The sequence below is a fragment of the Misgurnus anguillicaudatus genome, chromosome 10 (genome assembly GCF_027580225.2).
Source record: "Misgurnus anguillicaudatus chromosome 10, ASM2758022v2, whole genome shotgun sequence".
NCBI classification, from domain to species: domain Eukaryota; kingdom Metazoa; phylum Chordata; class Actinopteri; order Cypriniformes; family Cobitidae; genus Misgurnus; species Misgurnus anguillicaudatus.
The window spans coordinates 40,864,384-41,152,741 of NC_073346.2; the positions used below are offsets into that span (position 1 = coordinate 40,864,384).

At 37.5% G+C, this 288,358-nt stretch overlaps 4 protein-coding genes and 1 long non-coding RNA gene across 7 annotated transcripts in view; 4 read left to right on the top strand and 1 right to left on the bottom strand.

The window, feature by feature from the left end:
• The first annotated feature begins 419 nt into the window (after positions 1-419).
• cdk14 (cyclin dependent kinase 14) lies at positions 420-141,420 on the top strand. Of its 3 annotated transcripts, XM_055211573.2 has the most exons (15): positions 420-788; positions 6,273-6,304; positions 54,926-55,171; positions 59,633-59,727; positions 60,613-60,692; positions 63,289-63,383; positions 69,116-69,178; positions 81,941-82,064; positions 94,018-94,138; positions 98,471-98,564; positions 109,388-109,451; positions 111,725-111,773; positions 115,475-115,614; positions 116,469-116,614; positions 140,680-141,420. In XM_055211573.2, exons 1-14 carry the CDS (start codon positions 695-697, stop codon positions 116,582-116,584), a joined length of 1,413 nt encoding a protein of 470 aa, XP_055067548.1. In that variant the 5' UTR covers positions 420-694; the 3' UTR covers positions 116,585-116,614; positions 140,680-141,420. The 3 variants fall into 3 exon arrangements, with proteins under 3 accessions (XP_055067548.1, XP_055067550.1, XP_055067549.1); XM_055211575.2 differs by lacking the exons at positions 420-788; positions 6,273-6,304 and adding an exon at positions 39,608-39,868; XM_055211574.2 differs by lacking the exons at positions 420-788; positions 6,273-6,304 and adding an exon at positions 39,609-39,907.
• Positions 141,421-148,655: 7,235 nt separating this feature from the next.
• Positions 148,656-151,651, top strand: fzd1 (frizzled class receptor 1). The gene has a single exon (XM_055211576.2). It carries the CDS (start codon positions 148,906-148,908, stop codon positions 150,517-150,519), a length of 1,614 nt encoding a protein of 537 aa, XP_055067551.1. The 5' UTR covers positions 148,656-148,905; the 3' UTR covers positions 150,520-151,651.
• Positions 151,652-201,790: 50,139 nt separating this feature from the next.
• Positions 201,791-202,976, top strand: LOC141367372 (uncharacterized). Its single transcript, XR_012371739.1, has 2 exons — positions 201,791-202,443; positions 202,934-202,976. It is a non-coding gene; the product is annotated as an uncharacterized lncRNA (long non-coding RNA).
• Positions 202,977-236,914: 33,938 nt separating this feature from the next.
• On the top strand, positions 236,915-281,119 carry znrf2b (zinc and ring finger 2b). The gene is made up of 5 exons (XM_055211588.2): positions 236,915-237,671; positions 262,670-262,765; positions 276,959-277,064; positions 277,165-277,240; positions 279,341-281,119. The coding sequence occupies exons 1-4, from the start codon at positions 237,275-237,277 to the stop codon at positions 277,220-277,222; spliced, it is 657 nt and encodes a 218-aa protein (XP_055067563.2). The 5' UTR covers positions 236,915-237,274; the 3' UTR covers positions 277,223-277,240; positions 279,341-281,119.
• nod1 (nucleotide-binding oligomerization domain containing 1) overlaps positions 281,035-288,358 on the bottom strand; it is a 13,324-nt gene continuing 6,000 nt past the window's right edge. Inside the window, exons 3-11 of the mRNA XM_055211587.2 lie at positions 287,963-288,358; positions 287,790-287,873; positions 287,628-287,711; positions 286,891-286,974; positions 285,020-285,103; positions 284,863-284,946; positions 284,630-284,713; positions 283,512-283,595; positions 281,035-282,891 (exon numbers count right to left, since the gene is read on the bottom strand). The exon at positions 287,963-288,358 is cut by the window's right edge and continues 1,414 nt beyond it. Coding sequence (XP_055067562.1) covers positions 282,819-282,891; positions 283,512-283,595; positions 284,630-284,713; positions 284,863-284,946; positions 285,020-285,103; positions 286,891-286,974; positions 287,628-287,711; positions 287,790-287,873; positions 287,963-288,358 — 1,057 coding nt within the window. The 3' untranslated portion in view covers positions 281,035-282,818. The remainder of the gene's footprint in view (positions 282,892-283,511; positions 283,596-284,629; positions 284,714-284,862; positions 284,947-285,019; positions 285,104-286,890; positions 286,975-287,627; positions 287,712-287,789; positions 287,874-287,962) is intronic.

The window sequence follows — 288,358 nt, forward strand, 5'->3', positions numbered from 1 at the left end:
TGCTGTATGTTTGTGAATGTGGGTAGACTACCATTATTCAACAAAGACAAGGTAAAAATGCTTTTTCATTCTCTGTCCCCTTTAATATATTGGGAACCTGAATTATTACAGCAATTAAAACCACTCAACATATAGCGGAATATGTGTAATAGGTTTGTCTTTATCCTTTATGAAATAAGCATTTAATTCTCTACGTAATTAATCTAAAGAGTTAACAGCACATTAATAAATATCCACGATTTGTTTTAAAAGCCCTCGTGTCCTCGGGATGCCCTGACTGACTCGCTTTCATAGCGCTTTATCGAGCGCGAGGCGGCGCTCTGCTGATGATATACATATAATGCAGCCAATTACAGATGTCAAGTTCATTAACCGACCAATGGCTGCCCTGCGGGGGCGGGGTTAACTCTCGTCTCTCTCTCCCTCAAACAGAGAATCCCAAAATGACATCCAGATTTCCAGAGAGAACAGCAGGAAAACCGCAGCGTTCACACAGACACACAGCCTTCAAGTTTTCCTGCTTACAATCACTGCGGATTACATTGTCTACAGATATGAAGTCTATAGTGAAGACGTTAGAGATGTATATTGAATAAAAGTCGCGCGCTGTTTCACACAACAGTTTCATTTTGAGGTTTAATTCCCGATTTAAACTCCTCTGGATCTTCAGCAGGATTTCTGACTCTCAGCCGTCATGTGCGATTTAATGCCAGCAGCTCAACCTCCCGAGAAAATCGGCAAAATGAAGAAATTAAGAAGAACTTTGTCCGAGAGCTTCAGTCGCATCGGTGAGTGACTCAAACATGATGTTATTGTTCACTGGTGCTGCTGGTTTTACTGGGCAGCCTGTTGGGTCAAGGCAAAAGTTTGACTTTTACTGTAAATAATCTTGAGCCAAGCATTTCAAACATTTAATAATGCAAGCAGCAATGTAGACATATGAAGTATTAGTGCAGATGATGATGCATCAGCTCGTAACATTGAAGAGAAAAGAGTTCAATTAAACTGAATTGAATCGGATGATTGTGTTGAGCTATAAACAAAGCGCTGTATGTGTATATGAGACAGAGATTGAGATCTGATATTGAGATAATGCTGCTGTGACTGCGGCATAATGCACGTGTAAGGATTCATCTGATGTGTCAGAAGTTCAGATGTGATCATAAACCTGTGTGTGTTTGTAACATTGTGACTGAGGCTTCATCATTGTTCATCTGATACCACACAGATAGATCATACACAAGACCCACTGCGATATCTCAGCTCATAGACAGCAGTGAGATTTTAATAAACCACCAGACTGAACCCATACTTCTGCTTAACCCTCATGTTTTGTTGAGTTTGACTTGGGGTAAGTGCTGGAGATTAATGGTTTATGAGTAAAGAATTACAAATTACAATGTGTCCACCAATCAGTGTGAACAATTTAACATTCAAATACAATACTCACATTTAATGTTTAATAACTGAGAGCCCATATTAAAGTCTTGTAACATTTCATAGGGGTTGTTAAAGGTGCCAAATAATGCATTGTAATAATCTGTTTCTGATATCTACACAGAAGGTTTGTGGCTTTATTAAGTGCAAAAATGATCCAAAGTCAGTTTTACATCTCCATTTACAACCCTAGGATTTGTTCTTTATAATGAAATGGTCTATTATTACCTTATTTGAAAGGGTCATGAATAATATTTTGAGCTCTGCTCTGATTGGCTATTTCTCAGAGCAGCTCCTTCAGTAGCTCTGTGTGTGAGCCTGTATCTACGGAGCCTGACAGGTCACCCCCCGGAGAAAAGCAAATCCGTGAACCGTGATCATGCTTTTGTAATTCATCCACTCAGTTTATAAAACGTAATCACAGATTATGAAAGGATTAGTCCATTTTCTTAAAAAAAATCCAGATAATTTACTCACCACCATGTCATCCAAAATGTTGATGTCTTTCTTTGTTCGGTCGAGAAGAAATTATGTTTTTGGAGGAAAGCATTCCAGGATTTTTCTAATTTTAATGGATTTATTGGACCTCAACAGTTCACAGTTTTGATGCAGTTTAAAATTGTAGTTTCAAAGGACTTTAAACGATCCCAAACGAGGCAAAAGGGTTTTATCTAGCGAAACGATTGTCATTTTTGGCAAGAAAAATAAAAAATATGCACTTTTAAACCACAACTTCTCGTCTATCTCCGGTTCTGTGACACGCCAGCGTGACCTCACTTAATATGTCATCACGTCAAGAGGTCACGGATGATGTATGCGAAACTACGCCCCAGTGTTTACAAGTGTGGAGAAAGAGGACTGTTCTGATGTTGTTGTATGTAGATTATGATACTAATTAATGTCTTTGTGTCAGTTTATTGTTTAAAATGGTCCGCAAATGTGCGTTTCATATATGTAACACGTGACCTTTCTACTTCTTTACGCGATTACGTGAGGTCGAGCTGGCGCGTCACAGGACCAGAGATAGACGAGAAGTTGAGGTTTAAAAGTGCATATTTTTAATTTTTCTTATAAAAAATGACAATCGTTTCGCTAGATAAGACCCTAATGCGTCGTTTGGGATCGTTTAGAGTCCTTTAAAACTCAGTTTACAAACTGTTAAGTTAAGTGTTAAGTGTTGGGGTCCATTAAAGTGCATTAAAATGAGAAAAATCCTGAAATGTTTTCCTCAATAAACATAATTTCTTTTTGACTGAACAAAGAAAGACATCAACATTTTGGATGACATGGTGGTGAGTAAATTATCTGTATTTTTTTAAAGAAAATTGACTAATCCTTTAAACTGTTCCCTCAGTTTTACAAATCGTGCACACGGATTAATAAACCGTACGCACGAGTTAACAATCCGTGCTCTCAAATTTATATACCGTGCACACGCTTTCGCAATCCGTCCCCATGGTTTTGCAAAATGGAATCACAGATATCCCCTCCCTCATGTCTTTTGCATGCACAAGGTTTACATAAGAAGGAGGAAACAATTGTGATTGAGGCTCATGATATGTCATTACCACGTACACAACTCTTATTATTCATCTATGCCTATAAATACAGCTTTACATTCTACGGCACCTTTAATAACTGAGACCCCATATAAAATCCATGTAACATTTCATAGGGGTTGTTTAGTGAATGTTATCAAGTAAAAATGATGTTTTCATAAGATCATAGAAAGTCAGTTTGGAGATTATTAGAGTCTTCTAAACACAACATGAGGTTTACATCTCAGATGTCTCTTTTGGGAAGACTCCAGGAATGCGTTACAGTACAAGCAACCACAACCACCGTCAAATATATTTGTTTAGACAATTGTAATAGTTGCATAATATGAAATCATTTAATTTCTTTATTTATGTAAGAATAAACACATCGTCCTGATATATGATAGAGCAGAGCAGGAGAACGTTGATCTGGTTGGAAACAAAGCCCTGCTGCAGTTTGATTTGAGATTCTCTGCTAGTCAGTGCCATAAAGACGTCTCTGTTGTGAAGCTGCAGTAGAAAACGCTGCCTAGGGGGACCTTTGCTTCCTAAAGACACTGTCTGGTCCGATCATCTGATTCATGATTGATGAACGCTAAAATCTTCGGTTAAATGACTGCTTTTTTGGGATCTGTTTATTGTGTCTTTGGGGCACAAGAATAAATAAAATACATGAATTCATATGGACCTACCGCCTACATATATAGGCTACCTAGTCTGTTGGTTAGTTTCTAAGGCAGTGTTGCATACCCTTTGCAAAGAAGACAGTCCCATAACGCCACAAGCTCAGTGAATAAAATCCATTCGAGATGGAGTAAGCGAGAATAATGTAGATTATATCGACCATAATGCTAACCAAGCAACCTGCTCATACTTTTGAAATCAAAAGAGACTTTCTAGCACCTGTAAGGTTTCCTTTTAGCTATATCTATTTCAGTCGACTGGTTTTCTCCATTATAAAGCTTTGTGAAGAGTCTGTGATGTTTTATCCAGCCCGTCCTGAACCGTCTGAAGCATTTGAGTTTGAATGTGGCAGGTGAATATTTTGAGCTACTGTTAGAAGTAAATATATATTGAAGTTCGATATTGAAGTTAATGCGTCTCCTCGGCACTCAGGTTGTGTAAATTCACTTTTTCTGTAAAGTAAAGGACTTTAAATCTAAAATAAATTCAGGTTAACAGGCCGCTGCTTAAAACTGTCATTGTCTCTAAACAATAGCAACATGAATAAATAATTTCATAGGGAACATGAAAAAAAGATGCTCTGTTTTACAGCAACAATCGTTTGCATGCTTGTGCTTTTTAATAAATGATCTGTCTATGAAAAGGGTTTATTAAGCAGTTAGCTGACAGAAATATGTGTATATTCAACCCTGTATCCCAATTATGTACCTATAGTCACATAATTTCTTGAGTGTTTTCCATGACACTGACACGTTTTTCTGCCTTTTTGCGTGAACATGTCACGTATTTCTGTTTGCGTGTCACTGTCACGTATTTGTCACTCAACTGTTTTGTCCTATTTTCAAACCATTGACGCTTTGGTTTAGTGTTAGATTTGGTGTTTAAGTATTTTTATTTTATTTTTTCATGATTTATTTTGTGTAATTTGTTAATTTTTTTTAACTATTGTCGCCTGGCATTAGGGTTAGAGTTTGTTTGGGTAAGGATCTCATTTTATGTAAATCTAACCAAAAACAGAAGCGACAATTGTAAGAAATAGGACAAAACAGTAACTTATATGTAAGGAATAATTGACGACGGGCCATTGAATTATAAGAAAATAATGCACACCAAGGTGGTAATGCGGCACGACGCGAAGGTGTGCATTATTTTCAAATAATTCAAAGGACCGGAGTCAATTATTCCTCTTATACCACGGTTACCACAAACATTGCTCTGGTGCCTATTTTTAAGACATTTGAAAAGTAAGGTGTGCGGTTTACTGGAAAATAATCAACACCCATAGAACATTTCTCAGCCAATCAGAATGCAGCATTCAACAGACTCGTGGTATAAATAATAAATACGTGACAGTGACACGTTCAAAGAAATACGTGACATGTTCACGCAAAAAGGCGGAAAGCGTGTCAGTGTCACGGAAAACATAGGTACATAATTTCGTGATAATGGGATGGTATATCATATGTGCAGATCTCCCCTGATGCCATCGCAAGACATTCTTTAATACTATAATAAGAGATATTTAAGGGTGATAATTTAAGCTGTATTTCACATTTGCAGCCATACTGAAGTTGCATCAAAGTTATAGTACAAGTGTGTGACAGTATAAGTTGGTATTTCTGCAAACACACATGTATAGATGGACTTTTCATGTGCATTTATTTCATGTATTTATATGAGTCTTTATCAAGCAAATGTTTAGCCGAGGTTTAAATGTTTTACGTGAGGGTGAATGTGAAGATAACCTGTCCAGGTCACATTAACCCCCAAATTAAAAGGAATGAGAAATGAGATAAAAATGTACATTAAAAATGAAGTCTGTACTTGCCTTTTGTAATAAGAGTCCATGATTCCTAATGAACTAATGCTGAGTTAAGGCATGAACTAATCATAAACTAATGAAGAGTCTTCATTAACTACAACATGACTCAACACATGAATTCATTATTAATTAATACGATTGACTAAAAGCATGTAATGTTGTACTTAATGATGACTCTTCATTAGTTTATGATTGAAGTACATGCCTGAACTCAGCATTAGTTCATTTTTAAGTAAAACACATTTGTGTCTCAGTTCATTATGATTCATGGACCCTTATTATAAAGTGAAACTGGTTTATCTCATCACTAATAAATCAGCCGATTTTCATTGTAAATTTAGTTCTTGTTTTTGTGATTTTCAGTATTCTCAAAGGTGCTCTCATTAAAATCTCATTTCTGAAATACATTATATATTTTACCAGTAAAATATGAATTGTTTCTTATTTAAAGGTAATACAGCTATTACTACTGATGTATGATTACTTTACTGTACTGTGTGATTGTTTCTGACACAATGAAAATGTGATTTTATTTTTGCACTGCAGTAATGAGATTTTGCAGGTGCTTCATTGTCATTATAATAATATCAGTGGCAAAAATGGCTATAAAACAGGCTTAATTTTTAAGGAAATAATTTTTAATGACAGGTTTAATGACCTTTGTATGGGGCTAAACATAATCTGGAGGAATTACTACAGATACTGAGTTCATTTGCATGTGAAGAATACATAATTTTATTTACTGTTGTGTAAACTCAATGTCTAATATCATTTCTCTTTTCTCCCTAAAGCCTTCAAGAAAGAGGACAGTGGCTTTGATGAGGTAAGAGAAGAGCTGAACTTTTATGAAGTTTTTTTGTCAGGGTTGTTGATTTCACCTCTCTGTGTCTTTACCCTGATTTATTGTACAGAGCTTTGACTTTCATTGGGCTGTGTTGCGTTGCTCTTTGAGTCTTTAGGGTTGAAATGTCAGTTTTGATTGTGTAAGAGATGTTTCATGGTTATGCTGCACTTTTGTGCCAAGACACCAAATCATCTCTTGTTCCATTAGCACTAGAAACAGGCCCTCGAGTGATACTGCAAGGAAGATGAAACATGATTTTACTCCTGAGGTCAACTTTAAATCAAACTTCTTGTTTTTGTGGACAGTTGGCTGTAAGTTTAGTTCATCTTTAGTGATAGACTGTACGAGTGACTGCGAATGTCCTCTGGATCACTGAAGACCCTGTTGGATTGTTTATATCACCTCAGGGATTTGAGCTGGGTTTACATCTCACCTGAGAATCAGTCCATGTTTCTGCTCATGGGATCATGTCAAAGCATTAGGCTGATGGCCATGTATCTTTAAAAAGCATTGCTGAGAAATTTGTGGCTTTGGTTTTTGCATAAACGAGTTTTCCAAAGAATACAGTACATTTCTGGGTGCCCACAAGTTCTTCAAGTTCCTGGAAAAATTGCCATGACCTAAGCAACACTTGTTTATTTAAAACAAAATGGAGAAGCAATCTGTGAGGTAGGGGTGAGTACATTTCTGTTTCAATTTCTGAGTTGGGTGTGTTAGAGGCTGTTTACACTTGGTATTAAGATGTGTTTTCATCGATCAGATCACAAGTGGACGAGAGAGACACATTACGTTTACACCTGGTATTTAAATCTGTCTCTTTTGTCCACTTTCGACCGCTTCTCTCTTGAATACTATGAGGGGGTGTTCCGTGAGACGGTGGGCGAGTCTCTCTGCGGTCATTCAAACCCGAGCGGGAGTAATTATGATTTTATATGGACGCTAACAAATATTATGTCGAGGTCCGCTGCTTGTTTAGCAAGTATACATGCTACACGGAGTTTTGTACATGAGTATGTAAGAGCTTTCTCTGAATTTTCAGCGCAATTGATGAAATAGGATCGCGCAACTTTCACACGCTTACAAAACGAAACTACGGAGATCAGACGCTTTAGTTTTATCAATGAAATGCTAAAAATAGAGCTGTTCACCGAATGTTCACGCCAGAAGTAAAAAAAGACGTAAAACTTGTGTTTAATACCTCCGATGAGATAAATGGGCGGAGAGAAGGCGGTCGCGTGTGACTGTTCGAACACATTCAACCACATATGCGTTCCGCAACTCCAAAGCGATCTGATCGAAAGTGGTTTCGACTACCTCTGGATGTGGTTGAAAGTGGTCGAAAGTGGACGAGCTCAAAAGTTGTGAACACTGTTTACACCTGGCATTAACGTCGTCCACTTGTGATCCGATCGACAAAAACGCATGTTAATGCCAAGTGTAAACAGCCCCTTAGTCACCAAATCCAACCTTATATTATTTTAAAGGGGCCATGGCACAACACTTTTTTTAAGATGTCAAATAAATCTTTGGTGTCCCCCAAACACATATGTGAAGTTTTAGCTCAAAATACCCTATACATAATTTATTATAACATGTTTAAATTGCCACTTTGTAGGTGTGAGCAAAAATGTGCTGTTTTGGGTGTGTCCCTTAAAATGCAAATGAGTGGATGAAGTGCAAACACTGATCACAATGATGGTGGCTTGATGCAATTGAAACTCAATTGTGCTGTCAATTATTTTCTCTCTCTCTCTTTCTTTCTGCACTAAATGGCAGTGCTGTGATTGGATAGTGCAGATTAAGGAGAGCCAAATTTCAATGAGCAATTTTTTCCACATGCTTGCAGAGAATGGTTTAACAAAACTAAGTTACTGGGTTGATCTTTCTCACATTTTCTAGGTTGATAGAAGCACTGGGAACCCAATTATAGCACTTAAAAATGGAAAAAGTCAGATTTTCATGCCATGGCCCCTTTAATCACTGTTGTGTTACCTAAAACATAATAGCATTTAGAAACATGTCAGTAACTCAGTAACTGATAGCTGGGATTAAAAACATTTTTACACAGCGGGGTTACCCAGCTAACAATTTTTGATTCCCAAAACGTTCCCCTAACGTTAGTTTTTGGTTCTCAAAATGTTCCCCTAACGTTAGTTTTTGGTTCCCATAACGTTATTTTCCAAGGTTTGTTTTTGGTTAGCCAGGAAAGTTTTCTTTACAGAAATAGAACGTTATTTTTAGGTTATTTTAACGTTTTCCTAATGTTATTAGAACGTTAGAATAACTTTAGGAGAACGTTAGAATAACGTTAGGAGACCGTTAGAATAACGTTAGGAAAACGTTAAAATAACCTAAAAATAACGTTCTATTTCTGTAAAGAAAACTTTCCTGGCTAACCAAAAACAAACCTTGGAAAATCCACAGCTGACATGGAGTGAAAAATGATCTCACCAGGGCGCGAGGGCGCGTTGCCGCGGCTCCGTGCACGCACTGACAGAGCGTGCAAGACTCCAGCCTCAGTGAAGAAGTGAAGGCTTACAAAAGTACGGCACGTCTATTAGTACATCCCATGCTGTGTTTTTATCTATCAAATCTATCTAAAATAAGTAAAACACATTTCCGTATAAGGAGGAATAAAATAATTTATTTAATACAAAATCTATAATAATTAAATTATGCTATTACTGGAAAAAATGTCTATTAAAATATTATACCATTATATAACACAGGTTATTTTATATAAAAATACCTCAACACATCACATATTATGTATTTAGATAACATTATATTTTATCAAATATATAATAGTGACTTCAACACAATAAAGAAGAGTTAAAACAGATATTTATTGAAAATATATAAACATGTAATTCAGTTTAGTTTAACAGACCTTACAGCAGCCGCCTCTCCATTATTAAGTAACAACAATCAGCATCTCTTTCTCAGTTTTTACAATAATCAAAAGCTTCTAACTTCATATTCTCTTCATGGAAATAATTAAAATATATTTTCGTTTTCACATATTTAAGCTACTAATGAAGAAACAAAAAAGAAATCGCTAGAATGATATACTCTGAAGTTAAAACGCAATGAGAAATAAATCAGTCACTTTAGGTTAAAAGATCTTACCACAGTTAGTCGGCTATCCGTTTTTACAACAATAAAAAGTTTCTAACATTATATTCTCCTCAAATTCTCCTCAAATCGATTGGAAATCACTCGTATATATATTTCTTCTCACATATTTAAGTTACTAAATCAAGAAAGAGACAAAAGAACCGCTAAAATAATGTAAGTCTCTGAGGTAAAAACTAAAAAAATTTATTTTTTAAATTAACGACTTTTCCTGAGCACAAGATAAAGCGGGTACTCGTGAAGAAGGCGGTAAGCTCGTGCAGACAAGCACGCGCATATTAGACGTGCACACTAAATGAATAATGGGTTTAATTATGCATTCACTTCATTTCCTAAAAAAAAAACATAACCAAAAAATAACCATTAGAGAACGTTATGTATAAGTTGTTTTTAGGTTATTTAATGGTTCCAGAAAATAACCAAAAAATAACGTTCTGTATAAGTTATTTTTAGGTTATTTAAAAATAACCACCCTGCAACGTTATGAGAACGTTATTTTATGGTTCCAAAAAATAACCAAAAAAGAACCAAAAAATAACGTTCTGTATAAGTTATTTTTAGGTTGTTTTAAAAATAACCACCCTGCAACTTTATGGGAACGTTATTTTATGGTTCCAAAAAAAGATCCAAAAAAGAACCAAAAAATAACGTTCTGTATAAGTTATTTTTAGGTTATTTTAAAAATAACCACCCTGCAACGTTATGAGAACGTTATTTTATGGTTCCAAAAAAATAACCAAAAAAGAACCAAAGAATAACGTTCTGTATAAGTTATTTTTAGGTTGTTTTAAAAAATAACCACCCTGCAACGTTATGGGAACGTTATTTTATGGTTCCAAAAAAAGATCCAAAAAAGAACCAAAAAATAACGTTCTGTATAAGTTATTTTTAGGTTATTTTAAAAATAACCACCCTGCAACGTTATGGGAACGTTATTTTATGGTTCCAAAAAAATAACCAAAAAAGAACCAAAAAATAACGTTCTGTATAAGTTATTTTTAGGTTATTTTAAAAATAACCACCCTGCAACGTTATGGGAACGTTATTTTATGGTTCCAAAAAAAATAACCAAAAAAGAACCAAAAAATAACGTTCTGTATAAGTTATTTATAGGTTATTTTAAAAATAACCACCCTGCAACGTTATGGGAACGTTATTTTATGGTTCCAAAAAAATAACCAAAAAATAACGTTCTGTATAAGTTATTTTTAGGTTATTTTAAAAATAACCACCCTACAACGTTATGGGAACGTTATTTTATGGTTCCAAAAAAAATAACCAAAAAATAACGTTCTGTATAAGTTATTTTTAGGTTATTTAAAAATAACCACCCTACAACGTTATGGGAACGTTATTTTATGGTTGCAAAAAATAAAACCTAAAAATAACGTTCCCAGAACGTTATTTTTTGGTTCCCAAAAAATAACTAAAATATAACCAAAAACTAACATTAGGGGAACGTTCTGTGTTTGCTGGGTAGTTGTCACACAGTGTTACAATTAAGCCTCAAGTATACAATGATAATGAAATGAAAACAATGTCAATACTATTCATCAAAATAATAACGGTTAATAAAATATCAGGGGAAATAGCTCAGTATTATGATTTTTTTTGTCTTAATTGTGCAGCCCTTTCAAAAAAATATTTATTTGCATTGCTGCATAACACAAGGATGATTAGATGAAGGATGATGGATGGATGGAGGAATGTGTGGATATATATCTATTATGGGCTGATATATAAATAATATACACCTTTAGTATATAGACAGAATTTGATTAAACTAAAACAAAATTTTCTATCAGGTGTTACAACAAACCCTCTGTTTGTTACAATGAACCCCACCTATGGGGTAACATTTGCACTCCTGTCACATTCGGTGTAATTATATGATAACGATAGATCACATATACAAACTTTAAGTGTTAATTTGTAGCAGAGATGTGTGTGTTAATTGTGTAAAAAATATATTAATCTAACTTAAATGTTTTTTGAATGATGGACCCAAAGCCAAAAAGCGTTATTTTGTGGCCCGCTCTTCCATATCCCAGCTTTGAATAGTTTTTTTGATTTCATGTATTTGTGACTTCAGTTTCTCCGAACTACACTGGAAGTATTAATGAGACCAAACTGGATAGATGTGCAGAATTAAAAGTCAAGTTTGTGATGCCACTTCAGTTTGCAGACATTTAAATATGATGTGTGCTGATGCGTTGTTTATATTTTCTCATGTTGTATGTATAACGCCATAAACTGGTATTTTTCAGCATCCCAGTGTTTTCTGTAAGTATGTGTGAGATCTTTATTGAACCCTGCAGCTCTGCTGCATTGATGCACTTGGCTTCTCGCTGTCACGGCCCGCAGTCACATCTGGTTAGAGCTGCATGAGCGTCTCTGCTCTCTTGAGACACGCAGTAAGCGCAGGCATGCGGGTGGCTTCAGTTCTCTTGAAAGACTCGTGTCTGCTGACACACGTGTTATATTTGCATCAGGTGACAATACATGTCAAACGTACAGGTTTCTAGAGGTCTTACACGCTCTTTTTCATATCGTTTCAAATAAGACAATCTGATGGCTGAATGTCTCATTGTGTTGTGTGTCTGTAGATGAAGATTCACTGTGTTCAACTTCAGAAAGTTGCTTTGGATATAAGCATCTGCCAGATGCATCAATCATAAATCTAATTCATTCAAATTAATTCAATTTCATTTTTCATAAATGCCACCATCATATATAGCTTGTAAAAGAGAAATGATTTCTGATTGAATAAACAGATGATTTATATCTGTCAGATGATTAAACTGCTAAAGAAATCCCATCAATTTGCATTGTAGATTGCACCTGAACGAATGCATAGAGCAGAATATAGAACGGAGTTGCGTATAAATAGCACAAAGTGTGAAAATTGTGCATATGATACGGCAATCCTCCCCATTCACTTTTTGTTGTTTTATTTATTGGTTTATCAATTGTTTTGCTATTTTTTTACCATTGTCGCCTGGGTTTAGGGTTAGAACAACGTTTTGTTACATAAAAATTACATCATAACCATAACCCTAATTCTAACCTCAACTCCAAGCGACCATGGCTTAAAAATAGACAAAAACATCTTGAAACCTGTATATTAAATAACCTCCTTAAGCAAATCTCAAATCTAACCCTAAACCCATGCGAAAACCTAAACCCAAGCTAACCCTAAACCTGTTTTTTATGGTTTAAAAAACAGAAAAAAATTGAGAAACCAATAAATAAACCAACAAAAAAAGATGCGCCGTTTAAGTGAACGGGGAGGACTGGCTTATCATATGCACGCCAAATTGGGATTTGGCATATGTTTTCAGAGCCGATCCACCCTATACGCAGGTTACGCAAGCTGCGTAGGGCCCCTCACCACTAGGGGGCCCCCTTGTTCTTAACTTCATGCAGCGCTGCACAGACCAGCTGACGAGTGACATCATTGTGCCGCGGAAGCTATTCGATATTATAACAAGCAGTCTGATCTCATGATACTTTAATTACAGTTATTAGTCCATCTATGCAACTCTGCATGCGGTTGATGCGCCTATCAACATGCACCTTCATTCGGATATTAAAGCTATCCGCCCGGAGCAGGAAGGACAAGCGCCATGAAAGTGAAGTAAAAAGATTAAGAACACAAAATTCATATTTAGTCTTGACTAACCATGCAATGGATTTATAACAAACACTGCAGTCCAAATCCCTAGATTCAGTTTTAGTCCAGTATGTTTTGTTAGAAATGCTTGTACACATTAATAATCAAAATCTTTCATACGTGTTAAAAAAAAATCACATTTATTCATGCAAGATGTTGTGCGACTCCTTAGCATTTTAAAACAATGCACATTAGGTGTAATATTAGCATATTTAGAGAATGATTTATGTATTTTGGTGTGTTTATGTCTGACCTTTGGAAAATTTGTTGAGTTGTTTGTTATAGTTTATCTGACAGCTATTTTGGTTTTATTTTACATTTGTTTCCCTAAAAATCTACATCTCTTTAAAAAAATAATAGATTTGGCAGTAGACCTTGTTTTCTAAGTAATAATGTAACAGATTAAGGGCTTTTCAGAAAACATGTGTCAATGTTATAATTAGGAAGTAAGCTGTACAGTAATGTACATGTGGCAAAAATGTACCGCTTTAAGATAATACGTGTTTCAGTTAACAGTTTGTTTATAGCTACATTTAAGCAGAGACAGTGAATGATTTTTATGAACGCGATGACAGGGCCTCCTCACAAAGTTGCTTAGGGCCCACAGAAGGCCAAGATCGGCTCTGTATGTATTGCACGATTTTCACACTTCATGCTATTTATATGCATCTACATGAGACTGGGTAGGAACATCACAGAGATTTAAAGGTTAAGCTCTTTTGACTGGCTAAGGTAAGGAAACAATTGTAAAGCAAAATCCTGACAACCACCCTAACTTTAGCTGTGTTTCCTTTACCCTTAATTTGCACAAAGCGTGCAAGCTCATGCGAGTGTAAAAACTTTTTTTGCGATATATGGGAGTTTTTGCGAAATCAAAGGTGTTTCCATTGGCTGTATTTTCAATTCAATACGCAAAATCTCCCATATATCGCAAAAAAGTTTTTACACTCGCGTGATCTCGCATGCTTTGTGCAAATTTGTAATGGAAACGCAGCTTCTGTTAGCAACACTGCCTGTATTTTCTTGAGTAAATTTAAAATGATTTCCAAAATTGTCCGGTGGTTATATTCTGCTGTTTGACGTCTTGTTTTTGGGATCATATCTTGGCCATATTCCCAAATGGTAATATTTTTAGTTTGTTTCTCTATGAAAATGAAATGATAAGATGTGTGGTGCTCTTCATGGGAACGGGTTCGGTCTATTGGCTATAAATGTCTGGTGTAGTTAGAGAAGCATGTGAAGAATTCAAAAGGAAAAGAGTCGTTTCCTGTCGGCTGTTCAACAGCGTTTACAGAACGAAGGGAAAATGTGACCTCCCTCAAATCTTCTGCCTCTGTGCAGTGAGTCTCTCATGTTACTCCTCATACGGCGTCTCCTCCGGCCCCTGGGGTCTGCTTACTTTGGCCCTTTGAGACACATCACATAAGAAAAATAAACTGAAGCCTGTATTTAATACCATTGAGATTTGTAGCATTGTGCACACTTTGCTTTTTAAGTCTCATTATTTTAATGCAAAACTATTTATTACTGTAATATAAAGAAAACATTGCTCTATTTTTGTCTATTGTACAAACTTGCAGATTAAAATGATATTGTTACTTCAGTTTATTGCAGTAATAAGAGATTGGGGTAGAATTTGGCTTACTTGTCATAAAATACTGTGGTAATATAAACAAATCATAATGCTTATAAACTAGGCATCAGTGTGATTTAATTAACATTATTGTAAATATAATTTTTTTCCGACTTAAATAGTGCTTGGTTTGAAATGATCTGTTGATAAAGAGGATTAGGATGAATATAAAATGTGTAGAGATGTTTTCAAGCATTTGCTTCTGTTATCCGAGCTTCTGTAAGCTGTACCGGTCGGCGCGATTATTATTGATATATATTATTAATATTTCATGCATATGTCTTGTGTTATTGTTGTTGTCTTAAAAATATATTTAGTCCTTAGCTCTGTGTTGTTTTATGTAGGTCATACCGCTATATAAGTTGTGTTTGATGCACTTCTACGGAGAGAAATTGACTCTTCAGATGAATATGTGCATTTCAAGTATTGTGTTGCTCCATTATATGGATTTTGCAATATCGTTGATACCGTTACATATTCATGAATTGTATCTTTGCATTTATATTGTTTGTTCAATTTGGTCATTTACAAAGCACTGTCATCAATCTCTTATGTCACCGCGTGGAGAGTTCACGCTCTGAGTCCCATACAGATTAGTGCACGTTAAACAATCAATGTGTCGTGTAATGAGAGGTAAAACCCGGTCACGGTTGTGTTTAGTTTTATTTTGCATGGGCACCCGGTGCCAACCCCTGCAAAATGCCACCCTGAGCAGCTGCCCATGTTAGAAAATAATTTATATGATTGGAAATATGTGTATCTTTTTAGTTATTTTGCAGAGCGTGAATATGATGTTAAAGCCGACTGAAAGGAATATCCAGAAGCACATTGTTCACTTGTTTAAAGATGATGTCAAGATATGTGTTTATGTGTTGATTTATTTAGAAATACAGTATTTGTTATATATTCATAAATATGAAAAGCTGTTTTAAAGACACAAGGTTTCAATCCGACAGTGACAATATGCATAATATTCATAACAAGATGAGGCTGCCCATCCACCGTGTGTCTTTTCGAGTTGAAAAAAATCATTTCTATGACCAAACCCTCACTTTTTCGAGTTTAATAAGATTAAAAATACATATTTTGCCAGTAATTTAACTAATTAATTTAACAATATACTGTAATACCAATATACTGGCCGGAGAGTGGAAAATACCTTGATATGAATTTAAGCTCATATCCTAGTACATCTACATTAGTTTAATTCAGTAAATCAAACTGAAAAAAATAAAATAATACAAAAATAACAATATATTGTCAAAATAACAAAAAGTCATGTCTTTTATTTTCGGATTCAAGTATGTTTCATCAAATTTACAGCTTTTCTCAAATACATAATGGACTAAAGTATTTTTATAAATTAATAAATTCCATTTGTCCGTCTTCTGTCTGATCTCATCATTATTTATTCTCTGTTAAATTAAAGTCTGACATGTTTTCTACTTTCTTTTGTTTGATGTAATAAATGTCATCTTTCATCATTTTAAATCCTCCCCAGTTATTTGCAGAGCGGCTAGTTGTGTAAATCATTCACTTTTATGTTTGGCAAATATTTCCTACCCTATTTTTGGATAAAAATCTTCTCAAATCTCCAAAAATCTCATCTTTTCAACTTTGATAACTGTGATTGTAATATAAAATCTATGGTGGTCAGACCAGGAACATTTAGTGTAGTAAATAGGGTAATTTTTGCCTTTTGAGATTTTGATGTGTATTTTGTACTGCAAAAAAACAAATGTTGTAGTATTTTTGTCTTATTTAATTATCCGAAGATCTTCCAGAGGTTCCCAGTGAGAATACTAGAAGATAGACTGTAAAGTCACGGTTGTGACAGCGGTGTCAAGACTTCATCTTGCTAATTTCTTCCACTTATGCCGCTATCCAGAAATTTGAAATGTTACGCAGCATTTACGGGATAAAAAGTTGGGTCACGGACGGATCGATAGCTTGAGGCGTATTTCTTATTTCACATAATAAGTGACAGTTTTAATGGGCTGTCGTCTGTTTTCCTCTTCCTTCATTAGCTTATAATGAAGTGTGAAATGCTGTGTAAACCTGATGAGGTTGTCATATCACGCTCTCCCCCTCATCAGTTATCTGTTTGTGTGCGTCAGTGTGAGGTCTGAGCTTGTGTTGGCCTTTATCCATCCATACAGATGTCTGTTAATGGACGTTTGGGGGGTGATATTACCCAGAATTCTTCTGCAAATGCTCCATAGAGTCCGGCCTTTATCTGGATCAGATTTTCCTAGAAACTGTCAGAGGAATGGCATGTTTTCCATCCAAAGATTGCAATGAAAATTTGCCTCGTGTTTTCATCATACATTCGCTCTCAGAGGAAAAAAGACGCTGCAGAATCGATGTCCAGCGCACAAAACCAAACAGTCGTGTTTCTCAACTTCGCCTGTGTTTGTGTCTGTGAAGACAATTTGTCAATTTTTGGTTTAAATTCAGTGCTCACATCTTAACATCTGCTAAATAACTTTCTTCTAAAGGAAAAGGTTGATTCAGTCCAGGAAGTGCCACATTTGTCATCTCGACATTTAAATCAGTCTAAAACCTAGTTGTTTCGGAGAGGGAACCGCATGCATACTTGTATGAAACGTCAGATTAAGTGTGTTTCAGTATGAAAGAGGTGAGAAAGATATTAAGACCATGCAGGACTTAAATTGAATTTGATTGCTCTAACTAGGTAGACGGCTAACATCTCCATGGCTTTTCCCAACAGCTTTGGCAGGAGAACCGCTTGAGGTTTCGATAAACGGTGAGGTGGGACTCAATCTCACTTTGTAGCAGGAACCCTTGATCGTTATCTGATGATTTCACAATCGCCGTCTTTCCCCTGCCGTTCCTCTAAGCTGCTTTACTATCCTGACATGAGCTGGAAATATTACACACAGTTTGACTTGAGAAGATGGAAAGCACCAGAGAAAGATTATACAGAACCTTCAATCTTGGTTTTACAAGAAATAGTATTGCTTAGTCTAGAAACGTTATTGAGATTTCTTGTCTGTATACGGTATGAAGTCCATTGCAGTCGCAAACACACACGCATTAATGTTTATTCATTGTGTCTTTCACACATTCCCTTTCTCTTTCTTTCTTTAATTCACAGTTGGTGTTTGTGAGGTTGAATTTCTCCGGTGACTCATGATTATTCAGCTTCCTCTGACAGCTTTGTCTGTTTCTTATAATGTTTCGTGTTACCATGGCTTCTCAACAACTTCAGTAGGATAAAGACTGTAACCAATCCATTTAGTCCTCGGTAGAATTGCACACAAGCGTGACATTACACTGCATTCAAGAGTTGCTTAATGTTTAACATTTAAATCCCTGATTGAAATGATATATTTATGATTTACTGCCAATATAAAACAGGGCCGAATTTGAGCATTTCTATCTGATCTGTGATTTGTTTGTTTTGTTGGGAAACATTTTTGATGAATGTTTGTGGGAGTTATTAATATTGTTTACAGTACCATTTAGAGTTGTGCCGATAGACGATAGTATCGCGTATAGATGGCCGTCAGACATATCGCCAATAGCGGTCCTTCATGACGATAGTTGGCATGTGCATGACTCTGGCTTGTAATATGTGCGGCTCTTACTGGAGAGGTTGTTAGGCGCGCAGAGGGTTAAAACCAGCGAGTGTGTTGTTCCCACTCTCTGGCACATAGGAAATTTTATAGCACCTGGACTTTAATGACGCGCATGGACTAATGGCATCAGTTTTAAGAAGGTTGCAGTCATGACAGTGTCCACCAATCAAGTGACTTGTCATGAGTAAAAAATGAACAAATAAATAAATGAGTAAACCATTGCCCACCCCCCGATGCTATCGTGTATATCGGCGATCTCACAGGCTGACGATAGGACGATCTCAAAATGGGGCATATCGCCCAACACTAGTGCTTTCTGATTTTAAAGAATATTCCACTTTTATAAAACAAAAATCAACAATAAATGATCATTTACTCGCCCCCATGTCATCCAAGATGTTTATGTCTTTCTTTGTTCAGTCGAGAAGAAATGAAGGTTTTTGGTGAACACATTCCTGGAATTTATTGGAGCTCAACAGTTCACAGTTTCAATGCAGCTTCAAATTGCTCTAAACAATCCCAAACTACGCATAAGGGTTTTATCTAGTGAAACTATCATCATTTTCGGCAAAAGAGCACTTTCTTGTCTTGCACTAGCTGTGTATTACGTATTTCGTAATCATGTTGAAAGGTTCCTCGTTACATATGTGAAACGCACACTTGCGAACCATTTTAAACAATAAACTGACACAAAGACATTAATTAGTATTAGGGCTGCAGCTATCGATTCTTTTTGTAATCGATTAATCTAGCACTGAATCGATCGATTAATCGAGTAATCGGATAATTTTTTTGTGTGTTTTTAAACAACCAAAACAAATAATGCATAACGAAAATGACTTGGCTGTAAAATGTTCAAGCATTTGGCTTTTATTTCTAAAAAAAAAACAGAGGTATTTGCCTCCAAGAAATAAGCCTATTTATTTCAATTTTTTACCCATTTAGTGTTTATAAGTGCTAGTGCCAACAATTAAACACTTTAATTTATTAATATGCACAACAGGTTTCATGCTGTAATCTAGCCCTGACATCAAAGTAAATATCTGGTTTATGTACATTTCTACACCTGCAGCATTTACCATTAGGCTTTTAACATATAATATATCATTTCTGGGGTGAGCCTATTTGCTATGGTAACAACAGCTGTGTCTGAAACCGTTCCCTCGTTCACTCATTCACTATTCCCTATATGGGGAATGACAGTTGAGTCCACTATATGGGGAAGAAGCAAATGAAAATGAGTGAGCGATTTCAGACACTGACGTAAATATCATGCGTCAGAGAGCTGTCGCAGAGATTCATCAAAAACACCTGTGTGGCTTTAATGATTGTGCTGTGAAATGGTAAAGTTTACTTTCTTACTGTTTTTCACATTTGTCATGTTTATTGTATTAGTTGATAATAAAGAGAACAAAACAACTGCTTATAATATTTATTTACTGCTGTTTATTTATTATTTAATACAAATGTGTATTAGATTTTAAATAAAAGATAACGCAATTATTTTTCATTTGTTTATTTTCAAAAAGTAGAAAATAACTGACAACAAGAAAATGTTTGGTGTTTACTGTCAGTATCATTCAGCTGATTCAAGTTACGCGTTCGTCTCCCACTGCATCATGGGAAATATGAGTGAACGAGTGTACATCGAATGTACCCTCAAAATCAGAGTGCATTGTGGGTAAAAAGTAGTGAATGAATGTAGGGAATGAAGTTGTTCACTCAGGTTTCGGACACCACTACAAAATGGCCGACACCCGATATAGTGCACTATATAGTGGATAGGGAGCGGTTTCAGACACAGCTAACCTGTGTGTATGCGCGCACGTGCACTTGTGTTTGTGTGTGTGCACGCGTTCTGGGCGTGAGGAAGAGTGACACCCCAGTCAGACGTTCAGTTGCTTCATTGCATTTTGGTACTGCAGAAATACATACATTACTTTTCAATAGAACGCTGCATTTGGTTTGCATCACTTGCATTGCGGTGCATTTTAGGTTAAGAATCCGTTCGAAAAATCACAACATCACGTCCCGCTGTATACAGTGAATGCATGCTGAAATTATTGTTGCGTGGCTACATAAAAGTTTAAGCATATGTGATGCATTTCGCGATCGGTCTGACTCGCGTGAGAGAGAATAACTTCCTTATGCTAAACTCCAATAAGACAGAGATTATTATTATTGAACAAAATATGTCAGATTACAAGTTGCCCATATGATTGCACTGTGGTGCCGTTTTTTGGTACACACACCTGTAGTGCATGCGTGTGTGTCAAGGGGTTCTTTTTTAAACTATACTGTCCTGCAATTGAACGTGAATACGTTTACTCCTTAAAAACATCAAAGCTAAACATCATATCTAGTCAAACCGCATAACGACATCGCTACAAATACAGTATGGGATTAAAATCAGCGGAAGCTAAGTTACCTTGTTTCATCGACGCTTGGTGAAACAACAGTGGATGGTTTCAGTTCAGATGCTGAATGTAATGATCGCAAACTTTAGACAGTCTCTCTCTGGCGTTTGTGGACATATTCGCTCCGCCATCGCGCCAACTAAATTAAAAATGTATCACGCGCTATGATGTGCTTCCTGAACATTGAACAACGGTCCGTGTGAATCAGATCTCGGCGCGTGTAGTGCGCGTCATAGGAATTTAACGAGGCTTCGAGGCAGAATTTTTGCCTCGAGGAATTTTTTGAATCGAGTAAATCGAGTAAATCGAGTAACTCGATGAATCGTTTCAGCCCTAATTAGTATCATTCGATATATAACAACTAGGGCTGATAGATTTTTTGATTAATCGTTTTTTTAAACGTGGTCGATTAAAAATCGATTCGATTTTTTTTATGAAATAACCTGATCCTGTTTAATCAAGGAATGTGACTGTTTTGACTTTTTTTCAGCATACATTTTTCATCTTGCACCAACATTTTATTGTATTTAACATAATTGTATGCATTTGAAAATTAGAAATGGGTTCTGTTTTAATGTACCCAAGTGTATCTAAAATAAAAAAAATTAAATATACAGGTTTGTGGCTCTTAATTTCTTTTTATTAATTATCCACTTGTAAACTTCTGTTCACTGTTTTTTTAACAAATAAAGTATTTTTATTAAATCTATATTCATTAAATTGAATCGAGAATAGAGTATAAAAATCGGTCCGAGAATCGGAATCGAACCGAGAATCGAAATCGAGCCGATAGCTTATGAACCGAAATTGAATTGATAGGGAACATTTGAATCGATACCCAGCCCTAATAACAACGTCTGAACGCTTTCTCCACACTTGTAAACACCGGAAGGGTAGTTTCACATATATCATTACACATTTTGTAAGGTTGCGCTTACGCTTCACATGGCTATTACAAGACGAGAAGTTCTGGTTTAAAAGTGCATATTTTTTATTTTTCTTGCCAAAATACCTATCACTTCGCTAGATAAGACCCTAATGCCTTAGAGCCCTTTGAAACTGCAATTTAAACTGCATTGAAAATGTAAACCATTGGGGTCCAATAAAGTCGTTTAAATTGAGAAAAGTCCTGAAACGTAATTTCGTTTCGACTGAACTAAGAAAGACATAAACATATTGGATGACATGGGGGTAAGTAAAATATAATTTATTGTTGATTTTTGTTTTATGAAAGTGTAATATTACTTTAAGACTTCAATATCTTGACAAATCACATTTTCAAACTCTTTCTAAGAATGTCAGGCTTGTTTTCTCAGGAGAAATATCTATGAAGCAAGAGGCTTATTTGCTCTCACTTGGTGTGTGAGACAGATGTTTTTTAAGATGTTTACAAGATCTGATTTTTTCTTACTTCTTCTTTTTGGTCCTAGAAGGAAATGTACTGTACGTAACATGGATTCATTTTGTGTCATGAATATACACAGACATTAATGGGTTTTTATTTAATTGTACATTTCATTGGAGAAAAGTTTTGACAAACTATTAAATCAAAACCATTTGTAATGTTGTAGTCAGACACTTATAAGTTATATGTCATTATTTTCAGTAGTACTAGTTTGTTGAGTTTCTGTCAGCTTGTGTCCCCCAGCCGCAGGTCACTTCATATTGCAGTGTATCTAAAAATGACTTCAAGATGTTCTGTGCCAGAATTCATCTGACCTCACATGTCACTTCATTTCCCTTTTTTTTACCAGGACAGGAGTAAGATATTGACCGATACCCTTGACTGCTTTTTCTCTCTCTCTCAGGGGCCAAGTGTCCTTATTCTGACTGCCAAAGCCATCAGTCTTTATTCACAAAAAAAAGTAAAACGGCAGCATTCCTGTCTTATCCTTTTATGGGATTTTATGAGTTATTTGTGTCTTTCAATGTGGCTTCATGTTTGTGAAACCTTTTGAATATTTTCCATTTATTTCACTCCCACTTTAGATGGCACCACATTCCCAGTAGGGCTGAGGGAGAAAGCTAATAAAAGTATATTTCCATTTTTGTATAACTGCTCTAATGCCCATCTTCAGGAAACTATAGCCAAATAAAAAGTGCATTAAAATTGTTGCAATGGTCATAGTGATGCTTAATTTTATATTGCCGGGAAAGCAGCATTACTTGAATGTTTGTTGAATATTTGATGTATCATTTAGCGGAGAGATGTTTCTCTACTGTCAGCTGTCTCTGTGTGTGGAGCGCCATCCATCCACCGACCCACCCATCCATGCATCCATTCACACATGCATCCATACACCCATGCATCCATCCATCCATCCACCCACGCATCCATCCATCCAAATAAACCATCCACCCACCCATTCATCCATCCGCCCATCCACTCACCCACCTATTCATCCATCCGCCCATCCACTCACCCACCTATTCATCCATCCACCCAATCACCCACCTATTCATCCATCCACCCAATCACCCACCCATCCATCCACCCACCAAACAACCAACTTATTCATCCATCCATCCACCCATCCATCCATGCATCCATCCTTCCACCCACCCATCCATCCATGCATCTATTCACCCATCCATGCATCCATCCACCAATCCACCAACCAACTTATTTATCCATCCACCCACCCATTAATTCATCCATCCTTCCACCCATCATCCATCAACCCATCCATCCACCCACCCATCCATGCATCTATTCACCCATCCATACATCCATCCATGCATTGATTTAGGCATCCATCCACCTGCCCGCCCACCCACCCACCCACCAACCTCTTCCATCCATCCATCCATGCATCCATCCATCCACCCACCCACACATCCATCCATCTGCCCATCCACCCACCCATATATCTATCCACCCATCCATCCATCCACCCACCCACCCATTCATCCATCCACCCATTCATCCATCCACCCACCCACCCACCCACCCACCCATTCATCAATCCACCCATTCATCCATCCACCCATTCATTCATCCATCCACCCACCAACCAACTAATTCATACACACACCCACCCACCAACCAACTCATTCATCCATCCACCCACCCACCCATTCATCCATCCATCCATCCTTCCACCCACCCACCCATCCATGCATCTATTCACCCATCCATACATCCATCCATGCATTGATTTAGGCATCCATCCACCTAACCAACCTGTTCCATGCATCCATCCATCCACCCACAAATCCATCCATCCGCCCATCCACCCACCCATTCATCCATCCACCCATCCATCCATCCACCCACCCATTCATGCATCCATCCACCCATTCATTCACCCACCCACCCATCCATGCATCCATCTACCCATTCATTCATCCATCCACCCATTCATCCATCTACCCATTCATTCATCCATCCACCCACCAACCAACTAATTCATCCATCCATCCATCCATCCACCCATTCATCCATCCACCCACCAACCAACTCATTCATCCATCCACCCACCCATTCATCCATCCACCCATTCATCCATCCACCCACCAACCAACTCATTCACACGCCCATCCACCATCAACCCACTCATCCATGCACCCACCCATCCATGCATCCATCCACCACCCACCCATTCATTCATTCATCCATCCATGTCTATGTGCATTCATTGTCATGCATGTATAAGGACCACCATGCTGTTGTTGTTTCTTGAATAATCCCTGCTGGCTCCCCTGACCTGTGTAAGAATCTTGTGTGCCATCATGGGTTAAGATCTCTTTTCATTAAAAAATGTGAATTGTATAATCCACGCGTTAATTAACTTCTCGTAATAGCCCCTTAAGGATGTGTAATTGATCAAATATTGCTGAGGTATTAAAAATGTAAATGTAGAAGTACAGTCGCCTGCAGAGCTGCTGTCATTTGGCATGTGGTGATACGCATCAGGGATTGAACATCAGATACATCATTTTGACAGCTGTGATTCGTTCCTTGTGGTTCGGTGTCATTTCTAAAGACGTCTTTAAGGTGTTAGTTGATGTGTTTGGTTAATTCAAAAATATGTTTAATTAAGCTTTACTTTCACATAATGTATTTAGTATATATTTAAAACATATTTTTGTTCAGAGAAATGTATTCATGGATGTTTTTTTTGCTGTAAGGGTCAATACTGTTTAGGACAGCTGTGATACAAACCTTACATTTGGAGCTGCTTTTTGTTAAGCACTACATAAACAGAAGTGTTGATGCATGACGTATATTCTGTTTCCCAGTTGTTGTGGGATTCAAATCAACATGGAGTGTCACTGCTCTTTAAATGTATTTCTTTCAGCATCACCCACACAGCTATGTAGATGTTAGCATGATGATCTTGATCTCTCATAGTTGTTGACCTTCCGGACCTGCTGGAGGGTCAGGTACTCGATGACTCTGTCTGATCCAGTCTGAGATGATTGCAGTCGCCAGTCGGCTGCTGTTGTTATTGTTGATGAGATGTGAAGCAGCAGCTGGTGTCTATATTAATGTGCTGTAATTAGCTGAGACTGATGAATGCGGCAGGACCATCTCCCCTCAACCCCCCTCCAAATCACAGACATCAAATTCACCATTTGGGTCATTAGCGTGTGATATGTGAGGACGGATTTCTGGCCACGTTGCTCTCTGGAACAATCTGGAAATGTCAAGCTTGGAATAAACGTGTCGGACTGAAAGTGCGTTTATGCATAATGCACAACAAAACAGACTGTGAGGTCTCCAGCGTGACCTCTTCTAGTCAACTTCTCTCTCTGATCACGTGACCGTACGGCAGGCTGTCTGAGGTGGCCGCAGAGAAAGCTTTTATTGTGTTTATCTAAATGATAAATGGCTCTAGAGCAGGATCTGTGTTTCTCCGTTCTTCTAGTCTTTACTGGTTGTAGGTGCATTGATGTCACTCTGTTTGAATGAGAATTAAAGACTCGGTGTGGTCTCTTATCAGCCTTCCTGATAAAACTTTCAATCATGTAACATTTTGCAACCAGCAGTGGTAAGATCGTTTGTCTGTGAGGGCTTTTGAGTGATAAAGGGCTGATAAGTGTTGGTTTTTCTTGAAAGATTCAGTGGACAAACACTGTGCACAGTATGTGTTTGTTGACGGGGCAAAATCACGATTTATCTGATTTTTTTATGCACAATAAAGAAGGTCTTGATCTGTTAGTGGTTACAGGTCTAAATCTGCTGTGAAGATGAAATGCTCCAAGTTTTATCACAGTTTAGGTTGACCGCTTTACACAAAACAACAGCATGAATGAATAGTGGAGCTTTTAAACATTTGATAAATTGCCTGCGATTCTCACGCGTATCTCATCAGTAAAGCCGGTTTCATGATTACTAATAAATCGGCATCACCTGCTTTCAGATGTACTACACAGAGCCGTGTTTCACTGAGAAGCCTGGCAAAATCGCATGCATTATCAGAGGCGATTTGTCCATGTTTATGAACGCGATTTTGCAGAGTTTCTCTGCAGCATGCTCACTACAAAGACACACTACATCACACATGCACACTATAGCATGCTCACTACACACACACACACTACAGCACACATGCACACTACATTACACATGCACACTACAGAATGCTCACTACACACACACACACACACACACACACACGTGCGCACGCACGCACACTGCTGATAAGATACTGATAAGAGATGTATTCCATAAAGATGCTTTAAGTGTCTTCCAAATGTGTGAATATAAAATTAATCTAAAAATAATGACACACCTCACCAATTAAAGTTGTGAAAGTTAGATCAGATCCACCAGTGAGCTTGCTTGACTGTGTGTAGGTGCATGTGCGCTGTAGTGTGTATGTGTGCTGTAGCGTGCATGTGTGTGCTCTGGTGTGTGTGTGTGTGTGTGTGTGTGTGTGTCTGTGTAGTGTGCGTGTGTGGTGTAGTGTGTCTGTGTAGTGAGGATGCTGTAGTGTGCATGCTTGCTGTAGTGTGTGTCTGTGTGTCTGTGTAGTGAGCATGCTGTAGGGTGCATGCGTGCTGTAGTGTGTTTGTGTGTGCTCCGGTGTGTGTGTCTGTGTAGTGAGCATGCTGTAGTATGTGCATGTGTGTGCTCTGGTGTGTGTGTGTGTGTGTGTAGTGAGCATGCGTGCTGTAGTGTGTCTGTGTGTGCTCCAGTGTCTGTGTAGTGAGCATGCTGTAGTGTGCATGCTTGCTATAGTGTGTGTCTGTGTAGTGAGTATGCTGTAGTGTGCGTGCGTGCTGTAGTGTGTCTGTGTGTGCTTCGTGTGTGTGTGTCTGTGTAGTGAACATGCTGTAGTGTACATGCTTGCTGTTGTGTGTCTGTGTAGTGAGCATGCTGTAGTGTGCATGCTTGCTATAGTGTGTGTCTGTGTAGTGAGCATGCTGTAGTGTACATGCTTGCTATAGTGTGTGTCTGTGTAGTGAGCATGCTGTAGTGTGCGTGCGTGCTGTAGTGTGTCTGTGTGTGCTTCGGTGTGTGTGTGTCTGTGTAGTGAACATGCTGTAGTGTACATGCTTGCTGTTGTGTGTGTCTGTGTAGTGAGCATGCTGTAGTGTGCATGCGTGCTGTAGTGTGTTTGTGTGTGCTCCGGTGTGTGTGTGTGTGTCTGTGTAGTGAGCATGCTGTAGTGTGCATGCATGCTGTAGTGTGTGTGTGTGTGTGTGCTCTGGTGTGTGTGTGTGTGTCTGTGTAGTGAGCGTGCTGTAGTGTGCGTGCGTGCTGTAGTGTTTCTGTATAGTGAGCATGTTTTAGTGTGCATGCATGCTGTAGTGTGTCTGTGTGTGCTCTGGTGTGTGTGTGTGTGTCTGTGTAGTGAGCATGCTGTAGTGTGTATGCTTGCTGTAGTGTGTCTGTGTGTGCTCCGGTGTGTGTGTGTCTTCGTGCGTGTGTGTGTGTAGTGAGTATGCTGTAGTGTGTATGCTTGCTGTAGTGTGTCTGTGTGTGCTCCGGTGTGTGTGTGTCTTCGTGCGTGTGTGTGTGTAGTGAGTATGCTGTAGTGTGCGTGCAAGCTGTAGTGTGTCTGTGTGTGCTCTGGTGTGTGTGTGTCTGTGTGTGCTCTGGTGTGTGTCTGCATGCGTGTGTGTGTAGTGAGCATGCTGTAGTGTGTTGGGTGTGGTGTGACACATGCGGGGTCTCTGAGGGTTGACCTCATTCATTCCTCTGTGAGTTAATTTTCTGCACAGTCACACCCTTGATCTCTTAGTCCAACTCACTTCTACACTTCATCTGACATGGTGGTAAAAGAATAAATCACACAAAAATGAAGATTGAAAACTATTGTGGTTATTTACTATATGTTCATCCAGACCAGTATGACCTGTGTGGGTCACACAACATGTCTAAAAACACAACCAAGCTCTGCAATTCACTTTTTGCCACATTTGCCAATGGCTGGTAAATGTATTGATCATAAATATTTCTTATATGCAACATGGCTGCTGATTACCTTTTCATAATGACATTTGTTTAGCTAATCAAAAGATGATCCTTTTTACAATAAGATTGAAATCATATTGTAGTTTAGGCTGCATTCTAGATTGTGCTGGGTTAAGTTAAACGTCAAAATGGAGAGAAACTCACTTCACTTGCCAAAGGCGTTTTTTCTTGCATTTAGTGTTTGCTGAGTGTTAATGTTGGACTCAGTGTTCATGTGTCGTGCTCAGAGTTTTTCTCAAGGTGTCTTTAATCTGCTCAAGTAATTAAATCTGATTGGTCCTACTTGACCTTGAGGCTCATTTATTTACATTGATTTACTCTGTGTGTCTCCTGATGGCTTGTGAAGCCCTGGCACTCACAGATCTGATCTGAAGATTTGTGGTTTGATCCATCAGATCCTTCCAGCTCTCTACACCAACATCGATTCCCTGTATTTTTGAAGATCTGGGGTCAGTTTTCACCTGTGTAGAGCATTGTGTTAGCATTGCAAAAAGTCATGGGTTCGAACTAGACTGTAAAAAAATGGACGTAGTGTTCGTGACGTCACCCGTTGGTTGTCAAAGAGGCAAAACATGGGTGAACCTAAGATGGCTGGTTGCTAAACCACGCCCACTTAGCTTTGATGGGAGTGACAGCTGTGGCAATTCACCTGTCACTCAAGCGGCCACACCCTTAATTATGCAAAACGTTTAGGCTTAATATAATTTAAATGGATGAGTTACAAAAAAATTCACCCCACCATTTTTTCATTACAGTTTTGAAACTGTAAAGTTAAACTGTGAATAGTGTGATCATTTTAATGTACTTTTTTATAAGAGTTACTTTTTTATGTTATCTATAGACTTATAAAATTCAAAACTTAGAATAACTAAAAGTCTAACTTGGTCTGGACTGATTTAACCTGTGATTTCACCTCTTTAATTAAACTCTGTGTGTTTTCACACGGTACACTTCTGTCAAGTGTTGTCTCAGGGGGGAATTCACAACAAATGCTAATTGGCTAGAATTCTTGAATATATTTATTCAAATCCGGTTTTACTCATTTGCATGTTGAACCTTTGTGCATAAATATTCATTTTTCTTTAAAAGCCCATGTTATTGACAAACTTTTGTTCTGTTGATTTCCTTTGAGAGATCCATTTCATCAATCACAACTGGTTTTATTAATACATAGATGCACAATGTTTCTGATGATCTCTTTATATCTTCACAGTGAGGACTAAATCCTGTTATAGCATCAATCTTATTTGTGACTTAACGAGAGAAGAATAGAAAAGAGCGTGCATGATTTATGTTATAGCACTTTTTGAGATTGAATAGTTAGTTGTGGACATTTCGTTTGATAAATGAGATCTGTATAATTTAAAAACAGATATTATGTAAAATAGCTCATTTTTAATTAACCTAATGATTTAATGAATAATATATTCAATACTGTATTAGGTCCGTATTAATATTTAATCAGTGGTTCTCTCCGTTAGTCATCTTTTGGTGGATTTTGTGTGTTACAAAACCAGATTGACAGAGATTGTTTAGAATTTGGTAGAAACAAGATTGTTTAGATGAGAGCAGAATAAAAATTTAACACCGTCTGAAATCAGCCGGCACTTCTTTATAAACGGTTTCAGCAGTAACAACATAAACAAGCGGCTGTCGTGTAACTTCCGGTAAACTCCGCTAAGAATAAATAACAACAAAGTTCTTTAAATGTAGTTTATTTATATAACAAGCAAAAAAACAACAACACATAGATTACATAGGAAACCAAAACCTTTGTTATTTTCGACGAGGCATTTGTTCAAGAGATCAGTTAAGCTACTAGTCAGACCATTAAAAAAACGAAACCGGAAGTAAAGTTCGGATCCAGACGTGTATCACGTCAGCGCACGTGCGTCCGATGAAGCCGTCTATAAGACAGGTTTGAATCCTTGTCACAGTTTGTGTCTGGATCATCAGACCTTCATTTGCTGCTTCAGGTTTGATAAGAGCTGAACTCTGTGAAGTAATGTCTGCTGCTTTAATTAATTCAAATCTCTTTTTTATTTTACATCATTTTTATGTGGATGTATTTTAATGACAGTGTCGCGTGGCTTAAAGAGAAACTGGGACTGGAATTAAATTGATTTATTATCAGGACATCCATTCAGTCTCAACCAAACAGCCATTAGAGCCTAATAAGTAAAAGTTAAATACTGTATTCATGAAAAAAAAATGCATGTCTGTTTTAATACTTATGAGTCAAGATTCAAGGACAGTTTAAAAAACTAAACTGTAAATTTGGTTGGATTTACTTAAAAAATTTGAGGTAAGTTGTTGCCCTAACAAAATTAAGTAAATTTAAGTAAATTTCTAGTAGGGGAGCGCGGAGCAAAAACTAATGCGGCGTTAGTTGTAACACGGACTGTTTACATTGTTGCACAAGACTGAGTATTTTGTTTTTCCAATTTTTTTTTTCACGCTGCCAAAAGACGATCTCCCCCAAATTATTGGAAATGTATAATGTTTTTCCAGAGAGTTATTGATGAGCGAGTGTTTTGATGGAATGAAGGTACATTTTTTCATCACATGTTTTTTCGGTTTCTAAGTAAGATACCAAATCCAATACTATGTCAGTGTCTTCTATGTCAGTGTCTTGTTGACTAATACATAGCATCGTTTTGAAATATGTCTGCAGCTCTTAGCAACTTTTTTGGTGGACTTGAAAAATATTTTGACCCAGCGGGGTTAATTGTAACTCTGTGTTACAACGAACCCCTCCGCACTTAAGATATAAAAACCACTAACGTTAGCGTAATTCTTGATGTTGTTTTAAATAAGCTATACCAGTAGTTCTCAAACTGGGGGCCGCGAGATTGTGCCAGGGGGGCCCCAGTTTTATGACATTTTTAAAATACATTAATTTATCATGAATTCTGTGTAATTAAACCTAAACGAATAAGGCTATTAACCAGTAGCACTACTTTGTATAATTTAATATATTTTGTGTAATTAAAATGTTAAGTTTTAGAACAAATTTGTCGTAAATTTTCTTTGGGGGCCCGCAAATGAATGCACCGTTCACAAAGGGGGCCGCACGCTGAAAAAGTTTGAGAACCACTGGGCTACACACTAATGATTGCTGGCTCCCAACAAAATAAATGTGCCGGTCTTATCAAAAATTGTGTGTCAAATTTATTTAAAATTAATTGAATAAGGTCATGTAAAAGATGAAAATGAATGGCTAAAATCTGACTTTGATGCTCATTATCTCAGAATTTGATTTGAAACTGTAGTATGATTATTACAGACTGGGTCACATATATAAAGAATGTTTTGTCATAATTGTGCAGCTTTTTCTCAAATATTTAGACATTTGTATCCATTTATAATTGAACTTGTTAGCAAAAGGGCTGGATGAATGAATACAGTGTGGATACCTGTCTATTATTGTCACGACATGGAAGGAGAAACAGGACGCAAACGCAAAGTTCAAAAATAAATAACATTTAATAATAAAACACGAGGGATCAGATGGTGAACGCAGGAACATCCAAGACAGGGAACAGACGGGGTAGCAATGACAATGATCCAGCAGTGAGCAAACAGAAGACAGAGGTATATATATACACAGAGACTAAATGACAAACAGGTGTGATGAGGCAGGTAATTAATCAATGAATGTCCAGGTGATAACAATGGGAACAGAGACAAGACATGACACGGATTAACCGTGACATTACCCTCCCCTCTACGAGTGGCTACCAGACACTCACATAAAACACAACAAAAACAAAGTCTGGTAGCGAGAGTCCAAGGAAGGGGTGGAGGGCTTGGGGACCCTGGCGAAGCCGGCAGCCGCCGGGATGAAACCAACAGGACGGTGGGCCGGACAGCGCCAGGAGATCCGGAGCGATCGCTCCGAGAACCGAGGCAGACGAATTACCCACCTTATGGGAATCGTCGACGATGAGGTGCCCCCCGGAAATCATCTCCCGTCCCCTCGCGGAAATGGAGACCCTCACTCGGTAGCCACCCCGGGGAAATGATCGGGCGTGGTCCGTTCCGGATCCCCCTACGAGCGGGACGGTGGTCCTCCGAGGGACTGTCGACGACGACTCAACCGTTGGGGGACCGCCTGGGCCGATCCTCCTCCCGCAGGCCCGCAGGAGCGAGCGATCGCTCACGGTGGTCCCCAAGAGACATCGGGGCCGATGTCACTACTCCCCCTCGACGAAACTCCTGGGGGAGCCGCCCTCCGTGAACTTGCTGTGTCCAATGCTGGCTGGATCATTCTGTCACGACACGGAAGGAGAGACAGGACGCAAACGCAAAGTTCAAAAATAAATAACATTTAATAATAAAACACAAGGGATAAGATGGTGAACACAGGAACATCCAAGACAGGGAACAGACGGGGTAGCAATGACAATGATCCAGCAGTGAGCAAACAGAAGACAGAGGTATATATACACAGAGACTAAATGACAAACAGGTGTGATGAGGCAGGTAATTAATCAATGAATGTCCAGGTGATAACAATCGGAACAGAGACAAGACATGACACGGATTAACCGTGACAATTATAGACGGATATATAAACAATATCCACTTCAAGAATATAGACAAAATAGTATTTAAAAATTGCCTGCAAACATAATTTTAGCAAGTGTTACAACTAACCCTCTGCCTGTAACAATAACCCCACCTATGGGGTAAGTTGTAACTTTTTCACTTCTTTCACGTTTGGTGTAATTGTCCAAGAATGGTAAGTAATAGAAACAAACTTCAAATGTTCTTTTGTAGCACAGATGTGCGTGTGTGTGTTGCTTGTGTAAAAATATAATTAATCAAACTCAAATATTTTTTGAATGATTGAGCCAAAACCAAAAAGCGTTTGCCCCGCTCTCCCCTAACTGTCTCCCCTAACTTAATTCAGCAAGTTCAGTAAACCTAATTTTACGTTGATTTAACTTAGAGATTTAACTGTGCTGAACATGCAAGTAAACACTAATCACCTGAACAGTGACTTCCCAAAATTATCATTTACAACAAAACAACATTAATACTATAAGAGATAAACCTCTATGACATGTTATTAACAAATATTAAAGTAGTTTAAGGTCTTATCAGTTCCTGTTCTGTGAAAAAACACAAATGATCAAAATATTCAGGCACAAGGGATTGTGGGTATTCCTTACAACATGTACTGATCATTTTAAGTTCACTTGAATGTTTCAGTCTAATGGATTTTATACGCTTTGCTTAAAAGTTAAATGGACTAAGATTTTTTAAGCATATATTAGGGCTGGGCGATTTGACCTAAAATCAAAACCTCGGTTAATCTAACATTTGACATCGGTTACGATTAATAAATGATTATTTTTTTGCCTCATAGTTCACTGACAAGGTTGGAAAGTTTAGAGCACACCTTAAATCAGCCTGCAATGCAATTATTCACATTTTTCCCAAAATAACTGCATTACTGAAAAATATTAAATAGACTTAACTCTATGCAGATGTTGCATGTCATTATGTACAATTGATGAAACTTTCAGAATGGGAAGTTATGAACCAAAGAATTATACAACCCCCATGACTAATTATAGACATCAGATACATACATAATAAGTTGTATCCAGATAGCTTATTGTAATGAGATGAGTAGGGCAAAATACATACTTGGACTGTATCTTTTACACGTTTCTTGTATTCAATCCATTTTTTCTTAACTGGGCACTGATGTCTAAGACATTTATTCTCATCTGTAATGCTTTTGGTGTTAATGTAGACTAGAAGTCCTCCCGTTCTCTCTCTCCGTCATCTCTGAAGTGTCTAATTAAACTCACGCGGGCGCGTCTTTTCGCGGTTTTGAGTGAGTGAGATGTGATGACATTACCCGGGCTGCTTAGAGACCCATCGGTAGATTAAACTGAGCGCGTGTGCGGTAAAAACCCGACCGCGCATTCCGTATTTTTGTCACAGGTGCCTGCACATTCGCGAGTACTTCTTAAGAAAAGTACTGTGCTTCTTTTGGGCACTAGATGATCCTGCTGCTCAGTTAAACAGTGTTTGAGTTCTCCTACATGTTTCGCTGTGCCACTGACAGGACGGGGCGGAGTTACGCAACATCACATGAAGCAGTTTGTTTTTATAGGGAAAGTATTAACAGGATTAAAAACAGAAATAACCGACATGATAAAATAATGTCGGTTAGAGGTTCTGAATTTCGGTTTCGGTTATTTTTCGATTAATCGCCCAGCCCTAGCATATATGCAAAACACATAATATTAAGATAATATTTGGGTTACCAGTGTATATTGTAAAGATATGTTATCAAAAATACTCAATATAGTTATTATAAAATATAGTATTTACAAAATAATATAATACAATAAATAACTGCAATGTGTGTGTGTGTGTGCGCGCGTGCGTGTGTCAGAGTGCCAGATGGTGGTTTGCTTCCTTTCTCTTGTCTCAAAAGTGTCTCTGTTCGGTCTCGGCTCCTCATGGGATAAAAATAAGACACAAATAAAGCAGTGCTTCTTACATTAACACAGAGATGGGTTTGATACAGCCTCGGCTTTGATAATGAAGCTCCTTTCTGAAAATACTTCAGTGTCTCTGTATTTTATTTTTACTGCTCAAATCTATTTTATTGTATTATCTATATGTGCACAGAACGCTCCAGTGAAGTTTTATATATCTGCAAACTTTTTATGTTTATATCTGCCAGTAAAATACAGCATCTTTACTGGACCCTTCTTAGGTGTATTGTGCTCATCATCAGATATAAACTCAGCTAGAGGTTTCGGACAAATCTGTGGCCCACGTTTGGATAAAAACTTCATCAGTGTCACAGCAGAGATCCATTACAAATCCATTTTGTAATTACAAAGACATTTGTCTTTAGATGTCAGCAGTGTTGGCAGACATCTAGTGATGCTGTATGTGTCATTATAATGTGAGCTTGAGCAAACACTTATAGTACTAGACCAGCACAAACCAGACTCTGGACCAGCATGAGGACAGGTTTTTGCCCAACATCACATTCATGGATTCTGCTTATAAACTGATGGCAATATCTATAAACCTTTAAGGTATTTAGCTAACCTGGCTTTATTTGTGGCATTCATTTATTCTAGTTTAGTAAGCAAACGTCAGTCAGATGAAGAATAAAAGTTGAATGTATGCAATCGGTTATACACATCTTTTCTAGCTTCTTTAAAGATGTTGAGTTAAACATCTCTATATTTAATGAAGCACATGCAAAAGACCTGGAAGTCATGTGACCTGTTTTGCAGAATGCAGAAGTTTGTTGCGCAAAACCACCATTGTCCCTTTTTATTAAAGCAACAGTTTCATTTAATGTTGTGGGATTTCTTCAGATGAATTATTTTAATAACAGGTCATAGTATATAATTCATATGTGCTCACTGTGATCTTGAATTTTTCTAAGGTCTGTGTGGAGATCTTTATGTGTTTCACACATGGTGAGGGTTGAGTAAATATTGACAGAATTGTTTTTTGTAATCATTGGAAAAGAAACATTGATTGTTTTCCATCTGAAATCTCTCATATAGATTAAGGGGAGCTGAAGCAAAATTTTCTTATTTTCTTTCAAGGGTGCAAATAAAGGGATCTTCTACATGCCGGCTGATAATAACAGTCTCCTATTGCTATGGCAACACATGCGTGTGTTTTCAAGGTTACTCGTAAGTAAAGAGAGATAGCGCTCAATTCAATCTTTTTTAAGAGCAGATAGCGCTCTTCACGGGTTCTGTTGTGCCCTTGGGTGAACACTGGGAGTCTTTCTCCATCTGTCCTGTGATGCTGATAAGGCAAATAGTGTTTCAGTGGAAGCCCCAAGTTTTTATTGAATTATAGGTGAAACACTGACCTTACACAAACAGGCGAGATGTATTGATCTCTATAAGGTCTAAACATAAGCGCAGTGGAGTTTATGCAGGTAAACAAGTTTTAGGAAACGTGTGTAAAAAAAGTGAAGTTTGAAAATGTACATCAGTGTATTTCATGGTGATTCGTACGCATTTTACAAGGTGGCTAATTTGTATTAAATGGGACATATCATGAAAATCTGGCTTTTTCCATGTTTAAGTGCTATGATTGGGTCCCCAGTGCTTCTATCAACCTAGAAAATGTGATAAAAATCAATCCAGTAACTTGGTTTTGGTAAACCATTCTCTGCAAACATGTGAAAATAGCTCTTTTTTGAAATTTTGCTCCCCTTGTGATGTCAGAAGGGGATCTTATTATAATAATACCACCTCTTAATCTGCACTATCCAACCATGACACTGCCATTTAGTTCAGAGATCAGCTCATTTGCATTTAAAGGACACGACCAAAAACGACTTTTAACATGTTATAATAAATTATCTGTGGGGTATTTTGAGCTAAAACTTCACATATGTACTCTGGGGAAACCAAAGATTTATTTGACATCTTAAAAATTCTTGTAAAATGTCTTTACAGCAGGGAAAATAAGTATTTGACACATCAGTATTTTTATCATTAAGGGGATTTCTAAGTGGGCTATTGACACAAAATTTCCACCAGATGTAGCCATTAAGCCAAATAGGGAATTAATACAAAGAAATCAGAACATTTAAGTATACAAGTTGAGTCATAATAAATCAAATGAAATGACACAGGGAATAAGTATTGAACACACTTTATTTAATACTTTGTAGAAAAGCCTTTGTTGGTGATTACAGCTTCTAGACGCGTCTTGTATGGAGAGACAGGTCGTCTGCATTGCTCAGGAGTGATTCTGGCCCATTCTTCTACACAAATGGTCTTTAAATCTTGAATGTTGTCATTTTCAGCTTTCTGGTAGATGGAAGCAGATTTTTATCCAGAATGTCCCGGTACATTACATTTCTCCATTGATCCTGCCTTCAATAATATGAAGTCTGCCAGTACCCCTTGCTGAAAAGCAGCCCATGATGCTTCCACCCCCAAACTTAACTGTTGGTATGGTGTTCTTGGGCTGGTGGGCAGTGCCATTTCTTCTCCAAACATGGTGTGTAGAATGACTGCCAAAAAGTTCAATTTCGTTTTCATCTGACCATACTATAGTCTCCAAATAATCCACAGGCTTCTCCAAATGCTCTTTCCCAAACTTTAACTGAGCCTCAACATGCTTTTTGTTCAGTAATGGAGTCTTGCGTGGATGGATGCCATGGTCCTTCAGTGCATTGCTTATAGTTTTCTTTGAAACAACAGTGCCTGCTGATGCAAGGTCTTCCTGAAGTTCTGCTCGAGTGGTTCTTGGCTCTCCTAATTATTCTTTGGACTCCTCGGACAGGGATCTTATGTGGAGCCCCTGATTGTGGCCGGTTTATGGTGAAGTGATGCTCTTTCCATTTCCGGATAATGGCCCCCACAGTGCTCACAGGAACATTCAGCATTCTGAAAATGTGCCTATAACCATTCCCCCATTCAACAATAAGATTACGAAGATCTTAAGAAAGTTCTTTGCTTTTACCCATCATGAAGTATTTCCTGTATGCCTCCTGGGTAATGAGAAGCCTTTATAGGCCATCAATTAGCAGCTGATATCAATTAGTACTGATAGGGGGCAGGGTTTCTTTCTCAATACTGACAGATTTCAGATGATCTCCTGGCTTTCTATGCCATTTTGCACCTTGTTCTCTTCATGTGTTTAATACTTATGCCCTGTGTCATTTCACTGTATTTATTATGACTCAACTTGTATACTTAAATGTTCTGATTTCTTTGTATGAATTCAATATTTGGCTTCATGGCTAGATATGGTGGAAATATTTTTTGTCAATAACCCACTTAGAAATCCCCTTACTGATAAAAATGCTGATGTGTCAAATACTTATTTTCCCCAAATATATATTACCACATTTGTACACTTTTGTATGCTTTTGCCCTGTGACGTTGGGGTTAGGATTTCCTTATTTTTTTATATAATAATCATACGTTTTGTATGATTCACTTTGTACAAATGCATACAATTAGCCAACTCGTAAATACATACAAATTACCATGAGATCAGGCTGGTATTTAGTGTATTTGTGAATGATTTATTCTAGAAAAACTGTATTTTTGCATTAAAAAAATAATAATAATAATGGCTATAGGATTAAGATTCACACGGTGATGTTAAATTTTAATGATCCTACAAACAGTACTAACTTGTTTTTCATTTGTTTAAAATTTATTTTAAGAATTAATTCGCCATGAAAATAAAATTAAAAACTTTCATTTGTTTTGGAATATTGTGGGGTTTTTTTTCAAATCACTTATCTGTAAGCTTAATTTTTTTTTTACAATAAATGTGCCATCATAATCTTAAATCAAAAACGCAAATCTCCTCCCCTCTTCAAAAAGATCTCTCTTCACTTCCGGTCATATGGTAGCCTTTGGCAGGTGGGTGGAGTCCGGGAGAAGATTGCTGCGATTAGCAATTAGAAACACAACCCAACTATAAACGATCCAATCAGATCTCAATGGACAAATTCAAATCCCGCTCTGCATTATTTCATTTCAGAAGCCGGTTTCACATGGATATACATCTCCACAGAGAAAAGACGCGGTTAAGTATACATTAACACATGCGCGTGAGACAGACGTGGACACAAAATAAAGTATATCAAGCCTTTTAGCTATCACTGGGGTGGTGCCCATTCCAAAAGTACACCTTTCAGGTCAACCAGACAAAAATATGAACATGATGAAAGGAAATGTGGTTTTGCATGATTAACAATATACATCTATTATCACTCAGGGTCTACTAACTTTTGTTGCCAGCTATTTTGACAATAATTTGTTAAGTTATTTTCAAAGGACAGTAAATCTGTACTACTAAACAAGCCTCACATTAACTACTCTAAAATATATCCAAATTGAATTTTTTATAGTACTGTCCCTTGAGAAGATAAACAAAATAATTGCTGAAATGTGAGGGGTGTACTTACTTTTGTAAGAAACTGTACATATCTGTACCTAAATGTTTCATAGCAGGACCGCTTTAAATGGTATTGCCCCAGTGACATATTAGGACCATTTTTTGACCATTTTTTTCTGACAGCGAATGCACATGTATATAATGTATCTGATGGTGAACATGTGTAGTGTGCAGTACTCTGAGATCATCCCTCTGTTAATGTTACTCTCTCAGGATACGATTAATGAGTGCTTGGCAGGCCGGCGTTTCATATTTCACTGAAGCTGTGCAGGGCTGGATTGAATCAATAGCTGAGAGAGAGAGAGAGAGAGAGAAAGAGCACTCTCCAACACGCATGGGCTGCACGGCTGCTGCTGCAAGCGTTACCGTCTCCTGCTTCCTTAAACTCCTCCGGATTAGACCATCTCTACTTGCAGGGGACGCCACTAACATACCGTCTCTTTTCTCACAGAAACGGGCATCTCTGGGGTGCACGCTGCATAACACGTCTCAAATCTAATGCCACAGATAATATAAAAGACGCATGTTGTGCATAAACTGCGTCATAGGGAGGCTGAAGGCAACACTCTGAAAGATTCTCCCCCAGCTTTGTACATCGCTTTTGTTTTAGTACGCTCGCCAGGCTTCCAGACTTCCAAGGCAGCGAGAGATGTTTTAAATGCGTTGGGCTGTCAGCGATTGGCCTGCATGCGTATCATCTGCTCGAGAGAGGCGCACAGGTGAGCTCTTCCTGGCCTGCAGACAGTGACTGCAATAAGGTAAGAGGACAGCGCGGCGAGCGTTGACTCTCATTCCCCCATCTGCTTCCCCCCGTCTCTGCCTCCATCCCACTCCTCCCGGCAGTGCATTGCATGCTCCGTGGATAAGCAGAAATGCTCCCCAGATGCTGCAGTGGGTTTATAGGGGACAAGCAGGTTTACGTCGCAGGAAATGCACACACGGAAACATGCGGGCGGCACGATGCAGCTTGTACGTTGTCTGTGACTCGCCGTCATGTCCGGAACCGTCCGGCCCACCTGAGAATGGTGGTGGTACTTGAGGCGGCCCATGTAGGAGGGGGTGGGCACTGATACAAACAAAAAGACATGCTTTGTGCATCTGTGACATGCGACGTGTTGTGTGTATTTAACATTTTTCTGAACAGCCATTTGTCGTGTTGTGTTTTGAGCTGTGATGTGATGAGTTTCTGTCCCGGGGGCTTGATAGAGGAAAAAGCAGGCCGCTCTCCCATCTGTGTTAATGCCTCACAGCATCTCGAGGTGACGGACAATCCCCTAAACTCATCCAGAGCTCTGTGACGTTATCAGGAACGGTGGTAAAGATTAGTGCGCGTGTGGATAAGATGTGCACTGATATGTGTCACTAACAGACTGTATTGAGGGAGATTACACCGGTGATGATGTGGCCATCATCAAATAATGCAAATAGAGACAAATCTGTATACTGCTAATATTCACAACATAACATTTTCAGACTGTTGGACAGTAATCGTGTGTGTTTTGTGTCAGGTGATGTCTTTGGACTAATCAAGCTGTGGCTTTGGTGATCATGTAGAGTACATGCCAGCAAAAAATACCGAATTTATTATACATATTGCGTCTAAAAATGATCCTAATCTGTCACTGGGGCAATACCCTTTAAAAAGGTCTTAATATATAACTTTTAGATACATATATGTATACATTTGGTACCAGTATGTACCTCTGAGCTACTGAAATGCACTCTTTGGGTACAAAGGTTTACTTTTTTGTTTTTGCCCCACAGACTGATAGGAACCATTTTTTAACAAGTATACTGTACATCATTTTTGGCTCTTATTGTCTCTAAAACCTAATGCATTTGTAAGTTAAAGCGTAAACATTCAACTCAAGGTTTAAAGACCTTAAAGATGTGTGGTCTGTGAATCCACATACAAGCATGCATTTTAGAAGTTTAGTGCTTAGATAATAGCTATAACAAATCAAATGATACATGCATATGTTGTATTTGATGCTGGTTCCTCTCTAGGCTTTGTAATCCCCCTACACACTTATTCACTATTCCCTACATTAATTTGCTAATATAGTCCACTTAAATTAGTGCCTGAAAAGGAGTGAGTAAATTCGGACACTAACAGCAGAAGCACTGCGGGCGCCATGTTGTGTCAAGACGCGGAAGTTAATTTGGCACTTGCCTGACAGTGAAGGGGACTACATCTAGCCATTGAGTGTACACTTGGTTGTCCACTCATTATTGTGGTGCATTATGGGATTTAATAAGTGCAGTCGATAATGTCAGCTATAATTTTGGACAAAAATGGCTTTTCCCTTCAAATAGTGCACGATTTAAGGGCATAGGTAGTAGGGGTGTAAAATACATCGATATGGATGTATGCATCAATTTAATTTCTAACGATATGATGCATCGATGCCACACATACAATATCAATATGAGGTACCTTTATTTGGACACTCTCCGCGTCCTCTTTTCTTTACGTAAAGTCCATAGTATACGCATTTCCGCCAAAACGCACGTTTTCGTCTGCTAGTGTCAGTGTTTATTTTTTACTACATCTACCTCAGTGATTGTCACTATTGCACAGTTTGGCACAAAATACTGAAAGACTATTGCCATCATAAGTTTGATATTGTGTGACATTTTTTCTCATAATTTTTTTTAGTTGGTTGTTATAAATGTTTCAATTGGGACAGAGATTGTGCTATTTTCGAAGAGTTTAATTTTTTTATTTTGGTTACATTTGTAAGTTATAACAAATGTTACTGTTTAACTGGGCACATAATATAAAATATCGATAAATTAATCGCATCCAGTCGTAATTGCATTGAAAAAGTGTTTGATGTATCGGCAAAAATTGCATCACTGGCTGAGAAAATCGATATGGTATCATACCGTAATTAGGGCTGCGGAAAAAAAATACAGATACAGCTAACTATCGTGATACATTTTTTATAGTTTATCGATATTTCAATATCTACTATCGATATTTAAAAACCCATCAAATCCCTCTGTGTGCCTCAAACAACCTCCTCCGCCGCTGCTGTAGTTGTTGCTGTCCAGTTGTCTGTCATTTACGGCCATTCGGCCAATGTCTCAGAAGTTAGGGGAATGAGAAAATGGCAGAAAATTAAAAAAACATTTTCAGCTCTATTTTTATTTACATTTTTGATAAAAAAAGAAAAAGTATTGCAATGTATCGCTACATGCAACGTATTGTATTGTATTGTATTGTATCATGATACATTGTATCATTGCAGTATGTATCGTGATACGTATCGTTTGGCGAGATCCTTGCCCATACCCAGCCCTAATCGTAATGAACTATCCGATTTACAACCCTATTAGGGAAGCAGCCCAGCAGCTAAACTTAGACCAGAAACTTACCAGCATAAACCAACCTGTATCAGCATGGAATTTATGTGGGTGTTTTTAGCAGGTTTGTGATTTTGATTTGTTGCGTGTGCAGAATATTGTGATGAGGTCACCGCTGTAGCGAGGTCACACTGTGAGGTCATTTAAACACTCACACAGACCCTGTTACATTACAGACGCTCATTATCACCCGGCCGCTCACATTAGATATGTGCATACTGTAATTCATTTCACACAGGAGTAAACATCTCCTTATTGTCATGAATACAAAGTTTTAATCAGGACATTTGTTGGATATTTTATGTAAATCTGCTCATTAGTCAACTGCTGTTGACCGTTGCTTTGCTTTTCTCAGCAAATGTCTTAACACAATTACCAATCTAAAGTTCAGACACAATTAGTGAAGCCTTGAGTCTTATAAACACCTTCAAAAAGATTTACAAATGAACTTGACCATAACAATGCACCTGCGCAGACCTGCATGCAACTAAATGTATGCAGATTTTTTTTTAATGTCAACTCGAGCAAAAGAGAAACATTAAGGTAGAAATAAATAGTTCTTTTAAGACCTTTAAGTGAATAATTAATTGGGATTATTTGAATATGGTTATGTTTATAATGTTGCCTCACTGATCAGCTGCTGCTTTTTGTTTAGGAGTTAAAAGTTAACATTAAAGAGAAATCTTGGCAACTCAAATCATCATTCACTGTACAGCATTACTACAATACAGATATAGATGTACTGTACTGTATGTGCACATATAGATAGATCTTATATCTCAAAAATGAAATGAATGTTAATGTAAATGTCTCTGATGAAAGCAGATAGAGTAATGTGTACTGTATGAGATAAAGAGAATGATATCTTATCTCTGTGATAGTTGTAAAGTTTGATATTGTAGAACATGAAGATGTCTTGCTGGACTTTGTACTCTGATCCTAACATCCATTAAACTGGGCGAGACCAACAGAGGAATCCTGCCAATTTTGTCATTAATACAGTCGAGCCGCGCTGTTCTTTTCTGTCCAATCTCTGTAATATTGATGTGTTGCACTCTCTTTAATCACAGGAAGTGACATCACTCACTTGTCAAGGACAATAAAGGTAACACTTTGAGTGAGAAGTTAATTTGTGCAGTGCATTATGGGATTGTCAGATAGATGCAGTGCTGCTTTAGACTTTGAACAGAAGGAGTATTAGGTGCGGATCACACACAACGCGTTTCTGGCAGTGGCAAGCGCCTTTGTGAATAGTTTTCTATGAGCTGTTTATGCGCGCCGAACGCGTTTTTGCTGCCTGCCGCACGTTTTTGCAGGAATGCTCTGAGTGCCTGAAATTGAGGAAAAAGTCAACTCTGATCGGAAAAGTGCTCAACGTCATTCACTTTTTTCCATTGTCCAATCGAATGTGGGAATTCCATTGTGGTGCGATGAAACCGTCTACAAACTTCTGTCACCACAGTTGCCTCTCGTCTCATTCGATGGGACAATGAAAAAACGCAAATAACGTCTGGCACTTTTCTGCTCAGAGTTGACTTTGGACAAAAACACGCTACTAAACCGCGCGCATAATGCTCACTGCCCATAGAAAACATTTTAAAAAAAGGCGCCTCCCATTGCCATAAACATGTTTTGTGTGATCCGCCCCTTACTCTTTAAAACACTTGTGATACCGGTGTATAGTTATGGTGTGATATTCTTCATAGTCATATCGCAGATGCACGATAGTATCAGTGGGGTGGGGCAATAGTTTCCTTATTTATTTTTTTACTCGTTTGTCTATGACAGTAATTCTCAAAGTGTGGTCCGCGGACCACTGGTGGTCCGCCAAACCCCCCCAGTGGTCCGCCAAAAGATGACCTAAAATAGGCAAGTGTTTATGCCAGGGGTTCTCAAAGTCCGAACTGCGGTCCGGATCCGGACCCGCGTCCACTTCATATTACAAGTGCATTAATTTCTATGTGATTGCTAAATGTGTGCATTTGCTACTTTAAGAGTATTCCTGGTCTGAAAATAAAACGAGTTATTTAAAAATTTCCTGTGTGACGCTGTAGCCATCACACCCAGATATTATGCACAGCTACTTCATGCACTACGGCTTTTGATCAGTAAGTCCATATCAATCTGAAATCACTGTTGGTTTGAGTCGTTTAAAACATGCATTTGAAAAAGCAACACTCGTCAAACATAATCACTATACATATTCTTTATTATCATGAAAATACCTGAAAACGTTTGAAAAACAGCAATATAAATATATCCTTAAGACATTTCCTGGAGCTGCGTGTTTCTGGTTCTTCGTTTGCAGCGCATATTGAGTTTCTGCACGAGAGCGCCCCCTGGCTTATGGATGTAGCGTCATTTCACCATAATTCATTGAGACATTGAGAAGCATAGTAAGCATTATTTCTTGTGTTTATGTTTAAAAAAATATTTTTAGTTTAAATGCAAAATACACTTATGTTTTTCCCTAACTATTTGTGTTGATTTGTTATATAAACAAATGATTTACATAAAGTTTTTCCGGACCAATGTAAATGATGAGAATTCAGATTTGGAACTTTGAATGTAAACTTTGAGAACCCCTGGTTTATACAATTATCACTTATTTAAGTAGATTTTTAATGCACTTGCGAAACTGTGATATCAGTTCTTGCCTTTCTGTTTTAATAACATAAAAATGGATCGGTTGGCTAAACCAAAGAGGAGTCAAAATAAAAGATCAAGCATCAACTGAAAGCTAAAATCCACAGATCCACAAATCTATTAGTTTTGTAATGTACTAGTTTTTGTTCATGTGTAAAATCCCTGTAATTTCAGTGATTTTGGACATTAAGGGGAACATTTTTTTCCAGTATTTTATTGTTACCATAGTTACAATCATAGACTTCATATACCCACCACCTCAGTTTTTGTATGTTTAATTGCAGTTTATTTTCACATGTGCAGTTTGTTGTTCATATTAAGCTGCAACTCATTTCACATTTACTTTTTCAAATGAAATAAAATTCATATAGTAATTTCTGAACATGCTAGCATTGCATTTGTTTTTAAAAAATTAGTTTTTGACTTGAAACAGTTGCATATTAAACGTAAATTTAGCTTATCCTTCCTATTTTGTTGTTTTTTGGGGGCGTGTTAGAGTGAGATTCTGTTAGGTGGTCCTCAGAAAGAAATTGGAAGATAAAGTGGTCCTTGGGCTGAAAAAGTTTGAGAAACACTGCTCTATGACATGCCACTTAATTGGTCAACAATAATAAAAGCTTTACTTTAAGGCCAGCTGACAACACTATCACGGCCGCAAATGTCTTAAACATTATGCCATATCCAACACATCATATTGATGCCTGGGCGCGCTGTTACTGGTTAACTTTCTTACTGGCTTTAAACCTCTGCGTACATTATAACCTCTCTGGAGTGAATTACAATCTCAGGTGCGAGGAAATGTTTGAGGACATTACAACCTCTCTTGTGCGAAGAAAAGGCCAATCTGTATTTGTGTAACTCCTGGCTTTATTCAGATTCATGTTGTCTGTTTCCCAGTATAATAATTTCCCATTAAAATAGTGCCAGCTGTTTTTCTGAAAATAGCATTTGAGAAACATTTGAAGGTGAAGCATGTAGGGCAGAAACTAATGATTATTTTCATAATTGCTCGATAATTTTTCCAATTAATTGACTAATTGGATAAAACATAAATCAATTAGTTTCTTCCCTTATTATAGCTACATAAGGCACTAAATTAGGGTATTCACATGTAGAAGTGTACTTTTAAAATAGCAAAAGCCAAACACTAATACTGAGTTTTACTAATATAATCTTTGTGATTTTGATATGTTAAGCCTTAAAAAAAAAAAAAAAACTTAAAAGTTATCATAATTCCTGTCCTTGATATAGTATTCTTTCAAGCAATTTCTCAAGATGGAGATCATAAATCAATATTTTCCTCTTATTAACCCAGTCCTGGTTGTCTCTGAAATGTTTCTCTTATATTCTTGAGGAAAATGAATTTTATCATGAAACCCAATCTCTTTATAATAAACATGTTGGCAAAATACAGTGAGATTATTGTCGACTGGCTCTTTCCCAAAAGATCTCAAAAATGCTGTGGTGACACCTTATTTAAAGAAATCTTGATTGGGCTGTATTTTCAAATTTTCGTCCCATTTCAAATTTGCCTTTATATTTTCAAGATATATGAAAAAAAATTAAACTCAACTGCAAATTTATCCCAAAAACATTCTCGTCTGGTGTAAAGCATTGCACAGTACTGAATCTGCTCTGTTGAGAGTTTTAAATGAAATCTTTATGGAAATTGACTCTGGAAGATCTGTGGCCTTAGTTTTATTGGATCTAAGCTTTGGCTTTGATTTTAGTCAATCATGAGATACTCCTTACGCGATTAGAGAAAGCTGTGGGCATTTGTGGCACTGTTCTACATTGGTTGCGCTCTTATCTTACAAATAGATGGTTTAATGTTCGCATATTGTAGGTCAGTACTCCTCTTCTGCCATATACCGCTTAACTTTGGAGTTCCTCAAGGATCAGTCCTTGGACCAGTTTTGTTTACTTTATATATGCTTCCACTTGCCTCTATTTTCAATAAGTATGGAGTGTATTTTCATTCATATGCTGATGACACACAGCTTTATTTCCTATTAAAACATAATAATAATAATAAACTTTATTTTCTATAGCGCCTTTAAAAGTAGCATCTCAAAGCGCTGCACAATAGAAGATAATGACCGAAACCGCCTAGAAACCGTTTTCGGCTTGCCTGAAGGAACTAAGGCTCTTTGCTCTCTAATAACTTTTTAAACTTAAATGAAAATAAAACCAAAATAATCATATTCGGACCTACAGAAAACTGCATTGTAAATGTTGACTGTGGCTTTCTCACTCCTCATTCCTCCTTTTGACCACAACCTTTAATTCGACAAACAAATGAATGCCGTGGTAAAATCCAATCCAAAATCCGACAGCTTTCCATAGTAAGATAATTTTTAACCCAAAGTGATTTCCAAACATTGATTCATGCCGTCGTTACATCACGTCTAGACTATTGCAACCCTCTTTATTATGGTGTCTCCCAATCATCTCCCTCTCGATTATAATTGGTTCAAAATTCAACAGCTAGACTTCTCGCTAAGACGTGCAAACATGAGTCGATTACTCTCATTTTATCAGCCTTACAGTGGCTTCTCGTCAAATTTAGAGTTGATTTTGAAATGTTACTTTATGTTTACAAAGCACTAAATAATCTGGAACCCGGAGTATTTGACTAGTTTACTCTCCCGTCAAGATACTTGTTGTACCGCAATCTCAACTTAAAAAACGAGGTGATTGGGCCTTTGCAGTTGTGGGACCAAAATTATGGAATAGCCTATTTTTATATATCAGGCTAGCCCCTTCTATTGCCACATTCAAGTCATCCTTGCAAACATATTTCTCTTTTCTTTAACACTACCTGATTTTTATTTTTAAGAGTTGTTGTCTTCCTAAAATGTAGTTTTTTATGTTTGTTTTATGTTCTTATGATCTGCTTTTACAGAGATTAAATTGTGTTTATTATTTGATGTACATAATTTTGGTCAGCCTCGGCTGTTTTTAGCAGAAACAAATACGTATATCAAATATTGAATATAATAGAGCTGAGAAAATATTGACTTCATCATCTGTATCCGCTATATGCTCTGTGTAAATGAAGTGAAACATTGATCAAATGTCTATATGTCTTATGTGTGCATGACAGTACTATATTTGTTATTAGTTTAATGTATTCCCGTTATCGGACTTTTAAATTTGAAGGATTGTTTCTCAGCTGTAGGTGTTTTGCTGGAATCAGTTTCATCCATTTTGTAGTAATGTTCATGACAGCCATTCCTCAGCCATGCCGATGGCAATTCACAACTACATCCACTGAAATGACAAACGGCACATGCGACCTTAACACTACATCACATCAAACTACAACGTGTTTAATTCAGCACCACGGCCATTTGTGTCAAGAATATAAAGAGATTTTCACATTACCATTCTGTATGCTCTGCCTAAATGATGACAGCTTGACATGTTGTTCATTCGTAATTTACTGTGAACCCAAAGAGTATTTGTTATCTTTAATCAGAATTATAAATGTGTGAATGTTTATGCATTAGATATCAAAATATTCATATTTTTTATATCATAGCAAATGTCATGTACAAACAAATGTGACATGAAGTGTTATCCATTAATGTTTGACAACTTTGACTTTTAACTTTATTCTTGCAGTGCGCTTTTGTTAACTTTCTTAAAATCAAATTTGGTTTGGTATTATTTGACATCTAATGCAACAAAGTTCAGGCATGTTTTAAATGTGTTTCAAAGATTTCTGGGTGCATGTATATTCTTTAATATGGTATGTTTTACTATGAAGTATAGATCTCAGTATCAGATGAGACTATCATACACCTGCTGTGGTTTATAGATGCTCTTATCTCAGCTGTAAAAGATTTCATCAGATGTGTTTTGCACATGTAGGAGGAACGTCTGTCTGGCACATGAGAGTCTGTCCACGTGCAGATGGGTGAATCAGTTCCTCATGCTTTCGTGATTGTGTCACATTGATGTTTTTATATAAAGCAGTGATGCAGGTCATTGTCAGGTGCTGCATGAGGGATGCATGGCTAGTAAATAGACCAAATCTGATCTTCTGTAAGTTTAGATGAAGATCCATTAAAGGTTGATTGATGAGTCGGTTTATGCAGAGACCCAAAACAGAAATTAGTTTTGTGACGTTGTTGTTTTTTGCAACAAATCACCACAGCGCAGACATGAGGTTTGTGTTTAATAAAAGGTTTTCTTGTGGTTTCCATTAAGTGCTTTGAAAGCCCACATGCATCCACTGTAGTGTAGTGTAGTGTAGTGTGATCATTATGTTAAAGACACTGCATTAAATCATTCACTGTGTATCACAGCAGCAGTGTAAACTGTATGATAAATCTTATGTCTGTCTGGGGACTCGGATTATAGGTTCCCTTGTTTCGAGTAAACAGACCTCATTAATATATGAAGTGTTATTATTTTGTGTAAATAAATCACAGAGCATTGTTTTCACGAATTGAGTCTGATGAATATTTTCATGGTTCTACTCAGTTTCTGGGTTTATTGGTTAGAACTATATGAAAGGCTGTAACGGTAAGCATTTCTAAAAACTTCTGTAGTCTCTGGATGTGCAAACGCTTGTAATGATTGTTGCATAGCATTTTTAAAAGTTTAATGATATTTGCAATTTTAAAGAACATGCAAATAGTGGTTGCTAATGTGTCCCTAAGTCTATAATGATATGCATTTTTACATGTTTTATTATACACCAAATAAAAACATCATACGTTCTCAACAAGCCAAAACAGTCTGAGACCTTGTTTATGTATACTTATACCACGGGTCTGTTGAATGCTGCATTCTGATTGGCTGAGAAGTGTTCTATGGGTGTTGATTATTTTTCTGTAAACCGCACACCTAACTTTTCAAATGTCTTAAAAATAGGCACCAGAGCAATGTTTGTGGTAACCGTGGTATAAGCGGAATAATTGACTCCGGTCCTTTGAATTATTTGAAAATAATAAAATAATAACTCTGCTTCGCGTCGTGCCGCATTACCACCTTGGTGTGCATTATTTTCTTATAATTCAATGGCCCGTCGTCAATTATTCCTTACGTAATCGGTAATTAGGGATGGACCGATACCAAGCTTATGTACTTGTATTGTACTCGTAAAAATACCCCGATAGACGGATTTCTCACATGACGTACTTTGACAAATTTGATTGTCTTGTTTATCGTGATTTTTCTAGCACTTTGACAACTTTGTGACAGGCAGGTAAAAATTACATTACGTCTTTGGTTTTGCCCTTTATTGGACCCTGTGAAATTTGGGCTTTGACAATTTGTGATGATAAGCACATAAGAATTATTAATATTTTTCCCAATATGAGTTGAAGTTGTTAAAAATAAAGATGCTGATATGTTCATTAGTCTAATTGTGTTGTTCTTAGAGTATTGCAACATGAAAAAAAAAACAGTACAACATGCATCTGTATCGGCAAGTACCAGGGGAAAAATATCGGTAGTCGTACTCGATCCTTAAAAAGTGGTATCAGTGCATTCTTTCGGTAACCGATAATTGGTACCAGTCGATAAAAGCAATTTTTCACATTTTTCAACAGCCATCAAGGCCGATATATCCTGTCAATCAAAGGAGAACAGAAAAATGCAATGAATTTAAGCTCTGTGTATAGAAAATGTAACATCACTAGTTTAATGTTCAATATTAATGGTCATTATTTATATAGGTCAAAAGCGCTATATAAATAAAATTGAATTGAATTCATTATATGAATAATTTTCAGAATTTAGTTATTGCAAGTTAATACAACAACCACCAAACTATCGGCAGATATCAGTCAAAATAATCGGCTATCAGTGGAAAATTTAATATCGGTGCATCTCTAGTTTTAACACAAGCATATATTAGCAACAGAGCAAGTCTGTTTTAATCCCATAATGCTCACGTCAGTCTAATCTCAGCAAGCAGTTTTGCGTTTTAAAAACGTCTAATAGTCCAAACACAGCCCAGACGTCTGGACTAAAACAAGGAGAAATTTGGGCTGCTAAATGAAACCAAGCAGCCTGTAATAACTGTTGACTTTACATGATGGAAAGTCATTAACCAAATTCAAGTTTATTTTGGCTAGACGTATAACCGGACTATATCAGGTCTATAGATGGTGAAATGATGGCTATTGCTTGCTGGGAAAAACACACCACAGAAATGTTGTTTTTATATCATAAACCCTTTTATCAATGCTTTTATGTAGATCTTTCTGCAGGTTACACCAGGACATCTGTGGTTTAACATGACAAATCTCATGATGGAAATGATCTTGACACGCGTTCTTAAGCTCATAAACAACTGACAGTGATTGAGACTCAATTAGAGCTCATTGTGTCTCGAGCAGACCTAGAACAATAAACCCACTCTTAGCAGCTGCTCGCCACATCCACGCAGAACATTTACATCTTATTCATGATTGACAGCAGTGGGGGCGGAGCCTGTCTGAGGCTTAGAAAAGAAGAATGATGAGAGATGGAGTAGTAGAGAGATGAGAAACCTTATGAGATTTGAGATGGGGTTTGCTGACTTACAGGCATCAGTGGCTTTGTTCAGGTTCTGTCTTGTCAGGGAAAGGAAAAGAATCTGAAGTTTAAAGGATTACTCCATTTTTATAAAAAAAACAATTCTGATCATTTTCTCACCCCCAAGTCTTCCAAGATGTTTATGTCTTTCTTTGTTTGGTCGAAAAATAAATTAAGTTTTTTGAGGAAAACATTCAGGATTTTTCTCCATATAGTGGACCTCAACAGTTTACGGTTTCAATGCAGCTTTAAAGGACACTAAATGATCCTAACCAAGACATAAGGGACCATCGTAACAAGAAAAATATAAGTACTTTTTAACCACAGCTTCCCGTCTTGAACAAGCCATGTGATGCGCATGCTGTATGCAAAACTACTGTTCCAGTGTTTACAAGTGTGCAGAAAGACGATCGTTCAGACTGTCTTTATGTCAGTTTATTGTTTAAAATGGTCCGCAAGTGTGCGTTTCACATATGTAGCACGTGATCTTTCCACGTGATAACATAATACGTAAGGTCGCACTGGTGCGTCATACAGATAGTGCAAGACAGGATTTTGTGGTTTTAAAGTACTTTTTTGGGGGGCGAAAATGCAGATGGCTAATTCATTTGGAGTCCTTTGAAGCTGCATTAAAACTTTTGAGGTCCACTAAAGTCCACTATATAGAGAAAAATCCTGAAATGTTTTCTTCAAAAATTTCATTTCTTCTCGACTGAACAAAAAAAGACATGAACATCTTGGATGCCATCAGGGTGAGTAAATTATTGGGAATTTTATTTTTATGAAAGTAGAATAATGCTTTAAGTTTTTTTCTGTGTAATTCTCAATCACAGTTAAACCATCTGGCATCATTTAGAAATTTTGTATACTCAGTTGTTTCTAGCATCCAAAACATTTTAAAGAATTTGGTTAAACAGACTTAACAGTACAGATTTTTCTTGATTTTATTCTTGATTTATTTTAGAATATTCAACTGCAAAAATTTGAAGTAAGTGTTAACCAACATGGGTTTTTATGCCATTACAAATATTAAAAAAGCAGTGTGGCCCATATAAGATCGATATAAGACAGATGTAAATACAGTAAATGAGAAACAAGCAGAAAATTGGTGAAACATATTATGCATAATATTTATATAAATATACCCTTTTAAGTACAAAAAAATATTTACAAGACAATGTACTGCGAATCGAATTTTCATAGTGTCTTTTCATTAGGAATAACAAATTAAAGAAAGAGAAAAATTTACTGGCCGATTCAAAAGATTTATTGATGCTGATGCTGAAAAAAATCGGCCACTGCAATTTATCAGCTCCCACTAATTTGAAAGGAAAATTATGTAAAGATTGAACAGTAGTTTCTGGATTCAATTTGTTTATGTGACTTTAAAAAGCAGCTATTTCATTGCTAAAAACGTCCTTATTGTGTCTATTTGGTACAATACAATGTGTTCATTTTTCATTTTATTGTTTATTTTTACATGAACAATGCACAATTAAAAGTATATGCACCAGAGTTAGCCAACAGCTAGTTTACATCTGCTAGTTTGTGTGGTTTATGGTTAAAAAAACACATTATTTTCCACATACCGTACATTTTTGTAGCTCTAGATATAGTGCTTTCCTCAAATGCATTGATTTTGTACAAAACACGCGGAATTGAAAAGCTCTTTGTCCCTGATTGGCCAGCTAATCTGTATGTTGTGATTGGCCTAAATACCTCTGATGTCAGCCGGAAATGTGACACTCCTTACCATGTTTGAAAGATTTGGTTGCTAAGAGGAGTTAACTTGCAGGCTGTGAGTCTGAAGCGGGAAGTAAACGGTTTCCTACAATCCGTGTGTTTGTTGTAGTCCAAGAAAAGAGATTTACGTCGGAGACGATAACTTGCGTCATCGTTTACTTTGGGATTTGTAACTTTTGCATATTGTTAACATAAACTAATACACACTTACACAAATGTAAAATTGTGAATCGGATAATAATTGAAGAGTTTCGTTGCAAAACGAGATACCAACATTTTTTTAATTGTTCAGAAATCTCGTTTTTTGGTTGTGCATTCCAATTAATTCCAATTCAACTGCAGTTGGTTTGTTTTGATTTAAACCTTCATAACTTAAAAAATACAGCTAAGTAGCACCATAAAACAAAATAATAACATGATAACATAATAATAAACATGTTTTGACAAAAATGTAAAAAAAATGGATTTATCTCGTTTTGCAACGAAACTCTTCAATTGCTCTTTAAATCTTTTAGCAATTATTTATTTTTACCAAAATTTCAGTGCGGTTCTAGCAACCAGATAGTGAAGCCCTAGCAACCATGTAGTTCCACATACATTGTAGCAACCAGCCCAACTCTCAAACATTGAGTACATATGGTATATGTTGAATTATAAAGAGAAAAGTTTGAAGGTTGGCATTTCCAAGTTTACACACTGACTGTTCAGGGAAACCTCATCTCCAGTTACCTGTCCGTCTCTAAGCAGCAGGGTTACTCTACCTGACACTGTATATTATGATAATTAGAAAGGCGGTTCAGGAGTCCTGCTGTAAATGTTTAATGTTAAGGGACCGTGGTGTACACGACACGCTTGCCTGGGTCTTTTGTGCCTGTTGACAGTCAGCACAGCAATGGAGTGGCCGGTAGGCACGTGCTGTTTCCATTAATGTTTATGTGTGTGTGAGCGAGAGAGAGAGAGAGAGAGAGAGAGAGAGTGAGAGAGAGAGAGCGATGTACAGTGGGCTGTAATGTAGAAGATGATGGATCTGTGCTTAAACTGAAAGATTTAGATGAAAGTTTCATATCGGCAGCACATGAAATGAATGAAAATGTGCACGTTGATTTTGGAGATTAGTGCTTAAGTTTGAATGCAAGTATTTTTAGTTATTCTTAATGGGATTTTTTCGTCTTGTTTAGCAGTAAAATCGACTTGTTTTAAGGAAATATATCTTTATATTTTATTTAAGTTTTTCTAAACTAGCTAGTTTTTTATTTGATTGTGTGTTTGCACTTTTTCTTTTTAGAATTATGCTTAAAACATTTGGCAATGGGTTAAAAACTGAATCTATTCAAATATATTGATTGGCATCCTCTAAAAGAAATACCTTACATGCAGTTTTGATGATATGAGGATGATTATGTGTTTTTACTGAAAAATAAGAGAAAGTTGCTGATAGAGAAAAGTGTTTTTAATGTAACACTCTCTCTTTTACTTCTCGTCAGATATGTGTCACAAAGATGTCCACTCGCAGCTGCCAGGGATCCGATTCAGTCATCAAACCCCTGGACACTATCCCTGAAGATAGGAAGGTACGAGTACAGAGGACACAGAGCGGCTTCGATCCCTTCGAGAAACCGGCCAGTCAGGTCAAGAGAGTTCACTCGGAGAATAATGCCTGCATCAACTCCAAAAGTTCATCCGCTGGGAAAGAGTCTCCGAAACTCCGGCGTCACTCCAGCCCCAGTTCTGTGAGTCTCTCGTGTTTGATCTTATCTCTCATCATTAGAGGATGTTTGGAATGAGCAACTTCATGCCTAATTTAACATCAAAATGGAAAATGATTTTCCTTGATACGGCTTATTTATCCACCTCAGATGAGGTTTGAAATCTACTGTAGCCTATTTAACTTAACCAGATGTCACTTTAAGATCTTATACTTTTATTGCAAATTACATTATTGATAGTTTACTAATAACTTGGTTCAATTGGTTTACTTGATTTACACTTAATTCCAGTTTATTGATTTAATATTTTTTACTTCAGTAAACATTGAGACAAGCTGTTTTCTCTTCATTTAAGTTATTTTTGATGGTAATCGCTATTGTTTCTTTTGTAAATACTGTGATGTTGAAGGTTATTCAGTCTATTTATGCATTGAATATCTTTCATTTAATTTTTTGAAAATGTGCACGTTCTTTGCTAATACTTGTTATTCATTTGTCATTCTTATGTCTATCTGTACATTTGCGTGAATAAGTGTTCATTAAAACCAATCGGTCATTCAGTCACTAGTTGATTTGTAAAATGTGTAGCGGTGCACATCTCTAACAAGACACGTGTTTACCGGAGAGAGAGAGAAGATTAAGGTGATGTTCAGAAGCACATTTACTTGCTGATTCACACGGATGAAAAATGAATGAGCGTAAGGCCAGAATGACAGATATGAGCGAGGCGCGTATGACCTCTTTTCTTTAATACCCTTCTTGTTATCCCACCACAGAATTTGTGACTCAAACCCGTTCTCCACAGGGTCCTTGCACTCCTAACACTTAAATCACTCTATCAGGATAATAAAATCCCCTGCTAGGGTAACATTAGCAAGCTCGAAAATAGTCCAGCACCTCGGATATGTTTACTCAAAGCGTGTCGTGATGGAAGCGCACGCCGGTCGCTAGGAGACGACCGGTGTCTGGTGTTGATAAAAGGCTGCAGGGTTTGTGGTTACAGCCGGTTATCCGGGAAGCGTCCGGTAATCTTTCATGCCAATTGCAATAAGTGACTTGCAGTAGCTGATCGGTTTTAGGTTACAAACATGATTACTGAAGAAATGCATTTTCAGGAAAACTGCTGGTGTGTTTTTTTCAAGTGCGTTTGTTTTTCGGTCAGTAATGAAGATTTCTGAGATGGATTTTTGTTGCAAGGAGTAGTGGTTGACAGAGATGAGTTTCTAAAAACCTGGTTAATTGCTAATAAAATACTGATACAGTATACATACGCTGTATTTGTTTAACAGATTTATAGCAAATGAACACTTAACACTGTATTAAAAATGAGTTTGAGCTCATGTTATGTCTGATCATCATTTATTGTAACTGCATAATCACACATGTTCATGTTAAAGTCTTTATGTTGAAGTGTTTAGAGACAAAAGCAAATCATCTTCTGAGTTTATCTGTGAAGGTTTGTTATATTTTAAACATCTCGCTGGCATGATCCTGTGATGTTTGGTACCCATGCGTGTGGCGATCAGATGCGATTGGACTGTTATTCATTCACAGCTGAAATTTAACATCAGCACTATAAACATCCACCGGGAGAGAGAGAGTTTGATTTCAGAGGACTTTTGGACATTGAATGAGCGTTTAGAAATAAGCTGATGGTGTTTATTACAGACAGTCATGAATGAGTGAATCTCTTCTACTGTAAACACATCCAGCTCATATCTCACCACACAGAACACTAAAGAGGATTATGGGAGATGTGTTTTACGCTCATGAAAATAATGTCGCAATACAAAAAACTTAATAGTTCTGTATGCAAAACATTGAATTTTGGGTGAAAATTGACTGTCCATTTTCTACACATCTATTATGGGAAGCCAATTATGGAAGTATTTGTGTATGTGTTTTGGAAGTGAATAGTGAATCTGACTCTACTGACACCAGTGTTGGGCAGTAACTAGTTACCGTACTTTCCTGGACTATAAGCCGCACCCGAGTATAAGCTGCATCATTCAAAAATGTGTCATTAAGACGAAATATCATATATAAGTCACGGTGGACTATATGTCACGTTTATTTAGAAAATTATTTCACAAAATCCAAGACGAAGAACAGACATTTAATCTGGAAAGGCAAGTTATTCAACTAAACAATAGCAGACTGAACAGCAGGCTGAATAGATGCCTGTACGTTAAAGTAATATTATCAATTATTTAAATGATAAACCATGACATACAGAACTTACCTGGAAGGTTAAATAGGCTAAATTAACCAAACAAGTCAACTAGTGTGAAGTTTGCATACTCATCATTCCACATTATTGAATCCATTAAATTACATAAATACAGAAGCAGCATATAGGAGACTCTCACGGCTGTAGACGGTAATGTTGTCTCTTGCCTGACTTACAAGGCGCACCTGACTATAAGACGCAGCACCAGCCAAGTTATGAAAAAAACCGTGGCTTATAGACCAAAAAATACTGTACTAGTTACTGTAATAATATTACTTTTCCTGGCAACTAGTAGTGTAACTAATTACTAAAACAATGTGTAATAATATTACAGTTATCATCCAAAAAATGGCTAGGTACTTTTTGCCAAGTCACTAACGCAGGAAGTTAGCTGTTCTTTGTTCTGCCAACATGTTTGGTTGGTTCCACCTGCTTGAGCCCTGTTACAGATTTCAGTTACTGCTTTATTAAATGACACAAGTTGTTTAAAAAATAGTTTGTATTCTATATTTATTTGTAACTTACTGTCAGGATCCTGCCGGAACCTTGTCCTGTTTTAGTATTTAGTCCACTATAGCAGGATTCTGACAGTACAATGTTTTGTGTGGGCAATACGTGGTCTGTATTGCCAATACTAGACCACGTATTTCATATGTCTCCGTCACTTTTTACCTGCTCCATTACTGTTATCATTATCACCTGTTCCCCTCGTTATTTTGTCCCTATTTAAAGTCTTTGTGCACAGTGTTTTGTCTGTGATCGTACTGTGTTATCATGCTCTGTTCATGTCTGTGTCTATATTGAGTAAGCCAAGTTTATTGTCTGTTCATTGTATGTTATTAGTGTTTAGTCTGTCAGTCAAAGTCTAGTTTAATGTCATAGTCTAGTCCAGTTTAGTGTTTATCCAGTCCTGTGTATTTTGTCTTGTTTTACCCCCTCGTGGGTTTTTGTTTTCTTGTTTTTTGTTCAATTTCTTGTTTTTTGTTGCCACTCCTGACACTTTCATCAATTTATATAGGGCAACAATTATGGAATTACCAACTTTTGAAAAATGTAACTAATTACTGTTGCCTTGCAGTAATAAGTAAAGTAAGAAGTAACTAGTAATGAGTAAAATAACTAACCCAACACTAGCTGCGTTTCCATTACCCTTTACATTGCGCAAATTGACGTTGTGAATTAAAAATACGGCCGATCGAAACACATTAATTCCCATTGGCCGTGTTTCCATTTGCTGTATTTTCAATTCGCAGTGTCAATTTGTGCAATTTTAGGGGTAATGGAAACACAGCTAAAGATACCTACACATAAATGTGATTCATTAAACAATTCATTGAAGGAATGATTTAAATGAATAATGATTCAAATCATTTAAAAGTCCAGAGTCTTTCTGATAGGCTAAGTATTTTGTCTGTGAATTAGATACATGTTGTCTATTTGGGAGATGCCATTTCTCTGTGTCACAGTGACAATGTAGTCTCAAGTTTTAGCTTCAGTCTCTCCGGTGGTTCACCTGTTGTTGACAGTAAGATGATCTGTGCTGCTGTATGATGACAGGATTCTGGATATTTCCAACCCAGATTATCTGACCTCACATCTGCTCTGATACTGAACTAACATCTGCATGTGAAATGTGTTTTTATTCAATGACCTGGCAGAGATTGAAGAGATTCAATTGAATTATTATCTAATGTCTTTTTGGGTATCGTATGAGGTCCTTCCATGGTCTGGCACCATCTTCAACTGGTGTTGGGTCATCTGACTTGCTGGATCCAGACTGGAGATGGTGCAATCACTGGGCGCCTCAGGATGGGCATCCCAATGTGAAAGCAGAAGAGATATTGTTTATTTAACACAGTCAGGACAGTGCTGTCACAGATGGTTTCCGAAAACCTGCTGTAAGAACAGTTCATGCATTTTCCTTTGGTGTTTAACATTTTGTTTCAAGTGTTATTGGTTACATATCCAATCATATACACATTTCGGTTTGTACATACGCCAGCGTAAATGCCTTGGTGTGCACGCCCCCTTAGTTTTTGTATGTTATGGTTGTTGTGTAGTGCATTCTTCCTTGTTGTAATTAACCAGATTCAGGACTCTGTTATTTATAAGTTGAACATCATCACTAGTCAAAGGTGCCTGAATCAGTATACTTTCCAGTTGTATTTTCAAACATTCTGCAAATATTCTGAAATATAGACGTAATGTATTGTGAGTGAGTACAAAAATAAGACCTTTATATATCTCTCTTACAGCCAACAAGCCCAAAGTTCGGAAAGGCGGATTCGTATGAAAAGCTGGAGAAGCTCGGAGAGGGATCATATGCTACTGTTTACAAAGGAAAGAGCAAGTGAGTTTATGAGGATCTGTAGATGTCTTTTCATACTGTAGTAACACAGAGTTTATTTCTCTAGGTTATTTGGCATGTTTGTTGGAAGTAAATATTACGGCATATAGATACTATGTGAATTTCACATCACTAATGATAAATGACAATAAGAGCGCATCTGTTTCAGAGAATGAATGCAGGTCAGTAATAAAATCTCCTCAGATTGGAAGCATGTGACTTTATTCATGATTACCCATAAACACACATTCTTTTGATAAATTTAAACGTTGAAAAAATTTAACACAGCGTGAAATGAATTGTGCATTTTTTTAGTAAAGATGTGTATGCGCTCCTCTGCACACAAGACGTTTGATTGGTGGATTTAATTTATTTAACGTTCAGGCCCTGTGTTGAGTTTCACTCCATTGCCTTTCAATTGCATTGCATTGACTTAAAGTCAACATGAGCTCATAATTGACCCTATTGAGTTTCTTAAAGGAACAGTTCAGGCAAAATTGAAAATTTAGTCATCATGACACATCATGATAGTCACATCATGTCGTTCCTCATGTCAGAGCTGATTTTTTTTACAGTAATTAAAATTTGTATTTTAGTCCGTTCCTCACTCGCCTGTCACTTGATCTTTAAGTCATTTTTGGAGAAACTTTTTCCCTACCAATCATCTGTGACATAGAGATCAGTTCATAATTGATCAAATTAAAGCCTTATATTCCTTTAAAAACCCTGTTTCCTTGTGATGTACGTATGTCAGATAACAGAAGTCCAATGTGTTCAGTATGTCATGTTCAATCAGACATTCACTTAAGTTATTGATTCTTTATGGTTTAGTTTTGAAATACAAAGCAATGAAAGCCCATAACATGTTTACATTGCTGCTGTTTGAAGGGTGAACGGGAAGTTGGTGGCATTGAAGGTGATTCGTCTACAAGAGGAGGAAGGAACTCCTTTCACTGCCATCAGAGAGGGTAAGCAAAGCAGACAACATATACAAACATCTCCTCTGAGGACCACCACACTCACACGCATCTAAAACGAAGACCACTACACTCACAAACATCTCAATGAAGACCACCGCACTCACAAACATCTCAATGAAGACCACCACACTCACAAACATCTCAATGTAGACCCCCGTACTCACAAACATCTCAATGGAGACCACCACACTCACGAATGTCTTGAGAAAAAGTAATAAGAAAAGATGATGTTAGCATTGCAAAAACTGGTTTAATGTGACCTTGCAGAAAATGCAAAAACGTTCAAAACTGTTGAAATAAATCTCAACCCCTGGAACATGAAAGTGTGTGTAGTTAAAGATGCAGGCAGACGCTCTCTGACTCTATAAATGTACAGCAAGCTGTGATTTTTTCTTCGTGTGAAGCAGATCGTGAGCGTGAGAATTTCATGCCTGTCACCTTGTGCTGTGCATTTTAATAGCTGCGAGAGAACGACTGAATCTGTTTGATGCGTTTGGTGATGGGAAAGACCGCACACTCGTTCACAGCATGCAGATCAGAAAAGCACTTTAAAAATTGAACTAATTCAGCATTACTGGAGATGTTGAAAGCAGCAGAACGTGGCTCGAATTACCAGAGGATATTAGAGGATAAACATCAACACGTTTATACTTCCACTTGAACTTTTTATGCATGTTGGTGTTTTAAGTACATTTTTTAATTTCAGTCTTATTCTTATGTCTGTCATTTTATAAAACAAGATTAGATGCAGGTGTTCCTGAAGCTTAGTTCCGGAGCATTATGTTAGCAGCGCAAAAGGTTGTGGGTTCGATTCCAGGGAACACACATACAGATGTATAGCTTGTAATGGACTAAAAGTCACTCTGGATAAAAGCGTCTGCCAAATGCATAAATGTACAGTAGATAGGTACATTTCCTGAAGAAAATGTGAAGTGGTGCTTGCCGTGGCAAGATTTTGGGGGCAATATCATCCAAGAATGATTATACACCAAACCACAAGTAAAATGATCCAACCCCCGTGTTTCTACGATGTTCTGATGTGGAGATATAAGGCTTTGTTTATTCTGTTGCTAGGGTACTGTATTTGGTTGCTAGGAAAAAAATTGGCATCCACTGGTGGTTACACTCTTTCCACCACTGGCTTTTGAGTGGCCAATGATGTCATCCCCCGCATCCCCCCATCCCCCGTGATTCTACGATGTTCTGATGCCGAGATATAACTGTTTGAACTTTATGTTGCTAGGGTGCTTAAAAGTGGTTGCTAAGGGCGTGGCTTAATAGCTCTGGGAGTATCCTAATAAATTGATTGGATGTCTGAGTAAAATGAGCCCACCCCCTTGTCTCTACGACATTGTAAAGCGAAGATATCCCATCTGGAACTTTTTTATTCCCTTATATGGGCATGTTTCCTGCCCCATTATAAGTCAATGGGAAATTTCGGGTGCCTCTTACACCCCAGGGGTACAGCTTACACCCCAATGTGATGTATGTTCTTACAGAGTCTACCACCCTCTTCAAATGTTGTAACCCACATATTTCTACAAAATCCTTCATAGCACACCATTCCTCAATAAACCGGTCGATTTGAGCCCTCATTCGCGGGTCTACAACAAACGGTGCGGGACGAGTTACGCGCCGAAATATAAGAAAAATAATAATATCCCGGAGCAATAATAATAGTGATGCCTTGCATAAATGCAAGCACCACTAATTAAATGTTTTATAGTGGGACAAACTAAGTGAAACCACAAACAAAACAGAAATTATTACCATTATATTACATTTATGCATTTGGCAGACGCTTATACCTACTACCTAATACCTACTTATGTTTGTTTTGTAGGTTTTATTTCTGGAAGGTTATGACTTTTGTTTGGACAGAAAAAATACAATTATAGATATTGTTTGAGATGGAAAAACTAAGGTGTTCAAATTATTTTTAAACATTTTTATTGTGACATTGCAACAAAAGTTAAATTGTTTTCCCATAGAGCTTCATCAGTTCAGCATTTAAGAGCATCAGTCACTTTTCACTTTAAATGTAATCACATTTTCCACAGTCTTGCAGATTTGTTTATTATTCATCATGAAACACATGCTTAAAATGTCACCTGCTCTGTCTTCATAATAAATTAAAGGACTGTAAGTGTTTTTCTGGTAAAAGAAGATGAGATTTGTTGTGAGCTGTTAAAGCTTCTGATCAGAGAAATATAAGACACACAAGTAGATAGATTGTTTGTGCATGATGCACAGTCCGTGTATGCAAGGGTTTGGTAATTCATTTCTTACCTTTAATTGTTATGTTCACGCAGAAGTCATTAGCTGTAGATATGAATCTCATCCCTGGTGCTTCTTTCCATTTCTCATACACATCTCTCAATCTGTAGCATGTAAATTATCCACAGATGTTTTCTGATTTAGATGTATTATCACTAGTGAAATCTGTAAATGTTGTCCTAAAATGGGCAATTCTCACATCATTTACTGATCTTCATGTTGTTTCAGACCTGTGTGATTTAGTTTTTTCACACAATCAGAGCTGAGGATGGATCATATGCTGATACTTATTTCTCTTTCTCTTTAGCATCTCTTCTGAAGGGTTTAAAACACGCAAACATCGTTCTGCTTCATGACATCATTCACACTAAAGAGACACTGACGCTGGTCTTTGAGTATGTGGTGAGTATCAGAAATCAGATCTTAAGGGGGGTAAAGATTTTTTATAGATTTATTAACACATTTTGTTGTACTGTTTCTCTATTCCAATACTTCATTTTTATTTCACATAAGTAGTTTGTTGTTTGTTAATTAGCACACCGAGCTTCATCATGGTTTAAACTTGCTTTAGTCAGCATTGCTTTAGCCTGAAGCGTATCCTGTACTTTGAAGCTTTAAGCAGGAACCTGCTGTCTGAAGCGTTGAACATTATGTCTGTGGCGATGTGCCGCGGGTCACTCGCACCCGACGTTACAGCTCTGTCACTGTGACTGCCTGCAGGTTTTATATGAAAACAGTTTTTCTAATGTATAAAGTTAAAAGTCCTGCTCTGAGATCTCCTGTAGGCCTTAAAACAACAAGAGCTTCTCACTGTTTCCATACAGATGAGAGAGAGACAGCCACAGGGTTCTGTCTTTGGTTAAAGGATTTGTACATTCAAAGAGTTCACTCCTGTCATTACAAACCCACAAAACTTACTTCTTTCTGTAAAACACCATTCACACAGCACTTTGGTCCCAGGAAATTTCCATAAAATTGTCAGAGAGGCCTCTGTATGAACACAAATGTGTGACCTAACATTCCCGTAACATTTACGGAAAGCATTCTGTGTGAACAAGAGGCAGAAACAATGCCATAAGGGGCGATCCATAGATGTGCGAATCATCGCAACAAGAAGGTATGGTTCAGCTCTTTAAAATAAGGGATTTAAATGCAGATCAACATTCATGATGATAAAAAAAACCCTGCGTGTGCTGTGACTGTATTTAATGATACAGAGCATGAATCATTTGATATTTGAGATGAAATAAAACTTATAGCGGAGATTTCACATGACTCTGATCTCTATGTGACACGACAGTCAGCACTCAGCACATCATCATTTCAAATCCGTTTACAATACGAATGCTCTTTTTATGTTTAATATAAAGTTTACATTGCATTGTAAAAATAATGAAATTATCTTGATACGTGCTAAATTCATAATGAGAATGTATTAACACTGCTATAATATATAACACTATATAAAAAATAATATATGTCATTTTATTATATACAAAATATAATTTTGTCTGTACATGCACATTATCTGGTTCATGTTGGTGCAGTTTAATTCAGAGGACTCATTGGTTTGGTGTACTCATGTTCATTGTAAGCCTTTAAAAAGGTAATTGTACAGCTTAAATTCTCTAATATATTTTAAAATCAATTAAAATCCTTCCGCAGAATTCCACAGATTTTTCCATAAAATTTCAGCAGAAAAAGCAAAAAAGTCAGCAGATTCTGTCTGGCCCTACTTATGATCTTATCATAAACGAAAATTTACACGTGTGGTTTCTCAAGAGAGAAATCACGTAAAATTAGCAAACTTTAGATGCTATGGAAAAAATCAACACATCTTTACGGGATCTTTACTGTGTGTTTGAATGCACGCATAGATTCCAGAAAATCATTGGCAGTCTGAATGAACCAAAACTCAAACTATCCCAGACAAATCCCGGACGCATTTTCCGTGTATTTTCCGTAATCTCTGTGTGAAAAGGGCTTAAGAGAACTCAACCAAAGCAGGTGTTGAATTTTTAATGAAGGAGATGGTTAACAAACGTGGTCAATTCCTCTTTTATATTTCATTAAAAGAATAACATGCATGTGGGGTGAACTATTCCTTTAACATGACTTCTATTGGGCGGTAGAGAGAGAGAAAGAGAGAGAGAGAGAGAGAGAGAGACCTGGTGGTTGAATAGTGTTGGGTTTAAGAAGGTGAGGATCACTTTAATAAATCATTACAGTTACAGGCTGTCACAGTGCTTTCTTCAAGGTCCCATGTCGCGTCTTAATGATGCTCTGGAAATGTCAGTGTTGTTAATGAGACCTGTGAGTCCGTCTGTGTTCTTCTGTGAGGTTCACCATGGTCAGGAGAAGCTAAAGGTCAAGTTCAACTTGACTTTAGTGTTAATGCTGTTAGCCGCTCACCCGGCTCGAACTACTTCAGGCTACTTTCATGCTTTACAAAGGTTTTATCCATTTGTCAGCTATAGTCAGGCTTGGAGATCATAAGGCCAGCCAATTAATATGACTGGAAGACCATCATAACCTGCTTAAACCAGTTGTGACCAGTAGTCGAATTCCAACAGGACTCTCCTTTAAGCTAAATATGATTTTATTCAAAGTTAATTGACACAGTTCTTCAGTTTCAGCTTTTTTGGAATATTTTATATACAGTATAGGATTATATAAAATAGAGATGCAGTGATGTATCTGCCTAGAATCAGTAGAAGCAGATAAATTATTTTCTGCCCTTTTGGTGCGTTGGCCAATGTTTCAAACACATGTGACGATCTGGGCAGATAATATCCTGGCAATATAAAGGGGCAGAAAAAAACATCGGTGCTAAAACAGAGCAAAATTATTGTTATCCTGCTAGATGTCATTGAATATCAGTATCAGTACAGAAATGCATATAAAGCATTTTTACACTTTAAGGTTACATTTTTTTAAGGAAGGACTGGAAATTTCCCCAAGAACAGCTGTTAAAAAAGGTTTTTTTCATCTCTCAAGGTTTTACATCCATGTTACCTCCATGTATTTTACTTTAACCTCCATCTGAAACACTAAATAAACTTATATAGAGACTTTTGAAAGATGAAAGTGTTGATAGTTTGAAGAGTTGTAAATGTTTGACCTGTGCGCTGTACTGTCATAAACTTTTATGTAAGAGGCTTTCATCTGAACGCTGTAGGAAAAGATGTTGGTTTGCATTCGCATATTAACTTTATTTCGTAGTGCCGTTTTTCATTTCAGATCCCACTGTTGATATGTTGATACTCTGGTTAATGTTAATGGTAAATTGACGTCCTCTTGCTAAATTGGATGAGTGTGAAATAGGGCGTCAGTGTGATTTATTCATGAAAGGTGAACTAACACGCAGGGCGTCAAAGAAAACAATCAAAACATGAAGATTGGACAACATCTTAGCTATTGATATCCTCGGCCCTTCGAGAGATACTAGATGTAGCTTTGATATTAATCTGAGACCACCGCTGTGATCTCATCAGAGTTATTTCAGTCAGAAAATGCAGTCGGGTCTTCAGACGTTCAGTATGCGCTGCACGTCGCACATCTGCGCCTGGCGTTTAGACTCGCAGCGCTAACGAATGGAGGGTTTTGCACCAAGGAAATCAATTCAGTTTCCACGGCTAGCAGTTAATTATGATTGACACGAGAAGCGGTAGATGGACAGGCGTGGCTGAAGCGGATGACTGCATTATTCATGATGGATAACAGTGGGTGTTTGTAAATATCAGGTCTGTGGGCAGAATAAAGGGGGTCGTGGGTAAATCTTTCTCCCGCTGATGTTGTTGACATGCACTGCCACACGTCCAACAAAGCCACGTGCACCCCTGACAATCCCATTACTGAAGCTTTGGAAAGAGACAGAGGGCTTGAGACCGAGCCAGTACACAGAAAATCATTTCCATTTGATACGGTCAGGGTGTTAGTCAGTCTGTCCACTACACTTCTGCCTGTTTAGTCTCTTTGTATTCTTTTGACATTCACATAGAAAATGACAATCAAGGGGTCAGGCTTGCAGAGAATCACTTTCAGTTTAAATGAGTTGGAAATGGTTTGTTTTTAACATTAATTTTCTGTAGATGACCTTCACCTCATCCTGTTTGCCATGAAGCCGCATTTTATGGCTTACATGCTTCTCTGGCTCTGTTTATAGACTAGTAGGCTGACTTTGTAGGCTAAGGTGACCAGATGTCCCCGTTTTCCGTGGACAGTCCCGTTTTTTGGTGTTTGGTTCTCCGTAAACCTACAACAATAAAAAGATGAAAACATTCAAAAGAGTTTTGTCCCCGATTGTAAATTCATAGACAATAACAAATACATTTTTTAAGGATATTTTAACCATTGAACTAGAACATGTTCCTACTTGTTATTTGAAAAATCTGTCACCTTAATGTAGGCAACATTTTAAGGGTGAAAATTCCTTGTTGCACTAAATTTTTACGTTTAATCAACTTTAAAAAATCAATCAATTGCTATAAATGATAAAAATAAAGCTAATTCACTTAATATAAGCTAATAATTTAAGTTTATTTTTATAATTTATAGCAACTCCTCACTAGTCAAGACAGTTAAAATGAATCATAAATTCAAGTTGATTAAACTTAAACATTTAAGTGCAATAAGTGTATGTAAGTTTTTATGTAAGTCAATAACTTTTTTACAGTGTATGTAGGCACACTGTAAAAAGTTGGTTCAACTTAAAGGGGCAATGGCATGAAAATCTGACTTTTTCAAGTGCTATAAATCGCTTCCTAGTGCTTCTATCAACCTAGAAAATGTGAAAAAGAACAACCCAGTAACTTAGTTTTGATAAACCATTCTCTACAAGCACGTGAAAAAAAGGGTATTTGAAATTCGGCTCTCCTTATGATGTCATAAGGAGCTCTTATTATAATTATACCGCGATATCCAACCGCAGCACTGCCATTTAGTGCAGAGAGAAAGAGAAAATAATTCACAGCACAATTGAGATCCAATTGGATGAAACCACCATCATTGCGATCATTGTTTGCACTTCATCCGCTCATTTGCATTTTAAAGGACACACCCAAAACGGCACATTTTTGCACACACCTACAAATTGGCAATTTTAACATGCTATAATGAATTATTTATATGGTATTTTGAGCTTAAACTTTACATATGTGCTCTGGGGACACCAAAGATTTATTTGACGTCTTAAAAATTATTTTGACATGTCCCCTTTAAAAAGTTATTTTAATTGGTAACACCTAAAAAATGTAAGTTTACTCAACTTAAAGTGAAACTAATGTAAATTTTAAGTTGAAAAAAATAAATAAAAGGTAAAGCGGAAGACTTTCCCAAATTTTTTAAAAGAACTGCCCCTCCACACTCTACCTGCTCCCGAGAGGGAACACCTATTAAAGTGTGCACGAGAGAGCATGCACGAGCCTCTTCTCTTCGCTCTGTTTACAAGTTGCTGTTGGCATGGCTCATACATTGAGATGTTTATCATGTCTGTGTGGTTCGTGACTTGTGCCAGGGCTAGCATTGCTAATCATTGCTTACATCAGATTTTACTAGCAGTGATTTTAAATGGATTTGATGACAAACTTTACCTATCGAGTAGAAACTTCGCGTCTGAGGCATCAGTGGGAAGCCCAACCTGTGTGAAATAGTCTCCCAAAAACACTCTGGTCCTGTTTCTTTCTTCAGAGGCCTTTCTCTTCTTGTCATACAATTCATAGACACTTTTTCTCTTGCGACCCCCAGACATTTGGAAAAACACGCTGAGAACGCAAGCTTTAATGAATGGCTGAAACCGTAGACCATCACACATATACACCTGAAAGTGCCCATGTGCAGAAAGCAAACCTTGGGACAAGCACGTACGACGGCCTTACGTAAACATATCACCAGAATGATTGACAACTGGGATGACCAATAGTCTTAATGATCCACCCGGAAAAAGATAATCTTCCGCTATACCTTTAACATTTTTTAGATGTTACCAATTATAGTAATTTTTTTAATTGATCCAACTTTTCACTTTTTACAGTGCAATAGGTAGACAGCAAAGTGTCTCATTAGGTTTTGTAACAGAGCCTGTTTTCCATATCTGTCTCATTTATCCTCTTTTCTTTCTCTCTCTGTCTGTTCAGCACACAGATTTGTGTCAATACATGGACAAACATCCTGGAGGTCTCCATCCAGACAATGTTAGGGTAAGTCTTTACCTGTTTGTGTTGACGATCATGCTGTGTTCAACTTAAGTCAACTAAAGCTCTTAAGCCAGCAGCAGAGCAGAAGTCGTGCAGGTTAAGACCATAGACTGTAAAAACAAGGACGTAATGTCTGTGACATCACTTGTAGGTTTGTGAAAAGCATTTTTAAAGCCCGAAGTAGGCGGAGCCTGCCATCAACATTTTGGCTATGCGTCACTTCTGGATACCTGAAAATTGGCAAAGAGGTGGGATGTGGGTGGACTTAAGGTGACTGGTTGGTAAAACCACGCCCATCTAGCTCGACGGCAATTCACCTGTCACTCAAGTAGCCACGCCCTTAATTATGCATATAATTTAAATTGATGAGTTACAAAAAATGTACCCCCTTCACAGTTGCAATGAAGGGAAAAATTAACTTTATACACCAAAAACACTTTTTGTACCAGGCTGTAAATATATTATTTTCTGCTGTAAAGTTATTTTTAAGGTTTATGGGTCTTTAGCGGCCAGTCGATGAATTGCAGTTTAGACCCATTTTACTGGCTTTCTCTTTCATGCTGACAGATGACATGACCAAAACCATGTGCATGAGCAGAGATTCACATCAGACTGCTAAACTTAAACTAAAACAAACAGCAGTGGGTCGATCTTTATAGTATGACTTTTGATTATTGGTTGTCTCTCACAGCGAGGTCCTTCGACCTTTATGCATTTGACAGACACTTTTTTTTATACCTGTACTTTCTTCTGTTTGTGCACACTTTGGGAATTTAACCCACAAACATTTGCACAGCTAATGCAATGCTCTGCCAGTTGAGCTACACGAGCACTGAGCCGATACACAGGAGACACATCTGTAATGTGATGCTGTCTTCAGTGTTTAATAGAGCAGATAAAGCATACGTGTGCAGAGGAACTGAAGCATGAATTCTGATGAATTAAAGTATAGTGATGACCACACATTTGATCAAATTTGTAAGTTTATGTGAGCGTTCAGGTGATACTCAAGCACAAAGAAATCATTCAACCTCCTGTCTGTCAGATGACACTAATATACTTCAATAATGTGTTTTTTAATATCCAACACGTCCCTCTCGATATTTTCTCATCTTTGTCATTTCCATGTGTCAGTGCTGCCCAGAAGAGGCCATTGAGTGAGATTGACAGAAACACATTCAGATGTTACTGTGAAGTTCTGTCTGTGTCCCAGATTAATATACAGATTTATTTTAACGCTGCATCTCTGGGGCTTTCAAAACATTCATGTGTTTGTCTTATCAATATTTTCTGGCTCTTTAATTAAAAATCAAACCTGAGTGTCACTGTGAAATTGAGGAGTGAGTTGGTAAAAGTGAAATCATATAAGAGAGCTCAGTGAAGAAGAGATTGAGAGAATGAGGTTGCTTATGTAATGCAGCACATTTATATGACTTTGGATTTACATAATAAAGTATTTATCATCCCTCATTGAAATTCAAATGCATTGAGACTTCATATGATGGAAAGAAAGAGAGAGACATTTACCTGAAGCGCTTGCCGTCTCTTTCTGCTGATGTACAGTGAGATCTACCCATTTTCAGAAGGATGTAATTTTGTCATCTCACCTCACATTGGCGTGTTATTGAGTTTCTGACAGCATACGGCTCTCACAGACGTTCACAATGTCAGCTAATACTCGTGTCACAGTAACTCTATATCTCACACGCCATCAGAAGTCCTCCGTAGATTGAAGTACATAAGAACAGGTCAGTGCTTTGGGTGACTGATATATCGCTTTATTCCTGCATTTATACACATTAACATGCTTGGATGAAGTGGGTAATTTAGCCTAAAATCTAGATTGTGTCATTATTGACTGTTATTGTGGTTTTATGATATTTTTGACAAATATGCTCACTATACAGTAGATCAGGGGTGGGCAAACTTTTCATACTCAAAAGCCACATCAGGTTTTGAAATAAAAGCAAAGGGCTGCATACTAAAAAAAACTCTACTTCTGTGTATACATTCAAGTGTGAAGAAAACATCAAAGTATTACAGTCTTAAGTAATATATTTAGCATAGTAAGATTGTGAGCCATTTTACAGTTCATCATAAGGAAGAGTAACTATGATTTTATTAGTGTGGTAACCATGGCTGTGTCTCAATCAGCTCCCTTGTTCAGTATAGTGAAGGCACTAATACGGCCATTTTAAGGGCTGGCTCAATCGCAAAATTCTTCCACTGCACTAGAACGTTCGTTCCCTAAAAATTCCCACAATGCAACCAAAAACCAGTGAGCATCAATGGTCCCTATGTTCCCTTTTCGGAAATCACGTGACCTTTTCTAAAGCTCACCAACTGAGCAAACTCAATAAACTTCATGAAATGCGACGATGTGTTTTAGTTTTAAATACAAACACACATAGCTACACAGTAAGGGACCACAATCTACTTAATATTTAAAATGATAATATTTATTTAAAATTGTAAAATATTTTTTCATATTTAAAATGTAACTATATTTCTCCAATTTTATACACAGATATGTAAGAGAATAATGACGCGTTTTTTTTTTATATAATGTATTGTTTAAAAATTAATTCAGAGAGATCACAGTATAAGTGAACAGTTTTCCTATGTCAAGTGAGCTAGGGTCCTAACCTGTGCCCAAACCTGAGTGCACGATATACTGATTCATGACCTCTGGGGCTAGTGAACAAATTGAGACACAAACCATGTTTTTGAATATAAAAGCAAAACATATGCTTAATGTAGTTAAAGCATGCTTCATTTTCTTAAGGGCAAATCATTTCATGTGCTTTGCTAGATAATTATTACATATCACTAGCCTGACGTTGCCATACTCAATTTTAGTCAGAATTTGAGTCTGATACCGCTCCATTGAGCTATAATTATGAGGCGTGTCTCAACCGAAAAATGCCTCTGCACTCAATTGGATAGACCTACGACCAATCAGAGCAACCGAGTGTGTAACGTATGTTGAAATTACGTCTTTGCAGCCTGACCGAACTGCTAGTTATTTCGCTATGACACTAACATTGTGATTATACTGAGTTAGCGAATGTACATCAACACCTATTATGTTTACAACATTTTGTTTATATCACAACATGAAGTATTTACTAAGTGAGTAAGACTATCTCTTACCATTTGTACGTTAGGTGAACTTCATCCACGACGATACCCATTACCGGTACGTTTGCTTGAAAATATTGGAGCCTAGCATGTCCCTCCACTTATTCAGCAACCACGATTCCGGGCTTCCGAAAAGAAGCTGGCAACGGCCGCTAATTATATCCATCTCGTCGTGCACGCTGAGTTGCATCGCCGTGATAACGTTAGCCTTTTCAGTTGCGACCAACTTTTGCCGAATAGGACATCAACAAATGCCCTGCTCGCGGTTCTCTGTTCCTCTTTTAAAATCAATGCTCTGTCGATATATTTTAGAACAGACTCAATGTCAGAATCCACACATCTGAACTCTACAGCGGCAGCCATTCAACACACGCGCTCTTTGGTGACGTGGTTCATTACGTTACTGTTGATTATCTATCCATCATCGTATAAAGCCCGCCCTGACAATTTGATTGGTTCGACCAGCATTTGTCCTAAAATAGTAGCTCCTCAACGGAGAAACCCCAGACCCATCTTCCCGTTTACAAAATCTTGTGGGCGGGGCTAAGATGGGCTGGCACCCAGGCTAACATATCACCATGATGTTAAAAAAAGAGATAAGCAGTGTTTGTTAAAAATCACAAATAACACATATCAGCTTGATGTTGGTGAAGTATTTTGCTGCCCATTCTGTTTTAAACACGCAACATTCAGTGTTTACTTTTCTATTTTGTTGCCGCCTGAAATGCTCATTTTCAAGTTAGCGACATCTTTTGAACATTGATGGTACTGCATCAAATCAGTCATTCTGATTCATTCTGATTCAGTCATTCACTGTTAAACTGTTTTGTGGTGTTTGGCCACCTCTGCTGTAGATAATTGTTGGTTATACCATTGGTCTGTTGAATGCTTTATTCTGATTGGCTGAGAAATGTATCATGGGTGTTGATTATTTTTCTGTAAACCGCACCCCCGAAACCCTTTTAAATAAAAAATAAGCACCAGAGCATTGTTTGTGGTGACCGTGGTACAGTATATGAGGAAAAATTGACTCCGGTGCTTTGAATTATATTTGAAATTATACTACAGGTCCATAGCATAGATATGTGAGTGAAGATACTAATAAACAAGGTTAGAAATGACACAACAGTGAGTAAATAATGACAGAATAATCATTACAATTCTTTTAAATGAGGAACTTATATTATACAATTTTTAATCAATGTAAGATCAGATTGAATACAATTTAAAGTAGACATAAAGAAAACACAACATGCTAAAAACAATGTTTCATTCTGCAAGTAGAAACTAAACCTGGCACCAGTTATTACCGGGACGTTTTTTAAGACTTGTAAAAAATATAGTCCTGTTATGATTGTTCAGATTCTGTAGTAATAAACAAACATTGTGTCAGATGAATCTGTGTGCATCTGGAGGAGAATATTGAGTTATATAGCAGTCAATGCATCCATAAACACAATTTGTGTTCAATCCATCTGATTTTAACACAAGATGCTGTTTTATTATCCTGCACTCATCTTCAAACAATCCAGAATAGACACTAAATGGAGATTAGCTGCCAGAGTCACAAGCAAACGGGCCACACAGGTTTAATTTTCTCCATTACCTTCACCAGATTTATTTGTGCTGCCTGTTCTCTCCATTCACCAATCTGACTCATAAAAGCCATTAGATTCTCTGTTGGAGGTTTGAAGGGAATTATCCTTTCGATGGGAACGCTGGCGGCGTTAGCTGTTAATGTAATTACTGGTCAAGCGGTAGAGAGATGAGGTGGGGGAGACGGACGTCCCTGACCAGACTTTGTTTCTGGGCCGCCGTCCAACCGCAGACCTCCTGTGCATGTGCTGTGTTTACGCTAGAAATAACAAGATATTCTCCAAGTCCTTGTTATGCGAGACTGCATGCTTGAATCATTGATTCACTCCATGTGTGAGGTCGCTCTAATGAGTCTGCTTAAATGAATTAATTGATGACGACAGCCGGCTGTCACCTTCAGAGAGGAGTACATTAAGACTCTGCAATATTAAAATTAAAGGATTCGTCCAGTCAGTCACACGCAGTTTCACATTTTTATTAGAAACATTTTTTATTTGAAATTAAGAAAGTTGCTTGCATTGATGCATTTGGAGAAAACATTGATCTAAAGTAACTTACACTGCATTCATAGCATGCAACATATTAAACATTTATATTACAAAATGATTTACAATTATCATTGTAGTACTTTAATTTTATTTTTATGTTTAATGGGAATTCACAGAAAATCTCTGTGTTGAATGGATAAAGAAGAGGCACAAGGTGATTAAATGATGACAGACGAGGTTTTATTTCTTAAGTGTGTAAGTGCACTTTTACAGCTGATGAGAGGATTGTTTTAAAAATAAGTTGTATTAAAAAGCAAAACTTTTACATTTTAAGACCCAATAAAAAATAGTGCTTAAAGCATTTATAGGAAATAGTTGTGCTGTCACACTAATGGTCCATTATTCTCATTTATTGTGTATGATAGCGGTCGTTTGAGGTGATCTGAGGTCAGTTTGGTCTTCATCTGGTTCATATTTCAACACATCAGAAGTTATTTGATATGAGGAAGGATTTTTGCGGTCAGATTTCAATTCCCCGATTTGCTGAAAAGAGCCGTATATCTAGTCATGACTGCATCAGTTCATGATGAGCTTTGTATGATTTTTGTATATTTGGATGAAAAGGTGGTTTAAAGGAATAGTTCCCTTTTATAAAAAAATCCTTATAATTTACTCACCCCCGTGGCATCCAAAATGTTTATTTCTTTCTTTGTTCAGTCGAGAAGAAATTAAGTTTTTTGAGAAAAAAAATCCAGGATATAGTGACTTTAGTGGACCTCAATAGTTTATGGTTTCAATGCAGCTTTAAGGACAATCCCAACCGAGACATAAGGGTCTTATCTAGCAAAACAATCGTAGTTTTTTACCAAGATAAAAATAAATATTTTAAAGCACAACTTCTCGTCTTGCACTAGCCTTGTGATGTGCCAGCATGACCTTGCGTCACAAAGCTAGTGCAAGACAAGAAGTTGTGGTTTAAAAGTTCTTATTTTTATCTTTGTAAAAAACTACGATTGTTTTGCTAGATAAGACCTTTATGCCTTGGTTGGGATCATCCTTTAAGCTACATTAAAAGTGCTTATTATTATTTTTTTAAAGGCTGTCAAAAGAATAATCGCGATTAATCGCATACAAAATGAAAGTTTGTGTTTGCATAATATATTTGTATGTATAATTATATATACAATAAAAATGTATATATATAATTTCACAGTGCACACACATATATTATGCAAAAACAAACTTTTATTTTGTATGCGATTAATCGTGATTAAATCTTTTGACAGCTCTAATTTTTTTAAGAAAGTGGAGTAATCCTTTAATTTGGTGGCGTCTACAATAAGCTTCTTCACTAGAAACACAGCTTTCAACAGAGGAACACTAACCAACAAAACAGCAGTGAATTTTGGGCATTTTCAGCACACAAGTACTTGAAAGTTAAATATGGAGTAATGAAATAATTGGGCTCAGTGGATGGAGAGAATTTTATAATCCTGGTTATTATTTGTTGGTCTGTGCATTTGTCTATGAGATGTTTTCTTTTAGTTGTTGCATTATATCTTACAAAAATAATAAAATAATTCAACTTTTCAAATGATTCCCCTGCATTCTTTTCAAGTAAATATGTAGACTACACTGAAAGCTATAATGCTGTTTGTACTAAAAATGTCAAGCAATCATGATTTAAATTTAGCTTAATAAAACAAACTTAACTATCTAACTTACACAAACAATAAACCATAAAAAGTGCAATTTGCTTAAAAAAAAAAAAGTTCAAAGTGCTGTGAGGAATACCCATAAGCCCTTGCACCTGAAAACTCTGAATAATTTAATTTTGTTCATTGTATTTCTCTCCAGTATATTGAAGATACATGTGAACAGTGCAGTTTGTTGTGTGCGTCTATGGAGAATAAACTTCATTCATTGATTGACATCGAGTCAGTCCCGAATACCTTTCATTACACATTGTTATATAAAGTTAAATGACAATTTGAGTTTAGTCTTTATGAACACCAAGTGAACTTAATTGTTTAACTGCACTGTACAAACTCCAAGTTTGATGAACTTAAATATATAAGTGTTTGGGAGACTCATTACTTAATTGAATTAAGGAAACAAGTTTATTCAATCAAATGAGTTCAGTCAACGTATTAGGGTTTTACAGTTTAATTCCAAATGTCTATTAATATGGTTTTGATATACTGCTGCAACATTATAAAGATTGAATTCTAGAGATGTAAATGCGGTCCATGCAGCAGGGCGTTTTCCAATTTCCAGTTTCTTTTTTTCATGTGGTGAAGATCACACAAGATCTCTGAGTGTCATCACTATAAATCCATTAAACTGAAGAGCAGGTGTGATACTGATGGATCACAGATACGCCCCATTAAAAACCCAACTGTGTTCTATCTCTCAGCTCTTCTCGTGGAGGAGTCGCTCTGTTTCTTCAGCAGATGTTAGACACTTGCTTCATTTAGCAGCAATTCTGCCCAACACACAGTCTACTTTTCTACTTTGTCTTTCTTCATGGTGATGGGTTTTATCTCTTTTGGTTTTTGAAACTATTGACATCAGGTAAAACAGATCAGTGATGAACTCTTCATGCATCATTCATATGATATCAGAAGCACTGTAAATATGAGATGACCACTTGGTCTGGATAAGACATCAACATAATGAACTGATAACATTTTAACAAACATAAAAATGTAATTGTGAATTGATGTGAATATCTAAATATATAAATAGCACACAACAGTTGATCCACACTTTGGTCTTTAATATTGTTTTATTTATGATAAATAGAGATGTCTTTCACTTAACAAAATATAATTGCTTTTGTTAATTTGGCTCCCCTTGTGATGTCAGAAGGGGATCTTATTACTAACCCTTAATCTGCACTATCCAACCACGACACTGCCGTTTAGTGCAGAGAGAAAGAAAATAACTGACAGCACAATTGAGTTTCAAAAGTTTCAAGTGTTTGCATTTCATCAGCTCATTTGCATTTTAAAGGAAACACCCAAAAACGGCCCAATTTTGCGCACACCTACAAAGTGTCAATTTTAACATGTTATAATAAATGATCTGTGGGGTATTTTGAGCAAAAACCTCCCATATGCGCTCTGGGGACACCAACGATTTATTTGGCACCTTTAAAAAGTCTTGTTAAATGTCCCCTTTAAAGAAAATGTAAAGCATTGTTTGTCATTGCTAGTAAACTTTCTTTGTGGTTGCTGGGGGTCCTCTAGTTGGTTGCTAGGGTGTTGATGTACAGTTGCTAGGGTGTTCTGGGTGGTTGTTACTGTGGTGACTTATAGTCTCGTGTGTGTCTATGATATTCTGCTCTGTAGATTTGTCTCGGTCCCTCCTGCAGTGTAAATATATGAGATTTTCCCTCATAGATTGCATTGAGATTTTTTTATTGTCGTTCAGGTGAAAGTTATAGTGTAAGCTTCATAACTCTGAACAGTAAAAAGTGTTCGATTCTTGTCGAGTTGCTTGCTGAAGTTGAATAGATGTTAGATTTGTTTGATCAGATGATTATAAGCTTTAGTAATAGTGATCAGACAGCATGAATGACATCATAATCAGATAAGAGTTCATGTGGATGTTTTATTATTCTGTTATTTCCATATATATGATAGATTGCACTCATTTTCAGAGCGTTATTAGACATTAAATATCTATTTCAATTGAATGGCTTGTAGCATTAATACTCATTACATCACATGAGTGCTGCCGTTGGCCATGTATTCAATTTCATAATAAATCAGAGAAGTTAAATGAATCCTTATTTATATGAAGTAATGAAAGAAACCTTTGTTTTAGTGCATGTGTGTGCATGCATGTGTACATGCGTGTTTGTGTGTGCATTCATGCGTTTTTGCGCATACATGTGTGTATGCGTGTGTAGCCTCTGTGTGTGTGCATGCACATGTGTCTGTGTACTCATGTGTACGTGTTGGTGTATTTATGTGCATTAATATCCCTCAAACCTGCTTTGAATACATTAAACATCAAATAGGTTTTGACTGTAATTGTGCAGCTTTTTCATTTAGTTTCCTAGTTGTGTGCTCAATTCTTAATGTTTTTTTTCAAGCAAACTAAGATTAAAGTTGGCATGCATCTATATATATTTGTGTTAATACTGCAGCAGTGGTGTTTTGTTGTTTGTTGACTATAATTTTCAGCTTTAACTCACTTCTACTGCTGTTTCCTTGAGAATATATACATTTGGCTGTTAATCCCCTTGCAGATGTCTCTTAACTCCAGCACGCTCATATTGATTTTACTGTCTGATTTCTATAGATCAGATCCTGCTCTGACTCATCCCATCTCACATCTGAACCTACTCTTTTGTCCTGCTGGACTTTATCTCTTTCCTCAGAATTATTACATGTGTCCATGTCATCTCTCTATCTGATTACATTGAGTTTGGCTCTTAATTGGACAGTGTATGTCTGGAGGCTATCTGTATCTCTCCCTCCCTCTCTCTCTTTGTCTCTCTCTCTCTCTTTGTCTCTCTCTCTCTCTTTGTCTCTCTCTCTCTTTTGTTCCAGATAGGCAGTTTTAACTCAATTATTATATTAAGGATGGGCAGTCAGATTTCTGTTCTGTAGGCCAGTCTCTGTCTGTTTACTGCTTTGATCTGATCGACAGCCATGTTTAAAGGGGTCATATGACGTTGCTTAAAATCTAATTATTTTGTGTATTTGGTGTAATGTGTTAACGCAGTTTAAGTCTCAAAAAATTATTTAGCAAATATCGTACATTATTTTTGCCTCTCTATGAAACGTAATGATACTGAATAGTGCAGCGTGCTCTGATTGGCCAGATATCCAGTGCATTGTGATTGGCCGAATACCTTAAAGCAGGGCTATTCAAATCTTACCCTGGAGGGCCAGAGCACTACAGAGTTTAGCTCCAACCCTAATCAAACTTACCCACCTGTGATTGTCTAGTGAACATGAAGACCTTGATTAACTTAATCAGGTGTGTTTGATCAGGGTTGGAGCTAAACTCTGCAGTACTCAGCCCTCCAGGACCGGCGATAGACGAGAAGTTGTGGTTTGACTCTTTCCCCGCCAGCGTTTTTAAAAAAGGTTGGCAGCATTTTTCATGATTTTCACAAAAGTTTAATGCCTTCCAGAAAATGTTCTTTAAATATATAAACAAACAATATATCAGATGAAAGAACAGACCCTCTGCTTTCAAACAAAAAAAAAACTGTTTCATCCTACCTTCATTAGTTCTCTTGTAATCACCTCTCAAATATGTGTAGGTTTCTTCAAAAACACCCAATTTTGAGCAAAAAACTGAGATAATTCCATTTTTGCGAAGGACTTTTGATAGAGATCAGATGCAGAGCGATCTTTAAAACATACACGGAGTTCTTTCTCTTTCACGTGAGACGCTACTTCCGGGTTGTATAAGTTGCGGAAGTCCACCTGGTGGATAATAGTGGTATTGCGGAAAGACGAAAAATCTTGTCATTGGCGGGGAAGCGTTCTCTCTTAATTGACGAGATATCTCGTCAATGGCGGCGAAAGAGTTAAAAGTGCATTTTTATTGTCAAAAATGACAATCGTTTCGATAGATAAGAGCCTTATGCCTCGTTTGGGATCGTTTAGAGTCCTTTGAAACTCCGTTGAAAAAAAACTGTTAAGTGTCGAGTTAAGTGTTGCCGTCCATTAAAGTCCATTAAAATGAGAAAAGTCCTGGAATGTTTTCCTCAAAAAACATAATTTATTCTCGACTGAACAAAGAAAGACATCAACATTTTGGATGACATGGTGGTGACCAGCTCCCAAAGCACAGCATCTCCACGACATGCCAGCAGCAGCGACAACAAGCGATGATAAAAGTTACGCCTTCTTTCTTTGCATATAAATTTGGGCGGTGTTATGCAAATCTTCTCACACAGGGATGTAGATACGTGGGGGTGCGTTTTAGAAAGACCTGGATGTGCCTTCACTTTTAGAAAGAATATCTCTTTGAATTTATGGATCTTCTATATGCATGACCAGCTTTAAACTCTTTTAAAACATTGTTGCATGTTTTTAACTTAAATAATTTATAAAAATATTTGTTGATAATTTTTGTTCATGAACATAATACACAAAATTATTGTAATTATATATTGTGAATAATTGAATATATGAGCCATCTGTCAGTATAACATACTTATGGAATATTATGTTAATGTCACATTGGATGATTTCATTGATGCTTCCCTCGGCGGCTGTTAGCTAAGCGTGATACAAAAGAGACACAAGCAGCGTTTTTCTCAGCAGTCTCTTAATGAGGAGGGAGGGTTTTGAGAAATAGTTTTTGTTAGATGTGGGTAAACACTTAACCCCCTGCTCATTTCAGAGCTTTAATGCTATACTGAAAAATATCTCACATATGACCCCAATGTAGACGCTGATCTCTGATTGGACTCTTCTCCTAATTACCTAACACTGTGATGGTTTGGGTTGACAGAGAGGGCATTTTAATTTCTTCAGGGGAGAGAAACAGGCAACGCTTCATCTCTTCAGATTGATGTGAGACATTAAGTGGTTGAGCGGATGGCTTCAGTTTTGTGTTTTGTGTATTGATTCTTCACTCAAACTGTCTATCAGAATGATTTCTCTTCTTGATTGATTCGAGGAGAGCATTGGCCATCAAAACACCAAAGCCTTTCAGCAGAAGAATCCAGATGATAACTCTTAATAGATGCCAAATAACAGTAGATCATATACAGACGTTGGTTTATATACAGTATGGAAGGTGGGACAAATATCATCTCTAGATGGAGAATCACATTTACTGCCATCCAATTTTGATTTGATGAATTCTGGTTATCTAAGTTTGAAATTAAATATTGATTTGTATGTGTGTCATGGATGGAAATGGCATTTAGTGTCTGTAGATGATACACGATGCTTCGAGGTGTTTTGCACGTTCCCCGTACACTTGAACTCCATACCGTTGCCTCGGGTTTAAAGGACACCTATCATGCAAAATCCACTTTTACAAGGTGTTTGGACATAAATGTGTGTTGGAACACAACCAGCCTACAATGAAAAAAATCCACCCACTCCTTTTTTAATCCTCATACAATCCTTTTCTTATCAATGTGAGGTCACATTGATAAAGCCCCACCCACATTACCATAGTTTCCGCCCTCAGTGAGCTGTACGCTGTCCACAATATCTCAATAGTGAGATACTATTGTCTCAGACTGTATTAATCAGATTTCTTTTAACTAAAAGTGCTCACTGTCTGTCGGTAAATGATTGGGATTCGTAGCATATTTGCATTTAAAGGTACAGACTTTAAAACAGCACATATTTGCTCCCACTAAAAAAGTGGATTTTTGGAAATGCTATAATAAATGATCTGTGGTGTATTTTGAGCTGAAACTTCACAGACACATTCTAGGCAGACCTGAGACTTATATAACATCTTGTATAAAAAGGCCCTTGAATGTACATAATCACTGCCTAACTTAGGACTGTTGTGATTTGATGTAAACTGTTTTCGTTCTCCACAGCTCTTCCTTTTCCAATTACTGCGAGGTCTGTCGTATATCCATCAACGGTACATCCTTCACAGAGACCTGAAACCGCAAAATCTACTCATCAGTGAGATGGGGGAACTCAAACTGGCTGACTTCGGTAAGTGCTTTTGTATTTTTAAAGGTTTTTCTCAGTCCATTGTTACATATGGTTTTATGCAGGAATACATTTCTATATTTTGTAATGTTTAGTTAGACTGTGTACATCTTATGTATTGTTGATCAATATGTCTGATGATGCATTATGGGTAGACTCGGTCCAGTGAATGAAGCTCTTTAGATGATAAAAGGTATAAAGAAATGATTTTCTAAGAACCTCAGACTGGATGTTCTTTGAGGAAGCAAAAATGTTTTTATGACATTACTGTGAAGAATCTTTGAAGCATTTTTACTTTAACAGTATAGAGAGATGTTGCTTTGTGTATGATGACTGATTTGATTCACTCATATATACAAAAGTACATTTAGGAATGTTGTGCCACTCGGCAGCAGGGCTGGACTGGGACAAAAATTGGCCCTGGCATTTTGTCCCAGTCCAGCCCTGGGGAGGGGTGGAGCCTGTTAAGAGATGATTGGGCCAGCCCAGTGTCAGTATGGAAAATAAACCAATGGGCCACTGTCCCTGCTTTATGGGCAGGTCGTTGGCCAATAAATAAAGTCATATTATTTTGACCGGCCCCCAAGTGCGTCGGCCCACCGTACATTTGACCGGCATGCCAGATTACCAGTCCAGCCCTGCTCGGCGGCCATGTTTGCAACTCCTCCAGGCAGTTATTTCAGTCATGCGAGACTGAAGTCTTAAATGTGTAATGTAAAGTAATCAGCAATCATGAGATTTATTCATGCTTTTTTGATACAGGGTTACAAAACGTTTTCTTTCATGGACTAAATGGACCCCCTAAAGTAGCCTTGGCCCCCCTAGCCACCCCTATTTTTAAAATTAGCTCCGCCACTGGCTTCAGCTACTGTACATGCGCACAGGTTATCAAGCACCTCATTTGACTGTACAGTGACTCCTTCCCCCAGAGAAACATCAGTCTTTATCGATTGATGATTGGTTCTTTCAACGTGAAGGTGGGACTTCAGTCACAAGACCGGCCATTGCATTGTCCCTTATTCATAGTAATAGCAGCAGTGCACACAGGGGTGTCGTAAGTGAGAAGAAAGGGTGACTGAATACATAGGGCCCTGGCATGTGAGGGGCCCTCGACAATCATTTTAGATTTATTATTAATGTTATTTTATATCTGTGCGATCTGTGTGACAGTCCTGCTCAAGGGCTACTTCTAGTTCTCCGCTCCTTTGACACGAATCTAGATGTAGACGCCTCCCACCAGGAGCGCACCGATGCACCCACTGGACTTGATTTTACTGGTTGTCTAGAAACGATGCAAAGCACGTTTTTAATATATTTAATATATATATTTTAATATATAAAATATTTATATATTTTAATATAGTAAATACTATTAATTTTACATTATCATTTAAAAAAGTGACATGGGGCCCCCCGCAAAGTATCTTTACATAGGGCCCATGATCCTGTGCTACGCCCCTTGTTATAATATCTATGTCTAACAAACATTATTATACTGTGGCAGTGTTAACTGGTCTTGACCAAGATTCTCATAAATCTCAATAAATAAATATATATTTTTAAATAATTGAAAAAATATTTTAAACATACAGCATGATTTAATATAATGATTTCACTTGTTTACTAATATTTTTTGATCTAAGCAACCACATTTCAACCAATTAGGTTAAGTAAAGCTACTGTATCAAACAAACATTTAAAAGTAAATGTATTTCAGATCCGTTCAGTTTTAATATTCATCTATAGACCACAAACAAATCAAACTTTTTTTGTTATGCACTCTTATATTATAATTGTATTGTTGTGGTAATACTTATGTATGTCTAATTGTTTTGGCAGAAAGGGTTATTATGGGAAAATAATCGTGTGTGCGTGTATGCGTGTGTGCGTGCTTCAGTCATCTCTGTTGTAGTAAAAGTTAAACCTCAGACAGCTGCGACTGATTGAGCTTTCATATGAAGGAATGAAGACCAATCAGAGCTAAAGACAGAGAGATGTCAGATGCGGCAGATGAAAGGTGAAGAACAATCAGAACGAAAGAAAGAAAACAAAGAGCTAGAGAGGCGGTGAGCGAGACAAACAGACAGACAGATTGACCAGCAGATTGCTGTCGGGACGTTGTTTCTTCCACTCAATTAGGACCGAAGTGATTCAAGCGGGAGTCTCTTGACACACACACACACAGATTCCGCTCTGCCAAAATCAGTGTATTTTTGGTGGCGCCGTGTCCTCAAACAGCTGCTGAAGAGGCATTTGGACCGGCGGTCTGCAGCATATGGTCCTTTTCTCCGCCTGGACGGCTCAGCGCTACAGTAGTCCTGCAGTCCTGCCAGCGGCCCCAGTGGGGTCATTAGGAGCCGATCTGTCACCAGAGGCCCTCGACGGCCCCTCCTGTCCTCACAAGTGTGCTGCTGTCGCGTGATTAGTTGCTTTCTTGTGTAGTAAGACTTTATCATGTGTAGGTGAAGTGAACAGTTGCTGTACTTGATGAAGTGTATTTCTGTGTATACTGGATGCAGAATCTTTATCCTTTCAAACATGTCTGCTGTCACATGGTTTATATAGTCGATGATATAAATAGCTGTATTTTCAATTTTAATCTTTCTGATGTTTTGCAGTCAGCTGTGAGTGTTTGTCTGTACTGTAATGCACTCAATGAGATGCATTTAAACTGCACTATTCATCTATTGTAAGAACAGACAGCATTGACGTTTAACATGTAATGTCACATTTTATGTAACCTTTGCAACGTTTGTGTAGATTATTCTAAAGTTTTTCACATATTTCTGTTGAAGCATGGTGCTTAGCAAAGCCACGGTAATGAGTTTGTTTCTCAGCTAACGCATATCAAAAAATGATGTATATACAGTAGGGGTGTGACGAGACACTTAATCTACGAGACGAGACACGAGATTGGGTTCATGAGACGAGACGAGATTTTTCAATTTTTAAAAAAATCCTCAATGATAAAATAAATGAATGGGAAACTGAAGTCACATTATTTTTAAATGTTTTAACTAATCAAGGATTGTCCTTAACAATTATTTTGTTAATTGATAATGAAGTATTTAGATATTTTTGGTAATAAAAATAGACCCAATTTAGCAATAACCTTTAAAATTACATAACAATGACGATGCAATAATCATTTGTTCAAATAAAGTAAAAGTAAAGACAGTAATAAGTAGCCTTTGTAATAAAACCCAGCATTATGTATTATAACAAATGCCTGCAGGGGGCGCTAACGGACCCGCTTTTGTTACTTTCACTTTAGAATCTAAACTTTAGCCGCTTACTTTTAACCAAACAACGTTTAAATCCATTTAAATCTTTAATATTTGTCCAATTCGTTACAACAGAAATTATATAGCCATTTTTATTCTTGATCAAGAACATGCAGAGATAAAATCATGTAAACTCTGAGTGAGGGTTTAATCTGCTAAGTCACTTCTGACACTGATCAACACACAATCGCAACGCGTAGACGGACATTATTGGAAGCCCAAACAAAAAAGCACATGCAGTAAAAGACTGAATATAATGCATGCACACTGTAATGGAAAAGGTTTAGCCAGAAACTTAACTTTATGCTGACAGTGACCGTTTCTCAAACAGAAAGCTGCATCCTCTGGAGGTCGCATATGCAGGTTGCATACGTCAGCCAAATCAAGTTCACTGAGCTCCCGAAGTCATTCTACATCACTGAATCCATTGAATTACATAAATACAGGAGCAGCATAAAGCGTCTGTAGACAGTAATGGTTTCTCTTGGTTTATATGAAATAATTTTGACATATAAGTCGCACATGACTAGAAGTCGCAGGACCAGTCAAACTATAAAAAAAGTGTGACTTATAGTCCGGAAAATACGGTAAGTTGAATGCACAGTAAAGGGCCATTCACATTATAACTATAACTATAAAAGTTATTGTTTTAAAAAATGGTATATTAAAAAGTCTAGCGGGGTTCACACCACAACTATAATGATAAAGATACAATGAACAATATTGTTTGGGGTCACTTTCTGAGCAAGTTTTTTCCAACTGATGAACGATAAACTATTGACAGCCGCTAATATAGTTATAGTTATCGTTATAATTATCTATAAAAGTTATAGTTATCTATATATAGTTTTAAAAGTGTCTACCAAATGCATAAATGTAAATTCTAAATACATAGTTAGATCCCTACCATCACATTTCAATCCTCGCTACTCACCTGTCCTTTCTCCTTTTGTTTTGTTTTGTCACGATTTTACATTTTCTTTGATGTGTAAGTGTGTATTAGTACATGTTAACGATATGCAAAAGGTACAAACCCCAAAGTAAACAATGACGCAAGTTATCGTCTCCAACGTAAATCTCATTTCTTGGACTACAACAAACACACAGATTGTAGGGAACACTTTGCGTCCTGGGATTGATGATGTAGACAAGACTGACATTATCATAATTCCTCACGCTTCAGATTCTCAGCCTCTAAGGGGCTGTTTACACTTGGTATTAAGATGTGTTTTCATCGATCGGATCACAAGTGGACGAGAGAGACACATTATGTTTACACCGGGTATTTGATCCGTCTCTTTTGTCCACTTTCGACCGCTTCTGTGCTGAATACTATGAGGGGGTGGTCTGTTAGACGGTGGGCGAGTCTCTCTGCTGTCATTCAAACCCGAGCGGGAGTAATTATGAGTTTATATGGACGCAAACTAATATTATGTCGGAGTGCACTGCTTGTTTAGCTAGTAAACATGCTGCACAGTGTTTTGTACATGAGTATGTAAGAGCTTTCTTTGAATTTTCAGCGCAATTAATGAAATAGAATCGCGCAACTTTCACACGCTTTCAAAACGAAACTACGGAGATCAGCCGCTTATTTTATCAATGAAAGGCTAAAAATAGCGCTGTTCACCGAATGTTCACGCCAGAAGTCAAAAAAGACGTAAAACTTGTGTTTAATACCTCAGATTAGATAAATGGGCGGTCGCGTGTGGCTGTTCGAACGCATTCAACCACATGTGCGTTCCGCAACTCCAAAATGATCCGATCGAAAGTGGTTTCGACCACCTCTGGATGTGGTTGAAAGTGGTCGAAAGTGGACGAGCTCAAAACGTTTTGAACACCGTTTACACCTGGCATTAACGTCGTCCACTTGTGATCCGATCGACGAAAACACATGTTAATGCCAAGTGTAAACAGCCTCTAAGTTTCCAGCAACCAAAAACCGAGACATTGAAATGACGGCTAACTATAGACCCAGTTTATTCCGGCTATGAGTAACCCACTTCTACCCTAAATAACTTGGTTAAATTTGGTTACATGCCATTTTTGCCAAAATAACTTGAAGATGTATGATATTCAAACATGTAAGCAAAGTCAGCAAGTGTTCAGGTATTTGCTTTCAATTGTTTTAAACGTATACGTATCGTCTATTCTTGGGTATGGTAGACATCTAGACTTTAGCCCAAATATAACCTTGTTTTAGCCAAAATTGCTTGCTGGGTTAACTCCTGTTAGCATTGCGAGTGAATCTTTCAAACATGCACTGTAAAAAATTAGCTGTTATTATGCAGCTGGTTGCCAGTAACTTACTGTAGACGATAAAGACGGAAAATTTGTAATGTCCATTTAACTTTGAACAAACTGTTGCCAGTAAATAACATAAATGTAAAATCTACAGTAAGTTACTGGCAGCTAGTTGCCAGTAATACCCAGTAATACTGTAATTTCTACAGAATTTTTTTACAGTGTGGTAAGTAGCGTCACATTTCCGGCTGTCCAGGCCAATCACAACGTACAGATTAGCTGGCCAATCAGGGACACAGCGCTTTGCAGATCGATAAGTTTTGTACAAAATTTTGGGAGGAAGACAGGGATATCTGGAGCTACAAAAATGTGTGGTATGTGGAAAATAATGTGTTTTTTAACCATAAACCACACAAACACAATGTAATATACAAAATCTACAGAATAACCTTGTTTTAGCAATGAAATAGGTGCTCTTTAAATATTGTTTTTCAGCAAAAGCAGAATTCTATAAATTTGCTCTCTTGTGTTTGTAGAAATGTTGTAGGCCTTATTTTACCTTGATCTATTCTCACAGGCCGTAGACATGTTTACTGGCGCAGTGCTTTGTACTACAGTAAAACCCTGTGTATTCAGTAAACATACACCAGAGTTAGTGTTCAGCAGTGTTCAAGTGCTCTCCTGTGTTCTCGTCTATATTAATGTGTGTCTGCAGTGAACGTCTGCACAGACCTCAAGAACTCATGAGGAACACTGCAGGTTCAGTATTCCCTCACGTGTTGTTAGATGAAGCCTTTGATGGGAGTCGGGTGGTGCGGTACGGGGGGCAGATGGGCTACAGTGTCCCTGTGAGATTAATCCGATGCTGGGCCGTTGTCCAGCTCACCGTCTCTCCTCACTTCCTCCAGACACATTAATGAAATGGACCGGTGTCTTTACAGACGTAGAGGTTCATCAAAACTCCCCTGTGAGATGTGTGGATGAGTGTTGAAGGTGTAATGACTTTGTGTCATCAGGGTAACTAACAGGACAGTGCTTGTTATTGCCGTGGATGTGGAGAGCAGTGCAGATCTCATCTGAAACATTAGTTTTATCTCTGCAGATGTTAGTTTATCAGCTTAATGTAGAGATGTCCTGTGAGAATCATAAACATGCTTTGTTTTCTCATGCGTGGCAGTCAGATGTTCCCCGTGGATGTCGTTTATACAAAAACATATTTTGATATCATAAAAACCATTCTTAGTTGTTTAGAAACCATCTATGTATTGATTCATTTAAGGTGTGATTGTAAGTGCAAACACAAACAAATCTTCTGTTTGTAATGATAAATCAGATATTGAGTGCAGCTCGATCACATCTAACAGCAGCTTTCATTAACTCGATCGGGGAGTTAATCAATTCTGTATATGAAGAAGACGACGCTAATAGCAGCATATCAGATTCTGTCACACCGCATATAAATTACCTGCCAAATGCCAATATAAGCGCACTGAGCTGAGCGCACACGTGATGCACAGAGATAATGAATGTGTCTGTATTACATTTATCATATGTTGATTATAGTCTGCATTGACGGGTCAGTAGATGAGTCCGGATCTTTAATCAGTTTTACTTCTGTCTAGATTGATTGGCCTAGTTTTGTGTGAAATGTGCAAGTAAATATATATATGCTAACTGAATGTAGCTAACAATGCTGTATTTTTACAGTACCATCCATCAAACCCCACCACTCTTTTGTCATGCTTTTTTTTAGTCATAATGATAAAAGATCTTGTGAATAACATAAACAGGGGAATAGTGTAGGTGAGGATTCAACTATATGTTTGGATTTTAAGTTGACAATGTAAAATGTTTAAGTTTGTGTTTTTGTGTGTGTGCATTATACTTATTGAAAATAAATATTGAAATAAACGTTGAATTATCTGAAAATAGTATGCATTATTTTCGTATAATTCAACAGACCAGAGTCAATTATTTCACTTGTTCTACGGTTACCACACCATAAGACATTGTTCAGGTGTTTTATTTCAAGACTTTGACAGGTTTTTTTCTTTAAAAAATTTCTTACAAGTATTGTTTATTGGTGTGCACAGCAAAAATGACGCCAATGTTGAATGGGCGGTCTTGCACATTGGGTGCACGAGACCTAATTTTGCGTGAAGGTGTGCATGGCAATTTTGGAAACTGCATGAATCGGCACCTGAACACATAACATAATATAAAATGGAGTCACAGTGGACTATACGTCGCATTTATTTAGAAAATGATTTCACAAAATCCAAGCCAAAGAACAGACATTTAATCTGGAAAGGCGAGTTATTCAACTAAACAATAGCAGACAGAACAGCAGGCTGAATAGATGTCTGTACATTAAAGTAATATTATCAGTTATTTAAATGGTTTAAACCATGGCATACAGAACTTACCTGGAAGGTTGAATAGTCTAAATTAACCGAACAAGCCAACTAGCGTGAAGTTTCGCATCACTGAATCCATTAAATTACATAAATGGGTGATTCTCACGAAAACTTGGTTTTAAAAATGTCAAGCATGAAAATGTAAAAATTGCTTAAATTTACTTATTTTCCCACCAGACATTGAAAAACAAAGTCTGGAGTAAATGGGAACATTAATTTAAAAACTTTTACTTATCATTTAACACTTTTTGTAACATAATTAAAAAAATTAGTCCTAAAAAATCTCATTACCGCAACAGTCAGAAAACATCAACACTGACATATTTTCAAAATGACATGACAAACCTGAAAGAACATAATTTGGAGATTCTGCACATGCATTTAAAATCAAAGTATTATGCTTCTATTAATTAAATTAACATTTAATAAGCATCTGTTGCGGTAATGATAATCAAAATGTCGTGTAAGCATTCTGACAAGACAATATTTCAAATTAACTGTAAAAAAAATGATCTTACCTGGTAGCCATCTTGAAGTAACTGGTCCATGTGCTTGGTCACTCAAAATCAAACTTTATTAAAATTCTGTATGTGTGCTTAAACTGTTCTCAAAAAGTGTTGCGGAGGATGAGAACATCAGGCATGGACACATCATTTTCCTAATTTTTCTTCATTTATTATAATACATGAATATTCAGTAAATATTTTTTCTGTCATCTAAAGTAGTCTAGCAAAACATCCATTTATTTTTTTTCTTAATATTTTTGTGTTAATTTGATTAAATTACAACATAACGCATGTTCAAACACAGCCGGACACATTGCGGTAATGAGAATTTCAGCAGAAAATGAGATAAAATTTACAATTATGAATTCTTATGTTGAAATTACACATTGTGCAAGGTAGAACACAGTGTTGTGTTAATTCTGATGCTTTTTAATGTTACTATATTACACATTTTAAAGCTAAAATCATTAGTGCCGTGGTGTTTCAATGGTTTCGTGAGAATCACCCAAATACAGAAGCATCATATAGCGGACTCTCGCGGCTGTAGACGGAAATGTTGTCTCTTGCCTTATAAATATCAAAATTAATTCATACTGACTTACAAGGCGCACCTGCCTATAAGATGCAGCACCAGCCAAGTTATGAAAAAAACGCGGCTTATAGACCGAAAAATACGGTATATCTCTTTGATCAATCCATGCCAAACAATACTATTTTTCTGACTCTCTTAAAGTAAAGTAGGGAAACTTTGCCATTTAAAAATTGTATTCTTTTACATATAATTCAGAATTTTTGGCTTGTTATTGTATTGAATGTACCACTGAATGAGGAATAAAATACAAATCTTAAGACGCAGTGCTTAAATTTTCTGAATTGTTTGTTTAGTAAAAACATTAATGAAATGATTATGTTTAAAAAAAGACATATGTATGAGACTTTACGTTGTGCTTTTTTGGACTCGATTGCTCAAATCGCCCCCTGCCGTTTCAAACAATAGTGCAACAGCAAGCACGTCAACTATAAACGCCTCATGTGTTTGTGGAGACGTGCATGCGATTAGTGGAGGCTCGCGGTGCAAAGCAAAGCGTGAGTATAACAAATCCTTAATGCGGTCGACAGACCAGGAACTACTTTATAGGTGTGCATTTACTGAAAAATAATGCACACCCTTAAAACAGTTGTTAACCAATCTGAATAAAGCATTCAACAGCCCTGCTAAGTATTCAGACTTCAGGAGGTTTAGGGGCTGTTTGTTTCTATTTAAAGGTCCTGGCTATATTTCAGTTCTTTTCATGTGATTCTCTTTGTTGGTCTCTGTGCGTTTATCTGATAGAGTCACTCACACCCGCTGACTTGTGTGACACTGTGTGATGTATAATTTACTCATCTTGACCCTGAGATACCTGCGCAGTTTCTAAGCTGCAGGTGACTTTCTGTCCGCTTTGAATCGAGGAGCGAAGCCCTCGACAGTCGCCGCGATGCTCACATCCTGCCTTTGAAAGGGAGTCGTTCGGCTAATCGCTAATGTCAGCTCTGCTCGTGCGTTTACCTCCTCTACAAAGACACCCCGGCTTCCACCCGCTGCGTTGCTATGACAACTGCCCCAGGACGAAGAAAGGACATTCTGTCTCTTTAACAAGCCACCCTGCGCCTCCTCCTCCTCATCCCCCAGCTACTTCCTTCATCATCTCTGACCTTCATAACCTCTCATCTGCTCTTCATCATAGGTCAAACACTCTTCCTCTGCCTTGTTTTCTCTCTCTCTCATCAATTAAACTCTCAGATGCAGGGGCTGCGATGTTACCCAGACTGGCTATTACTCACCAATTTACTTTAATGATGATTAGAGGCTCTCCACACTTCACTGATGTGTTAACCTCAGCGAGCCTCCATCCTCCTGCTTCCCGCTGAGAAAATGATAACCTCTCGCTGCGTCCGGCGTAATAGCCTCTCACTCTTTCTGACGCAACCCTTTGTTTAGCGCCAGGGATTATTGACTGCAAATTATAGTGCCGTAACGTCTGTGCTGTTATTTCCACCCTGTCAGAAGGATTTAAATATCCGCCCTGCACGCCTTACATAAAAAGTCAAGTCTGTTTAAGAGAAATGTCTTCATTAAACAAACCCTCACCACCTGGGGATGATGGCTTATTTCAACTGTTTCATGGGAATGCTTGAACTGTAAGCAGAGAATTTTGGTGGTTAAGGAATGGAGATTACCAGCTCAGAATAGTTTGGCATGTTATAATCAGTGCTGGTTACTAGCCAATGTTGTGCTTTGGATGTTGGCCAGTAAAGACATCTATGCTTGACACATAACACTTGCATTGTATTATATTTATATGTAACATTTTATTATAAGGGACAAAGTCTTTATATGTTTCATCTCACCATATTTTATTTATCAAATTGTCTTATTTATTGAGTGCCTTTTTTATTTAAAAATCAAGTATCACACTCAATAAATAATATAATTTAATATAATGTTATGTGTAAAGTAAAGCTGTTTTTCCACCAGTGTCAAATTTATCATTTATTATTTATTATGAATGCGCTCATCTTTTGGTTTGTGTTCATCAAGTTCCAAATAAAACAAAAATGGATCAAATTTTAAAACACTATTTTTTTATTTATATATATTTTTTTCCACATTACAGAATAATAATAAACTCGTCCAAACTATGACATAACATAAATGTAACTGTGGGAATTGACTAAAAGCATCCAAAATAAATCAAACTCTGTTATATTTTATCATCTGAAGTGCAGTCAACCTTTGCCTAGAAATTGCAAAAATTCTCGTGTCATTTTATAAGGAAACTTCTTAAAGTTTCACCTTAAGATGATTTTAAAAGAATATTGTTGGAGTTCACATTTAATCTGGGCTCTTATTGGTTGCTTTTCAATCAATATTCAGTGCATAAATGTATTTAATGTATTTATTTATTTTAAATAAAGTTGTAGTTTTCTAATAACCGAAATGAATCTGTTTGGCACAGCTATAGTTTTGTCTACCACAGTAATTTCAAGCATTCAACCATAAACATTCAGATACAATATTTTTTTAAGATCCTAGTTAACATTTCAGTCAAGTCTTTCAAAGGTAGTGTATTTACATTCGTGCACCCGAATATGAATTTTTTTTATTGAAGATATTTTGATAAATGATGGTAAGCACACAGTTGACCATTGACTTCCATAATATTTGTTTTTCTATTACTGCATGCTTACCGCCATTTTTAAAATATATTTTTTGTGTTTAAGAGAATATTGAATCTGATACAGGTTTAAAACAACATGAGGATGAATAAATGATTTTCATTTTGGGTGAACTTTCACTTTCCTTTAGCAAACACTTTTATGTCGAGTGACTCATATGAGGTACAATTCAACATTTTGTGCAACAATAGGCACTGGTTATTTAATATATAAATAGTTAAAGTCATTTACATAAGGGCAATTGAATGACAGTAATACATATAAAGAGTTTCTGTGTGTTTGTCTGCAGGTCTGGCACGTGCGAAGTCTGTCCCCAGTCACACATACTCCAATGAAGTGGTTACTCTGTGGTACCGGCCACCAGATGTTCTGCTCGGATCCACCGACTATTCTACGTGTCTGGATATGTGGTGAGGATTAACTCTTTACTTGTGCAGTCTATCACAGTGCATCATACATGTGTGTTGAGGTTATATATCTGTGCGTGTGTGTGTGTTCATGAGTTGTGTATTAGATCGTGTGTCTCAGTCATCTTTCACACTGATGCCGTCATCTCTCAGTTGAGCATCACTGAATGTCACTTAAATGTCACAGAAATGTCAGATAATCTCAGCGTGGACAGCCCTCAGAATGACACTGAAAACTGATTTCCTCTCGCTTATTGAGTTTAAATTACAGTCTGAAATATGATTTAAATTATATTTTGAGAAGATCCCAAATAGAAGTGAAATGATATGGATTTGCAATTTCAGTCTGGTGCCGGTAAGATAACTTCATAAAGTTTCATTATATTATTGAAATATATTACGATTTTTTTCTACATGTATGTGATCCTGGATCTGAATTTCCATGAGGAATTAGATCTCATATTCTGATAAGACACAACAATACTGCTTATACTATAAGGAAAGTTACTTATTTCAAACTTATATCAAAGTTTGGTGTGTAATGTGCGCTGTTTGTGTTAAAGAAATGACTGATCATCTCCAATCACTGTGAGCTGTGAGTGATCATCTGTACGGATCATGAAACTTCATTTAGTCTTACATTATAGAGGGGATGATACAGTAGATCAGAATATGTTTGAGCTATTTTGACTTGGGTCAGTAGCAGCTTCCTAGCAAACATCCTTAAGACTTTAAAGGGTGGGGGTTTAATGCTATTTCATGCATTCTGACTTACAGTTAAAGAGTTGTATTCCTCATGCTAACCAAATGCAAAGTGTCAAAAAAACAGTTGAGTGTTACAAGTATTTGGGCCAGAACTTTTCTTTCAAGTTTCAGAAAGTTTTTTTCGAACATGGGTACCCGCGTTATGTATCAATGACCCCTTATTCCTTTTATGGGCACTTCCCCCGGAAAAGCACGCCCACACGTCAATCAGAGTGAGGACGCTCATTAGCATTGTAAGTAGAAGTCACAGGCATTACTTCACGTGACAGCTTTTTATAGCAAGACTCAACAATGGCATAAAAGAAGTAGAAGTGTGTTTTTGGATGTAAGGAGAAGAAAGACATGTTCGCCTTTCCAAGGAAGCCAATATTATGGAAACAATGGATATAGTTTGTTTATCCGGGGTAGCAGTGGAGTTTTGCGTGTGTGTTTGTTTAACGCTGGATTTGGTTTAAATGGGGCGGTCCCAACCCCAGTCATGAGTCGCAGGTGGTACGCAAAACTGCATCACATGTCTGTGTTTTGTTGGCAATCGTAAGTGCACATAATGTAAACGACACGAACATGTAGTGAATCATAAATTATCCAGAGATAGTGGGAGATTGTTTTGTGTGTGTTTCTTGCTCGTGACTCACTCTGGACGCCTTTGGGATCTCGTGCTTTTCCAGAAACATTTGCTAGAGCTGATCTGTCTTTTATAAATCTTATAAAACTAAAAACATTTCAGAGATATGAAGGATGTAATATTGTACTCTATAGGTATATAAGATTAACATGAGATGAGCACAAACAGCGTGTGTTATGGGACCTTTAACAACCATCCGTACTGTAACATTGAGAAAACACCAATCAACAATTGGTTAAAATAACCAAGCATTTTGGGTTAAAACAACCCAGCATAGGTTAAAATAACAACTTGTAATGCCAGATTTCTGAGGTATTTGGCTAATAAGAACAGCGTTGCGTTAGAGATGCTTGTGTGTTTGTCTGTGTATGAGACAAGCAGCTCACGTGTGAAATGAGCCACAACCTCATCTATCTGTGAACAAACACTCTGCAGGGACGCCCAAAACCTGAACCCCAGCTGCTGCCCACCGCTGGCAAAAAAGAGCAGCAGGGGGATGAGAGAGGAAAAGTGAGATCAGGTGGTCCGATCCTGAGGACAGTTTTACACATGACTGCAGGTGTCTGACGGAGATGTAGGGGTCATCTGTGCTGTTATTTCCTCTCATCGCACGTGTATGTCACACACTGCAGATACGCTGCATCAGTTGTCTGGATGGGGATTGGGTGGCTCTGTGGGTAGCACTGTTGCCTCATGGCAAGAAGATCCCTGGGTTTGAATCCCGGCTGGGTCAGGAGGCCTTTCTGTGGGGGGTTTGCATGTTCTCCCTGGTTATTCCGGGTGCTCCGCTCTTTTTGCACAGGCCAGGAACATGCAGGTTAGGTAAATTGGAAATATTAAATTACTCTTCCCCCAATGTGTGTATAGATCAACTTGTGTGGATTAACTTCTGTACAGATTAACCGGTTCTTGTCATGAATATTCCATTATGCAAATCAATTCAACCTACTTTTTTAAGTTTTGACATGTGGTTGTTTCTGTCTGACTGTGACACATCTTGTCCCTAAATTGACATCATATCAGCCATCTGCCTCTTGCCAAAACGCAGTCACAGTGCCAGACAAACTGATTTTCAGCTTACAGATGTTTCTTCAGATGTAAATCCATTTCTTCCTGTAGATTCGAACACAAACCCACTGGTTTAATGTCACGACTAACAGTGTCCAACAGTGGATTTACATACATCACAGGAGATCATCTGTTTGATCCAACAAATATCGTTGCAGTACATCTCAAGTGGAGATGAGGGATCTCAGAATGGATTGCACTTTGGTTATTTCTTAATGGTGCATTGTGTATTTTTCAAAAGATTTCTTAACAGAAATGCAATATAATCTACATAACTATATTATCAGTGATGTATAAAGACCTTACATAATGAACTGTATTGTTTTTATTGCCTTAGAATGAGTCGTTTTTATCTTCACACACCACGGCTCTTTTTATATGGAAGTCGGCGTCATGTTTCTACAGTAGCCCTAAACGGACAAACTGCTACATTTCATTCCTATGTTGTCTCAGATGACGAAATGTTTGTCCTGTGGTGGCTACCATAAGCGTTTTGTAATTGAGAGGTGAGCTGTTAATTGCAATTCGCAATCTCCCCATTAGATACAACAAAGTTTTATCCTCAGATCTTTTAGGGAACTCGCACCACTAGGCGTTCGTGTAATGACAGTTATTTTAGTCATGCAAGACAATCCAAAAAAGTCCTCGTATTTGACAACTTGTATCAAGTCCAAGTACTTGGACAGATATTTCTTAAATCACAATCAAACAACATATTTCTGGCCAGTAATTAAACCTGAAATCAACTTTTGTTTCTTAATTTTTTTGTTTTTCATTTTTACTTATTATGGGCCAGGTTTACTTACATCACTTGCGCCAGCGCAAACTATCATTTTGACGTTAAGTAATGACTGTCGGGATTTACTAAAGACACGTAGTGGATAATTAGCGCTGAAAACCTTATTGCATATACATTTCTAGGAGTTTTTCTTTAAAGGATTTACACAACGAGATTACTAATGTTTGTGCGTGTGATATTACTGGTATTTGCACCATTATTTAACACTGAAAAATGCATCATTTTGTGCTTAAAATGGCTGCAATTGTTGCTGATAGGAGACATCACAGAGATCAGAGAGCGCATGGTACATGTTACAGTTTTTTGAAATGGCAGATTAACATATTTTTTAAAAATACAGTTTGTTATTTTTTTATTTGCTGAAGTAAATGAATGAAGAGTCACTAGAAGTCACACAATAGCAGGTGTTTAAAAATTTCTTGTAAACCTTCATCTTTTTGTTCTTCAGTTGTTTTCAGTGTACGATGGGTTGGTTAGTTGGGATTTCACCAGTGTTGGGCAAGTTACTGAAATTTAGTAATTAGTTACTTCTTGATGTAGTGGAATTTCAGTAACGCGTTACTCCCATCACTGGATTTTACACCCCATATTTTCAGCCGTGATGTCCGTGGTGCTGAACTCGAGCGCATCAGGTGTTAGTGGATCACCTGCACCTCATCAGCTCTGCATATTTGTGACCCTGAACTAATTTGCGCTGCTCTTAGTAGATTGTTCGTCATTATGAAAATTAGCTGTTGCGCCTCTTATTTAATTTGCGCTTTTTTGCAATCTATCTAATCTGTCTATTTTAGGTTTTTTGGTAATTTTTTGTATTTGTGGACTAATGTCATTTTTTTTCTTGTTTGACATTTATTTAGTCAGTAACTTTTTTATTATGCCATTACCCCACCATTAAAACCTGTCTGTATAATTCAATTTTTTCAATTCAATTTTATTAATATAACGCTTTTCACAATAGTTAATTGTTTCAAAACAGCTTTACATTAATAGGAGCAGTGAAAAGCACAGAAAAACGACAGTATAACCTCTGTTTACTCTCTAATGATTTTGATTTGAACTGAATGTGTCTGTGTTTCAGGGGTGTTGGGTGCATTTTTGTGGAAATGATCCAGGGAGTCGCAGCGTTCCCAGGCATGAAGGATATCCAGGATCAGCTGGAGAGGATATTCCTGGTGAGTGTCTGATCTGAGTTTCAGCTGTTTCATCTCTACAGTTCACTTTAATATCTGAACTCGTCAGTAGAAATAAGCATATTTTGCAAAAAGTTAATTTCTCCGGCATTTCATGATGTAACATTTTCTGTACATTTTATCAACTTGGTTTCCGGGTTAAATAAAAATAATAAAAAAATGTAGTGTAGATACACACATCCAAACTCTAGGTGTTCATACATATTTAAATAGGGACCTCATGAATTCTGTAATCACCTTTGCTGTCATTCTCAATAATGCCCGACTCTGATAATTGAACGAGAGAGTGATGGTTACACTAAATTCATATTCACCCTGCAGACGGCTAAATAATTCATACAGACAGTTAGTGAGATGAATGGAGGTCCGGTCCTGGGGTTGATGTGGAGACAGAAGCCTTCAGGCTGTGAGGGTCAGTGGGCAAACATGTTTACGCAGGGGAATGACCGAACCAGAGAAACCAGCTCTATCGATCGCCCTGCCGTCTGCGCAGATGGCCGAAGGCGCACGCCTCAAAAACAAAGAGAGATTAGAGACCGATGCAGACGTGACATCTCATCAGAACTGCATGCGGCCTTGCAGAAGTTCGAGTCGAGCCACGGGTGCACAGACGGATGCAATTTTTTGCCCGCCTGTTCATTTTGAAGATTCAAGCGCAGCCAAGAGCAAAAGTTTAGTTTGTGTCCTTGAAGGACTTGAAGGATTTCTTTTTGAAATGCTGATGGGTTGAATTTGGAGATTCCACCTAATTAGGTTTGAGCTGCTGGTTTCTATTTGCGCTTTTGTTTTGTCTTTGTCAGGTGGAGCCTGATAAATATGGAAAAGTCGACCGTGTCTGGCAGCTCGTAACTTCTTATTTCCTGACATTTTCATTCTATCCTTGTTTTCCGATTCCTCTTCTCACGGATGACCCGCCCGCTGTCAGTCTGACCGGCCGAGCGATGCCTCATCCATACTTAAACCTCCACAGCTTTAAGAGATTATCATTCATTAGTGTCCTTTCAAAGGCCGCTGTCCTGTTATACTGCGTATGAGAAAGGGATCGTGGACATCTGACCTTATCATTGACATTCAGTTTCTGGAAAGAGAGCTGCTGGTATTTGAAATGGTTAAGATGGTGTTTTAGAGCAGTTAAATACTCTTTGATTCATATTCTGTGTTTGTTAGTCTGGATTAAAAGACAGAGATGAAGAATTTTAGGGTCGCGTCTGAGAGAATCTTTGTGTTTGTTTTACTTTATTGAGATTGGAGTGGCACATCACAGTTTTATTCATTGAGGTGTCATTTTCTGAACCTGCCTATTTAAATCATGTTAGTGATTTACTGTTTTTCAGATTAAATCATCATAAGAACATTGTGGGAAAATATAACCTTGATGTCTTCAATATTGACTAAGTAAGGTCATGTTAAAGATTGAAATCAATGAGGGAAATCTAACCTTGATGCTGATTATCTCAGAATTTGATTTTGAGACTTTAGCATGGATTTCACGGACACATTTGTGTTTCTGTTACGCTTTTAAAAATAAAATAGCTCCAGAAGATTCTTCACATTGATGCTATAAAAAACATCTTTAAATCTTTTCTGTTTTTCTATCCTTTTTATGTTCTGAAGAACCTTTTGTGAAAGTTTTATCACATGGTAACAGTAATAGCAGTAATGTAATGGAAATTATAACTGTATCTACCAAAGAGTAACACTGTAGGAGTCTGTGTGTATTTTTGTATATAAGTGAGTTTGTTTGTATACATGTGTGTGTATGAGTGTGTCTGCAGTGTAGACGGTGTGTTTGTATAAGTGTGTGTGTGTGCATGTTTTCTAATGAAAGCAGACAGTTTAATTCAAATGTGAAATAAAGATATCTGCGTGTAATCTCTGTAACCTGGTGTGTAATGTATCTCCTGCAGATAGATGTGTCTATATTGATAAGGTGATGTTAAACTCAGGTGATGTTCTCCAGGCTGACAGCTAGTTAAACACAAAGTCCATCCTGTCTTTATTAATATATCACACATAACCATTCGTGAGCCCCATTCACTTCCATAGTAGGATAAAAGAATTCTATGGAAGTCAATGTGGCTGAAATGTATACAGGTTTGTACAGTAACTACATGAGATTGAGTAAATGATGACAGAATTAGCATTTTTGGTGATCTCTTATGTACCAAAAAAAATCTAGTACTTTCTTACTTTCGCTTAAAGGAAAACACCACAGTTTTTCAATATTTTACTATGTTCTTACCTTAACGTAGACACTTAATCTTTATACAGCGCGTCGAAAAATGTGTTAGCATTTAACCTAGCCCCATTCATTCCTAAGGGGTTGTGCCCACCAAAACTTTTAAACACAGCTGAAAACGCCTGGACAACGCCGACTGCCAGCTGTTTTTTCAGCTGAGCGCTTTGATAGCTGTGATAGTTTAGCTGTGAGCCAGTTGGTTGCTATGGTAATGCCCCGCCCCTCCTCCACTGTGATTGGAAAGCCGTGCGAGAACTGACATTGACGAGCGGAGCTTTTCACCCAAAGCTGAATATTTTTCAACTCTCGGCGCTCAGCCGAATGCCGGTTTTCAGGGCGGAAGAAAACCACTAGCTGCTAGCTTATTTGAAAAACGCAGAACTTCCATTGGAAACAATTGAAAACATGCGCCAGCCGCGACGTAAAAGCTTTGGTGTACACGCCCCTTTGGGATCCAAACAGGGATGAATTATGAAGCAACCAAACACTTACGTGTTTTTCCTATTTAAAGACTGTTACATAGTTACACCAGTAAGTATGGTGGCACAAAATAAATCGTGGTGTTTTTTTAAGCGGATAAAAAATGAGACCTATATTGTATGGCGGAAGAGCACTTAGTTTGCAGCATTACGACCTCGGGCGCATTAATATTGATGTAAGTTTGAATGAGAGGTAGAGTAGTCAGGAGTGATGATGCTACTGCGCGCCGAGGTCCAAGTCCAGCAAACTAAGTGCTCTTCTCTTTTTATTTGCTTAAAAAAATCAAAAATTTATTTTGTGCCACCCTACTTACTCTATACTTACTCTGGTTTATAAATTCATCCCTGTTTGGATCCTAAGGAATGAATGTGGCTAGGCTAAATGCTAACACAGTCATGACGCGCTGTACAAAGATTAAGTGCACGCATTGAAAAAAGAGAGGTGTGTATTAATTTGTCTAAGTTGAGGTAAGAACATAGTAAAATATTGAAAAATGGTGGTGTCTTCCTTTAAGTTAAACGTCTACCTGAGAAAAAGTAAAAAAACACTTAATTGTAAGTGTACTTGAGTATTTAATGGAATTTAATGAAATGTAGTGGAAACAAATAGTATGATTGTATGCTTTAATGTAGTGAAGTAAAATTTTTCCAAAGAAAAACACTCAAGTATAGATGCTTAGAGAAATGTAGTTGAGTAAAGTAAAAATACTTCACTACTATCCGCCTCTGACATTTACAATACTTAAATTATCATCAAGCAACAAGCAGACAGTACTATATATTATTTTTTGTATGTTTACTTCGCATCACTCAGTATAGTTTATGCATTAAAAACATTTTATTTGTATTACATGTGAAGTTATTCATGAACATTTGAATAGTATTGGAGTAGCACATGCGTTTGTGTTCATCCACAGACATCTTTTGATCTGATCTGACTTGACCACACATAACTTTGCATTCATGCCTGAGATTTGATATCTGAATGTAAAGCTTCTTAAAGCTCAAAACTCGGCGCTGACAGGGGAAATTAATTTGTGTGTCTGGGTGGTCGTGGTTTTTAGGAGGGGTGTGTGTGGTGACCTTCTGCCCAGCGGCTGTGCCAGAGAAAGAGGTGACATTTCAGACTAAAGCAAACACAGTGATTTATGTGAAAGGATCAGTTACACTGACGTTAAGCTGAAGGAATCTTGACACTTGTCATTTTAGCTGCTGATGCTCTGTATCTGTGATACCCACCACCCCACACTTTGATTTAAAACTATAACTTTTAGTTAGTAGATCTTGCATTCGTTTTATAACTGCACTAAAGGTTTACAGTATGACATCACCGCCGTTTTTCTCTTATGCAAGAAGAAATGCAGTCATGCTCAGTCAGGTTTAGAGCGAGATGAGAGCTTGTTCTCTTGATGCCGACTGTCAGCGAGCGCTGGGGTTTGTCAGTTCCCCTGCTGATCAGCAAAACACTGGCATGCCCGTCGTCCTGATCCGCGTACACTCCTTCACCCATCATTAATAATGCATGCGGCTGACATTCACTGTGGGTGCAGATTGGTCTCTGTGTCTACAGTACTGAACCCTGTGAAATGTGCAAACTCATATTTAAACATGATTCAAATGTTTTAATATGTAACAACGTCATGTACTGTAAACAAAAACTGTGAAATTATTGACAGAAGAATGTCAGCTTTGATGTCCTCCATGTAGTTAAGGTGGAGTTGGGCATCAATGCTAAACTGATAAACACACTTACACCTACATAAACCTTTCTAGTTTGACGATTTATTAGTCGGTTATCTCATATCTCATCTTCTCATGCAAAACCTTCTCATATCTCATCTTCTCACAAATGCACTGTAAAAAATTGTGAATTTAACGATAATATACCAACAAAAATGCTACAGTGTGAAACCGTATTTTACCAAATGTATAATAATCATAAAATTAATGGTAAAAAAACCAGTAAACAGACGTTTCCATAAATCCCTATGCAACTTAGACTCCTAATATTTCTATAAATTCTTATATATTCTTTATATCTCTCGCTTTTAGTGGTAGAGAAAGTGTGAAGGTTGTGTGTATGAGTGAAATACAGTATCATTATTGTGTCTGTGCTGTTTTGGGCAAAGTCTATAAGACTGCAACAATGCAAACTGTAAAACAGAAATAGAAATACATCATAAATGCCTTTTGTATGTGTGTTCGCTCGTGTGCGTTTGTTCACTTGTGTGCGTGTGTGTATGTATGTGTTTGCCCATGCGTGTGTGTGTCTGTGCGCGTGTGTGTTGAAGCATGTGTGTGTGTTCGTGCATATGTGTGTTCTTGCGTGTGTGTGTCTGTGCGCGTGTGTGTGTGTTTAAGCATGTGTGTGTGTTCGTGCATGTGTGTGTTCGTGCGTGTGTTTGTGTGTGTTCGTGTGTGTGTTTGTGCATGTGTGTGTTCGTGCGTGTGTTTGTGTGTGTTCGTGCGTGTGTTTGTGCATGTGTGTGTTCGTGTCTGTGTGTCGTGTGTGTGTGTCGTGCGTGTGTCGTGCGTGTGTCGTGCGTGTGTCGTGCGTGTGTCGTGCGTGTGTCGTGCGTGTGTGTGCGTGTGTGTGTGTGTGTGTGTGTGTGTGTGTGTTAGTGTGTGTGTGTTAGTGTGTGTGTGTGTGTGTTCGTGCGTATGTGTGCGTATGTGTGTTCGTGTGTGTGTGTGTGTGTGTGTGTGTGTGTGTGTGTGTGTGTGTGTACCTGGTAATTATCACGTTGTGGGGACCAATTGTGTGTGTGTGTGTGTGTGTGTGATAATTACCAGGTACACACACAAACACACACACACACACACACACACGAACGAACGTATGTGTGTTCGTGTTCTGACCTTTTCAGACAGAGTTTGCTCGACTGTACAATAACCAGACCACCAATCAACCCATTAAACCATCGTAAACACCAGCACAATATAGTGAGATCAGAAAACATATTCATCATCATCATCATATTCAGCAGAATATTTACATCATATTTCACTATTAAGACCAAATTAGGCTTATTTTTCAGACCATTAAGATTTTAATAGACCATTAAGCTGATGGTGTGTGAGGATAAACATAACATTATTCCCTGTATCTGCTAGTCAGTGTTGGGGCTGAATGCAGTAATGCAAGATTAAAACATTTTACCTTTCACTTGAGTTATTGCAATAAGTAAAACCTTTTTATTTTAATATTTATATATGATTACAACAAACAGCAAAACTGCAGTAAAACCATACAGCACAAACACACCGAGGTTTTAACACTGCATGGGAAAAAATCTCTTTAAAGTGACAGGATAACATGCACTCACCTAAAGGATTATTAGGAACACCACACTAATACTGTGTTTGACCCCCTTTCGCCTTCAGAACTGTCTTAATTCTACGTGGCATTGATTCAACAAGGTGCTGAAAGCATTCTATAGAAATGTTGGCCCATATTGATAGGATAGCATCTTGCAGTTGATGGAGATTTGTGGGATGCACATCCAGGGCACGAAGCTCCAGTTCCACCACATCCCAAAGATGCTCTATTGGATTGAGATCTGGTGACTGTGGGGGCCATTTTAGTACAGTGAACTCATTATCATGTTCAAGAAACCAATTTGAAGTGATTCAAGCTTTGTGACATGGCGCATTATCCTGCTGGAAGTAGCCATCAGAGGATGAGTACATGGTGGTCATAAAGGGATGGACATGGTCAGAAACAATGCTCAGGTAGGCCGTGGCATTTAAACGATGACCAATTGGCACTAAGGGCATAAAGTGTTTACACCATTGCATTAATGAGAAATTGAACAGGTGTTCCTAATAATCCTTTAAGTGAGTGTATAACTTGCGTCATGGGTTTTTATCTTGATATCTGTAATGTTAGCTTGAACTTGAGCCCCAAACAGTTCTGTAAGGACTGACAGGTGTATAGTGAACATGTCCTTTTTCAGTGGGTTTAAAAGTGTCTTTCCTGTGGACGGATGAAGGTCACTCGCTCTCATGTGCCTGATGTTTGATGTACAGGGCTCAACCTTTACCCCCAATGTGGGTTCAATATAAAAGACAAATTTCACTCTAGATTGCTTTTGCTCCTGAGTGGAGGTTGTTTTAAAGGGCCCGAGAGAGAGAGAGAGAGAGAGAGAGAGAGAGAGAGAGAGAGAGAGAGAGAGAGAGAGAGAATAGAGATTCTGGAGGTCTTATGAGGCTTCAAACTACTGCAGATTTCTGATCACAGAAGTTCATGTAAATGAAAACAGCCATTTTCTAATAGCTTTGTTTCTGATTTTGGTTGACATGAATATTACAGGTTTTTTATATAAAATTATAGTTGATTTTATCTTTTATAATATAAATAATATAAGCTGCACATGATCTTTATGGTTTGTGATTCATGTTTTGATTCGACTGTATACTGTGAGTTTGAAATTGAGAATTTTTGCAGTGTGTTTTTGTGCCTAAATGCTTAAAGTCAAAATATAAAACATAATTATTGGTGCGTGACTGTGACCACATATAGCAATTTATCTGTGTGTGTTTGTGGGTGTGCAGGAGAGAGAGAATGATGTATTATTCAGTCAGTTGTGTGTGTGTTTTGTTGTTGACATTTAATGTATTTAAATATTATTAATTTGTTTTTGATTCTATGCAGATTAAATTATTACTCAAGATTCTGAAACAGCACAGGCAGAATTAATTTCCTCCTAAATCAATTAACTTTTATCAAGATTAAGCTTGGTATTATTTTATTATAATCCTTCATATATAAAACTTCTATGAGACGAGTTACATGACACAAACCTCATACAGATCACTACTGCCCTCTACTGGAGGTTTCATCTTTAAAGCAGAGGGGTACTCAAACTGGGTCCTGGAGGGCCGCTGTCCTGCAGAGTTTACCTTTAACCTTAATCAAACACACATGAAGCAGGTAATTAAGGTTTTACTAAGCACAAGAAACTTTAAGGCAGCTGTACTGAGGCAAGTTGAAGCTAAACTCTTCAGGACACCGGCCCTCCAGGACCCAGTTTGTGTATACTGCTTTAAAGAATCAGATGTGAATGCTTGAGTGGTTACCCATACGGCAAAAAAAAAAAAAGTTATGTTATGTTTTAATAAATGCTAAATACATTTTGTAGAAAGAAAGCCTTAATTAAATATAGTTTTGAATAGTGCTGCAACAGATCGCATCACGACACAGGGTTCGGCTTGCATGTGATTCGTGTATTAATACGTCATTTTAAATTAAAATTTGCACGTGTTTCAAAGGTTTGCTAATGTTAACATTCAAGTGATTTTAAACAATTTAAATGCAAAAAGGCACTAAAGTGAGCAGTTTACTTTACGCACAAACGCACGTGTGGTTGAATGTTTTGAGTCTAGCTCCAGTCAGACGTGATCATCCTTTAAAGATCAGCAGATTCAGAACTCTTGATGTGTAAACTATAGCGAGAGTTGCGTCACTGTATGTCAAACTGTAGTGTATTAAAATATATTTGACGAATAGAGCAATGAAAAACAACGTAAAATTTTTATGTGGAGCATTTATGCTGTGCCGTTTGTAATTCGCCCTCTGTCTGTCTGTGTGTGCGCGCATTTAAGGGCACTCAATACTGCACACACGGAGAGACGCATTTCAAAGATCAAGCGAACATAAAATCTTTCTGTTCTTGACAGGGCACATACAAACAAAATCATTTCCACAGTATTCTTTTTAAAAATAAAAACATTTGTTTATGTCTTAAGTGTATGTATAGATTAGAGTCAAAAAACAGTTTGTGCTTCTCTTAAAGACACAGTAACCTCAATAAACCTACTTAAATCTGTGTCATTAATGTTAATCAGTCAATCCAAGACAAAGAGAAAATCACTTCTAAAGCTTTAAAAAATAAAAATTACATTTAACTCATTCACCGCCAGCCTTTTTGAGAAAAGTTGCCCACCTGCATTTTCGTGATTTTTAACAAAATTTTCACAAAATTCCTTGCAGGAAAAATTATTTTCTATAAATATATAAACATACAAATTATATCAAATTAAAGAACACACCCTCTGCTTTCAAACAAGCAATAAACAAACAAACAAACAAACAAACAAAATGGGGAAAAAACGTTTCATTATATATTTACTTTTTCTACTTAATTTAACCACTGAAATATGGATATTTCTCTTTAAAAATACAACATTTTGAGCAAAAAGATTAAAAAATTGCGTTTTTGTAAAGAAATTTATGTTAGAGATCAGACTCAGAATGACTATCAAACATAAAGAGAGTTAAAATAAAACGTTATATTTTTTTAACTTCCGTTTTTGATAAATTCGTTTTGCGGTATTACACTTTCACTTTGAAATTCGTCCAGAAAGGCATACTTATTAGTTAAATATGAACTCATAAATGACGAGATAACTCGTCAATGGCGGTGAATGAGTTAATTAATACAATAAATACAGTGTTATTATTTAATTGATCTGATTTCTGTACCCTGTTGGTAATTTAGCCCTTACTTTAAGTGCAACTTTGTTCTTTTTTATAGACGGTTTCATCGGACGCACGTGATACATGGTTCCGAACCTTACTTCCGGTTTCGTTTTTTTAATGGTCTGACTAGTTGCTAAACTGATCTCTTGAACAAATGCCTCGTTGAAAATAACAAAGGTTTTGGTTTCCTAGGTAATCTATGTGCTGTTTTTTGCTTGTTATATAAATAAACTATGTTTAAAGAACTTTGTTGTTATTTATTCTTAGCGGAGTTTACCGGATGTTACGTGCAGACCGCGACAGCCGCCTGTTTATGTTGTTACTGCTGAAACGGTCTATAAATGTTTGTAATTTCTTGATTTGTTATTACATTTTTCCCATCTTTTTTTTGCTGATCTGAAAAATTATCCGATCCGTGCCTCAAAAACCATAATGTGATCCGAACCGTGAGTTTTGTGATCCGTCGCACCCCTTGTTTTGAATTTGAAAATATATTTAGTTTTACCCTTCATATATTAACATATATTTCAAAATGTATTTCAGGGGCAACAAATACATAATTTAATTCTATTTATAATTTTACAATCCATAAGGCAAATATATATATTTCCTGGCCAAAATACAAAACCTTGTATAAAATATTATATTATTATTATTATATTTTTTTGCAGTTGAAAATATATAGAATTTTAATCTTTTAAACCTGTTATGTTTACAGGTTTGTAACAAAGTTTTTCTTACAATGCGACGTCAATTTAAATCCTTTAAAATATATTTATTTGTAAAATATATTTCAAAATACACAAAAAATTGCCAAAAAATACATTGGTGAAAAATATATTTTTGTAAACATATTTCTTAATATATTTCAGTGCATATATTTTTGGATATTTTAAATATATATTTAAAATTAAATTTTATTTTTTTCCATATGGGATTCCTCAAGTATCAGTTACTTTTATTCATCTTTAACCTGGTGTAGTCTCATACATACACTAAGGAGTGCTTTGAGTCATCTAAAGAATAGAAATGAACAGACTTGTCTCACATTTAGGACTTTAAGATGAGTTTCTGTGCTCATCTCAGCGGTTAGACTCACTGTTATATAAAAGCACAGACTCACAGTCCACTGCTTCAAACTTTAAATACCTCCTGTCCTTCATCAACACTCCTCTCACACACAATCACAAACATATTGCATTGTAAATCTTCATCGTCTTCGAGTACTGGAGTGCAGTAAATGTCCTGTGATGTTTCTTCAGCAGATGTGCTGTCAGTCTGGGTTTCTATATGCAGTTCTTTTGTTCATCTTTAAATGTTGTGCCAACTTGAAATGTGTCAAACAATGCTTCCAAATGCAAGAGTTTACATTACGTATTGTTTTGTAATTCATAATATCATACGCACGTGTGATGTATTGGATTTAACTATTGTGTTAATGTTGAATAATGTTTATAAATTGTGAATAATGTCATGTTAGAGAAGATAAATGTTGTTTTCATGTGTTCATGTTTGCAGTATAATCTGTTTTTGTCTGAAGCTGAAGGTCACTTCAGTGAAAGCTCTTGTGATTGAACTGTGTTTGTGTCTCTGTGGTGTTGTGCAGGTTTTGGGAACTCCCTCAGAGGACACGTGGCCAGGTGTTCATATGCTCCCACACTTCAAACCAGGTAAACTTTCTGCTCATCTGACTGTGAATGTGACATGCAGAATCACCCTTGAGAACATGAGCTGTCTGTTTGGGCGTATCGTAACCCATCAGCCCGCCGGCGTGACGTGAGAGCAGCAGGAGACCACTGAGAGCTCATTATGTCTCAGATCATAGTGGATGACGGCCTGCTGATGCACTTGGCATCCAGAAGCCCTTTTCACACAGAGATTACGAAAATACACGGAAAATGTGTCTGGGATTTGTCCGGGATCGTTTGTTATTTGGTTCATTCACACTGCTAATGATTTTCTGGAATCTGCGCATGCATTCCCACACATACCGTAAAGATCCCGTATAGACACGTGACAAGTCCTACACTTGGTAGGTTTTTTCCACAGCTTCTAAATAATTATCCGTGATTTCTCTCAAGAAATCACAGCGTGCATTTTTTGATACGTTTATGATCAAATTAAAGGAACGCGTAACGGTCTGTTCTAGTATGCTGGTGAATGATCTCAGCGTCAGCGCTGATACGAGCTCCCTGATTTTTATTTCAGTCTAGTTTGCAGACATTTCTCATTGTGATTGTTAATATGCATTTAAAAATCCAGTTTTAAAGAGCTCAACCTTAACACACTCCTTATGATTTATCATAAATTAAAATGCACGCGTGTTGTTTGTCGAGAGAGAAGTCACAGATAATTAGCTGTGGAAAAAACTTACCAAGTTCAGGAGCATGCGTGTGTGTCAATGCACAGATTCCAGAAAATCATTGGCAGTGTGAATGCACCAAAAATCAAACGCATGCATTCGATAATCTCTGTGTGAAAGGAGCCATCCCAGAACATTTAGGGGACGTGTTTGTGTTCAAATGCAGTGCAGTATGTAGCATGTAGTGTGTGAGTGTATACTGCCCTCTACTGAGTGATGACATCATCAACGACAGCTATGTTTCATTTAGAAGTGCTCATCACTATGCCCTAATTTCCTCAAAGGGTTTAACCCTAAAGAGTGAGCGCTTTGAAGGGATGAAGGGTTTAAGGGACAACAACACTGTAATGCACATCTTCCCATTAATGAGGCACCATCATCACACAGAAGAATCAAAGTGTCAATCAGTTGTATCATTTGAAATCCATCTTTTAAAGGGCCGTTTGGTTTGGAATGACTTAAATATGGTGGCCATGATTGTTCCTATTCTGAAGTGACTTTTAAAGGTGGATTTATTCTGTTTGGATCACACCGTATCTCTAAAAGTGTTCATGCACAGACGCGTCACACATGTGTGAACAAGATGAGACGAAATGAGAAGCTCGTGAGAGTTCAGAATTAATCTCACACATTGCTCTTCCTCTGAACATTACATATGATCATCTACTTCCTTCAAATTCACTTTATTGGTCTGTGCTATTTATACGTTTATTATGGGTGTTATTTTCATTACAGTATTTTTACATGAAATATTTATCCTCATGAGTTTAGAGATAAACTTCAGATATCTTCTGTAATATCAGTGATTAAAGTCATTATTTGAATATATTAAATTTACATTAAAACTGGTTTGTACTGATCAATAAGCATTAATGTCTGGTTATATAATGTCTTATTAACCAAATTGTATAGGTTTAATTTAGGAGTGTCTTTAATTATAAATCATGAGTGATGAGATGTAGTTCAATATGAGAACAGTAGATGGCAGTGTGTACTGCACTTGAACAATAAATGAAATAATACAGAAACTTTTTTATAGCAGGTTATACTGTATGAGGCCATATTACAGAATATAAGAGCTGTAAAAACACTCAAATAAATCATGCTTACAATATTCTGATGGTTTCAATTGTTTAATTGCAAGTTATAAATGTGTTATATTTTATATAAGACCCATTGATTGAAAACATGATCTGTTTTTGTTGTGTGTTGATGTGTATTGATTCAGTCCACCTGAGGCAAAACTAAATAATTCACAGAGCGTTTGTTCTGAATAACATCCAAACTACACACATTATTGCTGCACTGTTTACTGTAGTATACATATACAGTATATTGTACAAACTTTTTAAAAGTTAGGAGTAATATATTTTTTATTAAAACTGCTTTTTTAAAGATGATGGCTGCAGTTGGCTGCCATACTACTGTTTGAATCACAATGTTTATTGTTTTATGTCTCATATTTATAGTATAGCACATTCCTGTGTTTTCTGTGTCAGATTAAATACATGTCTCATTTTTGTGTATTTACTTGTTTATTAAGTTTGATGTCTGATTACGTGGATATATTTATGTTTACAGATCGTTTTACTGTGTACAGCCCTAAAAAACTGAGGCAAGCCTGGAATAAGTAAGTGATCAAATATATTATTATTAGAGAGAGAGACAGAGAGAGAGAGAGAGAGAGAGAGAGAGAGAGAGAGAGAGATGATGATGATGATGATGATGATGATCTCTTTTCTTTTGTCATTTAAAGAGCTAAGAATATGCGCCTATAAAAGGAATGACAAACGCGCATACACTTAGTTTCACACGCACACATGGAAGCGCAGCAGCACACAAACACTTTTAAATATAAAAAATTTGAGGATTAAAATGTAAAAGATTATTATTAAGTCTCTTGGGTGTAAAGACCGACGTTACCTAGCCAGATAAGCTGATATTTTAAAAAGTGATTATATTGCATTTTTTTTAAATGCTACCCCACGGATTTATTGTACTGTATATGACGACTTTGTACCTTTTGGATATGATGAGATGAGAACAATAGTCATATTTTTCAAAACACTTACTTGCGCTGTCTGAGTGCTTAAATGGCTCTCCACGCATTTATAAATTCTTTATCTCCTGTTTGTTTCAAATACAAACTATTTTTACTTATGCAAACCTTTTTTTGAATTATTATTCTAAAAACCTTTTTGATCATGCATCATACTTTATCAGCTTATTTTACTTCATACTCCATGACTGAAATAATGACTTTTAAAGAGAACCAAAGCCTTAATTGCACAAATAACCATTTCAAGAAATAAAACACATCGCAATTTTAACATCAATCTTAAACTGGTGGTCTTCTTCCTCTTATAATCTCCGCCATGTAAACAGTGAATCGGTAAATGGCTTTTAAAGGGGATGAGAGATGAGACTCATTGGTTTATTGCATGTTACGCACAAAACACACCCATTACTCATTACAAGAATAGGAACAAGCCTCTTTTAGACTGTGTGCCAGGTGCACAAACCATTTTTCCCGTCATTAAACTTGCAAAAGTGGATTCAGACACGTGCACTTGCACCATGCACTTTAGACCTTGTGCTTAGATTGTTAAAATAGAGCCCTATGTGTCTCATTTCAATGTGCTACGGTATAGGATTGATGTTGGTGAAAAATAATCCTCTGTTTTAGCAAGTTACATTAACAAAGTTAAGCAAGTACAGTCACAAAGTGTTTTAATTTGTTCCTACATGGCTTTAATAATAAAAACTCTAGTTAGTTGTTTTGATAGCTGTTGTACAGTAATGTAAAAATAACTGTGGATAGTTTGTCCCTCAACATCTGATATGTGAACAGAGATCAGACAGACAGGTGTGCAGTAGACACATTCAGACTGATGATGAATGAGATCTCATGACTGTCTCAATCTAAACTTATAGTTTTATCTCCTGGTCTGTTGTCCTGTCGGTCTTGACGTTGGTTACTCGGTTATGTAAGAAGACATGCAGTGAGTTGAATGAGTGAAGCTTTATTTCATCTGTGCTACACACTCCCTGCCAATGTTTCTCTATAACAAAAATAAAAATGTGGAGGTATAAAACTTCCACACCGAGTTAGGACTGCGGTCGGCTCAGGAATAACATGAAATGAGTCTCTGATTGGAGCTGGAATGCTTTTTCCACTCCAGGTGTGAAGCAGCAATGCGTGAATCCTGCAGTAGATATTGATCTGAAAACCATCCAGCAGCCGTGTTGACAGCAATGGCAGAGAGGAACGCTGAGCTCTGTTTTACTCTGACTTTACCGGAGCTTTACCTCACTCATTCAAACACATCAGTTTTTATTCAATGCAAAATATTCAGAAGATGTTTTGCCATTGAGACAGGACATTTTGATATCAATTGAGTATGAACTTTTGGAGAAATAGATACAAAAATAGATACAAAATCTATCTGTGGATAAATTTAATGAGAAAGATATGAGTTCATATTAAAATCTTTACTAATTTTTCTTTTGCAGCAAATCGTAAAACCCAAATGGAGACCCGAAACCCTTTTTCTCACATTTCCGCCATTCATTTTTTATTTAATCAAATTGCTGTCTATGAGGAAAAATAATAATAATTAAGACATTTCAGTTAGTATTTTTCATTCCTTTGAGTTGTTACACCGAGTTTGCTGACCACTACGGAGTTGTTGTCTTAGAAAACATTTGAAAAATCAATGGCACTGAAATATTTTCAGATCTGTCGGTGCAAGCTATTTTCAGTTGAGATGGCTCAAACATGTGTTTTAGTCTAGGATAGCCTTAAAGGTGCAGTAGAATGTAAAACTGTATTATCTAGGCGTAAATGAATAATAAGAAACAGACCAATCTCAACATAACACCAACTGTGTGTGACGTTACAGTCCAGATAAACACCACAACATTAAATTACATATTAAATTAAATACAATGTTGTTACAATGTTTAAAACAAATTTGTGACTGCTGAGTTAGCACTATATGCTAGTTAATGCTATATGCTAGTTAATGCTATATGATAGTTCATATGCTAGTTAATGTTATATGCTAGTAATGTAATATGCTAGTTAAGGTTATATGCTAGTAATGCTATACTGTATGCTAGTTAATGCTACAAAAACATAAGATCTGTTTACACACACAAAGAGCTACTGAAGGAGCTGCTCTGAGAAACAGCCAATCAGAGCAGAGCTCCTCGTTATTATTCATGACCCTTTCAAATAAGGTAATAACAGACCATTTCATTCTAAAGGTAAATCCTAGGGTTGTAAATGGACATGTAAAACTGTCCCTGGATCATTAATAAAGCCACAAACCTTCTGTGTAGATATCAGAAAACAATTTAACAGATTATTACAATGCATTCTTTGGCACCTTTAATCCCTGTCTGTGAAAGCTGGAGAAAGTGTTTGTGTGCAGTTAATGCAGTGCTTGATTTTAGTCGATCAACCAAAGAAAGAGCAAACAGAAACTCCACAAACACAAACTCTGAGATGTTTCTGTCTAATTTCACACAGTTGTGGTTAGTTTATAGTTGTGTTTGTGGTGTTGGTGAGGGAACATCGTGTGTTAATCTTTAATGTGTTGATGCTGTGGAGGTTTAATGATCAGCCACAGGCTCCATGTGTTGTTTTATTATTTGAAGTAGTGTTTCTCATGAGTATTAGCGAGTGTGATGGTTCAGGAGTTCAGTACATATTCATTCAGCTGTAGGTCAGAAACAACTGTAGTGTACACTTACTGTCGGGTAGTGCATACTTAATGTGCATGCTTACTGGTAACAAATGAGGATTATTAAGTTACTATCAGCAAACTCTGTTCTGAAAGGCACACCTGTTTAATTTTGGGGGGCTTTAACCATCCACAGGACATTTATTTGAGGATTAATGGGCAGAATCAGCTGTTATGTGGAGCAGATAGACTGTAACACACATCACATTCACTAATGATGTTTTATTATGTAGATCATTTATAGTGTTTGTAAAATTGATTTGTTTAATGAGAGTCAGACACTGCAGTGAACACAAGGATTCATTCTGAAATATATAATTGTATAAAAAAGCAGGACGTCCCCGCGAGCATCTGCTCGTGTGCGATCTTTATTGCATCTTCAGTGTAAGTGTTGCATTGGTTTTGCAGTATGGACGACGTTTGTGGGTAAAAAAGTCAACAACATTTCTCCAGGCCGCACATCAGCTGGAGTAAAGCTGACAGAGAGCGAGATCGAGCTGGAGCCGTGTGTGTTTGTGTGTGTTTGCGTGTTTGTGGTGATCTTGGCACTGTAATCAGTTGTGTGTGTGTTTGTGTTTGGCAGGTTGGGTTATGTAGATCATGCAGAAGAGTTGGCGTCCGGATTTCTCCAGTGCTTCCCAAAGAAGCGTCTCTCAGCCCAGGCAGCTCTTAACCATGAATACTTCAGCCATTTGCCTCCACGACTCTGGGAACTGCCTGACAGTCAGTATACACATCCACAATCATTATCACATACTACCATACTACATTACTAGGACTTATGTTTAGGATTCATACTGTGCAGTTTGCCTTTAATCTCTCAGAATGAGGATGCTGACAGTCAAACTAATCTTCTGTAACACACACAATAAAACACTGTGAAGCAAATATACAAGTCTGAACTCTGTGTTTTTTTTATTATTGGAGTTGAGAGAAATTGTGTATTGTTAATTCTGCATTTATTTGTACATCTTTGCTCGCAGTAAAATTGATGTATTTATATGCAACAGTAAGCATGCATTAGTGAAAGATGTGCGTCTGGCTCGTGATTTGAATATGAGAATGAGTTTTTTTAATTAGACAGATTAGAAGTGGAGTTGAATTAATCCCTTTATCACCTCACAGCAGGTTGTTTGCTGTAGGCAGGAGGGGAGGGGCGGGACTCTGTGGTGGGGGCGGGGCTTTGATGCTCTCCAGTCGCAGCTCTTTTGAAGCAGAATGAAGACGCATTAATTAATTCAGTTGTTTTATATGAAATTCGTAATTAAAATGTCTGCCAGCCTGTAATGGAAGCAGGATTTTATGACATTTCTTAAATGAGTAGCAAGACTTTATTGTTTTTTTAATGTTTATTAGGTGTCTGTGTAACACTGTTAATGTTGCTTAAAGGGATTTAAAAAAAATCTGTAATTCATGTTGCTTTCTGGTGCTGTCACATTTATATTTGTATATTTTGATGTGAATAGGACACAGATGAATTGGCCAGTTTCTTTAAATTTCTTTCATATCTATTTGGATTTATTTTAAGTGGTCATATATAAAAACTCACTGTTGTATCTGCTCTTGTTTGTCTGCAGTGTCTTTGATCTTCACCGTCCCGACCGTGAAGTTGCAGCCAGAATCTGCAGACAGCACCCAGGTGTGCAGCAAGACCAACAGTCACGGCAAAAGCACGTCGGCCGGCAAGCACTGACCCGCAGGAGTCCAACCAGACGTCATCCAGGTACAGAACCCAATCTACTCAAATGAGCATTTACTGCAGATTTACCAACAGATCAGATGATTATATTGAGTCATTCTGAATGTGTCTGGAGACTTTGTGTGGTGAATCTGCTTCTGAAGGGTAATAGGGGTCATTTTCATTATGGACAGAAAGAGGCTTTATTTGCATTTAATTTGTGGTGTGGATGAGAGAATCTCACCAGGTTGAATGAAGCTCATAATGGCTTTGACTTAGAGAGGCGCAGTGACTGCATTTCTGCAGGGATTAGCAGCCAAATTACAGGCAGCTGCTCTGAGAGGGTGGGGGAAGGTGGGGTGGGGGTCACCTCTGCACCCCGTCTACACCCCATCTGCATTAGATCTACTGCATCACAAACCAGGGCTCAACATAAAGGACTGCCCAGTAGAGCCCTGCAAGCCCGTCGGGGCCCGACATTCTAAGCCCATTTGGGCCGGGCTCGGGCCGTTTTTTTTTTTTTACAGACTGGGCTCGAGTCGGGCTCGGGCTTATTTTAGTGTCTCTCCTCATTGTGTGTGTGTGTGTTTGCGTGTGTAGCAGAGACAGCGCGCATCTGAGGCTATGTTTACATTAATGCGTTTAGCCTTTAAAACGTTACTTTTGCTACATTTACGCCTTTCATTTACACACCACCGTTTTCCACCCTCATAAACGGATTCGTTCGCAAACGCTGCAGACCCTGTTTTAGTTTGATAACTCAGACGTTGCGCTGAGTGTAAATGAACGTAGACGGAGTCTTATGTAAACGAACAGCTCATGTTAATGTGACAGCGCATTGTTTTCAAAGTAAAAATTATTTTATTCAGGTACATGGAGGTTTGCAATGGAGGTTTTGCCAAAAATAGTAAACATCTACCAACCAGCTATTATAAACGCTATATCAGATTGTTTTATGTATCCTTATAGATAATGTCTGTTTTATATTTATGTTTGAGTATTGTTGGGTTTGAATATTGTTGTAATGTTGTTTATGTTTTGTTTAAATTTAGTTAGCTTATTACGAAAGATAGACCGTAATTTTAAACGCCATATAAGGCGTTGTAAAGGTCAATTTGAAGGTAGAATTGTAATGGGTCAGACATTATTTTCAAGTTTAATTTAAGTTTTTCTTGCTACTTTAAAATGAATTTCATTTCATATAATTTGTTTTGTGAATATAAATTAATAAAAACAAAAAATCAACGTCATATTAATATTTAATGCTCGTTTAGCCGATTGCGCTTTTTGCTATTTCTGTGTTGCTAGCGGAGGACGTGCACGGACCTCGCACACTTAAATTAACGTCATACTAATTTTTATTAATTAATTGCACACTGAACAGCGACAGGTAAGGGAAGATAAGTTATTTAGTGTTTTTCTGAAGAATACAGTCAGTTCGTACGAATATTTTCAAATGGACTATAAGATCATAAATATGAACTGTGAACAATGAACTATTATAACTCCCTACATTAAAGCAATAAGCATTTCTGTAGGCTAAAGCTATACTTCACCTCTTATTATGTTTGAGAAGGCGCGTCCGAGAGAGAGAGAGAGTGCGCATCAAAGAGCGCGCGCGTCAGAGAGAGCTTAAAAGTGATTGATATTGGTCTCGGGTCAGGTCGGGTTCGGGCTGAAAAAATTGCAGGCATTGTCGGGCTGGGGTCGGGTAGGGCTTGAACACTTTGGGCCAGGGCCGGGTTAGGGCTGGAGTTTTAAGCCCGTGCAGGGCTCTACTGCCCAGTGGTCCGGGGCAAGCGTGAGAGACGTTTGGGCCAGTAAAAAGTATTGTCACTTGCCCGATCGGGCCAGTGTTCACCTTAGTCACTAAAATTTATTTTCAGCAATGTATATTGTTTAACATCTTGGAAACGATGCAATATTTTGCACAATTTGCTGTCAGTTAACAGGTAAAGCAGAAAAGTTGGGAGCCTTTTTTTGTTGGAACATGTCTGTTGTATATGTATACAATTAAATTTGACTTTTGAATTATTATTTTTAAATATGTGACACTGAGAGATCAGCTCATTTGCATTTAAAAGGACACACCCAAAAACTGCACATTTTTGCTCACTCCTACAAAGTGGCAATTTTAACATGTTATAATAAATTAGCTGTATGGTATTTTGAGCTAAAACTGCACATACATACTCTGGGGACACCAAAGATTTATTTTACATCTTAAAAAAGTATTGTGAAATGTCTCCTTTAATGCAGTTTTGCGATATTTCTTTTTCAAATTGCCTGAAAAACTACCTCACCCGACCGTAAAAACGTTTTGGTGATATATGGGAGTTTATGTAAAATTTTCATGTTTTCATTGGGGGTATTTTCAGTTCGCTCTTTCAAATTGTGTAATATATGGAAACACAACTATTGTATTGATTAAATGTAGTAAATATGCTGAATATGCATAATATGTTTGCTGTGATTTGCTGGTGATATTAATTTAAACAACATCATACAACTTAAATTTTTTTATTACTCTCTAAAATGCTTGATTTGGATTGGCCAGTAGCAACATTCCAAGGTATGTTATTCCAAGTTATACCACGGGTCTGTTGAATGCTGTATTCTGATTGGCTGAGAAATGTACTGTGGGTATGCATTAATTTCTGATAGCCGCACACCTAACGTCAAATGTCTTAAAAATAGGCACCAGAGCATTATTTGTGGTAACCGTGGTATAAGAGGAATAATTATCTCTGGTCCTTTGAATTATTTGAAAATAATGCACACCCGCGGTGTAACAGCACTCCGCTTCGAGTCGTGCCGCATTGCACCTTGGGTGTGCATTATCTTCTTATAATTCAATGGCCCGTCATCAATTATTCCTTACATAACAACCACCTAACACTTATAACACACGGCAGCAAATTTTGACAGGCACAGTTTAATATTACACAAAAATCAAATATAAATATGACTTTTAATAACATATATGACATTACATTTACAAATGATTAAACCAAATAGTGTGTTTGTGACACTTGTCTTATCTTAAAACCAAAAGTAAACAGGTTCTCCTCGCGGTAATGCTGCTTACCTTACATATGAGGTAAATAGCAGTGTAATAAGCTGGATAATGTACAGTCAGCCAGTTGTTATGGTGAAATAAGTCCCTTCAGTGTCATATAAGATCACCTGATCACACTGTCGGGGTTTATTTCTGTGATAATTTTACAATGTGAGTGTTTTAATAGCAGAGGTTTTTTTCATATCTATTCAGCGCAAACAGTTTAATATTGAGTTACTGAGTAACATGAGCTGAATTTATAGCTAAAAATACTACAATACTTTACACTTAATAGCATCTCAGTTCCAGTCATCTCCATACATGCATACACCACTGGGAAAACTAATAAAAACACTTCAGCAAGCAAATATTACATTATTGTGTCATGTGTGTGTGTTTGGGTGTAAGTATAGGTTTGTGTATATGCACGATGTGTAAGTTGTGATAGTCGCTGAAGAGGGAGTCATGCTGTTTTCGAAGGGAAATCTCCTACTGTGAGAATCGTGTCCTCTCCTGCACCACAACATTCATATTGAAATCAAGAGCTTTGTGTTCGCTCGTCTCAACCTGACAGACTCAGCCGAGCTCCTCTAATCCACACACATCTGATCTCTCTCAATCATACACAGAGATGTTTACTGCATGATACCACACATTACAAACAAAGTTGTTCATCATGTTTTCATATTTATCTCTTATGATAGAAAGAAGATGCAAAGCATTCGGTTAGAAGCAGAAGTGATTTTAGTCGCTTCTCCTGAAGTTGTCATGACAGGTGTAATTTAGCACATTTACTCAGATGCATCACATTTAGTTTAAACAAGAATAATGTAAGATTTATTAAAAACTTTGAATGCATGGAAGATACCCAGATAAATGTGTGTGAAATGACACAAAAGATCATAAAATGAATGACAAAATGAAAAGCAACTATTTTACATCCCCAGTTGCACAACAATATATTGTAAATATTCATTATGTTATTCAGTCATGTGCTGTCTTCCTTTAAAATATATCTGCAGAGACTGAGGCGTCCAAATACTTTTGGCGGAGATTTAAACAAGTTCTCCCATGTTGTATAATTCATGAGAGGTGTTGTTTCAGACGGACAGCTCGGGCTTTCACTGGAAATCTTTAGCCGGCAGGGTTTTGTGCAGGAGCGCGGATCCTTTGAGAGCCTCTATTGAGTAAAGATGAAGCGTCGCTCCATCACAGACCGAATGACACGCCTCTCTCTTACACTCCACTACAATGTCTGTCATCGACGAGTCGTTCGGAAGGATGAAAACAGGGTTTACACAGAGAATACCAACAAGGTGACCGAGATGAAATTGAGGTCAGGAAATACGGAAGAAGGTTGTGTGCTAGACGTCTATAGCTCTGTTTCTCTCTGCAGGCTGAAAAGCCATCGACCGCTGTTCAAAATGTCTCATTTTTTGAAAGATGAAATCCTACCGTGGCCAGCTGGTGTTGTGTAGATGTGTTTGGCTGGTTTATGATGTTCGACGGTGGTAAATGTATTCAGAAAGTTCACATCAAACAGCAGAACTTTCAGTATAGTGAAGCCGTGGTGCTGATGCAATAAGCCACCTATCAGCTGCAATGGCTTTGCATGACATTAGCATAAATTAAGAGCCTGAGGTGATTGATATGGATGCTATTGTGTAGAGTATCTGTTTCGGACAGACCGTCTGTTTTTCTGCATGAGTTTACATTAATCATCTTTAAATCACATATGTGTATGTATGTAGCGGAGAGCACAAAGTAACGCTTTTTGGCTTTGGCTCTATCATTCAAAAAATATTTTTTTACACAACCAACACACACATTTGTCTAACAATAGAAATGTTGCATGCATGTATGTGTGTGTACACAATGTGTGCTGGTGTCTCCGGTGGCTTTACTGGGTCAGCTGGCATCTGCTGCAGGCCTGCAGTTGTCCACTGACTCTTTAAAGATAAGAACCTACATGAGCAGGTGTTTATCTCCACTGTCACAAACACACACATGTGTGTGTGTTACACCTCACAAACATTCTTCTGATGTTAAACATATAGAGTCACATACCCTACAGATCACTCATAATCGCTCACTGACTGTCTGATGCATACTTCACACAAGAAGGATAAGCACACAGATGACGTCATGTCATTTTAGGGCTTTGTTTATCAGTCTGTCTGGAAGAGTCGGTTGATGCATTGATGCCATCAAAGTTTAAGCTCAGTAGTGAGTAACTAAAGATAACTGAAGTTCAATTTAATTGTATTTATATAGCGCTTTTTACAATTAGTAGTTAAATAATAGAAGCAGGGGAAACAGAAAATTGATAGACAACATAGTGCTGAACTGAACAAGCAAGCATAGGAATATGTAAAAAAAACCTAGGAGAAAAACCCAATGGGAAAGTCCTAGGAGGAAAAAAACATTGGAAGTTATATATATAAATATATGGAAACGGATAAGGAGATTGGACGGGTTCAGACAGTGGTCGTTTGGCAGGCATCACATTTGAAGGACGGCCAGTAGATCAGTGAAGTGTTGACATTCACGGCAACAGGAACTGGGGCTATTAGTCTCATTGTCCTCGGGATCGAGGACGAGACAGGGAGAGAGAGACAAAATCCTATTAGCGTATGGGCCATTCACATGTTGTGTTGTGGTTTAATATCTGCTCGGTTCCAGACAGGCTAACTATTGCGGCATAAGTATATTACCCAGACGAGTTATGTGAATGCTTTGTTCCGTACGAGCTAACTTTTGCAAGATAAGTACATTTACTAGACAAATTATGTGAATGCTTTGTTAAAGAAAAGTCTTTAAGTGGGAAAAGGATCTACCACCTTTAGACACTTTTGATATTCTAAGGGTGGGTTGCACCAACAAGGATTAGGCCTAAATCTGGTTTAAATCAAAGCTTATTTAATTATTCCGTTGCACCAAACTTTAAACCTGTTTAAAAATAATTTTAAAAAGTCATTTTGATCCAGGTTTAAATCTTACAGTAAATTTAGATTATCTTTAATCCTGTTATGCCATTACTTTAAACTCTGTTTTAAATCTCAGTGAGGGATTAACTTTAAACTTGCATATGAGGAGGTTTAAATATGTTTTTTATAATTAAAAGTCTGGCTAAATGATTAGAAACACATACCGCGAGTGTGGTGGCGCTATTCAAAGATGCGTTTATTATAACGTCTCAACAAAGTGAGTTTGGTTCAAAAAGTTAACGATGCTCGCATGTGCTTCTCCTCTGTCACGCGTGCTCCAGTCAGACGAAAGACAGTGAATGAACGAAAACAGGACAAATGCGTCAACACATCTTGTTCATTATATCACAATATCTGAGCTTTGCGATATTTCCTGTCACAATATTTCCTGATATGTTAATCAATACAATTGTTTTAAAAGATTGTCAAATGTTTTTATTTGAATCAGACCTTTAGATTAGCCTACCGGTGTATGTAGGTGATTTATAATACAAAAATCCCATTAAGTTTGCGTGCATAAACTGTTTATTTACTTTTTGAATGACAATGTCAACATTGTTGCTGTTTAATTACACCGAAAAATTCAACATGGCGGACAAAATAAATCACAGATGAAGGGTTTAATACAGTTTAAAGTTTTAATCTAAGATTTGTTAATCTGTGTTTAATTTTAAGTGGTGCAACACAGCTCGAATTAAAATTAAACTGAGATAAACAAACCCTAGATTAGCTCTAAACTCTGCTTAATTTTATCCTTGTTGGTGCAACCCACCCTGAGGATAATTAAGAGACCAGAATTTGGCGACCGCAGTGTACGTGATGGATTGTATTCTCTAAGATATGAAGGTGCTAGGCCATTTTAGGCTTTATAGGTGATTAGTTATATTTTAAATGTATGCGATATTTAACTGGTAGTCAGTGTAAAGACTTGATTTTTAATACAGGGGGACTTTGAATCCCTAATAAATCTGTGAGCAAAGCAGACTATGTGAGTGTGATCAATAATATCTTATATCTGCTGTAAATGCATGCGATAAAACTGGAGATTCAATGGCATAAACCTGAATCCAGTTATTAATTCCTCTCAGTTAAGTGTCTGGTTCATTTCTATACACTGCTGCATCCCTGGAAAATACATAAAACCAAGATTAGAGCTTATTAATGTTTTGTGCAAATATACATCAGGAATTAATCCAGAGATTCAACAATAGTTATGATGACACATCGGTTAATTTTTCACCTCATGTGACTTCTATCCTCATTTTTTCCCCTTTATTTTAAACTTTCTTAATCTCATATAACCTGTCGGCTGGTGTAATTGGGTGAAACTACTGCTGATTTCTGTGTAAAACACAGTCGGGCTGATGTCGGGCGGCCCGATCCATAGAGTTTCCTGCTGAGCACCTGCAGGTCTGAACCATTACATACAGATTTAACCTTAAATCAGGTCTCCTGCAAGCATTTCTGAACCCAAAAGCTTTAGTCCTCTTTTCTCTGAGTCTGTCTGTCTGACTGCTTCTCAGTTTCTCTCTCAGAATAAGATGACAGGGTTTCCATCCAAACGTGAAGGAAATCTTTTCCAAATTTGCAAAAAAAAAGAAAAACAAAAAGATGCGAATTACTTGTGTTTTCATCAAGTTGTTTGAGTGAATGACAGTGGTATTGGTAACCAACAGTAAATGAAACAAGGCATGCTTAGAAATTGGAGACAGGATTGCATTTAGTTAGGATTTGGCAAGTTATAAATTAACTAGCAGTGCAGCTTGTAATTGCCAAACTGAATGCTGTGCACAGAAGAAGGAATGCAGACTTCTTGATGCAGGCACGAGCAGCAAGGGCATTACGACGATGTCAAGATCCATATATGGTAAAAACAACGTCAGCTGATACAGCAAGACAGTCACGTGGGTTTAATGTTCACTACTTCAAAATGTATTCAGCAAATATGTTTCCATCTCCCATTATTCACATTTTCTTTCTCAAACTCAAACAAGCATAAAAACGTTTTTGCAAATTAAAAAAAAAATATTGTGGAAACCCAGCTAATGACTTTTTTTGATAAGTCATGATCTCTCTCTATCTCTCTCTCTCTCTCTGTTTTCTTGTGTGATTGGCAGGTTAGATGATATAATGTGGTTTCTATAGGCAGGCGTTTCCTTTAAAGGTGACGGACACAGCACTTATAGTAAACACACACACACACACACACACACACACACACAGATAGTGATCTGTCATTATCCAGAACATGAGAAATCTTCATCTCGTGTAATTTGTTTTCTTACTGGAGGGGACAAACGCTGGACCCCCAAACATGTGAAACTCATTATCATAATCTCTTTTAATGTCCCTTATGTAAATATTTCTCTGTCTGCCTGTTCTTAGATTGTACATGAAGAATATGATTTAATGATGGCTTGCATGTATTAAGGGCATCAGTTCTGACCTATAAAGAGAAAAGATCTTAACTCACTGGAGTGTGGAACTTATTCTTCTTGTTAGTTATACCAAAAAACTAAAGTGCATGTGTGTGTGTGTGAGATGTGCATCTGTTTGCACGTGTGTGTTCATGTGTTTGTGTGTTTATATGAGTGTTCAGATGGTGTATTTGCTGCCCAGACAGATGGTGAAATCTCTGAGCTATAAACAAACTGGAGCAGCTTTAAAAAGAAGCCTGTGATTCTTCTCACTCTTTTTTATGAGTGTCACGTAAAATCCCTTCTTATTCCTGATAGGATCGATCAAGTTATACATTTAATTACAGCTGGAGATTCACTTACAGAGAGTTGCATGCTGAATATCACAGCATCTCATTTAAAGCATCATATTTAAGGATGATGACAGTCTTTCTGCTGCTCAGAATAAAAATGCAGACAATGTAAAACTGATGGTCAACACACTTGTGTTCTCTCTCGTATAAAATACATCGCTTGTCTTCTTTCTTGCTGAAAGACAGAAAGAGATTTTGGGGAGGTAGAGAACGTCTCAGCTCCTCACAGATCTCACCAACATGATGCTTTTTAAAAGTTTTGTCATGGCTCATTTCTCCAGCATTGAGGAGAAGATACTGACTGATTCACAGACCGACACTCTTCTGCAGGATTATTTTGGGTTTATGTTGTCAGATGTTTTAGGTAGTGAGACCGGTGAAGGGTAATTATTCAGACGTTCATGTCAGCTCGCACACTTACACACGCAAACAGCTGTCCAACTTTTATTATGTTGTGAAGGTTTGCTCAGTGTTTACACATACAGCTCCATTGCCAGATTTTATTTATTTTCTCCTGTAACTGTACCACAACAACATGATGCCAAAATAATGACAAATAATCTCATATTATCTGCATCCACTGCCACCCAGTAAAATATATGAAGACGTTTTTATTAAATCACAGATCCTCACAGTCATTTCTTATATGTTCAGACAAGGAGGTTTGACTCCGATCGGCTTCTCCATTCTCTTTGTGTTGTTGTTTATTGTACGTCCACATGTGCTGCAGTTATTGTGTTGTAATCGAAGGCTTTGCTCGCTGTGCGTGTACAGTAAACTGCCCTAAAACGGTTGACACATTTGTTTTATTACAGACAGAAGAGATCAGGTCTTTGGTTTTATTTTTTCCCGATGAATGCATCCGTGAAGCCGGGCGGGAAGGTTTCAGCACGACAACAAGAGATTCTGATGGAATTAATGCATAATTCATGTGACTGGATAAGCTTTAATTAAAAGCGCTGCTCGGCATTGTGAGTGAAATGAATGCGTGGTTTTTCTCGCCTGTCGCCGGCTCGTTCGCCCTCGACACGCTCGACTTATCAAAGGCGGCCCTGACTCCTCCCACCCGCGCAGCGTTTGCATAATCTGAGTGCCAGAGGGAAGTCATTACTCTACGAAACCCACAGCGGCACAGAAATCCAGATGCTTACACATCCAGCGTACAGTACACATCCTTGTGCTTTGAGAACATTACAGATTTCTGACCTGTGTAAATGCTACGGTTTGACGCTGTTTTCTGGCTGATGTGTGTTGGAGAGCATGATGTGAATAATTGAACGAGCTGCTCAGAGATTCAGATCTGATCTCAGCTGTTGGCTGGATGATGATGGAAAACATCAAATATTGCTGGGATGTGGACTGAAAGAGGGATTGAGGGATTCAGTCCACTTCATCTGCAGGGTTGCATGTGTGCAGGAACACAACAACACACAAATGTGCACACACACACACACACGCACACGCTCTTGTTATATTGTACGAGTGTTATAACCTGTAAAGTTTTAAAGATCACTAGCTTTACATTGCACAGACCCAGGTGATGCTTCTGACAGATTGCAGTGTGTGATACTTGCTAATATTGAACAGATTTTTTACCACAATTAATCCATAAATTGCTATCATCGGTAAGATAAACTTCAATTCAAGCAGTATTATTGACTGATTTACAGTGTGTGTGAAGCTGTAAACATGCAACACATTTCCTATGAAGATCTTCTCATCTTACTTTAACATTTATGTTTATTCACTGTATGCATTCAAATGCAATTTGTTAAGGATACACACAGTTGTGCTAGACTACAGCATGAATATATCAACTCAGTCCCTTTCACACATACCGTCTTTTCTGGTAATTTACTGGTAAATTGCAGTTAACAGGTCATGTGTGAACAGAACCTTTCCAGTAAATTGGGTGCTGCCAATTTATCAGTAGCCTCTTTCACACAGTAATTCTGGTAAATCACCATGAATTTACCAGAATGAATTTACCAGTAAATACAAAAATGTGCTGTTCACACACGCAGTGGCGTTCCATTATTTTACCAGTAAGACATCATTCACACATCAGTATCAAAATACCGGTAAATTCGTTGAGAAAGCGGAAGTACCTGTAGCACGCGCGAGCTCAGTGTTGTATTTGTAAACAATCCACGTCGTTCATATCCATGGTCCGTATTTTGCTGTTTTCACGTCTGTGGTAAACAGCCGCGAAGTTGCTCATGACCAAACAACATTGAATGAGACGACGTCAAACCGAAAATGCGTTTTTAACAACACTACTGTTTGCACGTTAGGCTTCACAGAGGGCGTGCTAAGGACGTCGGCAATTCGGTGGTAAGCTGTTTTAAACAACTTTGGTGAAGAAATGTGGACGTAAACTTCAGGTGTGCTCAACTTTCAAGCAGCATGTGTGTGGAAACGTCCGTAAACACTGCGGGGGTAAACGCGTCATCTGTATTAAAACGTTATGATTGGCCCGAAGCTGTCAGCACGGTCTGACGTCGTCCATTCTAAATGCCGGTAATCCTATTATTTTTGTTCACACATAGCGCTTACCGGTAAATTACTGGTAATCTTACAACCTGTCTTACTGGTAAATTGGGAGCACTGATTTACCGGAAAGGTTCTGTTCACACATGATCTGTTAACTGCAATTTACCAGTAAATTACCAGTAAAGACTGTATGTGTGAAAGGGACTAGTAAGAGAGGTTGTAAGATTACCAGTAATTTACCGGAAAGCGCTGTGTGAACAAAAAACATAGATTACCGGTATTTCGAACGGACGACGTCAGACCGCGCTGACAGCTTCGGCCAATCATAACGTTTTAATACAGATGCCGCGTTTACCCCCGCACTATTTACGGACGTTTCCATACACACGCTGCTTGAAAGTCGAGCACACCTGAAGTTTACGTCCACATTTCTTCACCAAAGTTGTTTAAAACAGTTTACCATATACTTGCCAAATTGCCGGCAACGTCCTACATGCAAACAGTACTTTGGATGCAATTTTGGTTTGGCGTCGCCTAATGGAATGTTGTTTGGTCACGAGCAACTTCGCGACCGTCTGAGTTTACCACAGATGTGAAAACAACACAATGCGTACCGTGGATATGAGCGACGTGGATTTTTTACAAATACAACACAAGCTTGTGGCGCATCACGGCGTATTTTGATACTAATGTGTGAATGATGTCTTACTGGTAAAAAGACGGAACGTCACTGCGTGTGTAAACAGCACATTTTTGTATTAACTGGTAAATTCATTGCCAAATTAATTGGAATTACTGTGTGAAAGAGGCTAATATATCACTTAATATTTTGTTTTGAACAATTTTGAATGTTTGAGATTGTGGTGTCGTTCAGTAACCACATGACTTCTTGGCAGGTTAACAGAAGTGCTAGTAAATGAGAATTAATTCAAAACACAAACCCCTTAAAAACACATCCAGGTTTTAATATATCACAGTAATATTACAATAATGATTTCCCTCTTAAGTTCACATTATTTTACTATGAAATAAAGATGTTTATAATATATCATGAGATTTATATGCTTCAGTTTCATGATAATGTTGTGCTTAAAGGTGCAGTGTTTAGATTTTAGCGGCATCTAGCAGTAAGATCGTGAATTGCAACCAAGGGCTCAGTCGACAGCTAACACCTCCCTTTTGAAAACACATAGAGAGGCTACGGTAGCCACCACAGGACAAACATGTCATCGTCTGAGATAACATTGTGATGAAAAACGCTCTGTAAAGTAGTTTATCCGATTAGAGCTACTGTAGAAACATGGCGCCGAAAAATGACGACTTCCATGTAAGGGGACCCGTGGTGTATATGGCTTTTTTTAATGTAATAAAACAATTCAGTTCATTATATAAGGTCTTTATACACCACTGATAATATAATAATTGCATTTCTGTCAAAAGATCCTCCTAAAATTTACACATTGCACCTTTAAAAGTCTCAAATAATAATAGTTTATATATAATTAAATGATAGTTTCTTTACAAATAATATAATTTCTTTCATTATCTTACTTTATTTTCATGATGAGATTATAGTGTGAGATTCTGATTGTTTTAAATGATGTTGAAGTTTTGTCTATAAAAAACTTGACTATATGGAACAGAGAACAGTGATTTCTGTAGATTTGAAGACATTTCCTTCAAATCTTTGGTGAATGTTTGTAAGACATTAGTTTCCTGATCCTGTTGGACACATTGAAGGTTTTTCAGCCTGTGTAGATGCAGATGAGATGATATTTTACATTCCTGTCTGTGTGCAGAGGCGTCTGTGGAAGACGTGTAATCGCAGGCTTGTTTTGCTTCGTAGTTTCCTAATCGTGTGTTTTTTTTAAGCATTTTTCCATTGGATGAGGTTTGACCGTGTAAAGCTTTCTCTCATCTCTGGATTTCTTGCGTTTGTGGCCAGGCGTCCCCGTTTCTTCACATCGCCATCCAGCAGACGTGCAGTCGTTTCCACTAATGAAGCGACACCACAAACATTCAGATTATCCCAGTGAGTTTTCTGAGCCAACCACAAATGATAGGCTTGCTAAGACACCAGAGAACAAACATTCATCATCACAGGAAACCCAGAGCCAAGCGCCTTGGTCACATGAACACCATGTCTATCGACTAGCAAGGATTCAGATTGGATGGATGAGAGATTGTTTTCTGAAAAATGTCCATTTTACATTGAGTATAGATGACACATACAGTAGAGTATATATACTGTATATTCGTGCACCAATGATTGAAAACTGGAGCGGGTTGATGTTGTGTGAATCTGCAGTATAAAGAAAGAGAGTTTTGTTTGGACAGTTCAGCAGCGGTTGACTCGAGCAGAAGGGATTGTTGTGTTAGACAGAGCTGGGTTTTGTGTTTGAATGACAGGCGGTTGTTTGATGTTATAGTCAGGAGAGATAGCCTGCGGGCCGGGCATCATACACCGTCTGCTGGAGTACAGCAGTCTCGCCTGGAGCGCCGTCACTGCTCTTCCATCATTCATCTCTTCAACACAGCCTGTGTGCCTTTAAAAACAGACACCAATCCACCAGTGGGAACGTGTCCTTTGAGACACCAACTGACCGAAACACTGCAGAAATTTGACAAATAAATGAAGATGAGAGAGTTTAATCAGATCATCCTAATTCAACAGAGCGATTGTCATTTGTTTTCTCTACACACACACACATGATCTTATTCTTAACTCAAATATCATTTCTACAGATTTAATTGCTAAACATGATTAAATTTCTTCTGTATAAAATGAAACAACCTGTTATTTGATTAACTATTATGAAATGACTATTAATGTCTATTAAATGTTACATTGCTGTCATGATTGAGGTACAGTACCAGCCTGGTCTCACTTGTTAATATGTAGTATTAATACGTAACTTAACACAAAACATCCTTTTTTTACGTTAAATAGATGCTAATTACAATGTTAATGTATTTGTAACATTTTATCATAGCATTATTAAGTTTTTACAGCTACAAAACATAAAACACTTACAAATCTTCCTGTATAATTACCCTTTAACCATTTTATCAATAATGTTACCACCCTAACCCTACCCAAAACCTTACCCTAAACTCAAACCCTTTTAATATCCAAAATGTAATTATAAAACGTCTCATTCTGGTTCTTCATTCTGATTGGTTGAAACACGTTCTAAGCTGTGATAAAATACCCCGGTAACCTCATGCTTACATAAGTATCAATGCGCCACTGTTGCTGCGTACTGATTTATAAAAATAAACACCACAGTCTTTAATCATATTTTCATTGTGTCTTTGCTGCGTCTGTGTTGGTTGTGAACTGCGCTCTGTTTCAGCCACATTTGATTCTGAGGAGTTACTTTGTTTGGCGTAAGAGTAATATTTGTACTAATATAATTACAACTTATTTGTGTTTTATTTGATAAAATCCTGCTATGTATATGAAGTAACAGTTTTATAAAAGCAATAAGCCCCGCAAAGCAGTGGTGTTACAGTGCATTTTATAACAGCTTCGTGTCGTGCATAACAAACGCCCCTTAGCTGTAATAAAATGCACTTTTAACCCATTCCTTCTTGTGGCTTATTGCTTTAAAAATACGTAATGTATTCTTTTTATATTCTGCAACGTAACGGACAGAAATGTGTAGGAAAAAAATAATAATATAGCATTTAAAAGATATTTAAGCCGCTAATACCGTCCTACCCAAAATAGTTTATTAAAGTCAGGTAATATTAGAAATAAAATGCATAACAGACAGAAAAGTGAAATCACAATCATTTATGTATTGCGAAATTTCAAAAGCAGAACCAAAAGTAGTTAAAATGAGGATGTGCTACACAGAAAAGTATTAAAGTTATTCATCCACGACGAGAACGTTAATCCAGTTTCTTTCTGTCAAGGCGTGCATTTCAAATTTCAAAAGTACATCGACTGAAAGACGGCAGTATCACAAATCTGTGACGTGACACAAGAGCCAATGAGCGTTTGATATCACTACCGTAAAGCAATGTGTTGTAAAGATTTTGAGGTGCAATATTTTAATTAAAATTCAATTTGACGTTTACGGTCCCTGATGAGAAATGGGATCAAGATCGCTGGATAAATAAAGGGCTAAATTTGGATCTGTTCCTCGCAATCATATCAATTTTAAAGATGTGAATTAATAAAATAAGCATCTTTTGTAAAAACGCGTTTTTGTGTGTCATGCCAAACAAACGAAATATTACAAAATGGTTAAATGATTATAATGATTATAATGAAATAGTTATTATTTTAATGTTTAAAGTGTAGTCTTGTTTAATATTGTGTCATTCTCTGAAAGTCATGAACATTTCATTAAGTAAATGAGTAAACTGTCTTAAATAAAAATACGACTGAATACATGTCATGAATATGAGTAAGAAACGCCTGCCTGGAGCGCTGCAAATTTGCCTCAAACGCGTCTTCGCGCAAGTTGAAAATATTCAACTCAACCAAAAAATTTGCATTACGCAAAGTTAAAGTAATCTAGAGTAAGGAACGCGATGCTATGCATTTGATGTGTACATAGCATTAGGCCACCACCAGCTTTGTTGTTTCAGCTAAGTTTTCCTAATCATCCATAATTATTATTACCGGTATAATTTTGCTCTCTTTATTAAGTTATAATAAAAAATACAGGAAATATATGAATGCAGATGACCTTTTACACAGCTAATGCAATGCTCTGCCCATTGAGCTATAGGAACACTTAGGGGTCGTTCACATGTCGCGCCTAAAACGTGTGGAAAATGCTAGATGCGTAGGTTCTTGTCACATGACTTGCGGTGCGCTTGCGGTATTCTGAAAAGTTGAGATGCTGTGCCGCATTGCTTCCATGCATACATTTGAAATATTGAACTTGAGCATGCAAAAGATGCGATATGTGAACCGCCCCTTACAGTATATTTGAAGGCAGTATAATGTTGTTTTGTTGGACACAGGGTCATTGTTTGTAAGTTACAGTGATGTTGGTCTACGGGCACAGGAGAGAGTTTGGGGTCGAGTGAGCTGAGGGTCTTTATTGCTCCTCTCATTGATTTATGTTGTAGAAACTCTAACATTGAGTTACTGTATGAGGGTCTGTCTGTGGGGCTAGTGCGCGTCTCTTTTTCAACATGTGTGCTGTGATTTACGCTGCTCTGTAATGAATGAGAGTTTATTGTCAACAGGGTTTGGCCGGTGTGATTAATGGTCATACTTATAATCCTCCTGTCAGTGTTTTGTAGACTTCATAACTCAATCTTTACTTCATAAAAGTGGGAATTTCCCTGTCTTTGAACAGAAATAGAGGAAACACTGGGAATCTATAGGCAGCTTTAGTTTTGCTCACAGTCGTTTTTCATGTGAATGTTCGCTGTGTCATTTATGAGTTTTATGCACATACACATGCGTTACTGTAGTCAGATTGTACTGTGGTCATCTCTGAACAGAAGCTTCACTACAAACACAATCATATCTGTATTGTTTAAGATATATTACACTATACTACTGTTTATGCTTAACATAAAGAAGATGTGAAATGCATCAGAAGACACAGTAAAAGTCAATGATCAGTTCTGATGTGATAATGTACATTAATAATACAGTAATAATACTTTATCTGTAATGTTTAGTGTAGTGATTGTATGTTGTGATTAATAAAAGCAGTTAAAGTTCAGATCTCCTGCTGCGTTTAGAAACACAATGTTGTCTGTGTTGCACTGGGCACTGTAGGGTTAATTCCTTCATGTTTTACTGTTGACATGATCAGATTTTATTGTTGATCATCTACCTGAATAAGCACAGATGTGATTTCATCTGACCATCACACTGAAGTGAGGTGTTATATTGACAGCTGCACATTCCAGCACGTCTGTGATCCACACACAGATGCATTATGGGAAAGTTGTTTTAACTCGATGCTCATGGCTTAATTCTGTGATCGTGTCCTGCAGCAATCTGATACAAAAACAGGAGGAATGTCAAGAACCTTTCAATAACATGTGCACTTTATAGTTTATATCTGAATCAAAACAACCAATACAAAACAAACATTTCAGAATTTTTGTTTTGACGTTTTATGAAATTCCAGCAAATAAATGTGCAAAATAAGGATACGTTTACAATTGCAAAGTGAAGAAAAAAATACTATCCCATCATGCACTGCAAAAAAATAGAAATCCCAACACTGAACCAAGAAAAATTGCATATAAGTATTTAAAAGAAGAATTTACTTTGATACACGTCCACTTTAGACATTTTACCAACTATAAATAACTTTGCAACTACATATTAACTAACCCAACTAACTTTCATTAGTGCATTAGTAAACTGTTAGGGCTAGTAGAATAAGTTGACATGTAGTTGTAAATTGATTTATAGTTAGTTGAATGTTTGTTGTATAGTGTTAGTATATTATATAATGACTATAGTTGACAAGAAGGTATTTGTAAAATGTCTTAAGTGAACTATTGAAATTGTTTTAAATTGATTTCATCCTGAATAGAAATGTGACTGTTTTAGTTTTAGTTTTACTAGAAAAAAAGTGAAATATGTTAATATACCCATCGAATATCTCTTCAACATTTAAGGCCAGATCGAATGTAACTTTGTTGTTGTGTTTAAGTTTCCCAGTAACTGATGTAATAGTGTTTCATTTATGCTGTAATATCATTAAATCAAATCAAAACAGGCACGTGAAACCTAGCTAGCAGGTTGCTCAAACAACAAAATCACCAGCTAACTTATTTTAAATTTGCAAGAACTATAGACTAATACAATAACATGCTTAAATAAACCCAAAACATAATTCCACATACAGTTCTCACGGACACGCGTTTTAACTGGCTATCCTCCAGACATGACGCACCACGTCTTAATCTAATTTCGGCCGTGTGGCGCGCGTGCCTGCTCGCGGTGTAAAGCGCATCCGCACGATTCTCCAAGATGCACTTGACGGCCTTTTTTGCAGCAAATGTTTTTTTGACGACCTCAGGTTTTTTTTTAAGGCTGTAGGTTTTCCCAGCTTAGGCGGGCCGCCCGAACTGCAAAGTGCTGCAGGAAACCCTGAGTCTAATGAGATGTTAGTAAAAACTTTATCAGTATCTATAGACGGTTTTGGCAGTAACAACATAAATAAACGCCTTTCGTGGAACACACGTAACTTAAGGTAAACTCCGCTAAGAATCAATAACAACAGAGTAGTTTATTTCTGATAACAAGTAGATTACCTTAGTTAAAATAATAGTTAAAGCGTATCAAGAACTACACTGAGCTAACGTTACTGTGTAAAATGTGTACTATATAATCTATACAATCTTAACTACTCATCGGCTGTCAAACCTTCCATCAAATAGCGGTAATCCATGATCGCCGTCTTCCCTCACCTTTAGCAAACCAAAACATTTGTTATTTTCCACGAGGTATTTGTTCAGACCATTAAACAAACAGAGACCGGAAGTTAAGTTCACCACACGTGCATCCGATGAAACCGCCTATAAGACTTTCTTGTTTTTTAAATGTCTTGCTTCTGGGCCAAAGATTAAATTTAAATCACTCATTACAGCAGACGTTATAAATGCCTTCAGTTAGAAATAAGTGAAGATTAAGAGCTCTTGTGGTTGGATGTCAGCGAGCGCAGGATTAACTTAAAGCTGATAATAAATATCATCACATTATACAGCAGCTCTGAGGATCTTTCCATGTTTGCCCGCTGTTCTTTATGTAACATCTCACTGTTTATCACTGAGGATTTGTGGATACGTTGAGGTTTTTTGTACTCTGGATGGTCCTGACAGATTGAGAGAGAAAGATTGAGGAAATTACAATTAACACACACAATAATATCAGACAATTTAAACATAAAACATAAACATAAAAGTCAAGTCTGAAAGTGTCATATCATGATGTGTGGTGCTCATGCACTCCTAAAAAATAAAGATTTTAATACTGGAAACCTCTGAATGCAATTGAAATCCTTTAGAAAGCTGCTTTTTAATTAAATTTGCACTTTAAAAAAATGAAACTAATCCAAGTGTCCATTAAAATGGTTTGAAATCTTCAGAAGACATTCTAAGATATACAACCAAACTCAGACGCACATGCTCAGATAAAAAAGCCTTATTAAAACGTCAGCTTTAGTCACGACTCAGGGTGTTGCGGTGAGTTATGTTTAACGACGGTCTGACGCTGTTCATTACACACTTTAAGACGTGACGTGACCTTTGCCGAGGGCCGGGGTCAGAGGTTATGACCCATCAGCCTGTCCAGAATGAGTCTGTCTGTCTGTCTGAGAGGTTTATGGTGAAAGCCCTTCATCACATTGTGCCTGCTACTTATTCATTCAGAGAAACGTTAAACGTTCTCTCGCTCGCACACGCTGATAGAATTTTAACTTCTTCTTTATGTAAGAATGCAATTTGGCATTTTCTCTGACTGCTAGCTTGAAAAAAAACGACGTTTCTTGGTTTAGACCTCAGGCGCCACAGTTTGCTTCAAAATTCTTATTGTGATATTTTAATATGTAGTGTGGAGTGATTTCATCTTTCAGTTGCTTGAATATCAGGGTAAAACTAAAAGAAATGAAATAATAAGTAGATTCAGCAGTGTGAAATTAGTTAAAGGTTTAATCTGACAGTGTTTACTAGTGAAGCAGAAGTGACTCACATTTACTGTTTAATCTGTAAGAGTTACTGTAATGAACTGACAGATACTGTGACATTATAACATTAAAATGATTTTAAATGTAGATATTTTAAGGGGACAGAGAATGAAAAAGCATTTTTACCTTGTCTTTGTTGAATAATGGTAGTCTACCCACATTCACAAACATACAAAAGTGCTAAACATGCTAAACATCTCAGTCTCATAGAAATTCCTCTTTTAAAAATGTTAGCCAGAAAACAGCCCAATCTGAAAAACTGATGCTTATGACATCACAGGCATCTAACTGCCCATCCACTTTAAAATAATTGGCTACATTTTTTGAGTGGCAGCAAAGTCAGCCAATCAGTAATGAGATTGCAAGTTAAGCCAGTAGGGGGAGCCACATAGGTGCAAAACCACTTGTGTAAAATCCCCCTAATAGAGCTTTCTTAGAGAGGTTTTTAGGAAGCTTCCAAGGCATTACAGACCCAAACAAATTTTTTTTTGTCTACATGTCACATCACATAACAAGAATAAATACTCCGTTCAACCATTCTATGTAATCTTTAAAACATGGTTCTTATAGGATAGATATCATTAAGTCGTAGGGCCCTATTTTAACGATCTAAGCGCATTGTCTAAAGCGCACAGCGAAACATCTAAATGGGCGTGTCCGAATCCACTTTTACTAATTTAACGACGGGAAAAATGGTTTGTGCGCCGAGCGCATGGTCGAAAAGGGTTGGTCCTATTGTAATGAGAGTATTTTGGGCATAACGTGCAATAAACCAATGAGAGTCTCAGCTCTCATCCCCGTTAAAAGCCAGTTGCACTGGCGCTATGTTTAATCCCTATTTAGATGACGGACTTTGTAAACTGAAAAACTAAGCAGAGGAAGAAGATCCCCAGTTTAAGATTAATGTTAAATAATTGTGTTGTTTTACCTTGTATTGAAATTGTTATTTTTTTTATTAAAACCTTTAAAACCCGTTTTCTTTTAGTCATGGAAGTAAAAAAGCAGGCTTTAAATTGATTTAAATGTATCATCAAAAAAGAATTTACAAGTATGTAAGAAAAGGTTTGTACTCTAAAAACACTTTATTTGTTACAATCAGGAGATAAAGAATTTACAAACGGCCCTCCGCACGTTTCAGCACTCGGACAGGGTTTTTTTAAGCAAAGAGTTTTTTTAAGCATTACTTAAAAATGTTTCTCATCTCACCATATCCACAGGTACAGAGTCATCATATACAATAAATCTGTGAGGTAGCATTTAAAAAAAACATTTAAAAACAGATGCATTTATTTACTTACCAGGCTCGGGTGAAGCAGCTTTTTACGCCTTCGAATGTCTCATAATTGGTCCTCATTTATGTCCAAGACACTCAGTAATAATCTTTTACATTTGAATGCTTTAATTTTTCATATTTAAAAGCGTTTTTGTGCGGCTGCGCATTCATGTATGTGCTAAGCAAACCCGCGTTGTCCTCCCGTTTATAGGCGCATATTACTAATGGGCTCTTTAAATAACAAAAAACATATTGCGCCATTGACTTTAGACTTTAGAGCAGGTTTTTGTTGGTCAATGGCGTAGTTTATTTTACTATTTAAACAACGCGGCGCTAAACGTGAAAATTATAATTGCGCAGGGTGGAAACTAGCAAAAGACACTTGCGTCGCGCATTGCGCTGCATTGCGCCCGGTGTAAGATAGAGCCCATAGTCTGTCGGAATTGTGTCTCTGATGTGCAATATAACAAATAGCTTCACTAAAGTAAAGACAAAGAGTGGAATGTAAGGGTTTTGAAAGAGATGTGTTTGACTAGTTAAACATTTCAATTTTTTTCCTTTATTTATTTGAAAGGGACAATGCACATCAATCAACATTTTTTGTTTGCACTCAAAATGTAAACGCGCCAGAGTTAGCTAAAGAACTATTTTTCATCTGCAGTCCCTTGGCAGGTCAACACAGTATCATAGTACAAAAATACATAAAAATCACAAAACAAAATAAAACACTAGATAGATAGATAATAAGTACAATACAAAAATGGGCAGTACCTAAAGATATTAGCCATAAAATCATAAATTAGTTTAGCAGCTAAAGAGAATATTCATGTTTGAGCTCTTTCAAGTCTATCAAGATATAACCGAGATAACACATACAGTACATGCATGTATGTTCATGTAAAATATTGAAATAGTAGTAAAATGTGTTAAATGGATATAAATAAAATACCATAAACTACACCCTGAAAAGCTCATAAATGCTGTTATCAGTTTTGCATTGTAAGTTAATTCTTTTTTGCTCATTATTAACAGAATGAGGGTTGAGTTGAATTTCTTGTTTGTGAATGGACAGAATGCCATTAAGCTGTAAAAACTGGAATATTCATTTAGGTGAATGACGAGTGATGGGGAAGATGACATCAGTGGATTTGGTGTTGGGGGTTTGGGTGATGCAATCTGTTCTTCAGATGGGGTTTAGTCCCCCCCCCCCCAAAAACAAACCACGCACACGCTCACACTGTGTGCTATCAGTCTGCCATCCATCCATCTCATTGTAAGAAATTAAGGTTTCATTCTTCCATGAGCTCACACACACTTCCAAAAATCCTCCAGGAATGCTTTCCAAAGACGTGGATAGAGGGGGAAACAAAGAATGGAAGGAAATTCAAAATGAAAGAAAGAGAGAGAGAGAGAGAGAGAGAGAGAGAGAGAGAGAGACATGCATTATTTATTAGCAGTATGGTCACTGGGGATAAAGGAAGATTAGTAGAGAAACAAGTAAGGCAGATTTCTAGCTGTTCTTCCTCACATTGCTGTCCATCATTATCATCATCCTCATCACTGTTGATGAAGCTGCAGCTTGATGAGTTGTTTATCATCTCTATTGAATAGATGCTTAACTACACTACAAACTACTAACAAAGACTAGGTGACTACACTGAAATATGTTTTTTATTTTTATTACAGAAAAAGTACATTGGAAGTTTTCAATAACAAAACCGCTTTCAAAGGCACGTTACCCCTTCATTTTCTTCCCCTAAATTCAAATTTGTAGAAAGAAAAATAAATTAAAAAAATAATTAGTCAATAAATAAAATAAAATAAATAAATGTTTTGAATTTTAAAAAGCTTTATATTGTATCTAACTGTTAATGCATAAATGAAACAGAGTCATAATAGGGATTTTAAAGGGATCATATTTTTTTAAAGATGTAAAATAAATCTTTGGTGTCCTCTATGTAAAGTTTTAGCTCAAAATACCCCACAGATAGATTATTATGGGGCGGTTTCCCGGACAGGGATTAGACTAGTCCTAGACTTAAAAACTTTTAAGAGCTCTCCAAACTGAAAACAACTTTCACTTACAGATCTTAAAATACATCAGGGCCCTTTGTTTTACTTCAAGATGCACACAGGTAATGTTTTTAGTAAGGCATGTTGTTTAAAACTAGTTACATTTCCTAATTAAACTAAGGCCTAGTCCTTGATTAAGCTAATCCTGGTCCGGGAAATCGCCCCTAAAACATGTTAAAATTGACACTTTTTTTGGGTGTGTCCTTTAAAATGCAAATAAGTTTATGGAATGCAAACATTGATCACCATAATGGTGGTTTGTTGAAATCGAAACTGTTGTCAATTATAATTTTTTCTCTTTCTCTCTGTACTAAATGTCAGTGCAGTGGTTGGATAGTCCAGATTAAGGGGTGGTATTATTACTGTATAAGAAGTTCCCCTTCTGACATCACAAAGGGAGCCAAATTTCAATGAGCTATTTTTTCACATGTTTACCAAAACTAAGTTACTGGGTTAATCTTTTTTACGTTTTCTAGGTTGATAGAAGCACTGGAGATCCAATTATAGCACTTAAACATGGAAAAAGTCAGATTTTCATGATATGTCCCCTTTAAATAACCTGATCATGATCAGGGTGTCTGCATTTGAACAAACTCACTATATAAAAGAATAATAATTATAATAAATGAAATGCTAGAATTTATTTATCTTAAAAACAGCTGTTATAACAGTTATTTATCTCAACATTGCACTACTACAAAAGTGATTCAGATCAACAGATGTTCATAAAACTGATGTAATGAAGTTTGTAATGTTCCTGCTCTTTGTGTTGCAGGTTGCTGCTGTGGCCCGTCAGAAATGAAGAAGATAAAGATGAGAATAAAAGAGGAACGACTCACATTTTTATTTAAATGATTTAATTTCAGGTTATTTTGTGGTACTGAGAGTCTGACGGGCCGATGAGACCGCATGCGTCCAATCAAATCTGAGTTTGATCATCTTTTTCTTTTGTTTCCACTGTTTTTCGGAGGAACGTTGCGTAACGTTCACACGTCGACTACGTGCGAACATCATTCGGTGACGCTGAAGGAAGGACTTGAATAATACGAACTGTTTGTGTATGTAGCTACCTATGTACGAATGTCTGTACAGTAAACTATCTGTCTGTCGTATAGAGAACAAACCAAATCCCCTCCGGCTCGCGATCGCACGCTAAAGAGACATCTGCGCACACACGAGCGATGTTTGAGAGCTAACATTGAGCACTTCATCTTCCACATTCTGGGCTACGGTTCGGTCCAACAGTGCCCCCGAGAAACTCTTCAATAACATCACAATAATAATACTAATAATATTGATAATGGCACTGATGATGGTGGTTTTGATGCTCTTTCAGTCTGATGGTGCACATTAAGTCGCTGCAGGGACGCCACTAAAGCAATGAACACCATCACTTATCGACTGAGACATCATCGTCTCTGTCTGTGTGTCTCTTGTGTGTTCAGATGTTGTGTTAAAAACAGGCAATACGCTTGCACTGGTGCTATTGTGCATGAAGAGAAGAAACAGAAATTTGGTCGTCCGTGTTTGAAATGAGATTATTTTATTCTTGCTGTTTCATTCGAAGGCCCGTGACAATCTAATAACAAATTGCACTCGTCACTAAATGGATCAATAATCATTTTTGCAACCTTTGTTTTATGTTTACTGTTAAAGACTCAAATGAAATCAAATTGCTTTTGTTAGGGGTCAGAAGTGCTCATGCTGGTTTGATCGGATGGTATTAGGGGTGTTTGGGGATCTTGGGAGACCAGTTAAACCAGTTCAAAACCACCTCAGGCTGTTTTAAGCTTAATAAAACTGAACCTTAAAGGCTTTTCTTAGGCATAAGCCAATTTCTGTTAGATCTGAGGTCATCTGAATATTAGTACTATACATGCTTTATTTTTGAAGGTTTATATCTACAAAAAAAGTTCATGTTTAACCCTTAACTGGCGCTGTCACCTGAGTTTACTTGAGTATTTTGCATGTAAATCTTTATTTATCCCAAAACAATATTTATTGTTGGAAAGGTCTAAGAATGTAGTTTTCATTTTTCAAAACATTTTAAGAGTAATAATAATGCAGTGACAGTCATTTATTAATTTGTGACAAGAGTATGCAGCAAACTGTTGACACCTAGTGGCCATTGTTGGTAAAACCACTAAAAGTCTAATACAAACCTCATTTTTTGAGATCATTTTATGTATAAAATATATATTTTACTGCATTATTTTGTTTATTACAATAAATTTAATCTTTATTTGAAATTTGAAATCATCTTTTCACCCCCCCCCCACAAAAAAGGGCTGCGGCAGTATAAGGGTTAAATAAAAAAGAATGTATGCACTGCAAAAAATGATTTTCAAGAAAAAAATTCTTAGTATTTTTTGTCTTGTTTTCAGTGGAAATATCTAAACATTCTTGGATTGGGATGCTTTTTCTGGATGAGCAAGGCGACCCGGGAAAATGGGTTTGGTTTTTAGACAAAAGATATCAAATTTAAGTGATTTAGTGGGGTAAGCAAAATGGGGTAAGCAAGTTTTTCTTGAATTTAGAGTTTATGAAAATTGTTCTAGATTTTTTTGCTTACCCTTATTGGCAGATTCTTCTGCTTGATTTGCACAAAATCACTAAATTTGATATTTTTGGTCGGAAAGCTAGACTTATTTTCCTGGGTCATTTTGCTCATCAAGAAAAAGCATCTTAATGTAGGAATTTTTTTGATATTTTTACTGAAAACAAAAATACTAAGAATTTTTTCTTGAAAATAATTTTTGTGTAAACTGGATTTCTCTTGATCAAAAATATGAATGACACCTTGAGAAAATGTTTTGATCTGTGATGTATTCAATAATGATGCCGTCTCTAATACCACCTGACTCTGACTGGCAAAGTACAGTAACAAAACTCAAGGTACAGGGCTGTGATGTAAAATTGATTGTCTGTTATCAAAGAGAAGCCTTTGAATGTACCACCCCAGCCTGCTTTACTAGCAAACATATCAAAAAGCCATTTCATGGGTCTTTAACATTTCATATTGTCTAGAAATCAAAGTATTGTTTCATGAAAGAAGATGGGTTGGACCCTTCCCAAAGTGCACTGGCCCGTGATTCGGGCTTTCAATACAGCGGTTCGCAATGCCGCTCTTCCTATTAATGTCCGTCCGTTTCTGCTCAACTGATAATAATCTCATTTACGTTCGGTACAGTATTTTATTGTTGAGCTGAAACTATACGTCTATTTCTGTTTAAACAATACTGTAAAATATATATATGGACTTTGCTTTCTATGAAAAGTGCAAGAGCTAATTAAACAAAAGCAATGTTTGGCCCTAAACTGTTAATAGTAAGCAAGAAGGAATTCAAATCTGTATACAGACACAAACAAGCAGGTCACCCTGTTTACAAACAAACGATAAACCAAATCACGGCACTACTGAAGTGTACAGACATGCATGTACCATCAAATCCTGACGTTTTTAACGTTTGTACAAAATATAAATATATTGATTCAGCTCATATCATAATAATATGCTCAAGTCAGAGGATTACAATCTTCTTTATGGGTTTTAAAAGGTTGTAAATGCACTTTTGCTCAACATTCCGACTTATATTGTCACATTTTGCACCTGTACATTTACAAAGGCCACGTACACACTGTTTGGGAGTGACAGCCACATTTAAATGAAGGAGTGAATCTCTTAAATGATTGTGTAGAGAATACAGAGGTCACTCCTGAAGCGCCGATGATTGGCATAATAATACAGTAACTATAAGAAGAAACACTGGCCATCATCAGAAAACTCTTGCCAGTTCTCATAGGGAAATGAATCAGTGTTTATTTAAGGAGTTCAGTTCTGTGCACACTAAACACATTTCATGTCAATTTAGTTGATATGTATAAATGTGCTGTTAAAAGTGGCTGTTATTCTCATTCAGAATGAGTTTAGTTATTCAAAGGATAAATAGAAAGCAGTAGCAGCCAATGACATTTTTTTAAGGGTGCATGATGCAAAACTCATCACAACATGTATTTAGCTCGTCATGTGTGTGGTTCATCATTTTAAAATATGTGTTCAGCGCGTCATGTGAACCTATGTGCATCTTGTCAAAAAATAAGTGCCTGCTGCACATGCGTCTGAAGGGTTTATAATAAAAGTGATGCTCGTGTTTGCCAGATACTTGCTTAATCTCTTGTGTAATCACAGTTAAATGTTGAGTGAGTGTGCGAGTATTTTGTGAACGTGAGCGTCTCTTTTATCGTGGACCCTTTTGACGCGTGTGCAGCAGGCACTTTTTTGACATGAGGCATGATGCACATGGTTCACACGACACAACAAACACATATTTTGAATTCGCACCCCTCAGAAGAGAAGTCACCGGCCTCCACTGGTAAAAAGCGCACTGTATTTATGTGGTGTGTGTGGCCTAATTCAGCTTTTGATCTGTGGAAATGATTTAAAGTTGACAAAGCATCTCACCTCTCACTCAGACACACCTGTTGAAATGAAATGACTTTTTAAATGTTGCCTGATATGTTGTGTGACTATGAGCAGACCTACATTTGAATTCTGTGTTCAGTTTGATTGAACCCTAATGCCTCCACATCCACTGTGGCATTAAACAACTTCAAGACAGTATTAGCAGCTTTTCATGCAACGTGCATGCTCAAAACCTGCGAGAGCCACAACTTTATCTGCATTACTTAAAACCACATGCTGTATTTAACCTCACTTTGAGTTGTTGAGTTTTTTATTCTCTGTGTATTGGCCCATAGAGCTAAAAAATTAACAGTACGCTGCAAAGAATGACTTTCTTGCTTAGTGTTTTTGTCTTGTTTTCAGTGCAAGTATCTAATTTTAAAATTAAGATGCATTTTCTTGATGAGCAAAATTACCCTAAGAAAAAAGTCTAGTTTTAAGACAAAAAACAACATTAAATTTATTTTTATTTATATATCATTTTTTGTGAATTTGTGCTTAAAACAAGTAAAGAAAATCTACAGAACCCCTAAGGGGACATGGAGCAAAAATTAAATAAAGTTTAGTTTCGCATGCTCACGTGAAACTATCGCATGCTCACGTAAAATTATTTCGTGCTCACGATTTCGCGTGCGCACGTGATGGTTTCGCATGTGTGCGCAAAAGTTTCACGTGAGCACGCGAAACTAAACTTAAAAAAAAATTCTGCACATGAAAGTTTCACGTGAGCACATGAAACTAAACTTTTGATTTTTTTGCTCTAATGTCACCTTAGGGGCTCAGTAAAAATCTGCGAGTGGGGTAAGACATTTTTTTTAAACTTTTTTCTTAAACACTTAATTAAAAAAAAAGTTTGCTTGTTTTAAGCACAAATTCATTTAAATTTGATATTTTTGGTCTAGATACTACACTTATTTTCTTAGGTCATTTTGCAAAATACATAAGGATTTTAAGATTTGTACTGAAAACATGACAAAAATACTACGTAAGAAAGTCATTTTTTGCAGTGTACAGAAAACAATACAGAGAAAATCTAAGAAGTAATAATGAACGATTATTAAAAATGCACATTGAGCACTGTGTGACGGTCACAATGAGACATCGTGTTTGCGTAACCATTGGCTCTCGCTTCAAGGTTGCCATCCCGATGCGATTGCATCAATATTAAATGTGTATACCCTCAAAAAACTGTAACGGGAATAGTTTTCGATTCCCAGGTTTGTTCATGCTATGGAATGTGCTGTCAATACTCTTGAAATCTGCTATTCATCTGTGAATATTTAATCTTTTTGTAATCTTTGTTATATACTAAGCTGTATATACAGTATGATTTGCGGGGGGCTTCTGTATTCACGGTCACAAATGTCCTGTGACTAAATCATAAACCGTATGTACTCATTGGGAAAACAGCGTTCAGTATGCATCCTCACTGTGCTAAACACAGATTTTGTGTTTCTGCTTCACTTGCCTATATCTATTTTTTGTTTTTTTAAGAGGCACTGAAATAAAACAGATGTTTTGGCAAGCAGTGTGGAATCTAGAAGTGTAACTGGTCACTTTATAATACAAAACATTTAGAGTAGTATATTGCATTATTTGTTAGAATAATGTATGTAAATGTAATGTCCTTCTGTACATGTTGTTTATTGTTGTTTTAACTGAAATAAATAAAGTTTATTAATGCTTCAAGCCAAACACTGTTTTCAGAATATAAACAGTTGTGTCTCGGTTCAATCAAATGTTTACTAATATGAACAGAGATTTTGTTTTTTTTAAATCTATAATAGTACTCTCCCTTACTGAGCCGTCTGAGCTTTTTGAATGGTTTCTCTATGTAAACATGTACTTGTCATGGCTGTGCTTCATCTTCTTATTTATTGCACAAAAAATCTGAATCCATACTCAACCCCATGAAATGTTACACTAAAAAAATTCCGTAGAAATTGCAGCTGGATTGACTGTAACTTACCGTAGATTTAAATTCATGTTTTTTACTGGCAACATTTTGTTCAAAGTTAAATGAACATTAAACATGTACAAGTCTTTGTCTTTACAGAGTAAAACTACAAAAACAGCATCAAGCTAAACTGGGAAACAAAATCTGAAGCAAAAAACAGAAAAAGGTTGATGATGATTTCTGGTTCCCAGAATGCTTTGCATGAGGCTGTTATTGTATAGTTTTATTCTGTAAAGATAAAGACTTGATAATATTTTAAAATGTATTTAACTTTGAACAAACTCTTGCCAGTAAATAACCTAAATTTAAATCTACGGTAAATTACCGGCAACCCAGCTGCAATAACATTGTAATTTCTAGACTACTGATTTTTTTACAGTGTAGTGACTGATTTGAAACATTCTTCATAGCAAGAGACTTCAGTCCTTATGTGAAATGCGCAGGAAACATAAACTTGATTCATTGACAATCAAGTTTAACATTAATATTTTTGATAAGCTACCAGCGTGTTGCATTAATATATATTTTAATTGTACCTTATACAGTTTGATTGACAATTGAAAAGGAAACATGTATGCCCATTTTAAAGTATGTAATACCATATAGCCTACACTGTTCGACTTAAATGTAATTTCTACTTACCACAAAATGCCCAGTAAAATACCATCATTTTCTTTTCCAGTTCATTTCTTCAGTTCAGTTCATTATGGACCTACAACATGGGCAACCCGGGTTTGATTCCCCTTCAAGGCATTTTTTTAAACTAGGTTACAGTAAGGGTATTATACTGTAAAATGGAACTGTGGTAAAGGCATCATACTGTAAAAAACATGTACAGTTATGGTACTGTTACCACATATATACAATAAAAAGTCTAACATTGTATATTTTTGTTATTTCACTGTTAAACATTTCTGTATAAATTACAGTATTACTGGAAGCTGTTTGCCAGTAACTTACTGTAGTGTAGATTCAAATTGATGTTATTTACTGATAACAGTTTGTTCATAGTTAATTGAACATTAAACATTAACAAGTCTTTATCTTTACATGATACAACTAAAATAACAGCCTCATGCAAAGCATTCTGGGAACCAGAATCGGAAAGAAACAATTGAAAAAGGTTGATAAGGATTTCTGGTTCCCAAAATGCTTTGCATGAAGCTGATATTTTAGTTTAATTCTGTAAAGATAAAGACTTGTTAATGTTTAAAGTTAATTTAACTATGAACAAATAACATACATTTAAATCTACAGTAAGTTACTGGCAAACAGCTGCATAACTACAGCAAATGTTTTACAATGTTGCTTTCTTAATTAAGGAATATAACTCTTAAAAAGAGAGAAAATGGAGAGAGGAACTGGATTTTATCCATAAGGAACTGATGGTGGATTATCGATATACATTTAAGTAATAGTAATAAATATTCTCTATACTTTTTTCTAAATAATGATTTCAGATCATTTTGGTGAAGATCAGTGAGCCTATTTATCTGAATTCGCCCTAATTCTCTGTAGAGAACCAACTGGTTGGTAATTTGGTATTTGTTAAGGACTAACATATTTAACTTTTCTTATGAACAAAAGGAGGTTGTTAAATGTAAGTTGTTTTGTGTTCAGGCTGTCTTTACATTCCCACTCTCACTGCAAATCATGTTCCTCTCATTTCTCTGACAGACACACAATGTAACCAATAGAAAAGCAGCAGGCGGGGCTTCGCGCAAGGGACCATCTCTATTTTTCACAATAAATGATCATTTTAGTCTTATTTGTCTTATAGAAAAATATTCTACTAAAGAGGCTTTACCTTGCAGTGTATAAAAATAAGTTTTTCTCTGTCTGAACGCCTCACGTTTTGACCTTCTCTTGCATCATGCGTTTTTGCAGGAGTGCTCTGAGCAGAAAGGTGCCCGACATCTATTTTTTCATTGTTCAATCGAATGAGGGGGAGAGGCGGGCTTTCATTGTGATGACAAAAGTTTACAGTTGCTTGGAACAACTGACTGCAGTTACTCACTGTCTTCTGCGTGTTGTGGTCAAGGTCAGAGCAAGTGTCCTCTTTTTAAAGTTTCTGCTAATATGACAGTAAACAGCAAAAGAGCGCTCACGCTTCAATATTTGATTGACATGACAGCCGCCTCACTGGTTGCCTAACAATATAAAAAGCCGAGCTGCACTGCTCTTTTTTAAGGTGAAGAAGAACCTGTAAAAAGACAATGTTTACAGTGTTTTGGTTCTTTCCCATTCGGCGTGTCAATGTAAAATGCGCACAGTCCCTAACAGCAACCATCTGTCCGCTCGCCCCGCCCTCATAAGCGCGAGACAGCAGGGCGCCTGGAAACAGGTTTGAACAGCTCACAGTAACTCACGCGCGACGCACGCAAACTCTTCGCTCGCGTTTCATATTTGTTTTGATTACCGCAGTGGCTCGATTTGCTCGGGGTCCGTGTTGTAACGATACGTTTACCACCGCACTTCCCGAAAAGTTTTTACTGGAGTAAGATCCCGTTTGTCCGGATAAATCAACAAAGAGCGCGGGTGTCGCTTGCGGTCGAGCGCGCGGTGACACAGCGCTGAAGACGATGGCCGCCGCGATTTTCCTGCTCGCTTTGGGAATAGTGGGAGTGCGCGGACAGTACGGCGAGCGCGGAATGTCGGTGCCCGAGCACGGCTTCTGTCAGCCCATCACCATTCCGCTGTGCACGGACATCGCCTACAACGAGACCATCATGCCGAACCTGCTCGGGCACACGAACCAGGAGGACGCGGGGCTGGAGGTGCACCAGTTTTACCCTCTCGTCAAAGTCCAGTGCTCGCCGGACCTCAAGTTCTTTCTGTGCTCCATGTACGCGCCCGTGTGTACGGTTCTGGAACAGGCGCTGCCGCCGTGCCGCTCGCTGTGCGAACGCGCGCGTCAGGGCTGCGAGGCGCTCATGAATAAATTCGGGTTCCAGTGGCCGGACAGTCTGGCGTGCGAGTCGTTCCCGGTGCACGGCGGCGAGCTATGCGTGGGTCAGAACACGTCCGAGAGGAGCGCGCCCATCAACCCGACCCCAGACGTGATATTACCCACACCCGAGCACGTCACAAGGGGGCATTTCAAATGCCCGGCGACCCTCAAAGTGCCCCCGTACCTCAACTACCGCTTTCTGGGCGAGGAGAACTGCGCCGCGCCTTGCGAACCCAAGAAGCTCCACGGGATGATGTACTTTAGCGAGGAAGAGCAGAAGTTCGCGCGCATATGGATCGGGATCTGGTCCGTCTTGTGTTGCGCGTCCACTCTGTTTACGGTTCTGACGTATCTGGTGGATATGAAGCGCTTTAGTTACCCGGAGAGACCCATCATATTCCTGTCCGGGTGTTACACCATGGTCTCCATCGCCTACATCGCCGGGTTCCTGCTGGAAGACAAAGTGGTTTGCAACGAGAAGTTTGACAACGAGTTCCGAACTGTAGTGCAGGGTACCAAAAAGGAGGGATGCACCATACTCTTCATGATGCTGTACTTCTTCAGCATGGCAAGCTCCATCTGGTGGGTCATCCTGGCGCTTACCTGGTTCCTCGCCGCCGGGATGAAATGGGGCCACGAAGCCATCGAGGCGAACTCGCAATATTTCCACCTGGCGGCGTGGGCCGTCCCGGCCATCAAGACCATCACCATACTGGCCGTGGGTCAGGTGGACGGAGATGTCCTGAGCGGCGTGTGCTTCGTGGGCACCAACAGCGTGGACGCGTTGCGCGGCTTCGTCCTGGCACCGTTATTCGTGTACCTCTTCATCGGCACGTCGTTCCTCCTGGCCGGGTTCGTGTCGCTCTTTCGCATCCGAACCATCATGAAGCACGACGGCACTAAGACGGAGAAACTGGAGAAGCTGATGGTGCGCATCGGTGTCTTCAGTGTGCTGTACACGGTACCGGCCACCATCGTGATCGCCTGTTATTTTTACGAGCAGGCCTTCCGGGACCAGTGGGAACAGACATGGACCGCTCAGTCATGCAAGACGTACGCAGTGCCGTGTCCAGGTCACAATCCTCAGATGAATCCGGACTTCACGGTGTTCATGATCAAGTATCTGATGACTCTGATCGTGGGCATCACTTCAGGGTTCTGGATTTGGTCCGGGAAGACTCTCAATTCATGGAGAAAGTTTTACACGAGACTGGCGAACACTAAACAAGGAGAAACCACTGTGTAAACATTCATGTTTTTTGATGGATACACAAAACTCTTTACAGATGTACTGAAGTGTTGTATATAAATGTGATTTTGTATTTAAGACTCAACTTGGATTTCAATCACTCGTGTTTTTTATATAAAATCAGAGGAACTTTTTTGGCTGAACATTGTTTTGCAGATTATTTATACCGTTTTTTTGGAAGTTTTCTTGGAATATTCTGGCTCTCGTGGGGATACTTTTTTAAGCCTGTATGTGGTTTATATGTAAAACTGATTTTTCCCCTTCGTCAGTATTTCAATGGGAAAATATTCAAGTGTTGCTAATACTGCTTGTGAATTGTGCACCAGCACTTCAGGCCATGCCATTGAAACAATTCGGCTTTAAATTAAAGCTTTATGTTTCTGGGTGCAGATGAATTGTTGGACTGGAATATTTTATGGAGGGTAAGACTTTAATTTGGAAAAAGGAGTTAGAACACAAGTACCCGTAAGTACCCACGGTTAACATGGCTGATGTTTCTAGCTGTTGATGAAACTTAAGTGCCTTTCTTTATTTTGGAATAATTTTTATTTGGACCGCAATTTGCGTCAAATCTGCACTTATTTCTAACTCAATGAAATAACACAATTCTTTCTGGATGTGTTTTCCTCGGACTGTAATGAACTATGATGATGTTTTAAAAATTCTTGTTGGTTTAATGTGCCTCTTTTGCACAGAAATGACTCTGAACATACAGCTAGAACTGAATGGACTGTGTTTCAATGAACCACACAAATAATTTAATATTAGGGATGCACCGATACAAAAGTCCTGTGCCAATACCGATATTCATTTATTTAGAATGACGTCTACAGATACCGATACATACCGATAGTTTTGCTTTGGGGCATAACGATTCATTGCAACTAATCTTTCGCAGAATAAAAGTTTTTGTTTGCATTTTATATATATATATATGTACGTGTTTGTACGCATGCATAATATTATAATGTATAATATTATGTATATATAAATACACACGTACATGTAAAATTTTAAGAAAAAAAAATATTTATATTAAGTAGTTATATATATATAATATAAATTGCATATGAAAATGTATATGCACTTGTGTTAATTTTTCTTGAATATATATATATATATACATACATGTTTTTGAATTTATATATACATAATTAATATACACGGTACACACACCTATATGATAAAAACAAAACTTTTATTCTGCTAGTGATTAGTTGTGATTAATCGTTACGCAGCCCTACTTTTTACTCTTTGTTTCAAATTACTAAGTCACGAAATCCTAAAAGGGCAGAGCGTACAAACTGCTTGCTTTTGACCCAATTCAAAATAGTTATAGGCCGATATATCGGTGCATCCCTAATATGGATCTATTGATGATTAGGGTTGCAAAATTCTTGGATTTATCAAGGCTGGAAACATTTTTAATGGGGATTAATGGGAATAAACTGGAAATTTGCAGAGTTGCTTATAACAGGGAACTTAAATGTGGTTTAAAAAATCTTCCCTAAATTTCCAAATAATTTTGATAAATCTCCGTTAACTTCCGCCCCTTTGCAATTCTAGTCATGATGTGTGCATTGGGATCCAGACTTTGCCAAAACAGTACCGTCACTGACTTTAGGGCGTTTGAGTTGTGATGACCCAAACATTGACTAAGAAGACAAATGAGCAGATGTTTGAGATTTTTTTTAACCAACAAGCCTGTTGATGTGTATTAATTTTATGTAAAGTGTGTAGAATTTCTGTTAGTGTAACCTCATCTATGTGAACCACATCGCAGTAATGTCACCTGTTAACTCTTAATGTGTCGGTGGAGCGCTACAGTTGCCCTGAATCAGGGTTTGGTCATATATCATATGCATCTTACAGAACAACAGAACACTGTTGATTGTCTATTGCAAATATCTTTAGTACAAATGCAAATGAATGTTTTTTTGTTTTTCCAAAGGAGTTTATGTTAAAAGAAAAGTAGATGTGATTACAGAAAAGCACTGTCAGGGTCCATGAAAGACGCCTGCTTTAAAATCCTGTGTTTCTCTGAAATGCTTTATGCATGGATTTAAAAAAGTATTTAATCACTTCTTATATTCAAAATGTCTATCGGTCTGTTGATTTTGTTTGTCATACTTCTGCTTGTAATACTATTAAAAGTCCTTTATATTTATAGACAATAGTTTATATATTTACTTCTCTACAGAATAAAGCTCACATTTGTACAAAACGTTCCTGTATTTTGCCAATTTAGTTTTTGTGGAGGGGACAGGTGGCCTTTATTCTGTAATCCTTTTTGTTGAATGATGTGTTAAAAAGGTTGATATTAACGTTGAATATGTGAATTCAGTGGGTGGTAAGAGAGAGGAGATGAGATATGGCTTCAAGTCATTTGTGCTATTGAAACGGACCTTAAATTCACCTGATCCTTCTTTTCTTAGTGTACAGTTGCTCTCATCATGAAAACATGTGTTGTGACAGGTTTAGTCCTGCTGTCTGCCCTTTTTCTGCATTGTAGGTACTGAATTAACATAAAGAGAAACATTAAAGGATTAAGAGTTCGACAGGCTGATCCATAAACTTCACCAGTTCAGGAATGTTTTGTTGATATTTATTTTCCAAATCCATAAACTGTAATATCTATATGAAACAAAAGAAACTTTATTCATTATTAATGCCATTGATTCTTCAGAAAGATGAAGCACACATGGTTAGAAGGTGAGTAAATGTTTTTATCTCTCATCTTTAACCCATAAGCATTCCTGAAAAGCCTAAAAAATACCTAAAAGGACACTGTTGTACTCTCAACAGGCTTTACATCATTCAAATCACAAGAATCTCAGATTTCCAAAGATATGTGATATGTTTAGTTTTTTGTTTTTAAATGTTAAACATTTCTGTATAAATGACAGTATTAATGTCAGTAACTTACTGTAGATTTAAATCTATGTTCTTTACTGGCAACATGTTGTTAAAGTTAAATAAACATTAACAAGTCTTTGTCTTTACAGAATAAAACTAAAACAACAGCCTCATGCAAAGCATTCTGGGAAACAAAATCTGAAGGGAAAACGGTTGATGATGATTTCTGATTCCCAGAATGCTTTGCATGAGGCTGTTATTTTAGTCTTGTTCTGTAAAGACAAATACTTGTTAATGTTTAATCTCCATTTAACTTTGAACAAACTGTTGCTAGTAAATAACATGCATTTAAATCTACAGTAAGTTACTGGCTGCAAAACTACAGCAAGTGTTTTAAACAATACATTAGAACTTTAAGGGGTTAACGGGATGCAGAAAGGCTTATAGGGATCTTATCTTGTAATAATTACCTTGGTCTCAAATGTCATGAGAAACCTGAAAATATCAGAGCCCAGGAAATGCGATGGGTTTTTCTTTAGTGAATGTTTCTAGTTATGATGTTCATGTCTAAAGATAAACCTGAAATTAGTTTTCTTTGATTTTCATCAATATATAATAATTATTAAAATGAATTAGTGTTGTGTCATTCAGTCATGTGCTGTGAAGATGTTTCTATTTGTCTTTAAAGAAAGCGTTTAGACTCACTGACTGATGCGTGTGGATTTTGTCTTTGAAATTATTTTGTAGTTTTGTGTTTGTTTGTTTGTACAGTTGTATGTCCTTCATGCGGCTGCAGTCAAGAGAAAGCAGCTGAACCTGTAAGTGTGTGTGTGTGTGTGTGCGTGTGTGTGTGTGTGTGTGTGTGTGTTATGTGTCAGACTGGACAACACCCTGCAAATCATCCAAAATCAGCTTTAGTGTTTTGTTTCATCGGCTACAGGTTTTTTTTGACGGGTGCAAACTTGTTCAACAAATGTCAGGCAGCAAAACTTGATATCTCATCTTTCCACCCTGTATTTTACTGGCGCTCTACTCTAAACAATGACAAAGTTGAATGTAATCTAATATTTGTAGAGCTACATGCAAATTTAATCTGTGTTTTGAAATATCTGTTTACATGATCCACATCAGGCCTTTACACAACCTGCTGAAACACATCACACACATTACAGCAAAGGCAGATGAACTTCTTTATTGTGTTCCTGTAGCTCAATTAGTAAAGCTGTGCTTTACTAGGTAAGGGTTACACGGGTCAGGGTTACACCGCCCAGTGAAATCCCATACTGATAAATGAAATGTCTAGCTCGAATGCACTGTGTTGCTTTGGATAAAAGTGTTTGCCAAAGATATAAATGTAACTTAATATGAGTAATAAATCTCAGTTTAAGGAGCTAATTGCTTTCTTAAGCTCAATGTTGAATACATTTGACCAACCTAAAAATGTAGTTTTACTTTAATGGCAGCTTAATGAGCAAAGTTTAAGCCGTCATTGTCAGATTTTATCTTTTGAAAATTTCATATTTCTCCTGTTCCAGTAAATGAGGAGCTGTACTGAAAATATTTGTTCTTGCGTGTCACCAAGATGGCCATCTTGTCAACTGAATGGCGATGTTCAGAGATTTCAGTGTTAAAAATAAAGGGTATCCCGGACACTATTATTAGTAACTTGCAAAAGATGAACAAATTTATTGCGTTTCGATCACAAGATCTTCCTCAAGCATACATACAATGATGTTGATCTTGTGATCGAAACGTCGCAATAAATATTTTTATCTTTTGCAAGTTACTAATAGTGTGCGGTATACCCTTTATTTTTAATATATGGTTGGACTTCATTGTCTCTCTATCCTACGCACCTATCCAGAAGTGGACAGTACTTGAGCATTTTCCAAGCATCTGTTTTTTGTCTCGGTAAAATATTTAATTTACTTTACTAAAAAATGTTCACTACATTCTAAAGCATAGAATCATACTGTGTATTCCTTTTATACTGCATATTAAAATTGATTTAATACTTAATTACATAAAAATGATGTACTTTTACTTTTCTTGAGTAAAAGTACAAAAGTACTTTTTACTTAAGTAAAAGTAAAAAAATTACTAGATGTTTAATGTTCTTAAATATTAAATATAAACTAAAAACTTGAAATTATGAAATGTAGTGGAGTAAAAATTATGATAATATGCTTTGGATATATGTTTTCCAAAGAAAATAAATTGATAAAATACGAATATTGAAAATTTACTTTTATGTAGAAAGCAAAAATACTTAAGTAGTGTCCGCCTCTGCACCTATCCGGGACTAACAGGTGTGCATTATTGTTATTAAGGAGATTTCAGTGTAAAAGCATGTATCTCAAACATGTATTTGATACATTGACCTGTTAGCTAAAATTACTTTCATTGTAAGCTTGAAACATTATCAAATTAGACAAAATTCTTCATGAACAACCACAGCAGATCTATACAGACTACTGGCTTGGAAACTCCAGGTCTTCACATTTTTGCAGAAATCTGCAGTTTTTCTCTCTGTTTCAGTCAGAAGTCTTAAAAGATCACATAACAGTTTCTGCCAAGCTCATGTTAATCTTGGGTACCTATAGTATATATTTCATGTTGTCAGATTTTCAGAAAAAGGCCGAACTCTTGCACTGTAAAAATACTTTGCTGCCTTAAAACTTTTTGTTAAATCAACTCAAATTTACAAGTCATGTCAACGGAGATGAGTTGTCACAACTTATTAAATATAGTTCAGAAAAGTCAACTTAATTTTATAAGTTATGACAACTCACCTTTAGTTATAACAACTCATCTCTAGTCAAGATAAATAATATTAAGTTGAAATGTCTTGTAAATCCAAGTTGATTCAACAAAAAAATGTTAAGGCAGCAAAGTATTTTTTACAGTGTGGAAGCGTGGGAGGAGATTAAGAGTTACGAGTACAGCACAGATATGTCAGCGTTGTTTACATTATATGCACTTATGCATACAGATTTTTTGTCTGTGCTTTTCCAGTGGAAGTGCCCATAAAAGGAATAAGGGGTCCATGATGCATAACAGTTACACCATGTTCAAAAAAAAAACTTGTAGGAAAGAGGCGGCTTGAGTTTGGCCCAGAAGTACTCTCTCATACGCTCAACTGGTTTTTTGATACTTTGCATTTGTTTAGTAGGAGGATTACAATCTTAAACTGTGTTAATAAGTCAGAATGCATGAAATAGCATTAACCCCCATTTAAATATCTGTACTGAATGTATATCTAATTGTTTTTATTCATGTCAGATATTGCAGCTTAAAAGAATCATAGTCCCAGACTAAAATGCATGTTTGAGTTAAAAAAACATCTTGCACTGACATATCTTAACCTCATAAATCAGTGCTATTGTTTTGTTTCTTAACGTGGGCATGAAGAATAAATCTACAGACTGTGAAGACATATACAGGTTAGCTACTCCATGTTAACAGCAGGATTTACACATTATCTATTTACATTTGCTTTACCAGACAGATTATCACCTCATAAAAATACCACAAAAATATAAAATTACAGATGTTGTGTGCTCTGTTTCAAACCATAGTGAGGCGTCTTCTGATGTGTTGTGTGATTTCAGGTCGAGCAGATCTTATAGTGATGTTATTCACAATCTTACACTCTTTCAGGTCATTTTCTTTTAAACCTTCTTTGCTTCAACAGTGTGGTAATAAGATGAGTGTGCTGTCAGTGTGCTTTAAATGATGCCTTCATAGACAGCATACTAGGTTGTTATCCAGAACTATGAATATAAAAGTTACTGTCCAAATCATTTTTATGAAGATTTTTCTGGAAAAGCCATTTGATATTAGATTTCATAATGTTTTAGTAGAATCTGTAATATTTTGGCAAAGACGCTGGTTTCTATTGTATTTTCTGGCCCCAAATGTTTAGTTGCTCTTAAAGCCTGTAATCATCCTCAAACCACGCAAATGGATTTTAAAAATGTTTTTGGATTGGAGATCATATGAGTGATGTGATGGTTGAAGCTAATGATTGTGCTTCATCAGTTGTCACTTTAGTGTTATATTAACCTTAAATTTATGTGAAAACATCTTCATGTATTTTCTATGACTTTGTTCTGTATACTGCTTTACTACTTGTGCTGTTTCTGTAGTGTATGATGTGTAGATTTTCATTTGTTAGACTGTAAAAAGAGAAATGTGAAGTAAATATGCAATGTGCTTGAGCTGACATTAAATTTGATCGAGTGTTACTAATGGACTGGAAGCAAACTTACTATACAAACAATAGCGTGTGTTTTTTTCCTCCATAGACCTGCAGCAGTGTTTCTTGTGTCCCAAAGATGTTTTGTTCAAAGTAAGATGTAAGATGATATTTAATATCTTTGACTGAATGAAGCCTTTTTATTCAGCATCAGTGATATGGCAACATCTACTAATATTGTGATTCTCAATACAGAAGTCTCCCAGCAACCAAACAGTGAAGGATAAATGATACCAATGACTGTCATGGTAAAGGCAATCCCATAATGCATTACAATGAGGTCAGCCAAAATATCCATCTATGATAGAGCAAACACTAGGGGCTTTTTGCTATCTTCCAGCAGTTCTCAGTTCACCAGTACATTTTAAAGCGTGTTTATTTTGTTGAAGTTAGGTCTCAGTAATGCTGTACTGTAATTAAAGTTTCATTTTGCCTGGAGAAATAATGACAACTAATAGAAATCCTCTCTCAGTAGAAGCTGAATAAAAAACCACAATGAATATGAATATTTCCCAGCTTGTGTTCCCATGTAAACAAAGCTACCTGGAAATATTTTGCACAACTTTGCCAAAGGCATTTTTACAGCTTATGCCAAGTTTAATGTTACTTCATTATTTGCCTTTGTGCAAATCAACACCTGCTGTGTTAGAGACAGCATTGATATCCCCAAAAATCTAGCTCACTTCTCTCTGAATAGTTTACATTATGTCACGGGGCTGTTGAATGCTTTATTCTGATTGGTTGAGAAATTTTACACGGGTATGCATTATTTTTCAATAAACGCACACCTGACCTGTCAATGTCTGGTGTAACCGTGAGAGGAATTATTGACTCCGGTCCTTTGAATTATTTGAAAATAATGCACATTAGGGATGTGCATCTCCATAAGCGAGTCGATGCGGTACAATACATTAAAGATACATATACAGCAGCTACCAATGCAACATGATGCAATTTACCCCATTGCAATGCATTGCAGTCTGATTCAGTTCAACATGATGTCACTCAATGCAGTATGATGCAATGAAAAATATGGTACAAATAGTTTCCGCACACTGGATTTGTACATACGTCATGATGCAAATGCTCATTTGTATCCGATGTACTTTTTATCGCGATGCACAGAGTGACTTTGATTATGCAAAGTACATTTGGAAATCACACTGGAAATGGAAGATTAGGTCAAATGCATTGCATTGTGGGATACAATATTGTCCTCTGCACATTGGACATTAAAATACAGTAAACATGATGTACTTTATACCTCACTACAGCAATAGTATACTAGTATGCTATTCCGGGTAAACTGTACCTCATCCCAAAGCTGTCACTGGTACGGTTCCCTTTAAAAGGTTCTTATATAGACTCTTTACGGACAAATTTTGAAAGGGTACCACACCTTTTGTATACCTTTTATATGAAAGTGTACAATTGTGAAGGAAATATCTTTAAAAACTCAACAGTACAACTCTGATAAGTTGTGGATAATTTATCCCTTGACTATTATTGTTTATTCTTATGTGTAAATCATAATGAAATGCTGTGATTCAGTCTGACAGTATTTTCAGACACCGTGTGCTATAAATCTTTCTGTAGGAATGGAGTACAGCCCATAATGAGCTGTCAGTCACCCCAAGGCTGAAGGAAGAAGTGAGTTTTATCTTCAGCTCATCTACACACATTTCTCTGCATTATGCAGTTTTTCTCCATCTGCCAGATGGAAGATGTTCAGTAATTTTTGAAAAATATCCAATTTAGCAGGATTCTGGATTATTTTAATGTTTACTGTATGAATCACTTCATAGACTGTAAAAAGATGCAAAAAGGCAAATTGGTTATGCAAGTCAATTCAATCTACATTTTGTTAAGTTAAAGGAACATAAAAACATGTTGATATGACTTACTGATAATATTTTTTTACTTTCTACAGTAAGTACTGCATCACCAAACAGTGCTTTAATGTCTAGATTTTTGGCAATTCTGTATTTGCATGAAGCTTATAGCTGAAATCAGATAACGTGTCTTTCCTCTAACTCACTGGTGTGACATTGATTTTTTAAAAGTTAAAATTGTCACCTAGAGATAACATATACAAAGAGAAAAGAATAGGGCCTAGAACTGATCCCTGCGGTACACCGTATTTAACCTGAACACTCTACAATAAGGTTAATAAACATGAGTAAATGCATTAACTAACATGAACAAACAATGAACAATATAGCTTTTGAGCATGTATAAAGTCTTGTTAATGTCAATGCCAATACAGTTAATTTATGTTAGTTCATGGTGCAATAACTAATGTTAACAAAGCAATATTTGATTAAAAATACAACAACTATTAGTAAATGCTAAAATACCATGAATGCTGTAGAAAAAATGATCATTGATAGTTTATGTTAGCTAATGCATTAACATTAACTAACAAATACAAGCTTATTTGTAAAGTTATTTATTTTTCTCTCTTGATTCTGTACTGTAAAAAATTATTTGCTGCCTCAAAAATGTCTGTTTAATCAACTCGGATTTAGAAATAATTTTACCTTACTATTATATATCTTGACAAGAGATGAGTTCGAAGTTGACTTACTGAACAAACTCACCACTTGTCAAGATAAATAATAGGAAGTTAAAATTGACTTGGATAAAAATTTACTTTTAAATCTGAGTTGATTAAACAGAATATTTTAAGGCAGCAACATTTTTTACAGTGTATGTATTAAATGAGTGCCACGTTCATAGAGAATCACTGCATTTTCTTTCTTTAAGAAAGTGATGAAATGAACCCACAATCTCTTTCCAGTCCAAATCCTTGTTTCTTGAATCACTTCCCGTTCACACTGAATGTCACTTCATCTGTACAATTATTACAGCGCATGCCGAGAGTTCACACAGTCACAGCCTCTGTCTGAGGGCGAGAAAGCAAAGACATGGTGAGAGAGAAAGACGATGAAATTCAATTATTCCAGAGACCATCATCACAGTGTGTTTGAGCTTCAGTTACACAAGCATGAAATCTTTTAATGAAAGTCGCATGTTTTTTTTTAAGAGAAAGGTTGCTGTATTTTTATACTTTACTGAACAGGAGGATTCTGGGATGGCCAAAGCAGATCAGGGTAACAAATATGTTTAAAATAATCTTGCTGATATCAAATTAACAGCATGATGATTTTAATTGGACTGATAAGTCAGACCTAAGTATGATGAATGTGTTTATAGGAGATATATCATGAAAATCTGACTTTTTCCAAGTTTAAGTGCTATAATTGGGTCCCCAGTGCTTCTATCAACCTAGAAAATGTGAAAAAGATCAACCCAGTAACTTAGTTTTGGTAAACTATTCTCTGCAAACATGTGAAAAAATAGGTCATTGAAATTTGACTCCCCTTGTGATGTCATAAGGGGATCCTATTATAATAATACCACCCCTTAATCTGCACTATCCAACCACGGCACTGCCATTTAGTGCAGAAATCAGCTCATTTACATTTTAAAGGACACACCCCAAAACAACACATTTTTGCTCACACCTACAAAGTGTCAATTTTAACATATTATAATAAATTATGTTTATGGTATTTTGAGCTAAAACTTCACATATGCACTCTGGGGACACCCCATTACGATCTGGGGATTTATTTGCATCTTAAAAAATTATTTGTGAAATGTTCCCTTTAAAGTGTCTCTAAATCAGTGTTGTTTTCACCAATGATGATGATAACGAAATTATTTCGTTGACGCACCTTTTTTGTGACGATGACGCGACGATGACTAGCTAAAAATGGCTCTAAGGTGACTAAAACATGACGAGAAGCTTTTGAGTTTTCGTTGACCATGGCGTCAATGCCAATAAACGGACTTGGTGGTCAGAAACAACGAGATGATTTATGGACATACTCAGGCTAATATTAGCCTTGCGCTAACGCCAATAGCGTACGTTTATGTCACTTTTATTTGTTGAACATGCAGGGATTTTGGCTGGGTAGGAAGTAGCTCGTCATTATGTTAAACGTTAACGTTAATTGATTTCAGTGACAGTCTGAAAAGTGGAGGTAAATACAAATACAAAAGATGTGACAAAACTGTGGTGACAACGCAACAAAAAAAGTCACAATCTGTTGTTTTATAAATTGCAACACTTGCTACAACCGGTCAAACCTAAGCCCATTTCCAATACATTTTAACCTAAATGAATTTGTTAAAGTCTACTTTTTTTACTAAACTTGACTAAAACCTTTTTGCATTTTCATCGACTAAAACTTGACTAAAACTATCAAGTCTATAAGTGACTAAAATGTGACTAAAACTAAAAAGCATTTTCGTCCAAAAAACTAAGACTAAAACTAAAAGGGATGCCAAAAATTAAACACTGTTAAGTGTCACTGTTTAACAACATGAAAATTTATTTTATTTCTGTGTTTTTCAGTGTCTTGTGAGCAATGCATCATACTTTACAAACCCTGTCATCCAATCATCTGCCTCTATTCAGTGTTAAACGCCCCCTTTTTGTCACAATCTATCCATTAATATAAAATCTCACCTTATATTTCTAACTTATTAAAAGTCCTGGTTCTGTAGTTGATCAGATTATAAAGGTCAATGAGCATTCATCAATGTTATGTATTGATGCTGTGTTTATATTGTATTGACAGACTGACAGTGAGTTCTTTAGTATGTGAGGGTTATGAGCTGTATTATAGTTTGTACAGTCACACCGATGCCTTTGTGCATCACATACAGACATACTGAGCTGTGTTCATGCCAAACACAGAGACTCGGAGTGCTTCTGCTGCCAAGACATTGAAGGTTATGGTTAATAAGATCCATGCTGGAGGCTGCTGGGAAGAGCCAAGGAAAAGATGACTTGATGTCAGTTATTCCCAAACAAGCTCATTAGCCAAACCAGAGGTTGATGTTTCTTCATAAATTCTGACTCGTGTTAGAGAATCTAATGAATAATCTGAGAGAAGTTTAACAACAACTCAACACAGAGACGTTTATTTTATGCACTTGACCGGGAGCTGGATGACTTCACTTTCTGCTTTATTTCACTGTGAGCTGGGGGTTTGTAAAGGGTTTGTTCATTTTGTCTTTAATGAGGTTTTACCTTTACTGTCGGCTCTGTCAAATGCACTGAATTAATAAGAAACACATCCAGGTCTTAATACGCTTCATAATTAAAATAAAAAACTAAAGGCATTTTTAAAGCATTACCTGTTTTTGCACTGTGGCCCTTTTCCCACCAAATACTTTCTTCCCATATTCTTATTTTTCACAATAATATCTCATTATTCTTTTAAAGATGACTGATTACAGTAATACAGTCATTTATTCATGTAAAACACTGTTTTAAACAACATAGATGCCAAGAAAAATGAACAAATGCCACTGTGTTGTATAAATATTTTATAATTCGTTCAAATGCTGTCATGCAAAAGCAAATGTGTTGTCCTTAAAGCTTTTACAAGCAAAATATCATTATGTCTTTCTTTGTTTTGATTATGGGGTGAAGCACTTTAAGTACATTTGGCCGCAGTGGATTTAATGACTTCAGGGAAACGTAACTTTTTGAGGTAATTTCGACCGAGCCAAAAATTGCGTTTAGCATTCAAAACGCAAACACGACAATCTGTGTAAAGTGAGTCCAATCGCTAAAGTAAAATCCTGAGGGAAATCACACCGAGTAAAAACTTTCCACTCATTTTCTAAACAAACTCGTATCTCATCAGTCAAGCGTGTGTTTGATTCATCTTAACAGCAGTGAAGTACGTGACTTGTCTGACATCTTTGCTTGCTTGACCTGGTTTCACCAAGTGAAAGATGTTTATTGACCCTGGAACAACATTTCTGTAAATAAATAAATAAAAACTCAACCATAGCATATCTCTGAAATCAGAGAGAAATTGTAGAGGATAATGCACTTAACCCTGCTTGTGATCTCTCACTTAGGAGAATCCAGACCATCATCTTTGCTCATTAGTCCACATAACTTTTTTAACTAATCACCAAAGATGTGACTAAATACACTGATGTCATGTTACAGGTAAATGATGTCATGACAGCTGATTGGCCAGTGACATCACAGGTATACACACAGTATTGAGTCCTAGCCATTATCCTGATTCAAGATTTCAAGATTTATTTATTTATCACATACAATATAATATATATATATGCATATATAACCGGTAGTGAAATATAGACTGTGCAACTAAATGAGAAATGATGATGAGACAAGACATAGAAAAATATGAAACAACAGCTTTACCTCAATTATTCCACTATAATGGAAGCCATCGTTACCTCAGAAAAACCAAACATGTGTTAAAAAGAGTGCTTACAGCAAACACAAATAATGCAATCATATCTTCTCTTTCATTCCCATCATTATTGTGTGTTGTTTATTATGATCATCATCCTGTATTAGCTGTGTTGTGTGTTTATGAGGTCTGATCAGTGACTGATGGGCTTCAACACAAAGACAGGAAACTATTCATGAACCACAGCGAGCGCAGAGGAAATCTCACAGCAGCTGTACACAAGACTCAATCATCGCAGGGATTTTTCCTGATGTGCAGACCTGACAGTAAATATGGTCTGATGTGTTGCATTAAGCAAAAAAAAAACCCAAACATTTATTATAACCCACAGCATAATCAAAATAAATGAAAATATTTTATATTTTATAAACCAGAACACAAAGGGTATGGAAAATGTATTTGTTGTTACAATTATCTCTCTATTAAGGGTATTTTTAATGGGGCTATTGACACAAAATTTAAGTATACAAGTTGAGTCATAATAAATAAAGTGATATTGACACAGGAAATAAGTATTGAACACATGAAGAGAACAAGGTGCAAAATGGCATAGAAAGCCAGGAGATCATCTGAAATCTGTCAGTATTGAGAAAGAAACCCTGACCCCTATCAGTACTAATTGATATCAGCTGCTTTAGTCCTAATTGATGGCCTATAAAGGCTTCTCATTACCCAGGAGGCACACAGGAAAGACTTTATGATGGGTAAAAGCAAAGAACTCTCTCAAGATCTTTGTATTCTTATTGTTGAAAAGCATTTTGATGGGAATGGTTATAGGTGCATTTGAGCACTGTGGGGGCCATTATCCACAGAAATGGAAAGAGCATCACTTCACCACAAACCAGCCACGATCAGGTGCTCCACGTAAGATCCCTGTCCGAGGTAGTGATGGGAGAAACTAAGCTTTTCAAAGCTTCGAATCAATTGAACCAATTGCTTCGAAAATTGATTCAGTTTTTCGAAGCAGTTCGAAACACCACACACGCTGGCGACCCCTGCTGGTCAAAATAGAGTAAAAGCAGATGTGCCCAAACATTTTACACTTTTTTTAACAAAATAATAGCAAGATTTTTATTAAAATATGTTAAAAAAATTATTTAAAGGAACAGTATGTAGGATTGTGGCCAAAACTGGTATTGCAATCACAAAACTTGTGGCTAAAACTGGTACTGCAATCACACAACTGATGGCCAATACACAAAATGACAACATCAACATCAGTTTAGGGCTGCAACTCCACTTTTTAAATGACAATATTCTGGCCAGACCACTGTTGTCAGTGATATAAGTATTTGAAATGAAAATGATTTCTTAATGTCTAGTGACATATCGGGGCCATTTTATGATTAATTGATGTAAATTTATTACATACTGTTCCTTTAACTTAATTAATACATAGTTAAAAGTGTATTATGTGTTTTTAGTTTTATTTAGGGCAAACAAATGATTAAAACTAACTACCCTTTTAATTATGCACATTTTTGTCATTAAAGCTGTCTATAAACAATAAATATACAAAATGGCAGTGTTATTAGTCAGAAGCATAAATGTTTTATGAACTTGCATAATGAAACTGACCAGAGTTCACATAAACACATAAGACACTGGTCATGTGATCAACTCCCCCTAGTGGTGAACCATCGGATTTTCGAAACATTTCGAAACAGTTCTGACGTAATGAAGCCTCGTTTGCTAAAATCACGTGACTTGGGCCAGTTTGAAACACGCTCCGAACCACTGATTCGGAACAAAAGATTCGTAAATGTTTCGAAGCCTCATGAAGCAGTGCTTCGAAAACGACCATCACTAGTCCGAGGAGTCCAAAGAATAATTAGGAGAGCCAAGAACCACTTGGGCAGGAAGACCTTGCATCAGCAGGTACTGTTGTTTTAAAGAAAACTATAAGCAATGCACTGAAGGGCCATGGCATCCATGCACGCTCACCACGCAAGACTCCATTACTGAACAAAAAGCATGTTGAGGCTCGGTTAAAGTTTGCAAAAGAGCATTTGGAGAAGCCTGTGGATTATTTGGAGACTATAGTATGGTCAGATGAAAACGAAATTTAACTTTTGGGCAGTCATCATTCTACACACCATGTTTGGAGAAGAAATGGCACCGCCCACCACCCCAAGAACACCATACCAACAGTTAAGCTTGGCGGTGGAAGCATCATGGTTTGGGGCTGCTTTTCAGCAAGGGGTACTGGCAGACTTCATATTATTGAAGGCAGGTTGAATGGAGAAATGTACCGGGACATTCTGGATAAAAATCTGCTGCCATCTACCAGAAAGCTAAAAAATGAAAAGAGGGAGGACATTTCAGCAAGACAATGATCCCAAACACAAGGCCAGGGAAACAATGAAGTGGTCAGTCAATCACCTGACCTAAATCCCATAAAAAAATCTATGGAGAGAACTGAAGATCAAAGTTTATAAAAGAGGCCCAAGGAACCTTCAAGATTTAAAGACCATTTGTGTAGAAGAATGGGCCAAAATCACTCCTGAGCAATGCAGACGACTGGTCTCTCCATACAAGATTGGTCTAGAAGCTGTAATCACCAACAAAGACTTTTCTACAAAGTATTAAATAAAGTGAATTCAATACTTAATCCCTGTGTCATTTCGCTTTAGTTATTATGACTCAACTTGTATACTTAAATGTTCTGATCTCTTTGTATGAATTCAATATTTGACTTGATGGCACCATGTGGCGGAATTTGTGTCAATAGCCCCTTACTGATAAAAATGCTGATGTGTCTTCAGTTATTTTCCCCCCTGTATCTATTTATCTACTCTATCTAACTAACTATATGTTTCTATCTAGGTATTTTACAAAATGAAAGGTAAGTGCATGTATTTATTGTCTTTGTATTGTTTTGGTTGGGGTTCAGATTTGTGTATTGTTTAAATGCTTATACTGTCACGTGTACACTGTTAAATCTCTTTCATACATGCACTTACAGTATCTAATTATTTTCTTTACCTTATTCATTGTTATTATTTATTTCTACAGCACTTTTCTCAGTTTTTTGCTTTACAGTAAAATGAAATGTTGTTCAGAATCCATTTGACTAATGGGTTTTCTTCATATAGATGTCAGATGATCACACTATCATCTGCAACATTTATCTTAGGGGGGTCATAATAACCACATACTTTAAGCAATTAGGGATTTCATTTTACACATACACAACCAAATATACTCTACACACCAAAATACTCATCTCCATTTACATCGATTCATTACGCAAACATCGGTTCATAAAGTCTACAAAGCTATGTTTACAAGTTAGAATAAAAGGGGATTTTTTTAAATAGTTGAAAGTTAGGTGTTCGTCAAGTAAATGTTTTCAGTTGTTTCTTAAAGCTTGCGGTGGTCTCAGCAGAAAGAGCTTGAATATATACTACAGTCAGTCAATCCTCGTGAGAACCAAATATGTTTGGATTCAGAAAACACAGCAGAGATTTGATCCAGCACAGGATACTGAGGGGAATTAAAACTCCTTTAATTAAAACCACCGAGGGCCGCTCAGAGGAAAGATATTCCACTTCCAGAGAGAAGACGTGTGTATGCATGCCAACCGGAAAACAAGAGTAGAGTGAGACATAATAGGAGTTTTGTGTGTGTGTGTCCTATTTCACAGACAGAGATACATGAGGAAGGTATAGAGAAACACAAGAACAGGAGCTCGGGGCGACATGACCCTGACCTGGTGTTGTGTTTCTCTTCTTATTTGTGTGCTTTCTGTATTGCACAAATGTAAAGATTAGAGTAAATAATCTTTCGTTACTGAAACAGATAAACCTGCATAAATATCCTTGAGAATAAGATGTGGGTTAATGTTTAACTTATAGTTCACTTATGCAATCATTCTTTGCTTTGTTGAAGAACTTATGGATAAAAAAAATGTACGTACTGTATATCCTATGAGAATAATGCAAGCTGTCAAAATCCAATAGATTCAGTTGCTATTGTAGCAGAAACATCCACATCCAATGTAAAGATGTTACTGTAAACCAAACCACTCACGCAGAAAAACGGTTTTGCATAATCTTGTTTATATTATTGCCATGAGTAAAGCCTACAGATACAGTTTGAGATCCAGACAGGAAGTGATGTCATCTGTTTCTGCTCTCAGCTGACAGATCGTTCACCTTTAAGTGCTTTCCAATATGTTATCAGATCAAAGGCAGATTCACAAGAGCTGCAGTAATCATCCCTCGCTGCTGGGGGCAGATCTGTTGTGTGTGTGCGTGCGCGCGTGCCCATGTTTGTGCGCCCGTGTGTGTGTGTGCGCATGCAAAAGCAGTTCTGGCATTTCCCAAGATAGCCACACTGACATTTCTATTTACTTTGATGTTAATAATCCCCTAACAAGATCCCAAAAGCCAAATGATTGTGTGCGTGTGCGTGTGCGTGTGCGTGTGCGTGTGCGTGTGTGTGTGTGTGTGTATGTGTGCGTGTGCGTGTGCGTGTGCGTGTGTGTGTGTGTGTGTGTGTGTGTGTGTGCGTGTGATGGGCAGGGTGAATTTGATACTGTCATCTTAGTGGCTGAAGCAGGAATTATTTTGTCATTATTTAAGCATTTGAATAAAACAAATAAACATGTGTTACATTTAAATATTTTTATGGGTAGAATAGTGCTGTTGTATGAGCAATATTTGATTTTATGATGATTCACTATGTTTTTGTTTTTTGTGTGTTTTTGAACAATGTGAATGTGAGTAAATGATTGTTTTGATTTTTAAGATAATACCAGCTATAGTTCAGATAATGAAGTGTGTATCAGCTCATAAGAGATGTGTGGTGTAAGAGTGAATCCTCTCTGATTTTCTTTCATGGCTTACAGGCTGTACAGCAGGACACGAGGAGGAGCAGAATATTACAACAGCTGTGATAGATGTAGTTACAACAGAGAAATCAAAACACAGTCTTCATATTAACAGCCTTGCTGTGTCAGAACACTGCTGGTAATGAGGAACATTTGTCTTTTGTTCAGCAGAAACTGTGATGGGAAGAGGAATCTGTTTCAGAAACTTTGACACACACAGATCTCTGTGAGTTGAGACTCCTCAGGCCCCGGCTGTTGGGTGCAGCTGTAGGTAAATAAATGTGCAATGGGAATTTAGCAATTTACTTAACCTGTTCTAAGTGCTTTTACAGCATTATGCATGCGTTCAGCGTTTACATTTTACATTTATGCAATTGGTAAACTAATTTCCAGGGGCCGGTTGCACCAGCTAGACATAAAAAATTGGGTTCAAGCACTGCGTCACGCACGCTTATCTACGTCCGGCTGTGTGAAGTTTTTACACCATCTAATACTATGACCAGAGCCATCAAAACTGCACATAAATGAAAGCCTTTCCCATTTGCACAAAAAGGTAATAATTCTAACAATTCTGAATTAAAAAATACTTTTAGAAAAAATTAAATAATACAATTATGAGAATAAGTCGAAACATTTTAAGAATAAAGTCATAATTACAAGTATAAAGTCAAAATGTTTATAGAGAATAAAGTAAAAATTACAAGAATAAAGTTGAAACATTTCGAGAATAAATCAAAATGATCAGAATAAAGTCATAATGTTTCAAGAATAAAGTCAAAATTACAAGAATAAAATCGAAACGTTTTGAGAATAAAGTAAAAACATTTTGAGAATAAAGTCAAAACATTTCAAGAATAAAGTCAAAATTACGTGAATAAAGTCTAAACATTTCAAGAATAAAGTCAAAATGACATTAATTAATTCTAAACTTTTTGAGAATAGAGTCAAAATTATATGAATAAAGTCTAAACATTTTGAGAATAAAGTCAAAATGACATTAATGAAGTCTAAACGTTTCGAGAATAAAGTCAAAATTATAAGAATAAAGTCGAAACGAGAATAAGAATGTCAAAATTATGAGAATAAAGTCTAAACATTTCAAGAATAAAGTCAAAATGACATTAAGTAAGTCTAAACGTTTCGAGAAAGAAGTCAAAATTACGAGAATAAAGTCAATAAAGTGAAAATTCTGAGAAAAATAGTCAATTTTTTTAAAAATAAAAATGTAAATTGAGTATGGAGTTATCTGAGCAGGTGCCAAACTTGAACTATGATAATTATCGTAAAATATTTTAAATATTTTTTCACTAAAACATTTTGTAAAAACAAAATGAAACAAAGCTTTTAATAAGTTTTATACTCTGTCTTATAAGAATTTATTGGTGTGGTCTCTCACTGTGCATGCATGAAAGCCTTGTGATCGCGTATGTATTAGATGCGCTAATGTCTCATCAATTTAATTATTTCTATTTTGCAATAGAAACAAGTCAACACTTTATACTTATGCCTACCTTTGACAAGACCTTTGTACACAACATTGTACGTAAGCAATAAGGTACGAGAGGCTGTGCTGTATCGTGAATAAGTAACGGCTGAAGGGCGTTGTTAGGCACGATGCGAAGCGGAGTGCCTGCAACCCCTTCAGCTGTTTTTTATTCACGATACAGCACTTGCCTCGAGTACCTTATTGCTTTTATAAACGGTTACCACACAATATTAAAGTAAAAAAAATATTAGTGCAACTTTCATGAAGTTAAATCAATAAAAGCATTCCTTCCGCTAGAAAAAATAGTCCCTGACTGCGAACAACAACATGAAAGCTCAAATAAAAACAACAAACTGTTCTCAGACTTGGTCTCATTATATGTTTATGTGTTGCTAAGGGTGTTGCTAAGGGCGCAGCGATATTAAATAGAACCGTTGGGTGAAGCGGTCAGTGTTTTATTGTAAATAAAGCACACCTATTGACCAATCAGAATCAAGGATTGGAACTAACCGTTTTATAAAATACGTTACTATCTGGTGAATGTGCACTGGCCGCTGATGGAAGCTAGTTATTATAGTTTATAAAGGTTTAAATCGCATCGATTACCCTCCAAAGGCCTTTATTAACCCCCTGGTGTCATGTGGTTTATTTCTGTGATTGATGCACTTTTTGAGCTTGAAAGTCAGAAGTTGTTCCCGGTCCCTGTTTACTACCGTTATAACGCTTGAAAGAACAAGAAGATTTTTTTGAATAAAACTTTGATTGTGTTCTTCTAAATAAACATAATCATTTAAATCGAGGATGGCTTGAGGGTGAGTAAATCATGAGGTTATTTTCATTATACACCGGAGTATACCTTTAAATCCAGAGGTCACATTTGGAGTTTGCACTGTAAAAAATAATGCACCATGAAGTTAAAACAACTTGGTTTTGCAATTCAATTCAATCTACATTTGTAAATTATACAATTTGCTGATAAGTATTTTACATATTTAGCTTATAACATGATTTGGGTAAAATGTAATGCATTTATCATCCAGTCAATTCAAACAGTAACTTAATAATTCTTTAAAGTGAAAGATTTATGATAGTGTTGCATTATCAAGTTAAAGTCAAGGACAGGTCACTAACATGATATATAGTATAATGGGAAGTATATAATCGCACTGCCCTTTGGCTGTTGTACTGTTTTCTTCTTCATTTCCTGAGGAAAATATTCAATACACTTAAGTGAGCAGGTGTTCGTTCATGTGAAGGTTGGGTGACAGAGGAACAAGTATCTAGGCAAACAGGTAATCGCATGAACACTTGTCATTCAATCTAATGAAACTCAGTTATTTTCTCCTGGCCTGAAGAAAGTAAACCTGTCTGTGCATGGAGAAACCGGGCCATGTGTCAGGTGATCAGGACGAGGTTACGCTTCATTTAGATTCTGAACGCTGCTGTCAGATTCAGGTTACAGGATATGATTAAAACCTGCAGAGATCTGCTCATCCACACAGATCCACCTCCTTCCTCTTAAAAACCACTGATGATAATTAAAGCTTTGTGACCTTATCATTATCCTCAAGTATTTTCTTGTTTCTAAATATAAATCACTTTTGTAAAGCAAACATATCTAAAAAATGAGTTTTAGTTGTTAAAAATAAATAAATAAACATATTTATGATATAGGGGAGAGTGGAGCACAAAGTAACGCTTTTTGACTTTGGCTTTAATATTCAAAAAATATAAAACATATATAAGTTAGATGAATCATATTTCTACACGGTCAACACACACATCTCTGCTACAAATGAACACGTAACATTTTACTCATAGCAAATAAAATGACGTGAATTCATGTTTTTAATGTTTACAAAAAGTTTACTCTCTGTTGGTAAATTTTAGGACTGACAGACAGATTCTGGGAAATAATTATTGAAAGAAAATGGGTCTTCTGAATGATTTTTGCACCAATGCAGTTGCTAGGGTGTTGAATGTTTTTAATGTGTTGCTATGCAGGGTGTTCTTAATGTGACTTTTTTTCATGTGTTGCTATGCAGTCGCTACCTGTAGGCTCTTCTTTCTGAATGGTTTTCAATGTGTTGGTTTAATTGTTGGGTCACTGTTATGTCTCATCTGTACAGATCTGATTCCTCTTTCAATGTAAGATTATCAGATTTCTTCATCCGTTTAGTTCATCAGGAAAATGATCCGCCAAGAAAAGTAATAGCCCATCTCCTCTCAACAAGCCTCATTATTCAGTCCCAATTCAACTCTGTAGCACAAACACGATGAAAGAATAATCATGTGAAAATATGTTTACAGTAATCCAGTTTAACCAATCAGAAATTATTCAGAATAAAATAAAATGGACACCTTTATTTGTCTTTTGTTTTGAAATTCAATTTAAAGGTGCCATAGAATGCATTGACATTAATCTGTTACATTGTTCTCTAACATAGAAGGTTTGTGGCTTTTAGTGCAAAAATGATCCAGAGTCAGTTTACATTGTACATTTTCAACCCTAGGATTTGCCTTAAGAATGAAATGATATTGTTATTACCTTATTTGAAAGGGTCATGAATAATAATGTTGAGCTCTGCTCTGATTGGCTGTTTCTCCTTCAGTAGCTCTGTGTGTGTGTGTGTAAACAGATCTTATGTTTGAGTCTGTATCAGATTTTAAGAATAATTAATTGTTTGGAGATTGTTAATGGACGTTTCTGAGTGGTAAGTTTGTGTTTTTTTCAGTATGGGCCTTCAAAATGTAACTGTAACGTCAATAGTAGAACATCAGCCTAAACGCTAGCATATAGCATTAATAACTAGCATCCCAGCTAACAAGTTTATAAGAACGTTTCCCTAAAGTTCCCATTAAGTTCTAAAAACTTTTTTTAGATATTGTATTAATGTTTTTCTATGGTGTAAGTACGTTCTGAAAAACATTATTATAATGCTCAACTTTCATTATAAGAACATTGTATAAATATTCTTGTTTGGTTAAAAGAATGTTATTCAAAACATTATTAGAATATATATCAGTTGTATTGGTGAAACGTTAACGTTATTGCAAGAAAATTTGTTTTTTTGATAACTTTGAGAGAACTTTCAGAAAACGTTCCCTGTTAGCTGGGATATAGCACTAACTTTGTTTTTAGCATTGTAACAACATTAATTTAATGTTGTGGTGTACATCTGGACTGTGATGTCACAGTTGGTGTTATGTTGAGATTGGTCTGTTTTCCAGCAATCTTTTGCATGCACGAGGTTTAAATAATAAGGGGGAAACAATCGTGTTTGAGGATCATGATATGTCATTATGCCTACAATAAATACAGTTTTACATTCTATGGCACCTTTAAAGTCTTTATTGTCATATGCACAGTTCTCTGTACAATTAAAATCTTTGCTATAATAATCTTATTTGTGGTAGAAGCACCAGCACTCACTAATGTTTTTGTAACATCAACAACAATTTAATGCATGAATTGCATCTAAGCCGTGGCAGTATGTACACAGTTTGCCCCGGAGCACTAAAGCACCCTGAGTTTGTTCTAGCAACTGTCTGAATGTGAAGCGCTGCTGAGGAAACTTCTGTTTGAACCTGGAGAAATGTCCTCTGTATTCACCTTCCTTTGACATACAACTCACAAAACAATCTTCAGCGAGCTGTCGTTCCCCACGGATGCTGAAATAAAGTCACACGCCACAACGCTTCTGATGCAATCATAATTCACAAAATGCCAAATCTCTCAGGTCTGTTTAACACCTCGCACATAAGCAGCACATATTCATATTAATGCCCATATTAACAGCTTACACTTTTATACTGGTTAAAAGCTATAGTTTAAGGTTTGGTTTAATTAATTAATACACCAAAGGTAATACTTTAACTATTGGCTACATTTTGAAGGGAATGTGTGGGACCATCATTACTCGTTTTTGTGATCTGCTGTTTGTCTTTACTGTAATGCAGTTATTTAAACTACAGATGATGTTCAGGTTAAACTGATTACATTGTGAGATTTTGTATTTCATGCACGTTGGCTTTGTTGTGTACTGCATTACAAAATGTGCAGACTCTGCACATATACATACTATAGACCAGTGGTTTTCAAACTGGGGGCCGCAAGATGGTGCCAGGGGGGCCCCAGTTTTATGACATTTTATGAAATACATTAATTTATCATGAATTCTGTGTAATTAAACCTAAAAAATAAGGCTACTAACCAAAATCACTACTTTTTTGTATAATTGAATGTTTTTTTTAAATTAAAATGTTGAGTTTTAGAACAGTTTTTTTTGTCACAAATTTTCTTTGGGGGGGCCGCAAAGGAATGCACCGTACACAAGGGGGGCCACGCGCTGAAAAAGTTTGGGAACCACTGCTATAGACTGCAGAATGGTTAGTATGCTGTTTTAATAAAGCCATTGTCTTTGTTTTGCACAGAAATCTCCACTAAAAAATGACTGCCACCTCTTTTGAGCAATCTTTCAACTTTGAACTACAGCCCTGGGTCTCTCAACGCCCTCCTAAGATCTGCTGTACTTTCTCTGGGCCACAGACTTCTGGGAATGCACGCTTCTTTCATCGTGGCTGTCACGGGAAGCCGTGTAATGACAAGCATCCCTGTCGCCTGGCAAAAGATGGATGTTTTTCCATGCGGGTGTAGGGTGTGAGCATCCGGACCCGGTACAGTATTTTTCATACTAAACCCTTTCATGTGTAATTGAACGAGCGTGCTGTAATCCGTGTTCTGACAGGACTTGAGACGAGGCCGGTGGGTGGATGTTGTTTTAGAGTTCATTAGTACTTTATGTGCTCATTAATATGTTTCTTTCCATGTTCAATTTATAACATTCATGCATGTGATTTTACATACGAGAGGAAGTCAATTCATATGTTCAGATAAATCCAGAGCAAGAAAGCACAAACTTAAATCTCTCTCTCTTTCTTTCTCTCTCTCTTTGATGAGTAAAAACCCTACAGGTGTCTGACTGAACGTTGGCAGTGATTTTCATGTGGCCTGTAGTAGGACACCAGTAGGACGTGACCATCCTAATCAGCATGTGTTAAAACCCCTGGGGCACCGCGGCTGAAATACTTGAAGTACAGAATGTCATTCTTGTTCACCGGTCTTCAAAGACAGCCACACACAAGTCGGTCATAACTCTTATGTGGTTGTCTCTAAGGACCGGGAATTATGACGAGGATATTGTATTTCACATCGTACGGATTCTCCGGAGAGATGCGTCTGTCCCGTGGGAGTCACCTGATACACAGCCGGTTTATATCTGAGAAAAAAGAGGCGGCACGGCCCTGTTTGACTCTGAAGCGTTAGGATGGGTTATTATTGTGACAATCCCTCCGGGCATGTAAAAAAAGGGTTTGCATTTATTTTCATAGTGTAGGATTTTCTTCACATAGACAGCATGAAATGTGGAGTTTGCATTTAAGAGGCAAAAAATTATATTAGCATGTCTTTTTTAGTGCTACCTTTCATTTAAACCACATTTATTTGAAGCAAATAAATTTGAGCATGATATTCATATTCTGCATAAATCTGCTGAGCTTTTGTTGTTTTTTTGGGCACAGATTCTGTACGGGTCCTCATCATCACAAACCGGAGACAGAGCTCACAATCAGGGTTGTGGTTGGCAGTGTTTTCATGCTGTACACATATGGAGACTTTGGCTCTTATCCCAAACATAGTGAGCAGCCAGACAACATTTTTAGGCAACATGGGTGCTTTCCCGGAGAAAGAAAGAGCGCTTTTAAAGAATAGACAGCCTGTATTCATTCTTTTACAAAGAACACAAAAAAATCATAATCTATTTTATATCCAGTAATTTTGTATATTTATGGTTATTCGAGTATTGTGTTGCCGGCTCAATTAAAAGTGAATGGAGTCTCCTAAAATTGAATGCCATCTTTACAGTATGATGCATTGAGATGCATTGTTTGTGTTTGGTATAAGAGAGGTTCAGAAATCTGGTGTGCATGGAGGCAGTCAATACATTAAAGATTGATGTCTTGTAGTGCAAAGTCTCAATGAGACCAATTTAGTTTTACTGCATTAATTCTCCTGGAGTTTCTCAACCTGATAAAACCGTATAAACACATCTTCACCTTCTGTGACGTCTTTTGAAGTTTTAAGTGAAAAAAGAAATACAAAGATGTTTTTCCTGAAGTGCTCATTCATTGAATATCTGATTGCAGACTTTTCTGAATTCCCAGCGTATCTTAAAGCATCTCTCATGTAAACTGCTGGATGAAGTGAAACAGAGAAAGTCAATTAATTATTAAAGCAGACATTGATCAGTAACAGACAGGAATGAAAGCATATTTCACACAGAGGACATCCTAGTAACTTTATGACACTGAATAATATTGAGGGATAAAACTATGTGTGAATATAGTCTTCAAATTACCAGACACTGTGAGGCAGAGTCCTGAACGGGTCCATTTTTGGAGATCCGCTCCCGCCCGTACACACAAAGTTCAGCACCAGATCCGACCCGTCACCCGTGATAATATGAAAATTAAATCCACACCCGCCCAGACCCATTAATATTTGGCACGTTACAAAACTTTATGCAACTCCTGCAACGCTTGCTCCAACTAGGCTTCGAGAAGCATCAATAAAGGTCACGCACTGTCGCAGTGGTGGTTATGTGATGGGTCAAATGTTATATTTTGCGTGTGTAATGGTAATTTAGACATACAAATATTGCACATATTTACATTCACGTTATACCCTGCAGTTAATTACACTGCAAAAAATGACTTTCTTACTTAGTATTTTTGTCTTGTGTTCAGTAGAAATATCTAAAAATTCTTAAATTAAGATGCTTTTTCTTGATGAGCAAAACGACCCAAGTAAATAAGTCTAGTTTTAAGACAAATAATATACAATTTAAGTGAAATTGTCCTTAAAACAGGCAAAATTATCTGCCAATGGGGTGAGAAAAAAAATTGTGAAATAAGATTTCTTTTTTCTTAAACACTTAATTCAAGTAAAAATTTCTCACCCCATTGGCAGATATATTTTTTTGTCTAAAAACTAGTCTTATTTTCTTAGGTCATTTTGCTCATCAAGAAAATGCATCTTGATTTAAGAATTTTTAAATATTTCTACTGAAAACAAGACAAAAATACTAAGTAAGAAAGTCATTTTTTGCAGTGTATCCGACTGCATCCCCGCCCAGGAATTTTAGGAATGTCACAATCCACCCGTTTTAGACACTTTTATGCCCATTGTAGGACTCTGCTGTGAGGTTATTGTTTAAAGGGCACATATTATATAAAATCCACTTTTACAAGGTTTGACAGCCACCCTACAATGAAAAAAATTCACCCACTCCTTTTTTAATCTCCATTAAACCAAAGCAGTCTCATTAGACATGTCATTTTGATTTTCTTGTTAATGTGATGTCACACATACAAAGCCCCACCCACGTCACCAGGCCAGCTGACAGTCTTGCCTGGGCCCGGGACAAGATAATCTTTGAGGGCCCCTCGGCCCCCCTACTTTTTACTGGTAACAAGACATTTGGCATTATCAGATTTATGATCCACGAATATTGCATTATTATACATTGTATTCAACATTTATATAGTAGTTAAATGTAGTACTAACACTATATACTGACACAAAATACCTTTTAATTTATATACTGTAACGTCAACCCCCTCTTTTGAAAACCTCTATTTTCTTCTTCTCTTTTCTTTTCTTTTCTTTTCTTTTCTTTTCTGAGCACCGGACTTGTGCTAAGTCTGACCAGATATTTTGAGCGTACTGAACTTCAAATCAAATGACATCATAAAATTTTGATCAGTGGCCAAACCATTTTTGTGTTGGGCGGGGGGTTTCTTGACCACTATTTCAAGTATAGGAAGAAAACAAATAAAAAGGTTTTTTTTATCTCAAATACAGTCACCTCCATAAATATTGGAACAGAAGCACATTTTGTGTTATTTTAGCTGTTTACCAAAATGTATTCCAGTTACAGTCATATTATGAATAATGGCTTATAGTGCACACTCTCAGCTTTATTTTGAGGGTATTCACATCCATATTGGCTGAAGGACTTAGGAATTACAGCCATTTAATATGTAGCTCCTCCTTTTTAAAGGGGTCAAAAGTAATGGGACAGTTGACTTAAAACTGTTTTATGGACAGGTATTGTCCTGAGTGGCCACATCAACAAGTTGGCACATCCAGATAAAAAAACAACACAGTTGTGAGCTAAGCAACATTAAAATCCTGTATACTAAATGGGATAACAGTGGTGAACCCTCTGTATTTCTCCTTGTAATATCTTCTCTTTATTGTTTTGATTGACAATGACATCTTTACCTCTTGTAGAGTGTTCTTCGTTTGTCTGGACATTGTAAAGGTGTTTTTCTTTATCATGGAGAGGATAATGTGATCATCCACCACTGTTATCCATATAGACATACAGGATTGTTATGTTGCTAAGCTCACCACTGTGTTGTTTTTTTATCTGGATGTACCAAATTGTTGATGTGGCCACTCTTAATGTTCCTGCTATCTCTCTGATGGATTTGTTGTGTTTTGAAACCTATATGGTCTGTATCACTTGCATGGAGATGTCCCTGAACAGAATGATTTGGGTTCACAGCCACAGCTTTCAAATACAATTGCCACACTTAAAATCAAGTCCAGACCTTTAACATCTGTCATTCATGAGGAAATTATTTAACAAATAGACAATACCTTACCTGAATACCCTCAAATTAAAGCTGAGAGTGTGCACTGTAAGCCAATATTCATAATATGACTGTAACTGGAATACATTTTGGTAAACAGCTAAAATAACACAAAATGTGCTTCTGTTCCAATATTTATGGAGGTGACTGTATTAGATTTTTTCCACAAATATGCCTATTTTCTTTATTTTTTAACAATTGCAGTGTTTCCGACAGGATTTTGAGAGACTGTGGCGGCGATGACGTCACACGCCGATTAGCATATATGTGTCGTCATTGCGTCGTGTTTTACTCTTTAATCTGTCACATTATATTGCATTTTAACACAACTGAATGCTATTTTTACATATTATTTGTTCTGTTGTCTATAAAATAGTGACTAAACAGGACCCAGTAACGCATTGTTAATGTATGTTAATGTCAATGTAAATCCAATCAGCTCTTTCTTTAACTGCTGCTAAAAACGCGCCCTCATCTGACAAAATCATCATACATTTACATTGAGGCTGTACTGATGTTGCTCTTCTCATCAGTGTTGTTGCGTTATGAGCGCTTTTTTATTGTAAACACGAGTGGTAGTTTTATTGTATATCGCGTATAGCGCAGACAATTTGTTGCAAATTCAGAATATGAGAGAATACACACGTCGTGTTACTACAGAACACGTGCACGAGCATACCGCATCATAGGTAGGGAGAGAGCTCGGACACAGACTCACACCAGAACGGGTATGTGTGGTAATGCTGACCTTTTTGTTAAATCACTCATGAACTCGATCAGCTATCTTCTCTATCAGTGACATCCGTGACTGTTGACGTTTACGCGAAAAAGAAAGTAAAAGGAACGCGGAGTTAAAATACTTTTGACTGTAGAGAGAGCCGCGCGACTTGCAACAGGAGAGAGAGGGGAGGGGCGCGCGCTGTTGAGGCGCTGCATGCAACGAGAGAGGGAGGAGGGAGGCGCGCTGAGCGCTCACTACAATGAATGTAGTAAAATTAAAATGTAAATGGTAATCATGAAAAATCTATTTGTGGCGGCCAGTGTTGATTCTGTGACAGATAAATCAATGTATGGGAAACACTGAATTATTCTATAGGTTCCAGTTCTGGGCCCCCCCTCATCCTGGGCCCGGGACAACAGACCCGTTTGTCCCCCCCTGTCGGCGGGCGTGTACGTCACTGACTGACGGGTTAATTTTACACAAAAGCTTTTCTAAATGTGTTAAAAGCGCTAAAAGATATGATTATCTCAGTTTGTATTTACAGGAATCAGATCTATTTAACCAGAAGTGCTACAAGTCTGTTTGTTGGTAGTGAGGAGCTGAAGCTCATTTGCATTTAAAGGTACAGACATGAAAACAGCACTTATTTTGCTCACACACAAATAGGGGCATTTTGGACATGCTATAATAAATAATCTCTGAGACTTACATCTTGTTAAAATTGACATCATATTTTCCCTTTTAAAGCAACACTAAAGAACTCTGGCTCTTTGCTACCCCTACAGGTTAGAAGCGTAATTGTTCATTACCACTGTCGTAAATACTGCAGCATAGCTGGCTCTGATTGGATTGTAGGTCTGCCGTAAAGCAAGTTTTTGTAGTTTTCACTCGAACTACAGGACCGCTACCCGACAGTTGGAAACTTCTTTAGTGCGGTTTTGGTCGATAGAGGGCTGCAAAGCGGATGTGAAAGTGCCATTCACCCTGTTTTGTGTGGATGAACCACTGAAAGTTTTTTGGAAACGTTATTTTAAGGTAAAAAAAAAACCTCTTTGGTGTTGCTTTAAAGAAAAGAAAAATTTGTCAGAATATCTGACCTTATTTGTCATGGATGGCAAGATTTATTATGAAGGAGTTTTTCCATTTTTGTCTGTTCTCTTTTACAGGTAGGCTTTTGCAGTCTTACACCATCCAGTAGATTTATTGTAGGCTAAACTGTGAGCTGACGTCTTGACTTGGCTGTTTTTTTATAAAGGGAAGAAGATTCGCTGTTGGTATGCAATCCTGCGTGTTTACATGCTGCAGTTGCTGGGTGTGTGAAATGCTTTTGGTGAAGAACTGACAAGTGTGGTTTGTTGTGTGGAGATATCTGAGTGTTGTGATTTTACACCTGCATGCACACGAGCTATGCTGACATGCATGGAAAGTATGCAGATGTTGCGCAGACGCTGATGGAAAGATACTGCAAGTCTTTAGTGATGTGCATTATTAGATCAATGTATATTTTTATGGCGTTTCATATGTAAGAAACAGTGGCTTCTCTTAGTTTATCTTTTAGTTATAGTTTCAGAAAAATGCTTTATGTGATGTGGCCCTGTTGCTGTCAGGAATACTTCATGTAAGTTTGTGTTCAGAGGAGAGTTCAGATAGTGTCATGACTATAAATCTCCTCATTTATTTGTACGTGTGACAAGTTGGTTTGAGAATCAAATGAGCAGTATTTTGTTGACATGTCAAACCATGGGGATTTGTGCAGATCTCCAGACCTTGTGTTGTGTGTCTTTGCCAAGAGTAACACAAATTCCCCTTCAGCCGCAGGAGGAGCAAAGATTTGCACAGAAATTTGGATTTTAACCAGAAAGAAACACAGCAGATTTCTGCTCATAGCCACACATTTCACTGCATGTATTTAGTTTAAAAACTGCCAAACACACCTCTTTTGTCCATCAGTCTGTGTAGATCTATACTTTTTTGATGATAATGTTGTGATAAATATTTTTTTACATGTGACCTTAAGCATATCCAGTGGTCTCCAACATTGTGCCCATGGGCATGCACGGAGTCTGTGAGTCTATTTTTATATCAACTTGACTTTTTATGTATCTTAACATTTTAAACTATAAATCATATCAACAAGTCAAATAAAATAAAACCAACAAGTAAATTGCATTAAAAATAGCCACCGACTTTCACAGATCAACTAGTAGTTGTTATATATTTATGCATCTCAGAACTAACTTTTTTGTGATGTGGATAAGTTATGGATTAAAAGCAGATGACTTCACCTGATCAGTTTTAAAGTGAGGATCTGTTTCTGTAAAAGAAGTACTGCCATCATTCAAACTGGCATGAAATGCTGGTAAATTACTGTACTGTCATTCTTTCATTGGTTTTTCAGACAGTCAAGGTCATTTTCTGAATGCGGGTCTGTTTCAGAAAGAGTTGAAGCTGTACTTTAGTTAAGAACCGTGTGTCAAGTTTCATTTCTCTGTTGCAAAACCACAGACTATGTAAAGCGATGTGCCAAGAACTCCGTCCAGAATAAATTTTTGCCGAAGAGTCTCGTCTTCTTCATGCGTGTGGTCTCAGACATTTTTAAAAGCAGTTAAAGGTGGTCCTGGCTTTCTGTTAATGCACCATTGAGAGATTATATTCCCTAGATATTTTATAATATTACCTCCAGCATATTTTCTTTCTTTGGGTATTTGCAATTAATATGATACTTTAAGTTGTATAAACATGTTCCTCTGTGTTTTAAAGTTACCTTACAGAACTATTTTAATTTAAAACTTGTGTGTGATCTGATGAAGGACAGAATTACACAACATTCTGCAACACAATGCACTGATGTATAGTATAAAAACATGCAAATGCAGAGACATTGATGAACTTTATTAAGATATTGTAATGTGGTGTAAAGATGTTTCATGAATCATACCGCGAGCATTAATCATGTGACTGTAACATCTGTCAACACAGATCACAGATCAGTATCTGAACCTAGAGGTTAAACTGTCAACACTTATCCCTCTCTCGCTCCTCATCTGTGTGTGTGGTTTTGAGTATGTGATTTAAGAAGAATTTGTAAATATTTGTACATTTTCAATTCAAGAAAGGATCGGTGTGGTTTAGGGGTGAGGGGGAATCTGGTTAGCTTAGTATAAAAACCATTATGCCTATAATGTCCCAGTAAGGCACACACAGTATGCGTGTGTGTGCGCATGTGTGTGTGTGTGTGTGTGTGTGTGTGTGTGTGTGTGTGTGTGTGTGTGTGTGTGTGTGTGTGTGTGTGTCTCTGTGTGTTTGTGTGTGTGTGTGTGTGTGTGTGTGTGTGTGTCTCTGTGTCTCTGTAGAGAGAATTCCAGCAGGTCTGATCATTATCAGATCCGGAGGCCTCCTGTCGGTCATTGTGATACCTGGCGAGTGACAGATCCCTTTCTCTCCTGCTGTCTGAACTACAGGAAGCATTTACCACATTGACACCCAGCATGTACCACGATAAACATGTTTGCTTGCCAACAGCATCAAATTTATTTGTTCAAGAGGTACAAAGCATAAACTGTGCGTAGCGAGAAAGAAACATCGCTTCATTTTTTTGTGCACTTAACAAGCATCAATGATTGTCTTGAGTTACACTTTCAGAGCATTAAGATCTGTTACTGATGTGCCGTGACCAGCTATAGCTCAGGTGTAAGACAAGACGATCACCTTACACTTTCACCTTTTTCTTTTATTGTTTCCTAATATCTGTCATTATATTGTGTTGTGTTGTGTTGTATTGTATTGTGAACATCTCCCATTTCTACCACAAAAGTCAATATAAGTGTCTGTAGTCCCCGAAATTGGTAAGTGACACTAAATATGAATTTTGAGTTTTTTACTTTGTGTGTTTAAGTTGTGTTAATGAGGGTTTATTAAGTTGTATCACCTAACATGAACCTTTGGCCTTTAATTTATTATTTATAACTCTTTCCTAGTGTTTCACATGTATTAAGGTGGATTGAGACATTCCCAACAACACGAAACCATAATCATCACTCACATCAGGAATTATAGCATTGGGAACCAAAGGATTAAAGAGGTGAGTCCGTTTATCTTTCTGGACATTTCTCTTTGCTTAATTATTGAGATTTTTTCTTTAAACCAAATAACATTTTTTTGGGTTTAACAACAGCATTTGTGTATACTGTACAAGATAGAGACTGTTAACGGTTACACTTTATTATAATGGTCCATGATTCATAATTAACCAATACCTAAATATGAACTAATGCTGAGTATACTAATCATAAACTAAAGAGTCATCATTAACTACAACATGACTCAACACATGAATTCATTGTTAATAATACATGAACTAAAAACATGTCATGTTGTAGTTAATGATGACTCTTTATTACTTTATGATTAGCACATGCCTTAACTCAGCATTAGTTCATATTTAAGTAAAAATACATTCATGTCTTAGTTTTATTATGATTCATGGACCCTTATTATAAGGACATTATGGGCCCTATCATACACCCGGCGCAATGCAGCGCAAGTGTTTTTTTGCTAGTTGTAGCCTGCAGTTATCATTTTCATGTCCAGCATCACGTTGTTTAAATAGCAAATGCATTTGCGCCCATAGGCGTGCTGGCTTGAAAATTTGTTGTGTTGAGGTGCATTGCCGGCATGTTGCTATTTTGAGGCAACTAAAATAGACTAAGCCATTGACCAACTAAAACCTGCTGACTTTATCAATTGCACAATATTGATTTTGTTATTTAATGAGCGTGTTAGTAATATGCGCCTAATGGGACAATGTGCGTTTGCCTACTACACACATGGATGCAGCAGCAGCACACAAATGTTTTTAAATATGAAAAATAAAAGTATTAAAATGTAAAAGATTATTGTTGAGTCTCTTGGACATAAATAAAAACAGATTACAGGACTTTAGAGATCAGCTGGCAAAAGAGCTACTTCACCTGCCAGGTAAGCAGATTTTGTTTATTTTTCAAAATATATTTGAAAAAAGTCAACTTCATTTTATTAGTTATAATAACTCATCTCTTGTCAAGATAAATAAAAGTAAGTTGACATGATTTGTAAATCTGAGTTGATTTAACAAAAAATGTTAAGGCAGCAAAGTATTTTTTACAAGGCATGGATTTATTGTATATGATGACTTTGTACTTTGGATATGTTGAGATAAGAACCATTTTTAAGTAATATTTTTCAAAACACTCAGGGCTCTGTTTCAATGCTGAAACACCTCACATTTGTAAATTCTTTATCTTCTGTTTACTTACACAAATAATCATTTCAATTAATAAACACAACGCAATTTTACATCAATCTTAAACTGGTGGTCTTCTTCTTCTGCTTACAGTTTTTCCGCTTTCAAACTCTGCCATGTAAATATGCAATTTGCTTTCGCGTGAGCACAACTGGCTTTTAAAGGAGATGTGAGATGAGACTCTCATTGGTTTATTGCACGTTACGCCCAAAACACACCCATTACTCATTATGAGAATAGGAACAACCTTTTTAGACTGTGTGCCAGGCACTTTAAGCCATGCGCTTAGATCATTTAAATAGGGCCCTACATCAGTATCACGTACTGTAACCAGGAGTTCATACGTCTAGAAAAGTAGTTCCACATCAAAGCTGAGGATTTCTATACATTACAGCTCAAATTGCATAATTCATCTACAGTAAATGCTTATACAAAATACAAGCACGACATGAAATTATTTTCTTTTGAAATCATGGACATTACAGATAGTGTTAAAGCTGGACATGAATCACACCCAGAACAGATAGATGCAAGATCTTCGGTCATTTCGGTCACACTATTTATTCTGGGATAATAGATTAACTTCTGTTTATAGGTCTATCATTATTTCTATGCTATTATCAATACAACCTGCGCACTGTTGAACGTCCAGAGTAAAGTCATTGTATTGATGATCATTGAGATGATTGTTAACAGATGTTTGGGTGCTTTGATAAAGTCTGCGTGTATGTTTAAAGGATTCAAGGCGATCTGCCAGAATATTTGTTTCTTCAGCTGCATGAGGCGTGTGATGGATCTCTGTTTCTTCTCTTTATCCTTCAACTCTTCTCCTCTGTGTTCAACATTTTCTCAAGATCAGAGCTCAGACAGAAAGGAAATGTTTGATAATATGAGAGATGCTTTCATTTAGCGATTAGATAAAGTGAAGAGCATATCAGGGTTGGACCATTCAGTTCCTTTTCTCAGAACGGTACAATAGCCAATGAATGAACACTTCAGTCTCTCTCTCTCTCACACTGTCTCTCTCACTTTCTTTAACTCAATCTGAGCTCTGTTATGAATGAATAGCATCATGTGACACTCATGAGTTTTAATGTTTACTTGTTTTAGTCTCAGTGTAGTTCAAAGGTTCAGATCTTAAGCTCTTCTCTAAAATGTGGGGAAATATTAAACACAACATTATTATTTTACTGGCAATATTGTGGATGTTATAAAGATAATATTGTTTATTAAAGAGTGTGGAAAAAAATCACACGGAATTGCTCATATTTAAATATCTTAATATTTAATAAACTAAAGAAGGCTGACATAGATGTTCGGGTTTAATGTGTTATCTATGTGAAATAAAGCATGAACAAATGTCAGATGTTTGACCTTGTACATAAAAGCCCATTAGATTTGCCTGTTCTGTGATATGATGGAGTAATATTTTCTCTTTTATGGGTGCAGCATACTTAAAAAAATAGTTTAGCTTAAATGACAGTTCTGTCAGTATTTCATGATGTTATAAACCTGTTAGTTTCTTTCAATTACATCAGGAATCAGTGTGAAGACACCAGAAACATTAAATGCATATACTGTAATGTAAGAAGCACAACATTTTCTTTCTTTCATGTGCAGCTGACCGGAGACAGGACATAAATGATCAATTATTATCAAAGATGACCTTTCAAGCCATTTAGGCAAAATATGAATAAGAAGCATTTGTGATGGAGTGGAGGATAAAGTTTCTCCACACATATACTATACATGATTATCAGTCATGTGACCTTATGCATCATCCTAGGTGCCTGCCACCATCTTGAGTACCTACCGAGTACTGTCTATAGCTAGCTTGATACGATTTACAGCATATTTTCTGCCACATATCTTATTTTCTTGTTTTTAGTTTGTATATTCTATGCATTAGATTCAAATAGCCATAAATCATAAATATGATGCATTTACATGTCATGTCATAGAAAAATGAGCCCATGTGTCTTGTGTCTTAGTCATCTACTGTTATTTTTATAATCAAAAACAGCAAACATGAAAAAAACTGTAAATATATTATGAACATAACAATACAAACTTACTTTATTCGAGCGCAGCTCCACAGTCCGGAATTTGCGCAGAAGTACATTTTAGTGATGTTAGATGAAACGATTACAAGGATTCAAGATTGGTTACTACCCCCATCAATCAAAACTTTGCTGGGTAGGCAATGGCTGGCTTCATTTCGGCTTCATATAGTCAAAAGCGAAGGTGCGCAAAATGACACCTCGCTTACCTAATGTGCGCTTCCAGGACATTTTAAGTTCTCAAACCTTATCTGATTATCAAAACAGAAAAATAATGCGGAATATTTATCGGAACAGTTTAACGAAGCAGAAAGAGATGCATTTTCAGTGATCGTGAAACGTGATCGTAAGTGCACATGTAAACAAAGGAGGATCTTGATGGATTTTTCCCTATTTTTTATTGTTGTGAATTAAAATGTGGGATGCAGTTTGAAGGGTGGCCCCCTACATTGCAATGTATGCTGACGTTTTTTGGATATGTAGGAAATGATCAGAACCATATGGCAAGATATGTGAGTACCGACATTTATATTTATATGTGGTCTGTCTGCATTTCATTTAACCCTTTCCACTCCAGTGTATTGATTACAGAAGAGGATTAGGGCCACTGGTGAAAAAAATATTTGAATTCTGACTTTATTCTCAGAATTCTGACTTTAATCTCAGAATTCTGACTTTAATCTCAGAATTCTGACTTTAATCTCAGACTTAAAACTCAGAATTCTGAATTCTGACTTTAAACTCAGAATTCTGAGAATAAAGTCAGAATTCAAATATTTTTTTCATCAGTAGCCCTAATCCTCTTCCGTAATTGATGGCAAAAACAAGCTCAGAACATGAATCTTGAGTGTTTTAGCTTTCAAATAATGCAAAGTTTATAATTGATGATTGTATTTGATGTAAAACAAAGTTACAGAAACACATAGGCTGACATATTGATCTTGCCGAATCAGGTACTCAAGATGGCGGCAGACGAGTTTAAGAAGTGAGTGACGTACGCGGTTGACGTCAGCTGATATTCATGTATATGAGCACACCATTCATTCATTTATACAGTTTTAATATTTAATATCTGACACTGTAATTATTCTTTTAAATCATGTATATTTATATTCTACAGCATCACGAGGACATGTTCATATAGACTTTAACATCATCTAAACTGTTCATCATGTTAAAAGACATTTCTTCCATTGTGTGTTTTTATTGTATTGTCAGTAATCAGTAGCTGTTTGTTTCTGGAGGTCTTGTGTGGTGAGACTTTACTCAAACTGTTAAGGGTCCAGACTTTGATCTTCACTGCGGTTCTGTGGTGTTGATGAGCATCAGGAGAATTGGGTTGGAGTTATTAATGATGTCTAAACCACAGCAGAAACAACATTGTTAGAGACGACTGCAGTTCATGTCACACACAGACTTCTGGATTCAATTAAGTTCATTTCACGCTCGCTTCAGTTGCTTCATCTGAATCTGAGCTTAATTCAAGTGGAGGTGTAAAAAATACTTTAATGAGTCAATAATATCAGTCAGTTTCCATGTGTTAAAATCAACCTGATCTCATGAGAATCATTGTACCACACGTACATTTACTTACGTTTTCATTTACAATGAAACACATAATATCAATGTGTTCACAGGACTAATACATTAATAATTTACGTATTAACAGCTTTACAGATAATACAAATATTTAAATTGCAGGCATTGACAATTCTTACTAACATTTTTCATATTTTCTGACTTATTTATTTATGACAGTTTACTCATTTATGAATTATGCATGACCTTAAGAGCAAGACAACACTTTAAAATCTATAAAATGAATGACATTTTTTGTAATCATTTAACCATTCTGTAATATTTAGTTTGTATGCCTTGACACACAAAAGGTATTTTCTCCTATGCAATAATAATTTTACCAAACACAACATAAATTCACAAAATATTTTATTTTATAGTATAGAATAATACATTTTATTAATTCGCTGTATTCCACAGATTGCGAGGAACAGATCCAAATTCAGCCCTTTATCCAGCGATCTTGATCCCCATTCGTCTCGTGTTTGATATGAATTTGAATTCAAATATTACGCCTCAAGAAGCTTTACCACATATTGTTTTATGGCAGTGATATCAAACGCTCATTGACTCTTGTGTGCTACGTCACAGATTTGCAACATTGCTGTCTTTCAGTCGATGTACTTTTGAAATGCGCTCCTTCACAGAGAAAAGCTGGATTAACGTTCTCGTTGATTAATAACTTTAATACTTTATCTTTACTTCACAACATGCTCCAGAGAGGACTGTGGTTGCATCCTCATTTTAAATACTTTTGGTACTGCTTTTGAAATGTCACAATAAATAAATAATTGTGATTACACTTCTCTGTCTGTTATGATACATACATGATTTTAATAAAAAACTTCAAACATAATAATGCTACAATTACATGTTGCAAATATGTCTACATAGTACGCTTCAGCATCTATTTAAACATACAAAAAATGATGTTTCGTATTTTTGAAAGTTATGTATTAATACTAGTGTAGAAACTAAATGCTAAATATATGGACTTTCCCAAACACCCCTATCGTTTCATCAGAAATGGACTGTTCCAAAAGTTCGCACTGGGGTTGCTAGGTTACGGAGCGGGAGAGAGAACCGTATAGAGGGGTTGCAAGTTTACAAACATTGCAGGGTGCGCGCGCATCCAGGGGGCAGAAAGCCCGATTGGTGAGCTGATATGCTACTGCAACAACCTTAATTATTGAAGCGTTCTTTATTGTTTGTATATAAATAAGACTTGATTTTAGTTGGATCTGTTTTTCTGTCTTTATTTTTGCAGTTTTACTGTGATACATGTATGAATTATAATTTTATAATTATAATGCTAGTAACGTAATAGTCGCATCTACTGGTATGTTAACATCAGGCACCCAGCACTGACTCTGTTAATACTATTTTCCACGCAACAATTCCTTGGCATTTTGACTTACAGACACCGCTACGAGCATACAACACAATGCACTTCTCTTCTTTCTGCCCCTCGGTTGCGCGCGCAACCAGTTAGTGACGTCGCCGTGCAACCCGTCTATAGCGGAGTTGGCTGCACGTTGTAGATAGTTTATAGACCGAAACAGGTGGATTAAGTGCCAAATTATTTAAGTGTTTATTGATTATGTATACGTGTGCGTGCATCACGATGTAAGTAATTAGATATATGTATATAAGTAACTTTATAGGACGTTTACATATTATAGTTATGATTGGTGTGATAACATGCAGATGTTTACACTCTAACTATTATTCGATGATAATATGATTCGATGATATCCAATCAACTATTACTTTATCCGTTTAGCATTCTTGTTATGTGTATATGTTTATATTTATTCATTTAAAATCATAAATGCTTCTTTACATGTTAACAACGCACATGCGCTCTAGGTTTTGCATAATAGCAGCGCCATTGCACGTGCACGGCAGAGACGAGCACGTGAACTGTGCATGCACATAAATAACACACTTTCTACGTGTTTGTGTTTAAGTTTATAATATAAGTAGTTATAATTATAGTATAAATGCAGAGTTGTAGTGTTTTAGTTGTTATTCATTATTAATCTGTTTACTAGTTGATTATTTAACCGTTGTAATATTTACATATTCATGTTTGTACTTTATTAATCTGTTTCAGAACCACACATTTCTTATTCAATAAACAAACCTTCATTTCATGAGATATCGTTGTCTTGACCAGCAACCTGTAGCCTTCAGCAATCCAACCAGTGGTTGAAAAAGAGATTTTACATGGTCCTTCGAGCCGGATGCTGACTGGCTACAGAGATGTCTCAACCAAGAAAAGAAGCACCTGTTGTACGTCCACGACGACAATTTAAACCCCCAGCTCATTTGGTAGATTACGAGCTTGGTGATCCATTACAGCATCTACAGTCACTCCCTATGACAGGGCGAAGCAGAGTACAGCCCCCAAGCAATGCAGATAATTCCAGATCGACTTCTCCTATTAGTCAGGTGGCAGAGTATGAGAAATGGAAATTAGAAGATGAGTGGTATGCGTCTGATGAACAAGGAGAAGATGTCGAGCTTAAAGCTATGTTACGTACAGTGCAGAATGATAGCGCTGATTTACGTCGTCAAACTAGTCAGCTGCCATTGATTATGTCGGCATTACAGGAGATGCGAATGCAGAATGCCATGTTACATCAGGAGCTACAAAGCCTGAAAGCAGAACAGAGAGCTCAGTCAGTAATACCACCACCCACATCCTTTGTTCCAGTGGCTAGTCCAGAGACCTCATACTCATATCATCCAGTGCCAGCTCCACGGACAAGAGCGCCACCACCTGCTTCCATGAGAGCACTGCACCCAGTTCAAAAGGACGAGTACACTGACTTAACTGAGGACTTCAGGACTTTAGACATTTCTTCCTTTGCTCACGAGAGAGTACAATCACGAGTACGACACAGCAGTCCGTTTCAACCCAGATATCCCCCATCTTCTCAGCACATCTCATCTCATCAGTCAAAGTTTGAGACTCCAGTACATGAGCAAATGCCACCTGCTCATCCAAATAAGACTCAAGATGTCAGCCAGCCTTCATTTACACAGGAGAAAACATACAAGGGTTCTTTCAAAGCAGCTTTACATTAATAGAAGCAGTAAAAGCACAGAAAAATGACAGATAGCACAACATAATACACAATAGCATAAGCTGTCAAATTTGCTGAGGCTATGACTCGACATTATGAACGAGCGTATTACTAATGTAACGTCTAGGAGAAGAAGCTAAATTAAGCCCAAGCAGGCTACCTCCCCGGGGTAAAAAACCCCCTAGGAGAAAAAAAACAAAAACCCCGGGTTGTTTAGCCGAGGAAATAAAAAATAAAAAGTCCTAGGAGGGAAAAACCCTTGGGAGATATTTATGTATATAAACACATATAAACGGATAAGGAGATTAAGCGGGGATTAAGCGGAGTTTAAGCGGGTTCTGCCGGTGGTCGTTGGTCAGGCATCAGTTGGGCATCACAGTGATGGACGACCAGTAGATCAGATGTGAGTCGACTTTCACATCTACCGGAACTGGGTCTGTTTGTCCCATTGTCCTCAGGGTCGAGGACAGGACAGGGAGAGAAAAAACAAAATCATATTAGCGTAGGGGCCGTTCACATGTAATGCAAGTGTCACACAGTGATGTGGTTTAATCAGCTTAGTTTCAGACAGACTAACTATTGCGGCATAATTATATTATCCACAGTTGAGGATTTTGCAAATTGGGGGCCCACTGCGACGGTATATATGGTAACTAAGGGTCACCTTCTGATTTTTAAGAGAAAGAGAAAATGAAACCTGTCGACCCGTTTGACTAAGGCCTGTAACCCCACTGTCGTCGTTAATGCAGGTTCAGTGGCAAACGGGTCTATATTGCATGCTATTTACAAGATCACGAGAAAACGCCAACATCGCAACCTGACCATACGTGCCAACCCGTTTGACTAAGGCTGGAGGCCCCACTGTCTTCGTTATTGCCGTTTCAGTGGAAAACGGGTCTGTTTGGCATACTATTCAAAAGACACAAAAAATCGCCAAAATCGCAACCCGACCATACGTGCCAACCCGTTTGACTAAGGCTGGAAGCCCCACTGTCGTCGTTAATGCAGGTTCAGTGGCAAACGGGTCTGTATGGCATAGTATTCGCAATATAAAGAAAGCGCCAAAAGCCCAACCCAACCGTACGTGCCAACCCGTTTGACTAAGGCCGGATGCCCCACTGTCGTCGTTAATGCAGGTTCAGTGGCAAACGGGTTTGTATGGCATACTATTCACAAGAACACGAAAATTCCAAAATCGCAATCCGACTATACGTTAAGATAAGGTTTTTATTTATTTATTTGGTTGGTCTGTTTTATGACCGCGAGTGCTTTGTTCGGTACAAATAACTATTTCGAGTTAAGTACTTTTACTAGACAAATTATGCGAATGCTTTGTTGAAGAGAAAAGTTTTAAGTCTAGATTTAAAATTATCGACTGTGTCTGATTCTCGGACATCGGTTGGTAAATCATTCCAGAGCTTAGGGGCTAAGTAGGAAAATGACCTTCCACTTTTAGACACTTTTGATAGTCTAGGGATAATCAAGAGACCAGAATTTTGTGACCGTAGTGTGCGTGATGGATTGTATTCTGATAGTAATTCTCTAAGATATGAGGGTGCTAGGCCATTTAAAGCTTTGTAGGTGAGTAGTGATATTTTAAATTGTATGCGATATTTAACTGGTAGCCAGTGTAAAGATGCCAGAATTGGGCTTATGTGGTCGTACTTTTTAGATCGAGTAAGTACCCTTGCGGAAGCGTTTTGAACTAGCTGAAGCTTGTTTACTTGATTTGCATGGCATCCCCCGAGTAGCGAGTTACAATAGTCTATTCTAGAGGTCATAAAAGCATGGATAAGCTTCTCTGCGTCAGATGTAGACAGTATATGGCGTATTTTCGAGATATTTCTAAGGTGGAAGAAAGCTGTACGGCAGACGTTGGCGATATGACTATCGAAGGATAAGTTGCTGTCGAACATCACCCCTAAGTTCCTTACCGTGGAAGATGGCACCACAGTGCAGCCATCTATGTGCAACGTGTAATCTGACATATTATGTTTGTAGCGATTCGGTTCAATAATAAGTATCTCTGTCTTATTGGAGTTCAGCTTAAGAAAGTTATGTGCCATCCAGTCACTAACATCGCTAAGGCAGTCTGTTAGCTTAGAAAACGTGTGTGTTTCGCTGGGATGTGAGGAGATGTAAAGCTGGGTATCATCCGCATAGCAGTGAAAACTTATGTTATGTTTCCTGATAATGTCTCCTAGAGGTAACATGTATAACGAGAACAGGATAGGACCTAAAACCGATCCCTGCGGTACACCGTATTTAACCAGGGAGTGATATGACTCTTCCTCGTTTACATAAACAAAGTGATAGCGATTGGTTAGATACGACCTAAACCATGCTAGCGCCTGACCACTGATACCAACATAGTTTTCTAGTCTATTGAGTAAGATTGTATGATCTATTGTGTCAAAGGCTGCACTAAGGTCTAATAATATAAGAATTGAGATTTCACCACGATCGGATGTTAATAGGAGGTCATTTGTAACTCTAAGCAACGCTGTCTCTGTGCTATGGTGGGGCCTGAATCCTGATTGGAACTTTTCATATGTACTATTATTTGTCAAAAATTTGCGTAATTGGCTTGCCACTACCTTTTCTAATATTTTCGAAAGAAAAGGGAGATTTGAGATTGGTCTAAAGTTATTAAGCTCTCCCTGATCAAGCTGTGGTTTTTTAATCAGCGGTTTAATAACTGCTAGTTTGAAAGATGTTGGAACGTATCCTATTTCTAGCGATGAGTTAAAGATATTTAGAACCGGGGTTGACACTACAGGAAATACCTCTTTAAGTAGTTTTGTGGGAACGGGGTCTAATATACAGGACGATGATTTGGATGACGTTACTAGTTTAGAGAGCTCTTCTATTGTAGTAGGTTTAAATGAATCAAGATGTTCGTGTGGTAGTCTAGTGTTAAGTGAACTAACGGGTAGAGTGGTGGCTGGGCTGCCTGTGTAGCTACGATGTTTTCCCTTATAGCCGTAATTTTGTTAGAAAAGAAGTTCATGAAGTCGTTACTATTGTGTTGAAGTTTACTATTGGTTTCTGTTTGTTCTTTGTTTCTAGTCAGTTTTGCAACGGTGCTAAAGAGGAAACGAGGGTTATTATGATTCTCATTTATAAGCTTGCTAAGATAGGTAGATCTGGCGGTTTTAATAGCCTGTCTGTAGTGTTTAACACTATCTTTCCATGCTGCACGCCATACTTCTAATTTTGTGCTTCTATAATTTCTTTCCATTTTCCTAGTTGCCTTTTTAAGAGCTGCGGTGTGATGATCATACCATGGAGCTGGCGGTTTTTCTTTGATTTTCTTTTTTCGAATGGGAGCAACGGCATCCAATGTGTTAGAACAGACATTGTTTAGGTTTTCTATTACAATATCTAGATCATCACAGTTATCTGCATGTTTAATTTGGGACAGGTCTGGAAGAGTGCTAATAAAGCTATCTTTAGTGGTGGAAATTATTGTTCTGGCTAATCTGTAGCATGTTGTGGATTGAGTGATCCTATCTAGAAGTACAGTGTATGACACAAGGTAATGGTCAGAAACTGCATCACTCTGAGGTGATATTTTGATGTCATTAATATTAAGCCCGAGTGACAGAATTAAGTCTAATGTGTGCTTACGAGTATGCGTTGGCCCTGTCACGTTTTGTCTAATATTGAGAGAATTTAGAACATCCATAAACGCACGTCCTAATGCATCTTTATGGTTATCCACATGAATATTAAAATCACCAACGATAAGAGCTTTATCTACAGTGACTACAAGCTCAGACAGAAAATCTGCTATTTCTTTAAGGAAATCTGCATGGTGGCCCGGAGGACTATAGATTGTAGCTAAGGCAAAAGAGAGCTGTTTGTGGTTACGATCAGTTATTTCCATATTTAACAACATTAGTTCAAATGATTTAAATTTTAGTTCAGATTTTTGGTTTACTTTAAAAATTTTGTTGTATATTGTAGCTACACCACCCCCTCTCCCCTTTAACCTAGGTTCGTGTTTATAATAATAGTCTTGTGGGGTGGATTCGTTTAAACTAATGTAGTCGTCTGCTTTAAGCCAGGTTTCTGTTAAACGGAGTGCATCTAAGTTTTGGTCATTAATTATTTCATTAACAATAGGTTCTTTATTGGTAAGCGATCTAATGTTAAGAAGGCCGAATTTTAACATTCGAGGTTCATCTTGTAATGTATTGTTTTCTAATTTTATGTTGGTCAAATTTGTACGTGATGTGGCAAGCGGTGCTCTGTATTTGCTTGTTCGGGGAACAGATACAGTTGAAATGTGTTGATATTCTGGTAAGATCGACTCGAAGTGCTGGGATATATGTGATCTAGACATATCATGCCAGCTAACAGACGGACAGTTAAGCTGATCCGTCTGTTTCCTGACCTGGGCCCTGGATAGTCATACTATATCAGAATTAAGAATATTAATCAGATTTCTGGTGAGTATAGCACTTCCTTCTGATGTCGGATGAAGGCCATCTCGGGTTAGGAGAAATGGTCTACCCCAGAAATGCTTCCAATTGTCTATAAACCCTACATTATGCTGAGGGCACCACTTTGACATCCAGCCATTGAGAGACACTAATCTACTATGTGTTTCATCTCCCCGGTAGGCGGGGAGGGGACCAGAGCATATTACATTGTCTGACATTGTTTTTGCAATTTCACACATCTCCTTAATATTATCTTTGGTGATTTCCGACTGTCGGAGTCTGGTGTCATTTGTTCCGGCGTGAATAACAATCTTAGAAAACTTCCGTTTAGCATTAGCCAGCACTTTAAGTTTGGATCTAATGTCAGACGTTCTGGCTCCCGGTATACAGTCGACTATGGTGTTTGGTGCCACAATGTTAGTGTTCCTGAGTATAGAATCTCCAATGACCAGGGCACTTTTAACAGGTGTTTCAGCTAGTGTATTCCTTAGGGGATCGAATCTGTTAGAAAGTACCGTAACGTTATGGGTCTTAGATGGACGCCGTATATGACTATGCCGCCTGACAGTCACCCAGTTAGACCGCCGACTTGACTCTGATGTCGGAACCGAGCCATGTGTATTATGATAAACACTATGCGCGCTCGATACAGTATTTATAATGTTTACATTAGCATCTGATGTCGGAACACTATGTGCGCTCGATACATTGTTTGTAATGCTTACATTAGCATCTGATGTCGGAACCGAGCCATTAGTCTTTTCGCTCGATACAGTATTTACAACAGTAACATTAGCGGTTTTGCTATCCTCAACTAGCGTTCGGATGCGCGATTCTAGTTCAGCAACCTTCTCAGTTAATCTTAATACTTCAATACACTTAGTGCATGTAAACCCATCTATGCTAACGGCAGAAGCTAAACTATACATGTAGCAAGTAGTACATGTTACAATAACAAGCGGAGTCTTACCGCTTTCATGCTGGGCGATGGCGTCTTTGTTTACCCGAACGCGCTCCGCGGAGCTGCATCGCGTTGGGGGTTTGGTTGTGGTACGCCTCAGTCGCCTGCGAACGTCTGGGTCCAGGGTGATGTTGGGCATGCTGAATCTGCGAAGGCCGGGCAGCGGCTCCTCCACAGCTTCCCGATCGCTTTCATGTTGGGCAATGGCGTCTCCGTTCACTCGCTTACGGTCCGTAAAGCTGCATCGCGTGGAGCACTCGTTTGTCGCATTCCTCGGTCGCTTGTGGACGTCCGGAGACATGGTGAAGTGGGCGCTGTAGCTCGCGTTGGATCTGCTCAAACCGATCAACTCCTTCGCAGCTTCCCGCTCAGGCGAGGACAGGTCAGAAAAGCATATATCAGATGAATCCGCCATTAGATCGGAAAATGCTAGCTTCAGTCGGCAGCGTTTGTTGAAGCTAGCGGGCTATATGCTAACACTGTGGGTGTTTATTAGTGATAAATAGTTTCACGTGGTAGTACTGCTCAATAATCCTCACGGTAAAGTATTCCTAGGTAAAACTTAATATATAAATAGGAATAAGATAGTAAAAAAGGCTTTTAGATGAAGAACTCGACGGAGCTCCGATGCACGATCTGTTCAGCGTGAAAACCAATGAAGAAGGACCAGCGTGAAAACCAATGAAGAAGGACCACACTGATTACAGCCCGCAACTCAAACAAGTGTCATCGGTTCAGAGAAAGGAAATAAGGAAAGAGTATAGGCAAAACCGCAAACCCACTGCCATTTTCCTTGGAACAGAGAAACCAAAGGCTGCTTCAATATCACCAGCTGATCAACAGAGACCAACTGCGGCTAAGAGAGAATGGGTGAATGCTTACTGTGCATACTGTGATAACAACAGACATTACCTGAATAACTGTGAGAGCTTTAAGTTACTCAGCAAAGAACAGAAAGTGACATGGATTAGGAGCCAGAATAGATGCTGGCGCTGTGGACGCGGTCACCAAGCAGCTTACTGCACTCTGAAAGTTCTCTGTCAAACCTGTAACAGAAAGCACTTGGTTGCACTACATGATGTAAATGAGAAAGGTAGAGAAACAGAAGAATCTGTTCCGCCCAGTGCAGTATTATATGTTGATCGTCCCACCTGTGACAACAAGATTCTGTTAAAAGTGACCAAAGTTTTGCTCAGAAATGGCAACAAAGCTATGGAGGCTTATGCTGTACTTGATGATGGGTCAGAGCGAACCATTATCCTCAATGATGCAGTACAGAAGCTAAAACTGAAGGGACAGCCAGAGGACTTAGCCCTTCGCACAGTCAGGCAAGAGACACAGACCATTCATGGGGCGGCTGTAACATTCACAGTGTCTTCAATGGATAACCCTCGTAAGGTTTTCAGGATTCGGAGTGCCTTTACAGCTGACAGCCTGGGACTAGCAGAGCACACCCACCCAGTCAAGGTACTTCAGAAAAGATACAAACACCTTGCAGGTCTGCCGCTTCAGCATTTTCACAATGTGAAACCTGTGATTCTTATTGGTTCTGACTGCCCTCACCTCATAACACCCATAGAACCAGTCAGACTAGGCCCACCGGGTGGCCCTGCTGCTGTGAGAACACGCTTGGGATGGACATTACAGGGTCCAGCACAAGATATAACAACCAGATTTGCCCCACAGCATTGTCTCTTCACTAGCCTGCGACCCATTGACAGCCTGTATGCTGATGTGGAGAAACTGTGGAAAATGGACATCCTCCCATTTCAGAGTGAGAAAGTACTAACAAGGTCACGACAAGACCAGGAGTCCATACAGCTACTCCAAGACAAAACAGTGAGAGTAGACGTTGATGGAGTCCAGCGATATGCAACCCCTCTGCTACGTGTTAAGAACATGCCATTCCTTCATGCACCCAAAGAAGCTGTACTGCCACAATTACGGGGAATTGAAAATCGGTTGGAAAGAAAACCTGATCAAGCAGCAGCATACCAGGAAGAGATAGTCAGGTTACAGAAAGCCGGCTACATCATAAAACTCAACCCTGAACAGGTGAAACAGTCCAAGGAAACTTGGTACATACCACACCATATGGTAGAGCATAATGGAAAGAACAGGGTCGTATTCAACTGTTCATTCACATACAAAGGCCAAAATTTAAATGAGTTCTTGCTACCTGGTCCAAAACTCAGTCCTTCTCTCCTGGCAGTTCTACTACGTTTCAGAGAACATTCCATTGCAGTTAGCAGCGACATTCGTGGTATGTTCCATCAGGTGCGCCTTCTGCCTGAAGACAAGCCGCTGCTGCGATTCCTATGGAGAGATTTACAGAAAGATAAACCGCCAGAGGTATATGAATGGCAAGTGCTTCCCTTTGGAACTACATGCAGTCCCTGCTGTGTTACATTTGCTTTACAGAAGCATGTTCAGGATCACAGTGAGTCCATAGACACACAGGTTTCCGTGGAGAAATCTTTTTATGTTGACAACTGCCTTCAAAGCTTCGTCTCCAGTGAAATGGCCAAAGACCTAGTAAACAGACTCCGCAGCCTCTTAAGCTCGGGAGGCTTTGACTTAAGGCAGTGAGGGAGCAATGATCCATCAGTCATCAGTCACTTACCAACTGACGTTCAATCCCAAAGCAGCATTCAGTGGCTTAGTGAAGGTCATCAGAACGCACAGGAGTCAACTCTTGGTTTGCACTGGCACTGTTTATCAGACACCTTGTCATATAAACCTCGCAACCTTGACCACTCCCCACCTACAATGCGGAGCATCTACCATGTTCTAGCCAGCCAGTATGACCCCATTGGCTACATTGTGCCATTTACTACACGAGCCAAAGTAATTGTGCAGAGATTATGGGATAAGAAAAGAGAGTGGGATGACCCTAGATTGCCTGAGGAACTGTTAAGCTCATGGAAAGCCTGGGTGAACGAGCTGGACGAATTACAGAACATCAACTGGCCGAGGTGTTACTGTAGCAAAGAGCTCGATCATCATAATAGTGTAAGGCAGATTCATATTTTCTGTGATGCTTCAGAGCAAGCTTACGGCTCCGTAGCGTACCTGCGGACGGAAGACCAGGGTAGAGTGGAAGTAGCCTTTATCACCGCCCGATCCCGTGTAGCTCCTAAGAAACAGCAAACCATTCCTCGCTTGGAGCTATGCGCCACTCTGACTGGCGCACAACTTGCAAAAGTTTTGAGAACAGAGCTAACTTTGCCTATCCAAAGCATTACTCTGTGGTCTGATTCCACAACTGTGCTTAACTGGCTTCTGTCACAATCTTGCCGATTCAAAGTGTTTGTAGGCACCAGAGTGGCTGAAATACAGGAGCTCACGGAGTCTGATACCTGGAGGTATGTGCCTTCACAGGACAACCCTGCAGATGACATCACGAAAGGTAGATCTATCCGTGACATAGGCCGTGAAAGCAGATGGTACAGTGGGCCCAAATTTCTTAGCCAAACATCTCATAGCTGGCCAGAGATGCTGCCGCTAACCACCACTAATCATGACAACGAACTGAGAAAGTCTGCCTTTTGTGGTTTAACAACTTCCACTGTGCCTACACCAGACCTGCAGCAGTACTCAACCTATACAGATTTGCTGAAAGCCTATATTCAACATGACAATACACCAACAGCAGATGACTATAAAGGAGCAGAGCTGGCAGCTCTTCGTAAGATTCAAACTGACTCCTTCGCAGAGGAACTGTCATGCTTAAGAGCAAACAAACCCTTGCCAAAACATAGTCGATTGTTATGCTTAGCTCCTGAATTCGATGATGTCATAGAACTTATACGTGTTGGTGGCCGCCTCCGTCAATACAGCCAACTGGAAGAAGATGCCATTCATCCTATCGTCCTTGACTCACGCCACCCAATTACCAAACTAATAATCAAAGAATATGACAATCAATTGCATCACCCAGGGCCAGACAGGGTGTTTGCTGAGCTTCGAAGAAAGTACTGGGTGTTACGGGGACGAGCAGCAGTCAAAAGTCACCAACGGCAATGCACAGAGTGTCAAAGATGGCGGGGACAACCACACCCTCCCAAAATGGCAGATCTTCCTCAGGCCAGATTAAGGATCCATCAACCAGTATTTTATTCCACGGGTGTAGACTGTTTCGGACCTTACACTATAAAAGTGGGACGTAGGAATGAAAAGAGATGGGGAATCATTTTTAAATGCATGACCTCACGGGCAGTCCATATTGATATACTTACCAGTATGGACCCAGATTCCTTCTTGATGGCCCTACGGAGATTCATAGCCAGACGCGGCAAACCCTTTGAGCTCTTGGCAGACCAGGGTACCAATTTCAGAGGAGGAGAAAGAGAACTAAGAGAATCGTTTATGGCTCTTCATCCTGAGTTACAAGCTCACCTCGCCAGCCAGCAGATAAGATTTCTCTTTAACCCACCCAGTGCACCTCACTTCGGAGGATGCTGGGAGAGAGAAATACGTTCTCTAAAGGCAGCGCTTCAAGTCACACTTGGCGCCCAGATGGTCAGTGAAGAAGTACTGAGAACAGTCCTTATAGAAATAGAAGGTATTCTCAACTCCAAACCCATTGCCTACACCTCTTCTGACATTGCGGATCCAGACCAAGTAACTCCAAACCTCTTGTTGATGGGGCTGCGGGATGCCTCATTACCTCAAGTCACATACCATGATTCTGAACTCTTGAGCCGTAGAAGATGGAAGCATAGTCAGCTCCTCGCTGATCACTTTTGGAGACACTTTATTCGTCACTACCTACCAAACCTTCAGATTAGGCAGAAATGGAAAACAGGAGGAACTGATCTGCAGATTGGAGATACCGTTATGATCATAGACCAGCAATTGCCACGTGCTTTGTGGCCGGTGGGAAAGGTTGTTCAGGTACATCCTGGAACTGATAAGAGAATTAGATCGGCAGAGATACAGGTGATAGACAAAACTTACACCCGACCTGTAGCCAAGTTAGTATGTCTGCCCCCTCTCCATGATTAACTCCCATCCTGGACTGATAGAAAGATGAGCCACTTTTATAAATCAAATTCACAAGGTGAATTTGGGGGCGGCTGTAGAAACTAAATGCTAAATATATGGACTTTACCAAACACCCCTATCGTTTCATCAGAAATGGACTGTTCCAAAAGTTCGCACTGGGGTTGCTAGGTTACGGAGCGGGAGAGAGAACCGTATAGCGGAGTTGGCTGCACGTTGTAGATAGTTTATAGACCGAAACAGGTGGATTAAGTGCCAAATTATTTAAGTGTTTATTGATTATGTATACGTGTGCGTGCATCACGATGTAAGTAATTAGATATATGTATATAAGTAACTTTATAGGACGTTTACATATTATAGTTATGATTGGTGTGATAACATGCAGATGTTTACACTCTAACTATTATTCGATGATAATATGATTCGATGATATCCAATCAACTATTACTTTATCCGTTTAGCATTCTTGTTATGTGTATATGTTTATATTTATTCATTTAAAATCATAAATGCTTCTTTACATGTTAACAACGCACATGCGCTCTAGGTTTTGCATAATAGCAGCGCCATTGCACGTGCACGGCAGAGACGAGCACGTGAACTGTGCATGCACATAAATAACACACTTTCTACGTGTTTGTGTTTAAGTTTATAATATAAGTAGTTATAATTATAGTATAAATGCAGAGTTGTAGTGTTTTAGTTGTTATTCATTATTAATCTGTTTACTAGTTGATTATTTAACCGTTGTAATATTTACATATTCATGTTTGTACTTTATTAATCTGTTTCAGAACCACACATTTCTTATTCAATAAACAAACCTACATTTCTTGAGATATCGTTGTCTTGACCAGCAACCTGTAGCCTTCAGCAATCCAACCAGTGGTTGAAAAAGAGATTTTACAACTAGGTATTAACAATGAGACCAGGCTGGTTAAAGTAGATCCAACCAGAAATCACATGATGGGCCCCAAAGCAACCATTTACAGTAAATGACCGTGTTCAGTGTGAACGCCTGCCTCACACCATTTTAAGCATTGATGTGAATGCAGATGCTCCTATAGAGGCATAAATATGTGTAAATTGGGCTGCAGCATCAGTTTGTGTTATTTAGTTGAGTAAGTGTGAATATTTGTTATGGCTTGCTGTATTATAACCGCGCCTTCCCTGTGCAGAATGGATATCAATCCAAGTGGACGCGCTTGTGAGGCGATCGAAGGTTTATGTTTACGCTGGATTACAGTTGCCATTCCTCAGAGATGAGTATTAAAGCACAACGCTGTCGGCCGACACCTGCGATGTGGATAATGAGTCTGCAACATGGAAGAGAAGTGAAAGGCTAGAGAAGGAATGAATTATAGATACAACGCTTCAGGGCAAAACAGTGCTACAGGGAGGAGAGGGGTTGATGTTTCTGGATAATGAATCCCACAGGCTGAAGCACATACACAAGTGTATGGAGATCAGGAGAGAGGAATATAAAGAGAATATGACCTCCACTGTGTTTCAGAATAACCAGATAATTGTGGTCAGGTTACTTTGACTTTCTCCCGGTTTCTTCATCTTCTCTTGGAATATTATTTTATTTATTTCTTGACTCCATAGACTGTTTTTATTACTGTGCAGCATTGAGGAGTTAAAACACAAACTAAACTAGATGTTTCAGTAGAATGACGATATTTCAGATTATATAACTTTATTTGATGGGTGTTCAGTTTTTTTAGTCACTACATAATTCACATTCTTTTGTTTTTACATTGAGATTGAGACGATGATCACTGTCCAATGAAAAGGGTTAAGATCCTTGCACACTTAATTCTGAAATGTTTGTTTGCATTATTTTTTTTTGTATTTGTCATCCTAAGAACACACACCTTGCACATCAAGTATGGTGCGTATTAATGAATCTGTTGTGAAAACATTTGGAGTCTTCATAACGTTAGCACTATTTACTATGAATGGATAAATGACATTAGCAACAAGCTAACTTGAGCGCAATATTGTGTCATCTGTTGTACATTTGTTTTAAAAACAGTACATATTGTTAACAATCTGTCTTTATAATCCATCTCTTTGTATTTCACACTTTGTTTGCCATACAGTGCTTTTGTCAGGATCCCAAATGTTATTAAGTGTATTTTGTCTTGTTTCTGGTGCCGGGATCCTGACACCCCCGTATACGTGTTCTGTGTCTGTGTGGAGAGTCATGTGTTCTGTGTTTATGTTTGGTGTACCGCATGCTCTCCTGTCTTTAGTCTTAACCTTACCCTCCTGTTTCCTTGTTAACTCTTGATTAGTTAATTCCCTCCACCTGTTTGTCATTGTTCCCTAGTTTAGTTTTCCCTATTTAAAGCCCTTGTGTTTGCTGTCCTGGGCCGGTTCATTGTGTATCTATGATACTGTCTCGTGTGATCTGTCTTGTCGTGATTATTTTCAAGTTATTGTCATTGTTTTCCCCCTCGAGGGTATTCATATTATAATAAACGTCTTTAAGTTACGAGTTGTCTGCGTTTGGGTTCCATCCACCACTACACCCTGACAGAATGAACCGGCCATTCTGGAACCCAGCAGACAGCTCTTTTTGTTTTTTACCTGATGTCGTCGAGTCTGCTGTTGTCCGTCGAGTCCTGCTTTGTCCTGATGTCTGTCCAGTCCTGCCGTTGTCTGTGCCGTTGTGTTCCTGTGGCCGTGCAGTGAGCCCCGCGGGTGTGTTCCTGATCGGTGGCGTCTTCGGTAGGGCTACTGGTCGACGAGCTTCGCGGGAGTGTTCCTGTTCGGGGAGCTCCGCGGGACAGATCCGGATCGACGAGCCCCACGGGAGTGTGCTGGTCGGTGAGCCCCGCGGATAAGTGCCGGGAAGGTGAGATTCGCGGGAAGTTCCTGGTCGGCGGATCCCGTGGGAGTGTTTGCACGTCGGACTGTCGCCGCGATGGAGCTCTTTGCAGCGAGCCCCGCGACAGAGGATCGGCCAGCAAGCTCCGGGATGCTCACTGGTCAGTGAGCCCCGCGAGCGTTCCTGTACGGCATGTTCTGTGTCCTGTTCGGGGTCGGCGGGCCGAGCGGTGCTGGGTTCCGGGCCCACTTCCTGGGCGGAGACCGTCTGTCCCGCCTTCTTGTTTTCGGGGGTCCGGACATTGGGCACTGTCGGCCTTCTGGCCGTTGGACTTTGTTTATTGTTTAATGTTTTGTATTGTTGTGTTGGGATGCCATGTGGCATCCCTTAAGGGCGGGGTAGTGTCAGGATCCCAAATGTTATTAAGTGTATTTAGTCTTGTTTGGTGCCGGGATCCTGACACCCACGTATACGTGTTCTGTGTCTGTGTGGAGAGTCATGTGGTCTGTGTTTATGTTTGGTGTACCGCATGCTCTCCTGTCTTTAGTCTTAACCTTACCCTCCTGTTTCCTTGTTAACTCTTGATTAGTTAATTCCCTCCACCTGTTTGTCATTGTTCCCTAGTTTAGTTTTCCCTATTTAAAGCCCTTGTGTTTGCTGTCCTGGGCCGGTTCATTGTGTATCTATGATACTGTCTCGTGTGATCTGTCTTGTCGTGATTATTTTCAAGTTATTGTCATTGTTTGCCCCCTCGAGGGTATTTATGTTTTAATAAACGTCTTTAAGTTACGAGCTGTCTGCGTTTGGGTTCTATCCACCACCACACCCTGACAGCTTTGTGATGAAGTGGATCAAGTTGTCAAAGCCATTTTGGTTTTTGGTGTTCTTTGTATGGTGGCTCTGAATTGTCAAAACACCTCTCAAAATGCTTGCAACGGATGCAAAAAATGATGAAAATTAAACCCGTTTCTATTTTCAGACAATCAAATGTTTCGGAGGCAATGTGTAAAAGTTATTGATACAATGTGAGATCGTTTTAACATGTGAAAATATCAGACGAGATCTTCGGACTCATTGTGCAAACTCCATTAAAGGAAATGTTGTTGTTGTTGTTGTACAGATGTACAATCTTCCAATTTCCTCTTTGGACTAATACAGTGAGGAAAATAAGTATTTGAACACCCTGCTATTTTGCAAGTTCTCCCACTCATGGAGGGATCTGAAATTGTCTTTGTATGTGTATGTCCACTGTGAGAGACATAATCTAAAAATAATCCAGAAATCACAATGTATGATTTTTTAAACTATTTATTTGTATGATACAGCTGCAAATGAGTATTTGAACACCTGAGAAAATCAATGTTAATATTTGGTACAGTAGCCTTTGTTTGCAATTGCAGAGGTCAAATGTTTCCTGTATGCTTCTTACAGAGCAACTCCTTGGTTATCCTGGCTGTGTGCTTCGGGTCCAAACACGTTTAGTGGAATTATAACCAAAAAGTTATATTTTGGTCTCATCTGACCACATGACTTTCTCTCATGACTCCTCTGGAACATCCAAATGGTCATTGGCAAACTTAAGACGGGCCTGGACATGTGCTGGTTTAAGCAGGGGAACCTTCCGTGCCATGCATGGAACCATTTTAAACCATAAAGTCTTAGTGTATTACCAACAGTAACTTTGGAAACGATGGTCCCAGCTCTTTTCAGGTCATTGACGAGCTCCTCTCATGTAGTTGTGGGCTGATTTCTCACCTTTCTTAGGATCATTGAGACCCCACGAGGTGAGATCTTGCATGGAGCCCCAGTCTGAGGGAGATTTTTTTCACCAAGCTGCTTGCCAATTTCCCTGTAGCCCTTTCCAGCCTTGTGGAGGTGTACAATATTGTCTCTAATGTGTTTGGGAAGCTCTTTGGTCTTGGCCATGTTAGTAGTTGGATTCTTACTGATTGTATGGGGTGGACAGGTGTCTTTATGCAGCTAATGACCTCAAACAGTGCATCTAATTTGTGATAATAAATGGAGTGGAGGTGGACATTTTAAAGGCAGACTAACAGGTCTTTGAGGTTCAGAATTCTAGCTGATAGACAGGTCTTCAAGTGCTTATTTGCAGCTGTATCATACAAGTGAATCGTTTAAAAATCATACATTGTGATTGGATTTTTTTTACATTATGTCTCTCACAGTGGACATGCACCTACGATGAAAAGGTCAGACTCCTCCATGATTTCTAAGTTGGAGAACTTGCAAAACAGCAGGGTGTTCAACTTATTTTCCTCACTGTATATCTGCAGTTACTAACATTTATTGAAGAACAAAGCTTTAACTGTGATGATACCCTTTAAAATGTCCCACTATGTAACGTTTAGGAACAGATATGTGTATATTTTGTACCAATATCTTTGAGGTATTAATATGCACTGTTTAGGCTTTATAAATGAGTACTGCCCCAGTGACAGCTTTTTTACTTCTTTCTGAGAGTTTCTCTCTCTCTCCCCTGCTGAAAAAACCAGCATACCAGCAAGACCAGCATATGTTGTGTTTTGGAGCTGGTTTGCGAGTGAACACCAGCTAAACCAGCATCAGCACCAGCATCAGCACCAGCATCAGCACCAGCTAAACCAGCAACAAACCAGCATTAGCACCAGCATCCCATGCTGGTCATACCAGCATATGTTGTGTTTTGGTGCTGGTATGCTGTGACCACCAGCTAAACCAGCATAGACCAGCATAATTCCCATGCTGGTCCATGCTGGTTTGATGGTGTTTTTTTCAGTAGGGTCCCGCTCTTCAGTGACTGGAACAGCCTGAAACAGACCCATCTTCTCGTCAGATGTCAACAGCAGAATTTGGCTTTATTCTGTCGTTCACTGCTCAGACTTTTGGCCTTCGCTTCTAAGCTGTTAAAGGTGAAGCGTACATGCAGACATGTGATTTAATCCCTGTCCATCAAACAGAAACAAACACAATCCCAAATCAAACACAAACCTGACTCTTTGAAGCAGAAAACACACACGTACACACACATACACACACACACACACACACGTACGGCTCTCTGTGGACACAACAGAATCATTCTGCCACAGACCTGGAGAGCTTCCAAAGCTTCATTGTTTCACAGGGAATGGTTTTGATCTGGTGTGACAGTCGCCACTGTGTACTCATGCAATTATAAACCTGTGGAGCAGAGAGAAATAATAAGGGATTTTATGGAGCTCCATTTGTGGCAAATGTTGGAATATTACAGGCTACACTGGATATATTGGGACACTATAATGACATTTATAAAACAGTTAGTTCCAGTCCTTGATTCTGATTGGTCAATAGCTATGTTTTATTTACTATGACCGCTGTACCCAATGATTCTGTGTATCACTGCACAACACCTTAAGCAATGTAAACATATGTGAAACATTCCGTTTCAGTCAATCAGGGATTATTTTATCCAGCAAAAAAAGATTTTTGGTGATTTTACTTCATGAAAGTTGCATTGATACATGTTTTTTTTTTTTTGCTTTAATATTTTATAAAAGCAACAAAGTTTTCGATTATGTGAATGTATCTTATTCACAATACAGCACAGCCTTGAGTAATAATAATTATATATATATATATATACTCTCTTTTTGATGGATTGGTAAGTATTCATGTAAAGAGTAAAAAAATGGAAGAAGGATGTCCTTATTTATGTAAATAATCCAAAAAATACATGGATAATGGTGATAATCATTATTTATGATTTATAATTATAATTCATTAATGAAATTATAATTCATTGTTGTGTAGGGTTTGTTACGCACACACACTATTCAAGTTGTCATTGTAGGTTCATCTGTGTCTGTATATGTGTGCGTGCGTACGTGCTTGTGTACATGTGTGTAATGAGACAAAACCGTCTGTTCTGTGTGTGAGGGAGCTGAGATTTGAGCTCAACCTCCACTTCAAAGGTGCGTCAGGGGATTCGGATCTCAAACCGCCTTCATTCACTGTGAGTACAGCGACCATTTAAATTTCATGACCTCTCTCTCTCTCTCTCTCTCTCTCTCTCTCTCTCTCTCTCTCTCTCTCTCTCTCTCTCTCTCTCTCTCTCTCTCTCTCTCTCTCTCTCTCTCTCTCTCTCTCACTCTATCTATCTATTTATCTATCTATCTCTATCTCTCTCAGCAGTATGTTATTAGAAAGAAGTAATGATTGTGGGGTCCAATTTTACATTTGGTAAAGATCTGTATAAGGTCTGTGTTAAAGTTTTTAATAAGAAATCTTTGAACAACAGGAATGATACACCATGGCGAAATGTACTCAATCTAGCTGTTCATAAGAGACCAGCCTGGAGAACCCTGTACAAGTCACCATTAGTCAAAAAAACCTGGGGATTTACAGTGAAGAATGTTACATGGTGCTATTGCAGTTAATACATTTGTCTGGTTAATTAATTCTGATGTTACTGAAGGATGTCCTTTTTGTTTGAAAAAAAGAGACTCTTTTTCATGCTTTTATGCAGTGTGAGAGGTTAAAACCTTGATTTGATATGTTGATGAGTTTTTTTGCTTGCTTTGATACAGTTTTTTCAATGAAAGTGTTTATTTGTTGGGTTAAATATGTGCAAACACATTGTCACAAGGCTCAATTGTTGAATTTGAAAGATCAAGCAAAAATGGCAATTTACAACACAAGAAAGGATAAAGTTGAGAAAAATGTAGTTTGGAAGCAATTTTCGTAAAATTAGTGAAATCGAGGATTTTGATTGATTATTATTAGATTAATGCATGATCTTTTATATTTTGAGACTATTTGGTGTCCAAATAAGAGCCTATGTGATATTGTTGAAGAAGAGTTGTATTTTTATTTTTAGAAAGTTTCCAATTGTTTTTGATGTTAATGTTGTTGATTGTTGTTATGTGTTAGTGGTTGCAATGTAAACTGTAATAAAACAGGTTTTTGAAAAATCAAAATCTCTCTCTATCTGACTGTCAGTAGTTTCTCTCTTGAAATGTATTTGTGTATTCTGTATTCTGTATTTCCTCATTGAAAGTCTTTAGTCTCTGTAGAAACTGTCGTCCAGTGTCTGCATTGTGACCAATCACATCCCACTCTGTTATAATTTTAGAAATATTAGTGGTCATTTTCTACTCTATATTGTTGTTTTTTCTTTGTGGACATAATTGTTTGAATATTGAATACATCAGCCTGTTTCAGTATGAAAAATGTTCCCTGCTAAAAAATCAATAGACACCATCACAGAAATTATATTGGTTTTATTGGGAATTGTATTGGTTCTAATGGAATATGGCCCAAAACACACTACAGTGTATTGGTTTTATTGGAAAAAGCTAATGGTTCCTATTGGTATTTTAATGGAAACTGATTAGAATTTTCTGTAATGGTTTTATTGTTTTTTCAGCAGGGTTCCCCTGAAGGAGCGTAAAGGAACCTGTTTTAATGGCGCCACACATCGACTATTGATGTGCAACATGAGAGCAGTTAATATTAAACTGTTCCAGATCTCAAGTCCACAGGTCAGATAAAACAATAATCATAATGTATTTGAAGCTGGTCGATCAAGGAAAAACATTCCCCTTGTTTAACAGTTACGCCTGTAGGCTGTGGTCATTAAATCTGGAATCACAGCTCTGTTTCCAGCAGAAAACATCTAGACTTCAGTCCAGATCTCTGATCTTGGTTCCAGATAAATACAAAGGCGCCATTGATGGATGCCAGAAAAAAATGTTACTCTGAAAATCTTTCAATATATCTCTGAACACAGACAACAGCTGGTGGTGAAGAGCTCAACATCTGCTCATGAGATCTGATCCTCAAGTCCAGCGTCAGATTCTCTCTGTCTCTCTCATCTCTTTGAACTCAAACCCAGAGAGGTGCAAACATGTTATCAGTGCCAAATCAAAATCTGATCCATTTTGATAGCGTTCAGGAATATTCTGTTGGCTTTTTCATCGGTCACGTGATGAACTCTCCTCAGTCCTGTTGTTTTATGAGTTTGAATCTTTTCATCTGTGTTATCTGAACATAAAGTCTGGATCAGAAGATGAACCTCCTGGTAAAGTGATGTCACCACAGAACCTTTGTGTCAACATTTAAGACTCCTACTCATGAGCAGATCTTAAACTATCTTCTGTTGTTTTTGGGAAGTTATGATTTTCATACTCCAAGTGAATTCAGTTCATGTGAATTATTGACACGAGTGATCAAAGACATGAGAGAGTTTTCAGTGGGTTGTGAAGTATTTTACTGTAGTCTTGTAATTCACTAATGATTGCAGTGATACTTATGTTCACTTCATAGTTAAGATAGATTATTGAGGGTTTGATGTGTTTCTCTCTTTACAACAAGTAGATTTTTAAGGTCCTCCTTTATTTTGTTTAACCATATAATCATGCGGCAAAAGCTGTCTACAGAGGACACTTGATAGGTTTCTATACTGTCAGTCAAGGGCTTTAGTCCTCTTGTCTTTATTCTTAGAGCCCCTAAAGATTTGTGATTTATGTTTTACAGAAAACACTGTATACAGTTTAACCTTTATTTAACCAAAAAGACTCTCTGACATTAAAAATCTCTTTCACAGGAATAATGTTGGGCATCGTTTCAAATTTAACAATTCCGATTTCAAATTCGATTCTGCTTATCGGTTCCGATTCCGATTCCTAACGATTCTTGGTTTTGATTCCAAAGGGGTGAAACGCAATAAAATTCAAGCCTTTAAAGACCAAAAAAATGTATTTTGTGCCATTACTTACAGCCGTAAAAGGAGGCTATAAAAACTTTTTAGGAGCTGCAAAACTTTTAAACTACTGGCTACTGTCGGCGTCGACTAATAAAAAGCACTCGGCAGAGTTGACGCAACGCATCAAACAGGGTGCATTCTTTTAATTCGATACGATGAACTAAGTGCAGATGTTTTGCCATATGCTGGTGACACCCATCTTGCAACAATAGTTTGTCACAATAATTACACTTACGCTTTGTCTTCTTTTGCAAAATGCAGCCACACAAGCAAAAAGTTTTGCGCACTGTGCAGATGACGTGGAAATTATGTGACCATGCGGTCCAGAATTGGTAAGTGGAATTGAAATGTATATTTTATAACAAGGATCCAAATCAAGGCTTTGAACCGGTTCACAGAACGAAAATGAAAACCAGAAACTTTTGATGAGGAACCAAAACGAAACCAGGAACTTTCAAATAATATATGTTCCGGAACAGAATCGTTTATTTAAAATAATGGTAACCGGTTAATACCGTTATGTTTTTCATTCTTTGACAAGATTTCTGTGCAATTTAACTTGGTGAAGTTCACTTCCAGTCGTCATTGACTCATCAGAGAAATGAGAAGCTTGCCACCAGCAAGTAGCCTACTCAAGTCTCTAATGCTCAGTCATAAGGGGTAAATATCTACCAAGTATCTCAAGATGTTTGTTTTTGTAATACTTATTAGTAGTGTAACGGATCGCAGTTGATCCGTGATCCGTACAGATCACGACCCAAGGTTCAGCTCGCATTCGATTTGCGGATTAATATAAATGTGTGGGCGCATGTTTAAGTGCACTCAAAAGTGCATACACGGAGAAACGCATTTCAAAAAGCAAGCAAACAATCTTTCTGTTCTTGACAGGACACATATAAACAAAATGATCTCAAAATACCACAGTAGGTATTCTTTTTCTAATAAAAACATTTGTTTAAGTTGTTTGCCAATAAATGAGATGGCAGAAATTGTCCTTGTCTTTAATTCATGTATAATGCTAAAACAAATGTAGGCATGTCAGAATTACAGTTATGCCGCTTACATAATGTAGCCTTTTTTAATGTTTGATGACAAGATAGAGAAAATTATGTAGACTAATAATTTAAGTTTAATGTCCTAATGATCAGCCTACTTATTTATATGTCGCACAAGCTGACTTTAATTTTTTGTTCTAACCGGTTCAGGAACATCAATTTTAGGGTTGAACCGAAAACCGGAAACGTTAAAATACTGTTTCTGTTGGGAACGAACTAATTGGGGAAAAAATCTGGTTCAAAGCCCTGATCCGAATACTTTATTATGGATCTAATTACAGAATTGGAACTGAAATTCAATTCCCAACTCTACACAGGAGTGACCTGGTCAAAATGGGCAGCAGTACAATTAGTAAAATGAGTTTCATTATAGACTTATACTGAACTGACAAACTTAAAAACACTTAAAATAAGCAGACTGTCAACAATTAAAAGCAATTATGCCAAATACGTTTCTTGAATTGAGCCAGAGACAACAGATTTTGTTAATTTCAACTGAAGATGATTCAAGTCGAATGAGGCTGCATATGTAAAAGCCTTCTTACCTAGTTCGGTTCTAAATACTGCAAAGAAACAGTGAGATTTTTGGAAGAACACAAAAAGGAATTCTCAACAGTTTTCTGTTGTACAAGAGAGCTGAGGTATGGAGGAAACAGACCCAAAATGCCTTTACAGATGGTTACGTACCAATGCATTTTTCTCTTACCAGAGAGAGAAGGCCAAACCACTCTGTTATATAAAACACAGTGATGGGTTGAGGATTTACAGTTGCCCATAAATCTTACTGAACCGTTATAAATAGCGTCTAAAGTAGAAAGGAAATATTCATGTGCAAACTGGTACACAAGGTCACCAAAATCAATTTCTGGTAAAAATGTTTCAGAGACTACATTTTTTTCTTGCATAAATGACAGACAGAGTTTGTTCCTAAAATAAAACCCAAGCTTAATTTTCAAATTTTTCTTCAGTTGGTTGATATGAGAGCCAAAAGATAAAGCATCATTAACAATAATGCCCAGATATTTATACTCTTTAACAAGTTCAATCATGGTGCCTTAAAGTCTGAAGAGGAGTCAGATCAGTTTTGGGTTTCTTTGAACCCGAGAATACCATATACTTAGTTTTCTCAGTGTTCAAAACAATTTTTAAACTGGAAAGCCGTGACTGAATGATTTTAAAAGCTGACTATAGCTTAGACAAGGCTTGTTGTCAAGAAGGACCATTACAGTACACAATGGTATTGTCGGCATGGACGTGAAGGTTAGCACCTTGAATATCATAATCGAGACTGTTTATATGAATAGAAGGGGTCCTAATACAGACCCTTGGGGAACACCTTTAAAAATCTGATTGATCAATACTCTTTATTCTGCACATCAATAATTCATGATCAACTGTGTCGAAAGGTTTAGAAAGGTCAATAAAGGCACATAAATCACCTTTATCAATTGGTCCCACAATATCATTTAAAACTTTCAAGACAGCTTTTTAAGTACTGTGTTTTTTCACAAAACCCCAACTGATTAAAAGACAGCAGATTGCTTATGTTCAAGTAACGTGTCAATTGATCACAAATAAGACTTTCTAGGATCTTCGATAAGACACAAAGCATTGAAATTGGTCCATAATTATTTAACTCCGCAAGATCCCCCCCCCCTCCCTTTAACAGGGGAACAACAAATGCTGATTTCCAAATTTTGGGGACGACTCCAAGGTGAAAGGAGGAGTAATGATATCTGCAGCTGACTTCAAATATATTGGTTCCACACGATCAGGGCCTGATGATTTGTTGGTATCAAGCGATCTAAGTGCTTTATAAACATTGTAACTCTTGATTTGTTGAAATCTAAACTCCTTTTGTGAGCGACTTTCTGCATTGATACAAATCGATCTCGGAATGAATAAGATTTCGTGATTCAAATAAGAAGCCAGGGTCAACAAAATGCTTGTTAAAACAATTAAGCATTTGTTCTTTTTCTGAGATGCTAGTGGAATTCATGTTTATACACATGTATTATATTGCAAACCAACAAGTGAGATACTATAATTAATATTCTAAATTAGTTTTTAAAGTAAATTTACCTTCATGTGTTCATTCTGGAGCTGTATGTTAACTTAGCTGTATCAAAGCTTTACTGTAAGTCTATAATGATGATAATGTTGTACTTTTATTACATTTGTGCACTGAGAGAATGAACTGCTCTGTGTGGAGTCACATGAGAGACGTGAGAGTTATTTGCCTGAAATGGGACGACCTTCAAACTTCAAATCAATCTGTCAAACATCATCCGAGAGCGTTTGGCAGTGAGTTGAGTTTATGACAAACACATGGCAGACATTGAAGAATATGATCTGTTTTATAGAGCGTTAGATCTATAGATCTCAAAAGTTTCCTTTGTATGATTTTTTTCCATTTTGTATGAACACCCTTTGTGTGTTTCAGAAGAACAGATACAGCACTAAATGGAATAAATGATGACAGAATTTTATTTTAGGGTGTATTGATTCTTTCTGGACATTTCATTTATATCTACACTCATATTGTGCACTTCATTGAGTAATAATCTATAGTGTTTTCTTCCCACAGAAGGTCTGTCTTCAGTTTGACTTTATTAACAAATATACGCTCTAAAAAAAGCTGGGTTATTTTGTTCCTAGCGTTGGGTCAAAAAGATACGAACCCAACCCATTACCTCTGCTGGGTTTTTTCAACCAAAATGCTAGTAGTTTTATGCTATTGTTGGGTCAAATATAAACATTGTCTGGGTTAAGAGCTCACATGATTTTTAGTGTAAAGTCCCCTGTAGAAATTAAATGTTTCTGGGAAATGCCAACACAGCACACCTCGCTGAGCCTCAGGTGTCACATCCCAAACACCAGAATATAAATCTATCCATCACAAAAACGGCAAAACCCGATACTCTGTTTCTTGAATTCCCTATTGTTGTCGATGAAATCTGATCCCAGGATTGGCTGATATCTGTAGACAGCTCAGCTCTTTGTTCGTTCTCTTCCGTGATCAAAGTCTTAAAGTCCAATAAGATACTCAAGTTCTGATTTCATTCCCCGAGTCCCAACGCATTCGGACTCTCTGTCTCTCTATCTCTCTCTCTATCTCTCTCTCTATCTCTCTATCTCTCTCTCTATCTCTCTCTCTCTCTCTCTATCTCTCTATCTCTCTCTCTATCTATCTATCTCTCTATCTCTCTCTCTGTGTGTTAATTGTTTGCAGAACTCACAGCCCCACTGCAGGCCAAATCTGCAATCTGGAATAACATAAAACCTGAAAGAAAACCCTGTTGTTTGTTTCATATTCCGGTTTTCACACAGGGATTGTAAGGCTTTTGAATTGAATTGGGAGCGTGTAGCAGACTTTCTTAAAAAGTTGATCTATAAAAGAGATTTTAAGTAAGAATATACACTGTAAAACCTAACAGTTAACTTAACTCAAACCATTTAAGTAAACCGGTTGCATTAGACCATTTAAGTTTTAAAACACATAAATTTAAGTACTGTGAACTTGAGTCATGTGCAATTCTGCGCTTATATTTAAGTAGTGTGAACTTAAATATAAGTGCATAACTGCACATGACTCAATTTGTTTAGTTCACAGTACTCAAATGTATGTTTTAAAACTAATGCAACCGGTTTACCTAAATGGTTTGAGTTGAGTTAACTTTTAGTTTTTACAGTGTAGCAGGCTGATTTGCCTACAGGTCTGTTGCAGTCGGCTGGTGTTTTTGTATAGCTCAGTGGTAGAGCAATAAGTTACCACTGCAGAATAGCATGTTTTCACAGTCATGGGTTGGTTTAGACATACATGCAAAAATAAATGTATATCTTCTAATGGAATGTAAGTTGCCGAATCTGTCAAATGCATGAACGTAATGTAAATGTCTAAGACAACATCAGCAGAAATAGAAACTCATACGGATTTCGATAATGTTATCCATTATCATTACTATGTGCATAGTATAATCAAATATTGTGTTTAATAGACTAAAGAAAAGCACATACAGTATTTCAAAATGTTGCCTGTGTAGGTTGCTCACTGTTTATTATTTGTTTATTTTAAGAAGTGTTTTGTATCTCATCAGCTTATCTGCCCTGCTAACACTATTGAGTTTATTTATTTACTTACAGTTATTATTCATGTTTGTCTTAGTGGTCATGAATTGTTGGAGTAATAATCAAGATCTCACATGTTATCTCTTCAGGACTTCCCCATTCTGGCGTATTCTGCCCAATAAGCTTTATTAGGATGATGTGGGATCTTCTGTGGTCTAACTGGGTGTTGTCGAGTAGATTTGTTGTAAATTATGAGCAGATCTGTTTACATACAGAGACAAAAGCATCTCAACATTCCCAGGGTGTTGAATGGCCGTCTGCCCCCAGTCCTGATTCATTTATACAGCGGCAGGGCTTCAGGTACAACACATATTCTTACAAATGAGCTCTTGATTCAGACAAACATATGGTGGAGCGGGAGATCAATAAGATCATGAATTTTGTTTGTATGTAGAATATATAGACCTAAAATGTTACTCAAAAATACATGGAAAAACTATACAAGATATGGCACTAAAATCAACTAGAAAAATGCCACATTGTTTTCTTGCAAGTCAATTATTTTAACCTGTGAATAGTTGACATAACCCATAAAAACGAGTTGACTTTGTTTAACTTAACTTAAAGTTGATTTGACAAAAATGCATTTGAGATCTGAGGACTTACTGTGTATATTGACAAAACTGAGCACAGTTTGAGACATTTCTTGATTTTTGTCTTAACTTTACAGGAGACACGTGATCTTGTTTCTGTTTTCAGTACTGCTGCAATATTTTTGGCTCACAGTGTTTTTGATTTGTGTTCTTGAGTGTTAAATAGTGCTGGGCAAAGATTAATCGCGATTAATCGCATACAAAATAAAAGTGATTTTTTGCATAATATATGTGCAAAAATTATTATGTGTCTAAAATTATTATGTATTAATCTGTGTCTAATTATTATGTATATTTTACCACACACACATTCATATATTCATTTCAGAATTGTTTTATTTATATATAATTTTTTTTATATATATTTAATATAGATTATATAAAAATATAAATAAATATATATAAACATGTAAATGTTTCTTAAATACGTACATGAATGTGTGTGTATATATTTATACATAATAATTAGACACAGCACACACTCATATATTATACCAATAATCACTTTTATTTTGTATGCGATTAATCGCGATTAATCTTTGCCCAGCACTAGTGTTAAAGTAAGATTTTTGTTTTACATGATGTCCTCTGTATGAAAAAAGTTGCAGGACTTTATCAGAAATCATCAGCAGATCTTAAATACCAGCAGATTTAAATCACACTCATAAATCTGTGGATGTCATTGATCATAAATACAAAACATTTACAAACAATATAAATATATACTGTATGTTATGTGAAGTTAAACAAAGTTTGTGGTTTAGTTTTATTTATACACAGGATCAGTTCTGAATGCATTGAGGTCTCTGTATGATGATGGTAATCTCACCTGCATGTATTGGGTTACAGTGATGATGTCTTACAACAATCAGTGTTTAAATGGGATTTCTTGAAACCTTCTCCCATATGTAAAACTTTCTCTGTAATTAAGCAGAGATTTTATATCTAGATCACATGAATATAATGTTTCACAGATAGTAAGAAATATCTGACTTCTTTGAACACATAATCTGAACAGAAAAGTGCATAGAGATGAGTTTTTAGGTCTTTTATAATAATGTTTTATTGTGCTGATGTTCTTCACTTCTGTTTCATTCCTCTACAGGAGAAACTTTCTGTTCCCTGCGGTAAGCATTCCTCCTCAGTGACCCTTTTGTTCCAGGTTCCATTCATCCCTAATTTTATCATTTCCAGAACATTTTGGATCTGGATGATTTCCATGCTAATAATGAGCCTTAATATGAACCTTATTTCAGGGGAATTGCTGAAGAACTTCAGTTCACCGTGTCATATTTCACGATTTAACCTAATCAGACACCTCAACCAGATGTTTATAAAAAGTCTAAAGTTTACATCTAAAAGTTGTCTAAAAAGTTTCACTTTAAACTTTTAAAAGAGAATACAATGTTTGGACTGTAAATCAAAAAAAAATGTGTTACTTTAACTTAAAAAAAAATAAGTTAAACAATTTCAAATTGTTTTTATAAGTTATATAAAAATTTAAATAGCAGGTTGAATTGACTTGCAAAACCAAGTTGTTTTAACTTCAGACTGCATTTTTCTACAGTGTACTGAGCTCTACACTACAGTCTCAGATATTGTTTATGTTTTAGCTGTAGCTATTTGAAGTGTCATTTTTATGATAATTGTACCTCGTTGTAGAATAAACTGGTGAGAATTATTGTTATTATTTTATAAAATCTCAATCTTAAATTGCTCAATCAGAGTATCCATGCATCATGTTGATATGATATTACACTCAAAATATAGCTTGTTGGTTTAACTTAATAAAAGTATGACACCTATTTCCACACATTTGAATTGATTTATTTGAACATAAGTCGGGGGGGGGGGGGGGTACAAATTAAGTTCACTCTTCTTAATTTGTTGAAATTCATGTTGAACATTCAATTTGTTTTAAGCGTGTCTAAATCTGGTTGTTATAAACAAATGAGTATTGTCCATTCCAGTTACTGACGAGAGACGGATGGCGTAAACTCCACTGCTTCGTTCTTATTGGTATTCGCTACCGAATGACGCTCATAATTTGCATAAAGTTAAACTTTTCTCAACTTTGTCGCGTGACTGGACATGCACCACCCGGTTGCCAACGATTACTGTCGCTTGTGTCGCCGAAAGTTGCCAAGCTTCCATTGAAATCAATGAGATTTCGTCGCTCTGCTACTAGTCGCTGTTAATGTGAATATTACTCACCTCGAACCTAAGTGAAACACTCACACTTCACCACTATGATAACTGTCAAAAACTTAAACATGAAAGAAAACTTCAACATTTCAGAACAATAACTTTCATCTTGCTTAAAAATGGACAGTTTTTAACGTAACTTGAACATTTATATCCTCTTCATTTGTCATGAGAGCAAAGCATGCTGGAAACTCAGTCATCATAGTTTCAGTTTGTTGATGTTGTCCCAACACAGTGGATTAAGTAAACTTCCAACTCATCTTAATTAAGTAAACTGAGCAAGGAGTTAATCATCTTAACTGAGTTGAGTGGTATTTTCAAAAAGAAAAGATTAAGTTATGTCAAAGAGTCACCAGTATTGTTTGAACAAAAAACTAAAACAAATGTGTAGCAGTAAACTAAACTGCTTAAACAAAACCAAAAATCTTTTTTTTAATGATGATGATTCGGGTGTCTTCAAAAGGAATCTCATTATTTTACCATCATGTGTGTGTGCGTGCGTGCGTGCGTGCGTGAGTGTGTGTGTGTGTGTGTGTGTGTGTGTGTGTGTGTGTGTGTGTGTGTGTGTGTGTGTGTGTGTGTGTGTGTGTGTGTGTTTGTGTGTGTGCGTGCGTGCGCGTGTGTGAAGTATCAGATGATTTCAGTGTGTTTTAAGTGCATTAAATGAGCCTGTGAGTTTGTCCTTTGCATTCATTTACATTTCCTCTCAGATCAGAGATCAAAGCAGAAAGAGTCAAATAGCACAAGAATCAGATTTACTGTGAAAATGATTCAGTTTCTTTCTCATTCAAACATCTCTCTCGCATCTCCCAGTGGCTCTCGTTCAGCTCCTTCGTTACACATGAGAGGAATTCACTTTATGTCCGATTTGGCTGAAGTATGAAATGGTTTTTCGTTTTTCTCTAAATCTTTATTGGGAAATATGATTTGCAGCCAAAGGCAGTGAATAAATACAGCCGTGCTCTCGCTGATAACGGTCGGCTGGAGAGATGAAAAATGTCCATTAAATGACCGCAGTTACTGGAGAAAATAACATGACCAGTTTCAAGCAAATCGAGACTTTGTTTTAAAATCTATCGAGTGCCCCACATAATTACTAATACTAACATAATACATGCGTGTGTGTGATTACAAGCATAAGTTTGTCTGCACGCTTGCCTGCATTTAAAGAAAGTCTTTATACTCTCATCTCATGTCTCACCTCGCATGCGTGATTCAACCAGATGGAAATGGATTCATAGCAGCTGGTGATACTCCAGGCCGGAGCAATTATGAATTATAAACAAGCTTTCCAGAAAACACACACCACACACAGACAGCTTTGCTTTTCACTTTCATTGATTTCAATTCAGGCTCTTAACACAAATTTGTGCACATTATTTTGTGTCATGTACAATATGACACGGCAGATTATTTCTGATGTCACCTAAAACGACAGAATAAAAATTTTGGTTTTGTACTCTGTGATTATGGCCAAAAACATCTGGCTTGAGTTTTGATTTGAGTTTCAGGTGCGTTACAGGTACAAGGTGTATCGGGGGAATGCAAATGTATATTTAAAGTATATAAAAATATATTTGCATTCAATTCAATGAAGTTCTTGATCATGTTTGTCATGAATCTGCAGATTTAAAGAGCACTCACATTGCTAAAAAACACATTATTTTCCACATACCGTACATTTTTGTAGCTACAGATATCCATGTCTTCCTGAAACGCACTGATTTTGTACAAAGCTCATCGTGAAAGGCGCAGTCTCCTCCGATTGGCCAGCCAATCTGTACGCCGTGATTGGCCTGAATTCCTCTGACATCAGCTGGAACAATGCAATGCTGACAGGAGTTAACATCGTCTTTACTACCTTATCAATACGAGCTGAATCTGATCCAGAAAATGCAGATGACCGAGCCGATCGACGAACTCTACCAGCGCAGCTCGATCAGAACGTAACAGATTGGTAAGATAATGATACTAAAACATTAAAATCATGTCTGCGTTTGTGACCGTAAAAATGACAAACAACAAGCGATACTCTGCACTGTACAAAACTTGTGTTTGAATCATGGTTTAGTCTGAAGTGAAGTCTTTAAATATGAAAACATTGACTACTTACAGGCTGTGAGTCAGAAGTGGGCGGGATTATGATAATGACTGTCATGTCTACGTGAACAGGCCGTGGAAGTAAAATGCTGCTTACAATCCGTGTGTTTGTTGTAATCAAGAAAAGAGATTTACGTTGGAGATGATAACTCGCGTCATCGTTTACTTTGGGGTTTGTACATTTTGCATATCGTTAATATGAACTAATACACACTTACACACCAAGGAAAATGTAAAATCGTGAATCAGATAATTGTTGCTCTTTAATGGCCTACACTGTAGTTTGAGTTTGATCCACTGGAGGTGTTTGACTCTTCTGATTGAGAACAGGCAGTAATCACAGATCCAGGAGTGAGACGATGAGGATTAGTTGTGAGTGTTGAGTTTGAATCATCCATTTTTCTTATAATGGACAAACCCCCATCACCAGACACACCAGACCTTGATCATCTGATCATTTAAACAACAAGGTGCTGAAAGCATTCTTTAGAAATGTTGGCCCATATTGATAGGATAGCATCTTGCAGTTGATGGAGATTTGTGGGATGCACATCCAGGACACGAAGCTCCCGTTCCACCACATCCCAAAGATGCTCTCTTGGGTTGAGATCTGGTGACTGTGGGGGCCATTTTAGTACAGTGAACTCATTGTCATGTTCAAGAAACCAATTTGAAATGATTCAAGCTTTGTGACATGGTGCATTATCCTGCTGGAAGTAGCCATCAGAGGATGAGTAAATGGTGGATGGACATGCTCAGAAACAATGCTCAGGTAGGCTGTGGCATTTAAACGATGCCCAATTGGCACTAAGGGGCCTAAAGTGTGCCAAGAAAACATCCCCCACACCATTACACCACCACCACCAGCCTGCACAGTGGTAACAAGGCATGATGGATCCATGTTCTCGTTCTGTTTACGCTAAATTCTGACTCTACCATCTGAATGTCTCAACAGAAATTGAGACTCATCAGACCAGGCAACATTTTTCCAGTCTTCAACTGTCCAATTTTGGTGAGCTTGTGCAAATTGTAGCCTCTTTTTCCTATTTGTAGTGGATATGAGTGGTACCCGGAGGGGTCTTCTGCTGTTGTAGCCCATCTGCCTCAAGGTTGTGCGTGTTGTGGCTTCACAAATGCTTTGCTGCATACCTCAGTTGTAACGAGTGGTTATTTCAGTCAAAGTTGCTATTCTATCAGCTTGAATCAGTCGGCCCATTCCACTCTGACCTCTAGCATCAACTAGGCACAAGACTGCCGCATGCTGGATGTTTTTCCTTTTTCACACCATTCTTTGTAAACACTAGAAATGTGCGTGAAAATCCCAGTAACTGAGCCGATTGTAAAATACTCAGACCGAAGCAACTGCCATGTGATTGGTTGTTTAGATAATTGCATTAATGAGAAATTGAACAGGTGTTCCTAATAATCCTTTAGGTGAGTGTATATCAGTATTGTTCCTGTGTGTCAATAACAGGTATGTGTTTCAAATTATTCACTGTTATTCACTCGGTGTACTGAATGTGATGTACTTCAATGAATCAGATCCAGTGTCTTTGGCCAATGCATAATAAGTGTGCATTGAAAATAGTATGCCCTTGTGTGTTCCTGTTGCAGTACATCTCTCAGGACTCAAGGGGGCGACACAATTTCCTTCACATTCTTGTGCTACTAAACCTAATTTTTTGGTGGTTTTGTTTGTTGTTGTTGTTATTTTGCTGTGTAGATATAAACATCACGTTGAGTTTCTCGGTCAGCAAGAGATTCTTCAGAATGTTTATTGATTATTGATCATTTCCTCATGGGATTTCTAAAGACTTGGAATGAAGCTCGTGACTCCACCTTTAGTCTCTTTTTAAAGTTTAATATCAGCAGATGCTATGATAAATTGTATGAGCTGTGACAATTCTCTTAAACATCCCATATGTGTTCTGTAAGAAAGACAGGTGTAGACCGACATGAAGGTGAGGAAGTTTTGGGAAAACCTTTAATATACAAAGATGAAAGAGCTTTTCTTCACTCCTGCCCACTGTCTGTTTATCTTCATGCTTTCTGCTCCAAACAGCTTGAATGATTTTACATGCTGAAGAGCTCAGAGTCTAACAGATGAAACAGATTTCTGTCTGTCTATCTGTCTGACTATGTGTCTGTTTGTCTTCACAAAGTTCCTTTAGGTAAGACATTTTTCTTGCTAAAAGACTGAACATTATCAAGTTCTGTAATATGTGGTTCATTTGAAGTGTTGAAAGGTGAACGAGCATTAAAAGCCAAGTTAATAAGCAATTTAGAGATTTGAGTCGCGTCCATGATGAAATTGTAATGAAATCAGTCCACGTTTCTGATCACATAATTTGCCTATTTATTCATTTTTCGGCAGCCGGCACCGTGCGGTGACGACAAACAGGCCTAATCCGTCTGATTGACATCTCAGACTAAATTGACTTGGGAATTACAGCGAAACATTCCCGGGCAATTAATAAGCACATTTTTCAGCTCTTTTGATGCTTGTAAGGAATGTTGAACTCTGAAATATTAATACTTTGGTAATGTGAAAACCTGTGATCTTTTTTGGCTTTATCACTGTAATCTCTAACCTATAAATCCTACGGGCTTCCCGGCATTCCGACAGCTCAGTGCTGGTGTAATTCTCCTGTATGTCGAGCGAGGCTCAGAGAAACCGCAGACTTGTATTTCATTGTGAAAGCTGTCAGCTGCAGGGTGTCTGTGGATGAGCAGAGACTGCATGTGGCTGCAGGCTGCGCAGTCGTCTGCGCTCAACCCAAACATTAAACTCTGATCCGTCTGATCATACAGACAATCAAAAAAGTAACACTTTTTGGCTCATGCTTTACTCTTTAATGTAAGGAAGTCTACTAGAAAAATCCCACTGTATTCCTGTTCATTGGCAACCCCAACATGAGCAAAATTAATGGTGGTTAAGCTGGTGTAGCAGGGGGGTTTTAGCTGGTCAGGCTAAGAGCGGCTGACCCACCAACCTGACCAGACTTAAAGACCAGTTTAACCAGCTATTTCCATCTTAAACCAACTAAGACAAGCTTAGCCAAGTATCCATCCAGGAAGACTAGCTCAAAAGTGGCCAACCCCCCTCTAAAACCAGCCTTCTACACCAGCTTAACCAGCTAAAACCAGGCTGGGAGACCAGCTAAAACTAGCCAACCATCTTAGGCTGGTTTAAGCTGGTTTCTTTAGTAGGGTAAACGGCACTACTTATTTTAAATTTACAACAATGGATGCAAAAGAACGAAGCCCTTAAGGTGACAATGGAGTAAAAAAAATCTAAAGTTTAGTTTCAGGTGTTCACGTGAAACTTTCATGTGCAGAATTTTTTTTAAAGTTTAGTTTCGCCAAACTATCACGTGCGCACGTGAAAGCGAAAGTTGCACGCAAAAGTTTCACGTTTCACGTGCGCACGCGATAGTTTCACATGCCCATTCTTTATTTAATTTAGCTCCATCTCCCCTTAGGGTGTCACACGACGTCAGACAACGAATATATATGAGTCAAAACTCAAAACAAAGTACTGGTCCAAAATGGCATGCTCGATTAATAGTCTCAATTGTAAAATGTATTTATTACATATTTTTTATATTAGATTGTCTTGGTTTGTGTATGTTAACATTTTTAAGAATACTAAAAAAATCAAGGGTGGTAGCCCTTGCTCACAAAAAGTTTAGAGACCCCTGCAATAGTACATTTGGGAAAAAAGGCAAATCTAGGCATCAACACACCACAAAGTGTTTGCTGGATCTTTTCTCAATTGACAATGATGTTAGAATGACTATTTTTCCCAAATAAAAAAGTTTAACTTGCAGGTGTAACAAGCTAATTTTAAAATGTCAACAAAGTTCTGTTAATGTATTGAGACTTATTAATTTTTGTGTTAACTTCAGCAAAACTTGCTGTTATATTAGTTGGATTATTTTGAGTTCCTACCATTGTTGTAGGTGGGGTCATTTTTAGTGAGACACACTGGGAGGAAGTGTGCCGCTCGTGTTTAGCGTGTGCTCAGAGGCACCGCGAGTGAGCACGGAAGCGGGATGAGAGAGAGAGTGTATTCCGGTGTGTGACTAATTATGCCCTATTCTACTCTGTTAAAGGAGAAATAAACTCAGTTCCAGATAAATCTGCACAAGGTGTGTCGGTGTGTATTTGGGTGTCCGAGAGGTGTCATTTGAAGTCTGCTACATAAAACTGGTGCCGTGACCCGGATCACTTGGTCAGCCGCAGCCGATCGCCGGGGTCAAGCAGTGTGCTGTGACATCAAGGTGCTGTACTGTGTGATCAGTGTGTCTTCACAACAGATATTCGAGTGATGCTATTCGGACGTTCGCGTACACACATACTTACCTAACAGTTGTGAAGCTTGCCGAAATCACAGACTGCTACATTCGTTACGCGTGCACGTTTTGGATATTTACAAACATTGGACATTGATATACATACATGCATCCCTTTAAAGGACTGAAGTTTTTTCCAACACAATTTTGTTAAATATTTTGGTCATCTGCAATCTATATATTTACACCTCATAAGTTTTGGTTACCTATTTTGGTTGTTTTTGTTTACACCACTGTACAAAATGGCTGGTAGAGGTGAAGATAATTCTGTAGTGTACACCCCATTAGCTGGAAGAGGGAGGGGTCTGTGTAGCCTAAGAGAGAATACAGGCACAATACCAAAGCTGTTATTCCCAGGTACTTCACTAATACCCGAAATAAGTCCACAACCTAAGTTAGTACACCCAGCATGTTCCACTCCTTCTGATGACTCTCCTGCTGGTACACAACAGTTACAAGAATTAATAGTCAGACTAGGCAGTCAGATTGGCGAGTCAATAGCCAGCCATCTCCTAGCTAGCCAAAATGTAACAAACCTGTCACCTGCCAGCCCCCCAGAGTTCACAAAGACTGATTTCCCATCTGAATCCTCCAAAGTAAATGTCATAGTGAGGTCTGATATCAAAGAACCACCTCTGTTCAAGGGAGATGAGAGTGACAAATACACAGTCCAAGAGTGGATAGATGTTATGGAACTTTATTTACAGAAAAGCCGTTGCCCTGAAGCGGAAAAAGCTGAGACCGTCATGAGTCATCTTTTGGGCCGAGCTAAAAGTATAATCAAAGTGGGTTTAAAGAGCACGGCTTCTTCTGGTCACGCTAATGTTGAGAAGATTTATGACATGTTGAGACGCTATTTCAGCGATCATCCGGTGTCTCTCCTGCCTTTGGCAGATTTCTACACAACGCAGCCTAAACCTAAGGAAAGCCCTGTAGATTATTGGGTGAGACTGAACTCTGCAGCTGAACGAGCCAATAGCCACTTAGAACATAGTGGGGGTAGTATGGAGAACATGAGTGTAGAAGTAGCCATGATGTTCATACGAAACTGCCCCGACCCTGAGCTGCGTGTTCAAGTGCAAGGAGATACAGTAGTCCGTAGAGGAGATACAGGAAGCTATTGATGAACATCAGAAGGAAAGTCAGTCTCGCAGGCTGTCCAGTACAGTTAAACCCTGTACCTTACAAATATCAACGGCCACCGCAGCTTCAAATGTTGCAGTCACAGAAAGTGAGCCCTCTGCTGTCAATGCTGCTGCGTGCGTTCCAGTTAACCACCCTAATACATCTGCCTTAACTCCGTCCAGTTCTGATGCATTAGAGCGTGTCCTTAACATGTTAGAAAGAGTTCTAGAACGAACCAGTCAGGCAACACCAAACCCCACAGGGCCGTTTCAGACACATGGAGTCCGTAATCTGGCTTGTCGCGTCTGCGGAGATGTCACTCACTCCACTCGTTCACACTGCATGCGGGAAAAACGGTGCCTTATCTGCATGAGAATAGGACATCAGCGAAGAGAATGCCCGAATGTTGTCAGTACTCCTTCCCAGCCGAATGTAACATCACACACTCAGGAAAACTAGCTTGCTTACATCGGGGAGGGGACGATGTGAGCGGGAGAAATGAAACCCTCAGCAGCGAAGATGATCTTCTGTTGTATGAAGAGAGTTGCAAGGCAATCCCTGATAAAGACATTCTATATCAAAATGTGATGAAGTTAGGAAGAGCTGACAGTTTGTTTTACACTGATGTTGTCATTGCCAGGGCCCCGGTCACTCTACATGCTCTACTAGATAGCGGGTCCATGGCCTGCACCATAAACGAGGAGGCTGAACGCAAACTGGAGAGCGCGGGAGTCACGCTCATACCCAGCGAAATGCGCCCAGATATTGTTCTCATTGGTTGCGGTGGTGTCAGTGTTCAGCCCAAAAGTATGCACCAGCTTGAGATGGAGGTGTATGGATTTCCAGTTAGTGTCCCAACTCTAGTCGTTCCTGGTCAAAGAGATGAAATGATTCTAGGCACAAATGTTATTAAGTATGTTATCAGTCAAATGAAGAATACACAAGGATATTGGCGTGTCTTGAGTCGTCCCGAAAGTTCAGGAAATGATGATATCGTGCAGTTCCTTGACATGTTGTCTGGCTTACACCGTTGGAAGGGTACTGAGATGCCCAATAAGATAGGGACCGCCAAACTAACCCAAGCTGTAGTGCTGTGCCCCCAGCAAGAATACCTCGTCTGGGGTAAGCTACCCGCTAGTGTGCCTGTCTCGGTGGGAAGTGCTGTCCTTGTCGAATCGGCAAAGTCACACAAGAGTGTTGTCATTGGTCGTGTCGTAGCATCCATGAATGATGACAGATGGGTGCCAATCAAGGTGCTAAATGTGACTGACAAACCCATAACGTTGCGGAGGAACACAAAGTTGGCAGATGTATTCCCTTGTGTAGCCTTGGAGGATTTGGACATCGATCCCCAACGTCCAGCCAACCATGAGTTGAAAGTAATGACATGCGGTCCAGTTATTGACAGTACGCCCACTGATTCAAATCTCTGCAGTAAACTGGCTGACTTGGGGTTAAGCGATCTCGATGTCGAGTCTTGTGAAGTGTCACAACACTGGAAAGAGCAGCTTATAAAGCTAGTATGTAAATACGAGAATGTGTTCTCAAGGAATAAACTAGACTGCGGCAAAGCAAAGGATTTTGTCCACAAAATCAATCTCGCAGATAGTCGCCCTTTCAGACTCCCCTACAGACGCGTACCGCCAGCACACTATCACAAGCTCAGGCAGGTCCTTTCGGAAATGGAAGAGCGTGAGATTATCCGCAAATCCTCTAGTGAGTGGGCCTCGCCGTTGGTGCTCGTCTGGAAGAAAAGCGGGGACCTACGGATATGTGTCGACTATCGGTGGCTGAATGCCCGCACCAGTAAGGACGCACACCCTTTACCACATCAAGCGGACTGTTTAGCCGCGCTTGGAGGCAATGGCATATTTAGTACCATGGATCTCACCTCGGGATTCTATAACATAGCAATGGCCGAGGAAGATAAGAAACTTACGGCATTCACAACGCCCATGGGACTATATGAGTTCAACAGGCTCCCTCAGGGTTTGTGTAGCAGTCCCGCAAGTTTTATGCGTCTCATGATGGGTATATTCGGCGACCAGAACTTTCTGACCATACTCTGTTACCTGGATGACCTCTTGGTTTTCGCGCCAAATGAGAGTTTGGCATTGGAAAGGCTTGAGATGGTATTCAGCCGTCTGAAAGATCATGGTTTAAAACTTGCCCCCAAAAAGTGTCACTTGTTGCGGCGGAGTGTTCATTTCCTCGGTCATGTGATTGATGAGAGTGGAGTAACAGCGGATCCTGACAAAGTCCGAGCTATTACAGCAATAACTGAGCAAGATCTTATGATGGAAGATGGGGTTACCCCTTCTCAAAAAAAGATAAAATCCTTCCTTGGCATGGTCATGTTCTACCAGCGATTCATACAGAACTGCTCTAGCATAGCAAAGCCACTATTCACACTTACTGCTGCACCAAAATGTCAACAAAATAAAGGGACCAAGTCACCCACCTTCAGGAAGTTGAGTCCAAGCGATTGGGGAAGAGAACAGCGTGACTCCTTTAATCAGTTGAAGTCTGCTCTCTTGGAGTCCGTAGTGCTTGCGCACCCAGATTTCAGCCGCCCATTCGTTCTGTCGACCGATGCTTCGTTGGATGGATTGGGTGCGGTATTATCGCAAGTCCCCGAAGGTGAAACCAGAGCTCGCCCTGTCGCTTTCGCGAGTAAGGCCCTCACACGATCTCAAAAAAACTACCCTGCTCACCGTTTAGAATTTCTGGCATTGAAGTGGTCCGTCTGTGACAAGTTCAGCCATTGGCTGAAGGGGCATCCGTTTACTGTCTGGACGGATAACAACCCCCTTACTTACATCTTAACGAAGCCGAAGCTCGATGCGTGTGAGCAGAGGTGGGTTGCCAAGCTTGCTCCATACAACTTTAGTATCCAATACATCCCCGGAAACAAGAACATAGTAGCGGACGCAATGAGCAGACAGCCCTTTGTTCAGGGGCGTGCAAGTCAGAGGTTAGTGACCGAACCCTATGACACTCTGCTGAAAGAGGCCAGCCATTTCCAGGAAGACACAGTACAGCATGCTTTTCGACTAAGTGCTAAGTGTCAAAATGTCCAGTCACCATCCCTAGGGCATGAGCACAGTGAGTTTTCCCTTTCATCAGACAATGTGTCAGCCATTTTGATGAATCAGCTAGAGTGGAATGCAGGGCCAAAGGAGGAAGTGTATCATTGGCTGGCTCAGGATGTACATAACTTGGTCCCAGCTGGTCAAAGTGCGCTGCCAATATTTACACTGGGAGAGCTTCAGGATAAACAGTCAGAAGACCCTGTCTTAGCTCGAGTTCTTTCATATGTCGCTCGTGGCACGAGGCCATCAAGACGAGAGAGGACAAAAGAAACACTGAAAACCCTGAAGACTCTTAAGCAGTGGGAAAAATTAAAAATGCTAGATGGGATTCTATATCGCGCATCCAAAGATCAGCTTACAGGGAAGAAACGTTGGCAGTATGTTGTACCTGCATCGCTGACTGAACGGATCTTGCAGGGAGTACATGACGACGCCGGCCATCAGGGCCAAGCCAGGACACTTCACTTGGCAAGAGAAAGATTCTTTTGGGTTGGCATGGAGCGAGACGTCAGGAGATACGTAAAGTGCTGTAGACGCTGTGTAGTAAGCAAGACGCTGGAGCCAGAAGCAAGGGCACCCCTTGAAAGTGTGAAGACAACAAGACCTTTGGAACTCGTCTGTCTAGATTTCTGGTCAGCAGAGAACAAGAAGGGCGGAAGTGTTGACGTATTGGTCATAACAGATCACTTCACCAAAATGGCCCACGCCTTCGCATGTCGTGACCAATCAGCCAAGCAGGTAGCTCGCCAGTTGTGGGACAGGTACTTTTGCATATATGGTTTTCCAGAGAGAATCCATTCGGATCAAGGTGCGAACTTTGAGAGTCACCTCATTCAGGAGATGTTGCAGATTGCGGGAGTCAAGAAGTCGAGGACTACGGCTTACCACCCAATGGGGAATGGTCATACCGAGCGGTTTAACCGCACATTGGGTAGCATGATACGAGCCCTACCCCTGAGAGATAAGCAAAAGTGGCCTCAGATGTTACAGACTCTAACATTCGCCTACAACTGTACTGCTCACGAATCTACTGGTTACGCACCATTCTACCTGATGTATGGAAGGATCCCTCGTCTACCCATAGATGTAATGTTTCACACAATTGGGAGAGATGATGACATCACAGATTATGACAGCTATGTTTCAAAGATGAGAGATGATCTCAAGGAGGCTCTTAACCTAGCCCAAGTGAATGCCAGTGCAAGTCAGCAACGTCAGGCAGAGTTCTACAACAGGAGAGTTAAAGGACATGACATTGATGAAGGAGACAGAGTCTTGCTTGCTAACAAAGGCGAAAGAGGCCGAAGGAAATTAGCAGATCGGTGGGAATCTGTGCCCTATGAAGTAATCTCTAAAGACCCTAGATGCCACACTTACCGAATCAAGCATACCATTACCGGCCAAGAAAAGGTGGTACACCGTAACCTTATGTTGCTAGCTAACTTCCTGCCCCTTGAAGAAAAAGAAACCAAGTCTCTTCATGATGGATCCTTAACTAGCCAAGAACAGTCGGATGGTACTGAGGATGTTCATGAACCAGAACGCACTGCAGAGTGGGTGGCCTCCTTACCTGACACTGATGATCTGCTGGAAGAGAGACCTGAAACAGAAAGAGAAGAGAGTATAAAGAACTTTAGTGAACCCAACAGTACTGTGAACAATCCAAGTCTAGGGCCTGATAGCGATAACTCTCAGATTGAACCTAGTGTAGTCTCCTCCAGTCCAGCAGATGCTCAACACAAAGGGCATGCAGAAGATACCATGTTCAGTGCTAGAGAGCGGTCAGGGTCAACTAGTATGTTGTCCATCTCCAGTATGCCCCCTAGAGTGCCCGAATTAGTGACTCAGGTGCGAACTCGCGTTGGCAGGTTAATCAAACCAGTGAATAGATTGATTCACAATATGACTCAGAAAACTGCCCATGAAACATAGATATCATAATACCCCTTACACTTTAAAAAGTTTGAAGTTTAAAGACATATGGTCCAATTATGGAATTTTGAGGTAACAGGTAAATAGGCATTTGTATCAATTTGAGAGGTGTATAAGGCACCCTTTATGCAAGAGAATATCCGAGAGCCTGATCAACTCTCCTTTGTTCTCTTTCCCATGATGTGTGGGTAACATGAATGTTGTATGATGTATTGAAGTGGTCATGACAAATGACATGCCTTAATTACTCTGTTAGTTGTGCCAAAGGTGTATAAGCACAAGTTTTGTGAAGTTAAGAGGGGAGTATGTAACAAGCTAATTTTAAAATGTCAACAAAGTTCTGTTAATGTATTGAGACTTATTAATTTTTGTGTTAACTTCAGCAAAACTTGCTGTTATATTAGTTGGATTATTTTGAGTTCCTACCATTGTTGTAGGTGGGGTCATTTTTAGTGAGACACACTGGGAGGAAGTGTGCCGCTCGTGTTTAGCGTGTGCTCAGAGGCACCGCGAGTGAGCACGGAAGCGGGATGAGAGAGAGAGTGTATTCCGGTGTGTGACTAATTATGCCCTATTCTACTCTGTTAAAGGAGAAATAAACTCAGTTCCAGATAAATCTGCACAAGGTGTGTCGGTGTGTATTTGGGTGTCCGAGAGGTGTCATTGCAGTGCTGATGTTCTGTCTGTCATACTGATTAGATATAAAGCAGTGTGTTATGAGCAAACAAGCGCATGCGCGTGCGTGCGTGCGTGCGTGCGTGTGTGATGTGATCTTATTGCCATGTTGATCTGTTGGTGATTCCTGCAGAAAACGCACGGTGTGTTTCATTATATATGGATTTCTTCAGGGGTCAAAGCTCATCATGTGTGAGTATTACTGAGGTTATTTAAGATCATCAGGACATAATCCTTAGATGCCTCAAAATGCTGATTCACATCTCTCTGCCCTGCTGCTTTACTGACCTTTGACTCTGAGTTGCTGACATACATTTCCAAAACATTAGACAACTACTAGAGTCTTTACTGGATCAAATATTTTATATTATATAAAACTTTCTGTTGTATTAGTCTTTTGTAATATTTCTTTAAATAACAACATCCTCCGAGTCTTCCACCAGAAAGTGAGATCATATATGAAGAGTATTTGCATGCTGGAGATCATGAGAAGATGAAGCTCCATATGTTCATTCAGTGTCACTTGAATCTGTGCAGCTATATTACAGTTACAGTGCATGTGACATGTGCAGTGATAAATGCAAGACTTCCATCTGTTTGTCAGGGATTTCCCATTATGAGCACTTAAAGCCAAACTCACTGAGATGATGCTGCCACCTGCTGGTAACAGACAGAGTTTTGCCTTTCCACTGCTAACAACTCATAATCCAATCAGTGCTTTTTAAAGGACTAGTTCACCAAAATATAAAAGTGCTGAAATATGTGTGTGCGTTCGTGTTATAATCTTTTACCATATGAAACCTAAAGAAGGCTTATATTATAGACTGATAAGAGTATTATTCTTATGATTGTCTCCATGATAATTTGATGGATTTGCGTCCATAAGTTAAAGGATAAACTAAAGCTGTGTATCTCTGTCCTGGTGCTACAAGAGAAGAGGATCCAGCTGTGCCGGGGAGCCCTCATTCTGTTTCAACAGGAATCATTTTCCATTCGGTCGATTGTACCTGCTGGTGTTCACTCCTGTGTGAATGACCACCTCTTATTTCATCTTTCATTCTGCACATAAACACTCACATTAGCCTGCTTTCATCTGATCCTTATGTTTTTTTACATTGTGGTTGCTTATATCCTAGAGGCAGACATCATCTTTTTACAGATTGTTCAATATGTCTGGACTGATATGTGTCTGGGGTCCCAGTTCACCCAGAGGGGTCTTTCCTAAACATACAGACAGTTCTATTTTCCAATTCATGATTTTACAAATCATTTGGTGTGTAAGTGTATATTAGTTCATGTTAACGATATGCAAATGTACAAATCCCAAAGTCTACGATGAGGTGAAGTATCATCTCCAACGTAAATCTCTTTTCTTGGACTATAACAAACACACAGATTGTAGGCAACAGTTTACTTCCTCGGCCTGTTGACGTGGACACGACGCTCGTTATCATAATCCCGCCCGCCTCTGAATCACACCCTGTAAGTAGTCGATGTTTTCATATTTAAAGACTTTACTTCTGACTAAACCATGATTCAAACACAAGTTTTGTGCGGTGCAAAGTGGCGCTTGTTGTTTTTCGTTTCTATGATTACAATTGCAGACGTGTTAATGTTTTATTATTCTTACGTTACCGATCTGTTATGTTCTGCTCAAGCTGCGCTGGTAAAGTTGATCAATCAGCTCGGTCATCTGCATTTTCTGGCTCAGATTCGGCTCGTATTGATAGGGTTGTAAAGACAATATTAACTCCTGTCAGCACTGCATTGGGAGCTAATCTTTCAAACATGGTAAGGAGCGTCACATTTCCTGCTGACATCAGAGGTATTCAGGCCAATCACAACATACTGGTTAGCTGGCCAATCAGAGGACACAGCACTTTTCAGAACGTTGAACTTTGTACAAAATCAACGCGTTTCAGGGAGGCAGTGCATAGAGGAGCAACAATAATGTACGGTATGTGGAAAATCATTTTTTTAATCTAAGTCATGCAAACACATTGTATTACACCAAATACACAAAATAATGTTATTTTTAGCAATGCAATGGGGGCCCTTTAAAAGTTTAAGTGCCAAACAAATTCCAGGTTGTTACATCTGTACTATTTTGTTGTGCACACACTGAATGTGTGTTTATAAAATTACATATTTTGAAATCTGATTTAATATTGTTTACTCAGAGATGTAAATGTTGTACATACACTTTAAACACACATATATGGCTGTCTTTTATTACATTACTACTGATGATATTTTATGTGAGTGTATCAAATAATATATTTGTCCAAAAATTTTTGCTAAGCTACCATTTACTCAATCTGTGCTTTCACACAATAAAAGTGAATAGTGACTGGAGCTACTAAAGCAGGAGTGGAGAACCCTGGGTCTTGGAGGACCACTGTCCTGCAGAGTTTAGTTCCAACCCTAATCAAAAGACCTGAAGTAATCCTGAAGACTTTAATTAGATTTTTCAGGTGTGTTTAATTAGGGTTGGAACTACGTCTGCAGGACAGTGGCCCTCCAGGGCCAGGGTTCCCCACCCCTGTATTAAAGGGATAGTTCACTCAAAAATGAAAATGTTGTCATCATTTCCTCACCTTCATGTTGATTTAAACCTGTATGAGTTTTTTTATTCTGACGAACACAAAAGAAGATATTTTAATAAATGATGATAAGCACACAGCTGATTGTAACCATTGACTTCCATAGTAGGAAAACAAATATTATGGAAGTACTGTGATAAACGATAAAGAAGATATTTTGTTATATTATATTATATTATATTATATTATATTATATTATATATTTATAAACGATGGTAAGCACACAACTTTGTGATTTTTGTGTGAACTATACATTTAAGCTTCAAAATTATTAAAAAAAGCATACATTTTAACACCAACAGCTTGATGGTTGTCACCGACCGTGACTTTTATTATGAAACAGAGCAGCAGAGTGAAAATTCTCCGTGACGTCAGGTGTTTTTTTTCGTGACGTCATGTTTTATTTAGTGAAAGCAGCTGCTTGTGTTGTAATTGAGTTGTTGGTCAGCAGATGGCGGTATTCTCTCGTCTTTCATCAGATTGCTATCACTAAATTTTGGGTATAAACAGTATATGAACCTCCTTTAACATTTCCTATCAGATAATATTAAAAGTAAAATATAATAAATGGTGCTGACTAATAAAGTATATTTTCTGTATTCAAATTGCATTGTAATATCCTTTGGAATGATATAATATAATGTATATCTATTTGTAAAATGTATATCTAACTGATACCCTCTTGTCTGCTGTTTTTTTTTCTTTTTTTCTCTTGTTCCTTCTTGTTTAGGCATGTGAATTATTTCTGTTATATGAGATATGGCACTGTACATGCTTGTTGTTAATAAAGCATTAAAAAAACAGTATATGAACTATAATCTGTGGCCATTTGCAAGAACCAGCTGACTGAAAGATTGACTGATTGACAGTTATTTTCATTTCTTTATTTCTTATTACCTTCTGGTCAAATTAATCCGTTTGTTTTGTGTTTCAAAATGATTTTACTGTAACATTTTCTAAAAAACCTATAATCATATATGTCCTTACTTATAATTGTTATGAACCAGATGGGTAGTTTCTTTTTATGGTTTTACTGCCCATGCCATAGTAAACTGTATAAATGGACAACCCGTGAGTTACGACTTCAAAACCACGACTCACGACCCTATGCGTTCCAGGCAGCCTGTAACTCGTGTTTTTACAACCTTCTACCGGTGAAAGTGCACTGGAACGGCAGTCAAACCCGTGACTTCCCACTCGTGAACTCGTACTAGATCGATGTACTCCCAGTTCAGAGTCGTGAGTCGTGGTTTTGAAGTCGTGAGTTACGGGTTACAGGTTGCCTGGAACGCAGCATTAGTCCCCGGGTATATGACGTCAGTTGAATGCCCCGCCCACCGCTCAGCAAGCAAAGGGCTTCCAGTTTGTGTAAAAACTGTTTTGCTCCTCCACTTCCCTAAACACCGACAGCTGTCACTGCGTCGAGAGGAACGCGCCGCGTCGGCTCTTCACTTTCTCGTGCGCGACACCCCAGAGAGGACATGGCCCAGAGGACGCGCGTCAGAAATCAAGAGCGTCTGAGGGAAAAACAAGCAGTGGAGACGCGGGAGTCACGCGTCAGCGAGCTGACATCTCTTTAAGGTCTTCGCAAAAGTTTCGCGGACGTCGCGGCGCGTCAAATGTAACAGGCGACGCTTCCCGTCAGTGTGTTTTTGTTAGTTTGTTTGTCAGTTCGTGGTTTTGCGGAAAGCAGCATGGGCGCAAAACAGAGCAGTCCCGCCGCAAACGGTCGGACGCGCGCGTACTCGGGCTCGGATCTGCCATCGGGCACGTCGTCGAGTAACGGCAGAACGGTGGCGGCGGGGTTGAGGTATCACTCTCACGGGGCCGCAGGTGCGACATCATCGGGGTCGTCTGCGTCATCGGCCGCGGCTGCTCAGTTCATCGGCTCTAGGACTCGATCTGTGGGGGGTGTCGGTACCGGCGGCCCGCAGTCAGGGATTAACATACCGAACTTTGGCGCGTTTAGTTCACAGGAGTCCGGTAACAGCACGCCGGAGGATAGCGCGGGAGACAGAGAGCGTTCAGCCGGGACTCCACGACTCTTGATCGGATCTTTACCTGCTCACCTGTCGCCTCATCTCTTCGGAGGTAAGACACTGATTTTACTGAACTTGACATCAGAACCTAAACCTGTCAAAGTCTGTCTGCAATCCTGCTAGAGTCATAAACATGTGTGACAACTAAGTTATGTACAGTATTATAATATATGTTTGTTTACTCAGCTGCACAATATTTCATTGGATATAATTCACTTTTAAACTTCTTATCTTGAGTTTATTTAGTCAACCTGGATCTTTATAGTTCTACTGGTTTTGGGGGGTTGAACTTGAGATCTTCAACCATCCTGCTTTACTTCCACCTGTTACTGAAGATTAAACTAACTAAAGGGCTTTCTACACTAAACATGTTGTTTAAAGAGGACCTGTTATGTTTTTTTACATTTTCAACTTTAGTTAACGTTGCTGTTTGAGCATAAAAAAGATCTGCAAAGTTCAAAGTCTACTTTGGAGGAAATAATCTCTTAAACAGAACTAGGGCTGCATACCGATTAATCGCAACTAATCTTTTGCAGAATAAAAGTGTTTGTTTACTATTGGCATAACCCTACACGATACCAAAAACGATTTGCAAAAAAGTGTGCATTTCCTAGGGATTGAACCCATGAGCTTTGCATTGCTATTAACTAGGGCTGCACGATAAATCGCATTCGATATCACGCGCATCTCGTCAGTAATGCCGGTTCTTTGATTAGTATTAAATCGCCATCAGCTGTTTTCAGATGGCACGGCATTAACTGCACAGAGCCGTAGTTCCCTGACAAGCTGGGCCATATCGCAGGCGATACGTCAGCGATAATGAATGCGAAATTGCCCCGATTGTCAGTGTACTACGGCTCTGTGCAGTTAATGTGGCTCCATCTAAAAGCAGCTGATGGCGATTTAATACTAATCAAGGAACCGGCATTACTGACGAGATGCGCGTGACAAACACATGCGATTTATCGTGCAGCCCTACTATTAACACAACACAACAGTTGATCTACAAATGAAGTAAGAAATAGTACCGATTAATCGTGCAAATGCGCATTTTCTCAATGAATGAATTACGGTGAAATGCCACCACATCCAAAAGCCAGAGGGCGCTCTCGTGGAGAAACTCCCTTTGTGCCACAGAAGAAGTAGTTACAAACACTATTCCAGGAAATGTCTACAGGAATATTTATATCGCTGTTCTTCAGATTGTTTCAGTTATTTTTTATAATGATAATAAAAATATTTTGAATGATTGTGTTTGACGAGTGTTGTTTTTTGAAAATTAACATTATAAACGACTCAAACTCACAGTGATTTTTAGATTGACAAGGACTTCCTACTGATCACAGAGCCGTAGTACACGCACAAGCTGTACATGAAACACAGAATCGGAGCCTTGCGATTTAGAATCGATTTTAGGCAGGTCTTTTTAATGGGGAACGCGATGTATCGTCACAGCCCTAAGAAATAGTTGACGCCGTTGAATTATTTGAAAATGATGCACACCCAAGGTGATAATGCAACGCGAAGCGTGTGTGCATTATTTTCAAAGAATAAAAAGGACCGGAGTCAGTAATTCTACTAATACCAGGGTTACCACAAACATTGCCCTGGTGGTTCTTTTTAAGACATTTGACAGGGGTAGCACAGTGGCTCAGTGGGTAGCACTGTTGCCTCACAACAAGAAGGTCCCCGGTTCGAGCCCCAGCTAGGTGTGGAGTTTGCCTGTTCACCCTTTGTCAGCGTGGGTTTACTTCAGGTACTCCGGTTTCCTCCCACAGGCCAAAAACATGGAAGTTAGATGAATTGGAGATACCTCCCCTAACCTTTGTACTTGTGTGGATCAACTTGTGTATGGATTAACCAGTTCTCACCATGAATAGCCATAGATACAGGAATCTTGTGAAGAATAAATAAAGACATTTGATTTGACAGGTTAGTTGTGCGTTTATCGAGGTGCATATCTGAACCAATCAGAATAAACAATTTAATTTATAGACGATTTTATCAGACACACGTGCGTGGTTTCGGTAACACGTCTTGTCAGAACTTTACATCGCGTCTCTGTTTGTTTAATTGTCTGCCTACTGTCTGGAAAAAAATACTTCATCAAAAATAAGAAATGTTTTGGTTTCCTAAAGACGAGGGGAGACGGCGATCATGGATCACCACTATGTGAAGGGAGGTTTGACAGCTGATCTATAGTTAAGGTTGTAAACATTAGTACACATTTTACACCGAAACGTTAGCTCTGTGTAGTTTTTGATACGCTTTAGCTATGATTTTAACACGTGTTGTTGTTTTTTTGCTTGTTATCAGAAATAAACTACTCTGAAAGGAGGACTTTGTTGTTATTGATTATTTTGGGAAGTTTACCGGGAATTCCGTTTGTTCCACGAAAGCCGTTTGTTTATGTTGTTACTGCTGAAACCGTCTATACACAAATAAATGAATAAGGCCTGGCGGAGCTGGTTTAGTATTGTGTTGTCATTATATGGAAGAGAAACGGTTTATTTCACTTTGATTCTAGGGGACGTTTACACAATACCAAAAATGATCTGCAAAGTTTAAGTGTGCGTTTATAGGGATTGAACCTATAAGCTTTGCATTGTTATTTAACACAACACTTTACCAGTTGATCTTTAAATTTAAAGGCTTTAACCAGCACAGATCTGAGCACAACCTGTAAAATTAAGCTGTTAACATACACACAACATGCTGTACTAAAACTGCTGGTTTCTGTCATTGAAAGAAATATGGTTTTCATTTACCTCTTAAGTTGACATAAAGTTGAGTGCAGTTTTGTGGTTTTGCAAGTAGGGCTGCAACAACTAATCAATGAGATCGATAAAAATGAATTGATAATGAAATTTGTTGTCAGCAATTAGTTGGTCTGTGTCGTCCCATGCATCTGCTTCATACAGTACGAACTGTATAGTTAAAGTCAGGCGTTGTTTCTTCATACAGGGCGAGCTGCGTGGTAAATGTCAGGCACGTTTTCTTCATGAGCTGCACGTTTATCAGGCGCTGCTTCTTCTCACCATGCAAACAGCTGGATTAAAAGCAAGGCAGTGTTGCCAGGTCTGCGGCCTTTTGGCAGAGTTTTGGATTGGTCTTCTTTTAAACTGTTTCTGTAGGTTGATGTTTTTCTGCAGGTTAGAGATTGAAGGATTTGGTTTATTAGTTATTGGTTTTTGGGCTGTGAATAGTCATTGGGATGCTTTTGGACTTTTGCTTTTGGTATGCGGATCTGGCAACCATGACAGGACAATCACGAAAGCAAAAGCGCAAATGAACGCTGGTTAATAAAGGTTTGGTGGTTAAACTCTGTAGTGGTGTGTGGCTTTTGCACTTTTAAAGTACACTTTTACACATGAATACCCTAATTTAGTGCCTTAATTAGCGATAAAAGTTAAGTAAATATTTCGGTTTTTATTCAATTAGTCGATTAATCGTAAAAATAATCGACCAATTAATCGATCATGAAAATAATAATTAGTTGCAGCCCTAGTTGTAAGGCAACTCATCAGCTAATGCTGTAGACAATACATGAGACGTCAGAGGAAACTGTAGGTTGTGTTTGTGATAAGATTAACACAAAAGAAAAGAGGTGGTCCTCATGTGGTTGATGTTGTGTTTCTGGGAACTCACTCATTAATCTGATGTTTTATAAACTGGTGGTTTTGACAAGTGTAAGCAATGAGGTCATGTCACACGCTTCAACCTCAGAAAACCTTTTACAAGAACAAGTCCAGCTCCTACTTCACTAGAAATGACACATAATATTTTACATGATGGGGATAAAACTAGTAACATGTTTTATATTGTCCTTATTATGGCATTTTTACACCCAGTTTCTTATGGCTAAGTAGAATATCATTGTTTCTTGCATGCAAATGGTGGCGTATTTAAATCAAGTGGAAAAGCAGGTGATTCGGGTCATTGATGTGGAATTTCCCCAACCGTTGGGAAAGGCCTCGATTGAACTTTAATGGTGTAACAGACTGAGAAGAATCTCACTGGTGATTGAAGTTAATCTTTAAACAATTTTACTGTAACCTTGTATTGAGGATTGAAGTGAAAAGCTCATAGGTGATGATGTGTTCTGCTGTCAAAGGTGAATGCTTTTTATAAAAGGTGACATTCATATCACATTTATTTCAGTTATATCACATCCAGTTTGTGTCAGACTCAAAACTTTATTTCACATTGATGCATCACATTTTTATAAAGCCATGATCAGCCTTCATCAGGTTGACCTTCTACTAAGGTTTCTTCAACACAATCTCGTGGCAATTTGTGTGTGTTTTACGAGGTGGCTGATTCGGAAAACCACATTGTTACGTTTTTGTATGCTCTGCATCTTACGAAATTTTACGATTTAGCTAACTTGTTAAATACTCATGAATTCCCAAGTTTCTAAATTCCCATAGACTTGCATTTAGGGATGCAAACAATCAATCACGACTAGTCGTTTGCAAAATAAAAGTGTTTACATCTTAAACCTGTTTATTGTTGTGTATAATAATTATGTATATATAAATACACACAGATGCAAGTATATATTTAAGAAATATTTACATGTTTATATAATGTTTTATATTTATATTATATATAATTATAAATACTTCATATTTAAATATATTTTTCTTAATTATTCATGCATGTGTGTTTTGACATATAGATAATTATCATACACACTACACACACGCATATGATGTAAACAAAAATGTTTATTTTGTAAAAAATGAATCATTTTGCAGCCCTACTTGCATGTAAGAGGGACCCAATCATGTAGGGGTCCAGATCATTATTTCGAGGTTTAGGATGAGCTCTTTAGATCCAGAGCCAGTAACAACAGCTAGTAATGACATGGAAACCTTCCAGAATGCATTAACATTGAGGTCGTGGTGTAAACATGTCACAAAACACATTGATGATGTATATGTGTCAGGTACAGTTTTGTAGACTTTGGGTTTATAATAATGAACATCTGTGTTAATTGAAACTGCATGGAGATGTATGATGATTGTTATTCCAGCCGATTGTTATTTGTGGTCATCACTGAGAGCGCAACACTCTTCATGTTAAATAACAGATGCCGCGATGTTTTCACAGCTGGTAAATCGATGGCTGGCAGCCATTAAAGATATCTAAAAGGTGAGGTGACAAAAATGGTCCAAGCAGCCAGTACTGTGAGTTTCGACCAATGGCAGTGTCATTATTTTGGGTTGACAAATGGCAAATCTTCATTTACCAATACTGTAAGATCAGACACATTTATTAAAGCCGACAGTTTGAGTTCATGTGAAGTATTTTGCTTCATGTGTTAGACATCTGTTGACGGTGACCTGGAACGGTTTCCTCCCCAAACTGTAGATATCACAGATGATAGCAGGTTGAGCAGGTAATCGCTGTGGTTATGTGCTGTAGATTTCCCCTCATGTTCATGAAAACCTGATTAACTGTTAACAGGTGCACCTGCTTGCTGTCCTCTACAGGACGGTGTACACATGAGCACCAGGACATCTGAGACTCTTCATACTGTGCATACACATACAGAGAGAGAGAGAGGTCATGTATGTGTAAACACACAGTAAACACTACAGACTCATCTGTCCTTTATTACTACAGTAGAAAGTGTTAAATGTGTTTGCTTTCTCTGCCTTCACTTACACACAACATGGTTTTTGCTGCCTCATTCACTGCTGTTGAATGATTGCTGTTGTGTTTGTGTTTTGTGCATATGAGGAACTCATGCAAAACGCTGAAATGTTTTCTTGTAACTGAGTATTTTTTTTATCAGACTCTTAATGGATAGTGTCAACAAACCGATATTTCTGAATGACCTGAGGCCGGGATTAAGCGGATTTGAATGTCATCATCTCATTTTTGACAGCGTTTGCATGTGAGCTTCTCGTATGTACTTAAATTTCACAGCAGTTGATATGGATGTTGTCGGTGGTGGAAATGTTGGGTAGGGTATTTGCTCAGTTTATTTGTACCTTTATTACTGTCTGTGAAATAAGTGCTTGTGAAAGAGAGGAGAAATGTCTTAAGTGCAATTGATTGACATCAGGTCAAACTTCACATCTTAATTAATAAACTGCCTCCAGTGAATTAATCCACTGGTTTAATTACTGCTATAAGAGCTTTACACTTTGAGCAATTTCTGCACATTTGTTATATCTCTCAAACACACACACATGCACAATGGCTGTCTTTTATACTGAATGCACCCTGCATCCTTTTTATGGAAATCAGACTCAGTGAGGCTTTAAGATTAGTTGGTTATCAGAATGTGTAAATGTTGCATATTCTTGATCACATGAACATAAAGCTGTTTTTCAATGAATGATGCTTATCAGTGGATTCCTGTTAGTCCACAGTGGGCTGCATGGCGATTAATCGCAACTAATCGTTTGCAGAATAAATGTGTGTGTACTGTGTATAATAATTATTAATATATAAATACACACACATGCATGTATAATTTTAGAAAAAAATATGTGTATATATTAATTATTCATATTTACACTCACCTAAAGGATTATTAGAAACACCTGTTCAATTTCTCATTAATGCAATTGTGTAATTCAAATTGGTTTTCTTGAACATGACAATGAGTTCACTGTACTAAAATGGCCCCCACAGTCACCAGATCTCAACCCAATAGAGCATCTTTGGATGTGGTGCACTGGATGTGCATCCACAAATCTCCATCAACTACAAGGTGCTATCCTATCAATATGGGCCAACATTTCTAAAGAATGCTTTCAGCACCTTGTTGAATCAATGCCACGTAGAATTAAGACAGTTCTGAAGGCGAAAGTGGGTCAAACACAGTATTAGTGTGGTGTTCCTAATAATCCTTTAGGTGAGTGTATATATAATATAAATTGCATACAAATATAAACATGTGTATACTCATGTAAATATTTTTGAAACATATACATGCATATGTGACAGGGTCATGAGCGGCCAAGGCTCTTTGATGCACGTGGGGAGCGAAGGCTGGCCCATGTGGTCTGATCCAACAGACAAGCTACTGTAGCTGAAATTGCTTAAAAAGTGAATGCTGGTTCTGATAGAAAGGTCTATTGGAGTCCATGCATCGATTGGTCAAAGCTGTTTTAGTGACAAAAAGGGGGACCTACACAATATTAGGCAGGTGGTCATAATGTTATACCTGATCTGTGTATGTTAGGGCTGCACGAGAAATCGCATGTGATTGTCATGCGCATCTCGTCAGTATTGAGTCAGTTTGGCGATTTATTACTAATCAAGCAACCGGCTTTGCTGACGAGATGCGCGTGATAATTGCATGCGATTAATCGTGCAGCCCTATGAGGTAAACAAAAACTTTATTCTGCAGACAATAAGTTGCCATTCATCGTTTTGCAGCCCTAGGGTCTGATACTGTATGTTGATCAGATATCAGGTTTGTCCTGTGTTTCTGTTCCTTCATGGTGATGTCGGCAGAGATTTCTAAGAGATGTTTTATAAAGCGTGTGCATGCAAACACCACCCAGCTATTCTAGGAATAAAATGATCGTAACTCACCCCAATACTGATGGTCGGCTGTGGTCTTCTGGACATTTTATACAAGCATCAATCAATTCAGTTTCACTATTATCATTGTGCAGTGGTCTCTAACACACATCAGTTAGATTCACACACACTGACCCACAATAAGATCACTGAACAGTGCTTGAAAAATACACTTTGTGGAAAAAATCATGGACTATTAAGATTTTCTGCATGTTGGTAAAGATTTACATTAATGCATCTGACAGATGTCTGTATGTAAAGTGACTTGCAGTGCATTGAAAGTTTATATGTATTTTTATCAATATACGTGTTCCCTGCGGAAACAAACCCATGACCTTTGAGTTATTAACATGGCACTCTAATAAACTGGTGAAAACTGGTTTTGCTCTACCAGTTGAAAACTATTGGGTTCCCCAAGGTCCTTGAAATCCTTGAAAGTTTGTGAATCTGGGGGGGGGGTTCAAGGCCCTGGAAAGTTTTTGAAAATATACATACATAGATACAGGTCATTGAAAGTGCTTGAATCTATTTTATGCAAAAAGTTTTCTGGAAAAAATCCATATTATTCCTGTAGTGTAGTATAATATAATAAAAATTCTAGACTTTTTATTATATTAAAAGAACGCATATTGAGAAACGGCTCCTGTCTTTGTCGTTAAGCCTCACCATTGGTTGAATTTGATATATACGCACCTACCCCTGGAGGCGTCCCCCAAATGTGTTTCACATTCTTTCTGATGGTTGATGATCTTCCACACATCAGAGCAGATCATTCATTCGTGTACACACTCGCACTCTCACATATTTATGTGTCAGTCTCTCTGCATTGATTGAAAACTTAAACTATACATCATTTTGAAGCAATGAACACATTCAGCTTTTGCAAACCATTGCAATATATGCGTCTGCACTATTTGTATATTGTGCATGTATTTGCGCAGCTGTAATTTATCAGTGTGTATTTATGTGTTGGGTCTGTTGTATATTTCAGTCTGAATGTAGAAAAGGTTTTGTGCTCCTGCTTGTTTGAACATGTGCAGATCTTGTGCTGTCGTATGATAATATCTCCACCTTCTTACTTAAAGGTATTTGTGTCTTCATAAGCTTCACTTATCACAATGCAGATTTATGAGATGTATATCGTTATATAATAATATTAATACAGACACTGCCAGGCAGAGGAAGTAAAGCATTGCTTGATATAAGAGTCAGTGAGGCTCATGAGTGTTTGTACATAAACTGCTCTGTGCCTCGGGGTTTGTGTTTCAGCAGGATTAAAGGAAAAGTTCAAGCACAAATAAAAATTCCTTTATTATTTCTCACCCTCATATCATATCTCTACTGTATGCTGTTGTTTCTTTCTAGGGAACACAGCAGGACTTTTAAAGATCCTTTAGCTTTGATTCATACAACAAAGATTTAAAGTAAACACAACTGTCAGCTCCACAAAACATCAAACACTTTGTTGTCCATACAGCACTTGTGATCATTGTACGACTGGCAAAGTTATTATTTGCTCCTCGAACTAATCAAATATTTAGTGCATACATGATAAAGCATGAACTGTACAGATATGGTCTCAATAAACTGTCATGATGTTGTATAGTAGGAGATGATGATGGGTCACCTCAGAGATTTCTCTGTGAGACCAAATAGGAGAACAGACTTTTTTGTGGCCATAAACACGTGATGATGAGATGTACAGCATGGGAATATTTCTGAATGCACTTCTGTTATGGATATGAGATCTCATACTGTATCTGTGATTTTTGGACATTGAGTCAGAACATCATCACAGATGTTTTCATGAATATTTACTGACTAGTGGCAATAGAAAGAGATTAGAGATATTTCTCATTTTTAAAGTGAATAATTTTTGCATCTGAAGTGTTGTTTATGGATTTTCTTGTATTCAGGCTGGGAATATAGTTGTATATTTTTGGCATGTGGCAGATTTTATCTCCTAAATTTATCTTAACATGTGAAGTCATTTCTATAGCATCTTAATGCTGTCATGAGATAGACTTAATGTAAGGGTCAGACATTATTTAAGGATATAACAATAAAATTTTTATAATAAATGCATGCAAACTACTCAGGGATGGAAATTAGCACCCGCCACCAGCCAAATGCGGATGATTTTGCATCGTGGCGGGTAAACTCGCTTCACCTAACGGCCACCGTGGCGGGTAAATAAAAATAGTATACTGTTTCATCCGGACACTCTTAGAGGAGCCACACTTTCAAAAAATGTGGCATTACATCAGGCGTTAAGAGGTCTGCAAAGAAAACATCTCAGGAGGAGCCAGTGGACAAAGAGGCAAAGGTCAAAAACGTTTTTTTTTAAAGAACGATGGAGAAAAGCAGACAGGGAGTCCCGTGATTAGTTAGTTTACGATGGTCCCGTACACATTGCATATTAATTTGGTTGTCACTTAACTTTTTAATGCTTAATTCTGTTCTGTACACACACAGTTCAGTAATTTACGGGACTGACAACCGTATTCTTCAATTGAATTAACTCCCACAAAATGCAGGTAGTGACAACTGCATTTACAGAAACTCTGCTTAGTGTGTATATAACCGAACTGAACAACTAGGGGTTAATCAAGTGTTTAAACGTGCATCATGGACATGACAGATGACAGGTCTCTCTGCTGAAAATATAAATGCCTAGAAGGGTAAAAAGTCATCTGTATGCGCGGTGCAGAAAATAACAGAGGCACGAGCATTTGCTGACTAGTGTTGCCAGATCTTGCACGAAAAAACAGCGAAGAAGAAAAATCCAATAATAAACCGAAATAAACCCAAATGCTTTATCTCAAAGATCAAAATAAAATTACTGGCATGTTCACACTTTAATAACACCAAAAACTTGATTGCTTCATGAGCCAAAAGCCATAAACGGTTATGCGCCAAAACGGTACGTACGAAAAAGATGAGGACCTGGCAACACTGGGCTGTCAGCCTCACAAATGCGTGCAATACGCAACGCCAAGATGGAGGTTTATTGCAAAACATAACGCTGTTAAATTATTTTGGTGAAAGCTGTGAGTGATGAGCACGTGAGACGTTGATATGGTTATCTCTTTGTCAATCATCAGATTTTCGTGCAGACATAAAACGAACATTTAGGGGATTCACTCGCGCATTTAAATGTGGTTGTCACTACCGAAAGTAGTTTGCAGTGTGTACGAGGCCGATTAGACAAGTCCGACAATGTTCTGCTCTGTATGTTCTGATCTTATATTTCACATAAAAAGAAAACATCTTAAAGGTGTTTGTTTAACTTAATCTGCCCTACTCATTTAATGAAATGTATATCAGTTTATGGTTTGTGTGTTTATAAGAGAGTAAGTGTATTTCATTAAGACTTGAGATTAAATAAACTGCTTAAGTATTTTAGATCTTGTAGTATTAATTTCCACATGCAGTTACACATTTGTCGGTTAAAAACAAGAAAGTGGCTGGTAAAAAACATTGAGTGGCCGATGCACAAAAAAATTTATTTCCATCCCTGATACTACTGTATATTTATAAATCAAGTCATTTCAGTTTTGCATTGGGCATACATTAAAGTTTGACATTAAAGTGACACCATGTAATTTTTCAACCTTCATAATAAATTTTCAAGACCCTTGTGATAGTACATCGACTTTAAATAGGTTGAATGACATGTCTACCATAGCCTGACGGGGTCTGTATCACTTTTACTCGTATTTTAAAACTTAGGGTTTGTGGTAGTAACCAGAGCACAAAAAAAACTAAAAAATTCGACTGCTTTACGGCATACGTCACTTCCTCCACACAATTTGTTTTTAACGTGAATTTTGCTGGAGGGTACTTAAGGAGTGTAGAGAGCAGTTTCTATTATGTGATTCTGTGGCACAGTCTTTAGTGTCAAGGACCTATGACACGGGCGACCCGGGTTCGATTCCCCTTTAAGGCAATTTTTTATATAAACTGTTGATTCATACATAAATGCGATGTTCTTTATAAATTACGGCGATTATATTGCATATAGTTCCCTGTATTCAGATGCTGTGTTCACGTATTTACCTTTCTTTTACTGTCTATGGTATTTACATTACAATCCAGGATGCTATAGCACTCAAACTTGCTCACAGTGTAAAACCAAACCCTATTCATTCACCAATCAGATCCGAGCGTTTCTCTCTTCTCTTTTCCTCATTTGCTGCGTTCCGCTGTCACCCGCGTGACGTATTACAAAGCGGCAGACCTAAACGCATCGGTTTACTTGGATTTGGAGCGATTTTCACACAAAAAAGAGGAATAACGAGCGCCATTGCGGAAAATCCTGGTGGCGAGGGAGAGAGAGAGGATGCAACAATATTTGTTTGGAAAAAGGCAAGGAAATACGTCTGGTCGTTTCTGAATTGGAAGGCTGCAGCCTCCGGAGGTCAAATATGCAGGCTGCACACGTCATCAAGCCTGGTTTATTAAGGTAAACTGAGCATTACATTCGCAAGTCATAAGCATACTGCAACAATTTACGATTAACTAAGTATAATAGTCAACTTTATAATTGTTAATATTGTGAAATAAGGCAGTCTTGATGACGTATACAGCTTAGAAATAAGACATCCGGAGGCTGCAACCTTCAGATTGAGAAATGGCTTCTGCCACAACGAGTTCCTCATCAGAAAGTTGTAACATGACTGCGTTTCTCCCTGTTGTCTCAAAATGTTGATCGTTTAGCATTTTAAATGTTTAGTTTTTAGTTTAGTTTTAAGGTTGGCCAGTTCCTTTTCTTTTGCGACAGTGCTGCAGCGCGCTCCAGCACTTACGTGCACGCACACAGATGACAGAGGGATGTATCAACAATTCTTAGTTAAGGTAATAACATATTTTAATATTGAAAATGAGTAAACTATTCCTTTAAAGGTTATGGGTTTGAACCCAGCAAACACAATTTGGATAAAACCATCTGCCAAATGCATAAATTTAAATGTAAGTATATTTGTAAGTATATAATATGAGTATTATAAAGTGATTCGCTGCATATCTGCTGCTCTGTACATCTGATATATTTGTTATTTTATTAGGGAACTGGACATAAGAAAACATGAAATGAAAATGTGTCTGTATGACTTTAAATAGACTTGATGAGACTAGTCATGATGAGAAGATCTGTTCATCTGCTCATGATCTATTGCAAAACTCTGTTATCTAAATAAGTAGTGCACAACAGTGAGCTATTGCAGAAATATTGATTTGTTTAAACTTTACAACAGATTTATTTATGCAAACGTTTTAGTGACTATTTTCTTACCCTCCTGATGACAATAATATATTCATGCATTTCAATGAAAGTATTTTATAAGCTCCATACAGAACAGAATAACAGCATCAGATTATCACAAATGTTGTTATCTTGTCTTTTAGTTTGTTTGTTTGTTTGTTTTTTGTGTTTTTTAGCTTGACACATGAACTTTAGAGAAGTGTTTAGTGTTTAAAAAAGTACGGAAGTTGAGAGAGGCCTGCACTATTATTATTTTTGCTTGCTTGTTTTCTCGTGATCACGACTTAATTTCTTGTGATCTCGACATAACAAAAGTTGTATTCTTGAGATGTGATTAAAGCCTACTCGATAGAACGTGTTGTTTTGTTTGTAAACAGCAAAAGCATATTTTGCTAAATTAGCATGGATGAACAAATTAGATTTTACTTAGATCAGAGATTTGCTCAAGCTGAAATAGATTAGTCAATATTTACAATTTTACAGTTGTGAATTTTTAGGGACCGTCTTTAAGTTACTCAATAATATACACGTAACTAAAAAGCAACGTGTTTATGTGGTTGTCAGCTATAATGCACACGTTTTAGATTTTTGATATTTATTTAAATAAACTGTTAAATACTTTTGAAGATAGAAACGTGTACACATTACTTTAGAGATGGTCCCTAAATTCACGAACGTGAACCGTCCAACTTTATTTATCTATTAAGTCTATCGGCTACACGTTACCTACACGTGGTAACGGCGAAGACCCCAACTCATATGCAATAGCAGTCTACTTTACACTAAATATTATGGACAGGAATTACATTATGACATTTGGATTATCATGTCGTGATCACGAGAAAACAACTTTTGTTATCTCGAGATCACAAGAAATTAAGTCGTGATCACGAGAAAACAAGCAAGCAAAAATAATAATAGTGCATGTCCTCTCTCAGCTTCTGTAAAAATATATATTTTGTGTTTTACAGATAACATCATGTGGGTTTAAAACGAACCTGCACTGCAGAATAAAAGTGATAAATTGAGTGAAAAATCCTTCAAAATAATGTTATTTAAATAAGTCCTCCTGAGCATAACTGATCATGAATGGATAGATGTATAGATGGACAGGTTACTCAGTGTTTGTGTTGTGTGGGTGTTGTTAATGGATGTGTTCATATTATTGATGGGTTTTCCTTACCATAGCTTTTAGAAATCTGATCATGAATGGTATGAGATGGGATGTTGTACTGGAAAACAAGAACATTGCATTGTGGGATACATTATTGTGCTGTTATACTATATTTATTGCATGTTTGGCCAACACAGAAAGCCATCTGGGTTATACAGGTATATGTACTGCAGAAACATTAACATGCAGGGCCTAAAGTTTAATGTTAGATTGTGAAAGCTGTAAAGAAATGAAGATTATAACATTGTGAAGTGGACAGATGGACATCTAGAGAGGTTTGCTGCATTCATGCCTGATTATTGAACATCTGATTAGATTTATTAGGTATTAGATTATGTAGTTTTGATACTAGCCTATAAACTTTAAACATGTCGTTTTCTGCCTTTAAAGGTAAAGTGTATTGATTTATTGTGTTAAAATACGCTTGTACTTCTAAAATCATTGGTGTTACATCAGCGTAGTGAATGAAACTTTCAGGCTCGTTCCATTGTTAAAAAACAAACTCGCATTTAGCAGCTGAAGGGCATCTCTGTGCTAAAATCCAATATCCAGAAGGATTAGTGCACAATCCAGATTAAACTTTGTATATATTCACTCAGATCCACTGAGACGGCAGACAAAAACATTCAAGCACAACCCTAGCATTTTCTAGCATTTACAGGATAGTTGTTTTTCTGTTTTGATGATCAGATCGGCTCTGTCCTCATACTCGGCCCTTATCACTTTCTCTACTCTGTATGCATGAGGAAATCTCCGGTTCAGCCCTGTGATGTTTTTGACTGTGTGTCACCTGCTTGCTGCAGTCGTCATTGTCTCTGCTGTTTAATTTTAGCTCAGTTACGTCAGCTGCACACACGCACACAGACACACATCACACGCGTGTACACTGTAAACCCTGTGCAGACTCATGATGATGATGATGAGATCTTTCCCTCTCATGTTCTCCAAAGTAGCTGTGCTGATAAAATGTATATTAAAAGATACCTGCTTGCTTTACTCTCATGAGATCACGATTATCTTCTACACATTACAATCCACAGTAGTGATGGGAAATCTCAAGGGATTTAAAGAAACAGTTCATCTCAAAATTATTCATTATTTACTCATCCTGTTGCTTCAGAACCTGGATGACTTTCTGTAGTGAAACACCACAGATCATCTAAAGTCATACATTTCACACAATATCCCACCTGACCTGTATTACTGCCTCTCCCACTGCTGATGTGTGATGGGTGTACCTGTAGATCAGATGTTATTTAAAACATTTCAATAATTGTTTTGTCTATATAAACCTACTGAGATTCAGACCAACAATCCTGTGTTTTAATACACCCCACACAATGGTGTAAGAGATTCAATTCTCTTCAGAAACAAGGAAATGTGACTGAAGTAACAACTGAAACACATCACAACTTCTGTAATGCTTATAATGTCGTAAACATTGGCATTTTAAAACGGCCCTAAAGAGACGTTTATGATGTTTACTGTTCACTTGTGTGTTAAGGATGTTCAGTGTTGGTCATATGAACAAATTCATTTCCTTACAGCTGTGACTCTCCAATCCTCTCGTGTATAGATGAGATGAACGTGTCTGTTCCATAAATAACCCCAGTATCTATAGTGACCGTGTGTAAATATCAAATACAGTGACTTCACTGATCCTGGAAAGGCTTTCATACATTGACATCATGTTATTTAATCAAGTCGTCACATTGAAAGGTTTCTTGAAACTATGTCTGCACAATTCATCGAAAAAGATCACAATCTCGATTCAAACACCCACACGATCACATTCCTAAATTATAATGATTTGTCTGTCTATTAAACCTTCGACAGAAAACCAAACATTGAAACTTTAGCATAGATAGCCATCATCATGTTTAATTTTAAAGCTCACATAACACACACTGTTTCTGCATTTTTTATGTTAATCTGGAGTACCTATAGAGTAGTATTACATCCTTTATATCTCCAAAGAGTCTTTAGTTTAATCAGATTTGTAAATGAAAGATTAGCTTTACAGTTTTTTTCCGATAACGTATGAAAAAATAAAGAAGGAGGAGTTACGAGCTGCGGAAGGAGCGAGTACAAGTCATGCAACACTATACAACACTGTTTAACTTATGATTCACTACATGTTCATGTCATTTATATAATATGCACGCAACTATTTCCAACATAAGATAGAAGTCTTACTTACCGCATGCAACTCATGACCCGGTTTGGACTTTTCAATGAAACCCAGCGCATCAAACACACAAGCAAAACTCCGCTGCTATATTCTTTCGTGCCATTGTTGAGTTTTGAAATTAAACAAAGCTGTGTCGCGTGATGTGATGAAACGTCAGCTAGACCCGTAATCGAAAAAAACGTTCCGAAACTTGTACGAACCCTGGTGAAGTGCATTCGGCACAGAGATACTCTGTAAGACGTCCAACTGCGTTTTTACTCTTTGCCTACGTTTAGCATGAGAAAAACAACTCAGTCAGAAAGTCAGAATGCATGAAATACCATTGAACCCCTTTAAACATTGGGTTGCAATGACAATTCTTCATAGGTTCACTCGTTTAAACGCACGGGTGAAGCTCACATTTATTGTGCTTTGTTTTCACGGATGCGCAAGCGGTGCATTCATGTTGACTGCGTGTGTCACGGCTGTCTGTCTGTATACTGCAAATACAAGTATTTCACTTTACTTCTTTTGCAAACTGTGTTAAAATTAACAACGAAGGAAGCCTTTTTAAAATGCTTGTTTTACTATTGCTTTGTTTTAAGGAAAAGAAAAGGAAAATAAAAACTACTCTTGCGATAGATTATACCTGTCTAGGTAAGTCGTGGATTGAAAAAAAATTGGGAACCATGATTTATAAGTTTCAAACAGGTCTTTTTAAACCGTAATAAAACAGATTTATTAGTGAGTCTGAGTCATTGAATCTTTCAGATTAATAAAAAATTATTGAAACCAATGAAACATTAGTTGGCATTCACAACCGTGGGACAATCGTGATATTCATTTGAAACAGGGGGAGGGGGAGTATAATTTTTCCCAGAATCGTGCAGCCCTACTTGAAACATACAGATATGTGACTCTGTCTGTGAAAACCAAAGTCATGTCATATTGATTCACTGTTTCTTTACATAAAATCATCCTACCTAATGTAAAGGATATTTTGGGGCTGCACGATATGGGGGGGGGCTGGTTTTGAGTGATATTGTTTTGTTTCTCTGCCATTTATATTGCGATTATTAGACCTATTGGGTGGCTTCATTATATGACTTAAACAGCTCTGTTTGAGAGAAATTAACTTCTGCCTTTCATTTCTTGTGAAGCTTTGGGGTGGCAGTTTGAGGGAAATAGTTGTATGATGGTATTACATACCCAGATCTTGTTATTGAAACATTTGAAACCATATTAATTGTTACCACAATGTCTTTCGCAAGATGCAATGAAATGAGTGAGGTTGCTGTGTGAGGTTGTTGCCGTATGGCGTAATATTGGCAAAGGTATCTGAAATTGATAGTTTTCCTTGCTTTGAATGTTCTGTGTGTGACTGTTTTAGAGATGGACATCATTGTGATGTCAGTGCCAAACAATATATTGTGGAGCCCTAGAACATTCTGTGAAAATACAGTCTTGGTCTTTTTAATATCGTCTGCATAAGGTCATGTCAATGAGTGACAGCAAACTTTGATGCTCCTCATCTCATCATTTGATTATGAGACTTTAACCTGATTTCACAGACACGCGTAAGATCGTTATTATCATTAAAGATCATTATTCAATGGGTCTGAATTTCCATAACCTCATTCACATAACACTTTAGTCCCAGAAAATGTCCTTAAAATTGTCAGCGAGGTTTCTGTGTGAACGCAAACGCGTCCTGTAATTGATCTGGGATCGCTCTCGTAAAGAGAACCCAGTAACATTGCCATAACATTCACAGAAAGCATACTGTGTGAACACGAGGCAGAAAAGTGAGGACGCGCGTGTCATCGCAACAAGAAGTTCAGCTCTTTGACACAGGAATTTAAAAGCAAATCAACATTCACGATAGGAAATGTCATCAAACTGGACTGAAGCAGAAATCAGGGAGCCCCTTACTATCCCATCATTCACCAGCATGACAGAACAGCAACCAAAAATCAAACGATCCAGGACGCATTTTCCGTGTATTTTCCGTAATCTCTTCAACAGCTTCTGTAACTCTCAGTGAAGGGTTTGATGCTCAGACTCGTATCTCTAGACTTCTGTCTCTTCTCTCTTGACACTTCTTTTACTGCAGTCATCTGTTTCTGTATTAATGTATGAACAGCATTGATCTGACTGTGTGCTGCAGGTGATGCATGTAAGAGAAACGACTGCTTTACCGGCTGTCCTGGAGAAGATGCTTTATTCAGCAAATCAATAAACTGGGACGAGGAGTAAAGATGGAATAATAAATTTACTTAAAGGTCAAAAGTTCTCGCTGAAATGGTGAAATGAATGCAGTTTATTGTAAAATAATTAAACACAACTGTTTTGTTGTATCCTCGTATTTTTTAATTCATTGCTGCCCGTCTCATAGATAAGAAAGAAATGCTTGAAGTGAAATAAATGCTCTTGTGTTTTGTTTATTATGAGTTTTCTTTTATACTTGGAGGATATTGTGAATTACTGTGATGATGGTCTATAAATCCCACAAGTAATCTAGAGAGAGGAATGCAATGCTTCACTTTTGGTGTGTACGCAGCAATTATAACATATTTAACATATATAAGACGCAGTGGACTGTAAGTCGCGTTTTATTTAGAAAGATATTTAACAAAATCCAAGCCGAAGAACAGACATTTAATCTGGAAAGGCAAGTTATTCAACTAAACAATAAACTGTATTACATAAATACAGGAGCAGCATATGGTGGACTCTCGCGGCTGTAGATGGTAATGTTGTCTTTTGCCTCATAAATGTCAAAATTAATTCATACTGACTTACAAGGTGCACCTTCACTATAAGACGCAGCACCAGCCAAAATATGAAAAAAAATGCGGCTTATAGTCTGAAAAATACGGTATATGAGATCGGTTTTAAATGGAAGAGAGAAATCACAAATTACTCTGTGAGAAACAAAGAAATGCAAGTTGAATCCTCAAACAGTGCTTTTCAAGTCGTCTAAAGGGGGTCACACACTGGGCAAGAAGGGCAACATTGCGCCATGTATCTAAAAAATCAAACACATTATTTTCTATGAATGTACACACACCGGCGGCACCTGACGGCAGCTGTCTGCTGTGATTCAAATTTCTTCCATGCCACTCACATTAGTTTAACATAACATCAGTGCTTTAACTCTGTATCGCCACTTCTAAATATAGCTCTTGAGCATACCACCACCTCTCCCTGAGCCCAGAACGTGCTTTTAGCGTACCGGAACGCTCATTTGCACATCTGTTTAAATCAGAGGTTTTAATTGGCAGCGCTGCCGCTTTTCAGAGCGCCCTTCACAATGTACCCTTCCTGATTCGTCCCACCTAGAGCAGAGACTACATTACCCATACACTCTTGAGTTTAACACATTAAAAGTGCATGCGTCGCCTTTGCTGTCAATCAGTGTCAACGTGGTGTAGAGGTGTGTGTGTTGTTTGTGTGTGAAACGCGCAACCATAGCTGCTCGGTTAAAATGAAAATACAATATACTCTTAAAATGCCTTTCTTGTTTTAGACTTTGAGTAGTAAACGAACAAGGTCAAAATCAGAGGACTCGCTGGCTGACATCCCACCAAGCCAGAATGATAGCTGCAGGTCAGACACAAGCCTTATTCAATACCCTTTTGTAGGTACTGTACGTGATAATCTCCGCTGCCGCGGCTGTCAGTTTGGTTCCCCTTGACGTAACTTCGGATTTCCTCAGGCGATGTGCAGAGTAAAAGCATTCTTGAAATTGTAATAGACATTTAGTTTAATTGCTAAACTACAAGTGAACGAATTTTCAATGAATTTGAACGACGCGCACAGTAGTTTTACCACCCGCAAAATGGAAAACAATGGGAAAAAATAAAGTGATGACTTTCTAGTTTCAAATGGCCAGTATTTTGTTATTCTTGAACCCATAGAAATTTTTTTAAAGCTCTTTCTATCTGAACAACTAGTTTTAGCATTTAACCATGCTGAAAATTTTACTCACATATCTACATTTGCACATTTTATTTATGTTCAATAGGTCTTTCTAGCTCAAGCAAATCCACAAACTTATAAAAGGATTTATTATTTTTCACAAGGTTGTCTGTTGACTGCTGAATATAAAACCCCTTCAATATAAGAGTCGAGTCAGCAAAAAAAAGCACTGCATAACATCGTATTTGATCAAAATCAATAACGATTAACATAAGCTACATAATTTGCATCTGGAAATAGACTCTGTCTGACTAAGCTTGTGCTATTTAATGTGCACGTTCAGCGTGCGATACATGCTAGTTGTCCTACAGGCCGCATTTACATTGCATGTTTGATGTGACTCGATTCTGATTTTTTTCCCTCATGTGGCACAGATCGGATATGACCCACGAACATGTAAGCAGGAAAAAAGAGAAATAAGCAGAAATAATCCACTCTGTAAGTTCTCTGTTGTTATTAATTTTTTGCAGAGTTTACCAGAAGTTACGTTTGTTCCACGAAAGCCGTTTGTTTATGTTGTTACTGCTGAAACAGTCTATAATACAACTGCATTATATAGAGGAAGAAGACTCGTATTCTCTTGCATGCAATAAAAGAATGATATTGTGGTGATGTACGTGTTGATCTTGGCTATTTTTTTGTGATCGTTACACAAATATTCAGTTAACTGTACTGTAGCATTGCCCAAATGCGTGTCACAATCTGCCCAGAAAAGCATGAAATTGTTGTCACATGATTTTGTTCTTGCATGAAAACAGATGTTTAAAGAAAATAAACACAGCATGAGTTGTTTGATTTTGCTCGGTGCTGGAGCGACACCTTCGGCCTCATGAACGGGTCTGTTCTCTGATGGTTCTTCATGTTTTTATGCTCACGGTTCTCTGTGACACGAGACGTGGCTCTGTCTCTGTGTTCCTGTGGTCATAATAGTTAACAACAGTAACTTATACCCAGCATACAATGACCGGCCTACAACACGCTACAGAAGTCATTAAATGCTGGTAGAGCTGTAACCAAAGATGCATTTAGTTTCCCGTTCATCTTTGTTTGCAGTTTAAAGCTGGTTTTGTGTATTAATAGACTCAGAACAACTAGACTTTTGTTGTTTGCAGATAACTGATCACAAATTAGGAGTTTTTTCTTGTCACTGTTAACTTATTAATGTCATTTTGTGAATGTTAATCCAAAGATACAGTGTGTATTTGTTAAAATACTTTTTTACTTTCTCAAGTTTAATATATAGAGTGGGCTAACATATCAGCAGTTAAGAAAATGATATTGATTGGGTAAATCCTGAATACATTTGTTATAGGCGTGCTTTACTTCAGGCAGTTGTTGTAATGCTGTGTTCACACAACGCAAAGCATGATGTTGCTCGCTCTATATTACTTGTGGGATTTAACTTCATGTTATGCAAATTTTTCACTTGAGTGGAATATCGTTGAATTCACTTTTGGGGTGTACCCCTCATAAGGAGTGCCTGATGGTCTGGGGCAAGCGTGAAGGATGCTTGGGACAGTTAGAACTGTCAATTGTACTGATGTCTTAATCACATGCAGGAAAGTTTATTATTTGCATATGTTTTAGGCCTTGCCAATTTAAATATTTAAACAAAGAAGATGCGAAACAGACCTTAATGCGCTGCTCACGCCCTGTTTGAGAAGTCCGAAGCACACAAATAAAGCATGCAAATACTGGGTTAATGTTCCCATGTGCTTGAATGGACACATTTACACAAAAGTATTTTAAAATGCCACAATTGTCCTTGTAAACATATTCTGTTGTGTAAAGGTGAACAGTTCAGAAAGAAAACACGTGTGTGTGTGTGTGTGTGTTAACAGTATATTGTATTCCTGCATTACATATACGTCCAACGCTATTTCATGGCAAATGCATACGTATGTTCTGAGGTGGCCAAATTCATACATTTTTGTATGATTTACTTTTGCCCTGCGGTTTAGGGCTGGGGTTTCGTTATTGCATTGTATGATTCAGTTTGAAAAAATTCATACGAATTAGCCAACTCAAAAATTTCTCATAAGATCAGGCTGGTAGTTCTTAAAGTGACAGCACACCAAATAAATTCCATGTCTTCAACAGTATTTCTTTATTAAATATCAGAGTTCCCATGGGTCCTTGAAATCTTTGTGTATCTGGGGGGAAAATCAAGGTTTTTGAAAATATACATACATACATAGATACAGGTCATTGAAAGTGCTTGAATCTATTTTACGCAAGAAGTTTTCTGGAAAAAATCCATATTATTTCCTGTGTAGTGTAGGATAATATCCTAAAAATTCTAGACTTTTTAAGCACATGTGCTAAACTCGCATTAAATGCTTATATCTTCTGTATTTGTTCTCTCACCCAGATTTTGCACCAGACATCATATTGTCTACATTATAGATCTGAACTTTGGATTCTTTTTACTTTTTCTGACCCCTTAAAAAATCTGAGCAAATTAAAGATCTGTTTTTGGGTCCAGTTGGAGATCTGTTTTATGATACAGATGTTGAAGTAGAATAATGATGTCTTCATTGTCCAGATATGACTAAAGTTTGTCTATTATCCACTCATTTTTCTCAATGGCACTTATAATCCGTGTCTCAGTCGAGTGTTTGTCATGAGATCACCACGAGTCGAGAGCGTCACAAGACGTCAGAGGTTTTCTCTGTCTGTCCAGCTGCTGGTGAATCACATCAGTGTGTCTGTATAGAGAGATCTGTATTGTAATGGTTTAGATTCATTTGATTTCATCCAACAGAATCACTAAGAGACAGGCAGATTAACAAACTCTCTAATGTCCCTGTCAAACACATACAATGTATTTTAGTGGGTTAAGGGATTATTTCACTTTCATGGAAGATCATGATAATTCACTCACCGCCATGTCATTCAAGATCTTTATGTCTTTCTTTGTTCAGTCGAGAACTTAAGTTTTTTGAGGAAAGCATTCCAATATTTTTCTCAATTTAATAAACTTTAGTGTAGGGATGTGCGTCATTTTTTCATTTTGATTAATCCAAAGATCTGAAAAACAAGTACTCGATTAACTGGGGCCGAGCAATCAAAGGTGCGACGCGTACGCGTCATTGTGAAAATGAAATGAAAATATAAGTGAAATGTAACAAAATGTGATTACGTAATATGTAAGGTCACGCTGGCGCCTCACACAGCTATTGCAAGATGAGAATTTGTGGTTTAAAAGTACATATTCAGGGCTCCAGACTAACTTTTTCATTAGGAGCACAGTGGCCCCCAAATGAAAATTTTAGGGGCACAACCAGAAAATTTAGGGGCACACGCCGTAAATCAACATGCTAACCAAATATTCACATTTCTACTAATTTCCACTGTATTACTAATAAATACTTTGATGATAAATGCAGAAGGTACAATGTGCTGTTTCAAATTCAGTGTCACATCACAAAAAAAGTCAAATTTACTGGTCGCACATGTGCGACTAGATGTAAAATTCAGTGGCACACTCTAAAATTTTGGTGGCAAAATGCCACCATTTGGTGTCAGTCTGGAGCCCTGATATTTTTATTTTATTGCCGAAAATGACGATAGTATTGTTAGATAAGACCCTTATATCACGGTTGGGATCATCTTTAAAGCTGCATTAAAACTGTAAACTGTTGAGGTCCACTTAAGTCCACTATATGGAAAAGTCCTGTTTTTTTTTTCTCAAAAAAATTCATTTCTTCTTGACCGAAAAAGAAAGACATCTTGGATGACATGGGGGGGTGAGTGGATTATCAGAATTTTATTTTTATGAAAGTGGAGTAATCCTTTAAGGTTAGTGAACACTGGTAGTTAAAGGGTTAGTGTTTCTACTCAACCTCTGCTGCTGTAATTCACAGAAGAAAGAAGGGTATACAGTTTTGGGTTGACGTGAACATGAACAAGTTTGTGCATGTTGCTGAAGGGCTTAAGTTTTTTTAAATGACACCATTATTGTCTCTACAAAAACACAAATTCATAGAAACTGTCATGTGTATTGTGTGTTCCACCGAATGCTCTGCAACCAAAACTATTCGGCCAAAAAAATCATCTTTCTCTGAGACTTAAACACTACATAAGTTTTATCTTTAGGACTTTTTTCCAGTACATTTGTAAAATCTGTGTCTTGAAACTGCTGTATAATGTCAGACACACAGATATAATTCAGTTTAAAGTCACAATGAAACTGAAGTAGCGATTGTCTTATTTCCCTGTCCTGATGTATATCCGAGTGAAGGGGCTTCTGAAATAAAAAAATAAATAAAGTTAGGGCGGGACTTGAATTCGTCCATCAAGACCTGATAGTTGAAAGTAGGGTCATGTTGCTAATTGCTAATCGCTGTGATCTTTTCCCAGGCCCCACCCTCCTGCCATTCCTCGTAAATAGTAGAGATCGTTTCGGGGAGGGCATGAGATTCGCATTTTTTTATTAAAGATTATGAGGGCACATGAATATTTAAACAATCACAGATAAGTCATTTAAAAAATGAATTTCAGTTTAATTGTGACTTTAAAATAACACATGACATGAGCAAGAACAATAATGAACACTGATTGTTTATTCAGCTGTGATGATGCACAAAAGACACAAACACTGATCTCAATGTTTCTGATGACATCATCTGTGACATCATTCACAAACATCATTACTAAAGATGTGTCAGACAGCGAACTTAAGTAGCTTAATACTGTAAAATAAAATGTCACAGCTCTGAAGTTTTACACCATCTAAGTCCTCTTCAAATTAATATTTAGAGTTTATCCTAACAAAACTCTTATTTTCATTGTGAATTATTATTGTAATGATTATTTAATGAGTATTTTGTTTCATGTTACACACACACCATTACACTTGTTGTTGTTTGTCATTAATGATGATATTAAAGTTTTTTGTTTGTTTGTTTTTAGGTTTTAAGTGCCCCGTCTGCTCAAAGTTCGTCTCCTCGGATGAGATGGATCTTCATCTCGTCATGTGTTTGACCAAACCGAGGGTGACGTACAACGGTGAGTTAATTTGAATAAATTGTCAGGGTTCTCACGGGTCCTTGAAATTCTTGAAAGTTTGTGAATCTGGGGTCAAAAATTCAAGGCCCTGGGAAGTTTTTGAAAATATACATACATAGATACAGATGATTGAAAGTGCTTGAATCTATTTTATGCAAGAAGTTTTCTGGAAAAAAATCCATATTATTCTATGTGTAGTTTAGGATAATATCATAAAAATTCTAGACTTTTTAAATGCTTTAAATGCTTATATCTTCTGTATGTGAATGTTGATTTATACCAAAATGCTTTTTTGCATAGTTGTGCTTGACACACAAATACGTCTCGGGTTACGTATGTAACTGTTGTTCCCTGAGAAGGGAACGAGACGCTGCGTCTCCCTTGTCATACTTCCTGCGTCCCTGTAACGCCGTCTTTGGTAATATTTCAGATAGTGATATACTTCCTGGCTCCTGCGTCACCCTGTCTTTGTCGTTAAGCCTCAACATTGGTTGAATTTGATATACACATTCAAACGCACTTACCTCTGGAGGTGTCCTCAAAGTGTCACCGCAGTGACGCAGCGCGAGTTCCCTCGAAAGGGAACTGTAACAATGTATCTTAAAAGGTAACACGATGTAACCTTGCTCTCACTTGAAATGTGTCCCCACATTTAGTCCTTGAATTTTGAGGGTATTGGACCTGGAAAGTCCTTGAAAAAGTCCTTGAATTGGAAGTTAACTAATGTGTGGGAACCCCTAAATTGTGTTTGAATGTTTCGATTGAGACATCTCAGGCCACAGTAATCCTGTCAGGAGAAATGAAAATGAGGAATCTGTTGTAGGGTTTTTGTGTGTTTGAATGCTCATATTGTTGTTGTTGTTGTTGTTGTTGTTGTTGTTGTTGTTGTTGTTGTTGTTGTTGTTGTTGTTGTTGTTGTTGTTGTTGTTGTTGTTGTTGTTGTCAACAGCTGGTTGTTCTCGTAAAGGCTTCGAAACGCAACAGTGCTCTGATGTTTGTGTTTACGACCCTTTTGTCCTGTTTCGTTTTTTCCAAACTCGACCTGCTCACTTTAGTGACTGGCCAGCTGTCAATCACAACATTCACCAAATCCAGTTCATCAACTTTCACTGAGCAATGATCAGAAATGAAAGACCGTGAGTCAGAGGGGAATTCTGTACAGACAAGAAGAAGAGAAACTGATGATTTTCCAGTAATCTTTCCTACACTGTAATCTAAACTCTTCTACCATAGATGTAGCTTGACGTTTGAGTTTGGGGGTCAAACTGGTCTATTTTAGTATCTATACCGGAACAAGTTAGTGCTATGATTTTACTGCAAACTAGATCATTAAAATTTATTTAAAAAAACTGATAAAAATAAAACATGATAATGGACACATTTTTTTGTAACTCTAAACACAGTTAAAACTAAAAAGTGATGACCATTGTTTGTATTTTCATCAATAATTTTAGTACTACAATCATTAAAATAGTTTTCACTGTAACCAGTGACTCTTCAAAGGAGGCTAAAAAGCTAAATATGTGTTTTGGGTGTCGTGTGTGGCTCATCATGTCAAAATATGTTCCGTGCATCTGCATCGCGTGTCATTTTAAAATTATGATAACAGAGATACGCAAGACTAGGGGTGGGCGATATGACCAAACTCTTCTATCACGATAGGATTCATTTTATATCATGATAACGCTATGTATGATATGTATAACGGTAGAGGGGTTTTTTATGTTTTAATAAGGTTTTTCTGTTATTAAAATTCTGTTATTAATATACTCTGCCCACACCTCGTCTCTCTTTCTCTCTTTTTCTGTGTGTCCGGTCTGTTAGTGTTTTGTCACGTCATTTTTTAAATTCATTTCAGTTGTGAAAATCTATTTTCAAACAGTTGATCCATTTGACTTTGTGAGTCCTCTGCTGAACTGTACATATACACATCCACAGATGTCTGATGTGTTTCAGAGAAGATGAAAAACACCCGATTTCCCTTTTTGAAGATAATTTTAGCGTAGCTCATTGCCACTGTGGCATTAAAGTTATATTGTGCAGAGCGTTTAATGAAAATGGATGTGGTAAATGAATGTGATGTGATAAATGAAGATAACTCTCTAGTTTAAGGACAAGCACTGCACATTATTTTAAGAAGAGATGTTTGTGTAAATTTTAACTCTGTGTGCGTGTGCGTGCGTGCTGTAGGGTATTTGTGAGTTTGTTAGATATTTTGCATGTTTGCTGGACACCACAGATGTGTGTTACTCTGCTGGGGTCATGTTATGTCCACAGCTTCTTATCTGGTCCAGTCACACACTGAGTGCACTTGGCAGTGAACACAAGTGGTGCAGCTGAGTAAAACCAGTGTCATTTCATTATCTTGACTTGGGGCGACAGTGGTTCAGTGATTCATGTAGGTTGTCTACAAATCGGAAGGTTGGTGGTTCAGTCCCGGCTCCAAGTGTCGAGGTGTCCTTGAGCAAGACACCTAACCGACGATCTGGATGGCGCCTTGAATGATTGACACCGCCATCGGTGTATGAATGTGTATGTGAGTGAATGGGTGAATGTGAGGCAATATGTAAAGCGCTTTGGATGGCCATTGGTCTATGAAAGCGCTATATAAATGCAGTCCATTTACCATTGTCAGACCTCCGGCCTGGACACCTTTATAAATACAATATAAAGATTACAAAAGCATGATCATCTTAAGATTTTTGAGTTCAGACAGATCACAGGAAATGCGAACGAGCGAAATGACTTTTGAATTTTTACTAAAGGTGCTGTTTAATGTAAAACTGGATTTATGTAGGCATAGATGAATAATAAGAGTTGTGTACATGGTAATGACATATCATGAGCCTCAAACACGATTGTTTCCTACTTCTTAAACCTCGTGCATGAAAAGAGCGCTGGAAAACAGACCAATCTTAACATAACACCAACTGTGACGTTACAGTCCAGATAAACACATTAAATTAATTACAATGTTGTTACAATGCTAAAAACAAAAGAATGAATTGTTCTGTAGCTGTCTAATTTTTATCGTCTTTGTATCATTTTTGTCTTACAAAAGAGATGTTAGTTTATCCAGAAGTATGCGGCTTTAATTTGAAGGTGAATCTGTGTTTTGTACCCGAGTGTGAGATGCTGCTATTGCTAATATTAGCTGTATCTGATGCGCTGTAAGAGGACTCGCGGCTGGGAGAATTAAACACGGTACAGTCCTTAATTAACGTCGTTTTAAAGCAAATATTTAATCATATTAGAGGTATTATTTAGGGATGCTCCGATCGATCGGCCGCAGATCGGTATCGGCCGATAACGTCATTAAATGACTCGATCGGTCCTCGCTAAATTTGCCGATCTCCTAAACCGATCTTTCTGTTTACTTTTGTCATCATACGGCTACTGAATGCGGCTGCAGTTAGAGACCATTTTTACGCAATGCGAGCATTTTTAGAACCGATCGCTCATGTGCGACATGCAGATTTGGATTACTCTCTTTGCCTTTGCAGAGATAAGTGTATTTTCTATGAGGACGCGATCCGATCAACAGCGCGACGCGTCTTCACATCCCCATCAAACAGCGTATACACCACACATCTATCGTGGATAATTACATCCTCATGCCAAAAGTTTATTATTTGCATGCGTTTTAAAGTTTTGAGCGTTTAAACTTTCATTTTCCTCACAGCTGCTCTCGTCTGCGTACATTCGGTGCGCACATACAGAAGCCTCAGTCATCAGCGCACGTGAACGGAGTGATCTCTCTCACGTTTTAAAGCTACAGTAACCTAATTCATCTCTCAATAAAATAACTCTCTGCTCTTCACTAAAGAACTGTTATACTTTATACGAATGCGTGTATGTTTAATTCATACAGTTTAGGCTGTGAAGTGTTTTAATTTTATCACTTTTAACAGACATAAGACTTTTTAAAGGCATATTAAATTTCTCTTTGCAGAAGAAATATTTGTTGTGCTAATTTATTTGATTCTCTATTAAAACAATAATATACCTAATTACTGCAAGTAATATAACAAAGGCAACATCTGTGTTATTACTTAGAAAAAATGTTAACAGTTACAGTCATCAAAGAGCTTGCATATCAGCTTGAAAAATCGGCATTGGTATCAGCCGATCACGAAGACAACAATTTGGTGATCGGTATCGGCCTGCAAAAATCCTGATCGGAGCATCCCTAGTATTATTGCCTCCCTTACACAAAATTTCCTTGCCAAATGTATTGCATTTGGCAGTGCAGAGTGTAATGTAGCGTTACTGCGCATGTGCGTAATGAGAGATGGGTCGTCGCAGGTCCTGGCAGATAGATACAACTGTAAAATGCTCACTGCTGTTCCCTGTGCAAGAATGACTGAAAAATCAAGAATCGATAAACCGAATCGAAATGCACGCGTCGTCATTGATTCTCTGGTTGTTGTTTTTTTACCGGTTCTCGATACCCAACCCTGTAGATGTCAGAGAAAAATGTAATGCAGACACCAGACGCGGAGAGTAGAGGCAGCAAGTGCGAGTGATTTACATGTTAAGTCAATGCAAAGACGCGATATCGCATCCTGCGTCGCAGTATTCGCGAATGTCACGGAAGGCAGAATTGAGCGTTGCCACGGGAAACGCGCAATTTGAAAAATCGGAACTTTGTTGGAACTTTGGCTTTCACGTGCGAACAAAGTGAGTAAACTCAAATGTTCAAGCATCCAACGATGCGTGAATAGCGCGTTTTTGCCGCCTCTGCCGTGACTGGTGTGAATGCACCTTTACAGATTATTTCAATGCTCTCTCTCTCTCTCTCTCTATCTCTCTCTCTCTCTCTCTCTCTCTCTCTCTCTCTCTGTGACCAGTATGTAGTGTAGGGGTAAAGGAGCATACAGGATGTTAGAAAGCACGTTAGGCCTGCAGCAGATCACTGCGGTCTGTTCAGCATGTTAACACACTGGCCGTGTGACAGGAAATCCCTTAACTTTGCCAACTTCAGAGAAAGAGACAGATAGAGAGAGAGATGATGAGGGTCTGAAGAGCTGTAGTGAATCAATAACCGTCTGCAGTGAGTTATCATGAACATCTCGCTCTGTTCAGCTTTTATTCGCTCTTTAGCTGACAAGGCCGTCCATACCGTGCACAGATTTTGTTGTTGCCACTTTGAGATGATCGTTACCCTTCTGTAGTACATGACATGGCTGTTGCGAGCGATCATGCAAACCCATCTGAGACTGAAACTGAGGCGAGGCTTTTAAGGGATGGTTTACCCAACAAATAAACATTTTGTCATTATTAATTCACACTCATGTTGTTTCTTTATTCTGCTGAACACAAAAGAATATATTTTGATCAATGATGGTAAGCACACAGTTGAGGTTAAAGGAACAGTATGTAGGATTGTGGCCAAAACTGGTATTGCAATAACAAAACTTGTGGCTAAAACTGGTACTGCAATCACACAACTGGTGGCCAATACACAATATAACAACATAAACATCAGTTAAGGGCTGCAACTCCACTTTTTAAATGACAATATCCTGGCCAGACCACTGTTGTCAGTGATAAAAGTATTTGAAATGAAAATGATTTCTTAATGTCTAGTGACATATCAGGGCCATTTTATGATTAATTGATATACATTTCTTACATACTGTTCCTTTAAACATCAACATTGATAGTATTTATGATTCCTCGCGGCTACAGGGGGTTAATAAAGGTTTTCTATAATAAGTATCTTATGTCAACAACATGTAGTCAAGAGAGTGGATTTTCAACATGGGACGTAGTTTCATACAACGTCAGTACACCTCATACGCTTTGTCCTACATTCAAATAAATTGACAGCTGCTACAGTAAGTCTCACTTCTTGTTTTAATAGCCTTGAGTCTACTGTTCCTTTACATTTCTACATGCTGTTGGTATATAGTCTATTTGGGTTGTAACTAGGGATGCACCGAATATTTGGCCACCGAAAATTTTCAGCCGAAAATGGCCCGAAAGAGCATTTTCGGTTTTCGTCCGAAAGACTTTTATCACTTAAACAATACGGCCCAAATGTCGTGATGACGCAAACAGAAACCGCGACCTGCACGTGCTTGTCTGAAGCAACATATCTGCGGTGTGGATGTGAGCATCTTTCTATGCCTTCAAAGATCAGAACTTTTGATGTGTAAACTTTAGAGAGAGTTGCGCTAATGTGTCTTATGTAGTCCATTAACATACATTTGGCAAATAAAGCAATAAAAAATAACGTAACGTTTGTATGTGAAGCGAGTGCGACTGTTTATGCTGCGCTGTTTGGAATTCGGTCTGTGTGTGTGCGAGCGTGTTTAAGGGCACTCAGTAGTGCATACGAGAGACGCGTTTCACAAAGGTAGCGTACATAAAATCTTTGTGTTATTGACAGGGCACATAAACAAAATGATCTTCACAGTATTCTTTTTCTAATAAAAAAAAAATTATGTAAGTGTATGTATAGATTACAGTCAGAAACCAGTCTGTGCTTATTTGTTCTTAAAGAGACAGTAACCTTAACTAACCTACTTAATTCTGTGCAATTAATGTTAATCAAACAACCCAAGACAAAGAGAAAATCACTTTTGTAGCTCAAAAAATAATAATTATATTTAATTTATACAATAAAGACAGTGTTATGATTCATTTAATTTGATTTCTGTACCTAATGCTTATTTCAGACCTTATTAATTTACAACTTTGTACTTTTTTATAAATGTTTGCAATTTTTTTATTTGTTTTTAGATTTTTCCACCCCCTTTTTGCTGATCCGAAAAATAATTCGATCCATGCCTCAAAAACTGTAATGTGATCCGAACCATGAGTTTTGTGATCCGTCACACCCCTAGTAAAGTTAGTACACAGTGATAGCCATAAATGCAATGCTACTAATAATTGGCATAATAATTTCTTTAGGTGTTTCGGTTTTTGGCCTTGGTTTCTTCTTTTTTTTGTTTCGGGCCAAGAATTTTCATTTGGGTACAGGGGGTGGGAGATAAACTGGAAGGTATGTATGATTAACCAGTAGAAATTTGTCAATCGGTAGAGATTTTGGACTATCTTTTCTATTGAGGTTATGCGCCCACATCACGTTTCTGTGCATGACGTCACAAAAAATATTGTGACTTAATTGTCCTTAAATACACACATGTATCATTCCCGTTGCACGTATCCTCATAAACACGACCATTTAGATCTTAAGAGAAAGTAAACAGGTGAAAAAAAATTCATGGGTAACAGTAGATTGGATCCGGACTTTAGTCTTAAAGGAGAAGTGAATATATATTTAATAATAATAATAATAATAAATGATATATATATAATGAATGTGTTAATAACGCGTTAACAAGAATTAATGTTAATGCCACTAATTTTATTAAAGTGTGATTATCGCAATGCGCAAATTCTTTTCTGCACACAGAGACCACGATATATAGATATATATCTACACAGAATTACAGTTTTAAAAATATCTGCTTTGACAAGAATTCCCGCAGATATAATCTGTTATGTCTTAAGTAAATGTTTGAACTGTTGGGGAAAAAATCTGATGTGTAACGTTATATTACATCCTTACATTACAGTAGATCTTAAATGACACATCTTCCTCGGTATGCAATTTGTTTTTAATCTTATTTATTGTGTTGGGGATCAGTAAGCCTGTGGTGCTACTGTGTCACTGAATGTTATTGTTTACTATGAATAAATGTTGTGTGATGTCACTAAATGTTGTTTGTTGTATGTCTGCACCAAGGTTGTTGGGAAAATTGCATTTCATTTATCTCTTAGGCAGTGGAAAAATGACAATAACCTGAAATTGACTTTGACTTAAAGTCTAGGTCATATCTTTGTTTATTAGGGGTGTAACGGTACGTGTATTCGAACCGGACCGTTTCGGTTCAGGGCTTTCGGCACGGTGCACACGTGCACTGAAAGGCCGAATGCATTTTGTGTGCGCCTGTGCGGAACATAATACGTGCGTTTCCGCACGAACATATTAAGTGGCGGAAGTCTCCTCGTTCAGCGCAAGTCTTCTGTCAAACATATAACATAATTCGGCCCGCAGAAAGATTTTTATTTACTTAGTTGTATATCCGTTTGATTATTGATGTAAATGTTGTCGTGTCGTATCTAAAAGCGCATGTTAAACGCGTGTCAACGCGCTGCTTTGTTCTTTTAAAAGTGAGTGAGAGGTTGCGCGTCTTTCGTTGCTACGCATTCATGAGACGCACTTTCTGTGACAGCGAGAATAAGGAATGCGTGATCAGATTTTTCATCTGCACCTCACGTCAATCATATCATTGTCACAATGCGATCAGCTGGTCGAGACACGGAAGAGTTGTACCCGGGCTTACTCAGCTGTCACTCAGCTGCGGAGGGGTTCGTTACAGCTTACATTGATGACACAAGCAAAGAATAGGAGAAACGTGCAAAAGATCATGGCTATGCATGCAACTCACTAATCTCAAAATGAGTGTATAATAAGTATATCATCATGTTGCTTGCTATGCAGTTACACATAGAGCAGTAATATTATTTTTATACAGAGATGGTACATAGCCAATTCAATGCTGTGAGGTAAACAATCCAAAATAAATCAAAACAGAACATTTTTGGTGGCAAAAAATGTAGGCTAATTGTTCATAAATGTATTCAGGAATTGAATTTGTTAGTTCAAGGTTTTAGTAGCAAAAGTTTAAGAGAAGGTTAAGAAAAGAGTTACCTTCTGTTATAAAATAATGTAAAAAAGAACTTTGCAATAGTATTTTATTTATTATTTTTTCATTTTATATATATTTTATATGTTATATTTAATAAAAAAGTGTTTAAAAAAGTGTAAACAAATTGTAAAAAAAGTTTATAGTAATAAACAACCTGCAGTTTAATGTTTGCATTTTTCCCTTACTGTACCGAAAATGAACCGAACCGTGGCTTCAAAACCGGGGTTCGCACCGAACCGTGATTTTTGCGTATCGTTACACCCCTATTGTTTATCCATAGTTACATATTGTCTATGTACTCGCCTCTTTAACCATATGCCTGAAAGCATCAGTAGCCGATGGCCGTTCTGTTACCTTGGTAACCGAGTGGTTAAATCCTCAGACTGTGGATCGGTCACAGGGTTTCTGAAGGTTGTCCAGCTGTGACACACATGATAATTACTATAAGTCAATATAAGCCAAGGCGAGGCACATTTCTTTATAAGCACACACACAGAACGGGCAAATCTATCATCTTTATCATGCTAAACTATTCAAGACTTCAACCCAAATGTGTCATGAGCTGAGGTTAGATGGGGTTAACTCGACCCCTACCAGGGTGAATAATTTGCTCGGTCTTTTGTTAAACTGTAGGGAATACAGTTACCATGCCAACCGCCCTGCTAACTACATGTGACCTTTAACTTACCCGTCTCCATTGAGATGCGCTTCCTGTTAATGCTTTGATCGAATGCAGTGAGGTTTGTCTTCCTGAACACAGATGATGAACGCCACACAAGGACATGATTGGACAAAAACTGATTTGCTTTGCTTTTGTTTTTTCCTAAATGTTCTTCTCAGAAAAGCAGAAGTTGTGTCGTGTGATGTTAGCGTGTTAAAAAGAAAGTGGCAGTTTGATCGTGTTTTCCTGAAATTAATCTTGACTGATTTACATACTGTAATTATTCTCATAATGTAGAAGTGAGAGAGAGACTGAAAGAGAGAGAGAGAGAGACTGAGATAAATTTGTTGGTTACTGTGTTTGTTTGTGTCCAAGCTCATAAGTGTTTGTTTCGGTTTAAATGGATATAAATCGAGTAGATTGTCTGTAAATTGCTCTCATGGTTTTTTCAGTAGATTTCTGGAGGTTACCGTGAACATTTAAATCTTTAAAATCTGTATATTTAAGATGTGAATGCTTGAAATTTTGCCACAAATGACAACCAGTACTAACATTCAAAATACAGGGTTCCCACGGGGAATTTCTGGAATATCATGGAATTTTAAATGGTCTATTCCAGACATTGAAAAGTCATCAGGGATTTTTGTTTGTCGCTTTAAATTTGAGTTTTCATTTATCACAATGTAATCTGCTTGTTAAGTTGTGAGAGCTTCACTAATTTCAAGTGAGACTATAATTGAAACAGCCGCTTATAGTGATTGTTTACTCATTTCAGGCATTTAAACTAAATGTTTATAAACTCATGGTGCTCACGGCAATGAGAAATTCAGCTTTTTAGTCGGGAATTTACATTTGGCTTAGAGTGGGAAACCTGAAAATAGATTTTGTCAGTCATGTCTTAACTAACATTACTAATGACAGATGTCACAGTTTTTTTTAGTTATAGTAGGCACAAACTATCACAGGGTTAATTGTAAGACGGCTTCTTTTCTCTTACTGTCAGAGGATCTCCTGTGAATTTGTGAACAGTTTTGATGTGTTTTGTTTAAGATATTGAACAAAGTGTGTTTTGGAGGCATGAAAGTAAATTTCTTCATCTGAAGTTTTATTTGATTTCTGAGTTGTGAGTGTAAGTCACCAAATCCAACCTTATATTATTTTAATCTCTGTCTTGTTACCTAAAACATAACAGCATTTAAAACATGTCAGCAACTCCTAGTAACTAATAGTTGGGATTAAAAACATTTTTACACAGCGGGGTTAGTTGTCACACAATGAAGCCTCAGGTACACAATGATTATGAAATGAAAACAATGTAAATACTATTCATCAAAATCATAACTCTTAATACAATATCAGGAGAAATAACTCACAAGTATCTTTTTTTTTTGTTCTTTATAAATCTATTTATATGCATTGCTAGATAATAGACAGATGGTTCGATGAAGGATGATTGATGGATGAATGTGTGGATATCTATCTATTATAGGCAGATATATAAACAATATCCACCTTTATTATAGACCGAATTTGATTGAATTATTTGTGGTTAAATTAAATTTTCTAGCAGGTGTAGCAACAAACCCTCTGTTTGTTACAATGAACCCCAACTATGGGGTAACGTTTGCACTCCTGTCACTTTATGTGTAATTATACAATAACTGTAGATCACACAAACAAACTTTAAGTGTTCATTTGTAGCAGATATGTGTGTGGTGATTATGTAATTTTTTTAATCTAACTTCAATATTTCTTTAATGATAGATAACCAAAGCCAAAAAGCATTAGGTTGTGCCCCATTCCCCTACTAATATAATGATGTGATGGGGTGTCTGGGACATGAACAGATATCAGTGTGATCCATTCATCAGCTCACTGTGTCAGATTAACAGTAACGTGTCAATACACAGACTTGATCTGAAGATCAATGATGGATGCCTGCTATCATGTGACCGAGCGCACCACACTGGACCAGACCCAGGGTTAAAGTTCAGAGCTCACACACACACACACACATACACAGCTGAGGTGTGTGTGTGTGTGTGTGTGTGCGTGCGTGCGTGCGTGTGTGCGTGCATGTACTGCTAAATTTAACCAAAGTGTAAACACACAGCAGATGTCCATTAAGAGATCAGTGTCTAATACAGTCAATCACACACAACAATGTTCACCATGAAAAATAAGAGATCTTGTTATATGCTAATGAACGACTGTGATGTTATACAATGTGTGTTTTAATGATTTATAATCATTATTGATTATAATAATAATAATAACATTCTGAGAGGAAATGTGAATGTCACAATGATCTTAACTGTTTCTAATAACAGGTTTGAATTATTTTCTCTTGACTATAATTTGTTATTTTCTAGTGAAATATATTGTGGATGTTTATTTTATTTACGGTGTAATTCAGCTCTCTGTCAGCTGGTGTACAGCACATACTGTACAAGTGTTTATTCAATATTACAACATTAATATTTATTTATATCTTCAGCATTGCAATTAGACATCATTGAGTATTTATATATCGTTCCAGTCATCACCTCACATACTCCCATCATCATTTCACTCTCAGTTATACAGTAATTTATCAAATCATGTATATAAAATGATTTATTGTGCAGTGAATACTATTGTGCTTTACAGTAAGGTTGTATTTGTTAACAATTAGTTAATGCATTAACTAACAATGTACAATACAATAAAAGCATTTATTGATATTAGCTCATGTAAATTTATAATTTATACATTGTAATAATACATGTATAAAACCAAGCGTTGTATCTGTTCAAATGAATGAATACACCATGAACTAACACGATTAACTGTATTGACATAAACAAAAATTAATACATGCTGAAAAACTATATTGTTCATGTTAGTTAGTAATGCATTTACTCATGTAACTACACTAGAGTAACCTTATTATTAAGTTTTGATTTTTTTCTTTGATTTTTAGTCCCTAAATAGAAATCGAGAGAAATCAGATTGAGTTGAAGTAAAGAGGAATAAAATGGTTGTGGAGAGCTGATGTGAATGAACATAAAGAGAGTTTGCAGCTCTTTACAGTAAGTGTACTGTAGGTTTGGGTTTTTACAGTAAGTCTGTGGTGTCAGGAGATCGTGGCCATGTTGTGAATTTGGTGTGCTAGTAAATGTGAACTGTCTATAGTGTATATGAGAGAGTAGATTCAGTCATAACAGTGCTGTAGTGACTCTGTGTCATTCACAATCATTGATGTTTGTTCTTTGATGTGATTCTCTGTCAAACGCTTCAACTGATCTGAGATGATATTGTGAAAAACTGAAATTTTGAGGATTTTATGAAACTTTTCTCTGATTGATCAAACACTTCTGTCTGCTTCAGGTCATCAAATAATGAATCAGTGGCTATGTTTACATGCACAAACTTTGTCAATCAGCCTGAATTGAATCCAATTGCAGGTTAAGACAGTACAGTTTACATGTTACTTAAACATTGCAATCTGATTAAAATGTTAGTTTACATGTAGATTCTACATGATCTGAACCAAACATCTGTGCAAGCGCACAGCCAGGGTTGCCAGATTCACATTTCAAAATCAGCCCAATGGAGATTCAAAACTAGCCAAAAGCATCCCAATGAATATTCACAGACCAAATACCAATAATTAATAAAATCCTTACATCTTTAACTTGCAGAATAAAATCAACTCACTGAAACAGTTTAAACGGTCCCCAAATCTGAATAAAAAAAACAGAGGACTTGTTTTGCAACACAGTGCACCGCATCTCTCATTGACTTCACGCTTTATCTCTGGATAAATATACAAAGTCAAAGTTGGGTTGGAAATTTTTTTTTTAAAGTTCTCAGAAATAGGCAAAGAAAACACTTTTCGAAAGTCACGACACTATTTTATTGCTTTATATAATGTTATGAAAGACATGAACGCTGCAGAACGTACAGTGTGTGACCGCATTACCATAATAATGTGTGTTGCCATTGCCTTGCTATTGCATGTTTCTGTGATTAGAATCATGTGATACGTAAATAAGAGATCAATATAAGACGTGAACTTTCTGCGCATGTGCACGAGATATTTTGCATCTTATTGAGAATATGATTCATGCGTTTACATGCATACTTTTCTCTTGATGATCGGATCACAGATCAGACTATACCACCCCTTTTCAATATAATAAAAATTTGCATCCAATTGACCTCAATCGTATTGATTAAGGTGTTTATAGGCTTTTCAATATGATTGAGGCATCAATACGATTAAAAAAAAAGTTTACGTAGTTGCATGCAAACGCAGTGTCTTAAACATTATATTCTGTACTTTCAAAAGAAGGGTATAACAGCTGTCGCTGGGACGGTACCCTTTGAACCTTTGTACCTAAATAGTGCATATTAATACCTATAAATGTATTCCTATCTGTACCTGTGCTGTGCAATTCATCTCATTTTGTGATTTTTTTGTTAAGATGACTTTTAATTTGTGTCATCACACAGTTTGCTGTTTCTTTATTCTAGAGGTTTTCAGCTCCAGCCCTTGAGATCCACTTTCCCTCATTGTTTAGGTCTAACTCATCTGCCTGATATTTTCTGGTATTCCTAAATACCATGATTACTTTGCTCTCAGGTGTATTTGATCAGGGCTTGAGTTAAAGTCGCAGGAAAGTGAATCTCAAGGGCCAGAGTCTATTCTGTTTAAAAGCAGCATCTGCTCCAATCTGCTGATCTTTAGCGCCACCTTTTGTTCAACTCATAAATCGTCACACACACACGTTCTGATGTAAACTCTATTGTGTGTGTGTTTTTCAGAGGATGTGCTGGTGAAGGACACGGGTGAATGTTCAATATGTCTGGAGGAGTTGATCCAGGGAGACACCATCGCTCGTCTGCCCTGTCTCTGTATTTATCACAAAGGGTAAAAAACTCTCTGCTGCCTCCATCCTATTAAAGAAAAATAAAGTGTCACGGTTATATTCATGATTATTTATCATCAGTACATCTTCTTTGTTTTTCAGCTGTATTGATGAATGGTTTGAAGTGAATAGATCGTGTCCTGAACATCCTTCAGATTAAAATCACCTCTGCACACAGGTAACACACACACACACACACACACACACACAGAGAGAGATCACTTTAATTAAACTCATCTGTTTCTCTAGCACAAGTCACTGTGTTGTTTTTAATGTGAATGTATGTCTGTGTTTGTTCTTTTACTGTTGTTTGACGTCATCTTATATATTCCTACAAACACTTTATACCTGACAATATCACATGTTTCTATCTTTCTATTACTATAAACTCAAAATACTGTGATCCTGTATAACTCAGTGGTTAAGCATTGATTAAGCAACGCTAAATGTCATGGGTTTAAACCCAGAAATGCACATACTGATTAAATGCACCATAAGTTGCTTTGGATCAAAGCGTCTTCCAATTGCATAAATGTAATGATGACCAAAAGGCTTCTTAACTGAATAAACACAGCAGTTTAAAAGCTGAATAAATACTTTTTCTTTATTTCTTTATTTATTTAAAGGTGCAGTGTGTAATTTTTAGAAGGGTCTCTTGACAGAAATGCAACATAATATATTTAAGCAATATCGCTCGAGTAGGAGTGTGATATAGCTCTATATCATCACGGCTGTGATTAGGCCAGAGGCACGAGGCCGGAGGCAATCACAGCCGTGATGATATAGAGCTATATCACACGACTCCGAGAGCGATATTGCTTTTATACAACAGTTCGACGGCACACGTTTGAAAAACGAAAACTAGAAAACAACAACGGAGTTATTTTAAAAGCCTCTTTGTTTGAGAACTAAAATGACAGGTAAAACTTTCGGCTGCTTTGAAGCTCATAACAACTCAATGGACGGAAAAGCCGTTTCTTTATATTACCGTTTCTTGGTCACAAAGTGTAGTTTTAAGATTAGTTCAGTCGAGAATGTATATGTATTATATTTAAATCTGCAGTCGATTAGTAAAGATAGCGCCTGTTTGAACGTTTGCTTAGTGAGATTCGGTACGAATGAGAACCAAAGCATGAGCGGACGTCAGTGTTCACTCGCCCCGCTGACCACCGCCCTCTCTGGGCTGCATTTCTGAAAGGGATTCCCTGGCTCTCATGTTGGCCTTGTTTGTTTATGATCGTCAAAATGAGATCAAATCAGCAGTATTTGGTGTCATGATCAAACTATTACTTGTTTTTTTATTCATATTTAGTGTCTTTTGTGTTGTTAGTGTTTTGGCGCGAGGTAAAAGTTAATAAAACTACTTGTATAACGTTACTATTTCTCATTTATTCTTAACGCGATACGAGCACTCGATTATTATTATTAAACTTTGTTCTTGTCAGTACTATATAAAACTGTTTTTTTATAAGGGTCGGAGAGATGTTTTTGCATGCTGCTTATAAATATATCAGTGGCGATATCTCATAACATGTTTTAATAGTCACGTCACGATAAAGTAAATGATCAATGTCCACATTTAAAAGCTGCGGGGCTTACCTGCAGTTCCACGGTGTTTTCGCGTTCTGATAAGAGATATTGCTCCAGAAAATGAGTGTTTACAATCCTCTTTCCAAGTGTCCACACGATGTGACAAGACATTAATCCCATTAAGTTTAACGTAACATCCAAGAGCGCTGATCTTTGACGGAATAATAACTTCCGATTGGGATGCACAGACTGATTTATGAGCTAGTGAACTAATGAGACACACGGAGCGTGATTCAAAACAGCGCGTTTTTGTGTGTGTGTCCAGGTCTGTGTGTGGGTGCAGTTTCTCCATTCAGAGATGAGCCTGTTTAGGACCTCCATTCACTAGGTGGTGGAATAATACGAAAGGTGAAGCGGTGAACAGTGCCGTTATCAGTAGAATATCGCATAGCTTTTAGCCAATCAGATTCGAGAACCAGAAAGAACTGTTGTATAAAAAACTATATTATTAGTGTTGTATAAAGACCTTTCATAATGAACCATTATGTGTTTATTACCTCAGAATGAGATGTTTTTATCTACATACACAGAGGGTCCCCTTACATGGAAGCCGCCATTTTGTGCCACCATGTTTCTACAGAAGCCCTTAACGGACAAACTTTTATTACTAAGTAATGCAGCTAAAATGTACACACTGCACCTTTAAGACTTGACTTTATTTCTGTATAATGGTGCTGTTGTGTTTTAGCTTCAGGTTTGTAAGCGGTGATGTTTCCTACTGGCGGACAGCAAATGTGAATCTCTTCCTCCTGGACGCACTGTGACGTCTTCAGTTTCTTCAGGCAGAGCGGGCGACCCGATCACTCGACGACTCCTTCTCCTCTCGTAGCATCGCCATAAAAACCCAGATGTGCCAAAACTCAATGCAGCAAATCTTCAGGGAAACTCTTGACTGTCGCTCTTCAGCTCTTCCCTTTTCACCGTACTACAAAAACAGACGGCACGCTTACTACTGCGCCACGCAACAATTTACCAATCAGGAGACGCCGATAAACTTCTGGCCGTACTCGATGGTTTAGTTTATTACCTGAAGCTCCTGATTGGTCGGACTCAGGGTCAGCTGACCTCATCAATGAATAGACTATCGGAGTTGATTGTACTTCATGATTTTGTGATAAAGGACTACTGTATCGACCAGTGCCTTCATTTTTTCAAATCCTAAGAGCCAACGGTGGTGCGTTTTGGATGAAAGACGAGTCTTCATGAGCCATCTTGTGGATATGACGGGGATAAAGATCCTCCGATTCCTGTCGGCCTGGAGCCATACTGACATTAGAAGTGCCCTGCGTCTGTTTCTGCTCCTCCTGTGAGTCAGAAGGACTCGGCCGTCGTCTGATGGTGAACGTCTCCACTCGTGTAGCAATAGTGTCGATAGAGACACATGAAGATTCACTGTAGCTTCTCGATGGCTTTCAGATCAATTCTCCTCCTCATCAATGTACAAGCATCAATCATTTATATACTGAATGAGATAACAGAACACAGATAATTATTCAAAAATAACTCAAAATGATCTTTATTAGTCTAAAATATGCCATTAGCTGATAGAAAGAAGTTATATTTGAATAATGAAATGCAACATACAGTCTGGATTTAAACATCAACTCTCTTTATTTTTTTCTTAAATCTCTTTTGTTTGTTCATGCATTTTATTGTGAATGAAATGTTTTATTTTGATGATTTAATCACATTACAGCTGCTTTTATTCCTGACCGGTGATGTCATTCTCCAGTTCAGAAGCACTGCCAACTAATCATTACTAATCACTGATTAGATTTTGTACAATCTGTTAGTGATTCTGGAGTTATCTGTGGTCAGCTCTTCATCAAGTGTTGGTATTAAATATGACCAGCAGATGTACTGCGTGTTAAATAATGACGTCCCCAAAGATAAGTCTGAGTATTTACAGTGATATCTCAAATGTGCCATGATAGCTTTCAAATGCTGCTGATGGATTTTGAGTTTGATGAGAGACTGAATTGAGCTCTTTATAGTCATGCCAATGTTATAGATAATACTGAAAGATGGAGTTGTGTTCCTGATAATAACATGCAGTCACGGCCGGCCATTAGCTTTAATGTGAAATCATTGTAGATTGTGTTTAAATGGCCTTAATTGATCATGTGCATATTTTCAGATTCATGAAATATGAATTTACCTTTCAAAAACTTTGTGAGCAGATCTGAGCCCAGATGAATCTGATTGGATGATTTTAGTTTGTTTGTGTCGTCGTGTTAAATGTCTACCTACACTCATCAGGTTAATGATACTTGATTTAGTTTCATACTTACAGCAGTTTCACTTTCTTAAGATGCAATGAAAACACACAGGATTGGCCATCCAATCCTTTACGCACACGTGTGACGTTAACTCGGATAACGGTTCTTTAAAAAATGATTTATTGTAACATTCCATGTGAACATTATGTACAGAGATAATGACATTAAAAAACAACATTTTTCAAGCACAGATCTTTCAATTCGTGTCTGGATGTTTATTGTGTGAGTTTAGGGCTGGACAATACTTGTTTCTGCTTTTGTCTAGTTTCACAAACCGTCCTTGACTCAAGTATATTAGTCAGAGTCAAGACAGAGATGTTTTATAGTCTCATTTAAGCTGTTTTTATCAAACAATTCAGAATGAATGCGTCTTCACGAGGCATCATATATTTTAATTGGGGGTCTCCAACCTTTTTGTGAACAAGGGCTACATCCACAATGGATAAAACAATCTGAAGAGCTACTTTTTATATAGTGTCAACTCAAAAAAATTTATGTGTTTAATCATGGTTTCAAATGTTAGCATCCATAAAACAAACCAAGCTAATATAAAAATATGTAATAAATATTAAAATTGAGGCTATTAATAGAATGTGCTTTGGCGGGCAACTCCCAGGGCCTTATTTATAAAGCGTGCATATGCACAGATTTAATCGTAAAGTGTGTGTATGCAAAAATCCACGGCAACGTCCACATTTCTAAAAACTGTCTTTGACGTGGAAAAGTGTTTAGTGCCACGTCAGGGTCTGAGCAGACGTATGTACTTTTGCTTGTCTGATTGCTGCAGGTTTTTGGAAAAATAAGCCATTCTTACTGCTCAAAAAGGGTTTAAACATTGACAGACACTCTTTTATAGATATTTTATAGATTTCACATCTGAAAGAAAGTGGTACGAGCGTTTTCTGTGCGCACGTTCGTTCTATGAATAACAAGTACAGGCCAAACTCACTCATCTTTCAAAGTTTTTTTCAAACATGGTTAACTGTTACATATCATTGACCCCTTACTCCTTTTATGGGCACTTCCCTCAGAAAAGCACACCCACACGTCAATCAGAGTGAGACTGAGAACGCTCGTCATTAGCATTGTTCATTTAAGTAGAAGTCACAGACATCATTGCACACAACAGTTTTGTTTTATATATCACATGGCACAAAGAAAGAAGTGTGTTTTTGAAGGTAAGGAGAAGAAAACCTTATTCAAGTAACCCTGTCTTAATACAACAGTGAATGTAGTTTGTTTTTCCTGGACGGCAAGATAATTGCGAATGTTTATGTTTGTTACCTGCATTTTGGAGACTATTGCTTTACAAACAAGGCCCAAATCGACACCGGATTTGCTAATCGTTTACTGAGTGATGGAGTGGTCCCAACGTTAAAGACGCCATTGAGGAGTTGGATCCACAGGCGGTAAGTTAATAAAAATCTAATCTGCAATTGGTGCATAAGTGCATATAATGTAAACAACATGAACATATAGCTGTGCTGTACTCGTAACTCTTTATCTCCTCCCACCGTACCCTCCAAGATTTCGACCTTTTTCGGAAAAAAACGGAAAGGCTGTTCTGTCTTTTTATAAATCTGACAACACAAAAGACTCTATAGACATATAAGGGACGAAACACTACTCTATAGGTACCCACGATTGACAGAAACTGTGTGAGTTACGTGATCTTAAACATAATGGTTATTCCGAAGGAAAAAAACATTAATTCTGAGCTATATAGTGCCAAAAAAACATGAAATAATGATATTGTCCAGCCCTTATGTAAGTATGATTTGGCTTTGATATAAAACTGTGAGTGAGATATGAATAATATATTGTAGGTGTGATTAATATACTGTACATGAGTTGTGTGTGTAATGATTATTTCCTCATGGAGATCTCTCAGTGAAAACGAAGCCTCTTCTCTTCCTCAAAGAGTTTTTCTTCTGCTTTAGAGATTTGGTTTCCTTTAATGCTGTCAACAAAAAGCAAACGTTAAACTGTAGTAGTCTCATCAGATGAGGTTTAATACAAACACAGAGTACAGAAAATTTCAGTTTCATAATTGCTTGAGCTTGAGAGGAAACTACAGAGTCAGAAAAAACTCACAGGCCTCAGCTTGTGAACGTCACACTGTAAAAGAAATGCTGCATTTTTGTCAAATCAACATACTGTATATTTTTATGTAACTTTAACTAAAAATGAAGGTTTTTATAAGTTATGTCAATGCAGGTCAAAACTTAAAATAGTTTGTTGAATAAAACCAAGTTGTTTTAACTTCATGCTGCATTTCTTTTACAGTTCATGAGAGATTGTTCTGCTATACGGTTATATTATTTAATCTAGCTATTAGCATGTTAACAAGCTAACATTGTGTTACTCTTATAAGAATACAAACAGTACACATAAATATTGGGTTAAACCGTCCGTTTGATTAAACTGTGTGGATTTTTTTTCATTTATACAAAACATTTCTCTTGTTTCAGAATGTGCTTATAAATTAATTGAAATGCTGCCTCAGATAGCAAAGATCCCTCCATGAGTCCGGCGCTTATACGATCACATCACTAGATATTGAAACTCTTGAGCTCTTACTTGATTTCTTTCAGTGTAGTGTTGTTTGAGAGAGCGTCAGCTATCTGTCTGGCTCCATGAACGCTCAACTGGTTGTCTATTAACCTGTGAAGAATCACACAATCAATGCTTAAAACTTTATTTCATATAAACCTTATATTGCTTGCACTGCAAAAAATGATTTAAGAAAAAAAATTCATAGTATTTTTGTCTTGTTTTCAGTATAAAATATATAAACATTCTTAAATTAAGATGCTTTTCTTGATGAGCAAAACAACACAATAAAATAAGTCTAGTTTTTAGACCAAAAATATCAAATTAAGTGATTTTGTGCATAAATCTAGCAAAAAATCTGACAATGGGGTAAGGAGATATTTCTTGAATTTAGTGTTTAAGAAACATTTTCAAGATTTTCTTGCTTACCCCATAGGCAGATTTTTTTGCTTGTTTAATGCACAAAATCACTTAAATTTGATATTTTTGGTCTAAAAACTAGACGTATTTTCTTGGGTCGTTTTGCTCATCAAGAAAAAGTATCTCAATTTAAGAATTGTTAGATATTTTTACTGAAAACAAGACAAAAATACTATGAATTTTTTTTCTTGAAAATAATTTTTTTGCAGTGTGCAGTATGCATGTTATTGTGAATACTGCACTGCAAAAAAAAGACTCTCTTAGTATTTTTGTCTTGCTTTCAGTACAAATATATACAAATGAATTATTTCTTTACCTAAGAAAATAACTCTAGTTTTTAGACCAAAAATATCAAATTGAAGTGAATTTGTGCTTAAAACAACCAAATAAAGCTGCCAATGGGGTAAGCACATTTTTCTTGAATTTTTCTTGAATTATGTGAAAAGTTTTTTTTACCCCATTTGCAGATGTTTTGCTTGTTTTAAGCCTAAATTTACTTAAATTTGATATTTTTTGTCTCACAGCTGGACTTATTTTCTTAGGTAATTTTGCCCATCAAGAAAATGCATTTTAATTTAAGGCGTTTTAAATATTTGTACTAAAAACTAGACAAAAATACTAAGTAAGAAAGTAATTTTTGCCATGTGTTAGAATCATGACTAGAGATTGCTTGTGTGCTGCAGGTGCAATATGATAAATATATGAAAGGTTGAATGTTATCGTACATCAGATGGGTCAGCGATGAGTTTGACCTGAACACATCAGCGAGATCAGATGCTGCGTCATCACAGATTTGATTCTGAATGAGCCTGAAATAAGCACATGAAGTAGATTAAAGTCTAACCTGGTTTAATGATATTCCTGTACAGCATCACTGCTGTGATCAGACACCTGCGTCATCAATTATTACTACTACAAAAGAAACAGGGTTGCATGCACAATTTTTGTTCAGTCTTACCAGAAGATATGAAGGCTCGTGTTTTCCTTGAGTGCATTTGCCAAACTCTTTCCCCCCTGAGATGTGATGCCATTGGCGGAGAGACTGAAGAGAAACATCAGTGTTTATATCTTGTGTTTCTCTAAAGCCGAGTGTAAAGTCTTGATGTGAGACTCACCTGAGGTTTGTTAGGGATGGGTGATTCTTTAAAGCCTCGGCGAAAGCATTCGCACCTTCATCACCGATCGAGTTACCCCACATCCTGCAAACACAGACGGTAGTACATGATAACTTTGCCAGACTATCATTTACTTATGTCTGAAAGCACAGTTATCATCACACTAAGTCTTTTTATATTGTATGATATTAAAATAAAATAATATTTCACTTACAAATAAAAATATATTATTTAATAGGGATGCACCGATATATCGGCTTATAATCACTATCGGCAGATACACGCACGTTTCCATCAAGCTGTTCCATTGAATGACAGTGGTATTAATAACCTAGTAACCAAAAGTAAATTAAACAAGGCACACTTAGAAAATGGAGAAAAGACTGCATTTTGTTAAGATTGTGTAAGTTATAAATTAACTATCAGTGCAGCTTGTAGTTACCAAACTGAATGCTGTGCACAGAAGAAGGAATGCAGAGATTTTGATGCGGGCACTAACAGCAAGGGCATTGAGATGACATCGAGCCCCATATATGATAAAGACAACATCAGCTAATACAGCTAGACAATCAGTCACGTGGGTTTAATGTTTGCTATATCAGAATGTATTCGACAAATGCGTTTCCATCTCTGATTATTCGCATTTATTCTTAATCACATAAGTAAAGCGGGCGTTAAAACTTTTTTGCAAAATTTGGTGTTTCCATCACCCGTTTCTTAGGTGATACTTCAAAATGCACACAAAATCAGTGTGATGGAAACCCTAGCTTCTTGTACGCTCTGCACTTTGAGGATTTCATGACATTATAATTCGAAACAATGAATAAAAAACTAGCAGTATTTACTTGTATGGGTATGGGTCATGTTAAGTAATTGAATATCGGTACTGCCACAGAAATGTTGTATGGGTGCATCCCTATTATTTACTCATTCACATTATATATGAAGCCTTTAGATTTGTCATGTCAGGTGTGATGCTGTAATGTCATGTTTTCTCTTTGTGTACCACAGTAAAAAAAATGTCTATGGCTGTAGTGGCCATTTGTCAACAAACAAAAGAGAATTAAACTTAAATCAAACCTTCAAACGACAACTTCTAGCACCCTGGGCAGGTGATGTACGCAGGTACGAAATAAATCAAATTCAAGCTGGATTCAGAATTGTGGCTGGTTTATTTGTTCCAACTAAGCAAACAATACAACATCTCTGGTAAAAAACCATATGCCCATCACCAAGATCCTACAGTACACCTCCTACTTCCTACCTATATTTACCTTTGCCTGTGCCCACTACTGCCCTCGGGTGTATAAATCAAATATTGTAATTACTAAACTAACCAAAAATAAAGACTAAACATATAAATAAAAAACAGTTAACTAAACAAACAACAACAAAAAAGAATATTGTCAAAATATGAAGAGTTTCGTTGCAAAACGAGATAACCACATTTTTTTTAATTGTTCAGAAATCTCGTTTTTTGGTTGTGCATTCCAATTAATTTCAATGCAACTGCAGTTGGTTTGTTTTGATTTAAACCTTCATAACTTAAAAAATTCAGCTAAGTAGAACCATAAAACAAAATAATAACATGATAACATAATAATAAACATATTTTGACAAAAATGTTAAAAAATGGATTTATCTCGTTTTGCAACGAAACTCTTCATATATATTACTAATATAAACAAAATCATAATAGTAAACTAATTAATTATTAAAATTATAACAAAATTACCACTACTGAAAACAAACGTTGCGGCTCTCCAACAATGGCTTTAGGTAAATATAAGTTAAGTACTGACAGATTATTTATATTTAGATAAATTGTTCCTCTGTACAAAGCATGAATTTTTTCAGTTAAACAATCTTACCCTACATCAAAGATAGATTTACTCTTGTGAATTCCTTTGGCAAGATAGCTGGCACCCAAACCTGTGATGTTGTTACAGCCGAGTCTAAAAACAGACAAATGTACATAACAGATCAGAAATGATTGTGATAAGTTTATTAAATATCTGAATCCAGTGAGATGACAGTATGAGACATCTGTCAACACGTGCATCACCTGGAAAGCATTTATTTCTTAATTTCATATTTCTGTACTTAAATCACGCTAGACCAGGACACAGATTGTCTGTATATACTGGCATTTTACACTTCCTTCATAGCTCGGTGTGGCTCACTTTTGGGGAGGTTCAGTACAGTAGCAAGTACCTTGTAGTTGTTTTATTACCACTTTGGTTGAGGTTACAAGTGAGCTGTACCGATACTAAACTAAATGTGCAGATCTCTGATTGGTCAGAGAGAATCGTCACTACTGGCGTCATTGCTAAATGCAAAATTAGCTTACCCTCATGTGCTGTCGAGCAAACCAAGTGATGTCATCATCTACACATTATTGTACGAGTTACCAAATTTTTTGCAGTGAAAAATATCCACGCAACTACAACAAGCCTATAATCCCGATTCCCACCCATTTTGAACTGCAGCGAAAAGCAAACCAAGCCGCATGGAGTCGTGCCGAGCATAGTCGTACCACGCAGTGGAAAAGCACCATATGATATGATTTGAGTTTGATCTCTCTGTGTATGTTTGCTGTGACACCTACTTGACAGTCTTTAGGTGAGGACATCCTTCAATGATCTCTGCTACCAGTTTGGCTCCAACATCTGTGATGTGATTCTTGTAAAGGCTGTGAGTATTAACAAACACACTTAAGAAATAAATACACGAGAGACATAAAGAGAATCAAGATCAGTCCTTAACTCACCCCAAAATCTTGACAACTTTATATCTGATGAGCTCATTTGCCAGAACCTCCATGCTGTCGTCCGTGAGTTGATTCACACATAATCTGAAAGCAAACGTTTGATGTTTCACTCATTCTGTGAATTCTTCAGACCATATGACCTCTGTGTGGTGTGTTTACCGTGTTTACCGTACCTTACCACGGTCATTTTGCTGAAAGAGGGTCTCAGCTGTTTCACTCCATAATCACTGATGTTGTTGTTATCCATGTCCACCCCCAGATGTTTTTTACGATGATGTAACACAAAGTTCAGAGCGCTGCAGTCTGCTGAGTAAATGTTACAGTAGGCGATCTTAATGTAGTCGGCCGATATGCCGTTAGCCGTCATCTTGGCCACTTTCTCGCTGTTGATCTCGAATATACACCGCAGCATCCATAAGAAATTGGGCATGGCGTGCACTTTATAACCCGTGATTTCTATGGCCGGATGCCGAGGCAGATCCTTCAGGTGTGACTTCACGCTGTTAGACAAATAGGACTTGAGCACCTTACGCTTCTGGTTGAGTGAAAGCGGTGAAACGAGGTGCTCG

Excerpts from the sequence above, each read along its gene's own strand:
- znrf2b (XM_055211588.2), top strand. The coding sequence starts at position 237,275 with ATGGGCGCAAAACAGAGCAGTCCCGCCGCAAACGGTCGGACGCGCGCG. Across the intron at positions 237,672-262,669 it reads GTCGCCTCATCTCTTCGGAG|GTTTTAAGTGCCCCGTCTGC; the intron begins GTAAGACACTGA and ends GTTTGTTTTTAG. Across the intron at positions 277,065-277,164 it reads CTCTGTATTTATCACAAAGG|CTGTATTGATGAATGGTTTG; the intron begins GTAAAAAACTCT and ends TTTGTTTTTCAG.
- fzd1 (XM_055211576.2), top strand. The coding sequence starts at position 148,906 with ATGGCCGCCGCGATTTTCCTGCTCGCTTTGGGAATAGTGGGAGTGCGC.
- cdk14 (XM_055211573.2), top strand. The coding sequence starts at position 695 with ATGTGCGATTTAATGCCAGCAGCTCAACCTCCCGAGAAAATCGGCAAA. Across the intron at positions 6,305-54,925 it reads AGGACAGTGGCTTTGATGAG|ATATGTGTCACAAAGATGTC; the intron begins GTAAGAGAAGAG and ends ACTTCTCGTCAG. Across the intron at positions 82,065-94,017 it reads ACTCAAACTGGCTGACTTCG|GTCTGGCACGTGCGAAGTCT; the intron begins GTAAGTGCTTTT and ends GTTTGTCTGCAG.